Consider the following 288,358-nt stretch of genomic DNA (forward strand, 5'->3'; position numbering starts at 1 on the left):
TTTTAATCTTGTCTTTTTGCAAACATTGTAATATGCAATGCAGCAGAGAATATTTTTTTCAAAAGTAATAAATGGGTACATCCTGTCTTATGAAAAGCAGAGAGAACAGACAGCAAAAAATAAAATTCCCCTCAATGCTTCCTCAGACACATTCGTCAACAACACACTTTGTTAAGTTTTGTTTTAAGCATAGATATTTTCAAAGAATAGAACACATAGTTATATCAAATTATCCTACAGGGACCTTGAATAGTGTATTTCAATTTATTCATCCAGCATATTACTAATTGGGGTTGGGGGGGGAAAAAAAGCTCAGTATATACTTGGTGAAGATTCAGAGATTGTTATATAACTATTCCAGTATTAGCTAGGATGGAGGAAAATGATGATGGAAAACACAATCCTCAAACTTAAAAAAACAAGCATAACCAAACCTGCACATTTAAACTACATCTCAACCCCTTCACCAGTCCCAAGCAAGGAGCTGACCATTATTATCTTAAGGAGATTAGAATTTTTTCAATCTGTGCCTCTCCCACCACTTACATTGCCTTTAATACTTTGATGGACAAAAATGTCAACAGCAATATAGCAAATGCATATTATTCAATCACCTAAGTACACGGTAGTCAGACAATCCAGGACTGCTACGTTAAATACGTTACTGCTCAAATGGAAGGATATTTGTGGAAGAATCCTTGAATGTACATACAGTATATCATGCACACGCTCAATGAATTACACAAATGCGTATTCTAATTCTGGATTGCACTGGCTCTGTACACTATTTACACATTTGTATCTACAATTCCTCAAATTATAAATCTAATGAACAATTTGCAATATTTTAACTCTAATTTCTGCAAAAATATTTGTCCCGACTTACACCAGTGCAAACACTGATCATGATTGTCTGCATTATTGATTTAGCAAAGGGATACACCAGGTTGGCATAATAAATTTAAGGCTGTTCTGTTTTATACTATTACATACAGAATAAGAACATACAGTATAGTATATAACAAGCTGCACAAGGAATTAGATCAGATTTGTTTTAGGAATTGCATAATAGATGAGATTTTGTTTATGAATTGCATAACTATTCTTTGGATTTTTTAAATGGGCATCTTTGATTTTTTTTTTTTGGCTTCTGGGAGATTTTCTTTTGTTGATTAGAAAAAAAAGCATAAGAAAAAAAACCAAAACATACCAACAAGATAAAAAGACATGTTTTAAAAAAGATGTAAATACATCTGTACCAATTAGGCAGATCAGTCCTTCTTTTATAAAAGTAAATAAATAGAAAAATAAACTGAATGATTGGAGGCATGCACTTTTTTGCAATAAAACCAGACACATCCGTTGATTTTGCCAGTAAATGCAATACCTTTTGTACCAGACACCAAGTTGCACTTTTCAGAATGTCACAGGGATACAGCTTCTTTTGTTGTCTTTTGTTTTAATGTGGTTTCCATCCAAACCATTCAATCCTTCCGGAGAAAGGAAAATTAGTTGAATAAAGAAAAACAAAATCTGTCTCTTAGTACATTTGAACATGAAATTGAGCTCTGTGATGACCATCTCTCATTTCCCAGCTGCCACACTTTCACGTGTCTTTCACATCTCTCACTTCTCACTACTTCCTAGAGAAGACGAGTAGACGAACTCTTTGGTCTCAAGGCTTCACACTCAATCATATGTGCATGTTTAAGGTTTGTTGTTCCCCAAGTCATCCATCTCCAACAGAGGAGGTAACAGGGAAGATGTAGTGTGACTGAAATGCAGACAGGCTAGCCATCTGCTAAATGGAGCCCTCATTGTGCATACTGTGGTTGGATTTGTTATGTGCCACACAGTTCTGTTCATTGAGCAAGTTCGCCGTCTCATCCGGCAAGCCGTCACGTAGTTCAGTTAGAGTCAATTCTATTTTAATGTTCTCGCTGTCTGAGGATTGAGGTGTTTTGTCAATCCTAGAAGCCATCAAGGCATTCTGGTACTGCTGCCGAGTCACCTGCTCTCGAGAAACAAAAGGAAAAATATTACTATCAAAGTATGCACTGGCCATTACGACATCACTAAAACAAGAAAAAAGAAGACCAAAGTAAATCCTATTATCACATAAATGAAACTGAACATTTGGTGTCACAATAATTAGGCAGGTCATTTAACCCCAATGGTTAATTTACTGTGTGACCCAAATTTGACATATGAAATTCCATACACTTTATACTGAACTCTGTTAAGATGATAGGCACTATGTAAAATGAACTGTTAACAAAATGAAACCAGAGATCTAGTGATTCATGTGGGAACTAGAAAAAATAAAATTAGAAGATATAAGATTAGAATCCAAAATGCCATGCTGTTTGTTCAATTTTGTAGGTTCCAGCAAAATTTGTACAATGCTGAATTACTATTACTATGAATGCTTCAGTTTAAATAAATTAAAGTGTAATTACTCATCCATACATTTTCTAACCACCTCCCACCCAAACCATCCTTTTACATTATTGTAAGTAAAGGGTTTCAACCTAACTTAGCATTATCAAGCATGAAACCTGTGCCAATCCTGGATAGGATGTTTGTTCATAGCCACTTACACTCATCTAAACATGACCTCAGAAGGTTATAAGACACTATAGGACAGGTAAAGTAGTCTCAGGTAGGAGCACATACAGGAGAGGACCACCTGAGATGTTGCTCCAGATTAATTATTCCTGCAAAAGAAACCCCCATAGATGTCAGCTGGTAACTAAAACAAGGACTGCTTTATCCCCTTTTTGTCATTGAAGGAATCTTAAGAATGAATTCTCACTTTTGTTAAAACATTAAAAATAACATGATAAACCAATCTAGCATGCTTTCTCTGCACTTTACAGCCTTACTTACTTAATGTATTGTTGGACAAAGGACTGTACTGGTCACTGTTTGTTAATATACATATATTTATATACAGTACTAATACTACTAACAAGCATTTAAGAAAAAACTATGCCCTCTCTGATTAATGCAAAGTGTTGCTGTGTTTATGGGCTGACTGTTTTTAAAAAAGCCATTTTTGTATTAAGTCCTGTGATTCAGTCAGAGATTCAATAGCAACTCATGAGTCACCTGTTGATTTAATCATTCTAACTTAGTACAATACTAAGAAAAATACATTTCATGCTTTTTCATTCATTATTCATTAAGTATCGTGATTCATAAAATGAATACCCTAAGTTTGAGATGAAACTTGCATCATCACAGGATACTCAATTAGAGATTTTGATTAGAAAATGTATCACAAAAAATCACAATGATAGATAACTGACAGATTTCCAGAGTCACAAAGTGTTAACAAGAAATTGTTGAACTGAAATTACCAGATGTTCAGAGTACTTGTCAAAGTACAACAACTAATTTTCATGAAGGGAGGAGGAAAATACAAAATATTCAGTATTCTAAATTTTAGAACTAATGCTCATTATTCATCCACATATTGCTCTTCAGCAGACTGGGCTTTACAGGGTTTTTTTTTGTTTTTTTACCAGTACAGAAAACATGACAGCTGTGTCAAAACCTGTTAAATTCATCTGAACATTCGATAACACATTCTATTAATGTTCATGCTGTGATGAAACAGTAAACATTTTCACACTTATATAACAGTAAGTATATTACATTGACTTTCCTTATGTAACATAATGCAATATATAAAGCAAAATGAATGTTAACATTTACCTACAGTCATGGCTGAAATTATCGGCACCCCTGGAATTTTCCCAGAAAATGCACCATTTCTCCCAGAAAATTGTTGCAATTACAAATGTTTTGGTATACACATGTTTATTTCCTTTATGTGCATTGGAACACCACAAAAAACAGAGAAAAAAAGCCAAATCTGACATCATTTCACACAAAACTCAAAAACCGAGCTGAACAAAATTATTGGCACCCTCAACTTAATATTTGGTTGCACACCCTTTGGAAAAAATAACTGAAATCAAGCGCTTCCTATAACCATCAACAAGCTTGTTACATCTCTCAACTGGAATTTCTGACCGCTCTTCTTTTGTAAACTGCTCAAGGTCTCTCAGATTTGAAGGGTGTCTTCTCCCAACAGCAATTTTGAGATCTCTCCATAAGTGTTCAATCGGATTTAGAGCCGGACTCATTGCTGGCCACTTCAGAACTCTCCAGCACTTTGTCTTCAACCATTTCTGGGTGCTTTTAGAGGTATGTTTGGGGTCATTGTAATGCTGGAACACCCAGGACCTCTGATGCAGACCCACCTTTCTGACACTGGGCCCTACATTGCGCCCCAACATCTTTTGGTAGTCTTCAGATTTCATGATGCCTTGCGCACAGTCAAGGCATCCAGTGCCAGAGGCAGCCAAACATCTTAGAACCTCTTCCATGTTTGACTGTAGGTACTGTGTTGTTCTTTTCTTCATAGGCCTCATTCCATTTTCTGTAGACAGTAGAATAATGAGCTTTACCAAAAAGCTCTACTTTGGTCTCATCTGTTCACAAGACGTTTGCCCAGAAGGATTTTGGGTTCCTCAAGTACATGTTGGTAAACTCCAGTCTGGCTTTTTTATGTTTCTGTGTCAGCAGTGGGGTCCTCCTGGCTCTCCTTTCATAGCGTTTCATTTCATTCAGATGTTGACAGATAGTTCGAGCTGACACTGTTGCACCCTGAGTCTGCAGAACAGCTTGAATATGTTTTGAAGTTGATTGGGGCTGTTTATCCACCATTCATACTATCCTTAGTTGCAGTCTTCTATCAATTTTTCTCTTCTGTCCACGTCCATGGAGATTAGCTACAGTGCCATGTGTTGTGAACTTCTTGATTATGTTGCGCACAGTGGACAAAGGAATATGAAGATCTCTGGAGATGGACTTGTAGCCTTGAGATTGTTGATATTTTTCCACAATTTTTGTTCTCAAGTCCTCAGACAATTCTCTGCTCTTCTTTCAGTTCTCTATGCTTAGTGTGGCACACTCAGACACACAACAGAGTCAACTTTTCTCCATTTTAACTGGCTTCAGGTGCGATTGCTATATTTCCAGCACCTGTTTCTTGCCACAGGTGAGTTCAAACGAGAATCATATGCTTGAAATAAAACGATTTACCCACAATTTTGAAAAGGTGCCAATAATTTTGTCCTGCCCATTTTTGGAGTTCTGTGTGACATGATGCCAGATTTGGCTTCTTTTCTCTGTTTTTTGTGTTGTTCCAATGCACATAAAGGAAAAAAACACGTGTATACCAAAACATTTGGAATTGCAACAATTTTCTGGGAGAAATGGTGCATTTTCTGGGAAAATTCCAGGGGTGCTGATAATTTCTGCCATGACTGTATAAGGTAATATGTTTTCATAATCTACATCATTTGATTATCATTCGCTGCACATGAGCTGTCAAAAGTAAATACTTTTGTAAATACAATCATACTTTATCAAAGTTTTTAATTAACATTTAATCAAATATTAATTGTGTATTAGTGCTGATCATTGCATGATTCTTGTGCATACTTTGCCTTCAGAGATACTATTGTGGAATTGTGCTAAAAATACATCTTTCTGCAATCCTTTAAATATATTGTACCCCGACAGTTGGCAGACTACTTATTATTTTAATAGTGTATGTGCTAAACTGTTTTTATATCTTTTACCTGGAGCTGTAAAAATTGTATTTTTACTCCAAAATTCTCATTTGCATAAAAGTATGCTAAAAAATGAATGGACTTACCTCACTGTAACTGAATGCCTGCCTGCCTAAATTTGGTCAAGTACAAAACCAAATATTCCTTAGCATCTTAATGCTAGTTTTATTTTAAGATGAGCCACAACACTAAACACATGTAAAGGTCAGGTCAAATGAGCATGGATTAAATAAATAAGCATGCATGGTTGATAAATGAGCCTTGAAATCTTAAACACATACATTAATTTGTTCACTTATGTTGTTACGAATTTCCAATCTGAACTTCATTTTTTCGGGTCAAACAAACCAAACGAATCAGACAACTCAACAGTTAGCCAGAGAGCGCATCACCTTACTGTTAATAAACCTCTGAGAGGAAGTAAAATAGGACAGAGCCCAGGGTTGTGTTTAACTTATACATATATTACACAAGAAATAAAGTTAAATATTTTCTGCAAAGCAAGTTGTTACATTTACTTTTATATTGATCACCTATTGTTGTTAAGCAACAGTATATTGTGAAGGAGTATATGCTTGAAAAAAGGATACCAGACTCAAAAGCACCAAAAGAAATTCTCATGGTATGACATACAGGAATGTGAATGAATGGGTCACATTTTCAAGACCCAAAACCAAACACACACACGCATCATTAGAAATAAGTATGAGTGACCAGGTATCAGAATACAAATTGATAATTTACAGTTCATTGAAAACAGAAGTATAAAATTCCCAGAACTGCAGATCCACTTTGCTCTGCTGTTTTTTTTTTTATTATTATTAAACACATGTCCTGCTCTATGCTCACCCCTTCATTTGTTCTTATGTCCAAGACACTGTTTACAGGTTGCCAAGGTTTTCACTTCAAAAACATGACTTGGGAGTTTATTCTGGATTTCCACAACTCTTTATGTAAATAAATGGCTTTGGTCTTAAATACATTTCCACATCATTTTCGCTAGTATCCTCAAGTATGTCTTCCACTACCTAATTTAAAAAAAAATACTGCCAAGTCAACTTTATTGACACCCTTAAGAATTTTGAAGAGCTAGGTTAGATTCCAATGTAGCCTTCTCTTCTCAAGACCAAATAGTTTTAATTCTCTTAGCTTTTCAGCATAGCACATGCCTACTAGTTCTAGGTTATACCTAGATTGCATTTCCTGTAATCCAAGAGGGCTGATTGTGAACTGCAACCTGTTGATGAAGAACTCAAGAATAGACAGACACAGCAGATTCTCACATGACAATCTGAACTCAGTGAACAGAAACATCACCTGATAACAGTACAAGTAGTTTGCCAAGTCATCTTTACCTTGATTCTTATCCATGACAGAGTCTGAAATTACCAGTATTGTAAGCTGAGGCCCAAGCCTAGGTCACTTCTGCCTTATCAAGCTGACTATTTGACAGGTAAACTTCTTGAACTTCTCTATTCTCCACCTTGCTGGCAACCTCTTGTCACTTGGAGGGGACCCCTGGTGCAAATATCACGACCAGATGAAGCGTAAAGTAGACTATTAGCCCTGAAAATGAGACTATGATTCTTCTTTAAGAGGCAAGACAATTAGCTTAGTGGGCAAATAGGATCATTTTTGAGATAAACTGAGATTCCTCCAATGGAATGGCCTGCACCCCTGTTATTTCAGAGCCCAAGGGTCCTCTCTAAAAACTTTTCAAAGTTAATGCAGAATTGGAGACTTCCTCAGTCTATGTGTAATGAACGAGTATCAAAAATGAGAAATCTCCAATATGGTTAGTTATACATAAACTAAAAAAACAGACTTGTACAAATGCAAATAATTTAATTACTACCTTTAATTGTTCTAAACGTTTGGTGCAGCTTAGTCATTTTGAGACCCTCATTATGCCCTTAATTGTTAAAGCTCTGATATTAAGTTTTATACAAATTATTTCACCAATGATTGGAAAATAGATTTTTTATGTTTATGTGACATATGGCTCAGTAGTATTGGAGTTACGGTGCTAACTGAAGTAGCCTCTGAATTATAACAGTCTTCATTCAGTTCATGAAGGATAGGGAGGCTGTGGTTTGGCAAGTATTTTCTCAAGTGGTTTCAAGTGGGGAAAAAAAAATACTACTTTTACATCTTTTGAACATCTTGCTGTAGTCAAAGCAGACTGCATTCTCATAATATTTATCATCCAGTAAAATGTAATGCTTCTCTATCAATGAATTTTCAGATTTATTATCTGTAATAATTACTACTACTGACAGGTTAGTCTGTGTTTATGTAGACAATCAATGTGAGTGTGAACGCAAGAGAGTTTATTAACCTGCTACATTCTGTTCATTTCAGTCAACGTTATCCTGCCAACACAAAAGAGAAGGCATGTACATGTTAGAATTAATTCTTTCAAATGAACTTATGATTGACATGACATAGATTCTGGACTTTGGTATATTTGATAAATAATCTAGTTCCTTCATTGTAAAAAAATGGTGTGTAGAACTGAAGAGCAGTTCATTGTTAAAAGAACTTATTTTGATGGCATGGCTGTTTGTTGGTTTGCTAATGTTAGGAATAGTCTGTTTATTTTAATACAGCAGGAGAAATAAATAGTAAGCTGGAAAATATTAATGTTAAGCCAAAGGCCACAGTTGATATAGAAGCCCCATCAGAAACCTTCTGCTATTTTAGCACCATGGAAAACTTGAGCAGTCTATAAATGCAAAAAAGAGTGGTAAGACTGAGCTAAAATGGAAGAATTTTAAATTCCTATTAATTTTAAAATAAAAGGGAGAACGGTAATCAAGCAAATGAGAAAAAAACACAAGCATCAATAAGATAAAAAAGGAAAGATAAGGAGCAGATAAAGCAAAAGAGGTGCTGTGCTAAATGCAAACTGCCCTACATACTCTGATTAAAGCAACACCAAAAGTTCTTGACAAGAAAAACAGCTGTACCACATAGTAATTGAAGAGATTAGTGCAAGCAGCTGAAAGTTTCAAACAAAATTAAGATATAAAATAACTGATCTTGGTGTTTCTAGTGAGATGTCAGGAGGATCATGGCAGCTATAGAGTTTATTGAAATCAGCTTATTTAGAGAATAGCTGTGTTACATGGCTTTACCTGGGGAATTTCATCAGACAATGGGCGTCAGTTATAGTGCCGCCTGTTAATTGGATGTATTAAAAGGACAATGTAAAAAAAAACTAAGTAGTTTTTTGTACATAATACTTGTAGGCTTGTTTTAATATGGGTTAACATTGTGGGCAGGCAGTATGCTGTAGTGGTTAAGGTTTTGGACCCAGGACTTCAAACCCTCAGGTTGTAGGTTCAAATCCTGCAACTGACACTGGTGTGGCCATGAGCAATTCACTTCATCTGCCAGTGCTCCAATTGGAAAAACAAAGAAAATGTAACCAATTGTATTTCAAATTTTGTAAGCAACCTTGGATAAAGACATCAGTCAAATAATAAGTAAAAATATTATCATCAGGTCAGCGGAGCGGCTTACTCTTGACCATGCCATACACAATTGTCCATGAGGAAAACATTCCTGCATTAGATCGATTCCTGCTTTTTTTTTTTTTTTTGGCTTTTCTTTTGTTAAATTTAGTTTTTCTATTGTAGGGAGGCTTTTTATCCCTAAACACTTATATATCAAAATGCCCTTCCTTAGCAGATACCTACAGGCCTTGATATGCAATCCTGCCAAGTTTTAGCTTTTTAACTAAACAGGAAATAGTGTTTTTGTTGACCAGCAAGTGAGTGAGTGAGTGAGGCAACTATGCATTTTTTTTATATATTATTTTATTATTGCTTTTATTTGTTTTGTATGGTAGGGTAATGGCAGCGGCAGCAGTACTCATGTTGGCACTGCAAAAGACTGGGGACTGGAGCACTTGGGGCTACAAATCTGCTAAAGTTTGCAATGTAAGTGTGACAGGCCTAAGAGGATATCATCCTGCTGTAGGTGCTAAGGATGCATGAAAATGTATTCTAGTAGTTTGTTACTTTTAACAAAGTTACTTGTTTTTCTAAATGCCCCCAACGGGAGCAGACATGACTATAACACTAGAATTGTCACACTTTTATAGGTGCTATAACTATCAACAATATGGCCAGTGGTGTCTGTGTCCTTTTGTTCTCATTAATTGCCTACCAGCTTGGTCTGATAATGCATCTCTACATGCATATGTTTCAATAGAAAAAAGTTTCCTAAGTCATGCTGTTGCTCAACATAAAAATGCTTCAGTATTTAACTGTGAAAAACAAAACACATTTAAATCAGCTGGGCACATAAAATGAATAAAATGAACTATGAAACTAAGATTTTTCTGTGCGAATAGTTTAAAATTTATAGACATACTCACATATTTCATTGTTTATGTATGTAAACACAAAGAGGCAAGTTGGCTGATCATAAAACAGTCCCCATCAGCAGTCCGCACAGATTCGTGGATTCTTATGGAAGCAGCTCCTGCACACAAAACAGTGGCACTTTACGTAATTCTCCGTTGTTTCGTTGTTTGTGCATCTTCCCAACTGGCAGTGTGCCTGCACTTTCTCGATAGTCACTGCCTTGGAATCTCTTGGCGTGCTGTCTTTCACAAGGGTTGACAGTTCCCGATTCATTTTGTTTTTTCTTTTTAGCAATTAGAATGTTTGCCAGAGAGACTGAAGTGAAAATCGTTTGACAGCTACCAATTGAAAGGCCATCAATACTTCATTCATTATGCTTTATCCTAAATTATAATACACAAAACAGTACTGTACAAATGTGTGCTAAGTATGTGACATAGCAACAAGTCTGTCACTATGCAGACTCTCTTTCTGAATCTCCATATATCAAGTCACCTTTGCTGTATCTCCCCTGTTATCAAGTCACAGAAATTTCATTATTTTCTGATTGTGGTTCTGTGGCACTGCCTGAACTACTTTAACCAGAAACTCTTCATATCCATATGGCATCAATTTATATAAAGAGTCAAGTCCCAAGTTGCATGGGTCTGTTTGGTTTCAGCTATGGTACAATATCAAATTTGTGTGTCAACACTTTTACGTCACACAAGCAAAATCGCTGGGTGCGACATGTCTGTGAAAACTTTGAGCAGCCCAACTTCTGGAATCATGCTCTTTGACTTGCTGTGCCCACTCTGTGCTATATCTTGCCTTCTTTCTCCATGTGCAAAATGAATAAATATGAACTGATTGCACTTGTTTACATGCCTTGTCTAACCAAAACCTTAAGACTTCAATACCAAACACTTAGCATTATGCACTTTAATAAGTATGAAAGCAAAAATACTGAAAAGAAATTGAATGAAGCACTACAAACCAAGTATCAATTTTTTTATAGTACATGCAGAGCTGCTCTGGTTAAGAATAGTATAAAGAGGGAAAATGACTGAGAACAGTGTGACTGAGATAAAAGTAGTTATTCTGTCTCTTGTCAGTAGACATTTATTAAAATCCATAACCTGATGAAGTTATTATGCTTTTAGGAATCAATGCCATTAGAGAGCTATGATTCAAAGCAATTTTACACTAACTTTGATTGATTTTTAATCATTTTTATAACATCTAATTCTTTGCAGAATAGAGACAGTAATTTACAGCAACATTCAATAACGTCAATAACAGCAGCAGGAGGGAAGTCTTTTAGGTAAAAAAAGAATATGCAAAAGCAGTCAAATGCAAGCCAGAGGAGAGGCAGCGATTCATACCTAGGTTAGGGTTAGGGTTAGGGTTAAAAAAATGTAATCAACCTGTTTTTCTGAATAGAATTTCATAGTTAAAACAACATGACCATTTGCAGTGCATCTATTCAAGTCAAGGATGCACAACAGCATGACATTCAAAAACACATGGGAAATCATGCTTCTTCAGCTAAACTGTGGTGCTCATTTTAGACACACAAGGTTGTTTATTGTAAATGCAGTTAGTACTTGGAATCTTTTATGGCTGCAAGTATTAATAAGTTATACAGTAATCCCTCGCTATATCGCGCTTCGACTTTCGGGGCTTCACTCCATCGCGGATTTTAAATGTAAGCACATCTAAATATATATCATGGATTTTTCGCTGGTTTGCCGCTTTCTGCGGACAATGGGTCTTTTAATTTAGGTTACATGCTTCCTCAGTTTTATTGCCCAGTTGATTTCATACAAGGGACGCTATTGGCGGATGGCTTAGAATCTACCCAATCAGAGCATGTATTACATATTAAATAAAACTCCTCAATGATATAAGATATGCTTCCCGCGCGGTGCTTGATTGTTTGCTTCTCTCTAACTTTCTCACTCTCTCTGCCTGACGGAGGGGGTGTGAGCAGAGGGGCTGTTTGCACAGAAGACACGGACGCTCCTCTACAAAATGCCGCTTTATCACGGTGCTTCTGTATACTTAAAAGCACGTATTGATTTTTTGATTGTTTGCTTTTCTTAGCGAGCGCTCTCTCTGACATTCTCTGCTCCTGACGGTGCTCCTTTGAAGATAAGATATGTTTGCATTCTTTTAATTGTGAAAAAGAACTGTCATCTCTGTCTTGTAATGGAGCACAGTTTAAACGTTTGGCTAAAGGGTGTTATTTCATGTCTAGAGGGCTCTAATAATGTTAACAGGGTGGGAGAGTTTATAAGGGCTTAAAATATATAAAAATAACCATACAAACATATGGTTTCTACTTGATTTTCACCTATCGCGAGGGGGTCTGGAACGCAACCCCCGCGATCGAGGAGGGATTACTGTATATATTACCAGGAAATGGGAAATGAATGCAACATAAGGGAAATAAGAAGAACGAGGGGCAAGGGGTGGGGGTTTTGGTGGGGAAGAAGAAGTTGTCAGTTTCAAGCGAACAACTGTGTAAATCATATTTTAAAGATAAGGTCATTTTAGTATTACTGTAGGTTGCGATGTCTTCCTGGAAGATGAATGGATAGTATTAAAAAGAAATGAGCAAATGTATTTTTTGCAGATATGAATTGAAACAGCCAGTTTTACAATAGCTTACTTTATTCAGTTTAGGGTAAATTGTGTCTAGAAAACAAAGATCCCTTCTAAAAGATGGTTAATATCAATTATATTTTAAAAAATGTGTTCCTGAAATATATTGATGCAAGCACATGTTACACTATTAAAAAACTGCCTCCACTAATCAGCTTCCACTTACTGGTTAAGTAGAACAAAGTCAATATAAAGCGGTGACTGAACTGGTATCATTAGGTTTCAAAGTATATCATCTTAGGCTCTAGACCAAAATGCTTGCCATACGTATCAAACATACCAAATAAATCATGTTTGAAGAGTATTACTGTTATTGCTAATATAAAATATATTAGAGACCATTAACTAGATGTACACATATGATGTTTTGCAAATGTTACTTAGACCAATTCTCTAATTTTACATCTTACACCGTAATTCTTCTCTTTGTAATGCTTTTATTTCAAAGTACTGAAACACATCAGCTATTTTTTAAGGTGACATTGCTTTATGTTAAGAAAAAAATATTAAGAAGTTAAGAAAAAGGTTAATATGCTTGTTAGAATAAGTTTTAAATTCAAAATATAAAATATTTTAGAGCCAACTTTTGCAGCAAAAAGAGCTTTAAAGGTATATTTCACGCAAAAATTATATTTTGTTTAAATGTTACTTACCCCATTGTGCTCTGTAGTGCTGGCCAAGAAAAAAAATTAAATGTCAGATTTAATGCAGAACAAGTAACAAATGTTTGACATAATCGTTAATGGTGACCTGTTTTATCCAATGATAGACAATGTAAAAATGTCCATGGGGAAGAAAAAAAAAAAAAGAAACTTAACTCATTTAGCGTAATCAACATTGGTTATCAATTAAAATGGTCAAAAATTAAAATATTAACAGCTATGACCTAAAAACTCAAACATTGAATATTAATAGGAACATTGTAATTTCCCTAATATTGCGCGTTTGAATTGTAGGTAAACCTCTCTATCTCATTTACTTGTCAAGAGCTATGTGTATTACATCTTCTCTTGTTGATATTAAATGCTGAGTTTTCAGGAAGTACCAGTTAATATTTTAGCAAAAAAAAAAAAAAGCATATATTTTGCATGTTTTGACGATACAAATGGATAACTGACATGTGCGTCAGAAGTTACGTGAGAATTTAAAACATTTTTTCAATGGATTTTACACATTGTTTTTGGACAAAACTGATCACCATTGGCAGTCTGTTATGTCAAACATTTTCCTCTTGTATGGAAAAATTGCATTAAGAATTCTTCTCCCCCATCACTACAAAGTACATGGAATACGTAACATTTAAAGAAAGTGTTTTTGAGTGAAGTATTGCTTTAAGTCTTGTGTGTAAGTACAGTGCCTAAGAAAAGTATTCAGCTCCTTCGAAGTTTTCACATGTTACAATCACACAATATTATGTGGACAGGTCTCTATCAGCTTTGCACATCTGTACACAACACTTTTTTTCCCATTCATCATTGTAAAACTAATCGAGGTCTGTCAGGTTGCATGGGGATTGGAAATGAACAGCCATTTTCAAGTCCAGCCTCAAATTCTTAATTGGATTGAAATCTGGACTCTGACTCAACCACTCCAAAGCAGGTACATTACTGTTTTTAAGCCATTCCTGTGCAGTTTTGGGGATAGTTAATTTTAAAAGTAACAGTTACATTACTTGATATTCACAAAAAACATAACTAAATATAGGTACTTAATTATAAAATGTAGTACTGTGTTACTTTTGTGTTCTCTTTTTCTTTTGTACGAAAAACAACACATTTCACTGGCCAGCATTTGCTACTAAATCCAAAAGGCCAGAGCTGGCTCAAGCCAATATATTTGTGTATGTAAGCAAAACATTTCATGCTGAAAGAAGGAAAACTACTTTCATTTAACATTGCTGAAGGAGGAGACAGACTAGTACAAGCTTCCATTCCATATTTCAAATAAGCATCTTTAGTGCAGATAAAACCGAAAAAATGCCAAGTCTGTGGACTGGTAGAAGACCCTTTGTGGCCCAGTGTCGTGCTAGCAGTGAACACCCGTTGTGGGGGTTAGACTACCTACCCCCCTTTAAACTGCTGCACATCATGTTTTACAAGTACCAAACTGCCACTTTGATATAATACACAGCCAAAAACACATATGCAGAAAAAGTAGTATTAATTAAAATGTCCGAAATGTTAAAAAAAAAAAATAATGAATGCACCTTTTTCAAATGCCAACTTTGGCACCTGTGTGCCAAGCACCCTTCACACCTGCCACGACCTCCTCATTTTAGGACAAAATAATGTGAATACTTTCACACCTAAAAGTATTTTTGCTTCAGTAAAATATGTATTGTGTTTCATTGCTTGTTACTTTGAAAAATAATCTGATTAGGTAATGTGCGTTACTTTTAACACAACACTGATCATGAGTACCTTAGGCTTTACATTTGGGGTCGCTGTCTTGCTGGAAAACAAACCCACTCAAGCTTGCAACTACTTCAGAGTATCATAGGTATCATGGTAGCCTCCTTCCCTAGTCTTCTTGTTGCAAAATTATTCAGTTTTTGTTGTTGGCCCACTATAGGAAGATTTGCAGCTGTGCCATATTCTTTCCAGTACTTAATAATTAGCTTAACTGGACTCCAAAACATATTCAGTAATTTGGACAATTTTGCTCACTGAGATGAGAGAATGTTCTTGAAATCCCAAATTCCCAGTTTTGCAATTAATGGGTAGCACCACTATGCAAATTCCTGGAATAAGAGAAACCAGTTCTCTTGCAGTATTTTCCACATTTTCTCCCAGATGGACAATATAACCAGATGGCCAATTACTACAAATAAAAAGAAGCACCAGAGCATACTGATTCTACAAAAATACTTGTCTGTATACATGGTGTAACAAGAAAATAAACAGCAAGGAAAAGTAAAATAAAGTATAATATAACTCAAATAAAAAAGTACTGGGAAGAGTCTACCAAGTTTTAAAAAAAACCAGTTGCATACTATAGAGAACTCACAATAACAGCTGTTAAACAGGACAGTACAGTCAATAAAAAAACAATTCTAAAAAGGAAATAAGTCCCCAACAGGACACATAATGGACTTAAAATGCTATATTAATTAAAAGAAATAAGTATGTCCATGTTTACTAATTTATAGTCAATCCTGCAGCTGTTTACTATGCTTGCTACATGCTCTTCTGTTCTTAAGTTTATACTACTTATATATGCTTGCAGAACAACAGCATTCCGAGACTGCATTTAGTTACATACTTCTTCATACTATTCACAAATTTACTGCAATATACAAGTAAACAATATGTATTACAATTTGATTGCTAATTCCCTATTTCAACACTTACATAGGACTTATTTAAGACTACCTCACTGTTTCCTGTGCCATACATTCCTTTTAGATATTCAATACCATTGGCTGAGCAATTTATAACAATTAATAGCCTCACACACCAAAATGTTAAAAATAAAATAAATGCATTTGTATTTTAGAATCAGTTTCACAGTGAAATTACAAAATAACACCTGCAGTCTACGACATTGTATCATGAGGGCAAGGCAACACATTTTAGCAACAAAGACCAGAGTTACTTTACTTTCATTTTACCCCAATGAAGGTCACAGCAGCAACATACTGAGCAGGACATGCACTGTAACCATATTCCAAGCAACTTGTTTCACCTCTTCCTAGGATATTCCCAAACATTTACAAGCCAATTAAGAGCTATAATACCTCCATTGTTTCCAGGAATATGTCCAATACAAATCCCTCTCGTCACCATTTCCTTGGCTGTAGCTGGTACAACTCCTGAGAGGTGCACAAAAACTTCCTAACTACATGCCCAAACCACTTCAACTGGCTCCCATTATTTCAGAGAACCAATGGTTCCAATTTAAAGTGTTTCCATATTTGTGATCTACTCACCCTACCATGGAGAGTGAAACCAGCAACACTGCAACAGAATTTTACACAGTACCTTTGATAGCAAGTGCTACCACAAACTGAATGATATAACTTTTATTTATTGAACTTTCTGGAGGAAAATCAATTATGTGATTACTCATCCATAATATTATCTTAAAAACATGTAGTTAGCAGAATGAAATAGGAAGTAATGATCTATTTAGTACCGTTCAGCCGGTGTTTGATAACCATCATCTGTATATTTTCGCCATTGTAATACAGTGCTAAATTTGTAAGTCATCAGCTGCCGGACCTCTTAGTGACTGCCCAGAGGATGAATGGGGGCATGCTGGTGACAGGAATTTGAGCACTGCAGCATAGCATTGTTAGAGAAAAATTACATCATCGGAGTAACAAATGCACAATATCAGTACTGATAACACAGATATTCACACGCACAAATTTGTATTTCACTTGGATATCTGTGCATCTTTTCGCTCTCCTCAGTCTTGTCTCATGTGTCTTTATTCCCATTGATTTGTTCCCACATCTTTAATCTTTCAGCCTCCATATCAGCATCTGCAATACCAGAACCAGTCTTTTTTAAACTGACCTTGCTATGGAGGAAGAAAGAGTTAAATGGCTTAACACCACAATTTTTACAGTCCAAGGATTTTCCTGAATTCCTCTTCGGATTATCATGGTTTGCATGTGCTTGTGATTTGGAACTTCCTGGTATACAGTTGATCATGCTTAGAGATATTACCTAAATGATTGATATTTTGTAGACTTCTAGTGTTACATTTTCCATGCAGCTTACAATCTTGCATATATTTTCTCATACCATCTAATTACAAGGCATGACTTAACATGAATCTTTACAGATAAGGTGTTTCATTTTCATTGATTTGCTGTAATAAACGTGCTCTTTTGAAACACTGCTTATACCAGCTGCATTAATCGATGTATTCAAAAGCAGTAGCAGAATTTAAGATGAAGAAAGCCCTTAGTGAAAGCAGTTTATTAAAAGAAAAAAATTTGGACTTCTGCTTTGTTTAGAAAAATAATCCGCGGCCTTTTATAATGGGGCAAAACACAGTCAGATGCAGGACAAGCAACAGAGGTTAATGAAGAAAGTCATAAAATCATTTAAACACAAACATGGACTTTAACATTCTATTCAGGACAGTGACAGTCTTTATTTAAGATTAACTATAGGAATCATTAGCCCACTAAATTCCATTTGTCCACTTTCCATAATCTTGCACATACTTCAGCCAGTTGTATCATGTCAGGTTTAACTCTTCCATCCATAAACTTTTAACTCTTGAGCTTAGCCTTATCTTCTACACCTCTATCACAGAATATCTCTGCTTCCAGTCACTTTATACTTTACCATCATGCCCAAGACAATTTATCAACTAAACCTTCAATTTACTGAGGTAAAACCACATTTTTGACATTTAAGAGTTTGCATGTGAATGCATTTGGCTATGCATGAGGGATTTACTATAACTTGATTCATCCAACTAACCATAAAAGGCTAGAATGAGTCTGATGTGGCACTACTTTCTTAAAAGAGGCACAATGAGGAATGGCAGAACTTCATGAGATGCCTGAGTGATATTGAGTTGAGGGAGAGGGAGATACAGTAAGTGCAGGCTTTAAATATTGAACTCTTAATAATATTGTTTTGCTACATTATAAAGTCTGGCAGTCTCACCAGCTCTGTTTGGTAGGGTCAGGTCTATTCTATAAAGTGCAAATCTAGGCAAACAAATATACAATTCAGCACAATGGGATGGATAATCCTGGGCAAGCAAATATGTAGATATTTATCAAAATATGGATATTTAGAATATTAAGGTGAGACAGTTTTGGTAGTATATAATTTCACTTAGAGAGAACTGGAATTACATATACTGTACATATACTAATTCTGACTATAACTTAAACACTATGTATTTTAATTGAAAATGTAGGAGTAACTGAGATAGAAATGGTAGTGAGATTAGGGCTACTAACCTATATAGTTAAAAAAATAGTTTGTTGTTCCTTTTCTGAAACTTAAGCAGCAACAATTTCATGTGCATAAAAATAAAAACAGCAGCAAGCTACCACATCAAATTATATGTTCCATCAATAGCAGGATTTGGCTTCTGACAAGACATTGAATGGAAGGAAAACCTGCTGATGTGCTGACCCTTCATTATCTGAGTCCGAGACCCCTGTCACAACCCACACAAAATGCAGTGTAGAAATGAGATATGGATAAATTCTGGATTTCTTCCAATAACTTCACAAGGATTGAAACAGGATTTTATCCAAATTGAAAACAACAGTACCATCAATTTAGATGGGTCTTCTACAGTATATGTAACTTGTACTTGTTACCTTAAAAATACTGATGAGAAGATAATGCACCACAACAACTTTCTTATGCTTGGTGTTATCGATGCCATTACACATGCAAGAAATATGGTAGGGTTGACATACATTTCAAGGCCCGCACACAACTATGCAACAAGACAAATATGGAGATTTTACTAAGGAAATTATACGATTTTGCTCATTAGCACAATCTATTTCAGTAACTTTGAAAAGGAACTTCTGAAATTATACATTTGAAAGGTGTTAAATAATGCCTGCCCTCAAAAAAATGTACTAAATTATGAAAATGAATCATAATTGAATGAATACTCTTCTTTCTTTGTTTTGTTATCATTCTACAATGGTTATGCACTTGCAATGGTAATTGAAAAATATATACTGTATATTTGTGATGGTTTTATAGTTTCTCAAATAAGAGCATTTGCACTCAACCTACACTGCATTATTCCCTTTAATGCATTCCTCATGTGGCTTGTAGCAGCTACAGATTAATGGATTCCATTTTCCAGCTGCCATGATTGGATGTCTTCAATAGCCACAGAACTTTAAAAGGCACCCCTATTGTTTTGTGTTTGTATCTGCCTATCTGTCTTGTCTCCAAAACCACCTGTGGAATATTGTTTATATCCTGGATTGTCAAAACTGTAAGGATGTATGGACTTTCTATTGCCTGCCTGTCATGTGAGTAGTGTTGGAATGGTCATCATGCTTCATCGGAGGGAGCTCTCCCCAAATCTTATCAACCTCTCACCGTACCGGGACTACCAATAGGACAGCTTATCTCATTACTTACAGAAAGCCATTCCTGGATTGTCTTTTCCTCCTCCATTCCAGATCATCTGTTACTGCTACATTAGGACTGTGCTAAGGACTTTATCGTGAGTGTGTATTGTTAGGTGTTTATTATGGTGTATTCATTTTTACTGTCGCAGTAGGGAAAGAGGAGGGCTACCTGTTTATAAATTGTTTACATTTCCTTTTCATTTAATATAATACTAAGGATATGTAATAATTTTGATTGGATGTACTTTGTGTCTCTGTGTATGAGTGGTGTGAGTTGGGCCAAGGCAGGTTGTGTTCCTGGGATCCTCACCAAAACAATAAATCACCGCCCCTACAATAGTGTGAATCTGAGCAGCACTGTACTGGTACAGATTTTGTTGAACCAGGAAAGAACCAGGTTTCTTTATACATACCCTTCTAGTTCCACAAAAGTCATGTATGTCGAAGGCGCGGTGTGGGGAGAGGAGCTTAAACTAAATGTGCCGCTGATTGTTATGCGTCCACCCATGTCCATGTCCACCAGGCCATGTCAATAAATGGCCAGAGCCCCTCTCAAGGAAGAGTTGTGCCTGCTGGATACTCTTAAGTCTCCAGTCTGGAGCAGCCAGAGACCAGTGAAGGACGTTTTGCTGACGCTGCACCTAGAGCAGGTTGATGACATGACTTGCTGCTTCATCAATTGAAAAGAGTCTGTCCATGACCTCATCGATGCCAGAGCTGCCTGAGTATCTGACTAGGCATGTCTGTAAGGGTGCAGCGTCTTGAGATGGGAAATCAGGAGGCAGGTGCAAGAGAGCTGGCGTCCAGTCTCGCAGCCACTAAGGCAGTCGACTCCTGTAGCAGGGGTGGGGAACAACTGGGAATAGTTGTCCTTATTGGTTGCAGTGCCACAGATGGAGTTCCCTAAGCAGGCCCCTCAGTATGCACCCACGAACCCAGCCAACTTTGTAGAGGAGGTAGACCTGTTCGTGGAACTGAATCCTCTGAGTGAGGCTGAACTGTGGAGATTCCTAAACACAGCACACAAAGCGGTCCGGCAAGCTTGGTGATTTGTGGAGCAGCACAAATGTAACTGGGCAGAGTTTTGCACTGCCTTTCTGGATGCCTTCCTCTCAGATGAATACCAGGCACTGCTGCAAGGGAAGCTCTGGATCTTGGAGCAAAACCCATACCAGGATCTCAGGGACTTTGTCTTTGAATTCTGTGCATTGTGCCTTAAGTGGCGTGCTGACATACCTGAGGAAGAGATATTGTGACATGTCCTTGATACATGTGACCCTCGATTGGCAGCTACTCTGAGGGTGGTCATGAGATTGGTGGATGAGTTCATAAAGTTGGGGTCCTGAGTGGAAAAGGACTGTGCAGCCATCGAGGTTGGTGTGCCTCATAAGGGTTCCCCACCTCGGGAAATCCACTGTTCCAAACCACGTAGAAAAAGCTCCAGGGGAACCCTGTGCCGATGTCACCTTGGTACAAGCCACCTTGACCATCTTAGAGGTGCCCGTACAAGTGCAAGGTATCACAGGAAAGGTAGTCTTAGATACAGGCAGCACTTATATACCCTTATGAAATACAGCGTGTGGGAAAAGTTTAAAGTGCCTCATGAGCAACAAAGGGAAAGTGCAAAAGTGAAAAGGCAAGGTTCCTCTGAGGCTCTGCTTACATGAGATGCAGTGGGAGACAGAGGTATATGTCCTGGAAGATGACCACCCGTCAGTGCCATTAGTACTTGGAATGGAATTGCTAATGTCAGTAGGATTTACCATCTACCTGTCACGACTGGAGCACAAGTTGTCAGGGCGTGACGTTTATCGATTTGGGAGGAAGACGCACAGTAATCTGGTTTGGACTAACTTGCATTATTACCTTGCACAGGTGGTTGTCGAGCCCAGATCAGTAGAGAAGGCAATTCTTGAACAGCTGGAACTCGTTCAGCCACTGCTTAGGAGGAGGAACTCTGTGTGGACAGACAAACTGGGTAAGATTGAGGTGGGGTGTCATGACATCCATAAAGTCAACCCGGGCCCTGTATGGCACAGAGCCTATAGAATGTCACCTCTGAAAAAAAGGATGATCAAAGAGTGGGTTGACCAGATGTTGGCGGAAGGAGTTATTGAGCCTTCCACCTCTCTGTGGGCTAGTCCTGCAGTGTCTGTTGAAAAGCCTGATGAGACATACTGATTCTGTGTGGACTACTGGGGGCTAAACAAGAAGACCTTTCAGGACCCCTACCTCATACCCCTCATACATGACCCCTTGGAATCATTGCATGGGGTGGCAGCATTCAGCTCCCTGGATTTGAAGTCTGGGAGTTGGCAGGTGAGGATGGGGAAGGATAGCATTGAAAAGATCACTCGGGGGTTGGGTTGCTTCAGTCCTGGGTAATGCTCATTGGTTTGCAGAATGCAGGGACATCATTCCAAGGACTGATGAAGCAGGTCCTCCAGGGACTCATCGTGAAGATGTTTTGTATACATTGATGACATCCATTGTGTTCTCCTCATCTATCCAACAATATCTTAAAGACTTCAACATCATTTTCCAGAGACTACACAAGGCTCATCTTTCACTCAATACCAATACCTGTAGATATCTACAAGACCAGCTCACCTTCCTTGGCCATGTTGTGTCTGCAGACAGGGTCAGGATTGACCTGAAGGTAATTAAGCCCTTCACGGACAACCCGGCATCCCAGAAAGTAAAAAGTCTCCAGCACTCTCTGGAGATGGCTGGGTGGTTCCACGAATTTGTATAAGTGTTTGTTGACATCGCCGCCCCATTGTTGAACCTGCTAAGGAAGAGAACTCCCTAGGAGTGGACACCGGCATGCCAGGACTCCTTCGAGAAACTCAAGAAGGCACTAACATCATCACCAGTCCTGGCACAGCCTGACCCAACCTTAACCTTTCATGCCCACACTGATGCGATCAACCTCGGGCTTGGCACCGTTCTTTCCCAGTTAAGTCAATGAGAGGTGAGGACGGCAGCCTACGCCTCATGGTTACTGAAAGGTGTCAAGTACAATTATTCCTCCACCGAGAAGGAATACCTTGCTGTCATGTGGGCCATTGAGAAGTGGTGCCATTTGCTGGAGGGGATGACATTTGAAGTCTACATAGACCACAGGGCTATGACCTGAGCATTCAATTGCCTGAAGACCACATCTACACTAACTAGGTGGGTGTTGCATGTCCTACAGTTTGCGTTCAAGGTGTGCTATAGGAAGGACTAGCTAACGTTGTAACTGATGCGCTTCCCCAGGTGCATCAGCCGGCACCTGTTGTATGTGTGGTATTAGTTTCCAGCCCTTAACCTGATCTTCCCCTGCACATGCAGAACATTGTCCAATCACAAGCTGCTATTCCTGTATGTCAGGGACTGAGAGGGGATGCAGTTCTCCGTTGTGGAGAGAGCCTGCATCAAGACTCATCACCTCGCCAAAGCTTCCGACAAAGTCACAGATAAACTGGCACCAAAATTGTTCAGCCTGGCCTAAACCATCCAGCAAAAAGGTCCAGTGTCCTATGTGTGGGTAGTTAGGATTACCGGAACAAAGAAGGTAGACACTGTTAACATATCAAACCTCAAGCCTTGGTTTGGTCATACGCAATGGCCTAGGGGTGGGGAATGTAACAGCACTACGGATTAATGGACTCCATTACCCAGCTGCCCCAAGTGTATTGCCCTGATTGGATGTCGGCAACAGACTCAGGGGCTTCTGGGGACAATAAGGGCTGGCGGGAACATTAAAAGGAAACCGGTTAAGCGGCAAGGGACTCCCCATTGTTTTGCATTTGTATCCGCCCGTCTTGTATCCAATACCACCTGTGGAATATTGTTTCTATTCTGGATTGTCAAACCTCTAGGGATGTATGGACTGTTTTGTACCTGCCTTTTGTGTGAGTAGTTTTGGATTGGTCCTCGTGCTTCATCAGAGTGACCGCTCCCCAAATCTTATCACCCCTCAACACACCAGGACTACCGGTAGGACCGGGAGGACATTACTTACAGAAAGCTGTTCCTTGGATCGTCTTCTTTTCCTCCATTCCACTTCATTTGTTACTGCTATATTAGGACTGTGTTAAGGACTTTGTCGTGAGTGTGTATCGTTGGGTTTTTATTGTGTTGTGTTAATATTCGGTATCACCGTAGGGAAAGGGGAGGGCTACCTGCTTATTAGTTGTTTATATTTCCTTTTCAGTTAATATACATTATTGGCAAGTTATTTATTTGTTTTGATTTGTTGGATTTTCTGTCTGTGTGTGTGAGTGGAGCGAGTCGAGCCAAGGCTGGGTGCATACCTGGGATCCCCACCAAAAAAATAAACAAATCACCCTTCCTACAACAGTGTGAATCTGATCAGCACTGGACCACTACAGGCTTGAGCCTCAAAATATCTAAAAGTAGCTTCAGACAGTGAAATATATTGACCTATGGGCTAACACTCAGATATGAGAGGCATTCGTTCTAAAAAGTAAGTGTAATTTAGTTTTCTTTTGTTTTTATAGTTTCTCTTTATTTTCTACAGTACCTTTTCAGAGTGCATAGACTGCATTCATTTCCAGTCAAGCCAAAATGTTCAAGTGTAAAGATTAACTGAAATATTTTTATATTTTTCTTTGTAGCGTAAATCTGTAAAAATGAAAAAAAAATGTAATGTTTGCTGTAAAGTTATAAATGATGTGCTTTTATGTATCTAAAGTAGATAAAACACTTATCACTAAGCCTCTGTAGCTTTACAGATCAGATACTAATACAAAGGGTAGTAACCTTGTGGGCCTGCTGAAATGTTATGAGCAATTTTAAATTCCATTTAGCACATAGGTTATAATACTGTAGAAGGATATAACTGCAGGTCAGTTATGGCAGATTGATAACTTGGTATCTGTAACATACCATATTCATTTATATAGATAAAGCTTTCCTCCAAAGCAACACAACAATGACAGGTTGACCGTTTTCATATTTCTACAATGACAGGATATTAAGCGACTCATTAAGAGGCACCAATAATATTGTTCTATTAAGTGCAGAAACAGCCAAACCACTACCTATTTCTTTTATATAAATTTTCACTATAAAACGTAACATAGATGCAATAATAAATCAAAATTTTACATTAATAAATTCAATTCAACTACCCACCTATTTTACAAAGGCACAAAGGAACATAAAGCATAAAATATAATCACATACAACAATGCAATGCTTTTAATTTGCTAACCTCTGGAGCTTAACAAATTTACCATGCATTGACTGCCTGCTTCCTCACCTTGACATACTGCAGGTCCGTGACAGCTCTCACTGAATAGTCTGGTACATATGCTTGCAGGAAAGAGTTGAGCTGATTGTTGCTGCTCCCCATTGTTGGAGTTATTGCATCAATCCGGTCACTACGATTTAAAGAGTCCGAGTGATTTAAACCACAGGTTCGTGGTGGAGATTTATTCTCTGTTCAACCCCAAAACCCCAGAAAAGGAAAAAGGAAAAAAAAAAACAAAAGATAAAAATTAAGTACAATTCTCCTGCCTCAGTAATTTTCATGCAGACTGAATACATACAAAATAATAAAATCCAGAGGCACCTGATTAAAATAATATACTTCATGGTATTATTTTTTTTACAAAAAAAGTTGTATGTTCATAAATAAACACATTTTATTTTCTGTGCAATTCAGATTTAAAGGAAATAAATGGAACAACGTTAATTTCGTTTTTATCTGTTGTTACTATATTTAACAGTTTAGGAAATATACTGTTTCCCTATAAATTTTCAAACCAAGAAAGGGGACCCTGAACCTTTATACAAAATGATTTACCACTTTTAATGTTAATAGTACCTAGTTAAATGCATTTATTAATCCAATTAATAATTATTGTTACAACCATCAAAAGCAAAATAGAAGACAGTCTTCTACTTATTATCATTAAATGTTTATATAAAATATATCTAGCAATTATTATAAACTAATTTTAAATGAACGTCAAAAAAAAAAAAATAACATCCCTATTAATATTCATCAGTTTTTCTTAATTTACCTAGCTAATCTATCGTCATCTTGTTAGGGGAACAATCTGTAAGTTCCAATTTACAATTATTATGTCTTGAATTTAACAGACTGGACAATATAAAATATGGCATGTATTTGTTAACACCCTTCTAGTTGATCCACTAGTGTTCTTTCTTTCTTTCTTTCTTTCTCTTTGCTAAGTCTTAGAACCTAATTGATTTGATATGTCTTACTTTAAGTCATGTGAAGACAATTCCAGAGTTTAATAAATTCTCTGAACTGTCACAACTCTCATGGTGTTATGCTTATACTCAATAATCATGGACCCTAAAAGCAGATGACTGACAATCTAAAACTAAAGATAAATTTACTCCAACCAAAGGAAGGGAAGAGTATAAAAAGATATCTAAATGCTTCGTGCTTGCAATTAACATCATTCGAATAATCATTGTGAATAGAAGTTAAGGGCATACTACTCTATGTTAAACACAAGACAAGATCTGGAAGACTAATAGCAATCTCCAACAGATCTTCTCATAGATTGGTCAGGTAAATAAAGCAAAGCCCTCATATAAATTTAAACAGCATCACAAAAGTCAACATATAAAATATGTAATTAGGTAAGAGGCATATTGGAACTAATAGTAATGTTCGAAGGGAAAAAAAATTGAAATCTTTGGCTACAATTAAAATCGTACATTTGGAGGAAAAAAAGGAGTAGAATTTAAAGAATATCTTTCTCAAAGGTTAACTATGGGGGTGAATCTGTAATGTTTTGAGATTGTGCAGCTGCCAGTGGTACAGAAAAAACAAACGTGTAAAGAGGAGAATGGATTTTAACAAGCATCATCAACAGATCCAGAAAGCTAATGTTCCACAGACAGTGAAGAAACTGAGGCAGAAAAGAGGTTAGATGTTTAATAATACAATGATTCTAAATATAATTTAAAATCAACCAGGAACCCAAGCAATAGATGAAACAGAGTAAAGTTTTGAAAAAACCTGCACATACCACATAAATGAATGTTACTGAAACTCTGTGGTAGATGTCAAACATGCACGTAAGACCCAACAACATTTATGAAACCGTTTTTTACAACAAAGTGTTGTACAACAAAGAATAGAAACAAAATCTTACAACAAGAACAGAAATATTGTTAGCTACCTTTAAGAAACATCTGCCAAAGGGGGTGTTACTGAGTTAGATGTTAATCAAACTTTTGCACATACAACATTTTACGTTTTATTTTTTCCCCTGTTAAATTCAGCAAACAATTAGTAACTGGGAATTCAAATTTGCAGATACACATACATTTAGGTTAGCTCTCTTCATAGGTTGTGTTAACTTCCTTTCACTTAGCGATTGAACAAAATGTGTAATTTGACAGAGGAGCCCAAATATGTGCAAATGACTATATGATGCACACAATATTTAAGATGTCTCATAAATAGCTGATTCCAACTGTCTGAAATAAGTGTGAGGTTTAAATACACTTGCTTCTTTTGAAGTTCCACAGCTGGTTAACAAATGTAATGTAAAAACTACATTACAAACGATAAAGGAACATTCAAAGTACATCCAGGCAACTTTTACTGTTGGACTGAACAGGAAATACTGTAGATATAAAAAAATCAAGGCAGTGAATATTCCTATGTCACAGTAGTACTAGGGTGTTAGCCATTATGAATGTAGAGAAAAGTCAAGCAAAATGACACCTTTTATTGGCTAACTAAAAAGATTACAATATGCAAGCTTTCGCGGCAACTCAGGCCCCTTCTTCAGGCAAGATGTAATACGACCGCGTGCACCATAGCAAACTGTTTTACACGCTACATACAGCAATTCGCATCCACGACAAACATGCATCTTCTTAGATGCTCCTGCAGGAACACGGAAAGTCTACGTGAGTCACAGGTGCATCTGGACTGTGCAAAGACGACAACGACTCCAGTGACAAGTTGGAGGTTGGCACATGAGCAATGGCGGTCCGCCAGTTTTCAGTCACGAACGATTGTGTGTTGGTTTGTTCCGTGCATTGTTACAATGTTGCTTTTCTTGCTGATTTATTACATTACCGATTTTTCAAATGTTAATTTTCTCCATGTGCTTAAAAATCATTAAAAAACCGGCCTGATTATGCGGCATATGGTACCGTTGACTAGTGTTTTATATTTAGCAAAAAGTAACTTAACTATCAACCAGACTAATGATAAACAGTTATTTGCATTTTTATTGATATTGCGATAAGTCGTTTCTGCATCAAAATATATAGCAGCAATAAACCTAAACTGAAATTAAATTAGGCAAGTAACTGAACTACAAACTAAAAAGTTGAGAGCAGAGACTCTTTCAAGCTACTGACACTCACAGCAAACAATTACGTCATATGTGTAAGAGGAGCAACGGCATGTCAATGTTTGTCAACTAGTTTATTGGCAAAGGCTACAAAACCATGATACAGCCAGAGACTGAAAATTATGACTTAAAAATAGGAGATAAGGTCCCCAAATGAGCTGGCAAATCTGTCATATGGCAGTACTTTGGCTCTAAACAGGGGGACCATTTACAAACTCTGGTATTTTTTAAATTAAGTCAAACAGAGGTGGCTTCTTTGAGAGTAAACAAAACCAACCCGTTCCACCATTTGAAACACAACCAATACCTGCGTAAAGACATGGTCCTAAAAAAAGGTTTTGTGTACCTGTGATAAACTATATCAGATTCTATCCCATGCATATTTTTCACAAGTTGTCATCCCGAAGTTATATTTGCAAACTAGTGCTGAAAGACGTAGAATTTTTCTAATGCACAACTGATTTTTGGTCAAGCAGGGCAACAGAGCCCTACATAAGCTTGACAATTCACTTCATCGACCGTGATTTTGAATTAAAGACTCTGTATTTACGGATGATCTATTTTCCCAAAGAACACAGACCGGAAAAAATAGCTATGGGATTACATAAGGCTTTGGCTATCTGGTGTTTATGGGCTAGTGTGTTTTACTACTGACAATTTGAAAAATATGATCAAAGCTACTGAAGTAAACGACTGACCCAGATTTCAGTGTTTTGGACACAGACTACGCCTTGCTGTCAGTATGTGTTTATTTTATTTTAGAAATTTAACTGGCTAGTAACACAGAGTAATGCAGAGTTAAAACTGTTTTCCATTCTGTTATGCCTTACACTACATATATTAACCAGGTATGGCAAACACTTTTAGGTCAACTTAAAGTGAGTGGTATGTAGTCATCTGGTAAATGTTTTAAATGTATGGGCAAACATAGACCAGAGTTGCTAACAAACTGGATTCCTGAGCGAAGGTAAAACAAAGGCAACAGTTAGATACTCCCCTCCTTGCCTGTTTTCCTGAAGTGCACTGCTGCCAATTGGGCGATGTTGTGTGCAAGGGCACCTCAAGGCCTAGATTGTTAAGTATTACTGCAATCTGATGTTATAGTTTAATTTATTTAAAACTAGCCATCCCAGCGGGAGGAGGGCCCCACCCAGCTCTCTACTCCTGAAGTTACTCTTCCCCCTCCCCTAAGCCCACAGCATTTGTCTCGGATATATTGCTCCTGCAAGCGAAGTATGATTCTTAGTGCAATGAGAGAAGTCACAAAATCAACTGGAATTTTCGAGCAAAGTAAAGAAAAAAAAAAGATCTAAATCCGTTAAGTAGTTCTCTCGTTTGCTAAGCGGAGTTAAGGTTACGCCCCGAGGCAGATGTGCGAGCCCCCTTCCCTGCAGCCTAATGAGTCTCTCTCAGATTTGCGCTAATAAATCGGTACCGGAAATGAACTATGATACTTAGCGTGATGAGAAAGTCACAAAATCAATGGATTGTTCAAGCAAATTATAGAAAAAAACACAATCTAAATCCGTTAAGTAGTTCTCTCGTGAAAAGCGGACAGACATACAAACGGGTCTAAAAAACTGTGAAAAATTTGTGAAACCGTTTCTTAGCGAGCACCTATGGGCCATGGGTAACCTACATTCCAAATTTCAAGTCCCAAGTCCTCATGGTTCGGGAGATTTTGTGATGAGTGTGTCAGTGGTATTTGGCTTATATATATATATATATACACATATACACTAGCAAAATACCGCTTCGCAGCGGCGAAGTACTGCCTTAAAATTTTTATTAAGAAGAAAATTAAACCTTTTTAAACTGAGGGAAAATATACCAATAATTACTTGTTAAGGATCTCTTTGTATACCACATTGCGAGTTCGGCCCTCCGGTTGTAGTATGACCAAGCTGTACGCTGAACTTACTCTTGAGCATGTAACGCATACAGTTGGCCATGTGAACAGTAATCTTGTTTCAAATCTCACAGCTTGGATTGCTGCTGTCATAATCGGTTTGAGTTTCAAGGTTTGTTTCAATTACGACAGTATTTGTAAGACTTGTGTTGAAGAGACATTCGGAATCTGTCAAGCGTTGTAAGTATACAACCGGTTTCATCGATAACTTCACATCCAGCTTTTGAGAGTTTAAACATTCATAAACATCAAAGTATCCACTACTGAAATCGTCACCTGTCAATCTAAGATGTTTAAGAGGCATTGGCGGTTGTTGAATGATGTAAAATATTTGGCCATCTCGGTACACTTGAAAGCGACAACTGAACAATTCAGTGGCAGCCATCAACTCACATGCAGATGCATAGGTGAAGGGCTTAAGCATTTCACTCTTATAGTGCTCCTGTGTAGTATAATTATCTCCTGTACCGTCATCAGTCCACACCTTGAACCTGTCCCAGTCATTCAATACATAAGACACAATGTTCCTCTGAATATCAAGAGTGAGCCTGATATGGCCGTGCAATATGTAACAAAGAGAATGGAAAAGGTAGGTGCCATCTCCGGGCATGGAAACCACTCGGTAAGTAACAGTTCTTTGATCGAGGGTTATCACCTTGATAGAAATGTTAATGGGGGTACGGTTGGAATGATAAAGGAAATGGGTACCTGAACAATGTAAAGTAAGTCTAAAATACCTACACAATAAATATAATCGTAATAAATGAACAATAAAACAGCGGAGAAGCCGTGGATTAAATAGAAAGGCTGTAGTTATCAGCAGGGAGATGTGAATCCCGTGGTGAAGCAAGGAAGGGAATGTAGAGACAGGAACGACGGATGGCCTTATATAGGCAGGCAGCCAACAACGTTGGAGGCGTTGGGATGGGGGACCCAACGCCGCCTCACACGGTGATCAAGCTGCAGGCTATGGACGTATATATGTACGTAAGTAGGATTCAGTTAGCGTTGGGAACCCGCATACCAAATTTCTTGAAGATGGGCCCATAAGTAACAAAGATCGTTGAAAAGTTCAATATGGCGGCCGACAGTGGCATCATACCACCGAAATAAGTACCAAATTTCAGCCTTCTACCTACACGGGAAGTTGGAGAATTAGAGACGTTGGAAAGTTCAATATGGCGGCTGACAGTGGCGTCATACCACGAAATAAGTATCTACATTGGTTTTGGTTAGCGCAGGGAAGCCGCCTACCAAATTTCGTGAAGATGGGGCCATAAATAAGAAAGTTCAACACAGCGGACGTTGTTGACCATTATGACTTGCTTAACTTTTGTAAGTAAGCTGTAAGGAATAAGCCTGCCAAATTTCAGCCTTCTACCTACGCGGGAAGTTGGAGAATTAGTGATCAGCCAGTAATTCATTTAACATTTATGTCGGTTTCTTCCTACAAATAAACATAAGCAAATATTGAAACAGAGTTTATGTGTTGATTTACTGAAGATGTCCTGTTGTTTACTGATGTTTAACAATGTCTGATAATGAACGGTTTATTTATATTTCATTGTTCCAAGAGTAGTGATTAGCCCTTGGCTTTGGTTAGTCTTTGACTTTTGGCCATTGGAATATGACAAACCCAGCAGAAGTAGCTGTTGCAGCTCCAGGCTTTTCCTAAAGTGTTCTATAGTGTAGCCCCTTTCAAGGGAAGTAATCTGAAAATGAATCAACAAGTCCATGAATCCTTGCAGGGATGGTTCTTGAGTGAGCGACTTCTAGCCCCTGGGTAAGGTACCAGAGTTGAAGCAGCTAACCTTGGACAGTGTTGGGGTTTTCTTGCTTTGTATTTGAAGTTACCTGTGTTGAGTGAATGTTAAATTGAGAACTACTGCAACACATATGTTTGAATCAAGGCTAACTGTTCAGGCATTTTCAGTATTAACTTCTTCACCTTAAAGTACTTTTTATGTACACTTTTTCACAACAAAACAAAAATCTTTGAGCATTTTGCCACATTAACTGTAGCGTAAGTCTATACAATACCACATTACATGTGAACATGTAGAGGTCTGAAATACTCTTTTCAAATCCAGAACTTTCAATCTCAGGAGGTATTTTACTGTTTGCATTAGCATGATGTAGCCTGGTCTTTTCACTGCTTGCACCTTCAAATTTATAAGCCACTACTCAGTCCTACTCATGCCTTGCATGCCCTGTACAGTTCATCAGCCCCCTCCCCTGTCAAGCTTACAATGCTGATATGAGATCATTATAAAGTACATAAAACTAATGCAATTCATTTAATGAAATCACCTAGCTGTTATATACATGTTAAACACACAGACTCTGACATAGCTAAATTGGATCAACTGGTGAATGCAGATCTCTTCTGTCTGTAACTTGTGGTGCTCTTCACTTGCTCTACTGCGATACCTTACTTTCAAAATGACAAACTTGTACGAGGTGTGGCAGAAAAGTAATGAGACTGGCAACACTGCAAGCAATCTGGCAACGCTGCGCTGTTGTCCTTGATAGAGCACGTGTATCAGTACCCTCCCATAGCTCAGTGCGAGTTTCAACTCCTTCCGTTAACTACGTGATTTTTGTTACTGCTATTAGCGAAGTTGTGTTTTTGGTTGTGCATCACGCAAAATGGAACAGCGGAATTTGGAGCAACGTTGTGCCATTAAACGGCAAGTGTGACATTTGAAAAGTTAAAACAGGCCTATGGGGAACATTCTTCATCCCGAGCTCAAGTTTTTCGCTGGCACAAATCATTTTTGGAAGGCAGAAAACACGTTGAAGATGAACACCGTTCAGGGAGGACTTCAACTTCGAAAACCAATGAAAACATCGAGCGTGTGAACACTCTTGTGAGATCAGACCGTCGTTTAACATTAAGAATGTTGAGTGAACAATTAAATTTGAACAGATTTACCGTTCATCAAATTTTGACTGAACATTTGCACATGCGAAAGGTCTGTGCCAAAATGGTGCCGAAAAACTGCCCTCTCCATAACAGAATTTTTGACCTCAAAAGGCATTCCTGTGGTTCCCCAGCCCCTTTATTCACCTGACCTCAGTCCGTGTGACTTTTTCCATTTTCCTAAACTGAAAAATGTCCTCAAAGGACGTCATTTCGGACTTTAGAAAACATCCAAAAGAGTGTAACGGACATGCTGAAGACCATACCAGTTGAAGACTTCCAGCGCTGCTACCAACAGTGGGAACAACGTCTCCATCGGTGTGTAGCTGCCCAAGGGAACTACTTTGAAGGGGATAACATTGATGTTTGAAAAAAATAAAAACTTTGGTAAATAAAAAATCAGTCTCATTACTTTTCTGCCACACCTCGTATATTGATTACTCCCACATGTGCCTGAAATAAGACCTTGAATGTACAATACCCTTTGACAAGCTCACCATGTGTCTCAATTAAATAGGTGCCTGGAGAAATGTAAGTCTCTCCAATTCGTGCATTTGTAAAATTCATCTTATCATGCATGTCAGTCTCAACTATTTTAGCAACAATGTTTGACTATTCCTCCATCTCATTTCTGAGAATGAACATCTGTAACATGTCTGTATCACTTATTGTTTTAACTTACATCAAATAGTCTCAATATACTGCAACATTGCATCAAAATGCAACTGCTTAAAGTCTTATCACAGAACAAATGCCATGATTACACTGCACCTCAGATGGCTGTTATTAACTTACATGGTTATAAACACCAACACTCTAAAGTCCTGCTGTGCTACTGCCACCTTCCCTTCCCAAAGAGTTGATACAAAACCTTTTATTAAGTGTGACATGCATATCAGAACTCACTTTTTCCACTGAAACTCTTTAAAAACTGTTCTTTAAGGATTATCCTCCTTTTATAGGACCATTAAATTCTACTTTACCTTAGCACAATGGTCTTTATTTCTGATGTCAAAGCTAATCTAAGATCCTCCTAGTGTCAATCAAAACATAATTGTTCTTTTGACTTTATTGACATAATTTTTTGGAATGTTCTCAGATTTTCTCATTGGACACTATATTATGTGTTTTCTAAAAATCTTAAAGGTAGAATTTACCACAATGATTATTTAAAAAAGATTGACAAATTACATTACAATATGTGATATACTTTTCCATAAAGTCAAATTCCTTTACATAGATTTTTAATCAACATGTGCACAGTATAAACATATAAACACTAATAAACTGCTAATAAAGGAAAACATTACTGTTGTCTGATGTGACAAAATGTAGAGATGCTGTTACTGAGCTGACACTGCATAAAAGGGAAAAAATGGCTCTTCAAAACAATTTTTTTAATTAAAGAAAGATTAATTTTTCCACTACTTAAAGAAACCATTGAATAGATTTACCAAGGGCAGCATTATAACAGCAATTTGGATGGAATGTATATAATCCTGGTAACAAGCCGTCAGAGAGGAAAAGAAAGGCAAGCTGCCCAATTAAGAGAAAGTCCCAAGGCATGCAAACCAAAAGCGATTTGGACAATGCTATTCCTTTCAATTTGTTAGTACAGAGGAACACGTATGATTAGTGAATATGACAATCATTGCAGAAAACTGAAAATCTTAAATAATGAGTAATACATATGCTTATCTACTTGCATCATGCATTTGAGCCTAGCAATCATTTGAGCTCTGCTGTTATCACTTTCTGCCCTCACAGGGCAACAAAATTCAATGCTCAGTATATTTTAGAACATGCTTTGGAAATTGAGCATATTGAGTACCCCAAGAAAAGGAAAAATATCTCTATATTCAATTATAATTTTGAAAGGAAATGGGTCCTTTTGTCTGAATCAAGCAACAGAACAGAAAGGTGACGCCAGGTCTACTGTCTGCAAACAATCAGAATATTCTGCTATGTAACATTTACAGCAGTTACTAATGATCAAGCAGGAGTTGCACAAGGTTATTCACTTGACCTATCATAAGCATTTCAACATTAAAAAAAAACATGCAAAATATATAAAACTGAGGCATATCATTGGACATATACATTGTTTTGATATTCAGAACAGCATAAATTGCTTGGTATGACTGGAAATGAAAGACCAGTAAAGAATAAAAAGTAAAATGTAGTACCTGGTGATCCTGCTAATGATTCAGCTCTACTGACTGCAAAAGTACGAGACAGCGACAAAGGAACTAAATGGAAATGAGAGAGAAAGAGAGAGAGAGAAGGAGAGAACAGGATAAAACAAAGACCCATATATTTATTGTAATACCCACATATTTATTGTAATATTTACGTATCGCACTGTTTTAATATAGAATCCTGCATAGTAAGCACTAGTCAAAATTTAATTCCTCACCTCAGCAATCACTGAACGAGACAGAATTTACCAGCACAAGAAACTACTGATGGACATATTCTGATGTCTTGAGCCCACAAGCTGGAGATGAAATCCCATATTCCGACTGGAGGAAAAACATTTTACACATGCACTGAATACAGAAAACTTTTTGTCATGCCATACCAAATTAAATGGTGCCAAACCAATGGCGTCTCAAAAAACAAGGCCTGCTCATGCCTGTGGTGACGTCACAATCGAGGTGCTACAGCAGCAACAGACGCATATAGAGAACTTGTCATATTGTACGCGTATAAATAAATTATTCCCATGTAAAATTAATTAATGCAATGCGTGAAATAACAAAGGCAAGTCAGTTACGTTATGCATTTTATTTATTTTTATATAAAACGTCACACATAACGTTTAAATCACATATTTGCCATACTTAACAGCGACTATTATATAGATATCAGCAACTCAACATTAATGCAATTAATGCCTTAAACATGAGATTAACCTAAGAGTAACACGGAATACTGTATTGAATAAAACAATGCCATACTGAATTCATATATGAAAATGACTATGATAAAGTAAGAAAATAAAACACAGAAAATCACAGCGACGAGTGGTGGGCACCATATGAAAAATGAATATTTACATGCATCTCAGGAAATCACATAATCCTGGATTAAACAGAAGTAATGCGAAAAATAATGCAGATTTACCCGTTAATAATCACAAGAAAAGCTACATTTAACTCTGTTAATGCAGTTAAATCTAAAAAATAACAAGCAACACCAGATAAAATACAAACAGACATTATTTCGGAATGACTAATGATAAACAATGATTTTTTTTCATACCATCATAAAATAAGCAAAATTAACAAATGTGCTGATATTAATCTGTACGAAAGCAGAACGTTATATCAAAAGAACTGGCTTATTAGTTACCTCTTTTTTGTCAATGTAAACACTGTCAACACTGAACTGCGCCTGTAACCATTTTAAACCCTACATAACCAGCAACAAATATAAGTGATTTTGACTGTGCCTCAGTTAACATTAAATCATCACATTTAGAGATAACAGTAACCAAATCCGAATTAAGAACCTCAACACTGTCATCTTTTGAACTATCAGTTGTTTCAGTACATTGGGAAGTTAAGTCTAATAATGACACTTGACCTTTAGAAACAGACACAACACGTAATAAACTAATCAATTTCAATTTTTTTCAGACTCCTGAATCTCTTGTATGGAGATGTGATAGTTTGTACCAGATAATTGACAATATTTACCAAAGCGAGCTTCCAAACAGTCAGTTTGGAATTTTTCCGTCAAAACATAGTTCACGTTCAAATTTTCAAGCAAATATGGAATTAAGTCAATAAATGTTAATACTGTGTGTTTCAGTGCTACCATTGTTTCATTAGTCAGTCGTCCCTCTCGTGGTTTGCAACTCAATTCCCATTCTAGTTAAATTCACATATTTGAAACACTAAATAACACCATGCCTGCAGCTTACAGTTCATATACATTTTTACACAACTGTAACTAAACATTCCTTTCTTAAGCCTACTCTCCACATTACATGCCCTAACCTCCATTTGCAGCATTATCGATGTTACCCGGCACGCGGTGCAGTTGTTCACCATTAAAATAAACAAAACACATCAAAATATTACCTTGCACTGCACTGCAGACATCTGAACTTATAACCTTTACGACTGCAATAACTTTATATCAAAAACTAAAACGGCATTAACTTTCTTTACAACTTCAACGATGATCTTAGACGGAAAGTTCAGCTGGCACTGTTTGTAAACATAGCACCTCGATTGTGACGTCACCGGACCAATAAGTAACGCATGAGCGGGCCTTGTTTTTTGAGATGGCATTGGCCAAACTAAGCTTACTTCTAATAACGTAGAAGAAGTATTGTTTAGGTTAAATATCCTTTCCAGTGGTTAACCTCCTTGGCAACAACCCCAAGCATGACTTGAGCTTGGAATTTTATGCAATTACAGTTAAGCCTGAGTCAGACTCGTTGGTGACATTTAGCAATGCACTTTACAGCATGAAGGCCAAATAACTCTTGGGACAGTAGTATGTTACCTTCTTGTGGAGAAAATAAAATCATGATGTAAAAAATCCTATTTCAATATGTTTTGCTACTCTAAGGTAACTCAATATTCATTAGTAGGGCAGGGCTTTCAACCAACTCTCAAAGGCATGTAAATGAGAAGCTGTAAAGCCAGTTTTAGAACACACTGAAACTTAACCATTAGTTGAATCAAGCGAGAGAGATGACAATGTGAACTGGTCATTAGAAATTAACACATATTGTGAAACTGATGAATGCACATCAGTTTCACAATTACAATCCAACTACTGTGATTAGCATGGTGAATTTGGTCCAGTTTGGTTCCTGTTCATTGTGGTGCAAGTGGCCTTGTGGCAAAAAACGCAAAATGACTGTGACCAAGTAGATGGACAAAAAAGATGCTAGCCCCCTAAGCACTGTTCATAATGTAGTAACTGCCAACGTTTGTTTTGAGGGGCAATTTGGAAGTCACTAAGCCTTGCACTGTGAAAATCTACAAAAACAGTAGTAGGTTGCTTATGTGAATCAGGCACTGATATTATACCCTCTCATGCTCAAGCAACAGAAAAAAATAAAACTAAAGTGAAGAAACATGCCTGTACTACTCCAGTTGCAACAATAGGCTGTGTGTTGGTGACAATTTCTAAACATATCACATGAAGAACGTGTACTAAAACCTTAAGGCTGGGCGATATATTTTTTTTAAAAAAAGACATTTTCATATGAGATATAGGATGAGATTATATTGATTTATCAAGTCTACGTTGTGTTAAAATTGTTCTTGTACAGCCGCCAGTTCGCTTTTCTCTTCTCCCTGTTTGTCTCTTGCAAAACTTCACCCTGCCCCACCTCTTTCCCTAGAGGTGCATGGATTGGGTGTTGGGCAGGGTCGTGGGGTCTAGCAGCTGTAAGGCATCGCAGATTCACTGATCTTGACTTTGCTGATGATGCTGTGATCTTCGTGGAGTCAATGGAGGCTCTGATCAGGGCTCTTGAGAGACTGAGTGAGGAGTTATTAGCGTCTCTGCTTGCGAGAGTCCTGGATGAAAACCAAGATCCAGGCATTTAACGACCTCTTGGGCACAGCCATCAGCAGTGTGTCTATTTGCAGAGAGAGTGTCGATCTTGTCAAGAGATTTACTTACCTCAGCAGTGACATTCATGTATCTGGTGACTCTTCCTATGAAGTAAGTAGACATTTGGGAGAGCATGGGGGGTCATGAAGTCACTGGAAAGGGGTGTGTGGAAATCCCGATATCTATGCATAAAGATGAAGGTCCAAGTCTTTAGATTCCTGGTTGTTCTTGTCTTGCTATAGGATTGTGAGACTTGTACGCTACCCAGTGACCCAAGACAAAGACTGGACTCCTTTGGTACTGTGTCTCTTCGAAGAATCCTTGGGTACTGCAGGTTTGACTTTGTATCGAGCGAGCAGTTGCTCATGGAGTCCCGAATGAGGCACATTACCTGCATTGTGAGGGAGGGTCAGTTACAGCACTACAGCCATATGGTGCAGTTCCCTGAGGGTGATCCGGCTTGCAGGGTCCTCATTGTTGAAGACCCGAGTGGCTGGACCAGGCCAAAAGAAAACCCCCGTAACATCTGGCTGTGGCAGATAGAGGATCATTTCCAGAGGGTGGGACTGGACTGCGTATCTGCCTGGGGGTCTGCCAACCAGGATCCGGAGCTGTTTCATTGTGTGGTGGGTGTAGCAAATGTGTCTCACTTTCTAAGTCTTAGAGCAAGAAGTTTACTGGGCTTGGTGCCTAATGTATACAATATAATGAGTCCTAGTGTGGTTAATCAGAAATTCTGCTCTCTCTAACTCATCAGAGCATTGCATTTAATTCTAGACTTAATGTGTAGCTTGTGATTCTCATCAATCAGTGGGTTCATGTCCCTTCTAATAGGGAATCTAGACTTTAAATCAGAGTTTGCCTGGTATTTAACATTGGATTGATGAGACAAGAATGTAACAGTACAATCCCTTTTAAATCCTTTAACAGCCTCCAAAACTGCACTAGAATCATTTACTGACTGCTGGTTAAAACCAAAAAATTGGTTTAGTGTGCTTCCAATCTGCTCGCAAAAAAAACCTTTGTTATTTAAAAGAGATGTGTTGAATCACCAGCAAGTAGCACCGAAAGGGAATGATGTTAGCATACCTGCATAAAAAACATGCAATGATGTGTAAGATATAATGAAATAAAAGATGAATTCAAAACTGACAGGACTATGGAGAGGGAGACTAGTATATAATCCATGCAAAATTCTGTTTTATGATGAGAAAAAGAACTATTTTACTGATGTATTAAGCAAGTAGAAACTAGGTTATTGTCTGCACAGTTTACATAAAGAAATCGTGGAATGGGAAGTGTGCTGAAGCCGTGGTGGAGTGGATATGTCTATTGGTGGATAATCACTACATTAATATCAAATCTAACTAATGTACATTGCCTTGAAATTTAAAAAGTCCAGAAAAATACAATGAACAGTAAGGAGTATAAGCACATGCAGATATAATCTCAATTTCATGGCTCCCAATCTCAGCTAAGATATAACAGAACTTGCCAATATTATGACTTTGATGATGTTGACCTGCAAGAACCTACCAAGTAGTGAATCAGCATACTGCATGATTTGGAGGAAGCTGACAAAGAAGCTGTGATACAATAATAGTTATTTTGACAATAGTGAACACCAGCACACTCATGTGACATAGGCGAGAGATCAATACCTTGATGATCCAAGAGATAATGATACATGTGAGATGTACTGAACATGACAACCTTCATTCAGAAGGTGCTGCTGATCCATGAACATTAAAAATTTAATGATGAAAGGATGACCCCTGGGTCATGGCAAGAGATGCAAGGCTGCAGAAAAAAAACTTTTTAATTTTTGCCTGTTCTTCCTAAACACTAGAATTACCAAAGCCTACGAAAAAACCTCTCCGTTAGAATCTTTTGTGTTGTAAATCTGTCGATATGCGCAAGCAGCCTACTATTCCATCTGCCCACTGCTGCAGAAATGGCAAAAATCTCTTTCCCAGCTCAAGCCTTGTTTATCAGGGAGTCAGGTACCTAGAGCTGTACAGTGTAAATAATATATCGTTATTTAGAACACATGCATTTCATGTGTGTTCTGTGTCTACAAAAATCTATGTAAGTGTAGCATGACAGAAATGTTGAACACATACCTAACTTTTTTCATTTTTAGTAATAACGACATGAAGTGTATAATTTTGTAAATCCTCAAAAGTCTCGGCAGGAATACTCTGGGAAACTCTGAAGGCTCTCTTAAGAGGACAGATTATTTCATATCTTTCCCACAAAAATAAATGGGAAACCAAGAAGGTATCAGAGCTAATCAGTGAAATTACCAGAATAGATCAAGAAGATGCCAGTTGTCCAAATGAGGCACTTCACTGGAAAAGACAGGCTCTGCCTACAGAACTCAACCTCTTGACAACTAAAGAAACAGAACAACTTATTTTTAAATCAAGATATCATTACTATGAACACGCAGAGAAAGCTAATAATATCTTAGCGCAACAAATACACAAACAGGAAGTTCGCAATGCAATCCCAGCAATTAACACAGCAGATGGAGACAAAATAAAAATAAAATGCACACATCTAGAGACTACTATAAGTCCTTATATTCAACTCAGTTAAAAAAAAAAGACAAGACACAACCTAATGCGTTTTTGGATACATTACAGATACCTCAACTAGATACTCTCAGTGCAGAGGAACTGGATAAACCTCAGAATTACTAGATGCTATAAACTCACTTCAGAGTGGGAAAGAAGAAGGCCCTGATGACTACACTGCTGACATTTTTAAAAAATCACTCTCAATTATCATTTACAGAAGCTAGAGACTATAAAATTATACCTCAAACTTTTCACCAAACATTAATTACCGTCTTTCCTAAGCAAAATAAGGACTTTTTACAATGTGAATCATACAGAACAATCTCACTTAATTATGTTAAGATACTCTTATTCACCCACAAAGTCTAACACTCCAGAGATTATATTATTTTTGAATGCAGAAAAAGCATTTGATATGGTTAAATGGAATTCAGTTTATATTAACAACATTATTTCAGAAAACTTCAAACTAGAACATGGTACTAGATAAGGATGCTCCTTTTCACCACTGCTTTTTGCAATCACCATTGAACCACTGGCAGTTTACTTTCAAAATGCTTATGAGATAAAGGGGATTATCAGAGAATGACTTAAACAGACCCACAAAATATTGTGTCTGCCGTCCTAACACCACAAACAGAATTTCAAAAGATTTCAAGTCTCAGAATTAATTTGAATAAAAACTGGTCTTTCCAGTGAACTCTCAAGCACACAATATTAGATTAGACACCTTAATTTTTATCATCGCAGATCAGTTTAAATACCTAGGGGTAAACATCAGAAGTAAACATAAAGCTCTTTATCAACAAAATTTTGCTGTCTGCATGGAGAAACGTAAGACTTGCATAGACGGTCAACCCTTCATCTCAATTTAGGTGGAAGAATTAACGCTGTCAAGATGAATATCCTTCCTAAGATTCTTTTTCTATTTCAAAGCATTCTATTATACATCAATAAATCATTTTTTAAGAAGTCAGATTCAAACATAACCTAATTTATTTGGAGTTCAAAACATTCATGTATCCAAAGGGTGACTCTACAAAGACCTACGGTGGAAGGTGTCATGGCTCTACCTAACTTTCAATATTATTACTGGGCGGCTTATACAAGCTATGAAAACCTGGACAATGACACAAATAGATGAACATATACAGGCTTGGTTCACAATAGAAAAAAAATTCTGCAGTACTTCTTTATATTCCTTGCTATGTACCCCAATTAGTCATGATCAACAAAAATGAATAAAAATGAAGAAATGCTAGCAGAGGGAGAATAAGAAGGCAGTGCCCAACAGTTCATGAACTCACTGAACAGAGTAAAAGCTGTTGCCAACTCAGGATCCAACCCACCTGCTTTCCCAGAACCCATGATACTTCTCCTTAACTCCCTTTACCTTACCTAACAGCAAACTCTCTATTAACTGCTACAGATTTTCTGCCAAACATACAAACTCCATACAAGTTAAAACAATAATAGACTTGAAGAGAATTTGCTGCCATACACTCTACCCAATTCAGTTCCTCTGAACATAAATCTGCCAAAGAGCCAAGGATTGAGGGAAATGTAGTCTTTTGTTGATAAATCACAGAATATGGACAAAGAAGATTGATATGAAACTGCACCAGGTGATCCAAGGGGACATGTTGTGGCAATTAAGGGAGCCAAAAAAATCCATCTCCTCCTTCAAAGCAGGGGTGTCTGGTAAATACCCCCAATATCAAATATGACATATAAAGTAACATGATGCAGATAAATTCAAAGCATGTGAACATAAGTTCAGAATACCACAAACAAAAGTACAAACTGCACATGAACTGCAAACAGGGTCAAACAGGCACTTTATTTGCAATTAGCAACAATTTAATACACTAAAGGTTAATGCAAAAATTAGGAGAACAACATTGTATGCCATCAGTGCAGGACACAGTAATAAGTTAAGAATTTATCGTTCACTGCAAAAGTCTAATGGTAGATGGAGATGAGATTTTTTTTTTTTTTTTAAACATTAAGGGACCAGAAAATGAAACACAGTAATATAAACAGACAACGTTCAAAACAAAGTTTTGACACGACAAAACAAAAAATCTTAAATTAAAGTCAAAAGTAAAGGTAGGTTCTTGTACAAGGAAGGAGTTTATCCGTAATCTTGTATACCAGGAAATTAATTCCCCCAGCCTCTGTAGAATTGAAAGTTTGGTATTTTCAAAACCCAAAACAGTGAAAAAATAAACCAGAAAAACATAGCATAAAAATCAGAAAAAATTTATTTCAGCTTTAATGTGTACATAATATGGAGGGAATGGATGTAGACCAGCTTTCTTTCTAAGTGTTGGACTTAATTTGTAGTGTAAAAGGGCTGAAGTCAGGAAAAAAAACCTTCATGTTTTATGTATTGAACATGACAACCTTCATTCAGAAAAGAAAAAAAGCCAAGTTATTGCCAATATACTAACAACCCAATTGTGCTTCATTCACTCAGAATATGGAACCAATGTAGGAAGTACTTCAAGACAGAGAAGCTTTTATCTGCAGCACCTCTGCACAATAACCACCTTTTTCCACCCTCTCAAATGTACCCAGTTTTTAATGTCGGGATTAAATCACTTGGAGATCTGTATATAAACAACATCTTCACATCCTACGAAAAGCTACACACATTTCTTCCACTACCTCCAAATTAGAAACTTTGCTACACAAAACCTGCCTAATTTTCCTCACCTCCCACCTACTTCTATTCCGGAAAAAATATTTATCAGTCTTGAGGACTCAGACAGCATTTCTGTAATATGCAAAAACATTTTAAAGTCCCTCTCTTTAAAAATCCCAGAGTACATTCAGTGTTTTTGAAAAGGAGTGGATGGCAGCAATGCATAAAATTCACTCAAACACCATACGAGCAAAGCATACAATTATTCAGCTTAAAAATCATCTATCGAGCACATCTGTCTCGTTTAAAATTGTCCAAAATGTTTCCAGGGCAAGATCCAACTTGCAAACGTTGCAATAAAGTTGTGGCCTCATTGAGCCACATGTTCTGGGTGTGCACCAAACTAACATCATTTTGGATCAAAAATCTTTAAATGGCCTTCAGGAGTCTTGGTGTCACAATCCCTCCTAACCCACTAACAGCTGTGTTTGGTATACGTCCAGATGGGCTTAAGGTGGAGAAGGACAAACAAACTGTAATTGCCTTTGCTTCACTATTGGCACATCGAGTTATATTGCTCAACTGTAAGAATCTTAACTCACCTCTTTTAAGTCAGTAGGTAACTGATGTTATATATTATTTGAAATTGGGAAAAAATCTAATTCTCACTTAGGGAATCTGTGCAAAACATTTTTAAAACCTGTCAAGATGTAATCAATAATATTTTATAATAAGCATTTAAATTGAGGAAGCGGATTCTCTTCTCGTTTTTTATTCTATTTATTTACTTATGTTTCCTATTCTTCAAAAGTTTTACTCTATTAGCCTGGCGATCCTTCTCATGGGTGGGGGTTGATTTGAGTCGAACACAGTTTTGTAAAACTTGACTTGCTTGTATGGAATGTTATTTGATTTTAATAAATTCAATAAAATGTTAAAAAAATAAAATTAAAGAGTTACTGAATTTCTTTTCTGTTTAGTTGAAATAAATTTAACATACATAAAATAAAAAACATTGATAATATTACAGTGTCAATATAGTTTATATCTACATGAATTATGTGTATTTGGCACAAGGTGAAAAAATATGAACTGGCTTTACAAAAAGATGTATATGCTTCTCTAGCCTTGATTTGTCTTCTGTTTTGGACTAGTGTATTTGTATGTGCTTTACATCTTATTGCTCTGATTAAAACTGTTTGACCAGTTGGAGAAAAAAAAATCCTGTTGATAGTTTGCCCATAGATTCAACTGTCCATCACTTACTACTGAATTTGCATATAAACAATCACTGGTAACCCTTATCTCCACACCCTGGCAAATGTGCTGAGCTCACTAAAGTCAGATAGCTGTCTCAAGGATAATCATGAGTTACTTGAAGAAGTGAAAGACATGGCACATGGTGACATTTGATTCTGGTTATCTATAACTGGTATGCCTAGGAGATGCACTATGTGTCTAAAAGTATCCCATTTGTTTAAACTACTCTTAGAGGTTATTATTCTCAAATAAGAATATTTCCTATAAGTGTTAAAAAAAATAATAAATTCACAATAATAAATGCGCAGAAACATTCCATTCACTGTTCCAAAGGAACTGTGGTGTCTCCTTGGACTTCATTTATAAAGCATACTGTGTACACACAAACAGAGGCTCGAAATGTGCATACGCAGCTTCACACGCAAGGATCTCGATGTATAAAAGAAAACGTGTAAATTTTGGCCCTGTATACACAACAAGTAGGGAAATGCCACCAAACCAACTATATGACACAAACATATCATAACAATACATATCACCAAGCTGCTATCATAATATAGATGACGTGACAAACATCTACACACCTGGAAAGTGATGAATATGATGTACAGAATGTTTTTTTGTTTCCTTTTAAAAGGGCCAATGCTGTGTTTTTGCACTAAAGAACTTTTTTGATTGTCAGTTTATATTGGCTACCTGTTATCACTTCTCAGAGAACTGGCTGATATGTCAAGAATACCTCAGCCAAGCTTCACTCCATCATACTCGCTGTGCTGTAAGCCAATAAATGACTGGTAAGGTGCTACATCCTGCTTTTTTATTACATTTATTTATTCATTACTTACATAAAATATTACCTGTTTTGACCAACATAAAAAGACAATTTGCAGCAGTGTCCAGTAATCCTAATATAACTGAAACAATTCATTGGGTTCATATTATAACAAGGGAATCTTGTGAGAATAAAGTGATATTTCATTAATGCACAATTCATCTGTCCTGTGAAGATTAGACTGACAAAAGACTTTATTTTATTCACTATAACAGCAATGATGTTATTACATGTGTCAGGTAATAGCGCCTACCTGCTCAAACACTGGAGCCTTGCGCCTTTCCCTGACTTCCAGGACATAGGGGAGGCACTATAATGCTGCACATGATCTTGCCTCTCAGTTGTGGAGTGCACCCAGATGCTCTTGAAGGCAGGTGACAGTGTTTCGATGCGTTAGGTAGAAGGCTGCTCTACCAGTCAGTGAAGTTCTGCAGCATTGTGATTGCATAAGGTTGATTAGAATGCTCAATACATGTTCACTTCTTTTACACACTACTTCTCCGCTACGAAGCGTGGGTATTCTACTAGTAATAATAATAAAATAGGAATTTGACAAAGTATACTTTTATGTGAATTTATGCTAGCTAGAAATGAAAAAGCTGTTCCAGTAAGTCAGCAAAATAACTGCCGCTGTTTCCAAAAAGGTACAACAGCTTGATTCTGGTAGTTACAGTGCCTGGAATTATACAAAGGCATTTTAAACAAACAGGTCAATGACTTTCTGACAGTAGCTATGCACTACAGTGTAGGAGGCTGAGTTCTCATAACAAGGGCTACTGAGGTGTTTTGTATACATGTTGATAAAAATGGAAATATATGTGATTTGATTTTACCTGCTAGTACAACAGGAAGTGTTAACTAGGCTAACCTTACAAACAGCAGATGTGCTGGAATCTCTGACTGTTTCTAACACTGCATATTCAAACACCACTGAGAAGAGAAATCTGTCTGGATTTAGCATTTTGAAATATGGATAAAATTGGGTGAGGGGCCATTGGGTGGATGCTGTGTGCAAAACTGAGGTAATTACATCAGTAGGATCTAGTTACCATAATCTAATACATTTGACAGTGTTTTGGCAGAGCATAGGTTCTAAAAATGATACACTGGGATAAGCTTTAAAGTGTGGAGACAACTGTATATCAGTGGAGCAGGTTTTAAAGCATTTTACATGTGATGCAGGGCATCCAAACATTTAGAAGCAGTAAGAATTTAAAGAAAAACCTGCAGTTGATAAATAAGGTTCTACAAAGAAGATACAAAGAAAATAACAGTTGTTAAGGCATACAGTATAAGTGAATTAACTACAACATTGAGTGGACAGTGTATGAAAGTATAAGAGCAATGGTTAAAACAAGATTATTAGGAAGGATAACAGTGAAGCATGACGGTGGCAGCATCATACTATTGGGTGCTTCTCAGCGGCAGGGTCATTGGTCAGAATTAAAATAAGGATAAATGTAGCCAACTGTAGAGAGGTCCTTGAGGAAACCTGCTCCAGAATGCACTCAGCTTCAGAGTTGGAGAAAAATTCACCTTTCATCCTGTCAATGACTCAAAGCATATAGCCAAGACAATTCTTATGTGGCTTCAGGACAAGTCTGTCCTTGAGTGGCTCAGCCAAAGCCCAGATTTAAATTCCATAGAATATCCGTGGAGAGACCTGGGGCCTCATGTATAATGCCGTGCGTAGAACTCACACTATAACATGGCATAGGCACAAAAGCGGGAATGTGCGTACACACAGAAAAATCCAGATGCAGGAATCTGTGCGTGCGCAAACTTCCACGTTCTCCTGCTACATAAATTCCAATCAGTGTGGAAAGTAACGCACGTACCTGCTGTCCCGCCCCAACTCCTCCCAGAATTATGCTTCTTTGAATATGCAAATCAATATAAATAGCCCTTAAGCTCAGCCTTCTGTGAAAGGACAATGGGAAAAGCATGGGTGAAAACATGGGAACATGGTGGCGCTGTGATTGTTCATGTCTCACGCTAGATGCTTGCTGCGTCATGCGCAACCTTCGATTAAATAATTTATTGTAGCAGTACTGTCTCTTTCAAACGTACTAACCTCCAATTCCTCTCCTTACTTTTCTTTCTCCAAATACCCAATCACCACACAATCAGCTCTGTAATAGACGTTAAGCAATCTGTAAGCTTAGAACGACGATTCTTCAAAACTTTTAAGGAACACTGAAATATCTTCATAGTACATGTTTAATGATTCTATCCATCTATCCTCCCAGTGCCGCGCCAGCCGAGCAAGAATACAGCACGAGGCATTTTCAATCTGTGAACTAGCTAGCGCTGCGGCACAGTGTCCTCACATGTTTAATTATTACCAATACAGATTATTTAAATGAAGTTAAAGTTTTATCTGTATAATATAATCAACATATTTTGCTGCATTTCATCTTAAAAATTATATTGTCATTATATGTAAATACGTGCTTTATAAAGTGGCACAGGTTGTGCAATATTATAACTGTAGTGCAAGTTTACAGTGAAGTAATTGTACTTATAAGTACAAACAGTTCTACAAGGAGCACTTGATTGAGCGCGTTTAAAGTTCTTGGGATGAAACTGTTTCTGAACTGCGAGGTCTGTACAAGAAAGGCTCTCAAGTGTTTTGCTGTGGCTGAGGCAGCGTGTGCTTGATGCTGTATACCGATAATTCTCTTTCCGATCAGCTGCTGCTGTGATTCCACACTCAGATACAGTGATATAAATACTCCAAGTGGTGCAGTGAGTGGAATATAGAAAAAGATGATCTGCTGTGGCAACCCTTAACGGGAGCAGCTGACAGAAGAAGAAGGTGCAGTGAGAGTAACAACGCTAAAGCAGTTATGGTATTTGGAATTCTATGGCTATACCCTGGACCATTATATTGTTACAGGTTATAGATGCATTATACTAATAAACAATATGCGGTTAGTTTCAGTGTATATATAAAGCCACATCAGGAATGTGGATCTAAGAAAGAAAGGGTAACCATACAGGAATAGTAACACTGCTTTGATGCTGGGTGCCACCAGTCTGCAAAACTGAGTGCAGAATTTGCGTACACCAGGGTATGAGGTACTGTGGAAATGTGTGTGGTTTTACACCAAGTTTAGGTTTTATACATCGCGATTTGAGCGTGGAAACGTTCGTACGCAACATTTCTGTGCGTACTCACCATTTATACATGAGGCCCCAGAAGATGACAGTTTACAGACACTTCCCATAAAATGTAAGAGAGCTTGAGAGAATCTGCCAGAAGAATAGGAAAAGCTGCTCAAATCCTTGCGTGCAAAGCTCAGAGAGACAGTCAAGAAGACTCAAAGCTGTAATTGCTGCCAAAGATGCTTCTACAAAGTACTAAATTAAGGGTCTTAATATGAATATGACTGAGAGATTTCAGTTTTTGATTTTTAATAAATTTAACCTTGTAAACAAATACAGTAAAGTAGGTATTAATGACTCATGTGTTCTCTATGAATCTTTTGAGTCTTTCCATCCCTTACTGTAAAAATCACAGTAGTAACTATCAAAGAGAAATGTAATGATAAAGCAACAGACAGAACAAATTTAATTGTTTTTAATTGTATTAAACTAATCAAATACAAATTACACCACATTATTTACAGCACAAGAGGACAAGTCAAAAAACTCCTTCCTGCAAGTCCATATATTAATTATAACAGACTTTAGAAGAAATACAGTATATTTCTCAACAGATACTGACTAAATTTGTAGAGAAGTAAAAGTGATACTTGCATTAAGTAAGTTTCATAATTATGGTAAATTATTCATTTTTAAAGTAAGTCTTTATGAAAAATGAAAAATATTTACACATGTTTCTGTTATTCACTACCTGACATATGTAGTCACAGAAAATTGATATTTGTCAACTCTACTTATTTTTTGAAAATATACTGTAGATATGATTACAGGGACTCCTTAGTTTCCGGTACTTTTGACTCCGATTCTGACTCCTCGACTCAGACTCCTCTGTACTTAATATGCTAATGTATTTTCCATGTTGATTGAAGGAAGGCAACATACTGTACATGTCATTTAACCACAGAATTACTTTAATTTTTTTGAACAGTTATATCTATATATATATATCTATCTATCTATAGATATACGTATACAGATATATATAGATATATAGGATAAGTTTATTTCAAAATTTAGAAGCAATAGCGAACTGAATCAAACTCCCCAGCAGATAAATAAGGAGTTAAATAAAAATCATATATATATATATATATATATGTATTGTGGTCCCCGGCTGGGACGCCCAGGAGGACGAGAGGAGGGCTTCTGCCTCCTCCAGACCGCGAGGGGGCATCCGTCCTGGTTATGTTGGGGGCGGGTAGAGGCTTGGAAGCCCAGCCCTGTAGGGACCTGTGGCCACCGCCAGGCGGCGCCCCGATGCCGGTTTATCCCGTGTGGTCCCCGGCCAGGACGCCTTGGAGGACCAGAGGAGGGTGTGTGCCTCCTCCAGACCGAGAGGGGGCGTCCGTCCAGGAGGCCTCGGGTAGGGGGCTTGGAAGCCCAGCCCTGTAGAGACCCGTGGCCACCGCCAGGCGTCGCCCCAGTGCCTATTTATCTCGGGAGCCTGGCACTTCCGCCACACCAGGAAGTGCGGGGAAACGACAGGGGACACCCGGACGGCTTCCGGGTGCGCAGTCGGCACTTCTGCCACACAGGGGTGTGGCCAACTCTAATTGCCGGGAAGCAGCTGGAGCCCATCCGGGTTCCCATAAGAGGGACCGCCTCCCTCCAGTCATTGGTGGATGTCGGGAGGTAGCGAGACAGAGCTGGGGAGAGGACTGGAGGCGGCCAGGAAGAGAAGGCACAGAGACTGTGAGCCCTGGACTTTGGGGGAATTGGTGCAAGAGGCACTGGGGTTGATGCACTACAAACTTGTAAATATTGTAAATAAACGGTGTGTTGGGTGAACTTAAGATGTCCGTCTGTGTGTGTCCGGGCCAGCTTTCACAGTATATATATATATATATATATATATATATATATATGCCATATATATATATTCAAAAATGCACTAAAAATAAAAAAGACTCTCTTGTACTAAGATTTTGTTGGTCACATCTGACTAAAAATAAAATTGTGAGGTGCCCATGGAAGAAATGATTTAATTAAATTAAAATTCATAAATTTGTTAAGTTGAAATTTCTAACCATCTTAACTGTGCAAAGAAAATGACAAATCATACAGTGATTGACAAAGTTCCTTGGATGAGCAAAGAAACGTATCTACCTAACAAGAAAGAAGTCCAGTTGCCATGACTCAACTACCAGATAATTTCACCTGGATGACTGAGAATCTTCACACACATCATACAGTATAAAACTTGATGAAAGTGTGTAGGATAATGGTTATTTTTAGTCACATATGACCAAGTACAGGCATAAGAATTTTTTTTGGCTGGATATTTGGAAGATGACATTTAATACAAGTAAATGTAAGATATTATGTGCAGGAAGTAAAAATGTTAAATCTGAATATGTAATGGAAGATTTGAAACTTGAAAGTACACCTTATGAGAAGGGTCTATGATTCACACTGGAGTTGTCACCACCTACATGCAGACAGTGTACAGAAGTAATCAAGAAGGCTAATAGGATGTTAGGTTATATAGCAAAAGGTGCAGAATGCAAATCAAGGGAGGTTTAAAGATATATAATACACTGGCGAGGCCTTACCTGGAGTACTGTATGCAGTTTTGATCTCTGTATTTCAAAAGGACATAAGAGCACTACAAAAAGTCCAGAAAAGAGCAGCTAACCGGATTCTGGGAAATATATAGTCACATCCGAGAAGTTTACTGAAACTTGGTACACATATACTATGTGACGTCTACTAACTGCTTTCGGGATGATAATTCTTCTTTTTATTTTAGAATCAACTTTCGGCAGTGGCGGCCATGCGTACGGGCACTGTTCTCATCCTTACCACCTTCGCCGTCGCTTCCCCTACTACCTCTTCATATCTTAAATCATTCTTGAGGCTGATTGAAGTGCCAGCTTAAGTGAAAAATGAAGGAAAATGTACTAAGTAATTGCAACATCAACACTGACTTAATCAGTTTTAACGCCAAAAAGATGCAGACGAAAGAGAAGAAGCTGGCAGCTCAGCAAGCACATCAACCTTTGAGCAAATGCGAAACGTACAGAGAAAGGGTATGAAAGCTATGAATGCTCAAGTCAAGTGTATACACTGCACGCTATCATGCAGTGCACCATTACTGGTGGTAATAATAATAATAATAATAAATACATTTATATAGCACCTTTTCCATGCTCAAGGCACTTCACTGAGTCTCAGAAAGAATAGAACAGTATACTGTATGCATTAAAAGAAGGTCAAGATCATTGTCAAGCGCAACTGAAGCATAAAAGTTGCACTTTAGTGCCAATCTGCAGCTGTTCAGTTTTTTTACAATTTAATTTTAAAGAATTATGCTCAATAAAGGTTTTAATTTCACTGAGGCAAATTGTTTGCTGAGAAAGCTCTGATGAAGGTTCACTTTTAACACAGAAATAGAGAGGAGTATTATCTGCATAAAAATGGTAACCCAGTCCAAAACTATGAATAATATGGCTAAGAGGAAGCATATGGATACAGAAGAACATAGGGCCAAGGACAGAACCCTGAGGAACTCTTTGTGTGACTGGCACCGAGTTGGATATAAATGGAACACTCCTTCTCACACCCACACTGATTTACTTACACTGGGCCAGTTTATAGTTACTAAATAGCCTAACATGCATATCTTTGAGATATGGGAGGAAAGCCCATATAAGAATGGGGAGAACGGGTGTGGGAGTTAAATGTAGAACTTTGGATTCTCAGAAGATTAACCTTTATGCCACAATACCACCTAAAATTAAAATATGATTAATTAGAACAAAGGAATGCTTGTGCATCTTTTCCTCAAGCACTGATTTTTTTCTTCTTACTTTGTTGGTTAAGTAGATCCACTTTTATCAATTAAATAATGCTTGCAGTAACAGATTGCTGTTCAAATTGTGTAACACTATTGCACGTAGGCCTAAACAATGACCAATATCAAGAAAATCTGAGTTATCCAAACTAAACTGATAGTGACCATACATGCTTTTAGAAACAGGAAAACCCGATTCCAGCAAAAATGTTGAAGTATTATGCCTAGTGTACTTTTGTATACTTTACTTTAGAATAGTCTGAATATTATCATGATACAAAGAGCTTTGTTTATAAGAAGTCATAAAAGGTATTTAAAAAATCACTTTGAAAATTGATGTAGCCTGAGATGTCATGTAATGAAACATGCACATCTTAGTTCCCATGTCATTAGATTGATAATTTCACAAAAATATGCAAAAAATGACAAAAAGAAAAACTGTAAAGTCAGTTAAGAAAAAAATGTATATAGTTCCACTGATATTAACTGTTATCAAAAAGTTCTTTACAAAGTAATCAGAAGCATAAGATAAACAGTTTTTCTTTTTTTTTTAAATAGAGTTAAAGATTGAACAAAGTCAATTATAGTGTGGGGTCTTTCATAATGAGCACTACTATAATAAATCAGTTGACAACTCTGTCATCCTACACCAAAGTAATGCAACAGACAGACATTCTATAGATGTTTTTTGCTATAAAAATGAAAGTCGCTGGTGCTTTGAGTCTGCACTCTGTAAAGAGCACCACATATTATTATAATATGTTTAAATGGAATTGAATTTAACAAGTGCAACCTTTGTTATTTAAATCCAAAATTACAAGCTATTTTATCATCATTTTAATTATGGTATGATTAATGACATGTTCTGATAAGTAAGTAAGCCATTGTGGTTTGTTTTAATTAAATGTGTGGTTTATTTAATCTAATAAAACTGTCACCTACACTTTCTTCCTCACTTCTGAAACATTCTCATGATTTGCTTTTTCTCTTACTGGTTGGGCACTTTTCTCCTTGTTAGAGCTGTAATCTTCCTACAGCGAAGTGTGAGCTTCAATAGTTCTGGTGGGAGGTGGCTAATTTAAATTCAAAAACACTGCTTTTCTTCTGGGGTAAAGTAGTGGCTTTTGAAAGCTACAAGAACACTCCTGGCCTCTAGAAGGCCTCTGTGTTTTTGTACCCAAGAGACCAGATACTCTTGCAATACTGCATTCTTTCCAAACAAGAACAATTGTAAAGTGCACTAATATGTTTCACCTGCAGTCTCTGTATTCAGTCTTAAAATACTTATAATAAACAATAATACTGAAAAAGGAAAATCATATTGTGACAATGCGGGTTCTCTTCGGGCTCCCATCCATCTGCTGGGAGCTCTTAATCTCGACACCGTCGGTAATGTCACCAAGATGGGCTGACAAATGAGGATACTTCTCAAATGAAGCCAGGGGATATATCCAAAAAGTGCTTTTATTAAAACAACAAACAGTGTCCAAACAAAAAGTGCAGTGCATCACAGTTTCTATAAATAATCCATAAAACAAGTATTCAGTGGGGATAAAAACAATCGTCAATAAATAAATCCATTCAAATCCAAGGTTAAAATGCAGTCTCTCTCAAACTGATCTCAGCACACCTCCATCTCATCTTTCTTCCTGGCTCACACATTGCTCGAGTAGCTGGCGGAGACCCAACAGCCATGAGCTACTTTCAGCCGCCCTCCGTCTTGGCTTCATTACAGACATCACTGCTAGACCGTCTGAGGTCGGCTCTCCTCCCTTCATCTTTAGTGCTCATGCAGTCGCTCCTCAGATCCCTCGGGAGGACATGGCTCATCCCACTCCTTCCACACTTTCAGTGGGGCAAACTAGCCCCTACAGCGCAATAGCTTAATACTCCATCGCAGGGCTCCAGCTCATACTGTTTCCTCCTTACAGGTTGCCAGATCATACCTGCTAAGACAGCTCTTTCATGTCCTTTAACCTCCTTTTTCTTCACCTCGATCTCGCTATCCTTCTAGATTTCTCAAAACATCTCCAGTTCTCCATTATCATACTCTTCTCTACCTCAATGCATCTATCCATCTCTAGCTCTCCCTTTCCTGGTGTATATATACATACCCTATGCGCCTCCGTGGGCGCAGAGCCTTAATCGCACACCGCAGGAAGCCAAAGAGGCAATTGAGAATGATCGCTCCTACATGTGCAGGTGCAGCTCGCTCCAACTATCTCATTAACTCCCCGTGCAATTGCCCCCACGGAGAACAACACAGCTATACGGATTAAAACCTGGCCCTTTTTTTTTTTTAAGCCACGGACCCGCTATACCACACATATCACATACAATATTTTAAACTATCAGAAATAAAAAATAAAAAAAAAATTGAACATAGTGTCACTGCTTATAACATGTAGAGTCAGAGTTTATTCCCTCTTGTATTTGTTTTGCAAAGTCTACTATGACACTAATGACAGAATGACCAATGAGGCAATTCTGTGTTATGGTGAACCTCAGATAGGCCTTAATATGTTTAGAAAAGTTTCACTCTGCTCCTGCTATCACTAACTTTATACCATAGCCTTCCAGATATAGCCTGCTGACAAAGATTCATGAGAAAGATATGTAATAGAGTATGTAAAATTAGATTATGTTAACTAGCTACTGATCCTATCATCATTTAACATTAATGTTACTAATCCAAAAACCTCACATAAAAATATGTACGGTGGCACTGTGGCATGCATATTTTTATGTTTAGCTCTCTTCTATTCTTTTTTTTCCATTGAAAAAGCAGCAGATGGTTTTGACCTTTTCATAATCTACTATGACAAAACTGTTCAATATATTTTTTCGGGTATTTTAATGAATACATCACCTATGCAATGTCAACAAATGACTGCCCATATCCTCCCCACCCTGTCAATCATGTCCAGTTAAATACTAAAACAACTTAACATGCTACAAAAGTACTTTATATTATTTAACTTATTGATTAATGCATTTAATTGTAAATCTGGCAACATAAGAGACTTTGTATTGTACAGTGTATCATTGGCTGGGGTACTGTTCTATACACTTGTGTGCATTTAAAGAAAACAGTAGCCCATCATACGCAATTTATTAGATGTAATTTCCCTGACCTGTACATTGAGAAAAGAACTCCACTCCTCCCCTTTCTTGAGTCCTGTGAACTGATGTTTGGATGTGATCATGGAGATTGGGGAGACATTTTCAAAACAAAACAAATCAATTTAAATATTTTTTCTTAAAATCCCACAAGTACAGCAAAAATAAACTGCAGGAAGCATTTTCAACTGGGAAGTCACATACCATGGTGAGGAGTGGCAACACTTTCTACAACATAAAGCACTAGAAGTGGTATTCTGTAATGTTATAAACATTATTAAATATTATTCAAAATTAGTTTAAAATTGCAGAATTTCTGCATCAATATGATGGACTTGACTAAATGTCTACAGATAAGAAACAGTAATAAAAGTTACTAGTTATTTTTACTCAATCATACACGATGTTCTCAGTTACTTTCTTTTTTCTCTAATAATTTCAAACACAGCAACCTAGCACTATTAAAAAAAGATAAAAAGTGGTAATTAGTTTAATTTCTTTCTGATTACTCAGTATTTCAGATTTTTATGTGCACAGATTACATCATCGAAATATTTTAAGTACTGACTGTTGTTTGATATTGCAAATTTAGTGTTAAATGACCCAATCCCCGGTGTTCATGTCGCTGTTCTACAAAATTCCTATACTCTGCAAAAAACACTGAAGTCAATGGGGAAGGAGGAACAGAACTAGATTTGAGTGTATTCTAATGGTGCAATGGTCTTTTATGCTTGCATGCATAATTAGCCATGTGGTGCTGCATGAGGGACTACGCCAGCACACATGGATCAGTGATGTATTTTATAGATAACAGCACTACTCATACTATTGTTATGGTCAGCTAATGTGTCCCTCAAATCTGAGTTTCATATATATATTTTTTTAAATAAGTTTTCTACAGCTCTGTGATGTCACACTGGCCACAGAAAGCATCAGTGGATGCTGGGAAAAATGTTTTTCTAATCGGAATTTAAGGCAAATTTTCAGTAAAGCATTCAGCAAACAAGGTCACTCGTGTACACAGCATGTGGAAAACAATTTGGCGAATTTCATCATTTAACAATAGCGACCACTTGCAATTGGCGAAATGGTGTTGGTTATTTAAAAAATTTTAGGATTTCATTGGACAGAACACATAACATAGTACAACAATCTGTTCAGTTCAAATGTCTTGTCACTTGTATAGAGACATTCATCTAGCACAATAACAGTCAAATTTTCATCCAAATCAATAAAATCTAGCGAAGTGTTCTCCAATGTGCCATCCCTACCCAACCCAAACAATTTCAACGCTCTGGAGCTTATTTCTAGTACAAAAGTGAGCCTTTTTGCCTGTTAACATGAGAAACAGAGCGCACTAACCAAGAAGTAATGTGTATTGAACTGTTATTAAAACTTCAGAAATATGCAGGGCTCAAACTGAGCACTGATTATATTGAAGAGTCTACATACAAGTGTTGAAAGTGGACAAATTGTACCGCTACAATCTTTTACTTAGTGTGTCTATGGGTAGATACTGGACTGCATGCAGCTATTGTGTATTAACTATTGGGTGTGATGTTGCAAATTCAAGTGGGGGTGACACATTTGTGTTGTGCCTAAATCGACAAAATGACATATGCTGACCCTTCATATAAGCATATAAGGTTTGGTCAAACTTTCTGATACTGTGAACATTCTTCATTGCATTCTCCTAACTAAAATTTGTCCAGTACTAACTTCACACAATGCTGTGCAACTTGTTCCAGTCCTTAGAATTAATTATTTAGGCTGTGAAGATTATGGGAATCATTTCTAAATGTGTAAGTGTAAATACTGGAGTAGCCGTCAGTTACTTTGAGTCTAGGTGAAAACAAAAGGCTATATCTGTTATACGCTTTGAGCACATGTTTTTAATATATGCTTACAGAAACTACTAGGTTTATTATTTATGTTCAACAATTTCTAGGAAATTTCGTGGAAAATGAGCATCTTATGTATTTCCAGGGATTTTCCATGGATAGAAAATATTTTCTATGGATACCCATTATTTGGAAAAGACAGGCACTATCTAAAAGGTAGGAGGTGGTCACTTAGAAAAGAGAGAATTTAAAGTTTGCTGCAGATAGGAATGAGCCATATCTGAATAAAAATATTTTTAGCTGGCTAGAAAATTTCCAGAAACCATACCAGACATTTGAATTTGTTACATTCTCCCAACAAAGATAAGTTTTAATCTGCAACTTTTTACTAATATTTATCAAATTATGTAGCCAGGTAATCTACTCACACTAGGAAATCTACAGATATTGCACCCATACTATGGCTTCCTATAGCAGCTTGTATAGAACTTAAATTACTTGTTCTTATATTTAAACCTCTAAATGGCCTTGTTCCTTCTTAAATTTCTGAACTTTTCTGTCTTTACAAACCAGCCTGCTTACTCCAATCCCCAAGCACTGGTCCACTTTCCACTCCTGTTTCACACCTGTCTGTTTTTCGAGCCACATTCTTCAGTGTTGCAGCTTCCACACTTTGTTACAATCTTCCACAACATCTCAGCAACTGTCTAAATTTACCCTCATGAAAACACATCTTTGTGCTTAACATTATTATTCCATTATTCAAATTGAACTGATGAGTAAGAGCTATCAATCTTTTACAATAATAAAAAACTATGCTGCATATTCTTAGTTGTTTTATAATATTGTGTTATTTTAACATTTAATATTTATATTGTATTGTAATACCTCAAAGCTTTTCTCCAGGTGTGTCCAGGATATTTTTATTTTGATTCTTCATGTAAAGTGAATAGGCACTAATTAAAAAAAAATGTTTTATTATTATCATCAACATTACCTGGGAGTGCCATACAAACAGTGCAGCACTGGAACAGGAATTTATTGATGTACTGTATAATTTGTCACTATCCACATTCAGATAGTGTACAGAACCGACTAAAAAGCTAATAAGATGTTAGTTTATACAGAAGGATGTCTCTAGTACAAGTCAAGATAGAATATTTTCTTAGGCTACATAAAAAGACTAGTGGGGTTTCACATGAAATACTGTTTTGCAGAACTGGTCTTCGAATGATCAAAAATGACATAAAAGAACTAGAGTAAGTCCCTAGAAGAGCAACTAAACTCTACACAGGACTATTGAGTATGAGCTGTAGTGAAAGATTAAATAAGCCTATTTTCTTCATTTTAAGCATGCAAGCCAGAAATTTTCAAACTTATGAAGGAAATTATTACTTATTTAAGCTGTCAAAACGAGTTTATCTATAAAGAACATGTGGGCACACATGGAAGCTGGTCAATGGTAAATTCTGTACAGATGTTAGAAATTTTTTCTTCATGTTAAGAACTATAAGCATGTGGAATAAATTACCATGTAGTGTGGTGGATAGAGGTCCTTCAAAATTTGACTGGATGATAATTCTTCAAACATTATGTAAATAACAATTGATGAGCCATGCTGGGTTGAATGGCCTATTCACATCAAAATTGTTGTTATATTTAAATGTTCATATAGACATGTCACGTAATATACTTTCATGTCATGCAACCTTCATCTGCTTACCCAACATCAAAACCTTATTGGTTTGACAGAACTAAAGTTTACTGTTTCATTCAACCCTTATAAACACTCCAAATGACATCAAATAGACCTGAACAAGAATACAAATTCTGGCTCAAAAAATGGTGTGAATGCAGTGTACCTGGTAAAGCAGTTAGGGCCATCATGCCATAGTAAGAGAAGGCGCCAGCTTCAAACTTCATACCTTCTTTTCCTGCTTCTACTTCCACTTTCCCCTGTCAAATAAAGTAACTTGCAAATGATCTGTACATATGCTTTCACAAAGCAAACTATGAAAACAATATCTCTATAAGTAAAAATAATTACTGTATCACTTGAATTCATACATCTTATTTTTTGTATAAGTAATTAAGCAGGTGCAATGAATACTAATTTTTATTTTCTTTTTCAACAATAAATAACAGACTATGACAATAAAAAATAACAACTCCAATGTATCTAATGAAATGCAGCAATGAGCATTAACAATAGGAAGATATAAACCAAATGTGGGGCTTTTCCATATAGCCTGACTTCAGCAAAGAATATGTTACAAGAGATAAATCACTGCAGCTTATAAAATAACACAGGTAAAGGAAAGGTATTTTTGGACTCATGTCCACTGAAGTTAACAAGAAAAGTTGGCACTGGGAACTCTGGTGCCAGCATGCCTGACCTGTAAAATTAGGATGAAGTAATCCACAGGCTTGTTCCGATGATAGAGGTAGTGTTCTGGGCTTTTCTTATTCTTCTCATCAAACTTGAGCTCCTGTATGACATTGGGGTGCTTAAGCAGCCTTAGAAGGATTTTCTCTGACATGTGAACCGTGCTGAATGGCTCCACTTCTGTAACAGTTTGAGAACAGAATAAATGAGAAAGAGATACTACTATGTGCTTCAGGACAGATGTATTACACTTCAACCACTCACTCAAACTTTCAGGGATTTTAACCTCAATTTATATTCACTGCAAGCACTCAAAAACTTTCAAATAATATCTAAGCTTGAAATATACCAAAACCACTCTTTAAACACACAAATAACATACTGTAGCTTGAATTTAACATGTAGATATCAATAACACAAAAAAAGAGAAACCTACTTTTAAAACACACAAGACCTACATAACACAAATTTGAATTAAACAATTATTTAAATCTCTGAAAACCCACATTAAGGGATATCCTATATCTTTAACACTAGAATTACCAGAGCCTATGAAAAAACTCGCAGGTAAACCCCACTTTGTATATATAAAGTTAGGCTACCAGAAAATGTACCTTTAACCACCAGATTTGGAAAGCTGCTAGCCCAGAAGATTACCATATGCATTTGCAATATGTCCACCTCTTCATTGCTTTATTTAACTTGGTACCATTAACACTAGAATTACCAGAGCCTACGAAAAAACTCATAGATCTGGCCGACCTTAAATCTGTTCGTACCTCTCCCTCAGAGTCTTTTGTCCTATAAATGTGCTGATTAAGACAAGCAGCAAGCAGCCTGCTATTCCATCCCCCACCGCCACAGAACGTGCACAAAGTTCTCCCAGCTCATGCCTTGATTGATTATCTGGGAGTGAAGTGCTGGAGTTTTAGAGTGGAAATAATAGATCGTTATTTGGAACACATGCATTTCATTTGCGTTCCATTTCTACAATAATCTGTGTAAACACATTGTTAAAACGGAAACGTTTTTTATATTTTAGTAGTAACTGACAAAATGTTGGCATAAACTATATAATGTGTGAAGCCTGTAGTCCAAAGATCAAATAAACAATTTCACAAAAGGCTCAAGGACGACACAACAGGTTCCGTGGCATAGCGGTAAGATTTGCTGACTTGTAATCACGAGTCCCCGGTTCGATCTCGACTGCCTCCTATATTTGCAGTTTTCAGTAGTGAGCTGCTCTTATTGTTAATAAGTTATATAAGTTACCGTTTTTTTTTTCACTTTTATTCTCTCAGTCACGATCACGATACATACTACCACCCTAGGGATCCGACGCTGTTAGTTTTCATTTGAAACTGGGAGTAACTGTAGACATGAGTGGTGTTTTGAGGCAATGGAACTGGACATTCTCTGATCTGGAGGGATAAAAGCTGACACACAAATGCTGGTGAATCTGCCTTCTTTGTATTTCACCGTCACTTGATTTTTTTTTTATTCAGTTTTATTGAGTGTTCCTGCTCACGCTGAATTAATATGCGCCTTATGGTCTATGATGTCAAAAAAAAAACAAAAAAAAACAGAGACATAGGTATATATGATATTTGGAATTATTCATTTTATGACCTGTATAGTACATTTTGGAAAACATTGTGGCACGGATGCAACATTATTCATATTATTCATATTCATTTGCATAACACCGAGTGTTTTTTTCCCCCGATCTTGCCAGTCCTCACATGTTGCTGTTTCTTTTCTACTCCAGGACATGCAGAGGCAATAATAGTACAGAGAGGTCAGTTCAGCGCTATATGCAATCATCACATACAAATGTTAACAGTTCACACACGCAAGGACCACTCTTCCTACATTTGCGACATGTGTACCTGTTGCAATGCACATACTTCTCTCTATGCTTTGGTTCCTATTACACTGAAAGGACACCTGACACTTTTCCTGGGGAAAGCAGCTGTCTCGGAACAGAAGCTTGTCGATGTTGCATCCTCCTTTTCTTTTTCCAATGCCTTTTCTAGTAAGATGCGACAATGAACTTCCTCTGCAAGGTGAGCCATGAACATTCTTCTTTTCTCAGTGGCTTCCGTGCATGCCTTGCACAATACATGTGTGTTGATCACTGCCAGGTCAAGCGTGTTATAACACAAGTAACTGGCCACCTGCGTGTTCCTGTGCGCAATAATAAGCTCACGCCTTCTGGTGGATGATGTCAATGCAGCACGGAGAAAAAAAGAAAGAGACAAATACTATATATGAGACATTGGGCATAAATTTATTGTACTTGTAAAAATTAGCTTTTTTCAGTTTTATTTTCTGAATCACGATCACACTGTACCCTGCCCCTCCCGATCTGACTGTAAGTAACAGTGCCAGCATAAATTCATACTCGATCTGACGCTGTTCGTTTTCAAATAATATTGCATTAGTGCGATGATGTTTTCTGATTGGTACGATTTAGGTCATAAAATGATTTCTTCAAAATGTCATATATATTGTCTCTCTTTCAGGTGTGTAATAGAAACCACAGTATAGACAGAAGTGTGCGCATTGCAACAGGTACACACGTTGTAAATGTAGGAAGGATGGTCCTTGCATGTGTGTGAACTGTTAACATTTGATGATTGCAAATAGCTCTGAACTAACCTCTCTGTGCTATTGTTGCCTCTGCATGTCCTGAAGTACAAAAGAAACAGCAAGATGTTGGGATTGGCAAGATCGGGGAAATAAAACATGCAGTGTTATGCGAATGAATATGAATAATATGAATAATGTTGCATCTGTGCCACAATGCTGAGCGGGAAAACTCAATAAAACTGAATAAAAAAAAATCAAGTGACGGTGAGATACAAAGAAGGCAGATTCACCAGCATTTGTGTGTCAGATTTTATCCCTCCAGATCAGAGAATGTCCAGTTCCATTGCCTCAAAACACCACTCACATCTACAGTTACTCCCAGTTTCAAATAAAAACTAACAGTGTCAGATCCCTAGGCTGGTAGTATGTATCGTGATCATGACTGAGAGAATAAAAGTGAAAAAAATGTAACTTTTACAAGTCCTATAAATATACACCGTCTGTTACAGACGCAAATCAAATGTATGTGTGTACTGTATAATATTAACAATAAGAGTAGCTCACTACTGAAAACGGCAAATATAGGAGGCAGTCGGGATCGAACAAGAGACTCTTGATTACAAGTTAGCAAATCTTATCGCTATGCCACAGAAGCTGTTGTATCGTCCTTGAGCCTTTTGTGAAAGTGTTTACTTGATCTTTGAACTTCAGGCTTCACACATTATATAGTTTATGCCAACATTTTGTCAGTTACTACTAAAATATAAAAAACCGTTTCCGTTTTAACAATGTGTTTACACAGATTATTGTAGAAATGGAACACACATGAAATGCATGTGTTCCAAATAACGATCTATTATTTCCACTCTAAAACTCCAGCACTTCACTCCCAGATAATCAATCAAGGCATGAGCTGGGAGAACTTTGTGCACGTTCTGTGGCGGTGGGGGATGGAATAGCAGGCTGCTTGCTGCTTGTCTTAATCAGCACATTTACAGGACAAAAGACTCTGAGAAAGAGGTGAGAACAAATTTGAGGTCGGCCAGATCTATGAGTTTTTTCGTAGGCTCTGGTAATTCTAGTGTTAATGGTACCAAGTTAAATAAAGCAATGAAGAGGTGGACATATTGCAAATGCATATGGTAATCTTCTGGGCTAGCAGCTTTCCAAATCTGGTGGTTCAGGTGCATTTTCTGGTAGCCTAACTTTATATATACAGAGTGGGGTTTACCTGCATTTTTTTAAAGCAAAGTTTATTTGAAACGTAATATTATAAATGAGCATGTAACACTTTATTTTCTACACATAATTTGCATCTTTGGGGAGAATATTTTAGTAAACAGATGAATTATATAGATTTATATCATGTTGATGCATGGTCTTTTTTCCCCAATGTATGCAAAAATATTTAATGAAAAAACTAATACTATATTAAAAATGTATTTTCAGACTTGTTTTTAGACTTAATTTTGATGCCACATTTGCTGTCCCCTTCCTGTGGTCATTATTACTTTATGGAATATTGTCCATATTTAATCCATTGAAAAATTTCTTCCAGTGCATTTGAAAAGTTATTTTCTGCTTATTTTTGTCATCATGCTCGGTAGTAGGTGTGTGCTTGTAAGATGGTATTTACAGCAGTACAAGCAGCTGCCTTTAAAACTGACACCCAATGAAAATCGCACATGAAGAAATGGGTGACTTGATCTGATTTTTTGTTTCTGATTAGGAAAATACTGCATGGACCAAATATCTGAAACATCTTTTAGTCCACCGTGCCTATAGTTTGGTTGTCCAGAATTAAAAACTAGGACTCCCGATTTATCCACTCCTACAATAAAAGGGCCAGTGACAAAATTTTTTTAAATACAAATTACATAAAATAAACAAAATTAAATAAAATACACCCCAATGCAACCAAGGTATACCTTTGTAATCAATGACCCAAGTAAAACACATAGCTTGCTCAACATTTTTTCAGCATAACATAGAAAAACAAACTTTGTTTCTGTAACTTCCCTAGTTTCCCCTCAGTATTAGTAAATTTTAAACATTTAATTTAAATGAGAGTTTATGATTAAACATTAATTTGCTAGTATCAACATTTAGTGTAAGTATGAGATTTATAGGAGCATTCTGGACATTGGAAAAAGTATTTTGAAATCTCTGACTGGGAAAACGAACAGAATCTGCTGGACACCAGAACACAGTTTCATCAGCATATAAATGAATATTACAATCATTTCGATTTAAAGCTACAGCTGTCTACTGTATCTATCTACAGTACAGTACACCACCAAAATTTGCAGGGGTTACGTTCCTAGAGCACCCGCAAATTGTGAAAAACTGTGAATTATAGATGTGGTTAAAAAAAATCCTATTTTTATAGTTTAAACCCTAAATATACCCCCAAAACACTTTAATTTAATTTCATACATTATCTAAAAAAAGAATGTAAAGGTAAACCTGTATACTGTACAGTAGTGCACTGATATGTCACCCGCAGTGCTAGAATGTAAAATACCGATGTTACCTCTATATGTACTGTAATTAATGCTAGCGCTTTTCATTGCCATAAGCCTTTGAAGGTGCAGGGTGTTTCAGCTGCATCTTGGGGCTCTAACCCTTAAACTGCCACATACTTGGGGGTTAATGCATCCCTGGGCACCAAATACTTTTTTGCTGCACTTTTTAAGTAAAAGTTTCAATTCACAAAGAAAAAGTGAAATTTTAATGGAACATATTTTTTTCCATGCAAAGAGCATCACAATGACTGAAACACTGATCTTTGTACACACTGCTAATGAACTGTAAAAACTACTTAAAAAACTACTGGAACAATATGTAAAAGGTGCACCTGATGCCACTGATGAAATTTAGTAAATCGCAGAGCCAACTGCACTTGAACTGGCTGCACGCAAGCACAGAGAGGTAAGCGCTGATGCTTGCAGGCTAGTCTAGTGCAGCGGCTCAATCCTAGAGACAGCGAGGCTGCAGTGCAGCAGGGGCCAGCAGTGGTCATGAGCTGGGTACTCAACGAATGTACGGTACTGACTGACCAGCTCCGGTGTGCTGGTAAATAGCACTGGGAACCGACAATAGCCAGTTGCAGTGTTCAATGAATGTTTTCGCCGAATATACTCTGCTCGTATGTGCTGGCAAATGGCACTGGGAAACGACTATAGCCAGATGCAGCGGTTTAAGGATTAAGAAGAACAAAATAGAAAACATGAAAACACTCAGCCTGAGATGCGTCACAGGGCAGCAGTCAATCAGCAGCAAGGAAAAATTAATAACGCTGTAGTGGTCCTGTGCTGCTAAGATTCACACTGTCGAGAAGATGGTGATTTATTTATTTTTATAGTGGAGATTCCAGGGACGCACCCAGCCTTGACCCGACCTGCATGCACTCACAAACAAAGACAAAAACAAAGCAAACCAGTAATCAAACAGCAAATAAAGAATGTAATGAAAACAACAATACCACCCCTGTTCCCCTTACGGCGATTATACATTAAATACAACAAAGCACAAACAAAACACACACAGTAAAGTTCATGAAAAATGGCAACAGATGAAATGTAATGATGAAAATAGATAGTCCAGAGATCCGCACATTGAATGGGAATGTAAAGATAGTCCTACTGCTAGTTCCTGAAATGGTGAAGACGGGTTCAGGAGTGCTCCTTTCTTCACAGGATGGCAATTAATCCACTTAAAGTTCTCATGTACACAGGCAGACGGCAGACAATCCATATCCCCAACCACGAAACAATCCAGGACAAAACAAATAGGTACAGGTAACCCAACAGAAGGCAGGCAGAGAGACAGGAACTTGAAACACAAATTACAAAAACTTTTTTTTTCTTTTGGTCATTGGCTCCCTTTTTAAAATCCGCGCTGACATCCTTTGACCCCAACAGCCCCTGCACCCTAAGCAGAAGACCAATCAGAGCCACCGCAGGGACTGCTGGGAGTTAGGGCTCATTTATACTTCACGCGACGCGTTGTAGTGTTTATACTTGCGCGCGTACTTTACGTAAATCTGGAGGAATCCACCAGGTGGCAGTGCGAGATATTATCGCGGTGAGAACATGTTCGGCTTCTCTGTGTTGGGAATTGCCTAAAACACCTATTAAATTCCGATAACACCTTACCGCAATATCTCTGAAAAGGATGTTTATTGATTAAATCCATAAATCCAGGGATGTATGTGTCCATTCCAGGAAGCATTGGGCACGAGTGAGAAACAGTCCCTTGACGAGGCCTCAGCTCATCGCAAGGTGAATACAAGCACACACATACACTAGCGTCATTTTAGCAGCACCAAATCCCCAAATCTGCATATCTTTGGAAGGAAACCGGAGCACAGTGTGGAATACAAGCAGGAAATACCAGCAACATAACTCTCTGCGAGACAGCAGTGCTATCGCTCCACCACCGTGACACCCCCATGTGTGTAATTATTTCCCCATGTGTGGATTTATTAACAGTATTCATTATTTAAACGAAATTATATGTAACATGTAACATACACATTTTAATGCATTTCATCATGAAAGTGATATCAAGTATAAATCTAAAGATTCTAAATGTGCAGAGAGTTGGAATATCATACATTTAGTTTGTTCTGTTTGGCAATCTATTGCTGCTTTCCGCTGCTGAAGCAAAATGCCGACATACAGATGCATTAGGTGCTTTTATATTCAAGCGTCACATATTTCTGATCGTAATGACACGATACATTTTAAAAGTTTCACATACCATCTTTTGTGCCATCTATTTTTTATTGTTTTACTTTATCTGCTGTCAGGTCCAAGAAGCTCGTGGCGATTAAAAACTGGGATGACGTTTACGACCGTCTGCTTTAATGATAAAGTAAACTACGAGGTGAAAGTGGACATTTCGAGATTAAAGCCGAAATGTCCACTTTAATCTAAAATACGTTTTCACCGTGTCCTTTATTTTTTTCTCAGTGGCTCAAATATAACGCTATACATTATGTTGCTGTTGTTAAGTTGCAAAAATTAAAACATAAAAAAGACATATATAAATGACACGATACATTTTAAAAGTCTCACATACCATTTTTAGTGCCGTCTATTTTTTTTTTTTTGTTTGCAACTTCACATTGGCTACATAATGTATAAGCGCTGTATTTGAGCCATTCATCAAACAGCAAAGTGCGCATCGATCCCGAAGGATCTCCATAGAGGCTTGCTGTCACATGTAGATAGTAAACAGAGACTCTGACGTCACATTCCGACTTTTAGCACATTGCGCCCCCCGACTTTTTGCTGGTACTGCAACTCGCGCAAGCGTCGCGTTAATTTCTGAGGACCTGCTCAGAGGATGCGTGAAATGAGCGCTGGGAGCAGCGTGGCAGCCATGATGCGGACGTGGCGCGTCTGAGCGTGAAGTATAAATGAGCCCTTACAGTTTCAAATTCTAGTGGAGTACAATGCTCTCGGATTGGCAACTTTCACCATCCCAAGCCGCGTTTCTCTCTATAGTGCAGTTTTGCTGTACGAAAAAAGCCATAAAAAAATTGCGGAGGATATTTGTGGTTTCCGCTAGCAACTACTGTAGTTAGGTTCTAATGAAAAATCCGCGAACGACTGAGGCCACGAACCCTGAACCGCTTCTTCACTGGGGTCTGCTGTACATTCAACACAAAGTTGACTGACTGACTCACTAAACAACAAAAACACTGTTTCCTGTTAGAAAAGCTAAATACCCAAACATCTTAAGAATGCTTTGACTGATTTAACTGAAACTTGGTGATGTTGTAGAAAAAAGAAAATGATCTGATATCTGACCCATGCTTCTTTTTTTGGTCAATTTTTGTTAGTCATAATGTTGAAGTTAGTAGGCTATTCTTAGGCACCTTGATCCTTTTCTGTCTCAGCATAGAGAAATGGGGGTTGCAGTTCATGCAAATGAACACCACCAGCAGAACACCGCAACTGACCAGGCTGAAGTTATAATCACACAGAGAAATGGGGCTTCCACTTTATGCAAATGAACACCCCTACCAGAAGCAGAGTGGAAGGAAGAAAGTACAGCAAAGCTCAAAAAGGACAAGCCTTAGTAAGTTGTGTCATTGGGTACATATAGTACTCCCTGTTCTGTTGGCTTCTTAATTCATACAATGTGGTATAACATACATAAAATACTTTCCCTTTGTATTTTCAATAATGCATGCATAGATAGAGAGATAAGATACCTTACGATGGAGGGCTGCTTCCCAGGGATTTATGTTCCTTTAGTACGGTCAATGACAGCAAGCCTCTGGCGGTGTTACTGTTTGGATATCTGCAAGACCGACATGTAGATGTAGTGCTGCTGGAAGGAAATATGGGAGGGAGGCTTCCCTGTTATTCTAAAGCTCAATGTGACTCAGACATGCTTCTGAGCTATGCCTCTGATGTACTGGAGGTACTTCCAGGTCTGACTTTAAAAGGAATCTCCCCATCTTAGCCAGGTGAGTCTGAGTCAGGAACAGAGTAGAGCAACACTCACCTGGAGTGGTTTATTTTTTGTGTTTATTGTAAATTAATGAAGTTTTGAAGATAATCCACTAAAATAAGCCTTTTGAACGCATAGTTTGTGTATATGTATATGGCACTTTATTTATTACTAGCAGAATACCCGCGCTTCGCAGCGGAGAAGTAGTGTGTTAAAGAAGGTACGAAAAAGAAAAGGAAAAATTTTAAAAATAACGTAACATGATTGTTAATGTAATTGTTTTGTCATTGATATGAGTGTTGTTCTCATATCTATCTATATATATATATATATATATATATATATATTACAGTATCTATATATATATATATATGTTGTTCTCATATCTATCTATATATATATATCTCTATCTATCTATATATATATATATATACTCGCGCTTGGCAGCGGAGAAGTAGTGTGTTAAAGAAGGAAAGAGAAAAAAAGGAAACATTTTGAAAATAGCGTAACATGATTGTCAATGTAATTGTTTTGTCACTGTTATGAGTGTCACTGTGATATATATATATATAGCAAAATACCAGCTTCTGCGATGTCATGTGTTTAAGAAGTTATGAAAAGAAAAGGAAACATTTTAAAAATAATGTAACATGATTGTCAAAGTAATTGTTTTGTGTATTTGGCGGCAGCGTCACAAAGTTGTTTTCGTAGCTGCATCAGAAAATGTACGACGTCTGACACGCCTCCTTTTTACTGTTTTCTCAAAGCTTGGATTGCTGCTGTCATATATATATATACACACACACACACACACACACACACACATACATATATATATATACACATATATATACACATACATATCTTCATATCTACATATCTATATATACATATCTACATATACACATATATATATATACATACCTATCTACATCATATATACACACATACATACATACACACACACAAATTATATATATGTGTGTATGTATGTATGTATGTATGTATGTATGTGTGTGTGTATATATATATATCTATATATATATATATATATATATATATATATATATAATGTAGATAGGGGTGTGTGTGTGTATATATATATATATATACACATACATATATATATATACACATATATACTTGTGTGTATGTTTGTATGTGTCTATATGTGTGTGTATAGCTTTGGTCACTGAGTGCAAGGGAAAAATAATAAAATATAGTCTATAAGTTATTAAACAGTAAAACATTAACGTTTTAAGAAGTACAGGTACATTGAGCACTACTGGAGTGGTTTGGGTAAACTACATTTTAAAGACTGTGTAACACAACAGGTAAGTAACTAACAGCAGCTAAAATATATATGGATCATCTCTCGGTAGTAGATCCCTTTTGAAAGGCGCTACACGACGGCTGTGGTATAGAAATTACATTTTCTATGTGAGCGTTCAAATTTGTGCCTCTGGTAATGTGCCTTACCGGCATTTAAAGAAAATTAGTTTTGTGTCCTCTGCAGTGTTAAGAGAGAAAGGCTTTGGTTTGGGATAAAAGGTGTAAAGAAAGGAAAGTTGCCTTTTTCTTTTATATAGTATAGAGAGATGTGTTCGCTGGCGTTATGATCGCCTTTTGGGGACAGTCGCGGGGGTCTTGTGTAGACTGGTGAGACGTCCCTGCCATTAATCAGCTGTGATGGCACTGTCAGTCCTCCACTCGTGTGCGTGTCTTCATAATCCGAGGTGAGACCTCATAATCGTATATCGTGCAAAAGAAAGTGTGAATCGCCTTAATATTATTTTTCCGTGGTGTAGAAAAGGGGTCCGTGTTTGCACTTGTCTGGGCTATAGCGCAGGGGAGGATGAAAAAATTAAAAGTGCTCACTTTGACTTAAGGCAGAAGCGCAGTCAGCGTCTCAAAGGCCGGCACAGCTATGCAGCTGGCTGCTCGACTTTTGCTGGGCAGGAGACCCAGTCTTTGCAGACACGTTCATGATATCAAAAGTCTCAGCGCTCTTTGGAGGTCATTCATATATATATATATATAGCAAAATCCCAGCCTACAGCGGAGAAGTAGTGTGTTAAAGAAGTAATGAAAAGAAAAGGAAACATTTTAATAATAGCGTAACATGATTGACATTGTCATGAGTGTTGCTGTCATATATATGCCTGCCTAAATAAGTCACCCTCGCTTTGCTCTTACTTTATTTACCGTTCATTTAATCATGGCTATTGGCGGAAAAATTATAAAATGGAAGGAGGATGGCTTTACCAAAACAATTATTGATGGCGAATCGATTATTCATAAAGCTTGAATTGGTGATGTTTTTCTGTGTTAACCTCATATTTTTCAGACTTCTTCTCAAACTAAGGTGGTGCGAGGGTAAAATGAATCGGGATCGCTGATCAATGTAATCGTGTACAGTACCAGGAAATCATGCATTGACAAAAGCTCCCCTTTGCTTGTAATGCAAAGTGTGATTAAATGCATTATTTTTAAGCGTTATGGAGCACATGCATCAAGCTTCTCAGCTGTGCTTGTGCTAAGAAAAGGAAAGATTTTAAAAATAGCGTAACACGATTGTCAATGTGACCTTTTGTAAGTAGTGCCTGGAGGATTCAGTGTGGAGAAACTCTAGAGACAGCGTGTGTATTAACTTGTGGATTTTTCTGTGAGTATTTGGTGGCAGTCTGACGAAGTTGCTTCGAAAGACGGCATTAGCCGCGGAGCTCAGCTCAGACCGAAATTAGATGAATGGGAGGGGAGATGATGACGTGACTCCCCACCGCCTTAACTGTCAATCCCCCACAAACACAGTCTCTCGGAATTTGCATAAGCACACCCCTTCACCTACAATTTTAACTTAGTTACAAAGTGATCAAAACTCGTTTATATCCTGGTCCTCTCATTAAACTTGTATCCCGCATTACCTGTGGGCATGTGAAACGCCAGCGTAGCCTGTCTATGAACTTAATTTAAAGTTTAGGTTTACACCTTTCTTTCTTTCGAGGCAGCAACACTCATGAATATGGTAGTATATGTCACTCGCTTCGCTTCTTATTGTTTTTCGCTGCCTTCTCAATTATATAATGCATGTTTTCTTAAGCGCTTTTTGGAGGTCTTCCTGGTTTTCTACGCACTGCGTTGACAATCAGTTCACGTGATTACGTGGGAGGCGTGATGATGTCACACGAAACTCCGCCCCCCCACGTCATTCCAGCTCAACTCCATTACAGTTAATGGAGAAAAATACCTTCCAGTTATGACCATTAGGCGTAGAATTTCGAAATGAAACCTGCCCAACTTTTGTAAGTAAGCTGTAAGGAATGAGCCTGCCAAATTTCAGCCTTCTACCTACACGGGAAGTTGGAGAATTAGTGATGAGTCAGTGAGTGAGTGAGTGAGTCAGTGAGTGAGTGAGTGAGGGCTTTGCCTTTTATTAGTATAGATAACATCAGCTTAATCAGAATCAGAGGCACGAGCGGGCCGGACCTTAACATATATACGAATGAGACACAACACAACACAGGGACCAGGGTGCCAGCCTACTGAAGGAAACACTCTCACACACGTCAAATTCATCAAACACACATGGCATCACTGACCAATATGACCGCTTAGGTTATTCAGAGGTTTAATATGTAGCGTTCTCATCTAGCCACCTACTTTTCTCAGGCATACATGCTTAAGGGTTGCCTTCTAGGCTCTCATAATTCATGTAATTCTCCTCCACAGAGAGTGTGGGCACTGTCACTTATCTCTTCTTCCCTGTTGCCTCTTGACAAGAAAACTACTGACATTACTTCCATAACTAGACACGAAGTACTGTTCCTTCCGCCCTGGGTCATATTTAAACACCACTGAACACGGAGGTTGGTGTTCACTTGAAGAACCTGCTTCTAGCAAGAGAACTTCAAACCTCCCAATCTCCTTAAATTTGCAGAACTTTATTATTATTTGTATTTTTTGTTTCCATCATTTAATAAGGTTCCCTATTAAATTGGGGTTTAACAAGGTTGGTATCCCAACACTTCCATGTGTCTTTGCATTTTCTTTTGCAACGGTATAGTCCGCAGAATTTAAGCAGACCTGGCAGAACATACAGATCTTTGGGTGCTTATACAGTATCTAAGTGACCAGCCTCATCAACTACAGGTTTAAGTTGTGCTACAGCAGACAAACTTCATGGAAGCTGAGCCACACAGAACAGTGCAGGATGCAATATGAGAAGAGAGAGCCCACAGTCCTTTGCAGAAATTTTTATCACTTTGCCCACACAGCAACAATAAAGCCCATATGTTAACATTTGAGGATGCTGAAACCTGGCACCATAGGCCTAAAGAAGAACGAGCACATATAATTGTTCCATTTAGAATAGGAGAAACCCAAAAGGTATATGATGTAGAGGACAGAGAGAGAGATGAGAAATACCCAATTTACAAGCAAGATGTTGTTGAGAGTGGGATTATCACCAGAACAGACCTTTAAAAATCACAGGTTTTTGAGTTTTGGGGACAACTGTGTTAGGATATGGTGGTTGGAAAATGTCTGACTAACTGAATCATTTCTATTGCCGAGTCAGCCAGAATGTTGTAACTTACTTTCTTGAGCAGTGAAATGGATGAATTCAGGCTGCAATTCAATGACTTAACCACACATTTTAGCTTTAATTGCACTGTGCTACCTTTTTCACCATTTCACATTCACAAAATCTCCTTTCTCCATTTTCCATTCATTCTGATGAAACCCATCTGGCACTAAAATAACATCTGTCAGACAGTTTTCCGCAGTACCCAAATTATCACACTACCTGAATGTTCTGTCACTCGCCATGAGATATAAGAGTTCAAACAACTTGCATGGAAGCAATAGAACATTTCTCACTACATAAAGTCAGTTCAGGTCTGAATCCTTTCCATCTTACCCACATCCATCGCCAGATTAGCTTGTAACTTTTATCCTTGCTCCAGATATGAGCTCTTTCTCCATTTTCATTTTCGGACAAGCAGCTCCTGATAGGGTGTAAAATTGCTCTTTAGGCAGTGTTGATCACAGTGCTACCAGGTAAATACGGGTATGTCTAATATATCCCATTTTACATTTCTTAGAGTCTCCCACATTCTCAGCATGGTGCCTAATCAGCTGAACATAGATTTCACTATGCTTGCTGTATATACATAAACTTCCAACAATGGGTAGAGGGACAACATGCCCTTGGTGGTAAAATAAATGCAATATTCAGGAGAACTAAGGTGTCCCCTTGGTGATCAGACTGCAATGTGCAGCTATGCTCTGATTTGCAAAGGAGAAGGAAGAGAAATGTTGCTACAGCATATTGACCCACTTCAGGTACTAGAAACAACACAAGCCAGGAGTGACACCATACCTTGGTAAGTTAAAACTGTTGTATAGCTTAGTAAAGAGGTAATGCATACTATAGAATGGACACAGAGAAGGTGGACATATAACATAGATTATCATTTATTTCTTTTTACCTGATCAGCCTGTAAATGTCAACACTCTATGCAATAAGTTAAAGTAAATCATGACTCAGTGTCTATTGCTTTTGATTTTAATCTTCTTGTACCTTAGCAACAGTACAAGATTATAGATCATGTCATTACATTCAACTCTGATTCACATTACCACTTTTAAAGGATATGAATCAGGATAAAATTATAGTTATAACTAAAATTTCCATTATTCCTAATTACCCATTTGAGTTATAAATAACTAGCCAACCCGCGGCGTACCATACGCCGCATAATCAGGCCAGTTTATTAATGATTTCTAAGCACAGGGAGAAAATTAACATTTGAAAAATCGGTACTGTAATAAATCAGCAAGAAAAGCAACATTGTAACAATGCACGGAACGAACCAACACACAATCGTCCGTAACTGAAAACTGGCGGACTGCCATCATTCATGTGCCCACCTCCAACTCGTCACTTGAGTCGTTGTCGTCTTTGCAAAGTCCAAATGCACCCGTGACTCACGTATGACTTTCCGTGTTCCTGCAGGAGCATCTAAGAAGACGCAAGTTTGTCACGGATGCGAATTGCTGTATGTAGCGTGTAAAACAGTTTGCTATGGTGCACGCGGTCGTGCGTCATAACTGAAAACTCGGTTTTTAAAGACTGATTACTTCATTGTGTTTTAACCTCAGTTGTAAAGGATTGTTTTAAGAATCCATGGGATACCCCTCGCAAACCGTTTTACACGCTGCATATGGCGACTCACCTCTGGCGTGGCTCCTTTCTGCGTGCGCCATAGGTGTCTTACTTGTTGGCGGCTTAGTGAATCCACGTCCCTTCCGCCGTGCTTTCCATGGGTGTCTTGCCTTAGTGAATTATATATAGAGATACAGTTTTCTGTGTTTTCCAATGACCATCAACAAAAGCCAAAGTCACTCAGCAGGATTAAAGGCCACCACTACAACCTAGATTATTTCTATTAGAAAAATTCCTAAATGAAGACAGGTAACACAGCTAATAATGTATATAATGTAAATAGAAAATAAAACGGTGCTCCTGTTTATCAATTATCTCATAATTACTCCTAGGAATTGAACTAAAAGTCTGACTAGAATAAGAATTTGTCCTTGTGAGGAAACACCTCCCAACATAGTTGATTTAAAAGCACTTTGCTCCGTCTTTCTTTGTTTGCATGCTTTGTCCTTATAATAAAAGGGGAAAAAAAATTGGTTAGTTACCAGTTTGTTCCCCAGGTGCACACACGGAGCAGCCGTGGGTTGTCAGGCTTGGAGTAGATTGGTCGTGTTTCATCCTAGCATTGTTGTGCTGCAGCCCTGGTGTTTGGAGGTTGCAGCACTACAGAGTAACACAGGGGTGTCCACAGTTTTTCAGCTTGCAAGCTACTTTTAAAATGACCAGGTCAAAATGATCTACCTACATTAAAAATGATTTTATATATATATATATATATATATATATATATATATATATATATATATATATATATATATATATATATATATATATATATATATATTGTGGCAGTAGGGGGCGCTAATGCTCCCTGGAACCCTCAGGTATAACTCCAGACACCAGGTAAAAGTCCAAGACTCTTTATTGTTTAATAACAATATGCACAAAGCACCCTCCACACTACTCATTCAAAACAACATTATTCTTTCCAACAATAAACTCTCCTCCTCGCCCAGACACTTGCTCCTCTACCTCCCAGCTCAGCTCGTTGTCTGGACTGAGGTACTGCCCCTTTATAGCCCCTGACCCGGAGGTGTTCCTGTCCCAACAGTCCACAGTTCCTTATTCCTTCCGGGTCAGGGCAATCAGTCCTTTACTTCAACCCGGGAGCATGTCGTTCCTTACCGTCACATGACCGTGAAGTACTCCCGGGTCATGAGGCACAAAAGAGCCCATAAGCCCCCCCACAGCGACTCCTGGCGGCCCCCAAGGTATACAGAAGGGCTGTGTAAAAACACTACATAGTCTATAAGGCCCTGCTGGAACTCGGGGCACGATCCTGCTGTCGGGTGAGCTCCTCCTGACGGCCTGGTGGTTAAGGCCGGAGCACAAAGCCGGCAGTCCTCCACAATATATATATATATATATATACAATGGTGTGAAAAACTATTTGCCCCCTTCCTGATTTCTTATTCTTTTGCATGTTTGTCACACAAAATGTTTCTGATCATCAAACACATTTAACCATTAGTCAAATATAACACAAGTAAACACAAAATGCAGTTTTTAAATGATGGTTTTTATTATTTAGGGAGAAAAAAAAACCAAACCTACGGCCTTGTGTGAAAAAGTAATTGCCCCCTGAACCTAATAACTGGTTGGGCCACCCTTAGCAGAAATAACTGCAATCAAGCGCTATGCGATAACTTGCATGAGTCTTTTACAGCGCTCTGGAGGAATTTTGGCCCACTCATCTTTGCAAAATTGTTGTAATTCAGCTTTATTTGAGGGTTTTCTAGCATGAACCGCCTTTTTAAGGTCATGCCATAGCATCTCAATTGGATTCAGGTCAGGACTTTGACTGGGCCACTCCAAAGTCTTCATTTTGTTTTTCTTCAGCCATTCAGAGGTGGATTTGCCGGTGTGTTTTGGGTCATTGTCCTGTTGCAGCACCCAAGATCGCTTCAGCTTGAGTTGACGAACAGATGGCCGGACATTCTCCTTCAGGATTTTTTGGTAGACAGTAGAATTCATGGTTACATCTATCACAGCAAGCCTTTCAGGTCCTGAAGCAGCAAAACAACCCCAGACCATCACACTACCACCACCATATTTTACTGTTGGTATGATGTTCTTTTTCTGAAATGCTATGTTCCTTTTACGCCAGATGTAGTGGGACATTTGCCTTCCAAAAATTTCAACTTTTGTCTCATAAGTCCACAAGGTATTTTCCCATAAATCTTGGCAATCATTGAGATGTTTCTTAGCAAAATTGAGACAAGCCCTAATGTTCTTTTTGCTTAACAGTGGTTTGTGTCTTGGAAATCTGCCAAGCAGGCCGTTTTTGCCCAGTCTCTTTCTTATGGTGGAGTCGTGAACACTGACCTTAATTGAGGCAAGTGAGGCTTGCAGTTCTTTAGACGTTGTCCTGGGGTCTTTTGTGACCTCTCGGATGAGTCGTCTCTGCGCTCTTGGGGTAATTTTGGTTGGCCGGCCACTCCTGGGAAGGTTCACCACTGTTCCATGTTTTTGCCATTTGTGGATAATGGCTCTCACTGTGGCTCGCTGGAGTCCCAAAGCTTTAGAAATGGCTTTATAACCTTTACCAGACTGATAAATCTCAATTACTTCTGTTCTCATTTGTTCCTGAATTTCTTTGGATCTTGGCATGATGTCTAGCTTTTGAGGTGCTTTTGGTCTACTTCTCTGTGTCAGGCAGCTCCTATTGAAGTGATTTCTTGATTGAAACAGATGTGACAGTAATCAGGCCTGGGGGTGGCTACGGAAATTGAACTCAGGTGTGATACACCACAGTTAGGTTATTTTTTAACAAGGGGGCAATTACTTTTTCACACAGGGCCTGTAGGTTTGATTTTTTTTCTCCCTAAATAATAAAAACCATCATTTAAAAACTGCATTTTGTGTTTACTTGTGTTATATTTGACTAATAGTTAAATGTGTTTGATGATCAGAAACATTTAATGTGACAAACATGCAAAAGAATAAGAAATCAGGAAGGGGGCAAATAGTTTTTCACACCACTGTATATCTATACTAATAAAAGGCAAAGCCCTCACTCACTCACTCACTGACTCATCACTAATTCTCCAACTTGCCGTGTAGGTAGAAGGCTGAAATTTGGCAGGCTTATTCCTTACAGCTTACTTACAAAAGTTGGGCAGGTTTCATTTCGAAATTCTACGCATAAGGGTCATAACTGGAAGCTATTTTTCCCCATATAATGTAATGGAGTCTTGAGTTGGAGATGGCCGTGGGGCGGAGTTTCGTGTGACATCATCACGCCTCCTACGTAAGTACGTAGAGAACAAGGAAGAACTCCAAGCACAAAACGCCATTTCACAATTGAGAAGGCAGAAAAACATTATGAAGCAAATGATGCATATATGTACAGAAACAAAAACAAAGCACGGCGTGAACTGTAAGTTTATATTAAATTAAGTTCATAGACAGGCTGCCACTAGCGTTTGTAATTTAGTGCCTGCCCATATAAGGCCGTCCATCAGCGGCAATCCAATACAAACACTGCCGGTAAATGTTCACGGGTGAAGGACTGTGCTTATGCAGAGGAAGATGAGATGGTCAGGGTGGTGTTTGGCACAAACTCATTGAAACTGCGAGAGAAACTTTTAAGTGCCGGGTCTTAGCTGACATTACACGAGATGGCACCAGCACAGCTGGGAACCTTCGATGCAAGAACACCAAGCGGCTCACGTGAACTGACGCAGTGCACAGACAAAAAGCAACAGTTCCAAAGAGTGCTGAACAAAACCGAATTACACAATTGAGAAGGCAGCAAAAAATATGAAGCGTCTTATACATACAATCATATTCATAAGTGCAGCTACTGCGGAAACAAAGCACACGGTGGAAAAAGTGAATGTCCTGCTAAAGGAAGACAGTGTAAAAAAAACCCGTGCATGCAGTTTGTCACATCACAGATAAAAAGGAAGACGAGCTGTTTATTGATGCAGTAAGGAACTAATCGATGAATGAAACCTCTTATCTTTACAACGATTGACAAACACGGAATGTAACTTGAACACATCCTACAAATACGAGCCTGATTGAAAGAAATAATGATAATCAAATCCTTGATGACAGCAACATTCAATAACACTCACAAAACAATTACTGTATATTGACAATCATGTTACGTTATTTTTAAAATGTTCCCTTTTCTTTTCATAACTTCTACTTCTCCACTGCGGTACACGGGTATATATATAAATGTATATATATACCCCGATCTACAATACATACTTTAGCATAGACAAGCCACACGCTGTGGCGCAATTGTAGAGTCTTCGCCTCTAACGCCGAGGTTCGATTCCCGAGAGGGAAGGGAGGAGGCATCTCCTTGGTTTGGGACGTATGAAAAAATATTAGGTTAACGCAGAATCATGTTACGTTATTTTTAAAATTTTCCCTTTCTTAGCACAAGCACAGCTGAGAAGCTTCGATGCATGTACTCCATATAGCGTTAAAAATAACGCATTTAATCACACTTTCAATTCCAAGCAAGCGGGAACTTTTGTCAATGCATGATTTCCTGGTACATCCATTACACTGATGCACACATCACAGCTACAAAAATGTTAGAGTCGGAATAAAGCGCGTTCCTCGACTGATCATTTCGACTACCCGAGCGAAGCCTTGATAAAAGCATGGTTTTGTGCACACTGAAAAGCAAGCAAAATTAGATGCATTACAGAAAGCGGACTTTGTGGCTCTTACTGGGGATCATTGGACTTCCGTGACCGTTAGTAATTCTAAATACATCTAATTACAAAATGTTCAATGATCACACTGTTTTAGCCTAATGTACAAAATAATTTTGGCTAATGTTACTCAGAGTTTAAAGAGTAAGCTGGTCAAATTACCTTTTATGTTTCTGACTTATTTTTTAAGAAGAAAACTGCACTTTATGTTGAAATTTTGGTTATTATTATTTAAAGACAATACTATTCTGAAAATGTACTTAAAGTACTTAAACTACCACTTTATTTTTAAGTCTGCCCAATTTTAACCAGGGATGATATTTTTGTTTCTGTTTTGAATTCAAATGCAGTTTAAAAGCTTTTTTTCAGAAATTAAAACAGCTTCAGTTTACAATATTCATGTCCATGTCTATTATTTGATTCTGTAAGCCCACTAAAACCGTTTTAAATTAAAAAAAACATTTGCGATTTGGGGCAAATTTACGTGTGCGATTACATACGATTAATCAAGATTAATTCTTACACAGCCTCTAATTAATTGGATTAATTTTTTAATTGAGTCCCACCCTAATATATATATATGTAGATATATATGTAGATTTGTATATATATGTGTATATACAGTATATATGTAGATATGTATATGTTGTATATACAGTATGTATATATGTGTGTGTGTATATATACAGTATGTGTATATATGTATATGTATATATGTATGTGTGTATATGTATATATATCTAACTGTATATATATATGTGTATAGATGTGTATATATATATATATATTTATATATATATGTTTATATGTATATATGTTTATATATGTGTCTGTGTGTGTGTATATATATATATATATATATATATATATATATATATATATACCAGCAACACTCATGACAATGACAAAACAATTACATTGTTAATCATGTTACGTTATTATTAAAATGTTTCCTTTTCTTTTTACTTCTCCGCTGCCAATCGCAGGTATTTTGCTATATATATATATATATAATATAAATAGATAGATATGACAACAACACTCATATCAATGACAAAACAATTACATTAACAATTGTATTATCGTGGTATTTCCCTCTAAATGTATTATCGTGGTATTTCCCTCTACTTGCCCTTTTACCTGTTTCCTCAAGGGTAAGTGTTCTCGTCAAGTTCGTTATCGAGTTGGTCTACTGTTGCACTTTAAGATGAACACACACACACAGATAAACACACACACAGACCCTAACCACAACTGTGCTCCATGAATGACACACACACGCTGATTAACCCTTAGCACTTTAAACCACACAAGTGCTATAGGAATAACAGCCTGTCATTCAGCACTTCAAGAGACTTACTTATTTTCTGCACGAACAACAATACGATGTTTTAGTGATATCTCAGACCTAAATATTACTTTTGGTCTACAAGAATACATTTAAACATACAAAGACTCAGCACTCTTGACTATAGGCCATTCATCAGCCAAGAATACCTTCTTTATCGTATCTGTCCCTTCTGTTGAGTATAGCGCTCTTCACTCTCAGCCATATAAACCTCGCAGCACGGAAATAATGGCAAAAATCCGGCTGTCACCAGGTGCTCAAAGAAATCTAACTTATTACTTCAATCACTCTAGACATTAAGACAAAGCACTGAAAGTTAAAAGCAGCATGGTATTTATTACAAGAATAATAATAATACCACAAGAACAAAGAATACTAGAAAATAGGTAGTGATAGGAAAGTCTGAATATATATAGTCTTTAGAAAAAGCTTACGAAAAAGTTACAGATGACAAGGATGAATGTCCCAGGGAGGCGTTTGATTTAGCAGTCGGTGTTCATGATGCCTTTCTGACGACCAGGGCCGTCTTCGTCCCGTTCCTCTTCTTCTCTTCTTCTCCCTTTGCTTCTCTTTCTTCTCCCTTTGCTTCTCTCCTCTTCTTTCCAAACCAAGGCATATTTATTATGAAATGTCAAGCCTTGGTTTCACAACACATGCACCTGATTGGCTGGCTGTCCAAATGATTGATGAATTAATTCACTGTCTGTTTTCCCACACAACAAAACCTTTGATGTACTTTGAGGTAGCACTCCCAGGCTATAAACTAAACTTTGTTGTTCCAGATGTCCATCCATAAAATGATCAATAGCCTGAGGTACCACCTCAGCATCCTTTCCGGCTATAAAACCAAATTAGCACGAAGCTATGAACAAGTGTTATAAAAGTAAGGTGTAAGGGAAGAAAACCTGCTTTAATTTGTTAATTTCATCTGTTGTCTTGTCTTGAACAAAATATAATGGAAACCAAAATGTACAGATTTTATACACCATAACAACAATCATCTTACGTTATTTTTAAAATGTTTGCTTTTCTTTTTCATAACTTCTTTAACACACTACTTCTCCGCTGCAAAGCTGGTATTCTGCTAGTGTATATATATATATATATATATATATATATATATATATATATATATATACACACACATATATATATACATACATATATACACACATTGAGTATACTTTATACATAAAATATATGTTGTTGTACCTTGCATAACTGAATAACCTTTATGGCACAATAACAATTCAATACATTTATGGTCACTACAGTATTTGGATTTAATAATTGTCATGTGGGAAAAGGCTGACTCGCATAAATAAGTGGAGCCAAATAATGCCATCTATAATTAAATAATCAATTATTTATAATTTAATTAATAATTAAATAATGGAGCTTTTGAATTCAGCCGAGTGAAAAATGACAGCTGTCCGATTAACTGCGATTTTAGTTCCCTCTCCTTTCTCTTTCTCAGATCGCTTTTCAGAAGGAAGTCAGTTTTGTAGTTTTTATGAACAGTTTTGAAAATGCCTTTCCACATTTTCCTTCTTTGGAAGAGCAATGATAGATTGACAGATCAGACAAACGCACTTCGATTGTGACATTGTGAGAAAAAAATCCTCTTCCAATTCCACATCCAGCCCATACCCTCCCAAATAATTTTTTTTAATCCCTTCTTTAGTGGATATAAATTGGAAGGCTAACTAGATCACAGCCAGAGTTTTGCAGTAACTCACGCATTTGATCATGCGTGTGGGATGACCAGTGTGTTAGAAGAGAAGAGATCTCAGGCTGGCTGCCCTGTATGTCAATCAAGTGGCAAATGACTAACATTAAAAAAAAATTTTTTTTGAATGCAACACGATCTACCTGCACTACCTTTGCGATCTACCGGTCGATCACGATCGACGCATTGGGCACCCCTGGAGTAACAGATGGGTGTGTGGTAGACGCTGGTCGCAGGCATAAGAGAATGACGTCATGTGGGATGCTGCGGAGTGTTGGCAATGTAGGTGCGCATGCTGCAGTTGGCACAGATATAGATTAGGCTACGCGTATGACTAGGGAGAGCGAGGGGTATTAGACTCGGGTCAGGTGATGGCTGCCCTGGGATAAAAGCTGGCCTTTATGCCACAAACAAGGAGTTCAGTTCAGATAGAAGATCAATATGAGAGCTGCAGGTTGATGTACCAGCAGGGAATAGACTAGTATTTTGATTTGCCAGGTCAAGTCAGCTTTAACACTGAGTTTTTAGATAAGGGGGGAAAGCAGGCATGGTGGTGCAGTGGTAGTGCTGCTGCCTCGCAGTAAGGAGACCTGGGTTCGCTTCCCTGGTCCTTCCTGCATTGAGTTTGCATGTTCTCCCCATGTCTGCGTGGGTTTCCTCCGGGTGCTCCGGTTTCCTCCCACAGTCCAAAGACATGCAGGTTAGGTGCACTGGCGATCCTAAATTGTGGGCTGGCACCCTGAGCGGGGTTTGTTTCCTGCCTTGTGCCCTGTGTTGGCTGGGATTAGCTCCAGCAGGCTCCCGTGACCCTGTAGTTAGGATATAGCGAGTTGGATGATGGATGGATGGAGAAAGCAGGCTAAGTTTTTGTTTTTATTTTAAAAATTGAAGTGCTGGTTCTGTATAGCTTATTAAAAAGAGGGTTGATCCTTTTTTTAATTTGGCATTTTTTTTATTTACATGCCATGTGTTAAATGTAATTTTTGTTTTTGAACATTTTTTTTTTGTTTGTTGTTCATCTTAATTCATCATTGTAGTGTTTGTCTACCTTTTTTTTTTATAATTTCTCTATTCACTTGTTTTTCTTCAACAAGTACACCTTTTTAGTTGTTACATCAGCTGTGTCTACCTCCCTTATTGACCCACTGACTCTTGGTCCCAATATTTCAAGTTCCTTCAAAAGCCTATAATAGAGACTTATGGGCATGACAGTCCTACCCCAGAGTACAACATGAGAAGTAATTATTAAGCATCCTACACTTGCTTCCAGCGAGAAGTAGAAATTCACATTTAACAATAAATGACAACACAGCATCTCTAGCATCCTGCGATGCAAATGGCACTCATGAAAGCTTTTTGCAGTTTACTATTTGTAGTATATATATGTAGTATTTTACTAATAGTAACACAAGGCTGCACCACAAATAGTAATAATAATACTACTATTCCAAGAAGAAAAAGGAAAACATAATATGGTAGGATAGTGTGCTAAACTGCAAGTAATTGTTCCCCAAACATTCAAAATAATGCTGCAATGAGTATCAAGCTGGAAATGCTGAGACAAACAAAATTAATGAGAATAAAGCCTAAAAACAGGGATGTATATTTAACAATGAATGATCCAGTCGTGATACCTTATAATAATACCTTATAAAATAACAGTTAATGAAACTAGCCACAGCTATTCCTGCACTGTTTCTGAAGTGGCCTTCAATCCTCCAGTGTTCCCAATCATCTTCCAGAGTCTCATCCATTTCTATCTTTGTGATCCCTCCTTATCTTCTGCAAGGCTTTATTTATCTAATACCCGAGAAGTCTGCACCTGCCTTGAACCTTCCAGGGCTTGTCAAGCGTAATGTGAATGATCCGGGGGTCACTGGAAGGCACAGCTCGGTGTATCTCTGTGTCAATTTGCCACTAGCCGCTCATCCAACCATGCCTATGTTCAGGATAATATGGAGGCATACACAGTTTACATCTATTACCATATGTGTGTTGAAAATGTGATATTCACAACTGGAGCAATGATTTTTACGTGTTTGCTGTCAGTCACATCAAGAACTCCAGGAAAAACAGTGATTTACATTAATGCAATGTGCTTTAACATTATCTTACGTGGGATACCAGTTAAGAATGTATATATCAAACATCCAAAGTTTGGTGCAAAATTCAAGAAATGGTTGGTTGGGGCAAACACAAATCATTGCTATTGTAAAGCTGCATTTTCCCTGTGGCCAAAAAACATAATTCAAACAACAGTTTTACTTAGGCAAATAGTGCATGGATTCACTACGTAGATGGAGTGATCAGGTGACGTACAAGGTTGGTTACAATATTTCTCCATTTCTGTAAAATCAGTACCTTTTTACATGTTCACTGTTATCCAGTATTTCCAAAACATTCTGCATTTCAGATGATGTGATTGCTTATCTCTACCTGAATGCCATCTTCTGGTAACTTCAAGCTTGTTAGGGCAGCTCACAAGATCTTCTAAATCCTGGTGAAGTTAGGAGTAGTTTCCTAAATTAGGAAAACTGTTAAAATGCTTTTACTCCTACTCATTTTGCATCACTCTGAGATTTTTAAGCCATTCAGGGCTGTTTTCCTACTCTGAGACACTTGATAAATATGGGCACAAGACCTAAAGTAAGTGGTTGTGGGATACCTTCAATTATAAGGAAAATATTTGAGGATCCATTAATTAGTGTTGAAATGTTTCTTTCAGCAAATTTGCTGGATTTGCTCATTACCACATTCTGGAAACTTTTCACTGAAAATTCATTGAGGTTGGCTTATATGATTTTTTCCCCCCAGTGCCCCATGATGTAGTAACCATATTGGATGTGGATGTTCCTACCTGATCTGTGCTACCTAACCAATTTGTTTTGCATATGGGCATGAAATTTCACACCTGCCTACTGTCCACCTCACACAACAAGGCACTTCCCAATCTGTTTCTCAAATGCATAAATAATTTAAAGCATATACATGCATATGTGATGTCACTACCTGATGAGCATTCTGGCCTAGTTTGAACCCTGTATGCGTTTACATAAACAAAAAAAAAACACACGTTCAGTTATTGTTGCTTGAAGGGTTTGTTACGTGAACTGACCATAATAAGAATGTTATTAAAATTCTTAAATGGTCGGCACAGATTAATTGTATGTTATGTCTTTGCTGCTGGATTAAGCATGTTATGCTCTAACCTATGTAATAGATTGGGAAGCAACAGAGACTGTCTCCTGAGTACACAATGCTGATCTCTTACATCACAGGCTCTCTATGTGTTAGTTAGTTATAGTGATATAAACTCAGGAGAAGCAGAAAATGAAAAAGAACTCTGAGTTTAATTTTATCTCAGGGAGGTGCAGTGGTTAGGACTGCTACCTCCAGCTCAGGTCACACTTTTGTTCAGTATAGTTGACAGATGCTTCCCTAGCAATCAGGTACACTTAAAAGACCATTATAATCCACTCAAAACTAGTTCATTTTTTGCTCCTCTATGATTTCAATGCATTGCATTGGACATGAAATTGTGTGACAATGTATGCACATAAAGAAATAAATTGGTTTTTTTTTTGGCGTTTGCATACTTGCCATCAAATCTTAATGAGATTCATTAAGTATTACTGTGTGTGTATGTAGTTCAACACATCCAAGAATTTTACAAACCGGATTTCTAAAAAGTTGGGACACTAAACAAATTGTGAATAAAAACTGAATGCAATGATGTGGAGATGGCAAATGTCAATATTTTATTTGTAATAGAATGTAGATGACAGATCAAACGTTTAATCCGAGTAAATGTATCATTTTAAAGGAAAAATATGTTGATTCAAAATTTCACGGTGTCAACAAATCCCAAAAAAGTTGGGACAAGTAGCAATAAGAGGCTGGAAAAAGTAAATTTGAGCATAACGAAGATCTGGAAGACCAATTAACACTAATTAGGTCAATTGGCAACATGATTGGGTATAAAAAGAGCTTCTCAGAGTGGCAGTGTCTCTCAGAAGCCAAGATGGGTAGAGGATCACCAATTCCCACAATGTTGCAGAAAGATAGTGGAGCAATATCAGAAAGGTGTTACCCAGCGAAAAATTGCAAAGACTTTGCATCTATCATCATCAACTGTGCATAACATCATCCGAAGATTCAGAGAATCTGGAACAATCTCTGTGCGTAAGGGTCAAGGCCGTAAAACCATACTGGATGCCCGTGATCTCCGGGCCCTTAAACGACACTGCACCACAAACAGGAATGCTACTGTAAAGGAAATCACAGAATGGGCTCAGGAATACTTCCAGAAACCATTGTCAGTGAACACAATCCACCGTGCCATCCGCCGTTGCCAGCTGAAACTCTACAGTGCAAAGAAGAAGCCATTTCTAAGCAAGATCCACAAGCTCAGGCGTTGTCACTGGGCCAGGGATCATTTAAAATGGAGTGTGGCAAAATGGAAGACTGTTCTGTGGTCAGAGTCACGATTCAAGTTCTTTTGGAAATCTGGGACGCCATGTCATCCGGACCAAAGAGGACAAAGACAACCCAAGTTGTTATCAACGCTCAGTTCAGAAGCCTGCATCTCTGATGGTATGGGGTTGCATGAGTGCGTGTGGCATGGGCAGCTTGCATGTCTGGAAAGGCACCATCAATGCAGAAAAATATATTCAGGTTCTAGAACAACATATGCTCCCATCCAGACGTCATCTCCTTCAGGGAAGACCCTGCATTTTTCAACAAGATAATGCCAGACCACATTCTGCATCAATCACAACATCATGGCTGCGTAGGAGAAGGATCCGGGTACTGAAATGGCCAGTCTGCAGTCCAGATCTTTCACCTATAGAGAACATTTGGCGCATCATAAAGAGGAAGGTGCGACAAAGAAGGCCCAAGACGATTGAACAGTTAGAGGCCTGTATTAGACAAGAATGGGAGAGCATTCCTATTTCTAAACTTGAGAAACTGGTCTCCTCGGTCCCCAGACGTCTGTTGAGTGTTGTAAGAAGAAGGGGAGATGCCACACAGTGGTGAAAATGGCCTTGTCCCAACTTTTTTGGGATTTGTTGACACCATGAAATTCTGAATCAACATATTTTTCCCTAAAAATGATACATTTTCTCAGTTTAAACTTTTGTTCCGTGATTTATGTTCTATTCTGAATAAAATATTAGAAGTTGGCACCTCCACATCATTGCATTCAGTTTTTATTCACGATTTGTATAGTGTCCCAACTTTTTTGGAATCCGGTTTGTAATATAGCTGTACTAAAATCATATTTTCTTCCCCCCTAAAAACAGTCAACTACCAGGTTGCATCAGCCCTTCTGTTTTCATAAGTAAAGACCACCATTTATTCTCAAATGTGCTTCATCGTTGGATTATACTGTGTGTGAAAACTTTGTAAGTGAGATGCCTTACCACCATTGTGCTCTTCACACACAGCTTCGTTGCTTGTCCCTATGCAACACTTTACATGTTCTCCCTTCCCCACATCCCCCAATTCATACTGGATGTGTACTTTTGTTTTGTACAGTGTGTGAAAAACATTGCACTCATTTAAAATGAGTTTATAGTCTTTTTTACCTAACTAAAATGACTGAAGTGCCAACAGTTTTCAGATTTGTATGTCTTTTTTTCATTATGCATAGTGAAACAATGCAAGTGATTATAAGCAAGAAATTATTATATTATTTCATAGTTGTCTGTGGGTGACAGATAGCAGTTCACATCTGTGAAACAATATTCAGTTGATAAGATTGGCAGAAGAGAATTTGCCAAGTTAAAAATTAGATACAATTGCAGTCAACTACGAGCTAGAGGAGAGAGACAGGGATTCACACCTGGGTACCAATATTTCGATAGCATTGTTTGATCTAATTTCAGAATTGCAACAACATGGGCATTTGAAGGGCAGCAATGTAAGAAAAATCAAGAAAGAACAGGACAGTGACAAAATAAAGATTTAAAAACACAGTGGCTCTTCAAGGAAGTTGCAACATGGTGCACAGTTTAAGAACCAGTGCTGGAGAGAGTTAACCCCACATAGAGGGTGAAGGCTGGGCAATGCAGATTAAAAGGCAAGCATCTCAGAAGAATTAAGCCAATTGCAACACGCAATCAATCACTTATAAAGATTTTTATTACCTTGAGATATGAGACTTGTGTGTGACCACAGTTGATTCAGCAATTCTCTGACTTCTGTTTGTATGAAAGTGTGTTTTCTCTGGAACTGATTTAACTCTAGAAAGACATGGTAGCCTGATACATGACATAACCTTATCTCAGGGAGTCACAGTGGCATAGTGGTTAACACTTTTGAAGAAAACCACTCCAACACAGTTAGCATCTGCTTCCATAGTCTTCAGGGAGACTTAAAAGACCATTGCACCATTATAACCCAAGGTGGTTAGGTGCAATAAAATATACATTAAAAGCAAAGGCTATGTCACTGTTTCAAGCTACCAAACAGTTGTCTAGGTTAACAACAACTGGTATAGAATCCAAATTCAAATTTTTACACATTTACATAATTTAGCCAGATTACATACTGAACTGGTAACTGTTTAAAATAATAATCAGTTTTAGATTTCCTAAAGGCGGATTTATATTTCTTAATAGAAGATTTATACTTTTTGGTAAGATTATGAACAGCAAGCCAATAACTTGACATTATCTTGGGAAGCAAGCTTTGCTTCTTAACTAGAACAGTGTAGAATGTTCATATCTATAACAAAGACTATATCTTTTGTATGTTAAACTTTTTAAAAAGGGCATGTTTATCAACCACTGAATTAAAAAAATTAATATAATAATGTACTGCTAACTCAGCATCCGGAATATAAAATAATTGATTTTAATAAAGACAATGTAACATATGGAAACCTAACTGTGCCAAAATTAAAAGCAGCCAATGAGTAAAATATAACTCTGGCATGATTTTTTTTGTCAAAATTAAAAATGAAGTCAAGCAATTTGAAATGCAGTACAACAGAATATTATATTTTAATCCATATTCATTTCATCACGTACTAAAAACCTATGGAGGTTTTTGGCATTACTGCATATAAATTACACACCCATAAATAAATGCCTATTAATTCTGCTTATACTGTATAATAAAGTAGATACAAATGGGTGAAGATCAGCAAGTACAACATTTTATATTTTTTTAAAGAAAAGCATTTACAGAATATGATTAAAAACCTTTGTTTACACCAATATCACCTAAATAACACACAAAATGTTTGGTACTTTAGTGATTTGTCTTAAAAATGGATTTTATAGTACAAAACCAAGACATTTTATGATGCATAAACCTGGAATGAATTTTCTTTTGTACCCCAATCTGTGAGTTATCATTGTATGAAGTTTAGATGGTATATCTCATAGCTTGTGTAAAGTTATACTCTGGCAGAAGGTGTCCCCCTGTTTGGAAATATAGTGTTTCCAAACGGGGACAGTAGCAGTTTTATTTTTAAGAAAAAATATACAGTATATACACACACACTATATATCACTCTGAAGGAAAATGTGAACAATTTTTAACTATTTATGTATAATAGTGTATTATTTAAACACTCACTTTCAAAATTAATTTGCATGACAGTTCTTGAAGCTGAATTTAAAACTGGATAAAAAATATCGCATGGTGCAGTCGATCCCTCTGGAGGCAGTTGGTTTGGGGTAAGTGGAAGGGCTTGGATCACACTGTGAACAAGTCACTAGCTGAAGTACTATTTTTTTTACTATCACATGCTTGCAATATCACAATGTGAGCAGCCTAATGCAGTGACATCCAATCAAAAAGGTTGTCTTCACTTGAAATATTGGCAAAAGTACAACATAACAGTACTCACATACACACTAAGAAACACTGCCTATACTCTAAATTGAAGTTTACTCAGCCAAGTAAACTAAAATAAGGAAAACGTGCATAGCAGGCAGTATTTGATTATAGTAATTAAACCCAAGTAAACAGTATGCAATTCTAATTAAGACTGTTCTGATGCATTCACTGCTGCAGACTTGTTCTTCAATAGACAACAAGACTTAACAAGGTAAGAGGTATAATTCTGCTTCCCTTAAAAAAAAAAAAATTACTCTTAATTTTGGTAGCCTAAAAGCCAATTGACCCTTAAGCACTGTAAAATCTAAGTGCTTGTTTGGCATTTTTTCCAACTTTGTAAATGCATTTTGCAAGTGTTTTTGGATATTTTGTAGTGTTTTCAAAGATATATTTTGTAGGGAAAATGTGATTGATATCTTCTTGAGCTGTAGATGGGTAGGGCCACAAGCTCTGTGAATTGTCTGCAAGGCACAAGAACTCCGGGGAAGAATCAATCACTTATAAGGGGTTTTTATTATAGTGAGACATGAGTTTTGGACATGACCAGAGTTTTTTAGTGGGGCTTTTTATTAAAGTACCTCCATTATTGAGGTGAACAATTTTGAGCCTTTTCTGTACCACAATATAAAATATATACATACTAACAGTAACAACAGCTTTAAAATACTGGTATAACTATCAAGTAGTTACCCAACTATCTAAGTAAACTGTGTGGCAGAGATAGGGATGACTAACCCAACCCCCTGTGGTAACCTTCCTACCAGGCATTACAACTTTAGAGAAAAAGAATAGTGTAAGGGAAACTTTCATGTAATATAAAAAGAGAAGCATTTACCAGTTTAAACTGCTTTAGTGTGGGGTGAACTTTTGCAAGGATTTTAACTTTCGCTTCGGCAAGTTCACTTCAGGCTAGCTGGAGGACGCAGCGCATACCATGTTGTAAAGGCGATTGTCTCTTTAGCCACCTGCCGTTAGCAAAGAGAAAGGTGTGGAGCATTTAGTTTATTTAGTGCATACATGCACTAACTAAACTAGTTAGTGCATGCATGCATTAGTTTGAGAAGGGGATCACAGAACAAATTCCTGAGAAAATTTACAAGGAAAAAAACTTACATTTGCGAGTGGGTCAGGATGCACTCAACATGTGAGGCCGCTAGCCTATGTAATACCTGCCTTGCAGAGGTTGAGTTTATCACCTGTGTCAGTCGCGATTGGTGTAAGGGAACAACGTATCGCAGGATAGGTTGAATTTTTCGAAACAAGATAAAAAAGATGCATCCTGTCTCTAGGGGTCGTCTTTAAACTCAGTGGTGTGGATAGCGATTAATTTTAGTATACCAAACAGCGGCTAATGCCTTACTTGCATATAAACTGCACAGAAAAATAAAGGAACACTTTGAAAACACACCACATCTCAATGGGAAAAATGCTGGATATCTATACTGCTATGGACTGGGTAATGTGTTAGGGACAACAGGATGCCACATCATTTGATGGAAATGAAAATTATCAAACTACAGAGGGCTGAATTCAAAGACACCCTGAAAATCAAAGTGAAAAAATGATGCGGCAGACTAGTCTATTTTGCCAAATTTTCATTGCAGCAACTCAAAATCGTACTCAGTAGTTTGTATGGCCCCCACGTGCTTGTATGCATGCCTGACAACGTTGGGGCATGGTCTTAATAAGACAAACGATGGTATCCTGGGGGATCTCTTCCCAGATCTGGAACAGGGCATCACTGTGCTCCCAGACAGTCTGAGGTGCAACCAAAACATAATGTTCCAGAGGTGTTTTATTTGATTTAGGTCAAGTGAGCATGAGGGCCAGTCAATGATATCAATTCCTTCATCCTCCAAAAATGCCTGCAAAATTTCTCCACGTGAGGCCGGGCATTGTCATGCACCAGGAGGAACCTAGGACCCACTGCAACAGCATAGGGTCTGACAAAGAGTGCAAAGAATTCATTCCAATACCTAATAGTCAAGGTACCATTATCTAGCCTGTAGAGGTCTGTATGTCCCTCTATGGATATGCCTCCGAACACAATCACTGACCCACCACCAAATTGGTCTTGCTGAACGATGTTACAGGCAGCATAATGTTCTCCACAGCTTCTCCAGACCCTTTCACGTCTGTCACATGTGCTCAGGGTGAACTTCATCTGTGAAAATCCCAGGGTGCCAGTGGTGGACCTGACAATTCTGGCATTCTATGGAAAATGGCAGTCAAGCTCCATGGTGCTGGGCAGTGAGCACAGGGCCCACTAGAGGACATCAAGTGCTCAGGCCACCCTCATGAAGTTTGTTTCTGATTGTTTTATCAGAGACATTAACACCAGTGGCCTGCTGGAGGTCATTTTGTAGGGCTCTGGCAGTGCTCATCCTGTTTCTCCTTGCCCAAAGAGGCAGATACCGGTCCTGCTGATGGGTTATACGGTCCTGTCCAGCTCTCCTAGAGTAACAGCCTGTCTCCTGGAATCTCCTCCATGCACTTGTGACTGTGCCGGGAGACACAGCAAACCTTCTGGCAGTGACACGTATTGATGTGCCATCCTGGAGAAGTTGGACTACCTGTGCAACCTCTGTAGGGTCCAGGTATCGCCTCATGCTACCAGTGAAAAAATAGATGAAGAGGGAAAAATGTCAGTGGCCTTCACATGTTAAACCATTCCTGTTTTGGGGGTCATCTCATTGTTGCCCCTCTAGTGCATCTGTTGTTAATTTCATTAACACCACAGCAGCTGAAACTGATTAACAACCCACTCTGCTACTTAACTGACCAGATCAATAGCTCAGAAGTTTCTTTGACTTGATGCTATACTCTGATTAAAATGTGTTCCTTTAATTTTTCTGAGCAGTATATTTTCATTTGTCTAGACATAAAGATATCTACTAGTTATGGTATTGTTTTGGTGCAGGGTGGGGGGGTCTATATAGATAATGGGTTTGTGGTGCACTTTGTTTTTCTTCTATATACACTGTTTTTGTTTTTTCTTGTAAATACATTTTGGATACTTTAAACTTTGATTTGTGTAATTTCTTCCTGATTGCTTTCTTTCTTTAGGAAAACTATAGTCGTCTATATATATATTTTCATCTTTATTGCTCATTTTGGGACTGGTAAATTCACTAAGCGCATCATTCACTATTTTTGATTGAGAATTTTTTTGTGCACCTCTAAATAAAGCCTACTTTTGCTTTTGGAAAATGCCACCTTTTTGTGTCTTTTTCTCCATGTCTGACTTTTCTCAAGTCTGATCCTGGTCAGACCTGTGCTACAAGATGCCCACTGTGTAGTCTTGTGCCAACTTTGCCACTACACAAGGTGTCACACACACAAATGGGCAGAGTTTATAATCTTGGTGGGATTTCAGCATAACTTATAAATAATGGTATCATCATAAGCTGTCTGATTTATTTTAGCATGTGCACATTTTAAATTTATTCTGACACTTTCTCTCCAGTAACTGAATACTACTGCTTAAAACCCACACTAAAAATAAAAATTCAAACATTATTATGTATGTACTGCTGAATCTGTGAATTCCATGATAATTCAGGATCTATTTAATCAAACTATTTAAAGCTGTTATTGTAACAACATATGTTTTTCAGTCTGGCTTGTCAGTGATCCACAATGTCATGCTTGTAACATTTGCTATTGTAAAATTTTATATTTGCATTACTAGCTCGTTAAAATATTACTAAAGGGTAATATTTAATGGATGAGTCAAATTACATTTAAAAAAAATGAGAAACTCATTGTGCTTTAATTTTCCAAATCTGTCCTTTCTTTTTTCATATTGATCTTAACATTAAAGCTTCTTGTGTGAAATCAAACTAGTCAATTTTACATTAAGCTATTATTTTAAGGTTTCTTGCATGAGTGATCAGATTTCGTTATTGATGTTATGTTTGTGTACAAATCCAGAATTAGAAAGTGACTTGGGCTGTCATTACCTGTATTCAAAAAATGTAAAACTGCGAGGCATTACATTCTTCAATGTACCATATATGAAGTGTGCTTTCACTTAAGGGTTAAGCTAATGAATGGTAGATTGCCTTCAAAAGCCAAACAAATTACACAAATTCAAATATGTTGTTTTACTTGTGTTTCGGCGATTACACATCTCTGTTAATACAGTACATGTTATATTAATAAAGTGATCTGCCTTGTCCTTCGAAGCATTGAAACACTAAATAATATTTTTTTGGTATTAGCAAATGCAGCAAATCATCTCATAGATGGTACAGACAGACAAGTCATATATCCACTTGCTTGAATCGTGCGTTGATATTTTCATGCTACAACTGTTGATTACACCGGCAGTCCTGCCACATCTCACAGTGCTATATGCGAAACTATGGATGCGTGTGAAGTCCTCCTACATCCATGACACTGAACTGCAAGTTCTGGTTACAAAATGGATGGCTGTTTGGACTGATGGACATTTGCAAAAGTGCTTGTTACAATAAGAGAAAGAATGCAAAGCCTCTGTCAATTTATTGGGGCTGTATAGGACACTATTTAAAAGCGATCAATCTTTTTATCTTTTTATGTCCTTTTACAAATGTGTGACAATACAAGTTAAACAATTATTATTTCGCTCTCGAAGAATGCACAAATCTGTTTATGGACTAATTTCATAAGGGGGTAAAGGGCCAATAACACAACCCTGAGCATGGGTGTTTTTCATTATTATTATAACAAGTGTGATTCCTGAAATTGAGCACTAAAATTATCTTGCAAAAACAAAGCACCAACAGACTTCTCTGCTATTTTTCTTTTCAAAATGTGTTGATGCGGCATTGCAGCATCACCATTGCAAGCAATTTTTCTGTGCAGTTTTTTACCCACATTTTTCTCATGTATTATTGCCATCCAAAGAAACCAGTCTAGTTGCAGATCCGCAGGAGTGTAATACTGACTTTCTTGGTACTACCGATACTATAAAAAAAGTTTTTGGCACCGAATTAGTACAGAACTATCAGTTGTTGTGACATTCCTCTTACCCGTAGTGTTAACGTGTGACAGTCAAGCAGCACTGATATTTACATTTGCACAAAAGTGTAACTATTAATAGCCTATTTAGTTTAAATGTAAGTAGTTTCAGCAAAACTTACCTGTTGTTTGACATGGTGCGTTTTGGGGCTTGAGGAAACAGGTGGCTGTGCATGCCTGAGGCACGCCTGGAAGAGAGTGTGCTGGCATGAATGGAGAAAGGCAAAAGGGTCCAAGTAAATGATTACCATGATTTTGCTTACAAGAGGGTTGGATGCACAGCCCTAGACAGAGAGCATAAGTTTGCTCACAGGTAGGCTTGCGTGTGAGAAATAGTGCACTATGTGCACAGTCCTGGAGGGAACATGTGGCTTAGCCAACGTCACCATGCGTTCCTCATTTTTGGGTAATGGAACATAAGTTGTTAAGAATTAGTCATGCCAATCCGGCAACAAGGCAAAGAGAAACGAAGAAACTGGCTTTTGTCTTTTGTTGACTGATGGGTGGAATATAACCTCCTGCGCTAGGAAACAACAGAAGATGTGTGTTAAGAACTGACCGGGTGAGCTGATTTCTCGATTTTGTTTTTGTATATTTTTTGTCCTACTTTTCCCTTTACGTGTATCCTTTGAACTGTGCTTGTCATTACACTGGATTTTGTACTTATATTTCTGAAACACTGTCTTTCACTTTTTATTTTGATATCTGTGTCTTATTCCTTTTCACCACTGATGTTGATCATCAACTACAAAATGCCCAGGGTTCAAGGTTGTGTCTTGGAGTGGGCAGACATGGAGCATCACATAACGGCCCTTGCCCCACCTCGTTATGATGACAGGCTATTTAATTTAATTTAGTTTTGGCCAGGGATTTGGCCACCATTAAGGCAAATTAGGCATTCACCTAGGGCACAGATCATAAGGAGGGCAAAAACCTAGCCACATGGGTTAGCTTTTGAACAGTATGAATATAACATGGGAAAACCATATCAGAATTGAATGCACAACATAAGTATACATTGCATTTCAGTGAGAGTGATAATCATATCTGTTAAACCCTAAGTAGCCCAGTACTACACTACACACTGACACAAACAATACCTCGTTTTCAAGTGAGAGGAGTGTACAACACACATAGTAATCACATTGTTACAGTATGTACAGTTTACTTCTAATCTGGTATGAAATCATAGGTGGGTTGCGTCATAAAGCAACAGCAAAAAAAAAAAAATTGAAAAAATAATAGTAATTATTCTGTAAAAAGAATTGCCCAAATGTTATACACCAATCAAAATTTCTCAATGAGCAGATCTCAACTGATGCGATGAACCTTCGCTCAGACCAAGCAAATGCCAGCCATAGGCCAAAAACTAGTGAAATCGTCACACCACTTCTCTGTATTTTCACATGCTCTCACATATAACTTCACAAAACAACAGCAAAAATACACAAATGAGACATCAGTACTTATAGCAGATTCATCTGATAAAAACAAGCCCAAACACTTCTCTGTACGACATCCTGATCTTTACAAATCCTCACCAAACTAAAACCATGGCGGCCACAGCTGGAACGAACCATCTGAAATTTCTATGGCTCTCATTCAATGAGTCGTACCACTGCAAACTTCACCCCTTTGGACAGCTGAAACTGTGATGGCTTCCAACGACATTTCACATGGCCATGTGTGAACAAAGGGAACCACCCAGCTCTGCATAATAGAGGTCCTTTCTAATCGTGGGTGTCTGAATTTCGTGTGTTCTTGCATATAACTTCAATAAACAACAGTAAAAATATATATATATCAACATTTCCAACAGATTCTCCTGAACAAAACAAGCCCAATTACGTATTTCTGTGGTAGACCAATCATGAGTTATCATCCATAAAAGACCAGCTGGGCATGCTACGCTGCCACTAGCGATCTGGTGTTTCTGGGTGGGTGGCTCTGTCTCAATGGGTCATGCTGTTGCAATCTTCACACCATTGTATAGCTGTGGCTGAATTGTTTGCAATGATAGGTAAACATGCCCATGTTTGAAAAAAGGAGAGAGCCAAAGTTGAGCAAAATAAATGAAAATGTGAATTTTTTTTGTGGGAGTGTATACATATATAATAAATGTGTGTGTATATGTAAGAAATTATTATATTTTATATTTTTATATTATTTTATGTAACTTTTATATTATTTATATTAATATTTTGGGCATCCCTGCCGGGAAAGGTTCTGGAGGTAGGACAGACACCCACTGTGCCAGATGCTATACCTATTTATTTCTTTGTGTTACCAACATGAAACTTTAGACAGGTGCAGTTGATATGTCTGGGAACTCCTTAGGGGTGAAAAATCTGATGTGGTACTGCTTGTACATGATACTGTATCATAAAAAAAAATTTGAAAAAAATCACTGCATATGTTTTTTTGAGAAATTATTTCTCAGGTTTGAGTGAAAAGTCAAGGAAAATGACATCTTTTATTGGCTGATTAAAAAGAATACAATATGCAAGCTTTCGAGGCAACTCAGGCCCCTTCTTAAGCAGTATAATCACATTCAAACTTTAATGATGCAACCTCATTCAGTCCTCTCACACTGAGCCTTTTACAGCATTGGCTTTTACTTAACTCATGTAGTTTCACTCCAAATGTCTATTCTGAAGTCTCAGAAAGCATTGCTTATAAGTAGTTTGACGGCATTATTATCATTTATGTTTGAACCCTGTTATAATGCATACTTTATATTAGGTGGTTCTACATGATGCAAATGGTTAAAGAAACAGATAAGTGATTCCTCTTTATTTGATACATTTTGGTTTACTTTAATTCATCTATAGTAATTGTGTTTTTTTTGTAATATTACTTGGAGCTCATTTGATTTTATGTACGTTTTCGCAATACAGTGAAACCTCGGGTCACGAACGTCTCAGAACACGTACAAATCGGGTTACAACCAAAAAGTTCACCAAACTTTTGCATTTGTTCACAACCAAACACTGTGACGAACAAGCCAGTTTCCCTTCCGGTTCGCACACACCGATGATTTACGCACGTGTTCAGTCTCTCCCTGTGCATTCGCTGTGAACTCTTTGTGCTCTGTTTCGTTTCCCTTCCGGTTAGACGCGCCGATCATTTATGCACGTGTTCAGTCTCTCCTGTACAGAACATTGTTCTCGGTAAGGCGTGCATCGCACAGAGGGACTCTGTGGTATAGCGGTCCACAGCTCACGTCAAGAGGCCAGTTTTAAATAAATAATTGCCGACTACAGCTGCCACGTCACTCTTCATAAATAGAAGCGAGGCGGCTAAAGGGAGGAAAAAGAAAAGAAAGACGGGTGTTGTGGAGTGAGGAAATAAGCAGGAAGCAGTCTGGAAAGAGCGGTGCGGCGAGCACTCGCAGGCAGGCAGCTGGACAGTGAGCCCAAGCAGGGGTGGGGCAGAAGGAAGCGGGCGCTCCAGCGGGCGATTAAGAGCTGGAGTGAGAACAGCTGAACGCGTAAGGCTGAGAAGGCAGCGGGGTCACCAGTTAAAGAATGCACGGACTTGTTTTTAAAAAGACCGCTTCCAGCATTGTTTTAACCTTGTTGTATTTAATGAAGACTTTTTTCTATTGAATTGTAACCTCCACTTCACTTCTGTTTTTATGGGATTATTTATTTATTGAAGGATTCTGAAAGCACTGCATTTTATTTAATTTGGACTTTGTTTTTGATTGTTGTTTTGTTGATTTTAATAAAAGCACTTTTTCAAAGTCAAAGTGAACTTTATTGTCATTTCAACCATATACAAGTATACAGATAGACGAAATTGCGAAGCTCAGGGTCCACAGTGTAACAACATGATGTGCAAATAGTAAATTAAAAATAGAATAAAACTTTAAAAATTAAAACGCAAACAAGACAAGACAAAGATAGGACAAACAAGTAGCAGCAATATTGATGTGTAAGATATGTAATATAATAAATAAATAAATAATAAATAATAGATATAGATAATACAGAAATTATCAGTGTACGATAATAGTTGTTTAAGACGTGTGTAAACAATGACAGGTCAGAATGTTTCATAGCAGAAGGATATCAAGAATCAAGTATCAAGAATACTTAAAGGTCAGTATGAGATTTTCAGTTCTTTTCTACATGCACACTCATCTTTGCAGGATAGTGGTTTTCATGTATAAAAGTTCTGTTTTTAGTGGTGGTTGAGGCCGTGTGGAAGGTCCCAGGGGGCAGCCTGGTGTTAAGGAGTCTAACAGCTTGGGGGTAAAAACTCTCCTGCAGCCTCGCAGATTTGGCTTTGATGCTGCAGTATCTTCTCTTGGATGGCAGAAGTGTGAAAAGTCCATGTGAGGGGTGTAAGGGGTCCTTCACAATGCTGCAGGCTTTGCGGACACAGCATTTGTAAAATATGTCCTGTAGTGAAGGGAGAGGCACCCCAATAATGTTCTCTGCTGTCTTCACTATCCTTTGCAGGCGATTGCTGTCGGATATGTTTTAGTTGCCATACCAGACAGTGATGCAGCTGGTCAGGACACTCTCTATGGTGCCTCTGTAGAACATGGTGAGGATGGAAGGGGGAAGACGTGCTTGCTTTAGCCGCCTCAGGAAGTGTACTCTCTGCTGGGCTTCTTTGAGCACAAGACCAGGTATGTTGTCAGGTCCTGCAGCCTTCCGTGGATTGACTCTGGATAGAGTCCTCCTCACATCTGTTATGGAGAATGCTTGGTCAGTGGAGGGAGGTGTTGCATTTCTCGCAGGCTCTTTGTTCTGTGCCTCAAACCGTGCAAAGAAGTTGTTCAGCTCATCTGGAAGGGAGGCATCACCATCACTGCTGTGTGGATTGGGCTTGTAGTTTGTAATTGCCTGAACACCCTGCCACATACGACGTGTGTCTCTGGTGCTGCTGAATTGTTTGTTGATCTTCTGCGTGTATGCCCACTTAGCTCTCCTTATAGCACGAGACAGGTTGGCTCTGGTCACCCTGAGGGCGGCCCTGTCTCCAGATCTGAAGGCTGCATTTCTGATCTTGAGCAGCTTGTGCACTCCTCTTGTCATCCAGGGCTTTTGGTTGGCTCTTGTGGTAACATCCTTGGTAACAGTAACATCCTCTATGCATTTGGAGATATAGCCAGTCACAGAGTCTGTGTACTCCTCCAGATTGATGGAGTCACCATCCATAGCAGCCTCTCTGAAAATGTCCCAGTCTATCAATTCGAAGCAGTCTTGGAGAGCTGAAACCGCACCAACCTGCCACACTCTGATGCTCTTGCGGGCTGGTTTAGTGCGCTTCAGCAGGGACTTGTATGCAGGAACCATAAAAACGCTGATATGATCTGAACAGCCCAGGTGAGGGTGGGATAGTGCCTTGTAGGCGTCAGGAGCGCTCGTGTAAACATTGTCCAGACAGCTTCCCCCTCTAATTGCAAAGTTCCCATTCTGGGAGAATTTTGGGAGAAATTACTTCAAGTTGGCATGATTGAAGTCTCCAGCAATAATGAAAAATGCCTCGGGGTGCGTTGTTTGCAGTTTGCTGATGATCTCGTAGAGTTCCGCTAGCGCCTGGTTAGCATTTGCGCTAGGCGGGAGGTAGACGGCCACCACCATCACGCAACTGTATTCCCTCGGCAGGTAGAAAGGCCGATACCTTACTGATAAAACCTCTATCAGCGGGGAACAGTGTCGCGCAACTGAGGCAGCGTTTGTACACCACTCTCTGTTCACATAAACACACAGTCTGCCCCCGCGGGTCTTACCGGACAAAGAGGCGTCTCTGTCCACTCAGAAGATGGTCAGTCCGTCTAGCTGGATGGCTGAGTCTGCAATGTTTTCCTGGAGCCATGTCTCAGTGAAAATAAATATGCAGCAGTCCCTCATTTCCCACTGCTTAGCCCGCTGCAGCTTTATATAATACAGCTTGTTGTCCAGCGATCAGACGTTCGCAAGCAGAATAGACGGTATAGCAGGTCTGGTGGGGTTAGTTTTTAGATTTGTGAGAACACCGCCGCGATTACCTCGTTTCTGTTTCCGATCTCTGCACTTGCGTTTTCGCCAGCTCAGCTTCTCAGGCTGCCGAAGCAAGCAAAGGCTGCGGAGCATCTCAGTCACCTCACTGGATATTTCGGCACAGTTTCTTTGGAGATCTAGCAGGATTTGCCACTCGTAAATGTATGTCTGCGTACTACTATCACTTAAATCTACTTTTCTACTTGTACTAGTTAAAAAAGACGTACAAAGATTAACACTAAACACTGCGGACTCGGGAGCTCTGTAAGCCGCAGCCTGCACGGGCGCCGCCATGATCACGTTTTGCACCATCCCCTTGCTCCATTGTAGAGTAGTGTCTCACTGTCGTGCTCATCTGTAACATTACCGACGGTGACGGGTTTAAGGGCTCCCGGAAGCGAGATGAGAGCATGCAGCAAACAAGCATTGTCACAGACTTTACCTCAAAACTGTAATCTCCTCTCCACCCAGTTCCAACTCACTTCCTTCATGCCAGAACTGAACTCATGCAAAGTTAGTTTTTGCATTACAGATTTTTCAAATGTTCATTTTTCGGTTTGTAGCGTGAATTGTTGCAATGTTACTTTTCTTGGTTGTTTATTAAATTATGGATTTTTCAAATGTTCATTTTTTTTCCCTGTGCTTAAAACTCATTAAAAAAGTGTTTACAGCAAGCGGTTAGTAAGGCATAGCGTGAATTCTTGCAATGTTACTTTTCTCTGTTCAAGGTTTTCTCAGTGTTATTCAATGTTTTTACATTTAGTTTACTATTATGCTGTGCATTGTATGGTATAATTAACTATTTTTGTGCTTAAAATTCTTAAAAAAAACATATTTACATACAGTTTGTACGGTCTGGAATGGATTAATTGTATTTACATAAAATCCTATGGGGGAAATTACTTTGGGTAATTGTATTGGTGATTTTAATAAAGGACAAGACATTCAAGTAAAGTTTGTTCATTTTGCTTCAGCGCTTGACAATTTGTCAATTATCATTTGTTAACTATCTGTCAAGCTTTGCAAGCTATGTTACAGCAGGGGCAGAAAATACCTGGACCTCAAAGATAGCTTCATCACTCACTCTGTTACCTTCACAGTTGGATCCAGCAATTCTCATGCAGAAGAAGTTGCCAGTGTCCTGCTGTTCTGTCTGATTTTCTTCCAACACATGCAGCAGTCTTGTGAGTTGCTTCTTTGGTTAGAAATTTTCCTGGCTTAGTCAGAGAGTTTGCAAGTTTTTCAACCTCAAAGACAAGATGATCCATGACTTTGCGACTGAAAATACCTCTATTCTTTATACTTGATAAAGGCTGCCATTGAAGGCAAATGATTTTCCATTAAATTGTGCTACTGAGTATGTTTTTATATGTAGGACACTTGAATTCTACGTACGAGCCCGTCCACTTTTCTGCACATGGACAAGTGTATGGGAGACTTCTAAAGATAGAAATCATACATTCAACACACTAGTCAACCTCAAGGCCAGAAGTTAAGAAATGTAGTCACTTTTTCAGATGGTGCCATTATTCTTAGATCTTCCAGCCCACCAAACTACATGTGCAAACTATCAAATCAGGCCACCACAGTCATCTATAATGGCAACTGTATTATATACAGTATAATATAATTCACATGTGTCTACTATAGGTTCTCATGAGCCTATTTTTTTTTGTGGAGATCTGCAAATCTACTGCTATCCTCATGCTGCAAGTCACCTTTTTTAACTTGTTAAGAAATGAAATGCTATACTGTGGGGATGAATTTTGATTACTAGCAATCAATTGAAAGTCATTTTTAAAATTCTGGACAGTAAATCAAATAATTGGCAAATTAGTGAAAGTGATGAAAGAGTGAAAGCTGTATGAAGAGGACTTCAGGGGACAAAGGAATGGGGCTGGAAAGGAATGGGAAAATGGAATGAACTGCATAGTGTCAGGGGGCAGCAGCATGAGGATAGCTACTGAATATATGGAGAACTATACCCATGATGTAGTATCTATAGGGAATAGGATAAAATATATTGACAAAAATAAAATGTGTGTGTACAGGTGAATGGGATTTTTGGAACAATTTTTAATATTTTGAAAAGTGATATTCCAGTGCATTGTAGGGCTTGTTTTGTCAGCCAATTGGATGAACATCAAGACCAGTTCTGGTTAAAGCCTGCATACCCTCTTTGGTCCCTTTCATTTCTGCCATAATTCACTCTTCTCTCACTACTGGTATTGTTCCTTCATCTTTTAAAACTGCTGCAATAACCCCAATACTGAAAAAACCTGGTGCTGATTCTACTAACTTCGATAATTTTCGCCCTATTTCTAATTTGCCCTTTATCTCCAAAATTCTTGAAAAAATAGTAGCTATCCAACTTCACTCCCACTATCTTATAAAAATCTATATGAAAAGTTCCAGTCTGGTTTTCGCCCCCTTCACAGTACAGAAACGGCACTTGTTAAAATTACCAATGACCTTCTTATGGCTGCTGACTGTTTAATTACTATTCTCATCCTTCTTGATCTGAGTGCGGCCTTTGATACTATTTGTCATACCACTCTTCTTAATAGATTATCTTTGATTGGAATTACCCACACTCCACTTGATTGGTTCATATCTTACTTCTCAGGCCACATTCAGCTCACTCAGCTTAAAACTTTCACATCCCAACCCACCGTTGTTACTTCAGGTGTGTCCCAGGGCTCTGTCCTGGGGCCTCTTCTTTTTATTATTTACCTTCTTCCCCTTGGCAATATCTTTCGTAAACATAACATTAATTTTCACTGTTATGCTGATGACACCCAGCTCTACCTTGCTAGTAAACCCATCTCTTCCTTTCCACCATTTTCAATTATTGACTGTATTGCTGAAATTAAATCCTGGCTTTCTTCAAATTTTCTTACATTAAATAGTGACAAAACTGAGTTTCTCCTCATTGGCTCAAAATCATCATTATCCAAAGCTGATAATCTTTCTCTTGTGATTGATAACTTCGTTGTTTCCCCCATCACCTCAGGTTAAGAGTCTGGGTGTCATCCTTGACAGTACTCTATCTTTCCAATCTCACATTAATAACATCACCCAGTCTGCTTATTTCTACCTATGTAATATTAATCGTGTCCGCCTCTCCCTCACTCCTCATACCACTGCCATTCTTGTTCACAGTCTTGTTACTTCTCGTCTGGACTACTGCAATTCACTCCTCTTTGGTCTCTCTAATAAATCTCTTCATAAGCTTCATCTAGTCCAGAATTCTGCAGCTCACATCATTACTTAAACCTCATCTATTTACTATATTACTCCAGTCTTGCAGCAGCTTCATTGGCTCCCGATTAAGTTTCGAATTGATTTTAAAAATATTTAAAGCCATTCATAACCTCGCCCCTCCATATCTGTCTGACCTTCTTCATGTTGCCATTCCCTCCCGCAACCTTAGATCTTCTTCCTCCATCCATCTGACCATCCCTTTCGCCTGTCTAACCTCCATGGGGAGCAGAGCCTTCAGCTGTTCTGGTTACAAGCTCTGGAATTCATTACCTACTGAGCTCAGAAATAATAATTAAAAGGCATCTGTTTAAAATGGCTTTTTCTTTATGATTACAGTGGCGTTGTTTGTTTTTAATTTTTATATCTTCTGTTTTTTTTCCTGATGTTTTAAGTTGTTTATAATGTGTCTTTTTATTTATTTATTTATTGTTTGTTCGGTGTCCTTGAGTTCTCAGAAAGGCACCTTGTATAAATAAAATGTATTATTATTATTATAAGACAGTAAGGAGTTTGAAGTGAGTTCTGTGGAGGACAGAACAGAGGTTTAGGGAGGGAGAGACACAGGAAGAGAAAAAAAGGCTACAAGCTCTGAAAATATAAAAATTGGTAACAATATAAGATAAAAGTGAACATGCAGCCTTGTCCAGAGAGATAGGGAGAGGTAGACAGAGATAAAGGTTTCAAACTGCTCTAGACAATGGGGAAGGGAAAACAATGTAGCCTTTAATATTTGTGGCAGTTATGAAACAAAGGAGTGTGTAGGTGCAATCTCAGCAACAGGCCTTTTCAATTTCTCAAGTCATCTTCATGTCTTGAAGGAAGTACCAGATGTCAGGGCCAATAATAAGAGAAAACGACCTTAATCGATTACAAGGTAAATTGAAAGAAAATTAACTAAATGAAGGATTAAGGTTAAAGGAAGAAATATCAGAATTACAGATATATAAAAGAGCTAAGTTGAAAGGTTCTTTCAGAAAGAGAATTACTTGCCCCGGTCAACCACATGGAATGTGAGCTTTCTAAATGAGAATAGGTATTGAAGATCAGACATCTTTTGGTGACATTCACAAGCTAAGCCACTAATGAAAGCATTATAAATCATTTCACTTAGACATGATTTAATGGGCATTTAACAGAAGGAAAGACCTTTAGTTGATCCAACTTCCTCAAGCTTTGAAACCAAGTAAGCAAATGCATTTAGGGTTCTAGAAGAATTGAATTTTCACTGCAATGCTCAAAAAACCAAAGAAGTCATATATAGACCTATAAAGCATAGCACACTTATCATCTGAGAGGCAGGAGAAAAGGAGACTGGTATTTTTAGCAACAGGAGCTATAGAGTGAGAAAGAAAAATGTAATCTATATAGAACTGGGACTTAAATGAGGAGAAAACAAGGAATATTCTGTGACAGACAGATTTATGAAATAATATGAGTCAATGAGGTTAAGTTTGTCAAGGAAATTATACAGGGAGTGGGTACCCTGCAGCCTAGTAGAGATAAGGATGAGGACACAATATGTCACAAGATTGGCAACATGCATTTAAACCATAAACAAAATAACTGTTCAGACACCATCGTAAAATGGCATCAACTATCCAAATAACACAAAATGCAAATAGCAGTATAACAATGTAATTTCAATTCTCAAAATCTTTCTTCTGGCTTTTCCTTCTTAGGATGCTTAGATTTCTGTCATTATAGGATTTTTTCTTCCTGAAATTATTTCCCCTAATTAAGTGATGCTTTGCTTGGCTGTGCATTAAACGTATTGTGCAGTTTCTCAATTATTACCTGTTTCATTTTTACATTTTCTTTTGATACAGGATCAAACTGATGGGTGTTAATTGCTTTTGTTCTTTTTTTTTTTTTACTTTTGATTCCCTTGTGCATGGAACTTGTTATGCTGGAAGACATGGGTGGCCCTTCCTACCTTCATGTGACTGATTGCTTCCAGATGCCAGGTTGAGCATAGCTTTGCCTTTTCCTTCTGCCCTGGACTTATTTCTGGACAATCTTTTGTATGCTTAATTATTTCATCAGTCACAGCTTAAGCTTCTGTACACTTCCCTTTTATAATTACCTTATGCTGCTCCTTGTGGTTTATATGCTGCATAGCGAAATAATTGTGCCATGTTGGCATTCGTTTTTTTTTCTGTACTTTCAATAGCTGCTCTTCGTATCTTTTTTTGTTTGTTTGTTTTGGGGTCAGGTTCTATTAAGGTTAGTGTTCATGTTAGATGGAGGTGGGGGATTACGCCCTACAAATTTTCTGATGTTTAAACACTGAGCAGGCTAGCAGGATGGGAGGTGGCTATGTGGCTTCACCCCCTTTTCTTTCTCTCTTTCATTTTATAGTTTTTTGGCCCAATTTTTATATATCTAAACCTTAGCTTTTGGTGATTTATCAATTGCCACTAGTAATGTTCGGTGTCTGGGTTCAAATGTAAAAATAGTTGGGGTTTTTGAATTTATAAGACATAAAAATATGGATGTCCCTCTCCCACATGAGACCAAACTCTTGAAATGTGACTTTCTAGGATGATGTTGTGTGGTGGATTCTATACCTGACTAGCAGAATACCCACGCTTCGCAGCGGAGAAGTAGTGTGTTAAAGAAGTTATGAAAAAGAAAAGGAAAAATTTTAAAAATAACGTAACATGATTGTTAATGTAATTGTTTTGTCATTGATATGAGTGTTGTTGTCATATCTATATATATATATATATATATATATATATATATATATATATATATATATAAAATACCAGCTTGGCAGCAGAGAAGTAAAAGAAAAGGAAACATTTTAATAATAACGTAACATGATTGACAATGTAATTGTTTTGTCATTGTCAAGTTATATATATATATATACACATGTGTACATATACACACACACACATATACTATGGGGTGCCAAACAGGCAAATACATTGATTTTCTGAATATACAAAGTCGGCGTCTGAATATATAAAGTCAAAACTTGAATATATAAAGTCAGCGCTGGAATATATAAAGTCAAAACTTGAATATATAAAGTCATCGCTGGAATATATAAAGTCAGCGCTGGAATATATAAAGTCAAAACCTGAATATATAAAGTCAGCGTCGGAATTTATAAAGTTATTCCTGATTATATAAAGTCAACATTGGAGTATATAAACTCATTCCTGAATATATAAAGTGAAAGTCAAAATATATTGATTGAAACGACTCTGAACTGAATTAAGTTAACAAAAACGTATTCAGAAAAATAAATTAAAAAAACACTGTTAGTTAATGTTTTGAAAATGATGCATGTACCCTGCCCAGGACTGGTTCCTGCCTTGCGCCCACTGTTGGCTGGAATTGGCTCCAGCAGACCCCAGTGACCCTGTGGTCGGATTCAACGGGTTTGGAAATGGATGGATATTCCAGCACTGACTTTGTATATTCCGAAGCTGACTTTATATATGCAAGATTTCACTTTATATATTCCAGCGCTGACTTTATATATTCCGAAATATTCCAACGCCGACTTTATATACTCAGATTTTGACTTTATATATTTGGGAATGACTTTATATATTCAAGTTTTGACTTTATATATTCAGAAACAAGTTTTGACTTTATATATACCGACGCTGACTTTATATATTCAAGTTTTGACTTTATTTATTCCGACAGTGACTTTATATAATCAAGTTTTGATTTTATATATTCGGGAATGACTTTATATATACAAGTTTTGACTTTATATAGTTAAATTTAGTCATCATTGCATAACTTTTTCTTTACCATAGAAATTTAAAGACAAAATTCAACTTCCATTCCTACCAAAGATATTTCTGGCGACTAAATAGAACCTGCTTATATCCAAATTCGAGCTATTGAGCTGTCGCCTGCCTGCCTGAACAAGTCACCCTCACTTCGCTCTTACTATTTTACCGTTCATTTAATCATGGCTAGTGGCGGAAAAATTATAAAATTGAAAGAGGATTACACTGAGGATGGCTTTACCAAAACAATTATTGATGGCGAATCGATTATTCATGAAGCTTCAATTGATGATCTGTTTTTCTGTGTTAAACTCATATTTTTTTATACTTCTTCTCAAACCAAGGGGGTGCGAGGGTAAAATGAAACGGGAAGCACTGATCAATGTAATCGGTGTACCAGGAAATCATGCATTGACAGAAGTTCCCCTTTTCTTGTAATGCAAAGTGTGATTAAATGCATTATTTTTTAACGCGTTATGGAGCACATGCATCGAAGCTTCTCAGCTGTGCTTGTGCTAAGAAAAGGAAACATTTTAAAAATAACGTAACACGATTGTCAATGTAACCTTTTGTAAGTAGTGCCTGCAGGATTCAGTGTGGAGAAACTCTAGAGACAGCGTGTGTATTAACTTGTGGATTTTTCTGTGAGTATTTGGTGGCAGCGTCACAAAGTCGCTTCTGTAAGACTGCGTTAGCTGCGGAGCTCAGCACAGAGCGAAATGAGGTGAATGGGAGGGGAGATGATGACGTGACTCCCCCACCTGCCTTAACTGTCTCGGAATTTGCATAAGCACAGCCCTTCACCTGGAATTTTAACTTAGTTACAAAGTGATCAAAACTCTCGTTTATATCCTGCGTCCTCTCATTAAACTTGTATCCTGCATTACCTGTGGGCATAACAAACGCCAGCGGCAGCCAGTCTATGAACTTAATTTAAACTTTAGGTTTACACCGTGCTTTGTTTCCGAAGTAGCAGCACTCATGAATATGGTTGTATACAGTACAGGCCAAAAGTTTGGACACACCTCCTCATTCAATGTGTTTTCTTTATTTTCATGACCATTTACAGCACTCCATCAATCTCCTTCTTGGTCAAATAGCCCTTACACAGCCTGAAGGTGTGTTTGGGGTCATTGTCCCGTTGAAAAATAGATCACCAACTAACATGACTTCTGCACAACACAACTGCTGGTCCCAACCCCATTGATAAAGCAAGAAATTCCACTAAATAACCCTGATAAGGCACACCTGTGAAGTGAAAACCATTTTAGGTGACTACCTGTTGAAGCTCATCGAGAGAATGCCAAGAGTGTGCAAAGCAGTAATCAGAGCAAAGGGTGGCTATTTTGAAGAAACTAGAATATAAAACATGTTTTCAGTTATTTCACCTTTTTTTGTTAAGTACATAACTCCACATGTGTTCATTCATGGCTTCAGTGAGAATCTACCAATGTAAATGGTCATGAAAATAAAGAAAACACATTGAATGAGGAGGTGTGTCCAAACTTTTGGCCTGTACTGTATGTCACTCGCTCGCTTCTTATTGTTTCGCCGCCTTCTCAATTATATAATGCATGTTTTCTTCTGCGCTTTTTTGAGCTCTTCCTGGTTTTCTACATACTGCGTTGACAGTCAGTTCACATGATTACGTGGGAGGCGTGATGATGTCACACGAAACTCCGCCCCCCACGGGTTTCGAGCTCAACTCCATTACAGTATATGGAGAAAAATAGCTTCCAGTTATGACCATTACGCGTAGAATTTCGAAATGAAACCTGCCCAACTTTTGTAAGGAAGCTGTAAGGAATGAGCCTGCCAAACTTCAGCCTTCCACCCACATGGGAAGTTGGAGAATTAGTGATGAGTGAGTGAGTGAGGGCTTTGCCTTTTATTAGTATAGATGCCTCAGAAAACAAAATTTGGTAATACTTGTGTGCTGCAGCCTTCAGGTTAAAATCCTACAGTGATTTTTGGAGATTTTGCTATGCTCTAATTGAACTTGGGGGTAAGACAATTCCATTTTATGTTTTATATAGTCCTATCTCTTATTTTGGGTGTTGATGCTAATATGTACTTGAACCCTTTTGTGTTTTTACACTTAAACCAACAGTATACTAATATATTAATAAAGACAGACACAAATGCAGCAATTATCAAACTTCCATCATTTTATGTGTGTAATAAGTTCCAGCAGTAACGTCCGCCTTAATACCAAGGTGCAGGCACATCACACATAAAATGCAAATATATTTAACATTAAATAGACCTTATATTTAGTCTTAAATTCTTATATATACTGTACATAACATTTCCTCCCTCCCAGCTTGGATGTGTAACAGTATTTTTTTAATTATAATATCTACAAAACACTTGGCATGGATACAAAACATGAACATAAAGACAGCTAAAGCATACTATATAAAAGTGCACCATTTATATAAGGTGAAATCCAGTTTACCAAAGCTAACAGACTCTTAAGTACTTTGTACATTAATATCGACTACAAGTTCAACCTTTCAGGAGGTTTACAAATCCTCTCAGGATAGCGTCTTTCTTGTGTAGGTGACATTTGAGATGAGGTTGAGTCAGCAGATTCTTGAGGCTGAGATTCACCCGCAGCAAGGGATGAATCAGGTGTCAAGAAGGTAAACTCATTTGAGTCCTGAAGAATGATCAGCTCCTCAGCCTTGTCTTATGATGTGTCTTCCTGAGCTTGTGCATCTAGAAGCTGGTCGATATGTCTGTGCCAGACTGTATCATGCCCCACCTGCACTGTGTATGTCAGTGGACCAGTCTTTGACATAATCTTACCAGGTTGCCATTTCTGATTTGAGTGTCGGTAGTCTCTAGCAAGCACTTTATGTCCAACCTCAAATATTCTAAGCTTGTGTTGTTTTTGGTCTTGGAAGCACTGCTTCTTTTGCACATGTTTACGTAAATCAGGTTTCAGCAGATCTAAGCGTGATCTCAAGCTTCTTCCCAGGAAAAGCATGGCTGGAGTCTGACCTGTGGTTGAGTGAGCTGTGTTTCGATAGGCTAGAAGGAAGCTTGCAATTTTCATATGTAGCGACTCTTTTTCCTTTTCCATGACTTTCATAGACAGTTTGAAGGACTGAATAAAATGTTCAGCTAGACCATTTGTTGCAGGATGGTAAGGAACAGAGGTGATGTGCTTAATGCCATTCTTTTTTACAAATGCCTGGAACTCATAACTAGTTGTTATGGAAGTCCTGTACGTGCAAATAAGGTGTGCAGTATATCTACTGTTTTAGATGATGTTGCCTTTATCACTGCAAAAATTTCAGGCCATTTTGAATGTGCATCAACCACAACCAGAAAAATTCGATCATGGAAAGGTCCTGCATAGTCAATGTGAATTCGTTGCCAGACAGAGCTTGGCCATTCCCAGGTATGAAGGGGAGCGCTTTGGGGCTGTCACTGAGTCTATTGGCATCCTGTGCATGACTTGGCCAGATTCTCTATTTGAAAGTCAATTCCAAATCACCATATGTAGCTTCGGGCTAAGCTTTAACACCTAAATGACCCTCATGAAGTGCCTCAAGTATTTTTGTACGAAGTTTGGGTGGTACAATCACTCTTGTGCCCCACATAATGCATTCTTGACACACTGATAACTGTTCACGTAGATTTGAGTACTCAGGGAGATCAGCATCACTTCTAGAAGGCCAACCTTTTATTATCAAGTCAAATAAATTGGCCATGGTGGGATCTCGACTTGTCTCTTTCTGAATTTGAACACTTGTAATAGGTAAGGGCTCTAGTTGTGTTAGATGGAAAATTTCAGCTGGATCAGAAAGGTTTTGAGTTCCCTTAAATTCACAAGGTAGACAGGAAAGTCCATTTGCATTTGCTTGTTGTTTTGTGCCTCTGAATTCAATTTGGTAGTCATGGCTGCCTAAAAACAAAGACCATCGTTGTAAGCGTGCGGCAGCCATGGTCGGAACACACTTATGAGGACTGAAAATAGCAACTAAGGGCTGATGATCAGTAACAAATATGAAACGTTTACCATATAGGTATTGATTAAACTTCTTCACCGCCCACACTAGGCTTAGACCTTCCCTGTCTATCTGTGCATAATTCTTTTCAGCAGGACTTAGAGACCTTGATGCAAAAGCGATTGGTCGATCTGTGCCATCAAGCATCTTGTGAGAAAGAACAGCACCAATGCCGTACGGTGATGCATCACAAGCCAGGCGCAATGGCAACTTTGGATTAAAATGTGTCAGCACTTCATCAGATGTAATCCATTGTTTGGCAGTATTAAACGCTTGTTCACAATCTTGTGACCATTCCCATTTACTTCCTTGCTGTAGAAAACAGTTTAGTGGATGCAACACTGTTGAAAGATTTGGCAAAAATCGATGGTAGTAATTTACAAGGCCCAGGAAAGAATGTAACTGGGTCACATTTTCAGGCTAAGGTGCCTTCAGGACAGCATCACTCTTGTCTGGGGATTTATGGAGGCCGTTCTTATGAATAATATGTACACAGTATTCTAAGGAGTCTCTAAAGAATTGGCATTTATTTTTATTTGCTCTCAGTCCAAATTCTGACAGCCTAGTAAGGACTACTTCAAAGTTTGTCAGATGTGCACTATTATCCGTACCAGTCACAATTATGTCATCTAAGTAACACCGAGTACCAGGGATGCCCTGTAGCACCTGATCCATTGCTCTCTGCCACATGGCAGGAGCAGACGAGACTCCAAAAACCAGTCTGTTATAACGGAAGAGTCTCTTGTGAGTATTAATAGTGAGGTACTTTTTAGATGACTCCTCTAATTCCATCTGTAAATATGCTTGGGACAAATCTATCTTCGAAAAGTACTCGCCACCAGCAAGTGAGGCAAAGATATCCTCTATGCGTAGTAAAGGATATTGGTCGACATGTAGTACAGGATTTATTGTGACTTTAAACTCACCACAGATGCATACAGCACCATTTTTCTTGATCACGGGCACAATGGGCGTTGCCCACTCAGACCAATTGACTTTGGTGAGGACACCCTGTCCTTCTAAACGCTTGAGCTCTGCGCTCAATCATAAGGCGAACAGCATATGATACAGGGCGAGCCTTATGGAACTTTGGCTGCGCATCCTCTTACACTGCAATGTGTGCCTTGATATGTTTGAGAGTCCCAATTCCATCTTGGAACACCTGTGCATAGTAAACCAATAATGAATTCAGCTTTTCTTGCTTATGACATGTGCTCAGTCCTGAGGTGACCTGCATTTCCTTTATGGACTGCCAGTTAAGCTGGATACTTTTTAGCCATTCACGTCCAAATAAGGGAACACCTCCTTGTGGCAACAAATACAAATCCAGCAGATGTTTCTGGCTTTCATACACAACTGTCACCTTAAGTTTACCAATGGAAGCAATCTTTTCACCTGTGTATGTTTTTAGTATTACTGAAGTGCCTTTCAGTTTCACATTTGGAAATTTTTCTTTATAATCTTTTTCTGAAATAACTGACAGGGCTGATCCGGTGCCTAATTCCATTTTTAATGTCACTCCTTCCACTTTGGGTGCCACCCATATTATTCTGCAGTCAGTGTGTTTAATAGAATGGAGCTCTAAACAAGACAAATGTTCAGTTTCAGAGTCAGTGGAGTTGGTTTCATCAATTTCATGCAGCGTTTTGCTTTTATTACCCATTTTATGTGGCTTCCCTTTATTTTTGTTCATTCTGCACATTTTCTGGATGTGCCCTTTTTTATTACATTGTCTGCACTCTTTATCTTTAAACCAACATTCAGTCGGAACGTACGATTTTTTTCCACATCTAAAACAGGATGACATTTTCTCAGCGTGCTTTGCTACAACCTTATTGAGGCTGCACTGCGGAGTCACTTTTCTCTGAAATTCTAAGGTGTCTTTTGCCGCCGTTTCCATTGAAATCGCTATTTCCTGTGCGTGCTGTAATGTTAAATCTCTTTCTGTGAAGAGCCGTAGTCCGCAGTTGACTCGTGTTTCTGCTGGTCCTGTTTATGAAAGTGAAACCACTCGGCAATAATTATCGGCTTAGGGTTCAAATGTTCTTGCAATACATCCACAATATCTTTAAATGATTTTTCTGCTGGTTTCAACGGTGCCACTAGACTGCGCAACAGATTATAAGTTTCCGGATCCATTACACATAAAAGCACGGCCACCTTCCTGTCATTCCCGATATCGTTTGCGAGGCAATACTGCTCAAGTCTCTCAATGTAAGTAGCCCATTCCTCCTTGGTGCTGTCAAAAGCAGCCATTTGTCCTACACATCCATACATCTTGTTTTAAATTCTTAAGATTTTCTTTACTCACTTCTCTGTTTTATCCGTGTTTCTTCTCGCAGGCCAAGGGAGCGCTCTTCAGTACGCCACGCAGCTCGTAGAAAACATGGAAATTCACTCAATGTAAAGCGGAGAAGCTCAGTTTGTTTTGAACATTCAGCATGCGGCAGGTTTATTTTTTCTTGTCGCCAATTCTATTGTGTTTTTACACTTAAACCAACTGTATACTAATATATTAATAAAGACAGACACAAATGCAACAATTATCAAACTTCCATCATGTGTGTAACAAGTTCCAGCACTAACGTGCGCCTTAATACCAAGGTGCAGGCTCATCACACATTCAATGCAAATATATTTAACATTAAATAGACCTTATATTTAGTCTTAAATTCTTATATATACATAACAAACCCCATTTCTGAAAGATCTCCTGTTCCCTTTATCGACATATGCTTTGTTCAATCATCACTCTTTGTCTGGGAGGCTGTTTAAGGTGCTATTAGCAACTTTACTATTGGGTACCTGGCTAGTTTAACCCAGAGACTGCATCAATGTATTCATGACTTAGAGGTACCTTTATCTACTCTTCAAGAATATGCCTCCTGAGTGATGGACAATGAACATGAAACATTTACCTCAAATACTAGATTCCCTACTGTTGCAACAAGCTAAACTAAGAATGTTAAGGCTATATATTATAATGTGTGAGGTACAATTCAAAAAAGAAATGCACAGGATTTTCTACAAATCTCACAAACTTATTTTGACTGAATTTATGTAAAATCTAGGAGAAAATCGACACTGTGAACAAAGTCATTATGCGCACTTCTTACTAGGTCTCTTTTGGCAATGCCACTCAGTCATATTATTTAGGGGGCAAATATTTGCTCATTTGTTGAATTTCCTTTAATGTCATAATTTAGATAATGCTATTTGTAATAACAGTATGCATTAAAAAATCTATGTTTTGCTTGCATACTGACTTATCTTAGTCAACTGGGAGAATCTTATTCTGCTTTCTATAACTGAAAAAATATGATGTCTTATATTATCTAAATATATCAAAGTTTCTGAAAAAGAACAGTTTAGAGCTTTGTTTTATGAGGTTGGTTAAGAATTCATTAATACTGATGTAGAAGATGAATGCCAAGTCTCTACTTAACCTCTTTGATGTCTCAGTACATCAAAAGTACCTTTTATTTAACAGCCTGTTCTCATTGCCATCCAAGTTGGGTAAAAGAATAGACATGAGCTTAACTTAATCTAAATTTAAACATTTTTTTCAAGTTGACTGTATTTATGTACACAGTGGTTTTCTTATGGTAATGCAATTAATAAGCTCAGCAAAATTAAAAAAAGCTTCCCAAGCTGCCCAGTCAGTGTAGCTATCCACTACATAAGTTACCAGAAACAGTAGCTCCTAGTGTATATTCATTAAAAACAAACAAAATAGGATTTTTTGTTTAATAATTCTTTAGTTCAGGAATTATGCTCTTCTTCAAACTATTGTGGTCTACGGCCAGCTTGTCATCCCAGCCAATACCTCCAGGCCACCAGATGGAGCTCTCCCTGCAGCATGGAGGTGCCCCAGATACCAGCAGGGAATCATGGACAATGGTGTTTTCCTCTACAGCCCTGCTGGATACCACAGGGGCCAACACAGGACGCTGCAGGGAAGCCCAGAGAGTCATATGTGCCCTATAACCCGGAAGTACGTCATAGGCAAAGCGACAACGGAAGTGAAGTACTTCCGGGATGAAGAAGAGGATTTTTATCTAACTCGGAAGTGATAAGGAGTCACATGGACTGAAGGATGAGAAACACTTCTGGGTCAGGAACTATAAAAGAGACTGTCAGGAACTATAAAAGAGACTGAGAAACACCAGAGTGCTGAGATGAGCTGGGTGGAAGGGTGGCAACGCATCTGGGAGTGGAGGATTGGTTTATTGAGAATTATTGTATTGTTATACGAGTATTGTGGAGAGGAGGGTGCTTTGTGCACGTATTTGCTTTAATAAAGTCAACTATTGGACTTTTACCTGGTGTCTGACGTATTGTCCGAGGGTTCAAGGGAGCGATAGCGCCCCTATCTGTCACAATATTTAAAGCTTCACGATATGCTTTATAAGACCATGCACATAAATTAAAAGAAAAACTAGTAAACAAAGGCATCAATATGGTCACTGCAAGCTGCTGCAAGAAACTGCAGGACAACAGCCATTTTGCCACTGAAATCCCCCCACCTGGAGAAAACTATTCCCCTATCACTACCTGGAAAAGAAAAATCCATCTGGGGAAAAAAAAACTTACCAGTTGCTAGGAAACGGTGTGTTGCCAACATAAGCTGAGGAGATATTTTGACTTTCATTTCACTGTCAGTTGGCTTGAATGCAGAAAAGTCTTGCTTTCGTTCCCGATGCGTGACTTTCTTTTTGGTCCTGTTGTCGGCTGTAGATACATAGGGTGAAAAAAATAATAAAGGCAGTCACTCTTATATATTTGCTATTAAACATTAAGCAGTAAAGTTTTTTTCACGTTTGACTGTAGAGTAGTGCTTACTGTCTCTAAAACACCGTGTTGTGGTACAGTCAGAGTTGTTATTCTGGCTAAGTTTGTTTCTTTTTAGTTTATTCACTTTGTAATTTAAAGATAGATAGATAGATAGATAGATAGATAGATAGATAGATAGATAGATAGATAGATAGATAGATAGATAGATAGATACATTATTAATCCCAAGGGGAAATTCACATACTCCAGCAGCAGCATACTGATAAAAAACAATATTAAATTAGAGAATGATAAAAATGCAGATATATAATGGTAAAAATACAAATATGTTTTATATTATGCTGTTAATTCTGTTATTGTTTTCCATTATATTTATGTAATATGATTTTTATTTACTTTTTTATATTTTTGAATCTATGCATGTTTTAGTTTTCCTTTCTCCCTTGTCTGTTGTGGTTTGGAACCCCAGGAGGCAGGGCCTCCAAGTTAAGCAGCTGGAGTTCTACTCCAACAAGTATTTAAACTGAAGTTGCTTTTATCACAGCAGCTTCAACACTGTTGGATGACGGATTGTGTTCTGTGGATTAGTGTGTTATTTTGAAATATTGGATTGGATTCACTGGCTTCTTAACAACTGCATTTGAATTAAGGTACTGTCCTGTTTACTATATTTGGGTTTGTTTGCTTTAAGTTTTTGGCAAAACTATTTCTTGCTCTTTTTGTTTTTTTTTACATTCTTCAATGAATACTTAAATATTTTGAATACCCTGATTTGTTGGCCGTAGAGTTTTTTGTCAGTTTCTTCTTCCCTTTATAAACATTGCAGACATTTAATATTACGTTTGTATTTTTTTCAGCATGAGCTTGTTTTGCGCATGTGGACTGTCCAAGGCTCAGGGCCACCTGATAAAGCTTACTTTTAGGCAAGCTAGTAAAGGTTGTGGCCTGGTATTCTGGGACTCCTTTTAAGCCCTCACCTCTTTCACTATTTTATGTGCTTTTAAAATACAATACACAACTTCAGTGACCTAAGCTAAATTTCTAACACTGTTGCATTTGCTATGGAGTTTATACTTGTTTCTAGAAACCTATACTAGTTTCTTGATAAGATTCAGTCAGGTTTCAGAACAAATCAGAGCACAGAAACTGCACTCGTTAAAATAGTAAATGATTTGCGGGTGAATGCAGACAGAGGCCATTTATCTGTTCTCATCCTCTTAGACCTGAGTGCCGCATTTGATACCATTGATCACAATATTCTTAGCCTTAGTCAATGGGTGGGCCTCTCTGGCAGTTTCTTAAATTGGTTTGAATCCTACCTGGCAGGTAGAAAATTCTTTGATAGCTGTGGTAGTTATAACTCAAAGACACATGATATTCTATATGGTGTTCCACAAGGCTCTATCTTGGGTCTTTTGAATTTACATGCTTCCATTAGGTTAGATTATCTTGGGGCACAACGTGAGCTACCACAGCTATGCTGATGACACACAGCTGTATTTGTCAATAGCCCCTGATGACCCCGACTCTGTTGTTTCACTAACACAATGTCTTACTTGTGTTTCTAAATGGATGAGTAGTAATTTTCTCAAGTTAAATAAAGAGAAAACAGAAATTTTAGTGATTGGCAATAATGGATCTAATGAGGTTATCAGAAATAAACTTGATGCATTAGGATTAAAAGTCAAGACAGAGGTAAAGAACTTAGGGGTAACTGTTAACTGTGACTTGAATTTTAAATCGCATATTAATCAGATCACTAGGACAGCATTTTTTCACTTAAGAAATATAGCAAAAGTTAGACCTCTTATATCATTGAAAGAGGCTGAGAAATTAGTTCACGCTTTTGTTTTCAGTCGACTAGATTACTGTAACGCACTCCTCTCAGGACTACCCAAAAAAGACATAAATCACTTGCAACGAGTGCAGAATGCAGCTGCTAGAATCCTAACTAGAAAAAGAAAATCCAAGCACATTTCTCCAGTTTTGATGTTACTACACTGGTTACCTGTGTCATTCTGAAGTGACTTTAAAATACTGCTTATGGTTTACAAAGCCTTAAATAATCTCACCCCATCTTATATATCGGAATGTCTGACACCATATATTCCAAATCGTAACCTTAGATCTTCAAATGAGTGTCTGCTTAGAATTCCAAGAGCTAAACACAAAAGAAGTGGTGAGGCGGCCTTCGGCTGTTATGCACCTGAAATCTGGAATAGCCTGACAATAGGAATTTGCCAGGCTAATACAGTGGAGCACTTTAAAAAAACTGCTAAAAACACATTACTTTAACATGGCTTTCTCACAACTTAATTTTAGTTTAATCCTGATGCTCTGTATATTCAATTAATTATTATTACTATTCATGGTGGCTCCAAAATCCATACTAACCCCTACTCTCTCTTCTGCTCTTTTCCCGGTTTTCTGTGGTGGCGACCTGCGCAACCACCATCTAATCAAAGCACCATGATGTTCCTACATTGATGGATTAAAGGCCAGAAGTCCACATGACCATCATAAATACAATGAAGACTGATCATTTATGTTAGGTAGAATGCCCAGAGGGGGTTCCCATGGTCTGGAACCCCTGCAGATTTTATTTTTTTCTCTAGCCATTTGGAGTTTTTTTGTTTTTTCTGTCCTCCCTGGCCATAGGACCTTACTTTTATTCTTTGATAATGAGTTTTGTCTTATTTTAATTCTTATTTATTTTGTCTTTTTTCTCTTTCTTCATCATGTAAAGCACTTTGAGCTACATTATTTGTATGAAAATGTGCTATATAAATAAATGTTGTTGTTGTATAGAATCTAACAATGCCCATATGAAGTTTTTCTTGGTGTTCTGGTTTCCTTAATAAATGACAATATTAGCCTAGTGTGACTGCATGTCTGTCCTGTGATGGCCCCCCATCTCATCCAGTGTTGTTTCTTATATTACATGTGACGTTGACCAGATTGACTATGGCATCATATGTCCCTGCATTTATTTAAAAAATGCTAAAATGAATAAAAGACGGTAATTTTCCAAATCATTAACATCAAATCTATTTTTATGCTGGAGCTTTGTAAAGCAGATCAAAATATGGACACAATATTATCATTTACATATTGAAAGAAACAGATTAAACATGCTTATTTTTAAAACAATCATTTCAAAATCGTTTAATAACCTGCAAAGAGGTATAAAATAACATTTAGAAATATCAACAGTTAATACTAATTTCAAAAATTCAAAAAGTACACAATCCATCTATTTATTATATTACCATCTATTCATTAATGAGTCAATAAAAACTAGTCTCACCAGAAAATAGCAGACATAAGACACCAGGCATTAATCAACCTTAGTTTACATTGTCGATATAAAATGTAAATAGTAAAGGCAAAAAATAAGTATACATTTAGGCAGTGTAATGTATATATACATATACATACATACATACATACATGGGTACGGAAAGTATTCAGTCCCCCTTCAATTTTTCTCTCTGTTATATTGCAGCCATTTGCTAAAATCATTTAAATTATTTTTTCCCTCATTAATGTACACACAGCACCCCATATTGACAGACAAAAAAAAGAATTTTTGAAATTGTTGCAGATTTATTAAAAAAGAAAAACTGAAATATCACATGGTCCTAAGTATTCAGACCCTTTGCTGTGACACTCATATTTAACTCAGCTGCTTTCCATTTCTTCTGATCATCCTTGAGATCACCTTCATTTGAGTCCAGCTGTGTTTGATTATTCTGATTGGACTTGATTAGGAAAGCCACACACCTGTCTATATAAGACCTTACAGCTCACAATTCATGTCAGAGCAAATGAGAATCATGAGGTCAAAGGAACTGCCTGAAGAGCTCAGGAACAGAATTGTGGCAAGGCACAGATCTGGCCAAGGTTACAAAAAAATTTCTGCTGCACTTAAGGTTCCCAAAAGCACAGTGGCCTCCATAATCCTTAAATGGAAGACATTTGGGATGACCAGAACCCTTCCTAGAACTAGCCGTCCGGCCAAGCTGAGCTACTGGAGGAGAAGAGCCTTGGTGAGAGAGGTAAAGAAGAACCCAAAGATCACTTTGGCTGAGCTCCAGAGATGCAGTCAGGAGATGGAAGAAAGTTGTAGAAAGTCAACCATCACTGCAGCCCTCCACCAGTCAGGGCTTTATGGCAGAGTGGCCTGTTGTAAGCCTCTCCTCAGTGCAAGACACATGACAGCCCGCATGGAGTTTGCTAAAAGACACCTGAAGGACTCTGAGATGGTGAGAAATAAGATTCTCTTGTCTGATGAGACCAAGATAGAACTTTTTGGCCTTCATTCTAAGCGGTATGTGTGGAGACACCCAGGCACTGCTCATCACTTGTTCAATACAGTCCCCACAGTGAAGCATGGCGGTAGCAGCATCATGCGGTGGGGGTGTTTTTCAGCTGCAGGGACAGGGCGACTGGTTGCAATCGAGGGAAAGATGAATGCGGCCAAGTACAGGGATATCCTGGACAAAAACCTTCTCCAGAGTGCTAAGGGCCTCAGACTGGGCCGAAGGTTTACCTTCCAACAAAACAATGACCCTAAGCACACAGCTAAAATAACGAAGGAGTAGCTTCACAACAACTCAGTGACTGTTCTTGAATGGCCCAGCCAGAGCCCTGACTTAAACCCAATTGAGCATCTCTGGAGAGACCTAAAAATGGCTGTCCACCAACGTTTACCATCCAACCTGACAGAACTGGAGAGGATCTGCAAGGAGGAATGGCAGAGGATCCCCAAATCCAGGTGTGAAAAACTTGTTGCATCTTTCCCAAGAAGACTCATGGCTGTATTAGCTCAAAAGGGTGCTTCTACTAAATACTGAGCAAAGGGTCTCAATACTTAGGACCATGTGATATTTCAGTTTTCTTTTTAATAAATCTGCAACAATTTCAAAAATTCTTTTTTTTGTCTGTCAATATGGGGTGCTGTGTGTACATTAATGAGGGAAAAATTAATTTAAATGATTTTAGCAAATGGCTGCAATTTAACAAAGAGTGAAAAATTGAAGGGGGTCTGAATACTTTCCGTACCCACTGTATATACCTCTCTTATTATAATAAAAAAAAAGCCTAGAACAAGACAAGACTTTTTAGCCGGGGACAAGATGCGACTTTTTCAGAAAGATACTTTCATGTCCGGCAAGACAAGACTTTGTGTCAAGAGATTTAACCATGCCCTGGGCCAGAAATAAAAGACAAAGAGTAGATGACAAAGTAGAACGTCATAAAGAATTTTGAATTCTTTGTTGGCACAATACGCATGCAGAGCAGGATAGAGATAATGAAAGTACTAAAATTTGAAAGTCTCAAAAAAATTATAGTAAAGATCGCATTAGCGCAAACAAATGGAAATTATTACTCAGTGAAATAACAGAACAGCGAAAAGAGATCGAACATATTGTTCAGATTTAAACTTTAAGTCGAAGACTTGTAGATCGTCTAATTCGTGTTGCCATCAGGGAAAAGTATTGTTTCTTCCCAATGAAGAGGCACATCTACGAGAAATAAAACATTTGTTGTCTGGTGAATGTGAAATCCACAGACGCGAGCCTCAGAGATGCGAAGTGGCTGGCATGTAGCGCAGGCCGGGGTGGTTGGCCAGCAAGCGAGCAAGGGAAAAAGCCCCTTAGTCTATATAGAAGGAAGTATGAATTTCAAAAACAATAGACCTTCTGCTAATCTTGCTTATCCAGATTGTCTCTATTTTTTGTCATTATCTGTCGTTTCTCTTAGTTTATGATCTTGGGAGCTATGATATCATTTTAATGTCTAATCTACTCTTTGACACTGATTATTATTAATGTATACTGTTTACCTACTTATAACAAGGAAAAATAGTCTCAGGTAATGTAAAGCATAGAGCAAGAAGTAAACCAGGTAAACTGATTTGTGTATTATATAACATTGTTTATCATGGGTCTGGAGAATGGCAATGTTTTGGCATGTTGGTTATACATGTAAGTAAAAATGTCTTACTAAAACATACAAGTGACGACATAAATATATATCATGCAAAATACAAGTGTCCAACATAAATAATAAACTATGAGGGACCAAACAAGCCATAAACATTTCTTTGCAAGTAACATTATTTGTTTAAATGTTAATTCCACTGTCTTATTTGTATTTGGTATCAGTTTGCATACATTTAATATTGGTTAGTGTACATACAATGCAGATTTCCTGCATATTAACAATATTGGTTTGTGTGTGTGAATATTATACTTTTGCGTACTAACTGCACTGGTTTTATTAAGGTTACTTTGGGGCAGCTGGAATATATAATTGTATGTTTTGTTATGTCTGCTTTTATTTAAATACCATAAAAATTTCTTTTAGCATTGCAATGTCATTGTTTGGCATAGACGCTGCCACATATCTAGAAACAGGTAACACATCATACCACTCCTCCTATACAGAAGGTGGCACCTAGTTTATTGTTTAGGAGATTTGGATCACAATTGTTTCTTTCTTTAATGGTACAAAAGGCACTTCCAAGAAGAATTGTGTGTCAAGACTTTTCTGGTCTGCATTCTTGACTTAGTTTATGCCAGGGTTATTGGGATTGTTTATCAATTTATTCTATGCTCTTCATATGTTTTGATCCTCTTCCTGTCCCTTAAGACTGTGTCCATCTCTCAGAATTGTTTCCTAATGGGAACCTCCACTTTTACTTGCTCATTGTTTTAGTTAGTTGTTTGTATTTTCTCTTCTCTTTATTTTCCACATAGACTGTAACAGGGCTGTCCCATAGGAAAGGCAGCTTGTTATCATTTATCACAAACAGATATTTCTTTCTTTATGGCAGAGCCTTAAGCTCATTTCAGGTGATGGCTTATTAGAGTTGAGAAAAAAGAACCTGTTCTGCCCTTTCTGAAACAGTAACTCGGTATTAGGAGACCAGTCCAGCTGGCCATTGATGTGGACCTCCAAGTACTTGTAGCAATGCATCACCTCTATATCCACTCCCTGAACATTTGACAGGGCAAAGAGACTGGTTGGTGCAGTGAAAGTCAATAAGCATTCCGTTGGTTTTGCTGATGTTATGTTGCAGACAATTCTTTTTGCACCAAGAAACAAAGCTCTCCACATTACTCCTATATCCTGTCTCATCTCCCTCATGATACACCTCATAAGTGCATAATCATCTTACAATTTCTGTGAGTGGCATGACCTGTTATATTTTTAGTTAAAGGAGATAGGACTATCCCTTGTGGTATTCCAGTGTTGCTCACATCCGTATCAGTATCACAGTCCTCAAGTCTCACAAACTGCAGTCTGCTAGAGGGATAGTTTATTATCCAGGACACTTTTGGCTCATCCACCTGAATATCTCTGAGCTTACACCTTAATAGGGATGACTGAATTGTACCTAACAACTGGAGAAATCGAAAAACATAATCTTCACAGTGCTGCCAGCTTTTTTTCTAGTGAGATTAAGCCTTGCAGAGCAGATAGAAAATTGCATCCCCCACCCCAATCTTTGGAGGAATCATATAGTCTGGTACGAGCCTCCCAAAGGTCTTCATGATATGAGATGTTAATGCCACTAGTCTGCAGATATTAGGTGAAGAGGTACTTGTCTTATTTGAACAGGAATAATGCAGGATATTTTCCACATTAGTGACATTTTGTGGAGCCTTAGGGACAGGCTAAATAGGTGACAGATGGTCAGCACTTGCTTTAAGAACAAAGAACTGACTACACTTGGTCCCACGACTTTTCCTGCTTATAACTTCCTGCATTGTCTCATCACTGGCCATTTCATTTGATGTAGTAAGGATATTGTGGGGGGACTGGTCATTGGAAGAAGGTGGCAGAGGGAGGGAAAATCTATTAAAAAAATTGGTTCAAGGCATTAGCTTTGTCCACATTTTCTATTAGCACATAAGCCCAAGATTTCTTGAGTCTAGTAATTATGTCCAGTCCATTCCAGACATATTTCATGTTATTCTAGGTGAGTTTGATTTTTATTTTAGCTTTCTATGCTTCGTTTCCCTCATGCCAGCACTCAGTAGGCATCCTTCACAGCCTCTTCATCACCAGATTTAACTGCTCTCTTTATCTCATTCAAGAGACATTTTAGCTCTTTAGTAATCAAAGGATTGTTGTTTGGAAAACAACACAATGTCTTTGAGGGTACCACATTGTTGACACAGAAGTTAATATAGTCTGTGATGCGTGACTGTGTCCATCAATATCATTCCCATGTGACTCACATCATTTCCCAGTCTGTCATTTGGAGGAAGTCATTTAGAACCATTGCAGCCTCCAGGATCCACTTCATCGCTATCCTGGCGACCAGAAGTTGCTGTCTAATCACAGGCTTGTAGCTGGAAATAAGATTAATCAGGTTGTGGTCAGATCTTCCTAAAGGTGACAATAGGTTAAAACTTAAAGGCATCTTTAACATTTCAATAGAGCAGGTCCGGCTTGTTAAGTGGAATGTAACACAAAATGATGAAAGTTTGCTATTCTTCTTTCCAAAATCACACAGTTGAGGTCACCACATATTATAACTGCAGGGTAAGAATTAGTCAACATTAGAGTGTTGGTGATGGAGTGAAACATTTCATTTGCTGAGTCCCCAAATGGAGAGCGAAGAATATAATCATTCATAGGGTATTGCCACAAGAGGGCCACCCAAACACCGACACAAACAGATGCTGATATAAGTTGTGCCACATAGCACACGTTTATTATAGTGGGGAAGTGCTTTTCCCTAGCTCCTCACCGTAGCACAGTCCTGGCACCAATACAAGTAAGACACAGTACTTTCTTTTCTTCACTTTCTCTTCCTCGTTCTGCCTCCACTCCTATTCTGGCAAGCTTCATCCTCTTCCACCTGACTCTGGCTCTCTGAGTGAAGCAAGGCGGCTCCTTTTAAGCTGGTCCTGAGAGTGTCCCAGTGGCTCGTTAATCAGACTTGGAATCACTCCCAGGTGTGGTGAAAAGCCCAATGCAGGGCTCTGCAGTGCCCCCTGGTGGCCCCCACGGAACTGTCCTGAAATTCCAACTCCCCTGAAGTCCTGCAGGAATCCATGGGGCCTCGCAACCTGGGCATAGGTGGGGGGGCTGCTCTCTCTAGCACTCTGGGGAAGGCAGCGTCCTGTGCATGTCTGTTTCCCTCAATTCTTCCAGTATATTGGCCTCCCGGCCATGCAAGGGCCACAGTTGTATATCACAAGGGATAATGTAGGTCATGTCCCTGGGCAAATAATTTGGATGAATTCTGACAGCTAGAATTTCAATGCCTGAATTACAAACTATGAATAGTTTTAACTGTAATATGCTCCTTTTTACAGCATTCCTCATTCACTTAGATGAACAGTCCCCCTCCTGTCTTTCATCTACACTGCTCTGGGTTTGGTGTTTGCTCGAATAAGATTAAATTTATCCAGCATTAAAACATTGCCAAGTATATCAGGTTTAAGCGAGCTCTCCAGAAAACACAAAGTGCCACTGTACCTGTACGTGCCATGACCTGCGGTGAGAGCAGACAATTCATATTTTTTTTTTGAGACTAATCGAACATTGCCCATTACAATGGATGGCAGGCCAGTTCTGAATACTTTTCACCTTGCTTTTATTATTACACCAGTTCACCTGTCTTCAGACACACAGCTTTTGCAGTACAGGGAAACATTGCCTAGTGACTCCTGTGCAAGTAGCTTATTAACAGAGTGTTTAAACCACCCCACATTAATTTTCTCTTTGTTTCTTAAGATTCCAGGTGTTGCAGACATTAGCCTTCTGGTCCTCTTCACAACCTCTACCAAGTTTGCAGCCCATCTGAAATGCAGTCAAGATGAGCTGGTGTCTGGGTTTGCATTTGCATTGACTACAGATCATCTGTAAATTTAAAATCCACTTAAATCAATTTATCCTATTTCTAAAGTCTGCTATCAATGACACTGAGGTTAAGTCATGATGGACAATGGGCCATTACACAAAAACAAATTCTTCTCATTCATTCTAATTCACTTGTGTGTTTCCATTATTGCTTTTCAGCTTCAGCTCATTGACAGATGACCTATCAATGTCCTGAAGAATTTTCTGAAACACAGCTAAACTCACGGTTCATTTAGTGATGACAAGTTGTCTTGATCATTGTATAATAAAGCATCCCAAAGTTCTTCATTACCACTTTTACACCCCAAACTGAAGTATGAGGTTTTGCTGCCAAATGACAAATACTATACTATTAATACTATTAAAACTGCTACCCATAGGAAACAATGCCAGAATATCAGGAGCCTTGGAATTCAAAAACTACACATTTTCATACTGTTCAACAGATACTAATGATATTGCAGAATGCTCAGGAGGGGATGAGAGGCCATCTAGCCTAAGTCATTAGAACTGTAGCCTTACAGAGTAAGATGCGAGTCTCAGGATTAGAATGCACATCTAGAGACAACTCACTAAATGTTTCTAACAGAAAGTGTCCAAATAAGCCACAGAAAAGACTATATCCAAAATGTTTCTTTTTAAAAACTTGCCCCTAATTATCCTATAGTGTGTGTAGTTTAAATGTTTGAAGCACAACTGAAAACACAAGGAAAGCAACAACTTTCCAGTTAGCAAAATTTATTGAATTTCTTAAGGCTACATTAACTAACATTTTAAAATGGCTGCCTTATGAATAATATGCATTTCAGTTCTGTTGATTCAGTATTTGTTCTGATATAAATACTGCAGCTATACCCTGGCATGGCATGTTTGGAACTTACAATTAGACAATAATGTTAACTTATTTTAGTAATTTATTTACACATGCAGTCACAAGTTGAATGCTGTGCAGCCTTGTCCATGGTATTGGGTTCTGCACCAGCTCTGCCTTGAAACTGACATTTATTTTTTCCATTTCCTCTAATTTCACCTCCTGGCAAACTTTTTCCTAACTTTCCTTTTTCATCTCTCCTTGTTAATTTTCCCAGGCTCCTTTAAAATGTTGTGGGTGTAGGTGACTTAATTATAACCCCCAGGATGGAAGTCAGCTGAACTGATCACATCTGCATGTGAAAAGCATGATCAACCAATCTCCTCATTAACACCCCACGGCTGCTCAGCTTTGTTCACACAGGCAACTACAACCCGAGCCTGACCACACCGTTTTTATTACATAAACTCTGCACTGCTATGGACACATAAAATGCAATACCACAACAGTGACTGCAGAGATGTTTATATCCTGTTGCTCCTTGTTATCAACAACAGAACAACCTTGCTAAACCGTTGTTTTCACTTTATTTATACTGGATGTGATGGCACCCAATTTAACTTGACTATACATTCCATCCATCCATCCATTTTCTAACGTGCTGAATCCGAACACAGGGTCACGGCTGTCTGCTGGAGCCAATCCCAGCCAACACAGGGTGCAAGGCAGGAACCAATCCCAGGCAGGGCATCAACCCACCGCAGCAATACATTCCAAAGTTCTTTTTAATTTGTGAAAGTAGTTGCCCTTTCTATCAACCTGACATTTACTTCCACTCTATCATCACAACTGTGAACAACAGAGAACACATACTGCCAGCAGTAATGTATCGTTTCAGTGATGTCTTCACTTGCCACATCTGGGCTAACAAAACAATGTTTCCCTTACAATTAGTTATTCTTATTTTTAACCCATCTCTTCATGCAAAAAACACACAAACAGCAAGACTGTAAATTGTAACCATAGGTTTGCTATTGGTTCAACGATGATGACAAGAGCCTCATTTGAACTTCATATCCATGAGGTGTTAAATTGGCTTAGAAATTTCACACTCTGTGGAAAACCTTAATTGCTCCCACCCACATTTAAGCAAAATTAATTCACGGTTGACTCTAAACTTATAATATATTTGTATGGCCCTACAAGACTGTGACTTAGTCTATTAGAACCAAACACACTCTTTCTGCTCACAGTTTTATTTCTCCAGAAAGGCAGAGGTCTGCATGGCATCGCTTTTTTACCCCACTTCTCCTTTCAGAAAAAAGCTTCCATTCCATTTACTCAAACCCTTAAATCCAATCTAGTGTACAAAATTATATCTCATTCTGTGAACTATTACAGCAGGCTGAGCAAAACCCACAGGTGTTCTACTTCTAAATTTAAATCAAGAGCAACATAACTTGAGCAAAATGTTTTGTCAGAAACAGTTTTTCTATGGTCAAATACTCTGATAAATAAAATATATACAGTGGAACCTCGGTTTGCGAGTATAATTCGTTCCGGAAAGGTGCTCGCAATCCATTACTGGTTGTGTTGTTTTTTTTTATGAGTACTAAGGAGTGCTGGCTACACAGAGACATCTTAAACTTCTGAAATTTTTGTTACTCTGAAACATGGCTAACTATTGAAACACCGCATACTACAATACAGCCAGATAGTTTAACCGACTTTCATGGGGATCATACTGACCTGAATTTCATGTGTTTTATAGTGAACAAATTGTGTTGCACAAATCGTGCTGTTAAAATTGTCCCTAAAAACTGTTCACTTGATCTGGAATATTTATTAAGCGCAATCTACTTTATCCTTTGAGAAATTTCTTCAACATTTGTCTGCCTGCTACTTCGCCATAAACCAAAATAATCTGTACACTATTTTTACAAAATTATTATTTATTGTCTCTGGGAACTTCAACAAAGCAAATATAAATACCATCAGCATGTCATCTGTCCAACAAGAAATCCTAATACTCTAGAATGCTGTTACATCTCAAAGAAGATGATTGCTATCTACTTTTGTGCCTGACCTTTAACCGTCTGATAACCTATCAGTATGCCTGCTGTCACCTTATAAACTTAGACTGAAAAGTGAAGAATCTGCAAGAAAATTAGTTCAGTGCTGGAATAAAAAAGTGCAGGAAAAAGTCCAGAACTCCTTTGATTATGCAGTCAAGGACATGTTTTGAGACCCCCTCATCAAATTTGGATGTGTACAGTATATAGCAATCAAAGCGGCTAAATGTCAGTATGGGAGTATAGTAAATTTAATACTTCATGCAATCTCTGACATGGATTACAGTAATTTAAATAAAACCTAATTTCATGTAATTCATTGTCTCTCTTCCTGATGACCTAAATCCCTTTAATGCCCACTTTGGTCGCTAGAACAGGCAGGCTGCTTTTTGATTGCCTGCAGTACCATCATTCATTCATCTCTGTTTCCATACATGACATAAGGAGAGAACAAACTCCCTTTTAACGAAATCCTTGTGTTAACAATTATTTTATTTGGTCCTGGCCATTCCTATTGAACTAATTAACTAATTTGACTCAGCAGCAGCTTTATAACTTTATAACAGCTATATAAACATTCTAAGCAGTCAGTCCGTTTATAGTGCCAACTTTAATAGCGAGGATAATGTAAATAGTAAGGTGGAAAGATTTAATACTAAAGTGAGAGCTGCTGTTGACATAGTTGCACCTGAAAAGACAGTTAAAAAATCTTCTAGCATTGTTATACCATGGAAGACCCAAAGATTGTCTGATTTAAAGAGAACATGCCGTAGAGCTGAGCGTAAATGGAGGAAAACTAAACTAACTATCCACTATGAAATATTAAAAGTTAAGATAACAGAATACAATAACACAGTCCGTCTTAAGAGGCGCTGCTATTTCTCTAAGATTATAAATAACAATGCTAGAAATCCCAGAGTCTTATTCTCTACGATAGATCGTCTGCTAAACCCAGGTAACTCAAAGGAATGCCTCCTTAGTACTTCCAGTAAAACCTGTGAGGCTATTGCTGTATTTTTCAATCAAAAAATTAATGATATTAGAAATAATATAGTATATCTCCCCAACACTAAGGATCCTCCAAAACCCCAGCATTTACCTGATTTACAAAAAATAATATCTCAATTAAAACCCTCCACCTGCGTCCTTGGCCCGATACCAACAAATTATTTCAAAGAAGTATCAGGCGTGCTAATTGATAATGTTCTTGACATAGTAAATTCATCATTAGATATGAGGGTCTTCCCAGACTGTTTGAAGACTGCTGTAGTTAAACCCCTTCTTAAGAAACATAATCTTGACCCCTCGGCTCTTGAAAATTTTAGACCCATCTCTAACCTGCCTTTCTTAAGTAAAGTTCCGAAGAAGGCAGTCATTATGCAGTTAAATGACCACCTCAATAAACATGCTATTCTTGATAAGTTTCAGTCAGGTTTCAGAACAAATCACAGCACAGAAACTGCACTCCTTAAAGTAGTAAATGATTTGCGGGTGAATGCAGACAGAGGCCATTTATCTGTTCTCATCCTCTTAGATCTGAGTGCTGAATTTGACACCATTGACCACAATATTCTTAGAAATCGCCTTAGTCAATGGGTGGGCCTCTCTGGCAGTGTCTTAAATTGGTTTGAATCCTACCTGGCAGGTAGAAAATTCTTTGTTAGTTGTGGTATTTACAACTCAAAGACACAGGATATCCGATATGGTGTTCCACAAGGCTCTATCCTGGGTCCGCTGCTCTTCTCAATCTACATGCTTCCGTTAGGTCAGATTATCTCAGGGCACAACGTGAGCTACCACAGCTATGCTGATGACACACAGCTGTACTTATCAATAGCACCTGATGACCCTGATTCTATTGATTCACTAACAAAATGTCTGACTTGTATCTCAGAATGGATGAATAGTAACTTTCTCAAGTTAAATAAAGAGAAAACTGAAATCTTAGTGATTAGCAATAATGGATACAATGAGGCTATTAGAAATAAACTGGATACATTAGAATTAAAAGTCAAGACGGAGGTAAAAAACTTAGGGGTAACTGTTGACTGCAATCTGAATTTTAAATTACATATTAATCAGATCATTAGGACAGCATTTTTTCACTTAAGAAACATAGCTAAAGTTAGACCTCTTATATCACTGAAAGATGCTGAGAAATTAGTTCACGCGTTTGTTTTCAGTCGACTAGATTACTGTAACGCACTCCTCTCTGGACTACCCAAAAAAGACATAAATTGTTTGCAACTAGTGCAGAATGCAGCTGCTAGAATTCTAACTAGGAAAAGAAAATCCGAGCACATCTCTCCAGTTTTGATGTCACTACACTGGTTGCCTGTGTCTTTCAGGATTGACTTTAAAATTCTGCTTATGGTTTATAAAGCCTTAAATAATCTCCCCCCATCTTATATATCGGAATGCCTGACACGTTATATTCCAAATCGTAACCTCAGATCCTCAAATGAGTGTCTCCTTAGAATTCCAAGAGCAAAACTTAAAAGAAGTGGTGAGGCGGCCTTCTGCTGTTATGCACCTAAAATCTGGAATAGCCTGCCAATAGGAATTTGCCAGGCTGATACAGTAGAGCACTTTAAAACACTGCTGAAAACACATTACTTTAACATGGCCTTTTTATAACTTCAATTTAACTTAATCCTGATACTCTGTATGTTCAATTCATAATAACTATTAATGGTGGCTCTAAAATCCGTACTGACCCCCACTCTCTCTTCTGTTTCTTTTTCCAGTTTCTCTGTGGTGGTGGCCTGTGCCACCATCACCTACTCAAAGCATCATGATGTTCCAACAATTATGGATGGATCAAAAGCCAGAAGTCTACGTGACCATCATCATCAAGTCCTTCCATGAGAACCCTAAATCCAAAGAGGACTCTTTCATTTATGTTAGGTAGAATGCCGAGATGGGACTGGGCAGTCTAATGGTCTGGAATCCTTGCAGATTTTATTTTTTTTCTCCAGCCGTCTGGAGTTTTTTTTTGTTTGTTTTTTCTGTCTACCCTGGCCATTGGACCTTACTCTGATTCTATGTTAATTAATGTTGACTTATTTTATTTTCTTACTGTGTCTTTTATTTTTCTATTCTTCATTATGTAAAGCACTTTGAGATACTTTTTGTATGAAAATGTGCTTCAATGTCTTTAAGAAGTGTATGAAGACTCTCTTGTTTCGTGAATTTCTTTCTAATTAAATGTCTGTCTGTTGTAGTGTAGTGTAGTGTTGAACTTGTGTTCCCTACAAGGTTTTTTTGGGAGTTTTTCCTTGTCTTCTCAGAGAATCAAGGCTGGGGGGCTGTCAAGAGGCAGGGCCTGTTAAAGCCCATTGCGGCACTTACTGTGTTATTCTGGGCTATACAAAAATAAACTGTATTGTATTGTATTCTATTCTATTCTATGTTTTTTCTTTGTGCTCTGTTCACTTGTGGTTATCAATTTTTACAAACAGACATTTGAACACAGAACAGCATAGTAGTATATAGTAGACAGTAAAACTGTTGTTGCCTGCTTCTTGATGGAAATATAGTGCCTTTACCGCAGTGAAACTTAAGTATGAGGCAGCAAGACACAATGTTCAGGAGACACTTTATAGGATGTCATCAGTTCAACTCTAAATCTAGGTACTACTCCAGAGTAAAATAGTGAAAAACACAGAATACTAAAAATATTCCCTTTAAAACTTCCAGTGAAAACAGGAACACAGAGATGCCAATACAAACTGGTACAATGATGTTTAGCCTTAAGAAATAAAGTGTGGATCCAAAATAGATTGTTAGATTACTTTAGATGATCTGACAATTTCAATAAATTGTCCTAAATGAGACAGAGACAAATGGGGTACTCAGTTTAACCACAGCTTTACTTCGGATCCAATTTCCTAACATCCTGACAGCTACCTTCTATTTGCATTAGAATGCTTGATATTGTTGTCAGACTGATCTTTTCTCAAGAATATGAAATTAGTGTTCTTTTATGATTTGAAAAATTGTTATTTGCAATTACATTGGTATCACAAGAATGGTATCACTGGCTATATTGGAAGCTAGTTCAATTCACAGTACAATTTGAGTTGACAGGTAATCTGACTTGCACATCTTTAAGATGTGAAGAGGAAAACACGAATTTGGAGGAATTTGGAGATTTAATGTAACTGTGCCCAAGCTAAATATCACTTCATTATTATACTTTCATTTTGCTGATACCTTTATCCAAGTCAGCTTACAAGGCCAAGATATTACTACAGTTTACATATATTATTTTACTTAGAAAGTTTAATTGAATTTCTCAAGGTTACATGTTGGCATGAATTGAACCAGCAGCCTAGAGATTTAGAGTCTAATGACTTAGTCACTTCATAAGTTTCACCCACATAAAAAAACAGAAAAATATAAATACTTAGGCAAGTGAGACAATCATTTTTATTCAGTTATAATTACGTACAAAATACACCTGGAAATATAAAGATTAAGGCTGACACATTATCTTGTCAATTTAATATTAATCATGAAGTTTTCACAGAAAATATGTAGGCCTATCCAACACAAAAGCTTGTGAAATCTTTTCTAAGCCTATGTTTATTACTGAACAGTAATACATTTTTGCCTTTATTTATCTGACTAGATGTTCATATCCAGATGTGGTTTCCCCTAGTTTAGTCTTCACACCAGAAAAAACAGCAGCTAACAAAGGTTATATTCCAAAAGGGAAATAACTATCTTACTATAAGACATTCATGTATTCTACACACATAAAAGTTAATCAAATTTCTTACGTTCTTTGATTTGTAAGGATGTGAAATGTTATGTGAAAATGTGTAGTACTTGCAGGGGTGCGGAAATCCAGCGCCCGACTCGTCCGACACGGGTAAATTGACCGTCGGACAAGTGTGTTTTTCTGGTTTCAGTTGTCCGGACAAGTGCAATTTTCTGGAGAAAAAAGAATTATATGTGCTGTGCAGGGCACATTTTTACCACTACTTTCAAATTTTAAACATTTGGGTACGTACTTCGTGCGGAAACAGTCTACTTAGGTATGTTCTTCATGTCTCAAATTGGTATTCAATATTGTTTACAAAATGACGGCTGATTTTTCAAAGGGGAATCACTCTAGTGGTCTTACATAATTACAAACCGGATTCCAAAAAAGTTGGGACACTATACAAATCGTGAATAAAAACTGAATGCAATGATGTGAAGGTGCCAACTTCTAATATTTTATTCAGAATAGAACATAAATCACGGAACAAAAGTTTAAACTGTATCATTTTAAGGGAAAAATATGTTGATTCAGAATTTCATGGTGTCAACAAATCCCAAAAAAGTTGGGACAAGGCCATTTTCACCACTGTGTGGCATCTACCCTTCTTCTTACAACACTCAACAGACGTCTGGGGACCGAGGAGACCAGTTTCTCAAGTTTAGAAATAGGAATGCTCTCCCATTCTTGTCTAATACAGGCCTCTAACTGTTCAATCGTCTTGGGCCTTCTTTGTCGCACCTTCCTCTTTATGATGCGCCAAATGTTCTCTATAGGTGAAAGATCTGGACTGCAGACTGGCCATTTCAGTACCCGGATCCTTCTACTACGCAGCCATGATGTTGTGATTGATGCAGAATGTGGTCTGGCATTATCTTGTTGAAAAATGCAGGGTCTTCCCTGAAAGAGATGACGTCTGGATGGGAGCATATGTTGTTCTAGAACCTGAATATATTTTTCTGCATTGATTGTGCCTTTCCAGACATGCAAGCTGCCCATGCCACACGCACTCATGCAACCCCAAACCATCAGAGATGCAGGCTTCTGAACTGAGTGTTGATAACAACTTGGGTTGTCCTTGTCCTCTTTGGTCCGGATGACATGGCGTCCCAGATTTCCAAAAAGAACTTCAAATCGTGACTCGTCTGACCACAGAACAGTCTTCCATTTTGCCACTCCATTTTAAATGATCCCTGGCCCAGTGAAAACGCCTGAGCTTGTGGATCTTGCTTAGAAATGGCTTCTTCTTTGCACTGTAGAGTTTCAGTTGGCAAGCGGATGGCACGTGGATTGTGTTCACTGACAATGGTTTCTGGAGCCCATTCTGTGATTTCCTTTACAGTTGCATTCCTGTTTGTGGTGCAGTGTCGTTTAAGGGCCCGGAGATCCCGGGCATCCAGTATGGTTTTACGGCCTTGACCCTTACGCACAGAGATTGTTCCAGATTCTCTGAATCTTCGGATGATGTTATGTACAGTTGATGATGATAGATGCAAAGTCTTTGCAATTTTTGGCTGGGTAACACCTTTCTGATATTGCTCCACTATCTTTCTGCGCAACATTGTGGGAATTGGTGATCCTCTACCCATCTTGGCTTCTGAGAGACACTGCCACTCTGAGAAGCTCTTTTTTATACCCAATCATGTTGCCAATTGACCTAATTAGTGTTTATTGGTCTTCCAGCTCTTCGTTAAGCTCAAATTAACTTTTTCCAGCTTCTTATTGCTACTTGTCCCAACTTTTTTGGGATTTGTTGACACTGTGAAATTTTGAATCAACATATTTTTCCTTTAAAATGATACATTTACTCGGATTAAACGTTTGATCTGTCATCTACGTTCTATTACAAATAAAATATTGACATTTGCCATCTCCACATCATTGCATTCAGTTTTTATTCACAATTTGTTTAGTGTCCCAACTTTTTTGGAATCCGGTTTGTATTTTACCCTACTATTTACATGCTTGGAGATGCGGTCATTTTTTTCATGCCGACATTACGATGTAATTTGATGATTTTTCATTATAATCGATAACTTTTATATATTATTGATAAAATTCATTTTTTCTACATAAAAATTCGGTCATTTCACATACAATGCAATTGTTTGCTCCACATAAAGCTTGTTAGGCAGTTAATCTTTCCTGAAATTTGCGATTTCGCGTAGGTTGTGATATATTGAGGAGTTAAGAAATTTATTGCGTGACATCAATTCTGATGAGCTGTCTATAGATAGTTTTTGATTAGAGAATTTTTCATTCAAAACAAGTTGGTTTCGCGCTGTTGGTTTATTAAAAACAAAGAAGAAAAGATTCTAACGGTTTACAAATGTTATGAAATATCAATAAAAATCTTCACTTAGACGCGATTATTTTTTTCCCGACAACATCGGTAATATTTACTTCTTTGGAAATGTACCATCTTGCGGAATATCGAATACATCATTAGGAATTACCTGCGTAACCCATAATGCACTGCGGTAAGCACGTTGTTCTCGCTATATGCGTGTTGCTGAAACTGAAACTGAAGTAGCATCGTGGATGAGAAATGGATCATTGCTTGATTAAAACTGGCACAACAGGCCCTGAAAAACCTACGGGAGCGTATTAAGGCCACAGTGAAAAAAATACGGATCCAGTGAAGACAAAAAAAATTGTAAATATCGAGATTAAAGTCGACATTTCCACTTTATTCTCGTAGTTTATTTTATCAGTAGAATGTCGCAAACTAAATTTCATCTTAAAATGAATGGTTCATTTACTAGATTTTCTCAAACCCCATCATAAATTAATGTAGCACATTAAATGCTTTATATTAAGTTTTCCCCGACCCAGCTGTTAATCTCTGCGCGCTTCTTAAACTGACTTTCTCTTGCAGTGAGAGGCGCCAGCAGCAATCGCCGCACATTGACTTCATGATATTCCTGTTCAATGAACATTCAGAATACTAAGATAAATACTTGATATCTTTTTGACGATGAAATGCATTAAAGCATGTATTAGACATGGGTGGCGGGGGCATGGTGGCATGGCTGTAGTGCTGCTCCCTTGCATTAAGGGGTCCTCAGGTCTACGTTCAGTGTAGAGAAGTTTATGGCAGGTGTGACGAGGTTCCAAAAAAACTGGATATTTGAATGGGTATCGCACAGGTTTAACTGAAATATTGTGTAAATGTTGGGTTCTTGATCTGGATGGAGGTCGGAGACACGAATGCAGAATTCAATGGATGTTTTTCTGAGCAGGCTTTCTTTATTGCATGTTTGCTGGTCTATCTTACGTACTAAACCCTCAGTTCCTATCCTTTGTCTTTCTCCATATAACCAATCACCACACGATAAAAATGTGAAATTAAAAATAGTTATAAACCTAGACCTCAGAGTTTTCAGAACTTTAAAAAAACGTTATACATGTTTAATTATGCCATCCATTCAGAGGTCTAAACTTATAACTAGTTTTAATTTCACAAATACGTTTATCGTGTGGTGATTGGTTATGTGCAAAAAGAAAAAGGATAGGAACTGGTGGTTTAGTACGTCAGATAGAGACATAGAAACTGAGTCTAAAAGTAAGAAAAAAGTTGGTTCAATTGAAAAAGCATTTTCTAAAGCTGAACGCTCGGAGGTTGAGCGTTATGCTAGGCTGTTCAATACTGCTTCTTTGGAAGAGTTTGACCCACGACCAGCTGTGGAATTCTGGCTGTCACCTGGCAACAGGCACATCACTCATAAAAAAACTGAAAAGTCATCAGCATCCACTTCTGCAGGACCATCAGTCCAGGAACCATGCAGTTCAGCTCAAGCAGAAATGAACAGCATTCAGCCCATGCTGTCTGAGATAGTAAAGATTCTTGGGGGAGAACATGTTGCAAGACAAAAGCTGAAGAACATGGCAGAAAATGAATCAGGACAGTGTTCTGTTATGTAACTGTAATATATGAAAAAAGAACTAGTGTAGCTATAATGAAGGCATTGTTTATTAGCTAGTTAAAATAAGGGAATCTTTTATATAATGTTCTAGAGCAAGGTGGCAAAATACTGCTCCCTGAAAGAACTTTTTTTAGTTTTAAAATGGAAGGCAGTTTTGGTATCAATAAAAGAGATCAGAAAAAATAAACTATTTTTCACTTTTGTTATTTGTTTATGGGCAAGTGAATTTAACTGGCGGACAAGTGGATTTTCTAAGTTTACTTGTCCGTAGACAAGTAGAAATAAATTTGATTTCCACACCCCTGACTCCATGAATATACAAGTTTGACAAAACATGACTTCCCTGTTTTCTTCTTTTTTAGGTTTTGACAGGTGTATTTCTGTATGCCACACTGTCTATAAGGCAGTGGGACTCTTCCACAATCCAAAATCATAGAGCACAAGCCCTCAAAGTTGTCTCACCACCCACCTCCTAAAACTCTCCCGTTTTCTCTTTCTCTCTCTAAATCACTGGCCACAATATTCTTCTGGCAAGTAGATCCCTTGTCATTGTCTTGTTTCTCTACCTCTAGCTCACTAAAGATGTGCTGTTTACATGGCTTTATATGCCGCTTTTGATGTCTGGAATCCAGTAGTCTAATTTGAAGAGCCCTCTATGGAGGCCTCAGTTCTCCAGGAATTCCTGAGGCCTAATATGCATTAAAAGGCCAGGCCCCCTTTCCTCTGTTGCTCATTCTTTATCAGAGGACACAGGATTGCCCTGGTAGTCCTACCACTGCATGATTCAGTGAAATACCTCCAGCTTCTGTTGTGTTTCCCACTCCCACATTAATAATTTAGTGTCCTGCAAATGAGAAGCTGCGACTGGAGCTGCAATGGGAGCTGCGACAGGTGCTGGGTAAATTTGAAGAGCACATTCAGGAAACCTCGTTTAAACTGAGCACACTTGCTGATCAACTGCAGGATGTCAAGGAGACATTCATGACTCGGATTGAAACAGCTGAAAATCTAGCTGCCAATGCTGAAGAAAAAGCAACAACTGTCAGCTCCGAATGCAAAAAACTCAGAGACAGACTTGCTGCTTTGGAAGACGAGAGCAGAAGGAGTAATATCAGAATTGAAGGTCTGCCTGAGAAAGTCCAAACCCAGTGATATTCGCAGCCGAACTATCTAAAATAATTGGAGAGGACATTAAAGCAGATTCTGAGATAGCAGCGGCTTATCGCGTATGTGGATCAAATACCGTTAGACCTAGATCTTTAATTATTCGCTTTGAGAGATTATTATTTAAGTTAGAGGTGATAGCACACCTCAGACACAAGCAAGTGATTATATATGAAAATAACCACATTCGTATCTTCCCTGATTTCTCTCCAGCAACAGCTACTAAACGCAGCCTTCTACAACATTAAACAGCGGTTACGGCAAGCCAATATCAAATACAGCAACTTGTATCCAAACTGAAAGTGGAATTGCACGGTCAATTCTATGTCTTCGCTAGCAAGGAAGAAGCAGAAAAGGAATTAAGAAAGCTGATCCCGGCACTATTCTGAAACATAATAGTGAATCATAGCCGTTCTTGGTATGGCAAGGATAAATAATCTACTGTCTAATTTATTTAATAAGATACGGGTTTTTATCATTATATGTCCTTATTATTACTCATTATTACTTGGACGCTATCTGTTTATGTTTTAATTACAGTTATAGATGTTTGTGCTTAATTCCTTTTTTTTTTTATCTAATTATTTTTTCTCTACCCTAAACGAGACTGTTCAACATCATACCCTTGGTTTATTGTTATTGCTATTATTGTATTAAGACTTATTATGCTTATTCTGGGCCACTTTCTAACACCATTCCCCGGGTTTATTATCCGGGTGTATTATCTTAATACATTAAGATTGCTGAAGATTATATATATTTAAAGTTCATAGCTTGTTAATGATAAAATTTTAGGCATATAGTATTTAGACTATATTGGTAATAGATATCTATTATATATGGTATAGATATTTTTTAATCTTATAACGCCGCTGTGTGGGGCTTGTTTTGCTTTGGACGTGCTCTGTCTCTGGGTATGTCAGAGGACCGGGACTGTGTGAAGTGGGGTCTAGCCTCACGTGGGGAGGCAAAATGGGAGGGGGGGGTTAAGGGGGGGAAGAGAAAAGAGCAGGCTATAGCTATACCTAATCTATCCTTTAATCTTTATAATTATAACTACCAATGTAATAATAGGCTGCATGGCAATAACTCATGGGGAAATAGGAAATTAAGGCTAAAGCTGTCTCACTTCCAGTTAAGACTATAAAATGACATCAAAAATTCAGAATCAATGTCTCCATGATGGGACAGTTAACTTCGTGAGCTGGAATGTTAAAGGCCTGAATCACGAATTAAAGAGAAAGAAAGTACTCTCTCACCTAACAGGTCTAAACGCTAAAATAGTATTTTTACAGGAGACCCATTTACTAAGCAAGGATCAGTTCCGCTGCAAAAGACTGGACTGGCCAAATGTTCCATTCTAGCTTTACAAAGAAAACTAGAGGTGTGGGAATTCTCATACATAGAACAGTCTCATTTGTAGCATCAGATGTAGTATTGGATCCTGAAGGGAGATATGTGATGGTCATGGGAGACTTATCTAACTGTAAAATGATTTTGATAAATGTTTATGCACCTAATGTTGATGATAAGGAATTTATACAAAATTTATTTGCATCCATTCCCAATCTGAACACTCATAAAATTATAATGGCTGGGGACTTTAATTGTGTTTTAAATCCACTCTTAGATAGGACTTCTACCACAGGGGAACACATCTAACACTGCAAAGATAATTACAAAGTTTATAACTGATCACAACTTATTAGACCCCTGGAGGTTTTTAAACCCAAATTCAAGAACATATTCTTTCTACTCACCAGTACATCATTGCTACTCAAGAATTGATTATTTCTTTATAGATAATAATTTGTTGCCTAGATTAAATCTTGCAAATATGATGCTATTGTTATTTCTGACCATGCACCTCTGATCTTGGAGCTAAAGTTACTAAGCCCCACACACTCACCTCGCAGATGGCGTCTCAACCCGCTTCTATTAGCAGACGAGAATTGTACAGAATTCATATCCAAACAAATCAGTTTCTTCTCAGAGACAAATACATCCTCAGAGATTTCTGCAGGAATACTCTGGGAAACTCTTAAGGCCTTCTTAAGAGGACAGATTATCTCATATCTTTCCCACAGAAATAAATTAGAAACCAAGAAAGTAGCAGAGATAAAAAGCGAAATTACTAGAATAGATGAAGAACATGCCAGACTACCAAGCGAGGCTCTACATAGGAAAAGGCAGGCTCTGCATTCAGAACTAAACCTCTTGACAACTAAAGAAACTGAACAACTAATTTATAAATCCAGACATCATTACTATGAACATGGAGAGAAAGCTAATAAGCTTTTAGCTCAACAAATTCACAAGCAAGAAGTGCATAGCAATCCCAGTAATCACCAACACGAACGGAGATAAAATCATCGACACAAAAATATAATGCACACTTTCAGAGACTACTATAAATCCTATATACTACTGAGTTTAAAGAAGACAATACACAATCTAATGCATTTCTGGATACATTACAGATACCACAAATAGACACTTTTAGTGTGGAGGATCTTGATAAACCTCTGGCTTATCAGAATTACTAGATGCTATAAAGTCACTCAAGGTGGAAAGCAGCAGGCCCTGATGGCTACCCTGCAGAATTTTATAAGAAATTCTCCGCTCAGCTAGCTCCCCTCCTATTAGCAACATTTACAGAAGCCACAGACAATCAAACTCTTCCTCAAACTTTTAGCCAAGCATTAATCACCGTTTTTCCAAAACAAAATAAAGACTTATTACAATGTGCATCATACAGACCAATTTCACTTTGAATAATGACGTTAAAATACTCTCAAAATCATAGCTAGAAGGATGGAGAAAGTGCTCCCTCGTAATATCACAAGATCAAACTGGATTTATTGGGGGCGACACTTATCTTCAAATCTTCGACGCCTGTTTAATGTAATATACTCACCAACTAAATCAAACACCCCAGAAATATTATTATCATTGGATGCAGAAAAAGCATTTGACATGATTGAATGGAAATACCTTTTTACTACATTGGAGAAGTTTGGGTTTGGCCCGAACATTTGTGCATGGATCAAATTACTGTATACCAATCCAGAAGCTTCAGTTTGTATCAACAACATTTGTTCAGACTACTTTAAACTAGAATGTGGTACTAGACAAGGATGCCCTTGTCACGCTACTGTTTGCAATTGCCATTGAACCACTGGCAATACATTGTCGAAATACTGATCAGATAAAGGGGATTATCAGAGAAGGACTGGAACAGAAAATTCTCTATATGCAGATGATATGGTACTGTATATATCAGACACAAAATTCTGTGCCTGCAGTCTTAACAGCACTCACAGAATTTCAAAAGATCTCTGGTCTCAGAATTAATCTGAATAAAAGTGTACTCTTTCCAGTGAATTCTCAAGCATATAATATTAGATTAGACACCCTACCTTTTATCATTGCAGAACAGTTTAAATACCTAGGGGTAAACATCACAAGTAAACATAAAGCTCTTTATCAACAAAATTTCGCCGTCTGCATGGAAAAAATTAAACAAGACTTGCATAGATGGTCAACCCTTCATCTCACACTAGCTGGAAGAATTAACACTGTTAAGATGAATATTCTTCCTAAGCTCCTTTTTATTTCAAAACATCCAATATACATTAATAAATCATTTTTAAGCAATTAGATTCAACAATAACCTCATTTATTTGGAACTCAAAACATTCACGCATCCAAAGAGCGACCCTACAAAGACAAAAGGCAGAAGGTGGCATGGCTCTACCTAACTTCCAGTTTTATTACTGGGCAGCAAATATACAAGCTATAAAACCTGGACACAAATAGAAGAACATACACAGGCTTGGTCCGCAATAGAAGTAAAATCCTGCAGTACTTCTTTATATTCCTGCTCTGTGCCCAATAAATACAAGTTATCGGCAATATACTAATAACCCAATTGTGCTCACTCACTTAGAATATGGAACCAATGTAGAAAGCATTTTAAGATGGAGAAGCTTTTATCTGTGGCACCTCTGCAAGAGAACCACCTCTTTCAACCTTCACAAACATATGCAGTTTTAAATATCTGGAAAAATTTGGAATTAACTTGCTTAGAGATCTTTATATAGACAACGTCTTTGCATCCTATGAACAATTACATTCCAAATTTAACATTCCAGCTACACATTTCTTTCACTATCTTCAAATCAGGAACTTTGTTAAACAGAACCTTCCAGATTTTCCTCATCTTGCACCCTCATCCATGCTGGAAAAATATTGCTCAATTTCAAGGACTAGACACCATCTCTGCAATATATAAAATCATTTTACAATCCCTCCCCTTTCAAAGATCCAAGAGGACACTGGGAAAAGATCTCTCAATTAATATATCAGAAAAGGAGTGGAAAGTAGCAATGCAGAGAATTCACTCGAGCTCCATATGCGCAAAGCATACAATTATACAACTCAAAATTATATATCGAGCACATCTGTCTCGTCTAAAACTCTCCAAAATGTTTCCAGGGCATGATCCAACCTGCGAACGCTGCAATCAAGTCCCAGCCTCACTGGGTCACATGTTCTGGGCCTGCACCAAATTAACATTATTCTGGACAAAATTTTAATTACCTTTCAGACAGCCTTGGTCTCACAATCCCTCCTAACCCATTAACAGCTGTGCTTGGGGTTCTTCCAGAGGGGCTTAAAGTGGAGAAAGACAAACAAATTGTGATTGCATTCACTACACTTTTGGCACGCAGACTTATTCTGATAAACTGGAAGAATCCAAACTCTCCTCTTTTAAGTCAGTGGGAAACTGATGTGTTATACTATTTGAAATTGGAAAAAATCAAATACTCAGTTAGAGGATCTGTACAGATTTTTTTCAAAACATGGCAGGATCTAATCAGTAATATTTTAAAATAAGCTCTTAAAGCACAGAGGAAGCAATTATTTCTGTATTTCTTTTTCTTCTCCATTCATCTCTATTGGCTTAGCAAACTTATCAATTTAGGTATGTTTACAAGCCTTAAATTTTACTCCATTGGCCTTGCTCTCTCTATCAGGGGTGGGGGTTGACTTGTTCTCAATTCTAATTTTTGTAAAAATTGATTTGCATGGAATGATTGTAATAAAATTAATAAAATTTTTTAAAAAAATTTAGTGTCCTCTGAGTTATAATTTAGGAGGAATCTAACAGAGGCAATTCTTGCTGTGTTGTCAGCCTCTCTTTCTGTTTGCGAAAATCCTTTCATAGGTGCCTTAAACACCCATAGAAGGATGGGGAATACAGTTTCTTCTAAACGATGCTGATCCACATAATTATTATTGTAGATACTATTCTGGCTCTTACAGATTTATGTTTCTTTGCTCCTTTTCCCCTGTCAGAACCTGAATACAGTCGAACTGTAGAATATTAAACAGAATTATTGAGGAAAGATTTCAAGGTCTAGTGTTACTGATCATTCTGTGTCCAAAGGTTTTCTTATTCTAAGCCAGCCTTTTTCACCAATAACACTAATGCTATTTTCTATTCTTAGTGTGAATTTAAAGATTCAGGTTCTAAAGAGCATTTGGGTTAGAGCAGTATTTCTTAATCACTGGGGTATTACTGGTGGACCGTGAGTTGCTACTGTATAAAATGGTAAAAGGTTATGGTGGGTCACACTTGACTTACCAAAAGAGACACCCTTTGCCCATATGTGTTAGTCACAATGATACTTAAATGGAAAAAAATGGGTCACCAAAAAGGTTGAGAAATATTGTGCTCCAGTATGCAAAACCCTAAAAAAAGTGTGACTTTCATAAATGTTCTGTGGACCAAGTAGGCTTTCTCTGTATTGTTGATTAGAAACGTAGAACTTTCTACAAAGAACTTTAGGTTGGGAGCTCCCACAGTGAAGTTTTCTCTTGATATAGTATATTGGTTCCAATCATGACAGTAAGAAAGTTTGGACCAGTTACTTTCCCATTTCCCATTTCCTGTTGAAACTCACATTTTTCATCTACTTCTACCCTTTAATGACTGAAGCTTCACTTATGTAAACCTGACAACCTCTCCTTTAACATATGGTTTACTTCAGGCTTCAGACATGCATAAACTCATTTTAGCTCTTTACCACTTTGCTACATTTATGAAAGCAACTTAGGTCTGTGCAGATTTGGGCTAGTACCTTGAGTGTTTTTTTTTTCCTTTAGCCTGATCTTTTGGAGATTTGCTCTTGTTATGTGAATTGGATACATGCTTGTTTTTGGTATACTCATTTGACTAGTCAACATCAACAAATCATATTAATTTTAACTGCTCTATCACAGTTCCTCTTCCATTACAGACCAGTTCTAAGCTCATCTACTACTGGTCTGATCTGCTCTCCTCTGTATCCTTGGTTTCAGTGCTGTGGAGGACTGATATTGGGAAGCAGCACTGAGTAAACGACCACCTCTAAGGAAGTCCAAGTAAAGTAAGTCTTTAGTAAAAGATTGTTGAAGACCTTGTCCAGAGCAAAAAAATAATCTATTTTTAAATATATTTTCAAGTTGATAGTAGAAGACTAAAAATTCCAAATCTTCAAACGTGTGTCAAGAATCCCCCGCCAATATAAATACTCATAAATCTAACACTGGAGACCCTAGATAAACAAAACATTATGTATGCTATTTGAGTTTTTGCTAGTTTAGAAGAAAACGTCTTTGTGCTTCATACTGAGCTTTGATGTTTTTTCAGCCTGTTCCATACTATGATTCTCTCTCTTTTCATCTCTTGGTCTGTCTGTGCCACCTTGCCTCATGGTGTACTAAAGATAGTGAGTGAAACAGACTGACCATGGTTCACTTGCCAACAAGCTGATTGGCTATTTGACTGTTGTAGTGTTTCATATTAAATGAGTGAAACAAAGAGGCAAAAACATTTTTATCATCACAAGGCATGTGTCACACATGAGCACATGGGAGGCAGTCGATGAGCTTGACTAAATGTGGTACGCCGGATCAGGGGTTGAGTAAGTGCATTAATGTCCTTTCTCCCTCCTCTGCAGATTGTCTGAAGGAAAGCCAGCCTAAAACTAGCACTCATACAGACTCAACTTCCAGTGCCAGTCCCCACACTACTCTTGACCTCACACCTTCTCCTCCTCTGCACCTATAAAACTAGTCTACTCCACTTTTTTAGTTAGTCCTGTTTTGGACTCGGTGCTTTGAGACTACTCTATTGGTTACTTCTATCAATTCACAGATAATATTGAGAATATATGGGGTGGAACCCAAAATCATTCATGTTCTCTTTTTGTTCTTTTCACACATGGAAGCCTGATAATTCTGTTCATGGTTTTGCACTAAAAGTCTGTGTCTAATCTGCAAAATGTCTATTTGAAAAAGGGAAAAAAGAAATATACAACAAATCTATATACACAATTTATAATTTGGACATTCCCCCTAAAAGAGTCTTATGTAAAAGAAGATTAGAGCACCAACCATCATATTGTTTTGTTTGAGCCACAACCTGGTTAAACACAAAAAGTCATTCAGCAGTGGATAAGTCATAAAAGAAACATTTACTGACTCTGATGAAAAGCTGTTTGAAGACTTCAAGAACAAATCTGAAACCACAGCCATATCTTCAAGGAATACTGGAAGAAACCATTGTAAAGCTACGGCAAAAGATATTGAGGAACTAAAAAGGACAAAGCTGCACATCAGTGTATTTATTGAAATCACATGAATTAATCAATATGTTTTATATAGCAATGTATTTTTATTAGAACAGTGTCTGAAGATATGAGCTCCGAAGAAGAACTACTCACAGTTCTGTCTCAGAAAAGGCAGAAACAGGGAAAAAAATTTTTGAAGCTTTTATGGAATCCATGAACAAGACTGAATACCAATTTTTAAACTTTTTTCAATTATAACTGAAGAGGCTGTACTAATGGATTCATTGCCTTAAACAAAGTGAAACATTTTCATATTATTACTACATAATTCATCAGCAAGCATTGTGCACAAAGATTTTAAATATGAAAAAATGTAATAAATGTTGAGATAAAGGTCATGTACTCAATTTGGGGAAAAACACATTCAGAGGAAACTGTTTTGCTTGCACCTGGATGGGGTAAAGGGAGACTTGTTGCTGCTTGGGGATGTGCAGTGTCTCAGCTGAGGTATATTTTCGTCAAAACTCAGAGAGCTGATATCTGAAATCAGAGACTTTCTTACTTTATTATATTTTCTAAACATTATTCATAAAGCCAATTTGTGGATGACCAGTAGTATTTGGATTAAGTATTATTCACAGACCTACGTGAATTGCTGAATGAGCTGAAAATCGAGGTGCAGGGACACATAATATTATGTGATTATCAGTGATATTACCTATTGTCACACACATGCACATGAGAGGCAGCTAAAGGGCTTGAGTAAGGGCAATTCCAAATCAGCCTGGGATGTGGCAGAGTGCACCGACTCTTTTTCTCCCTTTCCTGCAGACCATTCATGGGAGATTCCACCTAGCTCTCGACGTCACTTCCGGGTCTGAGCCTATGGAAGAAGACCTTGCCGGCTCCAGCCCCTATAATGTCACGTCCAGGCTCGAGCCAATGGTTGAAGACCCTTATGAGCCTGACCCCTCTGACCTCACTTCCTGTCTTCCCCTTTAAAAGCCTCCACCTTTTCCCTATTCCCTCAGTTCTGTTTTGGACTTGGTTTTGTGCACATCAGTGCTGTTATACATTTTGTAACTTTGCAGCAAAGATACCAATATACGGGTGGCTGCCCCAAACATTTTTGTGACTCTTATGTCTGGTTTTTGCGACACTATAAAATAAGATTACAAATGCTCTGAAATAACTTTTAAAGCCAAGACCTGTGCCTTTTATTCATATGCCTTCTAAGCCTGAGCACCAGGGCAAAGACGGAGCACATCTTCTTAGTGTGTATTACATTGATCAAGTTTGGAACATCTTAGTTGAGTTCAACAGGTTTACAATGGAACCTTGGGTCATATCTCTGAACACATACAAATCAGGTTACGACCAAAAAGTTTGCCAAACTTTTGCATCTGTTCATGACCAGACACTCGAGTGATGAACAAGCCAGTTTCCCTTCCTGTTCGTACGCACCGGTGATTTACGCACGTGTTCAGTCTCTCCCTATACAGTACATTGTTCTCGGTCAGACGTGCATCGCGCAGAGAGCGACTTTTACCTCAAAACTGTAATCTCCTCTCCACCCAGTTCCTCCTCACTTCCTTCATGCCAGAACTTGGCTCCTGCAATGTTACTTTTCTTGGTTGTTTATGGTTAGTTTTTGTATAAATTATGGATTTTTCAAATGTTAATTTTTTTCCCCTGTTTTTAAAACTCATTAAAAAAAAGTGTTTACAGCGAGCAGTTCGTAAGGCAATTGTATTTACATACAATCCTATGGGGGAAATTACTTCGGTTCTCGACCAAATTGGGTTGTGACCAGAGTTTTGAAACGAATTACGATCGTGACCCGAGGTTCCACTGTACTGATTTTATTTCACAGCCTGTACAATGTTACTGTGAATGCTGTGCAGAGTGAAGGCAGAACCTCTGTGTTTTTCCCAGTTGATTCTGGGTTCATCAGGGATATGCTTTTGCTCCTACTCTGTTCAGTGTTTGCATGGACTGGGTGTTGGGCAAGGTCGCGGGATCTAGTAGCTGTGGGACATCTATTGTTGCAGAATGATTCACTGATCATGACTTTACTGATGATGCTTTGATCTTTACAGAGTCAATGGAAGCTCTTATTGGGGCTCTCAAGAGACTGAGTGAGAAATCTCAGTGTCTGGGCTTGCGAGTGTTCTGAATAAAAGCCAAGATCCAGGCCTTTAATGATCTCTTGGCCACAGCCATCAGCAGTGTGTCTGTCTGCAGAGAGAGTGTTGACCTTGTTGAGAGGTTTATTTACCTTAGCAGCAACATTCATGTCTCTGGTGACTCTTCCTGTGAAGTCAGATTGGGAGAGCATCGGAGGGTCATGAGGTCGCTGGAAAGGGGTGTGTGATGCTCCCAATATCTTTGCAAAAGGATAAAGGCCTTAGTCTTTAGAGTCCTAGTGCTTCCAGTTTTGCTATATGTTTGCGAGACATGGACGCTATCCAGTGACGTGAGATGAAGACCGGAATCCTTTGGTACTGTGTCTTTTCAGAGAATCCTTGGATACTGCTGGTTTAACTTTTATGTCAAACGAGCGGTTGCTCATGGAGTCCCGAATGAGGCACATTACCTGTATCGTGAGGGATCAATTATAGCACTATAGCGATATGGCATGATACCCGAAGGTGATCCGGCTCACAGGATCCTCAGCATTGAGGACCCGAGTAATTGAACCAGGCCAAGGGGACACCCATGTAACACCTGGCTGAGGCAGAAAGATGGTCATTTCTTGGAAGTAGGACTAGACTGCATGTCTGCCTGGGGGGGTTGCCAATCAGGATCCCAAGCTGTTTCATCGTGTGGTGGGTATGGCAACGTGCTATACTAGTGCATTCTACCCAACCTGACCTAACCTGATATCACTGTTGTCTCATACTGATGCTCCCTCTTTCACCTCAACACAACAGCAGTGGAGAATGAAATTCACCCTCTGCAAGATGGCACTTAAATGAAAGCTAGGGTAGAGATCAACTTAACTTAATCAACACCTTGTTTTTGCTGGAGACCTGCTTCCTGCAACTGCAGCTGCAACTGCCCTCCTAATCTTTTGGCTGCTCCTGTTAGGGGTTGCCAAAGTGGATAATCTTTTTCCATATTCTCCTGAACTTTGCATCTTGCTCTGTTATACCCACCACCTGCAAGTCTTTCAGCTGCAACTGCCTTGACTATGAGAAACAAATGCCTATTTATCCAATGCTAACATTAAGGAAGAAAATATTTTTTTCCTAAAATAAACAACACTGCTAGTTCACTAAAGCACAAGTGTTTTAGTGTTGGATACTGCTACTGTACCAAGGTGCCCACAGTTTGGATTTGCAGTATTAGAGCTCCAAATTAAAACTTTGCTTGTGCTTGACCAGTTAATAAAAAGGAACCCTTACATTCAAAAAGGTTGGGCAGCGCTTATATAAGAATCTTAAGTATAAAGAAAGTAATAAAATGATAATATACATCCAATTGTTCAAAGCTAAACTGCAGTATTTTTCAGCTGTGTCTAAATAGTAAAAAAAAGTGTTTAGAATAAAACTTTTGTGAAATTACCAATAATCGTATGAAACTAAATGTTATTGCAAAGGTAATCATTCAGTACTATGATTAGAAAATCATTTAGAAAAGGAAGTTAAAAGATAGGAGTGAGTGGTTATTTACAGCAGTCAATTAGGGTTTGTTGCCATTGCCCTTAAATGAGAGAAACCAGAAGATGGACGTGTTTCTGCTGAGGGATCAATTGTTAGTGGTGGGTTTTTGTTCCATCACTGTGCATTATTTAACTCTTAAGTACTCTTTTCTAAATCAATCAAGTACTATCTCACTATCAAAACGTGTAAGATGTTTAAGCATAAGTTTGATATACTGTACACTACATGGGTCATTTTAGTTTATTTGTGTTTTGTGATTTAAAGTACAGCAAAATTGTTTCACTGTTATCTAATTGGAATGTTTGAAATGTTTTTTGTAATGAAACATCATGCATTTTTGTTGATTTTTTACTGCAAATTCCATTAACAAGTTACATTACAAACATCTGGCTAATCTGTACTTAAGTATTTTTCCATTGTGGTGAACAATTTCTTTCTTAGTGTCTAATATTTGTTGTAATGTACTAGTAAAACACACATTGCCAAATGAATTTCCCATTTTGAGATGCTAAATTTACCTTGAAAATAAAAACTGATTCTGTAAATGATACAAATTTGGCGTATGAACAAAAGCGGAAATGTTAGTACGCACAAAAAAATCCAGATCCATAAATCTGTGCGAACGGTAACTTCTATTTTCTTCCGCTACATAAATCCCAGTCAGTGTGAAAAGTAATACACGTACATGCACCTGCTGCCACTCCCTAACTCCGCCCAGAATTACGCCTCTTTGAATATGCAAATCAATATAAACAGCCCTTGAGCTACAGAGAAAAGAAAAAAAAATAGGGACACAGTGGAGAGGAAAGCTCCAAATGTCAACTTTAATCTCGAAATTTCCACTTTAATCATGTAGTTTATTTTGTTTTTAAAGTAGAACATCACAAACTTCATCTTAAAATTGTTTAATTTACTAATTTCTTAAATCCCATAGTAACTAAAGTAGCACATTAAATGCTTTGTTTTGTATGTGTTCTTCTATGTACTTTATGTGTGTGAATCACAACATGCTACTTAAACGGGCTTTCTCTTCCTCCAACAGGACACAGAATCCATTACATTCGTGATATTATAGTTCTCTGAATAATTTCAATACTGAAATGTATACTTGATATCATTTCAGTATTCATGTCATATCAATTAAAGCATTATTAAATATGGGAGCACAGTGGCACAGTGATAGTGACGAACTGGCGCCCCATCCAGAGGTTGTTCCCGCCTCAAGCAAGATGCTTGCTGCACCGTGCGCAACCTTCGACAAAATAATTTATTACAGCAGTACTGTCTCTTTCAAATGTACTAACCTCCAATTAATGTCCTTACTTTCTTTCTCCAAGTACCCAATCTCCACACAATCAGCTCAGTAATAGACATTAAGCCATATGTAAGCTTAGAACTCAGATTCTTCAAAACTTTTAAGGAACATTGAAATATCTTCGTAGTATATGTTAAATTATTCTATCCATCTATTCTTCCAGTGTAGCGCCAGCCCCAGCCCCAGCAAGAATACAGTGCAAGGCAGGAACAACGGGGCGCCAGCTCCTTGCTAGCGCTGCAACACTGTGTCCTCACATGTTTTAATTATTAAAAATATAGATTACTAGCAAAATACCCACGATTCGCAGCGGAGAAGTAGTGTGTTAAAGAAGTTATGAAAAAGAAAAGGAAACATTTTAAAAATAACGTAACATGATTGTCAATGTAATTGTTTTGTCACTGTTATGAGTGTTGCTGGCATATATATATATATATATATATATATATATATATATATACACACATACACACACATATAAACATCTACATATATACACACATATATATAGAGGATTAAGCCCGCTTTTACTGGCCTGGGATCAATGAGGAGGTCCGGCGGTTCTGTCAATCCTGTCCGGAGTGCCAGACCCGCCAGATTCCTAGGAGGGACCGTGCTCCTCTAGTCCCTATTCCCCTCGTGGACATCCCTTTGAAAGGATAGGGGTCGATTTGGTGGGACCCTGGAGCCCTCAACCCGTGGCCACAAGTATATCCTAGTCATGGTGGACTATGCCACCCGGTACCCAGAGGCGGTTCCCCGCGCCCGCTAATACTAAAAGCATCGCACGGAACTGGTTAACTTGTTTCCGCGTGGCATACCCAAGGAGGTCCTCACGACCAGGGTACGCCTTCACTTCGGATCACGTTCAAGGAGGTGGCCAAATTACTGCAGATAAAGCACCTGAAAGCGCCAGTATATATATCCACATATATACACATGTATATACATATCTACATATATATATATATACACATACATACATACATACATATATATCTACATACAAATATACACATACATACATACATACATATATATATATATATATTTGCTATATACTGTATATAGCAAAATCCCCGCGCTTCGCAGTGACGAAGAACTGCTTTTAAATTTTTATTAAGAAGAAAAGAAAACCTTTTTAAACTGAGGGAAAATATACCAATAACTATCTGTTAAGGATCTCTTTGTATACCATGTTGTCAGTTCAGCAGTCCAGTTGTAATATGACCAAGCTGTGCACTGAGATTACTTTTGAGAATGCAACGTATAGTTTTGTCCAGGAGAAAAACAATGTTGCCTCAAATCAATGGCAACCTTTTGTAGGGTGTGTCCCTGAGACTTATTAAATGTCATCGCGAAGCAGAGCCTTACTGGAAATTTGAGGCATTTCAATTGAAATGGGAGATCAGAGGGTATAACGGTGATGCCAGGAATACATTCAGAGTGTGGCGCTCTGCTGTTTTTTTGTGTAGCTGCCTTCACACAGCTTCTCCACTGCTTTATAAACGAACGCCATATAAGGCCATCGGTTCTCCTTGCTTCGCGGTTCTGTACTGTTTTAGTGTTCGTTTATTACGATTCTTATAGTTATTGTGTAGCTATTCGAGACTTACTTTACTGTTCAGGTACCCATGTCCTTTATTTAATCCGCGGCTTGTACGTTATTTTTTGTTAGTTTATTACGATTATAGATATTTATTGATTCCCTTCTTTAGCTGACTGCCTGCTCATATAACACGCTCCGCTGTTTTTTTGTGAAACAGCCTTTACACAGCTTCTCTGCTGTTTTATAAACGAACGACATATAAAGCCATCACCTTGTCAATTGTGTAATGCGTTTTTTGAACAGGTTTGATGCATGGAAGTGATCACTCGTACTGCGTTCAGTCAGTTCACGTGAGCTGCTCTCTTGTGTGATGTTGCGATGTCCACGGCTTTATTTAATGTTAGCTAAGACCCGGCACTTAAAAGTTTCTCACTACAGCAATTTTAACTCCGTTACAAAGTGATCCAAAGTCTCGTTTATACCTTGTGTCTTCTCATTAAACTTGTATCTCGCAAATAAAGTATTCGTCGTTTTTCTTCAACGCTCTTTGGGAGCTCTTCCTTCTTTTCTACATACTGTGGTCACAGTCAGTTCGCGTGATTACGTGGGAGGCGTGATGATGTCACACGCAGCTCCGCCCCCCACGGCCATCAAGCTAACATCCATTACAGTATATGGAGAAAAATAGGTTCCAGTTATGACCATTATGCGTAGAATTTCGAAATGAAACTTGCCCAACTTTTGTAAGTAAGCTGTAAGGAATGAGCCTGCCAAATTTCAGCCTTCTACCTACACAGGAAGTTGGAGAATTAGTGATGAGTGAGTGAGTGAGTGAGGGCTTTGCCTTTTATTAGTATAGATTTAAATGATGTTAACATTTTATCTGTATAATGTAATAAACATATTTTGCTGCATTTAATCTTAAAAATGATATCGTCATCATACGTAAATACACGCTTTATAAAGTGGCTCAGGTTGTGCAATATTGTAACTGTATCGCAAGTTTACAGTGAGGTAATTGTACTTATAAGTACAAAGCGTTCTACAAGGAGCACTTGCTGGACTGATTGAGTGCGTTTATAGTTCTTGGGATGAATATATTTCTGAACCGCAAGGTCTGTGCGGGAAAGGCTCTGAAGCATTTGTCGTATGAGAACAGTTGAAATAGACTGTAGACATGGCGGCGTGTGCTTGTTGCTGTTCACCGATAATTCTCTTTCTGATCAGCTGCTATAGAGCTGTGATTCCACACTCAGATACAGTGATATAAATACTCCGAGTGGTGCAGTGAGAGTAAAATGGAAAAAGATTATCAGCTGTGGCAACCCCTAACAGGAGCAGCTGAAAGAAGAAGAAGAAGATGCAGTGAGAGTAACAACGCTAAAGCAGCTATGGCATTTGGAGTAGTTTGGCCATTCCATGGACCATTATATTGTTACAAGTTAATTACAATCAGATGCCTTAAAGTAATAAACAATATGCAGTTAATTTCAGTGTATTTGATACAGGGATGTGGATCTAAAAAAGAAAGGGAAACCACACTGGAACAAAAGCACTGCTTTCAAGCTGGGTGCCGCCAGTTTGCGAAACCGAGTGGAGAACTTGCGTATGCCAGGGTTTGAGCTAGCGTGAAAATGTGTGTGGCTTTATGCCAAGTTCAGGTTTTGTACATCACAATTTGAGGGTGGAAATGGGAGTACGCAACATTTTTGTGCATACGCACAGTTTATACATGAGGCCCCTGGTGTTAAAGAAGTGTTGACAGACTCTGTTTAGCTCCACAAAGTATAGTACAAGCAATACTTGTGTCCTTCAGTGTTTTGGAATTAATACCAATACAAAGACCCTCCTCAGTAGTAGCTATACTACGGGTTATTGTCTTTTTTATTATATCTTAGAATTTTTTATTTACTTAACATTATCAAAATAAATGGCAGTACAAATGTTTTGAAAGTAGCAACATTCTACAAATAATATGTGGGATGTAAAAGAGTGATACCAAACATAATGTGTCAAAAAGGTCGACCTTTGAACAGTCTACAACCCTTTTATTTGACGTTATGTGATACACTTATAAAAACAGTAGACAACACTAGATAGAAAAAACAATGCCTGCTTGGTACCTACTATACAGGTCTGTTTCATCCAGAATCTCAGATTTGATGATTTCTTCAATAACATCCTCTAAAGTAACAATGCCCAGCACTTCATAGAAAGGATCACCTTCTCCCTCATTATTGACCCTCTGGACTATAGCCAAGTGGGATTTACCTGGAAACAAAGAAAATAATGTAAGCAAGAGATACTTTCTTTGGCATGCTTACCCTCCTTTTCAGCATATGACAAAAACAGACAAAAGAGATTTTTTCCATTAACATGCAGTTCAGCCTAAGCATCAGCTATCGCTTTATATACAAACTGTCTGTCTAGCAATTAATACTTTCCACTTTATAGAAAGCCTCCTACAAAAATGCTGCAGCTACAGTATGGACTAAAATGTGCGTTCTATGCAACTCTGTCTAAATCTTGTATTACACTGAACATTAAATTGTCAAGCAATTAGCAATCAAAAGAAAATAAAAAATAACTCATAATCGCATAGCAGACAAAAAGTCATAATCAAACCCTAAAACCAGAAATGAAATTTTTTGAGAAGCTAGTTTTCTCTAAGTGATGGGTTTTTCCACACATTTAAATAAATTAAATAAGATGGTTGCCGAACCCCATGACATTATGTATATGCAAACACATAGTATGACATGCTCCCAGGGATGTTTAGCATCATCCTAAATAAAATTGAAAATAATGGAGCTGATGACATCACAATCAGGCAACATCAGTATAGTAAAAAATGCTGCAGCTACACTATGGACTGAAATGTGTGTTCTATGCAAATCTGTCTAAATCTTGTATTACACCAACAAAACACTAATTCTGTATAGTCAATAATGATAATCACTCACTATTAATGATTAATATCAGCTTTCTTTATTTTTATGGCTGTTTCCTTCAGTAAATTTATTAAATCTCTGTCCTACTGGACGCAGACTGTTCCATATGCAGCAAATGCATATTCTGTCCAAGTTATGCAAAATAAAATCAAGTAGGACAACAGTCCAAAAATAACTTAAACAAGTATCAAATCCCTTAGATTTTCCATTAGGTTTCCCAGGATCCACTGTATGCAGTTTAAAGCCTTTCTTATGAATGCCTCCTGTCAAAATGTTAAACAAATTCTTTTCCTATTCTCAGCTTGTGATCATTTAAAAGGAATTTTTCCAGAGGAGAGGCTAATATTAGACTCAAAATGAAGTTTCCATTCTGCTTTAGTGATATTCTCACCAAAGTAACTGCTGTGCGATATGACATTTTGGGGCCACTCATTTATATGTACATAGGCATAGTTTAGTCACCAAATGCTATGAACTGTATGGATTTTATCTGCTAAGATCCAAGTTATGTATTGACTGTAAACAACTAAGCAACAAATGTCCTCAACTACTGCATATGATTTAGTCTGTTTCTGAAATGGACTTGTACATAATATAGTAATGAAAAATAAATATATATATGCATTCCTTTTACTTCCATGATAAGTGAATTTAGGCAATTTGGTCAAAACTTAACTATTGAGTTAAATTCAGCTTATGATTCTACAATGTTCAAAACCCCAAGAAAACTGACTTGTCTTAAATAAGTTGCATCATGTTCGTCTTGCTATAGGATCCAGGCCTAAAGTATTTTTCCAGTGTTGCCCTTTACTTATTTCAATATCCTTCAAAAAAACATTTGACCTATGTCTAACAATAACTGGTGTAAAAGTTGTTTGATTAAGCCAGTTTACTTAATTTAGTCATGGGACCAGGCCTATTGATTTGCAAAATTTCTGCACAAGTAATTTTTGAGATACATAATTTATTTAAATATACATGTGCACACACACACACACACACAAACACTCATGCACTTACAGGAAGTTAAGATATCTGACAGTGTGTTTGTTCCAGCACATGCTGAATGATAAAGAATAAGAAATAAACACACAAACCACAATAAAACTAAAGATCAATGTAGACGGAGCACTAAGTCACTATGTCTGTTTATGCAGCTTGTTTACTGCATTTGACCCAATGTGTTCAGTTTTTAAATTAAAAATTATTAAAGTTGTTCACTTGATTCAGTCTCCTGTTCATTTTACTCTAAATTTATTTATGTACATAAGAAAAATTATATAAGTGAGTGTACTTGATTGTATATTATTGTACAGTACAATCGGTTGTATTATATTGTAAAATCTTGAATTGAGCACTTTCCTGTAGTATCACTGAAGTAAAATATACTTACAACTACTGTATGGACCAAACCATACATATTTTCTTTTTTATACATAGAACTAACAAATTTCACAAGGTAATCCTTTTTAAAAATGGATACCTTTGCGGTTTTCATGTACAATATATTCAGAACATGCTTTAAATAAAAGTAAAATATAAGTAGATATTCTCCAGACAGAACATAAATATTCCTGTAAACCGCCAAACCAAATTTGTGTTGCTGGAAAAATTCAGTACAATGCTTTGGCCATTTCACACAAATGAATGCACTAGTGGTAATTTATGGTGATACTTTGTTCAATATAAATGATTACAGAAAGCATAGCATGCATATTTTCTTTCTGATAATAATAATGATAAGACATACATTTGTCTTTCTTTTGAAAAGGTAGTTTTCGTATGTGTTTTAATGTTTGACCCTTTGGACAGTGGTTCATTTTCTTACCACAGCATGATATGTGTACAGTAGCTAGTTCCTTGTGCACGTGAAGGATGAAAAAACAAAACAAAAAGAAAAATCCATCCATTATCCAACCGCCATATCCTAACTACAGGGTCACATCGGTCTGCTGGAGCCAATCCCAGCCAACAATGGGTGCAAGGCAGAAAACAAACCCCGGGCAGAGCTCCAGCCCACCGCAGGGTGTGCGCACACACACACACCCACACGCCAAGCACACACTAGGGACAATTTAGAACCGCCAATGCACCTAAACTGCATGCCTATAGACTGTGGGAGGAAAAGGGAGCACCCGGACGAAACCCACACAGACATGGGGAGAACATGCACACTCCACCCAGGATGCAAACTCGGTTCTCCTAACTGCAAGGCAGCTGCGCTACACACTGTGCTACCGTGCCGCCCAAAAAGAAAAATGAAAACCCAAAATAATAAGCAATGGAAAATACAAGGTAAGGGCGGCACGGTGGCGCAGTGGTAGCGCTGCTGCCTCTGGATTAGGAGACCGGGTTCGCTTCCCGGGTCCTCCCTGCGTGGAGTTTGCATGTTCTCCCCGTGTCTGTGTGGGTTTCCTCCCACAATCCAAAGACATGCCGGTTAGGTGGGTTGGCGATTCTAAATTGGCCCTAGTGTGTGCTTGGTGTGTGGGTGTGTTTGTGTGTGTCCTGCGGTGGGTTGGCACCCTGCCCAGGATTGGTTCCTGCCTTGTGCCCTGTGTTGGCTGGGATTGGCTCCAGCAGATCCCCGTGACCCTGTATTCGGATTCAGCGGGTTAGAAAATGGATGGATGGATGAAATACAAGGTGGAAACAATCCATAATGCCACTTATTGCTGTTTTACCAAGATGTGTGAAAGACAATCATATTTTAGTGTTAATCTCTGTATTATAGTAGGTAAGTGTGCCTTTCTTCTTGGAAGGGAGTCCATATTATGTACAACAGAGACAGTAAAGCCAAACAGCAGAAATTAGTAGTAATTGCGAGATGTATGTTAAAGACAGGCCAGTCTCTGTATGTATTTGTGTCCAATTAAGTCCAGTGTGTCAGAATGAATTGTAATAAGCTTTCTTGCAATATATGGAGCAGCTGACAACTTTTTTTTGCCTGCACTAGACAAAACATGCTACATTACACTTGGTCAAAATTTACAGATTTTGAAGTGAAGGAAATAGGGCTGTAGTACATGAAGTGACATGTCTACCCAAACAGAATAAAGCAGCCCTATAACCCAGACGCAATTCAAAAACACTTTCAGTTTATGTTTTCTGATTTTTTTTAATGAGGCAGAATGAATATAATGTTATACAACTCCATTATTCTACACAGAGCACAGTTTTCTGTTTAACGGTATAGTAGCAACAGTAAATTATTTTTACATGGACTGTGACATTATAGAATTCTGGAAAATAAAGTTAATGACAAACTATGCTACGAAGATATTGTCATACTTTGTAAATACTTGTGTGTATTATCTGAAGTTTCCTTTATTGACAGAATATCTACTACCATCATGTCCTCTGGATGCTAATTCCTGGAAGCAAAGCAGTGATCAATGATATTGCCTCTATTAGTCACCTGAGAACACTTTATTCTTTCTCACTATTTCACAGTGCCCTGCCCCTTTAAGGAGTGCACTATTGTTAATAATACTCTTCAAGCACATGCATTTAAATCAGGGGTTCTTAACCTTTTTAAAAGTGCAACCCTTTTATTAGTTTTAAAAGTGATCCCCAAAAATGTTGAATTAAGCAAAGTAAAAAAACAACAGTTTTTATTACTGTTGGATTCAAAATAATTTTGGATGCTTAGCCATATTCCTTACAGTGAGACATTGTGACAGCTTTTCCACCCCAATAAATAACAACGAACTAAGATGTGGCCTCAAAGGTAAGTTATATACTGTAGTTAGTTCATTTACAAAGTCTGCAAAATCAGCCAGACACTTTCTGTACAGTTCCAGTACTATATCATAGCATTAGCAGTAAGTGAGCCAGCCAATCTTAGTCAGCTATGAATGTAAGGCCTTGTCGTTTCTCCTTGACTTCTATACCACACTTTTTTCATTGGTCTACGTCCCTGTTTAATTTTCTGCCTAAACTTTCTTCAAAGCTGAAAAAAATAGTATTTCTTAAAATTTCTATGCACAGGGTTTGCATTTGCTCTTTCATACTATGCTACCATACTATTTCTTGTGACTGTCCTAATTACACTATACATAATAGATTTTACAAATTACAATATATATTCTATACATTTATAAATTACAAACAGCAACAATATGGTAACCTTACATGAACAATTTTAATTGTCTTCTTTACATAAATCCAATCAACATCTAGGGATTGAAACAATACAAGTTTGTGTTTTTCATGAGTTTGTTTTAGCATCTTAAATTTTGGCAAATGGTTTCTATGGTAATGGACCCCCAAATGTATGTATTTACATTTTACATGATTGTGTGTTTTAGTTTCCATATTATATAAGCAAATCTCACGTGGGCAACATATTCTTTTTTGCTGAGGATTAGCATTGGAATGATAGATATTTGTTAAATGTAGCACTCGCTTAAATACTATTACTTGCCTTTTTCTGTAATGGGAAGTGGGTGCAGGTGTGTGTATAAGCTAAGAACTGGGGCCTCATGTATAACGGCGTGCGTAGAACTCGCACTATAACATGGCGTAAGCACAAAAGCCGAAATGTGCTTACGCAGAAAAATCCAGATGCAGGAATCTGTGCGTACTCCAACTTCCACGTTCTTCCGCTACATAAATCCCGATCAGCGTGAAAATTAACGCTCGTGCACGCGCATTATTTAATGCCCCTACTCCTCCCAGAATTACGCCTTTTTGAATATGCAAATCAATATAAATCGCCCTTAAGCTCAGCCTTCTGTGAAAAGACAATGGGAAAAGCACGGGGGAAAATATAAGAATTTCAGCGAATACCAAGTGGAGGCAAATGAAAAACATACTATTTGTTCAAATAAACCGTGGTACAATCAACAAAAGGAAGTTGATCGAGTGACATAGCGTGTTGGAGAAACTTGAAAGCTCACGTTCACAAAATCGCACAGTGCCGGAAATAAAAAAGAAGTCACATATCAAAGTCGCCGTGAGAAGCCGAGTTGTAAGCCCACTGTCTGAGTGTCATATGAAAGCTTATTAGGGTACAGAGAAAAAAGGCACACGGTGGGGAAAAAGCACGAAATGTCAACTTCAATCTCGACATTTCCACTTTAATCACGTAGTTTATTTTGTCATTAAAGCAGAACATCATAAACTTAATCTTAAAATTGTTTAATTAACCAGTTTCTCAAATCACATCGTAATTAAAGTATAGCACGTTAAATGCTTTGTTTTGTATTTGATCTTCTATGTGCTCTATGTGTGTGAATCACTACTTGCTTCTTAAACCGGCTCTCTTCCTCCAACTGGACACAGAGTCCATTACATTCGTGATATTACAGCTCTCTGAATAACTAAAATACTGAGATGTATATGTGATGTCATTTTCATGATGATAGGAGTTAAAGCACGTTATTAAACATGTGTTTCACTTCGATTAAATAATTTATTGCAGCAGTACTCAGGGGCGGCTCTTGGCTTGTGGTGACATTGGGCAGAGAAAGAATCGGTGGCTCCTTCGTCCGTCAGTGTCAGTAAGGCAGTGTATGCACGGTGGATGGCCACGTCCATTGCAGACACTGCATAGCCGCCTCGTGCTCATGACACAAGCATTTAACGTTTGCCGAAATATGTTGCTGCGTTTTTAGCTGTGTTGTTATTTTCTCTTTCTGTTTTATATTCAATATATATTGGCGTGGCTGTCACTGCAGTCCTTGCTTTTCTTTCCCCAAGTAACCGATCGCCACACAATCAGCTCTGTAATAGAAGTTGAGCCACCTGTAAGCTTAGCGCCGATTCTTCAAAACGTTTAAAGAACATTGAAATATCTTCGTAGTACATGTTTAATTATTCTATCCTTACCGACACTCCCAGTGAAGAATATAGATTATTTAAACGAAGTTAAAGTTTTATCTGTATAATTTAACAAACATATTTTGCTGCATTTCACCTTAAAAATGATATCGTCATCATATGTAAATACATTATAATTATAACTATAGTGCAAGTTTACAGTGGGGTGATTGTACTTATAAGTATAAACAGTTCTACAAGGAGCAATTGATTGAGTGCATTTAAAGTTCTTGGGATTAAACTGTTTCTGAACCGCGAGATCTGTACAGGAAAGGCTTTAAAACATTTTGCAGTGGCTGAGACAGCGTGTCCTTGAAGCTGTATACCGATAATTCTCTTTCCGATCAGTTGCTGCTGTGATTCACACTCAGATACAGTGATATAAATACTCCGAGTCGTGCAGTGAGAGTAATATGGAAAAAGATGATCCGCTGTGGCAACTCCTAACGGGAGCAGCTGAAAGAAGAAGAAGAAAAATAAGAAGAGGAAGGTGCAGTGAGAGTAACAACGCTAAATTAGTTATGGTATTTGGAATACTATGGCTGTTCCCTGGACCATTATATTGTTACGAGTTAATTACAATCAGATGCGTTACACTAATAAACAATATGCTGTTAGATTCGGTGTATTTATAAAGCCGCGTCATGAAAATAATGAGTAACCACACAGGAACAGTAGCACTGCTTTGACGCTGGGTGCCGCCAGTCTGCAAAACCGAGCGGACAACTTGCGTACGACAAGGCATGAGGTACCGTGGAAAAGTTCTTACGCAACATTTCTGTGCGTACGCACCGTTTATACATGAGGCCCCTGGTGTATTCTAAGTTGCATAAATAGATCTTTTCTGGTTTAATAAAGTTCTCTTCAGTCCACTTTTCAAATTCCTCTTAACTTTATTCCCCTTTTCATATAGTAAAATAAAGCAATAGGACAAAAAAGCAGAATCAGTCATATGTTACAAGCAGATTTATAGCCCCCTTTGCTTCTGCTGTGCAAGAATAGAAAAAGAGGAGGCATCCTAACGGTAAACAATAAAATGCATGCAACCCTTCAAAATTTAAGCATCAGCCACATGCATATGCTTAAAACATAGGATAAATTGCTGAGACTTCATGTCATGCTAACAGACACTCCAAAGGCACAGTGTGGTCCACCTGAACACACAGTGCTCAGCAGAACAGGCCAAAAATACCATGAAAATGATATCTGCAAAATGTTGGCTCGGAACATTAAATTGTCAAGCAAACAGCAATCAAAAGTAAATAAAAAATAACTCATAATCAACACAGTAGACAAAAAGTCATAATCAAACCCTAAAACCAGAAATGAAATTTCTTGAGAAGCTAGTTTTCTCTAAGTGATGGGTTTTTCCATACATTTAAATAAATTAAATAAGATGGTTGCCGAACCCCATGACATTATGTATAAGCAAGCACATAGTATGACATGCTCCCAGGGATGTTTAGCATCATACCAAATAAAATTAAAAATAATGGAGCTGATGACATCATAATCAGGCAACATCAGTATAGTAAAAAATATATATATAAAATGTAAAAACTAATTTAAGAAGACCAAATTAGTATAACTTCTGATTAAAGTGTAAATCTTTCATTCATATATGCCATAAAGTTTATCTTAATAAAATGGTACTGCTTAAAATGAGAAAAAGGGTACTGCCAATTTCTTTTTCAGATTTTTACAGAGCTGCTCTATATGTTCATCATTTCAAGATAAAATTTACAAGTTGATGTTTCATCCCTTCCTTCATATGCCTTCATAAGCTCTTGTTACTGCTTTGTATTGGAAGCATGGGGCAGATTTGTCCAAGAATAATAGTTAATAGAGCTGCTAAAACTGTGTAAATCATTATTAAAATGAACAGGGAAATAAAATCTGGTGAAAACCAGGGAGAAACATACAAATACACACACACACATATTTCATCAATATAGAGGCAATAGAGATACAGTCTGGAATTTTAAGCATTATAATGGATGAAAAAATGAAAGCAGTTGATGCCAGTCTATTTACAGGATTATTTTTAGATGAATTCCCAGACATAAGCATTAGCAATTGTGAGATAGTGAAGGCCATACTGCGAGGAATTCTAAAGTAAAAGATGAGAGAGTATTCATCTGCTGTTGTTTATTGAATGTAGAAATACAAATATAAATCTTCCAACAGCAAATATCAGACACATAAAAAGTGACTTCTTGACATGCTTGACTTGAAATGTCTTTACATGCTTGATTTGAAATTACTTTTTTATTTATGCAAATGCTGTTGGAAATAAGATGTTATAGATAAATATAGCCTAAATAATGCCTCAGTCTTTTACCAAATCCATAATGACTGGAAAAAACTCAAATGACCTCACAAGTGTCTATATAAGGACTAAGAGTTGATCCAATGTTTCACGGAAGGAAAAAAATTCACATTTTTCTTTTTGAATCTGAGGTTCAGTTATCCGAAACCGTCTGCAGTAACCTGGACTAGGTCTTCAGGCAATGTCCTCACATTCCATGCAACACTGAAGAGGCACATTAGACAAAAAGCTCCAACAATTTAGATGTACTCAATTATTGCAAAAGTCATCATTACCAATTATTGCATTAAAATCAAATAACTGTGTGCCAATTACATACAATATTCTGTACACATATTTGAAACAAATTAAGCCAAAAACTGTTTTTATAAATTACTTCATTGTAGTTTTAAACTTCAATAAATCAACATGAAGTTTTCAAATTCATATTGGTCACCTTAGCAATTAAAACAAATCACTTAAGCTTAGATAAGACCATGCATGCGAATAAAACTAAATATATGCACACATGCTACAGCAATTAACTGAATGTACATACTGTAATTTAAAAATGACTAAACAGGAGAATCCCGTTTACGTTTATGGTGAGAAGCATCCAACCACCTCTTTCAAAATTCTCCCAAGCACGTTGCAGTTCACTGATTACAAAGAAAAATACTTAAATAAGTGTCACTGTTTTTGTAATACACTAAATACAGATAAAAGAATTAACATATTATGATATACGTTATATGTTTTTACCCTTTTTAAACAAATGTTACTACTGAAAATCACCTACCAAATTCTTGATCCAACATCCAAAAAATTTAAATTTTAGTAAAATGCTAAACATGGGAATATGAAATTGGGGTTTTGTAATATTAAGTGTTGCAGGTCATGTGTATGCAGTATCAAAGCACAGAACAAATCTCAAAATACGTTAATTTAAACTTAACCCTCAGTAATAAAATCCCTGCACTTTCTAAAGCTTGCTTACAGCAGACAAGAAATATTGCAAAATTAAAGTGTATTGTTAGGTTGCTACAAAATCAAGTTTATTAATTTGTTTAAGGTAAAATTGACTATTGTAATACTTTATGGCCACGCTACTAAAATCCTTACTTACTACTCTAGAGTTAATTCAAACCACAGCAGCAAGGTTCATAATCAGAACTAAGAATTACAATCATACTATAGAACTACAGTTCAGAAATTGCCATTCCAGCTCAAAGTTAAGTTTAGAGCTAATGTTAAAATTTTTCTCCTCTCATACAAAAATGATAAATAGTTTAGCCTCCATTCATAATTTATGGAGTATATTAATTACTAATTTCAACAGCATAAACTTGAAGCTCAGGATAAAGATCTATTTAACATACCAAGGCTAAATGTAACTAAGTGTAGGAAGTAGGGCTGTAGTACATGAGTCAAATTTAGAGACCTTTTTCTCCTGCATTGAACTTGGGGGTATTCATATTCTCTCTTATCTTGGACTTGGTCTTTGGTTTAAACAAGTTTGGTCCTTAGTGCCAAATTGAGACTATCTTCTGTCTTTTAAATTACAGTCATTAGTATTTAAGGTTTGTTAGATGTTATGTCTGCAAACAAGGCTTGTTTGTGTCTACTCATACAGGTCAGGGCTTACTGTGCTTAATTTCTTGTGCACTTTCCATCCTGGAGTACACTTTAAAGACAGGCATCTGTGCACCAGGCAGGTGAGTTCATAGTCAATCAAATAATGCTGAAGAGAGCTCACCTGCCCTTAGCTCTCAATTTGTCTTTCCAACCACTTTTCCTGCAATGTGCCATGGCAGCAGTAGACCATGCAGGTCAACACAGAGTTCCATGTCCCCAGCTACAGATTTCAGCTTTCTTGGGTAATTCCAAATGTTCCCAAGCCACCATGTCTGGGGCAGCTGTAAGGGGAGCAACCAAAGGGACATCTTTATGACATGCACAAACCACTACAAATGGCTCCTTTCGATTCAGAGGAGCAGCGACTCTACTATGAGGCTACCCCGAATTACTGAGCTTCTCTCCCCATCACTAATTGCCATCCAGACACCCTGCAAAGAAATCTTGTTTCTGCTGCTTGTATTTTCAGTCATTATCTACTCATGACTGTAACTGAGGACAGGGATGAAAATCAACCGGTAAGCTGAGAGTTTATTCTTTACACTCAGCCTCCATTTCATCACCATGGACCTGTACAGCACCTAAAGTGGTGCTGCTGCTCTTATCCGCTTGTTATTCTCACACTCCCTTGTATTGTCACTCGTGAACAAGATCCTGCGATACTTGAACTCCTTCTTTAAGGCCATTTGTTCCCCACTCAGCTGGAGAGAGCAATCCTCTATTTTCCAAGACAGAATCATGACCTGAGACTTGAAGGTACTGATCCTCATCCCAGCCACTTCACAATCAGCAGCGAATCACTTGTGTGCATGCATAATGTCACATTCAAACGAGGGAAAGAGGGAAACATAATCTACTTAAAGTAACAATGCTACCCCTAGCCTACCCAACTGGACACTCTCAAATCCTGAGCTGCATTTTGATATCCTGTTCATGAAATACACTCACAGTGAAAGAATTAAACTTAAAAGAAAGTATTGAGAGACAGTTTTCACTGCACTCATATAGAGAACAAATAACATACATGAGTTATGTTACTCCATATTGCTGTAGCACTCCCACAACTCATGCAGAGGTACACTGTCATAGGCTTTTTCCAAATTTGCAAAACACATGTAGACTGGGTTATTATATTCCCATGCACCCTCTAGCAACTACACTGGCCTAGACAGACTCCACATTGTTCTTCCTGTAATGTTGGCTCAACTATTAGACAGCTTCTTCCTTCCAGCATCCTTGCATATGCCTTACCTGGGAGGCTGTACAGCGTGATCCACCTGTAGTTGGAACACACCCTTTGGTCATCTTTCTTAAATGTGGGAACCACCACACCAGCCTGCCATTCCTAGGGTCCTTTACCTGCTTTCCATGCAACATTAAATTGACACATTAACCACACTATCTTAACAGTTGAATGGCCTTGAAGCTGATCTGTCAAACAGTCTTTCTCCATGGACTCCAAAGCTATATAAATTATTGTAAACCTCTATAGTATACAGAGATTTCATGCACTAATGTATTTTATGCAGGTCATTATTCTGTTTCCCAACAAACCACAAGAAAGAGTGTTATGACTCTTGTCTTTAAAATGATGTAAAAACAAAATACCACTGACAACTGTGCTACAGTATCTGCCGTCAGAGGATAGAATATGATAATTAAAAACTTTGATTATTAAAAAGGCAGCCCTAATTATGGTTGTTATAAAATAGTAATTCACATTGAGTAGATAACAAACAATATTTTCATCCTGGCAAAGATGTAACTGTTTATATCTGACGCAATAAAGATTTTTTTTATTCTGTCCATGAAAGCAAAGATGTACAGCTTTCTAGAGATGTCTTTATAAATAAAATGCCAATTTTCTTTTTGGGATTGCAAAGCCACATGATAAATTTTGATTTGAGATGTAAACACTGGTGCTGTAGCTGTACGTGGATTCTTTTCCATAAAGCAGGAGAGCAGTAACAGAAGTATTTCTCTTTTATATTTTCTTCTTCTTAACCAACAAAAAAAAACATCTCTTTTTTTTTGTCTCATGCCTTCTCAAAGCAGGGTTCCCACCTCCTAGCATGCGTCTTCTAAAACAGCACCATCTACTGGAGCCCCCAATACAGTATGTAAATCATAGCACAACATTTCCCCCTTTCAACAAAGATTGTTTTTTAAATTTAAAAACTTAAATATTACTTTTTAAATCTGAGTATGCAATTTAGTAAGTACTGAGCAAGACCGGCAAGTATTCATAAATTCTTCCTTCAATGCTGGGCTTACAGTAGAATGTAAAAGTTTGGGCAACCTTGTTAATGGTCATTATTTTCCTGTATAAATCATTGGTTGTTACGATAAAAAAACGTCAGTTAAATATATCATATAGGAGACACACACAGTGATATTTGAGAAGTGAAATGAAGTTTATTGGATTTACAGAAAGTGTGCAATAATCGTTCAAACAAAATCAGGCAGGTGCATAAATTTGGGCACCGTTGTCATTTTATTGATTCCAAAACTTTTAGAACTAATTATTGGAACTCAAATTGGCTTGGTAAGCTCAGTGACCCCTGACCTACATACACAGGTGAATCCTATAATGAGAAAGAGTATTTAAGGGGGTCAATTGTAAGTTTCCTCCTCCTTTAATTTTCTCTGAAGAGTTGCAACATGGGGGTCACAAAACAACTCTCAAATGACCTGAAGACAAAGATTGTTCACCATCATGGTTTAGGGGAAGGATACAGAAAGCTGTCCCAGAGATTTAAGCTGTCTGTTTCACAGTTAGGAACATATTGAGGAAATGGAAGACCACAGGCTCAGTTCAAGTTAAGGCTGGAAGTGGCAGATCAAGAAAGATTTGGGATAGACAGAAGCGGCGAATGGTGAGAACAGTCAGAGTCAACCCACAGACCAGCACCAAAGACCTACAACATCATCTTGCAGCAGATGGACTCACTGTGCATCGTCAACAATTCGGCGCACTTTACACAAGGAGATGCTGTATGCGAGAGTGATGCAGAGGAAGCCTTTTCTCCGCCCACAGCACAAACAGAGCCGCTTGAGGTATGCTCAAGCACATTTGGACAAGCCAGCTTCATTTTGGAATAAGGTGCTGTGGACTGATGAAACTAAAATTGAGTTATTTGGGCATAACAAGGGGCGTTATGCATGGAGGAAAAAGAACACAGCATTCCAAGAAAAACACCTGCTACCTACAGTAAAATATGGTGGTGGTTCCATCATGCTGTGGGGCTGTGTGGCCAGTGCAGGGACTGGGAATCTTGTCAAAGTTGAGGGACGCATGGATTCCACTCAGTATCAGCAGATTCTGGAGACCAATGTCCAGGAATCAGTGACAAAGCTGAAGCTGTGCCGGGGCTGGATCTTTCAACAAGACAACGACCCGAAACACTGCTCAAAATCCACTAAGGCATTCATGCAGAGGAACAAGTACAACGTTCTGGAATGGCCATCTCAGTCCCCAGACCTGAATATAATTGAAAATCTGTGGTGTGAGTTAAAGAGAGCTGTCCATGCTCGGAAGCCATCAAACCTGAATGAACTAGAGATGTTTTGTAAAGAGGAATGGTCCAAAATACCTTCAACCACAATCCAGACTCTCATTGGAACCTACAGGAAGCGTTTAGAGGCTGTAATTTCTGCAAAAGGCGGATCTACTAAATATTGATTTCATTTCTTTTTTGTGGTGCCCAAATTTATGCACCTGCCTGATTTTGTTTGAACGATTATTGCACACTTTCTGTAAATCCAATAAACTTCATTTCACTTCTCAAATATCACTGTGTGTGTCTCCTATAGGATATATTTAACTGACATTTTTTATCGTAACAACCAACGATTTATACAGGAAAATAATGACTATTAACAAGGTTGCCAAAACTTTTGCATCCCACTGTAGCTCAGCTAACGCAATAGCTACAGATTCGATTGACTCCTCTTGAGCATACTCAACATCAGGTAGAAGCAGTCTAGAAAGGCAGTCAGCAACATGATTTAAAGTCCCTGTCCTGTACTAAATATCATAATCAAATCTGAGTAAGCAGGCAGACCACCTTGCATTTTGCAATCCTGCATGGTTGTTTCCTTTTGTTTTCAGAAGTGTTGTTAAGGCCTTATGATCTATTTTCAAAATGAATTTTCTTCCCTACAGCCATGTACAGCATTTCTCAGCAGCCCAAACACATACCAATGCCTCTTTTTCTACAATTTAGTATTTTCGTTCTACATCAGAAAGACTAAGTGAGGCAAAGGCAATAGTCTGTTCTGTGCCATCTTCCACAACTTGCATAACAACTGCCCCCAGGCCATAGTCAGATGCATCCATTGAGAGTGCTATTGATAACCTGGGGTCTTCAGCTTCATGGGTCCATGTAAATGTATAGTTCTTTGGAAGGAGTGTTCGTAAGGGTTCAAATCACTGTTGCTGGAGCATTAAGAACAGCAGGAACATGAGTATCATCTGGCAGAAAGCCATCTGAAGCAATTGCATAGCCTAAAAAAATGTAATTTAGTCTAAAGGGTAGGCCCAAGGACAGAACCTTGAGGCACCCCACAAAACAGTGAAGCACTGACTGACGTGAACTCGCCCACATGAACTGAAAAACTCCTATTAGTTGAAATGATCTTATGGTCAACAGTATCAAAAGCTGAACTAAGATCAAGCAATACTAGTAAGTCATTCATTTGAGACTTTTAGTAGGGCTAACTCTGTAGGATGATTCTTTTGAAACTCTGATTGAAAAGGGTCCAAGATCTCAAGAAGCATGGCCAGTTGTTACTCAACAACCTTTTCTAAAACTTTTGAAAGGAACATAAGTTTTGAAGTGGGCCTATAGTTTTTCACAATGGAGGGATCTACAAACCGGATTCCAAAAAAGTTGGGACACTAAACAAATTGTGAATAAAAACTGAATGCAATGATGTGGAGATGGCAAATGTCAATATTTTATTTGTAATAGAACGTAGATGACAGATCAAACGTTTAATCCGAGTAAATGTATCATTTTAAAGGAAAAATATGTTGATTCAAAATTTCACGGTGTCAACAAATCCCAAAAAAGTTGGGACAAGTGGCAATAAGAGGCTGGAAAAAGTAAATTTGAGCATAACGAAGAGCTGGAAGACCAATAAACACTAATTAGGTCAACTGGCAACATGACTGGGTATAAAAAGAGCTTCTCAGAGTGGCAGTGTCTCTCAGAAGCCAAGATGGGTAGAAGATCACCAATTCTCACAATGTTGCGCAGAAAGATAGTGGAGCAATATCAGAAAGGTGTTACCCAGCGAAAAATTGCAAAGACTTTGCATCTATCATCATCAACTGTGCATAACATCATCCGAAGATTCAGAGAATCTGGAACAATCTCTGTGCGTAAGGGTCAAGGCCGTAAAACCATACTGGATGCCCGTGATCTCCGGGCCCTTAAACGACACTGCACCACAAACAGGAATGCTACTGTAAAGGAAATCACAGAATGGGCTCCAGAAACCATTGCCAGTGAACACAATCCACCGTGCCATCCGCCGTTGCCAGCTGAAACTCTACAGTGCAAAGAAGAAGCCATTTCTAAGCAAGATCCACAAGCTCAGGCGTTGTCACTGGGCCAGGGATCATTTAAAATGGAGTGTGGCAAAATGGAAGACTGTTCTGTGGTCAGACGAGTCACGATTCAAGTTCTTTTGGAAATCTGGGACGCCATGTCATCTGGACCAAAGAGGACAAGGACAACCCAAGTTGTTGTCAACGCTCAGTTCAAAAGCCTGCATCTCTGATGGTATGGGGTTGCATGAGTGCGTGCGGCATGGGCAGCTTGCATGTCTGGAAAGGCGCCATCAATGCAGAAAAATATATTCAGGTTCTAGAACAACATATGCTCCCATCCAGACGTCATCTCTTTCAGGGAAGACCCTGCATTTTTCAACAAGATAATGCCAGACCACATTCTGCATCAATCACAACATCATGGCTGCGTAGGAGAAGGATCCGGGTACTGAAATGGCCAGTCTGCAGTCCAGATCTTTCACCTATAGAGAATATTTGGCGCATCATAAAGAGGAAGGTACGACAAAGAAGGCCCAAGACGATTGAACAGTTAGAGGCCTGTATTAGACAAGAATGGGAGAGCATTCCTATTTCTAAACTTGAGAAACTGGTCTCCTTGGTCCCCAGATGTCTGTTGAGTGTTGTAAGAAGAAGGGGAGATGCCACACAGTGGTGAAAATGGCCTTGTCCCAACTTTTTTGGGATTTGTTGACACCATGAAATTCTGAATCAACATATTTTTCCCTTAAAATGATACATTTTCTCAGTTTAAACTTTTGTTCCGTGATTTATGTTCTATTCTGAATAAAATATTAGAAGTTGGCACCCCACATCATTGCATTCAGTTTTTATTCACGATTTGTATAGTGTCCCAACTTTTTTGGAATCCGGTTTGTAGATTAGGTTTCTTCAGCAGGGGTTGAACAACAGCTTGTTTAAAATAACTGGGGACACAAGCACAGTGTAGACAGCAGTTAATAACAGATATATGAAATATATAAATATAAATATATTTTCTTAATTAAAAGGTATTACTGACATCTGTGACGATGCGGGTTCGGCTCCACGCTCCCATCACTGTTCGGGAGCCCTTCAACCCAACACCGTTGATAATGTTACCGAGATGAGCTAGACAGCGAAGGCAACAACATAGCAAAGGGATGGTTCAGAAAGTGCAGAAGTGCTTTTATTTAGAAGATCAAAACAAAAACAAAGTGTCCAATAAAGTGCAGTGCTTCAAAAAGAGTTCAATAAATGATCCAAAAAAAGACATGTGGAGGTTTAAAAAACACTACAAAAAACAATCCTTTTAAACGAGGTTAAAAACGTTTCATACAGGAAGCAGTTTTTTAAAACAATAACAAGCTCGGTGCTTCTTCTATGCTGTCATCTCACCTGCTTCTCCTGACTAGGCTTTGCAGCAGGTGAGACGCTCTCTCTGCAGCTGCCCTTTTCCATACACTAACACAGGTCTGGAGACCTCCCTATCCTGGCTTTGGTCTGGCACTCATCCCAGACCTGAGACTTGGACTCCTTAGTTTCCAGGACGCTCATACCAAGGACTACAACACCAAGTCTCGCGACTCCCGCTGCCTTTCCGGCCTTCCGCGGCCAGTCGCCTTTCCCTGGTCACTCCCGCTACCTGATCGCTCAGCGGGAGTGACTTCAACTCCAATGCCTGGGTGTCGGCCTAACACCCAGCTTTCTCGAAGCTGCCCGCGAGCGCTCGTTCGCTCGCTCACCCATACGCTCTTTGTGTGTCTCTTTCTCGCACTGACTTGCTTCCTCGCTCCCTATAACCTCCGTCCTCTTTTTCTCTTTTCTCTGATCTTTTTTTTCTCTCTGATCTTTTTCATCCTCTCCCAACTGACTCGCGCTTCTTTTATACAGCGAGGGGCCATAGCAGCTGCAGCAATGGGAACACTGTGCACTAGGTGAGAAACGCCCACACCGCAGATCGCCCCGTGGTTTGCTACGACTATTACACCCCCTCACGAAGCCGCGAGCGCTGTCATTATTTATTCAAATGGCCTTTGCTCAGCGAGCTGTGGACCCATAACACGACAACACCTTTCTAGTATTCAGTGCTAAAACAGGTAATAATACTCAGTCAATATACTGATCAATCAGGAACACATAGGCAGAACAAGAAAAATCCATAGAGGATGCTTTAAGGAAAGTCAACTCAGCACAATCACTCCGCCTATATGCTGAAACAACTGTACTAAACTTTAACCTGATTAAAACTAAATATATACCTATAACTTTTGCTAGATTTTTAGTCACCTGAGGGTATGTGCGTACTTGACCCCTCATTCAATAGCTATCATTAGATGTCAGAATCCTGCACAAGTAGAACAACACTTTTGTTGACATTTTTTTATGCTTGAATGTTGTTTTCTTTTAGCAGCAATTTGTGAGCATTACCATTGATTTCAATGGAGTGAATGTTTGGTTCTCTAAAATCTTCTTTAGTAATATGTAACACGTTTATGTTTATTTCTAAAAATGAATTAACAAATCTTTGTTCACACTGTTACAAACATGGGCATGAGAGGCAGCTAAAGGGCTCACAAAGGCATAATTCCACTCCAGACCGTGGGATGGCAGATTGCACTGATCCTTCGTCTTTTTCAGCAGACCAACCATGGGAAATTTCGCCTGGACTCAATGACACCATTTCCGGTCCCTGGAAGGATTATGTCACTTCCGGTTCCGCCCCCAAAATGATGTCACTTCCCCTACCTGGTTTTAAAACTGTCATGTTTGCCTGTCTGTACTGTTCTGTGTTAGATTTAAGTCTGTTAAGACATCCCATTTTTGAACTGCAAACTTCCGTTTTGGCAGCCTATCTCAAGTGTACAGGCGGCTGCTCCCAAACCTTCCTCTGTGGGGATTGTCTCCAGGAAGAACCAGGAGCAGGACCTAAAAACTGAACTCCAACCCTTCTGGGTCCAGGTGGGAAAGTGCCGTACTCAGGTAGCCACAGTGTGAAGGGGGCTAACAGAATAAAGCCATGCTGGAAGGGGGGGGAGCGAAGGAGGCTTGTTACGATCTCTCGAAGGGACTGCCCCTCCAAACCCCACAAAGGCAAAGTGGGGGATCCTCAGGCCAGCAGGCAAGGAAACTACTGAGGTGGGAGTTTGACCCAGAGCAGCCAACCCGCTCTCAGGCATTCTGCTTATGGAGAAAAATCAGGTGCTGGCTACGGCCAGATAGAAATAACACCCAACAAGTAGTAGAATAAATTACCTGTTTCTTTTTAATAAATTCACTAGCCGAATATCTCACCCAGCCCGACCTGGGGATGATCCTTTAAAAACATAATTGACCTTATACAGGCCATTGGGGAAAATCAGGCAGTTTCACACTCTGGGAGAGCTGAGCAGTCTCGGCATAGAACTCAACCAGTGTGTGTCCCTAACACTGAGCCCCGTCATCACCACTTGGAGCGCGCACTGAAGCCACCAATTCCGTGGCCGCATGTTTTGCTTTGCAGAAAGGGGGACCACGCAGGTTGGGGGTTGGTGGTGAAGTGCTCTGTTCCCTATCAAACCCTTATACAGGAGTGGCAATAATAAATGGGTATAAGGTATCAACCCTGATGGATTCTGGCAGTAACATATCCACTTGCTGTTTCGTGTTGCCGCGACAATGGCTAAAAGTTAAGACCAATCTGACCTGTATTCATTGGGGATACTCGTTCATACAGATCTTACTCCTATTTCACTGGATATGAAGGATCGCTGAAAAAGTTAATAGTAGCGGTCCTTCCAAATCCACCATTTCCAGTAATACTTGGGCGAGATTGGTCTGATAGTAAAAGTGGCCTATTACAAACCACTCGTAAACAAAATTTGGGCGTAGTTATGGACGAATAAAGTACTGTATGTCGTCCACGCCATGTATAGAGACGGGTGGGACTGGCGATGCAGCTCCTCGGAGTGATGTGGTAATTCTCGGGCTGTGGCAAAATGGGACATCATCACCAGGCACTGTAGCAGAACAGGATGAAACCACGCCCTTGAGGACACTGCGGATCCACTTTCACAGCTGCTTTTTCAGTTTAGGCAGATGCTGGCTTTGTTTAAAATGGAACAATGGAGTGATGATTCCTTAAACTTTGCTAAAAATGCAGTAGTTCTGGTCAATGACCATTGCACTCAACATCCTATACTTTGTACTAAATAAAGACCTTCTTTATCAGGTAACAGAATATAAGGGGTAGGTGAGGTTGCTGCCGTTGGTCCTATGAAACTAACGGCGGCAGGTTTGTGAACTATCACACACCCACCTCCTAAGTGCCAATCTAGGCACTGATAAAACCCTTGAGCACATCAAGTTCTGGTTCTGTTTCTGTTGGCCGGGAATAAACAAGGAGGTTTGCCGCTTTTGTACATCCTGCCCGGAGTGTCAACTGCACCAGATTCCCAGGAGGGATCATGCTCCTATAGTTCCCATTCCTCTAACTGACGTCCCATTTGAGCCCATCGGAGTCGACTTAGTAGAACCCCTAGAACCCTCGGCTAGAGGACACAAGTACATACTTGTCTTGTTAGATTATGCTACCCAACATCCTAAAGCTGTTCCCTTGCACTCAGCTATCTCCAGTGTCATCACATGGGAATCAGTAGGGGTCTCTGTGGGAGTAGGCATCCCTAAGGAAATCCTAACGAACCAAGGGACGCCCTTTACCTTGGCGAATTTCAGGGAAACTTCCAAGTTACCTAAGATAAAGCGTTTAAAAACCTCGGCATATCATCCTCAAACTAATGGTCTAGTAGAGCGGCTTAATCAGAACCTCAAGCAGATGCTCCACAAGGTGGTCAACGAGGGTGGGAGGAACTAGGACCAGCTCCTCCCCCAGGTTCTTTTTATCTATAGGGAAGTCCCACAGGCCTCCATGGGGTTATTGAATTATTATATGGGCGACAAGTCCGGGGTACTTTGGATATTATAATAGAAGGCTGGGAGGAAGAGGCCCACCTTTAGGGTTCCTTTAACAGACTCCGTGAAGGCTCAGACTGTGTTTAGCACCCCTAGTGGTCACTGGCAGTATCCTTCCATTTGGGTTACATGGGGCACTTGCAACCTTCCAGTTTCTGGTGGACAAAATGCTCCATCATCATAACTCTTAAAGTGCTGCCTACCTAGATAATGTTGTTATTTATTCCAGCACATGGAAGGAGCACCTACAGCAGGTGAAAGCGGTATTGTGGACGCTAAGGGAAGCCAGTCTTCGTATTAATCCAAAGAAATATTTCTTTGGGACGAAAGAAGCCAAATATTTAGGCGACCTGGTGGGCTGGGGTACTGTGAGGAAACAGTGTACCAAAGTAGACGCCATTTTTAATTGGCCCCGTCTGAAGACCAACAAGCAGGTCCAGTCCTTTCTTGGCTTAGCAGGATACTACCAGTGGTTTGTGCCCTAGTTTTCTGAGAGAGCAGCACCCTTAAATAATCTCACAAAATAAAGGGCCCCAAAAAATGTGGTATGGAATGATGACACGGAAGCTGTTTGTGACTTAAAACAGGTACTTACATCCGCACCTATTTTGAAGGCTCCTAACTTTTCTTTGCCTTTTATACTCCTGACGAACGCTTCAGACACAGACCTGGGAACCGTGCTGAACCAGAGCTTTGATGGTGTCAAACACCCCGTTATGTTCCTGAGCCGGAAACTGCTGGAGTGGGAAACCAGGTATGCAGGGGTGGAGTGGGAAGCCTTGGCGATCAAATGGACAATTACACTGCTGTGGTACTACCTCCTGGGTCATGAGTTCACCTTGGTTACAGACTATGCACCTTTACAGTGAATGGCCTTATACAAGGAGTCAAACCCACAGGTCACAAGGTGGTTTTTAGACCTGCAGCCTTATAAGCTTTCACTCATTCACTGACAAGGCTCTCGTCATACCTTCATCGATGCTCTTTCACAGCTTCACAACCTCTTGGTTAGGAACGCCTAAACTGATGATTATGAGTTGACGGTGTGGCTGTGTCCCACATGTGCGCATGGGAGGCAGCTGAAGGGCTCACAAAGGGATAATTCTATGCTAGACTAGGGGGTGGCAGAGTGCACTGATCCTTCCTCTTTTTTTATCGGCAGACCAACCACAGGAAATTTTTCCTAGACTTGATGATACCACTTCCGGCCCCCGACAACGTCACTTCCAGTTTCGGCCAAGATGATTTCACTTCCAATTCCTCCCCTGATGACATCACTTCCCCTACCCGGCTTTAAAACTGCCATGTTTGCCTGTCTGTATTGTTTTGTGTTGGACTGAAGTCTGTTAAGACCATTTTTGAACCACAAACCTTTTTGGCAGACTATCTCAAGCATACGGGTGGCTACCCCCAATTCTTTCTCTTTGTCGTGTGGAATCTTTTCACAACACATAACTGATTGAATGCAGATCCTTAATGAAATCTAACATAAAGTGTGTTTTAAACCTAAATCTTCCCACTTGGTAAATTCCACAGATGCACATCAGCAATGTGGGGCTGCTTAATATTTTCAGTCAGTCTGCCTTTTAAAGTATCAATCTGATTTTCTTACTTTGTATACTTTAGAACTTCATAATAACACCTTAATTTTTCATATTTCACCCTTAATTGAATATATTTAGTCATACCAGGCACCATCACAAGGCATTGTACAAACCAAATTATTCAGTGCAACACGATTTTGTTACATACATTCTTAACTGAAATATCCCTTTCCTATTACCTCCTGAGATCATCTAGGAGTAAATTCTTTAAAATGTGTTGTTATAATCTAGAAATACCACCCACATCTTCATCAACACTAGCCAGTTCACTTTAGGAAATTATATTGATAGAAGATGTTGGGCAAGTATTTTATTTTTTCTCCAGCCATCTGGAGTTTTTTTGTTTTTTCTGTCCCCCCTGGCCATTGAACCTTACTCTTATTCGATGTTAATTAATGTTGATTTATTTTGTTTTATAATTGTGTCTTTCATTTTTCTATTCTTTAATATGTAAAGCACTTTGAGCTACTGTTTGTATGAAAATGTGCTATATAAAGAAATGTTGTTGTTGTTGTTGAAGTAACTTTTGACAAAATGTTTTGCTTAAAAGTTGAAATAAAATGTTTTGCTAGAGCAGGGGACAGCAACCTACAACTCAAATCCATTCTGTGACACGGGCATGATTGGCCTGCTGGCTTCTCAAAGAAATATCTAATATTCCAGAACAGACAAAGTGTTCTTATCAAGATGGTGTAACATTTGGCTGGTGTAAATGTAATAGGTTGCCATGTGGTGTAATTCAAAAACAATTAAATGAACTAAAAATTAATTAACAATTAAATAAACTTTTTCCCATTCGATAAGTTATAGTCTGCAGTGTTGTAATTATGTATGGTTTAACTGTTTGCTTGCATTTGTCTTACTTGTAAGTTTTTAAAGATATGCGTTTGTGCATTGCAGATTTTATCAGCAACTGATCTGACCAGTGGTAACCTTGAAGGAGCAGCTCTGAGTCTTTACACAAATCAGAATAAAGAGCACTGCTTTCAAATGTGTAACAAAAAAGGTAGTTAGAGAATTTATTTGGTAACTGATTGACCAAGACAGAATATCCCTGTACTTCAACCCATGTGTTTGGTGAGACAAGGAGTAAAATGCACCTTCTGGCAGCAACATCTTGACCATGTCTTTTTTCAGATGCTTCAGCACCAAGTCAGAAGAGGAACATAGTTAAAAGTCCTGGATTCAGAGGAAGAGATTACAAAGTGTAGACATCAGAGAGAGGTCATTTAGCAGATGATGAAGGATGAGAGAAGGGGTCAGGAAGATGAATAAGCAAAGAAATAATAGATGAGATCCTACTTGCTCTCAATAATGATCACTATAATAAATAAAAGAAAAATTAAAAAATGGAAGAGAAAGATGACACTAGAAGGACTAGAATGACAGAACTAAATAATCATTAAACTAGTAACTAAGTGAACTGGTCCCAGTGGGCTACCAAAGATGATGAGCAGAAAGCTAGCCACCATCATTAAGGGTATGATTAGTAAAACAAAGGGATGCAAGTGTACTGTTAATACACCTTCATCCAATCTGCTATAAATTAGTCCTGCCCATGCTTGGCACAGAGAATTTACTAATATGCACAACTGAACTAAAGAATCATCCATACATTATTTAACCAAGCAGACTAATACATAATAAAAAAAAATCACATTAAATTTTTAATTTTGTTCTCAGTTTACCAGAGGACTTGTTTTTCCTCTCCTTCACCAAAAGTGACAAGCAAATTGTCTTACAGAAGTAAGTATTCTACCAGCATCAGAAAATAAAATTTTTATAAACACAAAATGACATGATTTTCAATCATGTTTAAAATGCTACAAATCACAAGTTTCTGTTACTATGATCTCTTGTTGGGATGCTGTAATAATTTATTATCAATAAATAAACACATTTGAATTTGTCATGTCAGTTTTTAAAGGAAACAAGAATTTCCTGTAAAAGCACTTTTCTAAGGTTGAAAAATGGATAGATAGGTGGATGAAAGATTTCTTGTTATGATACTGTCCACATCGATGCATAACAAAACCATCTTGCAGTTACAGAATTTGAGTCATACCATTGTCTGATCAGTGCCTGTGTGGAGTATGCATGCTTTATACATATTTCTCTGCGTTTGTTCTCTGGGTATTCCTTTCACATCTCCACGACATGCATGTTAAAGTATTCCTGTCATCAATTTTTTATTCCACTTATTTATTGTCACAAGCAGCCAGTGCCTATCCCAGCAGCATCACAAGCAGCCAGTGCCTAACCCAGCAGCACTGGGGAGTGGGACAAAAGTCTAATTGGCATCTTTAACATGTTCCTCTGTAAGGGAGTGTCCCCAGCAATAGGCTGAATGCATATATTTTTTTCATCCAAGACTGTGCTTACTCTTTTGTTTCTATTTTAAATGAAGCATGTTCACGAAATGAAACTGACTTCAAGAAAACAATGTAACTGCTAAATAACTGAAATTATTGTGAAATAATGCAAATAATACATGCTACACATTAGTCTTGGATCGGTAGTAACATTCTGACTTTAGTATTGATACCAACTTTCAGACCTCAAGGAAGCAAATAACAGATAACTCTCCTGACTTACTCCAGTCTTCCTGTTGTGCAGCATTACAGCCCTCTTGTAGCCACCCCAATCACTTCAAAGCAATAAAGGTTTGGGGGTTGTCCCTGTGAGGTACCGATTGCGTTGAAGCAATATCACATGTGAGGTCCCAATCATGTCAAAGCAATAAGTACCAATCAGGTCGAAGCAATATCCCTCATGAAGTCCTGATCACATCGAACCAATAAGTTCCAATCGTGCTGAAGAAATATCCTCCATGAAATCCAGATCATATTTAAACAATTTGGGGTTTGTGATCCCACAGGAAATTCTGATTGTGTTAAAGCTTGTACTTTCATTTTGTGAAGACTTCCAAACTGATGCTTTTCCATAACTGCAATATCTAGTGTCAAGGGAAAGGGGGGTTGTCAGGGGATTAAGAGGAAAGTTGATGTTTACTTCCATTACCAAAACTCCAGAAATGCTAGCATTGCACTATTTAAAATTTGGGCTTTTTGGTATTTTTCCAGTAACATTATACTATACCACGCAACCCTACTACACATTCTCTTTTTTTATTGCATAATTAAGAACATGATTCTGCACTGAGAGCCATTAAAGCAACGTGTAAGCTGTGCCTTAAAGTTTTACAGTCTAATTATATAACCACTAAATTATAATCAAGTGTATTTATGTTGGGGTCAATGTTTAAAGAAATAGGGTTGATACAGCACTTGTTATAGATTAGGAGCTGTTGACTTCATTTCAGCTCCCATTGTATAGTAGTGAAGTGGTTAGCACTTTTGCCTCCTGGATCTAGTGTGCTGGATTCCAATTCTATATCTTGTAATTTGTGTAGAATTTACATGTTTGTACACACCTTCAGGGATAGACAGCAAAGACTTCTAATTGGATAAAATGGTTTTAAAAGTTTTACAGTGAAACTTACTAATTACATTTACTCACTCAAAAACATTTTCCTCAGTGTTTTATTACTATACTAGACATTAAGCCCGTTACAATAACAGGCGCTAGAACAGTAGTGCATAAACATTTGTAGGAACTGTCTATATTAAATGGCAAGGGACCTTGTATGTGGCTGAAATATGCGTCACTGTATTGTGTGCTCTTAATTTTCCCTCTCAGTAATACTGGTTTGTATTTCCGTAAAATGCCTGTAATATTGTCTGACAGTAATACAGTAATATATTCGTTCCAAAACTCTGGCTGTAAACCGATTTGGTCGTGAACCAAAGTAATTTCCCCCATAGGATTGTATGTAAATACAATTAATCCGTTCCAGACCGTATGAACTGTATGTAAATATATTTTTTTAAGTTTTTAAGCACAAATATAGTTAACTATACCATAGAAAGCACAGCATAATAGTAAACTAAATGTAAAAACATTGAATAACACTAAGAAAACCTTGAACAACAGAGAAAACTAACACGGCAAGAATTTGCGCTATACCCTTATGACCCGCTCGCTAAAAACTCTTTTTTAATGAGTTTTAAGCCCAGGGAAAAAATTAACATTTGAAAAATCTGTAATTTAATAAACAACCAAGAAAAGTAACATTGCAACAATGCACACGCGCCTGTGTGTGTGTTTCTTAAGCGCTCTGTGTCTGTGTGTCTGTCTCTCGCCTGTGTGTGTGTCTGTCTGTCTGTCTGTTGCGCGTGCCCGTGTGTGTGTGTGACTCGCACGCGCCTGTGTGTGTGCGTGACTCGTGTGCGCCTGTGTGTGTGTCTGTCTCTCTATCTGCACAGGGAATGCACAGGAAGAGACTGAACACGTGCTGTGTGGCCCCGCGCATGCGAACTTCTCCAGAAGACACACATGGACACCGCGCGCCTGTGTGTGTGTGTGTGTGACGCACGCGCCTGTGTGTGTGTGTGTGACTCACACGCGCCTGTGTGTGTGCGTGACTCGTGCGCGCCTGTGTGTGTGTCTGTCTCTCTATCTGCACAGGGAATGCACAGGAAGAGACTGAACACGTGCTGTGTGGCCCCGCGCATGCACAATTCTCCAGAAGACACGCACACACGGACACTGGACGCACACAAGGGTTTTATTAAAGAGGATGATTCACAGCAAGATCAACTCAGCATTAAATAAAATTCAATAATTTTTTTTTTGCACGTCAAACTGTTTCATCATGGCCTTCTTCCTTTTCTCAGTATAAATTATAGCAGATTGTGTTCGCTTCACTGCTGGTTTGAGACCTGGGGCCTCATGTATTGAATGGTATGTATGCCCATTTCCACGCTCACTTCAAGATGTATAAAAACTAAATTTGGTATAAAGCCACACACATTTTCATGGCAGCCTTACACCATGTGTATGCACTATTCCGTTCCGTTTTGCAAACTGGTGGCACCCAACATCAAAGCAGTGCTACTGTTTCTGTGGTCCTTCTTTTATAGATTCACATTCATGATACAGGCTTTATCAAATACACTGAAATTAACTGCACATCATTTACAAATTTAAGGCACTTGATTGTAATCATTCTGTAACAATATAATGATGCACAGAATGGCCAAACTATTCCAAATACCATTACTGCTTTAGCGTTGTCTTACTGCACACCGGGAGTATTTTAACCTGTATTTGTGTGTGGTAACATAGCTGCTCAGGTTGTGTTGGGAGCAGAGAGGATTACAGCTTACAGCAGAGGATACAGCTTCCATCCCTGGGGGACATTTATAGCACACGCTGCCTCAGGAAAGCCACCAGCATCTGCTTGAATTCCACTCACCCATTTCACAGTCTATTTGAATTACTCCCATCCAGCAAACACTTCAGAACCTTTCCTGCACGGACCTCAAGACTCAGAAACAGTTTTATACCAAGAACTATAAGCGCACTTAATCAGTCCATTTAGTGCTCCCAGTAGAACAGTTTGTAGTTATAATTACATTTACCTCATTGTAAACTTGCACTACAACTGTAATATTGCACAACCTGAGGCACTTTACAAGCTATTTGCACTATCTGCACTATATTATACTTATGCATTCATGTTTTATTTTTTTCATTTTGTTTTTATCATATTACCACTACTATTTTCTACGAAAATAAATTCATGGAGGAGTTGCATATTGAATCTCATTGCACCATATAATGTATGATTTATGAACACCATATTGTAAATAGCACTCTTTTTCACTGCCATTACAGGAATTTATAGTACATATTCATTAAAAAGAGGCAAAGTCACTTGTGTATTTTTATTCGTCTGCTGATGCGATCTACAGTTCTGCTGTGAACTCTATTATAGGATATGTGTGCACAGTAAGTATATTTCGGGGTTGTTTCTGTATCTTTTGGTACTGTAATGCACATACATGCAATTTGTCAAATCTGGTAATGCAAAATTTACATCTTTGAAATAGCTTATGTAAGAAACAAATTCTGACTTTTCCATGATGCTGTTTCATTGCGACCTGGGTTCGCTTCCCGGGTCCTCTCTGCGTGGAGTTTGCATGTTCTCCCCGTGTTTGCGTGGGTTTCCTCCAGGTGCTCTGGTTTCCTCCCACAGTCCAAAGACATGCAGGTTAGGTGCATTGGAGATCCTAAATTGTCTCTAGTGTGTGCATGGTGTGTAGGTGTGTGTGTGTGTCCTGTGGTGGGCTAGCACCCTGCCTGGGGTTTGTTCCTGCCTTGCGCCCTGTGTTGGCTGGGATTGGCTCCATAATACCCCTATAACCCTGTGTTAGGATATAGTGGGTTGGATAATGGATGGATAGATGGATGTTTCATTGCTATGTTGCAGTCAAACTAAAGGCATCGAGTTGCAAAATGTTCTCTCAAGCTCCTAACACCACATTCCACATAAACTGATGAGTGTCATTGGTGTCATTTTGACAGGTTTGAACAACCAGTGATCTAAAAGAAAATGGTCTGAAATGATGGCATGTAAAAGTTGCAGCCTTTGACCCAAGTCAAAATAAATTATATGCAATCCATGTCTCTAGATCCCTTTTGTAAATTGTAGGACACACTCTATGAGAAATACAATAAGTAAGTCTTTTAGATATTCAGGAGATCCACTGTAAGATAATTCAATGTGCAGAGAGACCAGATTTAATTCAATTGCTGGAGACATAACTTCCTGTGATTCAGTGCAACAAAAGGATATTTGTGGATAATAGCTTTTTATCATTATCGGAGCCATGAAAAAGTATTCAGCATATGCTAGTTGATCAGCAGTTGAAAATAACTGGTAAAGTGGAAAAAAAGTCCTCTATAAGGACCTGTCCTTCAAATAGGAACATTTACTTTTATATATCGTCTGTTATAACCACCTGTGCTCCACCAATTTTTGTTCAGCTCTCCTGCGTTGCTAGCTGGCCACATATCAATTATATCTGTTGAATATAAATTGCTATGATTTGTTTTTGGTTAATTGAATTGAAACCATTTTGCTTGACTGTGTGATTAAAATAGTTTGTGTGTAAATGTTGCTTGACAAATAAGGTTTGTCTTTTAGTGAGAACTATTAACTGAAGACCCTGCCTAGCATTGCTGTCTCAGAGTCATTCCACATTCTTTCCCACAAAAAATAAAAATACATTTAAAAAAAATTAAGCTTTAGTTCTTTGATACCAAAAATATCACAAACAAAAATATAAGTCTGCTAATAATAGCTGCTCAAACGCTATTATTAAATAACAAGTGAAAAAGTATCTGAGAGCTTCTGCATCCACAGACAAGCGTAACACAAAAGTCAAGGATGCAATAGTCTGGGAATAGAGGCTAAGATTTTCTTTGTTAACATTTCAAAAATGCAATAAAGTTGGCAACATCCTGAAATAATAATACTTCGTGGACTTCTGTCTCGCAGCATCATGGGTGCATTATCCAGAGCTCACAGCCTTACAACACCTTCTGCTTTGACCAAGGAATCAAAACTTTCTCCACTAACTTCACAAGGATGATAGAGAACATCAGAGTATATTTTGATGGAAACGTCAAAACCTTCCCAATTCGTAAGCAGAGGAGATATAGAGTGCTGCATAAGAAAAGATTTAAAAAACTACATAACAAAAGAAACACTGAACTACAGGAGTCAAAAAGGTCTATGGATATCTTAAAGGACCCAGATTACTAATTTACTGGGAAAAATCAAAATAAGATCCAGAGGTCTGCTCCAGATCAGTGACGAACGTATTGTGAGCTGTAATCTAACCTAACTAAACAGAGTATTACTATATTCCTTATAAGTCTTTGTAATTATTAATACTGTTATAAAGATTCTCACTTTCTCTGCCCATCAATGCTGAATCAATATGTTTAAGACATAAGTACCTGGTCTAAATTAGTGCAGAAATAAAGATGATCCAAAAGAGTTCACAAATTTCTTTCTTATCACACAAATTGTGCAAGAAATTTTAACAATGGGGCTGGCTATGCAGTCTGAAAAAACATATCAGTATGGTATAGTTCACATGAATGCAAGATACACAACTGTTATAAGAAAGGAAATCAGCATTATTTTCATATTTTCAGAAACTCCACTGTACAAAATGTATGAGGGACGTTCAAAAAGTTTACGCACTTTTATATTTCCATTGCAAACTGTGAAAGCGGGAGAAGTAGTAATTGGGCATTAAAAGTTGGTATGATGCTGAGAAAATTGCATCGCAAACGAAGGTGACTATGTAGAAAAGTGATGTCAACTGTTTTAAAATTCTTAATAAATAGAGTTTAAAAAAGAGCAGAAAATCTTTGAATGTCCCCTGTAAGTATAGTGCCATACTCTTTGGATATATTATAGATATTATTATATCTATTAAACAGGATCATGACACAGCAGGCCTAAGGTCATTAATGAGAAGTCTAAATACATTCATCAAATTAGATAAGGCAAATGTCAAGTTGATGTCTACAGGTCAAGTGGTACCTGCCTTATTGAAACAGGAATAATGCATAAAGCCTCAATGTGTTGAAAATTGAATTTTTCCCCTTCCAGCAGTATTGTCTTAGGATTTTTAAAAAACTTATATTATATTAAAAATTGAAACAATCAGAACAAATCATATTTAAGATTCTGATGTGTTCAATTCTGACATGTTTCCTAACATGATTTTGGTGGCTATTGTGGGAGATCATAACACAATTAGTTATTTGGTGCTCTTATTTTTTCCATATGTTTATTTAATTATTCATTCAAAGAATCTGCAAGGATAGCTGTGCAACTGAAAGTTTACTGTATTCCAATATTAAAGAATGTCAATAGTTCAGTATCTAATTCAAGGCTATACCACTATTTTAAAGTTACAGTTACTCTTAGCTTTATATAAAGTACTTTATAATACGTTAAAGAAAGAAGCTAAAATATTGCTGTCTTGAATAATTATATATAATTATATTTTATTTTATAAAAAAACAACTGTTAAGATGCCTTTATTCAAATTTTTATTTCTTTATATTGTAAGGGATTTCTCTTTATGTAGTGGTGTCAAATGGATATTGAGAATCATGAAATTTCACAAGTATTAGTATCGACTATAAAAATTATGTTATTGTGACATTCTAAATATTTTCTTGCTGTGATCGTAGCCTGCTTTCAAGACCTTGATTTTCCTGTGTCAGGCCTTAGAATATGCTGGGTAAGATTCACTAAGAGTGTCATGCTTCTATAGATAATGGTGCATTAATAATAGCCACTACTTCATTGCAGACCACAAAGGTCACCTGAGCATTTGCAAATGATGAAATTATAAACACATACTTTAGGTACATTTATATTTTATGATAACAATGATGATTCTCATGATCAATTTTTCTCTTAAGACATTTTGACTAGATAATTCATTTTGATAGTTAACTTGCATGTGAATTTTGAATGTTACTTTCTGGCTAATAAGTATAATTTGTGATTAGGTTCAACCACTTCGGATTTTCATGAGAAAAAAAAGTTGAATGGCTAATAATAACACCAGAATTGGATAAGAGCGCCCAGGAGTGGATGAGAGATTGTGTCTGTTAAATGTGTTAGACATGTGTGTACACGTTTTGTATGTGGGGGATGCCCAGCCCAGCCCGAATAGTATTTGCTCTGTGACAATTTGAACCCAGGTCAAATCTATTTGATGACAACTGGTATACACAATTTACCACTGAATCATTCCTAGACTTCTACTGATGGCTAAATGGTGGGGAAGTTGATTTTTAAACCAAGCAAACCTATTTCCATATAATTTTGCCCAGCATAAAATGACATTACCTATTTAAACAGCATATACTGCCTGGCATACACATACAGTGCATCCGGAAAGTATTCACAGCGCATCACTTTTTCCACATTTTGTTATGTTACAGCCTTTTTTCCTCAGAATTCTACACTCAACACCACATAATGACAATGTGAAAAAAGTTTACTTGAGATTTTTGAAAATTTATTAAAAATAAAAAAGTTAAGAAAGCACATGTACATAAGTATTCACATCCCTTGCCATGAAGCTCAAAATTGAGCTCAGGTGCATCCCGTTTCCCCTGATCATCCTTGAGATGTTTCTGCAGCTTAATTGGAGTCCACCTGTGGTAAATTCAGTTGACTGGACATGATTTGGGAAGGCACACACCTGTCTATATAAGGTCCAACAGTTGACAGTTCATGTCAGAGCACAAACCAAGCATTAAGTCAAAGGAATTGTCTGTAGACCTCTGAGACAGGATTGTCCCGAGGCACAAATCTGGGGAAGGTTACAGAAAAATTTCTGCTGCTTTGAAGCTCCCAATGAGCACAGTGGCCTCCATCATCCGAAAGTGGAAGAAGTTCGAAACCACCAGGACTCTTCCTAGAGCTGGCCGGCCATCTAAACTGAGCAATCGGGGGAGAAGGGCCTTAGTCAGGGAGGTAACCAAGAACCCGATGGTCACTCTGTCAGAGCTCCAGAGGCCCTCTGTGGAGAGAGGAGAACCTTCCAGAAGGACAACCATCTCTGCAGCAATCCACCAATCAGGCCTGTATGGTAAGTGGCCAGACGGAAGCCACTCCTTAGTAAAATGCACATGGCAGCCCACCTGGAGTTTGCCAAAAGGCACCTGAAGGACTCTCAGACCATAAGAAACAAAATTCTCTGGTCTGATGAGACAAAGATTGAACTCTTTGGTGTGAATGCCAGGCGTCACGTTTGGAGGAAACCAGGCACCGCTCATCACCAGGCCAATACCATCCCTACAGTGAAGCATGGTGGTGGCAGCATCATGCTGTGGGGATGTTTTTAAGGGGCAGGAACTGGGAGACTAGTCAGGATAAAGGGAAAGATGACTGCAGCAATGTACAGAGACATCCTGAATGAAAACCTGCTCCAGAGTGCACTTGTCCTCAGATTGGGGCGACGGTTCATCTTTCAGCAGGTCAACAACCCTAAGCACACAGCCAAGATATCAAAGGAGTGGCTTTAGGACAACTCTGTGAATGTCCTAGAATGGCCCAGCCAGAGCCCAGACTTGAATCCTGATTGAACATCTCTGGAGAGATCTTAAAATGGCTGTGCACCGATGCTTCCCTTCCAACCTGATGGAGTTTGAGAGGCGCTGCAAAGAGGAATGGGCGAAACTGGCCAAAGATACAGTAGGTGTGCCAAGCCTGTGGCATCATATTCACAAAGACTTGAGGCTGTAATTGCTGCCAAAGGTGCATCGACAAAGTATTGAGCAAAGGCTGTGAATACTTATGTACATGTGATTTCTCAGTTTTTTATTTTTAATGAATTTGCAAAAGCCTCAAGTAAACTTTTTTCACATTGTCATTATGGGGTGTTGTGTGTAGAATTCTGAGGAAAAAAACGAATTTAATCCATTTTGGAATAAGGCTGTAACATAACAAAATGTGGAGAAAGTGATACGCTGTGAATACTTTCCGGATGCATTGTAAAACAAATGAAATTGCAAATGGCCACTAAAAGTCCTTCTGAGTTACCAGATGACAGTATTCTAAACCTAATGAAGTATTCACATAAAATAATACAAGTCAGAAGGAAAAAAATGTAACAATCTGCCCAGCACCTAGGGAATCCATTCCCGGGCTCCCGATTACCGGATTCCTGGACATTTTTCATTCCCGGGATTGCTGTAATTCCCGGGAAACCAGGAACGGCCAAGCTCGAATATATAGCATGTAAAAGTGTAAAAATCGATCAAGAAATTAACAGAGTTATAGTTGAAAATAATTAAGTGGCACAGTTTTTTGGCCCACGGTGTAGTGTGTTGCAGAATAATTCAGTCAACCAGCAGCCGTCGTCAGTTTCCCGGCTCCGACTAAGACTGATTATAGTGGACTGGGAGGAGTCTGCACTCTACAGCTCATGAGCCTGGCAGGCAGTACTAACCATCACTACTGCCGATGTGTCCCGCCCCCTTTTCTCTATGGCACTGGTCTCACTTACCTGTACCACTCTGTCCTGCCAGTAGGTGGATGGCGTTCCGCACCCACAAAGCCACTCAACCAAGGCTCCGTACAGGCTGCTGAGCTTCTTCTCGAGCCCCTTCTTCGTCTCCTGCAGAGCCTGAAAGACTTTAAACAAGGACTGCAGGGGCAGGAGGACGGATTCCACCTACCGTGCAACCCAAGAGAAATTAAAAGTTTCGGTTGGCGGTGGACTTGGGCTCTCCTTGTCCTCGCCAGTTGATTGCGAGCCATTGAGGCTCTGTCTATCCCCCACAGGCCCCTGCGGGTAATCCGGAGGTGTGAGAAGAAGGTCCGTCGTCTTCGCCTGCCAACCTTCCTCGGCGGGCAACTGACACATGCCCTCCCCCCCGTTACCTGCGTCATGGAGCTGCTCCTGCTCCTCTTGCAGGGACACCATGCTGGGAAGCTCGTCCGGGCTCTCCTCTCCCAGCTGATGGATCAGGCCGAAGGGAAGACACAGCTCCGTCTCTCTCTTTCCCGAGCAGGTTCCGCTGTCACACCATGGACACACGTCCCCCTGTCCTCATTGGGTGCTGCGCCCCTCGGCGTCTAGGAGGTAGGATGACCCGCATGCGGTAAAAAATACTCGTGGCCCTTCAGCCTTGGGCCCGTCACCTACCTCCAGCTGTAACCCATGCGCCGGACAAGCGTGGCGGCATCTGCCAGTTGGCCTCTGTTTCTGTCCGGCTTTTTTCCTCCCCATTCACAGCGGTGCCTGCAGAGGCTCCTTGGTGGCCTTAGTTGCACTCTCTCACCCTGTGCTACGCATGGCGGTTTGCGGCCCCTGCCGTGTGTATGTGCTTCTCACCTTCCTCGCGCTGTGCCATTCGTGCCAGCTTGCAGCCCCTGCCGTGTGTGCGCACTTCATTGCGCTGTGCTGTGCTCTCCACACTGTGCCGTGCGTGCTTGCCTGTGACTGCGATGGGAGCGCGCTCTCGGCGCAGCTGAGTCGAGCACGTTCCTTGCGCTGTTGCGCTTCACTATGCCGGGTCTCTCCACAAATTTTACTGCAGGTTCTGGCCCAAATGGATAAACCGGGATCCTACCGACTACGCCACTGTGATAAAGGCGCTATATAGCGCCCGACCCGGCACAGACTGACGCAGAGGCACGTGTAAAAATCACACAGGGTTTTATTTTCTCTTCAGCCGTGGGGCACGTCTTTCCCGTGTCCCACTGTCCCAACACAGTCTCAAAAGCACTTTAACACACCAACAACAACTCTCCACCTTGTACCACCACTCCTCCCAGGCAACCTCGTCCTCTTCCTCCCGATTCTGGCCCTTTCGTGGTGGAGGCTGGTCCATTTTATAGCCCACCCGGAAGTGTTCCAGGTGCTTGACCACCTGGTCCCAATTGCACCTCCGGGTGGGCTGATGACTCGTCCAGCCGTGTTCTTGAGCCTCGGCAGCACCCCCTAGCGGCTACCCCAGCTCCCAACCAGGCTGTGGAGGACTCCATGTCCCATGGAGCCACGCGGGAGACTGGGAAATCAACATCGGCCAGAAAGGATGCCACCACGCATCCCGGGGGAGGTATTGAGCTGTTTATGGTGGCTCCCCCGGAACATATGCAGCAGGGGCATCCCGGCAGGGCAAGAGACTCGGCTGTCCATCACAATATATATATATATATATATATATATAGCATTTTTAATGTAGGTAGATCATTTCGACCTAGTCATTTTAAAAGTAGCTCGTAAGCCGAAAAAGTGTGGGCACCCCTGAACTAGATACATGTACTTATATGACAGCATGAACTGCTTGTAGATAAGGTTAGTCTGTTATTGGTGTCAACATATTGCAGTAATTTTATTAAAAATAAGTGTCGGTCCTTCTAAAACCGTTCACATGTGAGATGCCCATGCACTGTGTCATCCCCGGGAGCCCGGTTTCCCGGCAATGACATGCGGGATTCCCAAATTCCCGGGAATGGATTCCCTACCAGCACCCTCAATGTTTAAATGCATTCGTCTATGACTTTTGAGCAGAAATGTGTTTTTTTAAGAAGCTATCATAAAACAAAAAAAAAAAATTAATTATTCTTTAATAGAGCATTTTTTAAAACTACGACTGCAATGGATCCCTAAGTTTCTTATGATAAATATTATCTTTATTAAGAAAGGATTGTAAACCATTAACCAATATCAAGTATCAAATACAACAGACAGCCGGCAATAGCCTAACGTCAGTGAATTATTCATTTTAAAGAAGCTGATATTTAAAGATAGTGGGAGAAATTAAAAAGCCAGGCAACATGGAAGGAATTGTTAAGGATAATATTGAGCAGCACATGGCAAGTACTGGAGTTTTTCTGAAAAGTCGGCATGGGCCTAGAAGAGGGAGATCATGTTTTACTAACATGCTGGAATTCTATGAGGAAGCAACAAAAGAATATGATCAAAGTGGAGCATATGATATTATCTATCTGGACTTTCAGAAAGCATTAGAAGTGGGGGTTCAAAGTGATGTTTGTAGATGGCTGCAGAATTGGCTCAGACACAGGAAGCAGAGGGTGATAGTACGAGGAACCTTATCAGAATTGGCTGATGTTAAGAGTGGTGTTCCGCGGGGGTCATTGCTAGGGCTGCAGCTATTTTTAAAATATATAAATGATTTAGACAGGAATACAAGTAACACAATGGTTAAGTTTGCAAATGATACCAAGATAGGTGGATTGGCAGATAAATTGGAATTCGTTAAATCATTATAGAAGGACTCGGACAACATACTGGGTTGGGCACATATGTGGCAGATAAAATTTAATGTCAGTAATTATAAAGTATTACACATAGGAAGTAAAATTGTTAGGTTTGAATACACAATGGGAGGTCTAAAAATCGAGAGTACATCTTATGAGTAGAATTTAGGAGTCACAGTGGACTCTAAGCTATCGACTTTCCGAAGTGTTCAGAAGCCATTAAGAAAGAAAGTAGAATGTTAGGTTACATAGCACAATGTGAGAAGTACAAGTCCAAGGATGTTATGCTCAAGCTTTATAATGCACTGATGATGCCTCATCTGGAGTATTGTGTGCTGTTTTGGTCTCCAGGCTACAAAAAAGGATACAGAAACACTAGAAAAGGTTCAGAGAAGAGCACTAGGCTCATTCCAAGGCTACAGGGGATGAATTATAAAGAAGATTAAAAGAGCTGAGCCATTTCAGTTTAAGCAAAAGAAGATTCATATGTGACATGACTGAAGTGCTTAAAATTATGAAGGGAATTAGTAGATCAAGACTGGTATTTTAAAATGAGTTCATCAAGAACACAGGGGCACAGTTGGAAACTTGTTAAGGGTAAATTTTGTGCAAAAGAGAACCATAGACACTTGGAGTAAGCTATCAAGTACGTGTGGTAGACAGTAGGACTTTAGGGACTTTCAATATTCAACTTGATGTTTTTCAAGAAGTTCAGTAGATAGGACTGGTAAGCTTTGTTGGGCTGAATGGCTGGTTTTCATCCAGATTGTTCTAATGTTCTAATATTCTAAAAAAACAGTACAACACCTTCACATAAGTTATAATACATATAAGACCATGCCAGACATTCATATAATTTTCTTTAAATGATTTTCTATTTGAAAGCATCTTCCATTATTTTTTGTATGCATAACCTGAACTTCATGCTGCAATATACATCATAACACAAGAGAAAACATGCATGATGTTTAATTTTTGTATTTGGTAATCTTCTTGATGACACTTTTTTCCATATCTTGCCATATTACCAGTAATAATTATAAATGATAATGCTAGTAACCTGTGAGTTTTATTGTCTACAATTGATCGTTTGCTAAACCTAGGTCACTCAATGGAATGCCTCCAAAAAACTTCCAGTGAAACTTGTGAGGTTTATGCTATATTTTTTAATCATAAAATTAATGATATTAGAAATAATATAGTACATCCACCCAATACTGATCTTATTAAACCCCGGTATTCCATTTTAAGCTAATCAAATTCTTTCATCAGGATAGATTTACCTGATTTATATAGAATAATTTCTCAACTGAGACCCTCTACCTGTGTCCTTGACCCAGTACCAACAAGTTTTTTTCAAACAATTATCCGGGTGTGCTAATTGATAGTGTTCTTGACAAAGTAAATTCATCTTTAGATATGGGGGTCTTCCCAGACTGTTTTAAGACTGCTGTTGTTAAACCCCTGCTCAAGAAATCTTGACTCCTCTGTTTTTGAAAATTTTAGACCTATTTCTAACTTACCTTTCTTAAGTAAAATCTTAGAAAAGGCAGTCATTACTCAGTTAAATGACCACCTCAATAAACATGCTATTCTTGACAAGTTTTAGTCGGGTTTTAGAACAAATCACAGTATAGAAACTGTACCGGTTAAAGTGGTAAATACCTTGTGGTTAAATGCAGACAGAGGCCATTTATCTGTTCTTATCCTCCTAGATCTGAGTGCCCCATTTGATACCATTGATCACAATATTCTTAAAAATTGCCTTAGTCAGTGGGTGGGCCTCTCTGGTAATGTTTTAAATTGGTTAAAGTATTACATAACAGGTAGAAATTTCTTTGTTAGAAGACACAAGATATTCTATATGGTGTTGCACAAGGATCTATCCTGGGTCCACTGCTCTTTTCGATCTACATGTTTCCGTTAGGTCAGATTATCTCAAGGCATAATGTGAGCTACCATAGCTATGCTGATGACACACAACTGTATTTATCAATAGTGCCTAATGATCCCGACACTCTTGGTTCACTGACCCAATGTCTTACTTGTGTTTCTGAGTGTATGAGAAGTAATTTTCTCAAACTAAATGAGGAGAAAACAGAAACCTTGGTGATGGGCAAAAGTGGATATAATAAGGATAGTAGAAATAAACTTGATCCATTTGGCTTAAAAGTCAAGACACAGATATAGAATTTAGGAGTAATTATTGACTCTGACCTAAATTTTAAATCACATAATAATCAGATCACTAGGACAGCATTTTTTCACTTAACAAATTTAGCAAAAATTACATCCCTTATAACTTTGCAAGCTGCTGAAAAATTAGTTCACACTTTTGTTTTTAGTCAACTAGATTACTATAATGCACGCCTCTCAGGACTACACAAAAATGATATCAATCGATTGCAACTAGTGCAGAATGCAGCTGGCAGAATCATTAACTAGGAAAAGAAAATCCGAGCACATCTCTCCAGTTTTGATTTCACTACACTGGTTACCTGTGCCATTCAGAATTGACTTTAAAATACTACGTATGGTTTACAAAGCCTTAAATAATCTTGTTCCAACCTATATGTCGGAATGCCTCTCAACTTGCACTTCAAATCATAACCTTAGATCTTCAAATGAGTGTCTGCTTATAATTCCAAGAGCTAAACTTAAAACAAGTGCTGAGGTAGACTTCTGCTGTTATGCACGTAAAATCTGGAATAGCTTACTAATAGAAATTTGCCAGCATTTTAAAAAAAATGCTAAAAACCCATTATTTTAGTATGACTTTCTTATAGCTTTATTTTAGTATAACCCTGATATTCTGTATAGGCAGTTAATTGTCATTTTTATCATAGCTCTGCAATCCGTACTAACCCCTACTTTCTCTGCTGTTCTTTATCTGGGTTTCTGTGTTGTGATCTGCACCACCTCCACCTGATCAAGGCACTGTGCAGTCCTTACATTGATGGATTGAAGGCTGGATGTCCACATGACCATCATCATCTAATTCTTCCGCGCCTTTCGAGTCCTGAAAACCATGAGGTCTGATTTAGGTCATTAATGTTAGGTAGAATGCCCAGTAGGGGCTGGGAAGTCTCGTGGCCTCAAATTCCTGCAATTTTTTTTTTTTTTTTCTCCAGCCCTCTGGAGTTTTTTTTTTTGTTTGTTTGTTTTTTCTGTCCTCCCTGGCCATCTGATCTTACCTTACTCTTTGTTACTTAGTATTTCCTAATCTTATTTTTATATTTTTCTTTCTTCATCTTGTAGAGCACATTGAGCTACATCATTTGTATGAAAACGTGCTATATAAATAAATGTTGTTGTTTATTTCCATTCAAAGTTTAAAAAATAAATAACTAAAAAAGTTAAATTATGACAATAGATTATGAAGTGCAGCCACCATTGGAAGGCACAAAATGATTCTGTAATTAAATATCAATTTAATAAATAAAATAATTCCTTGTATAATGTCAATTATACTAAAGAAATTATTCCTATATCCTTCTGCATCTTGTAGCTTTTATTTGTTACAATTCCCATCAAATTATTATTTTTGTATTTCTTAGGCTTCAGGGTTTTAAAGAATATTTCAAACAGAATATAATAATAAGAAACTTCATTGCCCCTTACAGTAAGGCTCGTTTCAAAACCATTATTCAAAGTCTAAAATTGACTTAAACTAATTTAACCATATTTAAAAACAGAGAACTTTCAGCTACATTATCTCTTGTGAATAGAATCTGGGGCAAGGGTTAAAAATTCCTACATTCCTGAGCTATATGACCTTCTTAAAAATTGAATAAAGCACCTTAAATATCTAACACAATGCTTTATATGAATGACAGACTCAAGGCCACAGACATTTTTCATCTTTAGGGCAGATAAAGATGGAATAAGCACCTCTTGTAACATGTGCTTATTTGTTTAGAAGAGGCACTAACTAAGCTTGCAAAGAATACATACTATTATTTCAAAATCTGCATAACTCCATTTCCTCCTCTAGATGGAGTGATACACCTTTCACCCATTGACTAATTTCAAGTTTGAAGCAAACAATTTGAATATCATTTGATACCATACAGATGGTATTTTTCAGATTTTAACTGCAAAGTAATTTTTAAAATGGCTTATCTGCATTGTTTATAGATTTTTAATTGAACTTGTTGCCAATATGAAAATTTAGCAAAAATGGTTTTGTTCCTCTTTTATAAACAATTTAGGGCGAACCCTTATGTATTTTCCAGTACTAAACAGTAAGATAAAGTTCTTAAGCACTCTACTCTGTTTTCTGGCTGAGCAGAAATGTGGTGAACTCCCACAATGCACTTGCAGTGGATATATACCCATATACAGGGTGGTCTAGATCTAATTATGGAGATCCAGATCATTCGGATGACTTTGATTTATGCTTTACGCGAAGATGATTCTTCATATCGTCAGTTCGCACACTTCTCAATGGTCCGGGATTTGTAAGATGATTTTCTATGTAATAAACTTAATAAATTATAGCGTAATAAAAATTGCATAATTAGATCTGGACCACCCTATAGATACATACATAAAAATATCACAATCATCATCTCAAACAAAGATTATATGACAATTTAGTAAAAAAGCTAAAAACGAGAATCACAATTTACCAAATGCTTTTTTTAACATAATACTGTCTGATATACTTCAAATGCAAATATACTAATGATATTGATAACTGACTATTTTCTGTTATTTTGAAATATATTTTATATTACTTTGAATTGTTAACCACAGTATAGTAATATTTTTAATCTCATCTGAATGACAAAAATTCAAATACTGATTCTGAAGAAAGAAAAGACTACAATAGGAGGCAGTGATATTAGTGTTGATTTCTGTAGTCCTTTCAAAGAATATGTTTAACTCTTTACTTGATAAGATAATACAATTAAAAATGGAAAACATATTTTTTTTTAAAAAGTATTCATTCTTTTTTTAACTGAAATATAAACATTGCTCAAATAAAATATTATGCCTTATCAGGCTATATAAATTGTTAATGTCATCTACCAGTGTAGGGAAAGAGTAGAAGACTTTTTTTCAAATTAACTTGTGAGGATGAATTGTGTCTCTCCACAAGGTCTAATAGACTGGCACAGATCCTGAAAATAAAGCCGAAAAATGAATACAAAATAGCATTCTAGGCCAGAGATCTGATTATAGAAAGCAGTTAATTATACACATGCAGAAAAATACAAAAATACAGTCAAGATCTGACCCATCTTTGTCAGATGAGAAAAATATCTCTTGGGGAAGCTACTCTGAGGCTAACTGGTACAGAATGAGTTAATGTCACACACAAAATCCTGGGAAGTGTCTCACTAATTTGGGACTGGGCGCTTACTTGCGAAAAACAAAAAAGAGTGAAACAACATCAGTAACATGGTTTCTGTCCTGGCCAGAATGGACAAAAAGCTCCAGGAAGTCAAGGATTTTTTCTTCCGGTGGAGGTGACATAAGCCCTGCCCCTCCCGGTCTGCCCAGTACTTAAAGATCTGCATGACTGGAAGTCTTTGTTCACTGATGGGACTGTTTCCGAAGTGCATAGAGCTCTGAACCAAAAATGTTTGTGTTCTGGAACTGCCAGTTATATGATAGTTATTTGGCGACCTCTTGTGGTTGAGTTAATACAGCTGCTGCAGCTGCATGTGACAGGAAGTAGAGAGAGTAGGAAGTGAGTGCAACAGCAGACAGCATGGTGTGTTTGTTCCCTCAAACAATCCTTCATGCTTCATGGTTAAAACTTGTGAAGGTATTTCCTGTAAGTATTTATATTTTCTTGTTTTGTCTTTTTTGAGTAACTTTTAGTTAGGGAAATGTTAAAGCCAATGTTATATTTGTAATATGTAAGTTTATTGAGCTCTTAGTCAGAGGCACAGGCTGTACTTAAAACACTACTGTACTTACCTGATATTTATAAAAGTACTTATTAATGTTTGTTGTATTTGTATTTACAGTTTTAGATCATATCATGTGATTAAACATTCTCAACATCACACTGTGGTTCAGAGAGATATTGCATGGAGGTGTTTAGCTTGCTGGAAAATTGAACAGGAGATTCCGTGAGGCCAATAAATTGATTAAGAGACCTGCAAGCAAGGTTGCTTAGTGACTTGACTGTATTGCCTTGGACAGTACTTTAAGGGCAAAACAACAGCTGTAGTAATTTGCATGAGGATTGCTAAAGGAATTCCAGTTGATACAGTCTCGGCTCAGTGTAAACATGGAATTTCAAGAGCTGGAATTTAGATATGCTGCTTGTCGTTCTTCTTGTCTAATTCTTCTACTGTTTCAAGCGTCCATGTAGCAGCAGCCAAGGCATGTGCTAAAGTTGAAGCTGCCCAAGCTAGAGCTATCTTATTGAAAAAGGAGACTGAAATAAGAGTAGACAAGGCCCATCTAGAAGCCACATTAGATGCTCTGAAGAAGAGAGGAGACCAAAGATGTGCTGGCTGAAGTAACTGCGACTAGTAGTTTTTGACTGTAGTGTCCAGTTTGAAGGGTTTTCCCTTAACAATGTGCTGTTTTCTGGGCCGGACCTGTACAGTAGCCTGTTGGACGTCCATGTAAGATTTAGGAAGAACCCTTTCGCAATTACTGCTGACATTCAGCAATGTTTCACTGTTTTCTAGTATGAGAATATTGCAGGGATGTTCTGAGCTTCCTATAGTATCTAGACAATGATCTGAGTAAAAAGGTTGTTGATCACAGAATAACTGCATGATTTTGGAAAAAGTCCCTCACCTGCTGGGCCCAATTATGATCTAAGTAAAGTAGCACAAGGAGGAAAAAATGAGTATTGCAGTGAAGTGTACTACTTTATTCAAAGAGACTTTTATTTGGATGATGCTTTAAAGCCCATCCACACTGCTTCAAATCTTAGGCTGCACAGCGTCCTCTAACAAAGTTGAAGTGATGGATGTATTCCTAGTGGGAAATTGAGGCAAAGACATACAAAATCTTGACTTGTTTGTGGATAACCTTCCTGATCAACGAAATCTTGGGGTGAGATGGAATATCATGTCAGATATTTTTACATTCTGTGTACCTAAAGAGTGTACAGAGGAGTGCTCTTCAATGGTCAACAGTTTTTTGGCCCCGCTGGGATTACTTGCAGCAGTGACTATCTGGGGATGCTCATTACTTAGACAACTCTCAAAGTATGCTAGTGTTTGAGACTCCAACCTTCCAGAAAACATGCATGAACAGTGAGTGGAATGGCAGAATTCCTTGCAACGCCTCAGAGACTTTCAAATTCCTCATCCACATTCAGCTATTCCTCCTTCCAAATCTCTGAATACAGAGCTATGCATTTTTTTGAGATACATCTGTTAAAGCCATTTCTGCTGTAGTTTATCTCAGAGTCTTTGGACATGATGAAAAAATAGATGTGGTTTTTATTCTTGTCAAAACAAAACATGCCCCACAATGGTGCCCAGGCTAGAGCTACAGTATGTACAGTGGTGGTAGCTGCAGAAATCTCAGAAGTCATCAGTGAGGAGAAATAGATCCCCAGGTGGACTCAAATGCTTTATATACAGAGAGCAAGGTGGTTTTGGGTTATATTTGTAGCCAGACCAGATGCTTCTAAGTGTATGTAAATTGGGTGTAACAAATCTGGCAGTCAACTAAACCTGAATAGTGGCATTGTGAGCTAACAGATCAAAATTCTATTGACCATGGTTCACAACCTGTTTCTGCTTCCAAACTCTACAGCACAAACATGGATTACAGGACCTCCCTTCATTTGCCGTTCAATAAAACAGACACCAGAAGAACAAAACAAATGTGGCCTTGTCAATCAAGGCAGTGATCTAGAGAATGACCTGAAGTGAAGCCTTTGTCCACTCACATCTCCGAGAACCACTTAAACTCAAGACAGTGGGAACATTTCTCTAGATGGACATCTCTAATTAAGCCTGTGGCTTGTCTCTGTCACTCTGCTTTACCAGTCCAAAAAAATAGAGGGCTGTGTTGGATGGCATATTTGTAAGAAAGGCAACTCAAATGGCTCACTAGAAAAGACTGAGAAGTGTGCAACATGAAGTACTTTCAGAACAAGTCAGATGCATCAGGGTAAAATGTGATATTCTCACTTAGAGCCATCTCATCAAGCTGAACCCCTATCATCGACAGCAGCAAAGTACTCGGAGTTGGTGGGCACATCAGTCAATAACTACCTCAAGCAATATTAAATCCTATACTGAAATGGTTTGCCATAATAAAAGACTAATCCAAAATAGCTGTTTTTGGTGGGGTTTTTTAGTTCATTTTTTATTGTTCTATTGTTGGGGGTTAGGATTGTGTACTCTTTAAAGAGTTTTATGTGACTACTGAATACAGTTTTCCAAAACTCCTGATTGAGTGACCAATAAATATGAAAAAGATATGATAATCTAAAAATGATCATGGCCACATACTCTGGACCAATATAATATTATACGAATGGGTTTAATGCCATAAACTTTAAATAAACACAAACAAACAAACAAAATACAAAAAAAAGAAACAGGAGAACACTTATACTATATCTGCTGCTTATGTGTGTTACTGGGAGTGATAAATAGGAAGCGAGGAAAGATACTGATTAAAATGTTGTGACTAAATTCAGGAAAACTGTTGACAACACATTGCTCAGTAAAAATAAAGATGTAAAACAGTTTAAGGGCTGTAGGCCGTTTAAAAGTTAAAAAAGTACAAAAGCTGCTCAGCAAGAACTATAACACATATTTGTGCATAACTTTTTCAACTTGCTATATATTTTTACATTCTTTAATTATTTTGTATATTATTTAATTATAATGCATTAGACCATCTAAATGTTCTATTAAGGAATAATGAACACCAAGCTGACCTTGACCTCTGTATTTATTTATTTATTTTTTATTTATGTCATATTGTATTTGTGGTGAAGTTTGAAGGAGACCTCTGCACATTTCCAGAAACAGCTACATTATTTTGAGTTAGAATTTCCTGTTCAAGACAACAAAATGGTAAAGAGTATACCAGTACAGCAGTCGAATTCAATGTATTTAATAAGATCAGATGGAATAATGGTCTCAAATTCATGTTGACTGACAAGCTGTGAGCTTCACTTATGCAATTAGCCCTTTGATAATGACTTTAACTGCACTGACTGAGCATCACAGTCTTATTGTCTTCCTTTTGAGGATGCAAGCTATGATCATAATCCCAATGAAGCTGGATAATTATTATCTATTATGCCGGTTTCTAAATCCAGAGATAATCAGCTAAACTGCAGCATGAACACTACAAACCTGCACGGTTAGTTCCAGCCTACCTTTCTTCATTGCCTGCTGGCAAGAAGGAATGTGGCTAACCAATAGATGGTGTTCACCGGACTGGGATATTTGCATATTTTTAAAGAACCTACAGCAACAGTTAATACCAAAAGTAAGAAAAATCATTGCAAAAACCGAAGGCATTAAACTGAACACAGTGTCAAAAGGAGAATAATTAAGAGTTGACAACCAAAAGAGGTGCTACCACCAAAACCTAGATGCAAGATGAGTCAAAAACCACATGATGTTCACTATTATGAGGTCACACCCTGAAATTGCTCAAGGTTGGAATCCTTTATCTTGAATGCTACGGTAAATGTAGTATGGGATTATAAAGTGAGTCACCGGTAATAATACATCTTGGCTCTTCTGGGAACCCAATACCTAGCAATGGTGTACCACATCCTAACAACACATACACAAAATGCTGAAGCTCACAAAATGGCAAAGTTTAAGAACACCAATAATAAAATTATATTAGCTTGTAGTTAAAAAAATGACCTGAGGTTTAAAACCACCAAGAAATCAGGAGAAATAAAAAATATAAATAAAAAAACCAAATGTATACATTAACTTTTATAATGTATGTAGCTATGCAGCCAAATATTTCACAGACTACATGAGCAAAGAGAGGCTGAGTGACAAACATACAATTAAGTGCTAAGTACACCCATTTATTTATTTTTTTTTAACTAACGCGGTCTGTATCCCAGATGCACATTTGACTCCTGAACATCTTTATCTTTAAGGTTTATTACTGGTCTATTGCTAATATTAATGTATTTCTTATTTAAACACTAGTGTTAAGTAATGGTAGGCTTGTTAGGGCCCCTCAGGGGTTGAATTTGATTTTTGTGGGTTCTTAAATTAAAACCTTTGCTGCTTCAAAGTGAACATATTGGTAAGTTTACGGCCTTTTCTTTCACCTTTGCATCCATTGTAAATTGCAAGAATATATAATTATAGGTGTTTTAAAATTTATATAAAAAAAGCTTCACTTTAGAACTCAATTTCATGTGGCAAATTAACATATCTCATGATTGTGAAGAAATAACTTAAATAAATAAATATACCAAACATCCTTTAATTAGCTGTGTACAGTACGCTGTAGTATGGTGCCCAACATATGTGCTGAATATATATTTTTTCCACCATGTTTAAGGGCTTCTAAACAAGTAAGCAAAACTAAGCTCAGCAATTACTGATAAATTAAGAGGCAACCAGTGAATTTCTAGTTTGATTCTACCCCTTGCGGTGCACCACAGGAGGAGATGGATAAGGCCGTACCAATAAACAAGACTGAACACAAATCTCCATGCTTGGCTGTGGTCCTGCTACATTGAATCTCCACTTCCATCTTTAAATGCTCATACTGTCTCAGAGTGAGCAGCTCCCTATAGCTTCCACACCATTTCCCACACATCTAAAATGAGTAATGGTTGAATATACTAATCTAGTCAAAAATGAAAAAGAAAAGATAGTATCTTGAGCATTCTAAGATATGCTGGTAAAGCAAAATCAAGGGGTTTGAATATTTTGGAACAAAGAGCACCCTTAACTATGCACATATACAGTACATATATACCATAAACCTCACTGATCCAGTATTCTGATTTCAAATCCAGTGACTGCCTTGAATTGTAAATGCTTTTTAGTGTCTGTACTGGCTACGGTGCCCTCCATAATGTTTGGGACAAAAACACATTTATCCTTGACTTACACCTCTGCTCCACAGTTTATAATTACAAATCAAACAATTCATAAGTGATTAAAATATACATTGCAGGCTTTAATATTTGCATATACTGTCATCACACCATGTAGAAATTCACATGTGAATCCTCAGACAAAGATCGAAATGTTTTACTTTTATATGCTTTACGTATCTTGTACTTTTTAAAATACTTTATCACTGACTTGTCTCATCTTTATTGCCATACCGTTCCTTCAAATATGCCACTTGACCAATTATTTCTATATAGACTGGTGTTTTTATCTGGAAAATAGGACACTGAATTTAATGGCACTCATGAATCATATCCCAATTATAGTAATACAGTATATTTCACAGGTATAAAGGGGTTTCAGTGCTTACATTAGGAGCAGATTGTTATTGAGTTTACTATATCTGGATGGGCCTTGCAGTAAGGAAACTAGATCTCATGTCATGGGTCCTCCCTGCATTGAGCCTGCATGTCCACCTTGTGTCTGTGTGGGTTTCCTCCAGGTGCTCCAAGTTTTCTCCCACAGTAAAATGATACTCCGGTTAGGTGAATTGCCATAGTGGTTGGGGTGTTGTGTGTGTTCACCACGCGATGGACTGGCGCCCTGTCCAGAGTTTGTTCCTGCACACTATCCTAGCTGGGATAGGCTCCGGTAACCCCCGTGAATCCGTTCAGGACTAAGTGAAGCTTTCGAGGCAACTTAGGTCACTTCTTCAGGCAAGACGGAACACAGAGACTGAAATTCCCTATGTTTATATAGACAATAGGACAGGTACAGCTAACAAACTGCTTTCTTTGTTGTGAATGCCAGGTTGTCTGAAGGGTTTTCCTATACTCCTGTTAATTTTTTTTCCTCATGTCTTTCATTTTATTTGTTGTGCTCTTTTATGACTCTGTAAAGTGTGTTGTGGTGCGCACTTTATGTAGTGGTATATAATGTAAAATAAATATCAATTGAGTGAAGGAAACATTGTAAGCCATTAAACTTTTTCTTTATATCATTTTCTTGACAGACAGATCTTAGTCTTTACATACACCAGAATGACTATAAAGCAAAAAAAAAATAAAATGATGAAAAGTTCTGACTTGGTTGTCATGTGTAGCATTGTTCATAATGGAAATCAGTTTTGTTTTAGTTCTCTCCTTCGCTGCTACCTTCACTGAGTCCAGAGTGCATCTGAGCATGCCCTTTTAATTAGCTTACTGATTCAGTGGGACCCTCTTGAAATGATACTACCAGCACATCACAACAAAGAAAATTGCACTGGTCATCACAGAGTTATAGAAGATGTGAAGGATGTTACTTCCCATAGTAAAGGAAAGCAGTCTTCTAAGGAAAAAGAGCCTGCTCTATCCTTTCTTATATAGTTGTTCTGTGTTCCAAGAACAGTCCAACCTGTTATTAATCTGGGCCACCAAGTATTATAGGAGTTCAATTATCCACTTCTACATCCACTCCATGAACAATGACTTGACATAGAGGCACTTTGGTGCAGTTAAAGTAAATAACCAGTTCTTTGCATCAGCAAAAGTAAACAATTCTCTTTTCACCAAGAAACCAACTTCACCACCTGGCACCTAAATTCTGTCTCATCCCCTTTATCAATACACCCCATCAGTGCATATTCATCTGAGAATTTCTGCGACTTGACCTGGAGCCTCATGCATGATGATGTTTGTAGAATTCACACTAAAATATGGTGTACGGACAAAACTGGAAATGTGCGTACACACAAAAAAATGCAGATGCTTAAAACTGTGTGTACTCCAATTTCCACACATTTCCCCTTTATAAATCCCAATGAACATGATATTTAACACACATACAGGAGCCTACAACCCCACCATTACTCCTCCCATAATTTTGCATATTTTAAAATGCAATTCAATATAAATGACCCTTTCCGTTCATTGTTTTGTTAAAAGATAATGGCAAAAGCATGTGGAAAAAAGACAAATTTCTGCGAATGTGAAGTGGACGCAAGGAAAAACATACTATTTGTTGGCTTAATAAGTGGTATAAGCAACAACGTGAAAAGCGAGTCACAGCCCACCTTCTCTTTATTATGTTTCAGACAGTATTACAAAAGCTGACCCCCATGCCGAGGATGCGACTCCAGGCAGTAATGGTACTGCTGTGCCCAGCACATCTTCGGGCATTGGTTAAACACACACCCTTGCCTCAGAAACTGCTGGGTGGCCATATAGCTATGTGCTGATGCACACTGTTCTGGAGTCACAAAATGCAAAGCGGATGCTATAAGAGATGAGGCCAATGAACTAAGGAATATAAGGGCTGTAATATGTGAATATTACATAATACCCACGTCGCCGAGGTCCTCCACGAAACTATCAGCAGAATAACCACAGTAGATCTCCATCATCCACCCTCAGTGCCGAAACGGACAATGACGGACTCAGGACTGAGCCATAGCAACGGGTGCTAGAACGTCAGGAGAGTCGAAGCGTGTCCGTCGTCGGCCAGGACATTTGTTGGATTTTTATTGTGGAGATTAGGGTTGTGGGGACACTAATCCTCGGGGGGAATGGGGGGGGCTATGTAATGACCCGGCAGTCAGCGCTGGCGGCATGGTGCATTGTGGGTATTTCTGTAACGTTACTGTTTGTACTGGGCAAGCAAGGCAATTGATTTCCTGTTGTACTATAAATGTTATATGCGTTTGTGTTGCAGTTGCTTGGGTGGGCTTGGGTCGTTTCCAGCCCAGGAGTGGTTAGTGTAACAGTTACCATCATGGAGAAGGATGTCTTTCTGAATGACCTTGGCAATGGCCTTACAATATGTTGAGCTTTGTTTCTGACTATCTGCTCTAATAAAGAGATACAAAAGGACAGAGCTGTGTGTTGCTAGATTCCATCTATGCAATTATGTACGGAGACACTCGGGGTCGTGCGGTGTATGGGACACGAGTGTTCGCTTGCTTAATGAGCTAGGTACAGCTGCGTGCATGGCGCTGGCATTCCGCTGGCCGACCAGCTTGGGGGAAGTGTGCAGTAGAGTTCGGCTCCGAGAACTTCAATACTCAACCACCGGTTGTTACATTGGTATTATGTATTATTGGTATTATGTAATATTGTGAATTTCCCCTTGGGATTAATAAAGTATCTATCTATCTATCTATCTATCTAATATGTGATACTGACTTCAAACTAAATGAACTGGTTAAAAAATAAATGTTGCATCTGATTACTTGTTTTTTTCATTCTGCTAATTACATTCAAATGAAGTTGTAACGTTGTCTGATTTGGCTGTTCATATGGTGGGTGAGGGGCAGGTTCACCACACCACATCTCATCAGGTACGAGCAAGTAACAATTGTGTGCCACATTATGCAACACGCTACGTGCTTGCACAATGCAACACACCTTCTGTGCACTATAGAGTGGCGCATTAGTAGAGTGGAAATGCTTTCTATTTACATAAGCAAATTAATTCTCTGAAGGCGTCTTTATAGCACAGCAGCAGCAGCACCAAGCACCATGCCTCTTTGAGGTGACTTGCTATCCTTAACACTAGAATTACCAGAGCCTATGAAAAAACTTGTAGATCCATCCCACCTTAAATCACTTCGCACCTCTCCATCAGCATCTTTTGTCCTTTAAATGTGTTGATAAGCAGTAAGCAATCTGCTATCACATCCCCCACCGGCGCACAGTTTTCTCAGCTCAAGTCTGTTTACCTGCATGTCATTTGCTTGGAATTGTATAGAGTGAGAAGTCAAGCAAAATCACACCTTTTATAAATACTATATCGTTATTTGGAACACATGCATTTCATGTGTGTTCCGTGTCTACAATGATCTATGTAAACACTTTGTTAAAACAGAAACATTTTTCATGTTTTAGTAATAACTGACAAAATGTAGGCATGAAGTGTATAATGTGCGAAGCCTGAAGTCCAAATATCAAATAAACACTTCACAAAAGGTACAAATATAACAGAACAAGTGCACTTTTATTCAAGAATTTAACCAAAGAAAAAGAACCAGAATTAGGCTACGACTGACACGGTGGCGCAACGGTAACAACTGTTGACTGGTAATCAAAACTTCATGGGTTTGACCCCGGACAAGTACGTTTTGAGAAGTGAGCTGCTCGTATTCTTACTATTTTAGAATAAAAACATACATTTGATTCCAGTCTGTAACAGCCAGTGTAATTTATGATACTTATAAAGGTTAGCTTTGTTTTTTTTTAATTCAGTTTTATTCTCTCAGTCGCATTCACGATCCCCCACATTTGACACTGCTGTTTTCAAATAAAGACACACTATAACATAGGTGAACTCTAACGCAGGTTCTTTTTCTTTGGTTAAATTCTTGAATAAAAGCACACTTGTTCTGTTATATCTGTACATTTTGTGAAAGTGTTTATTTGAAATTTGGACATCAGGCTTCACACCTTATACACATGTCGTAAATGTAAGAAGGACAGTCCTTGGGGTTGTGTGTATGGGAACTGTTAACATTTGAATCTGATGATTTAATAGAGCGCCGAATTGACCAGTCTGTACTATTCTGTCCTCTGTATCTCCTGGAGTCGAAAAGAGATACCAACATGCAGCAACATGTGGACACTGGCCAAGATCGGAAAAAAAAAACAAAAAACAAACGCAGTCACGTCATGACTACAACAGCATGAAGGTATGCAAATGAATGTAATGTTGCATTAGTGCAACAACATTTTCCAAAATGTACAATACAGGTCATAAAATGAATTATTCCAAATGTCATATATATATCTAAGTCTCTCTTTTTTTGTCAGAGCAGCTTTGACATCATAGATCACAAGGCGCATACTAATTCAGCGTGTGCAGGAACACTAGAATAAAACTGAATAAAAACAATTCACATCTACAGTCATTCTCAGTCACACACAACACTCCCACCCACGTCCACAGTTTTCCCAGTCTTGTTCACGCACAAGATCTGACACGGTTTTCAAATAAAGAGGGGGTATAACAAAACAAGTTTGTACCTACCACGTCTTTATCTGAAAAAGGTGTCACATTTGTGGAAGCTTGAACGTGAGTGAGAGAATAAAACTGAAAAAAAAAGTACTATAAATTTAGAGATGCAAATCAAATGTGTGTTTTTATTGTATGATATAAACAATAAGAGTAGTGCACTACTCAAAATGGTAAATTTGGGAAGCAGCTAATATCAAAACTGCAACCTCTTGATTGAAAGGCAGCAGTTCTTGGCATTGCACCACGTAAGCTGTCATATCAACCGCCAACCATAACCTGCTTTCTTTTTTCTCCGGTTAAATTTTTGAATAAAAGTGCACTTGTTTTGTTATATTTGTACCTTTTGTGAAAGTGTTTCTTTGATATTTGGACTTCAGGCTTCACACATTATAAACTTCATGTCTACATTTTGTCAATTCTTACTAAAACATGAAAAATGTTTCTTTTTTAACAATGTGTTTATATAGATATGCAAAGCTTTTGAGCACACAGCTCCAAGAGGATAGTCTCCCTTCTGTCTTTTTTTTCACACTGCACTGTGTCACTGCCTGCTCAAATATGATGAAATCCATCCAGCATTAAAACAGCATCATGTATATCAAGTTTATGCCAGGTCTCCGTTGAGCACAAAAAGACACTGTACTTGAATGCTCCATGGCTTGCTATAAGCGCAGATGGTTCATCCATCTTATTTGACAGCAAATGAACATTTCCCATTACAATAGGTAGCAGATCAGTTCTAAAACATTCTCGCTTTGCTTTTACTCTCATGCTGGCATGTTGCCATGTCTGTCTATGGATAAACGTGTAACTGAACTGCTTAGGAGCTTCCGATCGCAATGCATAGTATATAGTACACCCTTCTTTCATTTTCTCAGTATCTCTTACTGTTTCAGGTGTTGCAGAGATAAGGCAGCCTTCAGGTGCTCTTCATGATTCCATCTATGTTTGCAGCAAGTTTAAAATTTAGTCATGACAAGCTGGCAACCTGGTTTGCATGCATTACAGTTTGTCAGTAAATTTAAAATCAATTTATCCAATTTCTAGTGACTACTATCAGTGACAAGCTAACGGCCAGGTCAATTCTAACTTCAAATAAGATAAGTAACTAGTAAGTAAGTTTAGAAAAAGAGAAAAACAGTGAGAAACAGCTTCTGTAAAAAAGCTGCTGCTTGCACAGCACCCAGAAGTGGAAGACTAACAATTAAAGATGTGCTATGTTGATTAACTGACTATATCTGTTATGATATATAAATACATTTAGAACTATAATATGAATTGCACTAAAATGATTTAGAAATATTAAAAAATTTATAGCGTCACAATGCATATTTTCATTAAGCAATGTTTTTTCATACTGTTTCCTTTACAAGTAAGGACCAACAAAAATAAATTGACAAACTATCCATTAATTTATCACATGTCTGAAAAGAAACCAATTATGAAATAAGCTATTAGTCTTCTAATAACTTCTTTTCTTTTAGTAATATTCATAGTAGATATCATAATATTAAATGAGCACTTTCACTAAAGCTATTTAAATCTTTTATACAAAACTTCACAAACTGCACTTTTTCAAGCAAACTGACTTGCACCCTTTCTAGGGCTGGTCTGTGGCTTGTTTACAGAATCTGCTGGGATAGGTTTCAACAGTGATTCTGAAGCAAGATGGATTAGGAAATGAAGAAATGGATGGGATTTTAATAGTGAACAGCCATCCATCCATCGCTATATCCTACAGGGTCACGGGGGTCTGCTGGAGCCAATCCCAGCCAACACAGGGTGCAGGAAACAAACCCCGGGCAGGGCACACACATAAACACACACACACACCAAGCACACACTAGGGACAATCTAGAATCGCCAATGCACCTAACCTGCATGTCTTTGGACTGTGGGAGGAAACCCACGCAGACACGGGAAGAACATGTAAACTCCACGCAGGGAGGACCTGGGAAGCGATCCCAGGTCTCCTTACTGTGAGGCAGCAGTGCTGCCACTGTGCCACCGTGCCACACAGTGAACAGCAATTCAAATATATCATTCATAGTAAGCATCAACATAAAGCACATTTTGTAATATATAATTTCTCATAGTAATCTTCAGAAAACCTTATTTTTTTAATATGGCCTTTGTCTACTGATAAAAGCAATTAGACTCTTACAAATGGCCTTTCATAGTAAGCATTATCTTTTCATATACTGACATTTACAATGAATCTAAAATACGTTAAATGTAAGCAACACAAAATATCCTTATCTGTATCTTGAGACCTTCTTCTCATGTACAGTAATTGAGGTACTGACTCAAAGAGAGATCACTTTTGGAGAAGCTAAATACAGAGAAAATATACTCCATAAGATTTCAGTTTATAGTAACTGAAGGTCCAGGGGAGAATTTACTGATTGGGGAAAGACTACAGATAACAATTTGCAGTGGCTTAATTAGACAAAACAATAAGAGAAGCCATAAACATAGCCAACCCTGTTTTCAGCCACAGTATGCTAACAATATGTCATCAGAATCCTATCACTTGCTTTTTGTCTAAACAGGAAGGAAGATTTTAACCCAAACATTTAAAGAGGTTGAACAGCAAAAATTACAACTTGGAACTGCAATCCTGTAGGAGACAACTAGTTTAAAAAAAAGTATACTTGCAGAAAAACATTACAATAATGTTGGCTTCAAATAAAACCTTGTTACAAATTATGTGCATTGTTTAAATCCTAAATGCTTCAAATTGATTTTTTATGTTACCACCGCTTGAAATGAAAAAGCAGATATTTAATCTAACATTTTTCAAAGTTTTTGCTAACCTTAGACACACATTTTTAACCCAAAATAAGCTTTCAGCTTCAAATAAAAAATTCAATCAAAAATCACATTTTATCCCAGTACTGTATTTGAAAAAAGGTATTTGTATGTCTAAAGTATTTTAAGTATTGGCATTTTAATTTTCAGATCAATTCAAGCATTTATGCAATATTATGTTTTGCAAAAAATGGTTTTTAATAAAAATTACATAGCAAAGGTGCCTTTATGGATAGCTCTTATTTGAAATGTGCAGAAATCATACATAATGTATAATGAAAAAATACAAATGTTTAACAGAATAACTTTTAAGTACAGTCCAGACACTGGTGAATGAAAGTAAAGCATATCCTAAGAGCTATAAATTGCAATGTGACAATATTAACATATTTAACTATCTGGCTAAGGATAGCTTTCTTTTAAGAAGTAACTGTATGTTGCCTGCTGCCGTTAGGAGTTGTGCTCACTTATCTTAGTGTGGTATCGAAGCTTGTTAATCTTTCACTGATTTAAGGGATCTTCACTCTTGGTAAAAGGCATCTCTGCAAAGTACATGAGAACTTAATGTCTTGCACACTGTACAAGGATGACATCATCTTACACCACTATTCTTCACTACTGAGCTAAGTCAGGTTAGAAGTATATTCAGTTTCCCGAACCTAAAAAAATAAAAATATAAAAACATAGTGGCATTTTATGAATGGTTTCTCCAAATTCACAGCAGGTAATTTGAAGCTGCATGCAGCTTTAAACTGCACTTTACAGGGCACAGAAATGCCATTTAAGTTCAAGTTGAAACCGAATGTCATGTGTATATAGTGCAAGGAAATTCTTACTTGTATGTATTCTCAGACCAGTTACAGTAGTACAATATCAACAACAAAGATTCAAGCTAACACAGTTAGTACAATAGTAAATAAAGGGCAATTTATCTGGAGTTTTGCTCTGAAGGAACCCACATCTAGAACAGGGATTATCATGTAAATGTTAAAAGATTCACTTGTATAAAGGACCCAAGATTGTCTCTACAAATTCTTGTGAAATAAAAGCATACCTTTTAAAGTAAGTATGTCATATACTACAGGGAGGAGGATATGTAATCTATATATATAATTCACTAAGGCAAGAAACCCATGGAAAGCACGCCGGAAGGGGCGTGGATTCACTAAGCCGCCGACAAGTAAGAAACCTATGGCACACACAGGAAGGAGCCACGCCGGAGGTGAATCGCCATATGCAGTGTGAAAAACGGTTTGCGAGGGGTATGCCATGGGATCCTTAAAACAATCCTTTACAACTGAGGTTAAAACACAATGAAGTAAGCAGTCTTTAAAAACCGAGTTTTCGGTTACGACGCACCAGCGTGCACCATAGCAAACTGTTTTACACGCTACATACAGCAATTCGCATCCACGACAAACATGCGTCTTCTTAGATGCTCCTGCAGGAACACGGAAAGTCTACATGAATCACAGGTGCATCTGGACTGTGCAAAGATGACAACGACTCAAGTGACGAGTTGGAGGTGGGCACATGAGGCGGCCCGCCAGTTTTCAGTCACGGACGATTGTGTGTTGGTTCGTTCCATGCATTGTTACAATGTTGCTTTTCTTGCTGATTTATTACATTACCGACTTTTCAAATGTTAATTTTCTCCCTGTGCTTAAAAATCATTAAAAAACCTACCTGATTATGCTGCGTAAGGTACACCACGGGTTGGCTAGTATTAGTTACTATATCAGTGTACTCTATTCTGTATTGTGTTCTGCTAGATACCTTTAAACATGTTGCTTCTGGTAATTTTATTCTGTTATTTTTACAATTACTTACACTATTATATTTCATGCAGTACACATTTCTAAGTTGCTACTTAGTTAAGTGCACTCATGTACAGTTTTTAGGATTTTCTCTTGTTTGTGTCAAAAAAAAACACCTGACCGGATTCTTAAAATCCTTAAAACTGTCCATGATTAATTTTGCTTATTTCCAAAACCATTTAAAAACAAACGTAGGCCTAGATATTTTCATTTACTCCATGTAATACCAGTCGATATACTGAACTTGCATGCAGAATAAAGTTGTACTATGTGTATGGTGTACCAGAAGTTGTTAGAAAACACAGAAGAGTTTCTTTAAAAAAATATAGCTTATAACCACAAGGAGCAATAATAATGTAACTACAGCTGAGGGCATTTGGGAATTTCTCATGGTTAGGTATCATAATAGTCAATGGAAAACTTAGAGGATGAAATGTTTTTATGACCATGGGAAATAACAATTTTTCACTTGTTTCATTATTTGTCAAATGTTTCATTAAAATCTATTATTTTAGCACCAATGCGGACTAAAAAAGGCATTAAAAAAAAAAAAACATCTGCAGAATAGAGTTATAATTTTATTTTTCCCCATTACAGAACAGAAATTGAAACACTACATATTTCCCCTTGGGATAAATAAAGTATCTATCTATTCTTTTAAAGGTTTACTAAACAACAGGCATCTGTTGTGTGTCAATTATCCCCTCACCTGATCCTCTTTTTGAAAACCAAAATATGGTCATCCCTAAATAACCCTAAATTATGTAAGTTTTTATTTAATTTCTGTGTTGCAGGGATTGGGTGGCTGCTGTTGTCGAGAATGGTTCCCATTTAAGCATTATGTTTTGATTCTGCTCATGAAGGAAGGAATTTTGGCCAATCAAGACAAGAGCAAGAAAAGTGTCCACAGGAGTTTGCAAACGCCGCTGCTGAAAGTGATACCACACTTCAACTGAGGTTTCTTGGTTCTCTGCTTGCCCCATAATGACACCTGCTTGTCAGTTCTAAAATTAAGAATAAATCAGCCTCTCAGATGGACCTGGAAATGCAATTATATTTTTAATTGTTCCAGAATGCTTGATTTTAACATTAACTAGATGTTTAATGTTAAGCACTTTGTTCACTGTGACAATGTATCGAAGCAAGTTGCTTTAGTTTGGGAAATATACAAAATGATTCACATTTATTTAATAAAAACACAACACTGATGCAACTATGTCCTACTTTTAGGTAATGTGCTCTTGGCCACAAAATGTGCTTATGCTTAAAGGGCAAAGTTGAACTCTGTTCTTCCAGTCCAGACCCCAGATACACAAAATGGGATAATCACTTCCTAGTAGTTTCATACTTAAGATAACTACTGTGAACTTCCCTTCTTTGGCCTACTAAAGATACAATACAATAGAGTTTTTAGTCACATTCGGTTGAGAGGCATGCATAAAATTGTCTTCCTTTTCTAAACAGCTCATACAATGTTTTGTTAAACCCGTTGAATTAAAGATGAAAGTCTATACTTCAATCACATCTTGATTGCTTTGTTTCAAATCCATTGTGGTGGTGTACAGAGCCAAAATTATGGAAATTGTGTCACTGTCCAGATCCTATGGACCTAACTGTATGTCAAGCTAGGCCAGTCAATGGGAATCTTATCACAAAACTTATGTTTTGACTGTGCTGGACTTTTTTGTAATTTAAAAATCAAATACAGGTTTACAGTTACATACCATAACTTAAATCTTCAGTGAATCTCAAAGTTCTTATCATTACCTTAGTCTCTTAAGTACTGCATTTAGGTACATGCATTACTGAGTTGATTTCTACACCACATGTTTTAAAATATGTGAGAAACTCTATTTACTGACTTGTATGACAGCTGACATGTCAGACATAACAAGCACACTGCACAGACATACTATTGTGACTGCCAGGAATTTAGCTAATTTCAGCAAAAAATCCTGACATATGTTCACCAAAATACAAATGAATTTAAGGCAAACAGGAAGAAAAGTCTTACAAAAGGAGATTATTAACAAACTGTAGCAAAAAGACATTAATATCAATATAGACTTGAGGGAAAACAGCTCTTAAGGAAAGCTACTAATTAAGCACATTACAACTTAAATTACTTCTAAATTCAAATATTTTGTTCTTGATGACTAGATGTAAATCTAAATGAGAACAACTTTCAAAATATATTGTACTAAAGAAAGATATAAAGCATCTGTTTAGAGAGGAAGAAGGTGAAAGAGTGGTTCATGCTGTTGCCTCACAGGTCAAGTAATGCTCAGTAACTCAATCATTGCCTGTGTGTCACAGCTATGTTCCTCCTGTATATAAATGGGCGTTCTCTCACTCCCCAAAAAATGTCATATTCTTAAGCGGTAAGTTTGCATTTTGAGTCACTAATAGCCTCACAGAAATACTGTACGTTTGGGCTGTGCAAAGTCAGCGAGAAATAGAATGCAGTGAGAGCACTGTATGTGACACAGTCATTTAACACAAAGGCCTTAAATCCTTCTACTATTTGGGAAATAGCTGTTTGACTTTTCAATAGTGAGAGAACTAAACAGTCACCTTCCCCTGAGAGACTGGTAAACAGTAAATGCTTCCATACCTTTAGACAGTGGTTAACTAAAATAACACTATGGGACTTCTTTAACTTTTTAGATACTTTAAAGACAACTATAATTAGTATGAAGTAAAGAAGAGTTTAAAAAAATCTCCTCTGGAAAAATATGCAGGTGATACCGTTGCTACCAAAGTGCCCAGAGCTGAATATGCAACATATATTGGTTTTAATTCATCATATTATTTATATTTATCTTTGAGTTTGAACATGGCAATTAGGAGGCAATAGGAAAGCTGTCAAACTGCTTAAACATAGTGCAATCACATATCTCATCATACTTGTAAGAGTATAAAGATTTTGACTTGCTTTAATTTACTATTGTTATTTCTAAAATCACTTGTACACTAATGTTTATAATCTTAATTACTGCAACATAGCAGATTTTTCTACTGCAAGCATTCAACACTTATTAGGGAGTCTCATCTGAAGCTCACTTGTGAATGAAAACTGCTCCTCAAATTACAAAAATTAAGATAGCATGAGACATTAAAAAAGACAAGAAAATATTGGAAGCATATCAGTACTAAATTACATAAGTTGAAATAGCTGCCAAGTAATTTCTAAGTAACAATGATTTATATAAAATCAAAATAACATTTGCTGCAATGAAGATTTCCGATCTATAAAACTATTCTTTAAATACATTATATACAGTGCATCCGGAAAGTATTCACAGCACATCACTTTTTCCACATTTTGTTATGTTACAGCCTTATTCCAAAATGCATTCAATTCATTTTTTTCCTCAGAATTCTACACACAACACCCCATAATGACAACGTGAAAAAAGTTTACTTGAGGTTTTTGCAAATTTATTAAAAATAAAAAAACTAAGAAATCACATGTACTATATTGCACAAATATGAAATATTATATATTTCAAAAATCCTGCTTTTGATATTGGAATTACAAATGTATTCATCTTAAACATCAAGCCATCAAATGGTGTTTTAAACTTGAATCTAGCTAATGTTAATTAAAAAAAAAAAACAATAAAAATTGTGAATATGTGATTTTGATAAAACATCAAAAACAACACTGAAAATGTCTTCAAAGATTAACTGATATACTGGTGTATAAAGCATATGGAAATACTGAAGTTAGCCACATTGTAAGATTTAAGTACAGCCTCTGAAGACCACTGCTGTAAATAGATAATAAAATTAAATGCACAGATATTTCAAATTCAGATTTGAACATAAGAGATCAACATTAAGAAGAGTCTACACTGGTAAAAATAACATCATGAAGGTGTATACAAGTGTAAACAATAAGAGTTGATACAAACCACAAAGTAACATAAGAAAAATAAAACAGATACTTCTAACTGAAATTTTAAAAATGCAGCTCAAATTTCAAAGATTAAAGCTTACTAAAAGAGCTTGGTGGACTGAATTGTTTCCTGTCATTTGTCAAACTTCTTTTTTTATGAAAGTGTTTTGTAACTTTGCTATAAATTAAAGATGAAAAACTGAAAAAACTGAAATGAAATCAATCAAGTAAATCACAGAAATATATAAGATTAATTAAACACTACAAATTCAATCTTTTCCTAATACAGAGAGGTAATTTGTAATGAAAAGTTTGTTATATTTTTCTTCATACTAATTAAAACAATAGGAGTTAAAAAGAAACATTTTCGGGAACACAAGAGATATATTTTAGAACAAAATCAATTAATTATTGCCAGATTCTAAGAATATGTGCTGTCAGTTCCATGCAAAGAAATTTAATTTTTTAGTTTTAGGTAATGTTAGATATCGTTCTCCATTGAGTTACAAAGGGCATATTAAGATTCTTCCTGGGGCAAGTTATATTCTTATGTTCTTACTGTCTGTCATGTCACCCCAATCTAATATACAAATGTTTGGAGATCACTACAATTAAAAGGTGTTACTTAAGGGGTTAAGCCCATTAAAAATCAGTCCAGTTATGAGGTAGCCAAAAATGTGTAATTGAGAATGGCACCTTACGCAAGTAAAACCATGCATATTCACATTAGTTCTATGCCAGTTCATTTTACTAACAGATCCTTAACAGAGCCAGAGTGATTTCTAGTCACTGAGACCAATGACTCAGTACTGCCATGGCCCAACCCTCAGTAAGTGAAGCTTACTTATAATACAGAAAATCTCATCAAATGAAAACTGTTGGCATTAATCAGGAACAACTGCTCTGATTGTTTGTAGCGATTAAGTACAGTGGGCTTTGGGGCTGCCAGGTGGATTTATTCAAAGCATGCAGCTACTTGGAAATTAATCCTGCTTCTCAAAATACTATAGAATGTAGCCACACACTATACATATGGAATACTTTAACCATCTCCACACACTGCCCTGGGCCTCACTTATTAAGAGTTCAAAGGGAGTTTTTGTCTGGTTTAATACTACAATGGTATGACTGGCTAATGACTTACTTAATAGACTGTACAAAAAGTAGGTATAATAAAATTTTTAATTATGTATTTTCAACACATTTGAGTATGACACATATGTTATGTAGTAATTTGGTGAATACAGGCATATGAATTTAATATAAAATCTTATCATTAATCACTCATTGATTTTTCAGAGAAGCTGTATACTATTTGGAATAGCAAGTGTGCATTTTAAATGTTAATATCTACATATATTTTTTATTTGTTGGTCTATCTCCGATTTCTATACAGAAACACAATGCAGAAGAATGGGGTGGATGTCTATCAGTGATTAGAATAGGCCATCAAGAAATCTTGCAATCAAATTAGAAATATTTATTAGTTTGTAGCTACATGAATGGCATGAATACTGGCAAGATATATGGTAAAGCAAATACAATTATAATTTAACTTAGAATTGGGGATGGGAGGTGAGGTGTCATAAGAAAGGGTGTGTAACTTACAAAGAACTCCAATGTAAAGGTAAAGACAAAACAGGCTATTCACTAAAACAACAAATTACAACTCTAAACCAGACTGCAAGAACAAAACAGCAGGTGTTTAAACTTCCAAATAATATCTAACCTCCAATACTATTAGTCTCACTTGACATGCAAACTTTATGAACATTCTCAAAACACACAGTACAGGCCAAAAGTTTGGACACACCTCCTCATTCAATGTGTTTTCTTTATTTTCAGGACCATTTGCAGCACTCCATCACTCTCCTTCTTGGTCAAATAGCCCTTACACAGCCTGGAGGTGTGTTTGGGGTCATTGTCCTGTTGAAAAATAAATGATTGTCCAACTAACCTGACTTCTGCACAACACAACTGCTGGTCCCAACCCCATTGATAAAGCAAGAAATTCCACTAAATAACCCTGATAAGGCACACCTGTGAAGTGAAAACCATTTCAGGTGACTACCTGTTGAAGCTCATTGAGAGAATGCCAAGAGTGTGCAAAGCAGTAATCAGAGCAAAGGGTGGCTATTTTGAAGAAACTAGAATATAAAACATGTTTTCAGTTATTTCACCTTTTTTGTTAAGTACATAACTCCACATGTGTTCATTCATAGTTTTGATGCCTTCAGTGAGTGTAAATGGTCCTGAAAATAAAGAAAACAGTTTGAATGAGGAGGTGTGTCCACACTTTTGGCCTGTACTGTATCTTGTGCATAGGTACTCACTGGAGACTTATTAACATTTCATGCCAACTTGTGGGGATGAAGTCTTGCCATTTACAAGGGTAGATTTTTTTCCTTATGTGTAAGCATCTATTTTGTTATAAGATGAAGCATGACAGACAGAGAAAGCACACATGGATTGTTTTAGCAGATGTTAATGTGAGAGAAGAGAAAATTCTGTAGTTTAACTTCAACTTGGTTTGATTTGTAATATTGTTATATAGTGTCCTTCTTACTGGACATATGTAGAAGATTACAAATCAGAATCAGATCTATTGGCCAAGTATACATACAAGGAATCTGACTTCGGTTTTGGTGACTCTACAATTATAAGTTACATAATCAACATACGCACAACAGTTAATCACACACCTCAGATTAAAAAAAAACATAAAACAGAGTATGTAAATATATACTAAAAAAACTTCTTATATCTGTTTGTTTTGATGTATATTAATCTATAACACCTGGCCGATGGAAGAAGTTCAAAATGGTTGTGGCCTGGATGTGAGGGATCAGTAATGATTTTCCTAGCCCATTTCATGACTCTGTAATAATACAGGTCCAAGACTGGCACCAATGATATTTTCGGCAGACCTCACTATTCGATGTAGCCTGTTTTTGTCATATTTAGTCACTGATCCGAACCAAACTGTTATGGATGAGCTGAAAAGAGACTCAATGACTGCTGTGTAAACTGAATCAGCAGCTCCTGTGGAAGGTTGATTTTCCTCACCTGTTACAGGAAGTACATTCGCTGTTGTGCCCTTTTTATGATGGCTCCTACATTGGTCTCCCATTTCAAGTCCCAGGAGATTATAGATCCTAGAAATTTTAAGGTTTCCACAATATTCCCAGCAGTATTAAGTATGGAGAGAGTGTAATGTAATATTGTGGGACCTCTCTCTAGCTCCAGATTGTTATGACTTCACCAAAGGGCCAGCTGCTCAACCTCCCATCTGTATACAGACTTGTCACCATTCCTGATGAGCCCAAAGATGGTTGTGTCATCCCGATATTTTAAAAGTTTGACAGAAGGTCCTTAGAGGCACAGTCATTAGTGCAGAGGGAGAAAAATCAGTGGGGAGAACACACTTCCACAGGGGATGCCTGTGCTGATCGTACGATAGCTAGATATGTTTGCCTCAAGTTTCACCTGCTGTTTCCTATTGGTCAGGAAATTTGTAATCCATTGACAGGTGGAGGCAGGGATGGAATGCTTGTTGAGTTTCAAGTGGATGAATTCCGGAGTTGAATGCAGAAACAACAAACAGAGTCCTTGCATATGTCCCCGAGTTGTCAAGATGTTGAAGGATGTAGTGCAGATCTATGTTAAATGTTGGTCATCTACTGACTAGTTCTCTTGGTAAGCAAACTGAAGGGGGTCCAACAAGGGAACTGTGATGTCCTTCAAGTGAGCTAATACCAGTCTCTCAAAGGTCTTTATGACCACAGACATCAGAGCAACAGGCCTGTAGTCATTCCGTTCTGTTATACTGGATTTTTTGCAGACTGGTATGATTGTAGCTTGTTTGAAGCATAAGGGAACTTCACACAATACTAATGATTTGTTGAAAATACGAGTAAAGACAGAGGCCAGTTATTCAGCACAGATTTTTAAGCAGGAGGGCGAGACCCCATCTATTGCTTTCTTAGTGTGTTGTCCTGGAAAGAGCTGACACACATCCTCTTCAGAGACATTAAATGCAGGTTGAGTGGGAGAATGTGTGTGTGTGTATCTGTGTGTATGTTTGGGAGGTGGTGGGGTGGTGGAAAAGTCGTATGTGTCTCTACACTAAGAGGGCTACAGATAATGTACATTGTATTCTATGTTTTTTTGCACTTTACCATTCAATTTGTCAGCCAGCTGGTGATTTACTGCAATATGCAGGGTCATTGGCTAAAATCTGAATTTCAGCTTTCATAGTAACTCTTTTTAGCCAGTCTGATTTCTTTGGTCGGGATTTTCCTTGCCTGTCTGAAGAGTGTTTGATCCCCACTTCTATAGGCAACTTCCTTAGCTTGACGAAGCTGCTTGAGTTTTGTAGTGAAATAAATATACATTTAAATAATATACTGTAAATATAATAAATATACCAAAAACAGAACACTATATGAAAAATACATAGAGCAAATTCATAAATACATTAATAGGTTTTTATATTTTTGAAGTCTTTTAAGTTCTTAAACCTCCTAAATATGGTAATACGATGGATTGAGATCATCTTTTCTTGCCATCTCAGCATGATAAAAAGTCACCTTTCATAGCAGCGTTCAATTTTAATGATATATCGCACAGTTGTAAGAAAATGGATTAAATTTAGTCTTTCCATTTTTCTCTTTAATTTAGTTGTACTCCATTTTCTTAGCTACCTCTCAGGATTCTAATTGTTCAAATTAACTGAAGATTATGATACAAATTCCATTACCTTCTTCACAAAAGCAGAATATTTTGAAACACTTTTTATGTGAATTATTAACAATGTTTTACTAATAATGCTAAAAATGAAAAAAAAACTATAATAGTTGTTAAGAATAAAACCTGTGCACAGTATTATTTAAGTGCCAATTTTGCCTACACTGACTAAAATTCACAAATAAATTTTATTGCAACATATTACAAAAAAAAAAGTGTGACCTCATTAGAATAGCTAAAGTAACTAGTTAGTAGCAAAAAACAATACAAAATAAGCACTGTTTTGATTTCATTTCTTTTTGCAATTAGAAAGCTGTCAAAACCTAAGCATTAAATTATATATATATATATATATATATATATATATATATATATATATATATATATATATATATATATATATATTGATCAAATGAAAAGAAAAAAATAGTTCATACAAGTCAATGTTACTTTAAGAGTTTGAGGCCAAAAACTAATTTGCCAAACTCCAAGGCACAACAAACCAACTACAGCCAAATGTCAATTCTTAGTATAATTCTGAGTTACAATTACCACATTTAGTGTATTTTACAGAAGGTATTAATTTGAAAATACAAAAACTCTAATCTATTGATGCTACAGTACTCATAGGGAATCACTTTTTCCACATTTTGTTATGTTACAGCCTTATTCCAAAATGGAATAAATTAGTTTTTTTTCCTCAGAATTCTACACCCAACACCCCATAATGACAACGTGAAAAAAGTTTACTTGAGATTTTTGCAAATTTATTAAAAATAAAAAAATGGAAAAACCACATGTACGTAAGTATTCACAGCCTTTGCCATGAAGCTCAGAATTGAGCTCAGGTGCATCCTGCTTCCCCTGATCATCCTTGAGATGTTTCTGCAGCTTCATTGGAGTCCACCTGTGGTAAATTCAGTTGTTTGGACATGGTTTGGAAAGGCACACACCTGTCTATATAAGGTCCCACAGTTGACAGTTCATGTCAGAGCACAAACCAAGCATGAAGTCAAAGGAATTGTCTGTAGACCTCCGAGACAGGATTATCTTGAGGCACAAATCTGGGGAAGGTTACAAAAACATTTCTGCTGCTTTGAAGGTCCCAGTGAGCACGGTGGCCTCCATCATCCGTAAGTGGAAGAAGTTTGAAACCACCAGGACTCTTCCTAGAGCTGGCTGGTCATCTAAACTGACAGATCGAGGGAGAAGGGATGGTCACTCTGTCAGAGCTCCAGAGGTCCTCTGTGGAGAGAGGAGAACCTTCCAGAAGGACAACCATCTCTGCAGCAATCCACCAATCAGGCCTGTATGGTAGAGTGGCCAGACGGAAGCCACTCCTTAGTAAAAGGCACATGGCAGCCCACCTGGAGTTTGCCAAAAGGCACCTGAAGGACTCTCAGACCATAAGAAACAAAATTCTCTGGTCTGATGAGACAAAGATTGAACTCTTTGGTGTGAATGCCAGGCGTCACATTTGGAGGAAACCAGGCACCGCTCATCACCAGGCCAATACCATCCCTACAGTGAAGCATGGTGGTGGCAGCATCATGCTGTGGGGACGTTTTTCAGCGGCAGGAACTGGGAGACTAGTCAGGATAAAGGGAAAGATGACTGCAGCAATGTACAGAGCCATCCTGGATGAAAACCTGCTCTAGAGCGCTCTTGACCTCAGACTGGGGTGACGGTTCATCTTTCAGCAGGACAACAACCCTAAGCACACAGCCAAGATATCAAAGGAGTGGCTTCAGGACAACTCTGTGAATGTCCTTGAGTGGCCCAGCCAGAGCCCAGACTTGAATCCGATTGAACATCTCTGGAGAGATCTTAAAATGGCTGTGCACCGACGCTTCCCATCCAGCCTGATGGAGCTTGATAGGTGTTGCAAAGAGGAATGGGCGAAACTGGCCAAGGATAGGTGTGCCAAGCTTGTGGCATCATATTCAGAAAGACCTGAGGCTGTAATTGCTGCCAAAGGTGCATCGACAAAGTATTGAGCAAAGGCTGTGAATACTTATGTACATGTGATTTCTCCGTTTTTTTATTTTTAATAAATTTGCAAAAACCTCAAGTAAACATTTTTCACGTTGTCATTATGGGGTGTTGTGTGTAGAATTCTGAGGAAAAAATGAATTTAATCCATTTTGGAATAAGGCTGTAACATAACAAAATGTGGAAAAAGTGATGCGCTGTGAATACTTTCCGGATGCACTGTAGATTTCCATATTATAACCAGTGATCCATAATAACCCCTAATGCCATGATTTGACTCATTTCCATTTTTTTAAATGGGTCCTGGGGTAATTCATACTTTGTTTATGGTTTTTTGAGACCCAGGAATCTGATGATCACATTTACTATTGGTTTCCAGGCATCTTTACTTGTGTCAAGTTATGTTTGCTTTCTCCTGCTGTCCCATCTTATTCTTTCTATGACCACCACCTTTTCAGGACTTTAGCGCTTACAGTTGTTATGTAGTTGTTAAGATTTACATAAAGGGTATGGATGACATAACATAACAGGTTCATAAAGGTCAGTCCCTTGGACTTCTTGGTTTGTCTAAATTTGTGGACATTTGAAACAATTTCAAGTATGCCGTAGTGTTACATTTGCTTGGCTTTGATCTCAACACTGTGTCTTGGTTTTCGTTGTAGTCTTTGCCCCTTTGGTTTCATTTAATTTGTTTTCTTGATTTCCTGCTTTTGACTTTTCATTCATTCTTGACCTTGATAATTTCCATGAATAATTAACTGCAACTGCTCTTTGCAGTCAGTACACCTAAGCCATGAAGATATTATAACAGCATGCAGTCAGATAAGAGTTGATGGAGCAGAAGCAGCCCACCTCACTGGGCACATTGAAATGAAGGATTGCAGTGGCCACAATTGAGCTCTTGAAGCTGACATCAAAGTTAATCCAAAAGAGAAAAAATGATGGACAGGAGGAGTTTAAAAAAGTATTGAGTGAGAGAAAGAAAGGTGATGACAACAAGCAAAAAGGGGCAGAGAAGGGGGAACGCCATTAAAGTAAAAGTTGCTACTGTAGAAAAGTAGTGAAATTTAAATATTCACTGTGGCAAGAGATATTTATTTAAACTTAATGCTATTTTATAATTCAATTGATGTCCACAAGGAAAATAGTTATACAATTTTATTGTTTGGTAGTGTGTTCTTTTTTTCCCTTTACTTGAGAACTAAACTTTACAGCAGAATATATCTCACTAGCCGAAGCCCGCCGTAGCATACAGCAGAGTAAGAATAGGAACGGAAAATGGTGAGAAAGGAATTCAGTATAACAAAGGCTTAGGAAACCACCGTCGCAGAAATAACGAAAATAGCAAGGAGCGAAACCAATGCCAATGGTCGAGAGAGTACCTTCCTGCAGCAGGCTACGGAAGACATAGACATATATAGAGAGACGCCGCATTCATTGTGTTGCCCAGTCGACACGATAAGTCAGCACGTCCGTCCTATGTCGAGTGGTAAAAGTGCCATTTAAACTAATACAGGTAGACGTGAAAACTGGGTTTTCTAATGAAAAAACAATAAAGTTTTAAACAGTATCGTTCACATACAACAGATTTTGGCGAATCAATTACATGCAATTATTTATATCCATTTATACACTAAATGCGTGCGTATCCCATGGTCTATGAGTTGGCAGGCGTGGCTCTGTCTTGTGTGCGCTCTCTGTCTTGCTTGCCCTTAGTTAGATTTGGCGGGCAGGGCTCTGTGAGTTGGCGATTGTGGCTCTCTGTCTTGTGTGTGGTGTAAAGTCAACGAGGCTCAGAGGTGCATGTGGACTTTTGCACAGACGAAAGCGACTGAGGCTGTGTTTGGTGAGTTGTTGCGTGCCTCGAGAGCGATGCTGGACTCAGGAGGATGGTTACAGTTGGCGTACATGGCTCTGTCATGCGTATCCCATGACGTGGTAGGAAGGTTAGAGTTGGTTGGCGGGGCTCTGTCGAGCGTATCCCATGGTCTTAGAGTTGGCGGGCGGGGCTCTGTCTTGCGTGCCCTCAGTGTCTTGCTTGCACTCAGTGTCTTGCATGCCCTTAGTGAATTATATATATAGATTCAAACAAATAAGATTAATATAGCAAATACAACAGTAATTTTCATAAACAACTCAGCATTTAGCCCCCAACCAAAAAGAAAAAAGACGGAAGAATACAAAAAGAGAGATCCATATACAATAGTTCTTTATCTATTTTATAATAAAACAACAAGATCTGCATGTGTTCAGTCCCTACGAGCAACCTGTTTGATCAGTTTGGCTTTGAAGATGCAATAAAAAAAAAGAAGTGCGAGACACATGAAGAAGACTAATGACACAGGAGTCATGCTGAGAGTCATCTTCAAAGACAGGAAGTATAACAGCAGACTGTATTTATTATTATGGCGACCCCGACACTCTTGATTCACTGACACAATGTCTCACTTGTGTTTCCGAATGGATGAGTAGTAATTTTCTCAAACTAAATAAAGAGAAAACAGAAATTTTAGTAATTGTCAATAATGGATATAATGAGGTTATTAGAAATAAACTTGATGCATTAGGATTAAAAGTCAAGATGGAGGTAAAGAATTTAGGGGTAACTGTCGACTCTGACCTGAATTTTAAATCACATATTAATCAGATTACTAGAACAGCATTTTTTCACTTAAGAAACATAGCAAAAGTTAGACTCTCTTATAACATTGCAAGATGCTGAAAAATTAGTTCACGCTTTTGTTTTCAGTTGGCTAAATTACTGTAACGCACTCCTCTCAGGACTACCAAAGAAAGACATCAATTGATTGCAACGAGTGCAGAATGCAGCTGCTAGAATCTTAACTTGGAAAAGAAAATCTGAGCACATCACCCCAGTTTTGATGTCACTACACTGAATACCTGTGTCATTTAGAATTGGCTTTAAAATACTGCTTATGGTTTACAAAGCTTTAAATAATCTCGCTCCATCTTACATTTCGGAATGTCTTACACCTTACACTCCAAATTGTAACCTTAGATCTTCAAATGAGTGTCTACTTAGAATTCCAAGAGCTAAACTTAAATGAAGTGGTGAGGCGGCCTTCTGCTGTAATGCACCTAAAATCTGGAATAGCCTGCCAATAGGAATTCACTGGGCTAACACAGTGGATCACTTTAAAAAACTGTTGAAACCACATTACTTTAACATGGCTATCTCATAGCTTCATCTTAGGTTTAATCCTGATGCTCTGTATATTCAATTAACTATCATTATTATTCATGGTGGCTCCCTAATACATACTAACCCCTACTTTCTCTTCTGTTCTTTATCCGGTTTTCTGTGGTGGCGATCTGCGCCACTACCACCTGATCAAAGTACCGTGATGTCCCTACATTGATGGATTAAAGGTCAGAAGTCCACATGATCGTCAAATTCTTCAATGAGAACCCTGAATACCATGAGGACTGACTGAGGTCATTTATGTTAGGTAGAATGCCCAGAGGGGGCTGAGCGGTCTCATGGCCTGGAACCCCTGCAGATTTTATTTTTTTCTCCAGCTGTCTGGAGTTTTTTTTTGTTTGTTTGTTTTTTCTGTCCTCCCTTGCCATCAGACCTTACTTTTATTCTATGTTAGTTAGTGATCCTTAATTTTAATTCTTATTTATTTTGTCTTTTTTTCCTCTTTCTTCATCATGTAAACCACTTTGAGGTACATTGTTTGTATGAAAATGTGCTATAGAAATAAATGTTGTTGTTGGAGAAAATGGCAGAATTTGCAAATCAGGGTTCATGGCAACTTTCTTGAAAGAGGGAGTGCTGGCAAGACCAACAAGGATACAGAGGAAAGGCGTTAAATTTATTTATTCCATTACTCATTTTCAACTAGTAACGTGGCTAGTATGGGATAAAACAGTAAGTACTGTAAAAAGTTAAGCAGAGGTCCAGTGTACTTATTTTTGCAATTATATCAATGAGTTTATGATACATTGTGAAGGTTCCTCTTGAAGAGAATTAGATTTTTTTTTTTATTCTGAGATAATATAGTACATCAATTTCCCACTAAGTTGTAGAAGGGGAAAGGAATTCTTCCACCTGAGCAAAATAACGCAATCTGCAATTAGGATATTACAGCTAATTTCTTATAGTATTTTCCACAGGTTGAATACTAAATAGAAGATTTGAGAAGGCTGAAAAAGGTGATTAAGGTGTATACTTACGACTAATAGATACGGCGGGGGAAATAAGTATTTGATCCCCTGATGAATTTGTAAATTTGCTCACTTACAAAGAAATGAACAGTGTCTAATTTTTATGGTAGTTTCATTTTAATGAGAGCAAGATAGAGAATATCAACCAAAAATTCAGAAAAAACACATTACATAAAAGTTATAAACTAATTTGAATGAAATTGAGAGAAATAAGTATTTGATCCCTACAACCTTGGCTGTGTGCCCATGTGGCACACAGATTACAATTAATCAATCAATCAATTACAGAATCTCCTGATCTCAACTAGGTATGTGTATAAAGCACACCTGTCCACAGAATCAATTTCTTCCATTCCAACCTTTCCACCACCACGGGCAAGACCAAAGAGTTGTCAAAGGATGTCAGGGTCAAGACTGTAGAACTGCACAAGGCTGGAATGGGCTACAAGACCATCAGCAACAACCTTCGTGAGTAGGCGACAACTGTTGATGCAATTATTCGGAAATGGAAGAAATATATAATGACCATCATTTGCCCTCGATCTAGAGCTCCATGCAAGATCTTGCCTCAAGGAGTGAGGACGATCATGAGAAAGGTGAGGGATCAGCCCAAAACTACATGGAAGCAGCTTGTTAATTATCTGAAGTCAGTTGGGACCTCAGTCACCAAGAACACCACTGGTAACACACTACGCTATAATGAAATGAAATCTTGCAGCGCCCGCAAGATCCTCCTGCTCAAGAAGATGTGCCTTCTAAGTGAGCAAACTTACAAATTCAGCACGGGATCAAATACTTATTTTTTCCACTGTAGGAGCTTCACTGCCTTAAATTATGTCCTACACTGGTTCTGTATCTTTAGTAAGTGGTTGACAATTGGGTTGTTGGTAAACTAACAATAACTAGTGTTGACTTGAGCACAGTGCAGAATATAAAAAGATTTAGATGCCAAATGATGTGCACCAGGCACATTTAGATAGCCATAATGAGAATTCATGAAAGGATGAAGCAGTTTTAAAAAAAAGCCGAGTTTAAGTGTAATACATGTTAATTTATTAGTAACATTATACATTATTTTGGAAACATTCTGGCCCTATCTCTTGCATTTTAAGGGGCATAATTGTTAGATTTCGGGAGATTTGCCCCCGATTATTTCTGATACTGGTTCCAAGGCAGCTTTCCTGTTGTGACTTTGCCCATGTCATGGCACTTCAGAAGTCAATTAGTTAAAAAATAAAAATACATGAAAATGTATTTCACAGGTAAACATACACTGTAAACATGCAAATTCAACATTATCTAACTTGCTGGTGAAACATAAAAAAACAGGAAACAGAATCCAAAATTAAAACTGGAGCAGTGTACTTTTTTTATAATATTCTGCAACAATATCTTGCTGTACTCTCACTCAGTCTGACCAAGTGCGGTGCAAGTAGAAGCACACATGCTCTTTTAATAATGTAACTACTGTATGTCTTATTCTCAGCAACATGAGAATTAGTAGGACATGCTCTTGCCATACAATCTCTCTGTCTAACGCTCCGTAATGATTTTCTCACACGTGGAACCCACCTAACTAACTGTGATTTTTGTAAAACATCACTGTGTACTGGTTCTAAAGTGCTATGTTATTCAGTTTGCCTATTAAAGACAAATATGATGAGTAATTTTTCAGGTAAAGTACATAGAAGTTTTGTTATACTCCCTAAATCATGGTGCAGGGGAGTGGTGATGTGTTACATGTTGATTAGCACATGTAAGTAGATTTCACTATACTCTATACATAGGCCAGACATACCTTAGAAACAGGGGTTGAATGATACCCCAAAACTAGAATTAAATGATAGTTTTCAAGCACCTAAAATCAGTAATTTATTAGTGCTAGAGTTTTCAACTTAAAATATTAAAAATGCAACAATAAATATGATAAAAGACTTAAAAAACATGTGTTATTACATATTAGTTCTTTCTAATTAAAAACAATCAACTTTCCTTAGAAAGAATAGTCACTTCACTCCTAGATGCATATATATATTGTTTCATCTTTTCCACACTCTGCCCTTTTATTATTTTTGATATATGTAGATGTAAAAAGGAACAATTACACCACTGAATAAACTCAACAAAACAACCCACTCAAAAAAGGTCCATGACCGTTCTCCTTATTCTGTAACAGACTCACAATGACAAATTTCAAGATATGTCTGCTCTTATGTGAACTCCTGCAGTCACATATATACAACACAAACATAAGAGAAGACAGACAGCAGATAAGATAAGTTCAGTAAGATAAAAAAGTCCAGAATGCAACCAAGCATATTGTGGTGGAAACATAATTTATCGACCAGTTCCCCAATTAAAATGTGAGGTTGGATTATATTAAAATCAAACGAGGAATCAATAAACAGCAACACTGTGTGGGCTTTTGACACTTCCAAGTGTTCATACAGCAGATTCAGTAGTATAGCAGTTGCATCCTCCACCTCGCCCTACTGCAAATTGGTAAGGGCCCAGATAAGCCTGGGCTTTGTTTAGATTCATAATAATGAATTTAATTTAGATTAATAAACTTCTCAAAGGATAGCATGATATGTGAAGTTATTTAATGCTTTTGGAAGGTTTTGGCTATTGAAATAACTTTCATTTTTTTTCAGAGTCTTACTGTAAATCAGAGATGTGAATTTTTATACTCCGTAAAGTTGCTCTACACTGTACTGAAGCAGCCTCATTATAAGCTTTTTTGACATTAACTTATTGAAGAGTTTTTTGATGTAATTTTCATCAAAGCAGTGCCGACTACTGGCTCCAGCCCCGAGTATGGTCTTTGGCCAAACAAAATCCTGTATCTTAAAACTTAAATAGAATGAATTTAGTTTTTAAGCCAACTAACAGCTTATTTGCATAAAGGCAAACATCCTTGCTGTGTGAATTACTGGTAATGGCACAGTTTCTATCTAAATGAATAAGTGAACAATTATTACATTTATTAACTCAGAAATAAATTCATTAATTGTCAAATTGATACTGGGATTGTATTCAGTTAGCCAAGTTTCTCTAAATACTGTAACACACAAATCTCTATAATCAAACTAAAAGTGCACACATGATTGAAGTTCACCCAGTTTGTTCCATAATGACTGTACAATTTTCATTATAAAACTTGGTATAGGAGGTTCCCCCTTTCAGTTTTTTAAAATTTCTTTTAAAAGCCTCCTTTTTTCTTTTTTGGGCTCTCAAGGGTCTTTATGAAGATCAAGCCCTTTAAGTCCTACAGATGGCTAAAGGGCAACAGGAAGGCCATCTGCCACTACACGAAGTTCAAACCTTCTTTCTTCAAAAAAACTTTTTACCTAACAGCTTTTCATATTTCAGACCTAGAATTACTTTTTGTTCTTATTTTTTATCTTTTGGTCTTTTTCTTGATTATCTGTGATTATTTTCACACTGGCAGCACAGCAGAAAAAAAACTTACCAACCTAACATGGATTCAGCAGTAATGTATTTAGCAGTATTGCTTTTGTATGATGTTATCTGGCCAGGTGATGACACCAAACAGGACTCTCATTCTCTTTAGCCAGCCTATATTACGATAAGCCTCTGAATCCAAATAGTGCTTTATTATGTCAGTTGTTGAAGATTTCATATACAATTATTCAGAAATCAGAGGTGGATGGCCAAAGGTGTCTGTCTAGAAACATGCAACTATGATGAAATGCAAACACACTTGACATTTTGAGGAGGTCTCGACAACATAAACTAGTTAAAGCTGTTTTCACTGGATGTGGTGAGTGTGTTAGCGCAAAAAATATGCAGAAACTAAACAGTACATGTATAGCCTTTTGGTTGGACACTTCCCTGTTATCACCTGGCATATTTAATGATGTGATTACTGTTACAATGAACAGTTACAAGTCATATAAAACACTGTCAATTACCTTGCCAGCAAGCTTTCATCATCAATGGTAACTTCACATCTGCCACAGCTACTTTACTTCAAAATAAATGAATCACAGGTTGATCCTGACACTGAGACACAATGTTTATCAGCCACATCTTGACATCAAATTAGACTATTAATGGAATGTCACTGCTCACGGATAACAAAAGCAGACTTATTCTCCCTAGGTGTCCTTATTGCGATTTGAGTACAGTAAAGTGCTAGGATTATGTTAGGCGATCCAGATACTGCTGCAAATTGCTTTTTTATTTCGGCAAAACATGTTCTATGTAATGCACCCACAGCATATGAAAACAGGATGTAGTGCCCCACTTGTTGGTTAATTTGAGTGGGCCTGATGAAGTGAAGCTTGGCTGAAATATTCCGAACCAGTTCCTTGATAACTGACAACAGGTAGCAGATATAAAAACCAAAAGGCTTCTTCAGTGAAAATATGCAGCATTGGCCCTCTCAAAAGGGAACTAAACTACAGTCTGTACATCATATTCATCACTTTTGAGGTGTAATGTGTTTGACACGTCAACACACATTATAATAATGACTTACTATGCATGTAAGTCATTATTTACCTAGTTTGGTTGCATTCCCCTACTTTCTGAAGGTGTTGTCATTTCACAGTTTCTCCGTAATGTTGATGTAAATATATGCAGGTTCTCCCATGAAGTTTTTCATTGGGTGTATCTAGCTGATAAAGGACCATTACTGAAAATGTATTCACTATGTCTGCTTTATACATTGCTGTTGTTTTATTACAGTCGCTAGGCTGTGAGAGACATGCAAAAAAGTAAATATTCCACTACACTAATAACATATGACAAATAAACAAAAACTGCACTGAGCGACCACTGCAGTAAGGAATTATTTGACTGATATTGAAATGTGTTCATGGTAATCAAAGAACTGAGTTTGTGTCCTTGGTCTATGCTCTCCAAACTAAAGTCTTCCAAGTGTGCTTACGGAATTTTTTCCATTAGTGCCTTTATTACTGAATGCATTACAGTAAATCACTTTTACACGCCAAGAGGCTATAATTGTTCAAGCTTGAATTTTTGCAATACAGAAGAGATCCAGAAAAATCAGAAGGTGCAGTATACATTATCAATTTATGCACAGAATTGGCACCTTCGCACATGCCCTTTTGTTTTATTACATCTTTAAAATTGGTATACAGTGATATCTGAGTAAAGAAACAATAAAGACAAAGAGTGTCATGGAATAAAATAAAAGTTCAAAAGGCTTTTATGTAGAAGCCTTTAACCACACCACTGGAAAATGAATTTACATCATTATATTATGTTATAAACGTGAGATATTATACATAAAAGATTATGCTTTTTTCCAGTGATGTGTTCAGGTCTTCCACTTTCGGCCTGTGTGCATGGTAATGTAACAAGCAATGATGAAGGTTATAGTGTACAAACAATGCACAATAAGGTAACTTTTAAAGTGGGACATTGATCTACTGTGGCTTTGACTGTATTGATAGAAAATGAAGTGACAACAGAGTTTATAAGGAGACTTTTTCTTTTGGCTGCTCCCATTTAGAGGTCACCACAGTAGATCATCCGTTTCCATTTATCCATATCTTTCACATTATTTTCTGCCATACTGATTGACTTCACAACATCCCCCACCATATCCGTAAACCTCCTCTTTGGCCTTCCTCTTTTTATCTTGCCTGGTGATTCCATCCTCAACATTCTTTTCCCGATGTACCCCTCATCTCTTCTCTGCACTTGCCCAAAACATATTAGTCTATCCTCTCTCACTTTGTCACCAAACTGTCATACCTGTGCTGTCCCTCTAGTATACCCCTTACTAATCATGTCTATTCCTGTTACTCTGAGCAAAAGTCGTAGCATCTTCAACTCTGCCACTTCCAGCTCTGTCTCCTGTCTTTTCGTCAGTACCAGTGGGTTAATGACTATAGAATGATGGCCAAAAATGATACATTTGTTAATTTCAAGATAAACCTACAACACAATAACGTGTGCAGAAAGTGTAAGGGTCTGAAAGTTGCTGAATCCACGGTGTATAAAGAGTTAAATGTTTCACTTCCTATCAGAGTGTCCTCTGTCCTGAAACTTCGCTGAACTTTCCAGTAAACATTCAGAAATATATTCAGAAGTGACTAGTATAAAGTTATCAGGTGCCTGGATGAGTGTATGAAATTCATTACAAACTTGGAATTATTTTAAATTTGGGATACATTCCCTTTGAGTTTTCTATATTAGTCACCCTCATTACTACTAGCTATATGCAGTGAATTTTCATTTGAACTTATTAGAAGGCATTCTGTGCCTTTTTTGTAGCTTCTTATCGTTGTTCATTATTTGTATTTTTATCACAGTGACATTATTTCATTGTCACTATGAAACTGTTATTAGTTGTTCATTTTCTGTCCAGTTTGTGTCTGTTTTCGTATGCCTGTGTTTTTATGGTTGCTGTTCTCGTTGCTGATCATGCAATATCATTCTGTCAATATAAGATGGCCAGCCCTGTAGAATACATCAAAACAAAACAACTACCAATGGGAGGTAAGGTTAAACACTGCTGAGCTATTAAGAGAGCAGTTGTTTTTCTTGACAGCTTTGTAAATATTTTTGTACATATATATCTCCAAATGATAGTATTGAGCAATTATTATTTTTTTGTATATATACACTTGATTTTTCTTGTACATATTTTTCCTCTATTTTTCCCCTTTTGAGGACCTGCCTGAGCCAGGGATAAAGAAAGAAGACTCCCTTTATTTTTGATGTGTGTGTACAGTTTTTGTATACAGAACTGTAGGAGTGCATTGTACTTACTGTATATATGCACATTTTTTTCTTTTTGTTTTGCTTTTTGATGAAGTGTCAGTGTGGAAGAAACATGAAACAAAGCACTGCTGTGTTTTTGTTGTACAGCACTCTTGTAAACAAACTTGTACCTTTCACTCATTTAATTTTGGTCTATATCTGTTCTCTCCTCTGATCCCATTTGGCTCAGGTTGTCCAACAGGTTTACCTTTATTTGCTTAGCAGATTCTTTTATCCAAAGTATCTTACAAAAGGGCAGTTAAAGAATAAGACAAATCTAGTGATGCTCCATCAGTCAGCTGCCAATTTAAACCAGACTATTTTCACTGTAAATTTGATAGATAGATAGATAGATAGATAGATACTTTATTAATCCAAAGGGGAAATACACATACTCCAGCAGCAGTATACTAATAAAAAACAATAAAAAACAATATTAAATTACAGAGTGATAAAAGTTGAGTAAAAATTGCTCAATTAGGATCTGTAAATTTAGCAAGCGTTTTTTTTTTTTAATACACGCTTTTTTATGTTTTACAGTAATTTAGTTATAGTACTCCTTTACACAATGTACTACAGGTACCTGAATAACTACATGTGTAGTTTGCTGCTGGAACTATTTTTTTTTAAGCAGAGTGGTAAAGCACACCATGGTAGATGTGGAAGACTGGAATAATTGCTTGTACATTACAGATAGTGGAGTAATATACTGAGAAAAAAAAATGTCCTGTGATTGGTGAAGAACTGCAAACAATAAAAGAGTATATGCTTTAATAAGTCCAAAGCTTGTCATTTTGTCCTTTAATTAGAATGGACTGAGTGTGAAAATGCTCGTTTTTAGTACAGAGACTCACATTTTGAATTTGAAAAAGAACAGATAATGAAGAATTTTCCCTTGCTGCTTTGTAAACAATAGGATTGGTAGCTTAAGAGCCAAAGGTGTCTTTTTTATTTTTTAAAAAATTAACTTGTTAAGCATATATATTCATTAGAATTCTGACTTATACTTATGACAAACATTTCATTTTCTTTTATGCAATATGTATTATGAATAAATATTTTGTGTACATATAATAAATATTTTATTACTTAAAAAAGTATATATAGTAGGCACTTAGGTGCTATATTTCAAATGTTTGTGTACGTTGTAATAAACGCAAAAAGCAATAATGGAATTAAAATAAATAATGGTATTTTTACATAATGAAGGGTGTCTTCTTTCAAATAATTAATAAGTTTCCATTTTGTCTACTCTTTTTCATTAGAAAAATATGCTACTTGCACATATGTAGGCTGTGTGGCAAGTAGCTTGTCACAGCTGAGTGAATCTGCTTTTATCAAAGATCCCACATGCACTGAGCCAAATGCATTTAAAGGTTTAAATAGTGAAGAAAAATGCATGAAATAAATAAAAATTAAACTTAAAAAATAAATAAGTAAATCTTAGCGCACTGTTACTCAATGCAGATTGTTTGGTTTACATGCAATAAGACTTCAACTTTATGCTAGGGAAATTTACTCTTCTTCAAGAAGAAAAAACATATGATTAAGGAAGTGCTAGAAAAGTTACAGAATGCTAGTAATTAGATTCTGATCACAGTTCTGAAATAGATTCTGATCACAGTTTTGACTTTGAAACACTGCAGCATGCAGTTTTACAATTCAAGCGTCAAGGGTTCAAATACTATACCCATACGCTGTGTTCTGCACATTCTCCATGTTAGTTTCAACTTAGAGTACCGGCAATGCTTCTTAGCGTACAAGTGAGTACCGTTATGCTGTACCTGCAGGTTTCAAAGTTTCATGTGAGGAACCTCATCTTTAATCAAATGTCACTATATCACTCAGCTTTTGTCACATGAAAGAAAAAAAGGCTGTTTCAGCTACTGACTTGTCCGTAGTATAACTTCCTGCTCTGTGTCCAGGGCTCTGAAAATAAAGGTTTGGATGAGTGCAGAACTATATATTTGCAAATAGTTTTCTTGTTGCTTCAGAGTGATACATAGCCCATGTGTCTTGTGGCAGACGACCGGGGACCTTGCCCCACCAGGACGCTTGCAACAAGGAAAGACTTGGTGAGGTGCAAAACATTCCCCTGGACGTAAGAGGGCAGCACCCTTGGATTCCATCAGGGGGCACCTGGATGGTTCCCGAGCCATGAACTGCAGCACTTCCGCCACACCAGAAAGTGCTGCCGGAACAGGAACCAGATATGCCCAGAATGCTTCGGGGTGCAAGGGCAGCACTTCCGCCACACCAGGAAGTGCTTCCGGAAGATCATCACAGAGCACCTGGAGCGCATCCGGGTGTGCCATAAAAGGGCCCGCCTCACTCCATTTGGGAGCTGGAGTCGGGTGGAAGAGGACGGAGCTTATGAAGAGTACAGTGAAGTGGAGTGGAGTGGAGTGGAGGCGGCAGAAGAAAGAAAAGGTCTGTGAGCATTGTGGCTAATTGTGCACTGTGATATTGTGTTGAGGAATAAAATATGTGTAATTTGGACATCTGGCTGTCTCAGTGTCTATCTGTGTCCGGGGAATCTTTCACAGTGTATATAGAGTATATTTATTTATTTATTTCAAATAAGAAATATAACTAAAACAGCAACACTTGTTTGACTGCGTACTGTAAAATCTTTTTTTTTTGTTTACACCAATATCAATTAAACAAAACACAAAAAGAGTTGTGCTTTAGAGATTTCTCTCCAAAAAAATGGATTTTACAGTACATAGTGTATTGGTAATTCTAAATTGTCCCTAGTGTGTGCTTGGTGTGTGTATGTGTGTGTGTGCGCGCACGCACCCTGCCTGGGGTTTGTTTTCTGCCTTGCGCCCTGTGTTGGCTGGGATTGGCTCCAGCAGACCCCCCGTGACCCTGTAATTAGGATATAGCGGGTTAGGTAATGGATGGATGGATAGATAACCAAGACACATTAAGATATACGACGTTGGTATCAAGTTTCTTTTGTGACCCAATTTGTCATTTATCATTGTACCACGTTTTAATGTCATAACTCATAGCATTTCAAAGGTATACGGTTTGGCACAAGTTGTCCCCCTTTATGGAAACATTGCATACTTTTTTGGAAATATTTAGTCTGTTGCACCTAAACAACCTCTCAGAACAAGTATTACAGTTATATATTTTACGGAAAAAACAACACACACACACACTACATATCACTCTGAAACAAGTAAACAATGTTACGTACTTATAATTATTTACTCATACAAACTTTTTCTTTAAAAATTTTTTTCACGTTAGTCCTTGAAACAATTTCTGTTTACCCCTAGATGCAGAGAATCCTTACATTTTGTAGAATAAATTGGAGTTTTTGTGCTGCAGTTCACACATCTTCTCATGCCTCCTGTTGCAGTTGACCCACAGAAGTCTGGTAAGTTTTAAGTTATTTATTTTTTGTTATTGTTGCTATTTTCTTGTATTTCACAAATGGAATACACTAAACACATACATACATTTCCATACCATCTTCTTCTAGTGAAGGGTTACAGGGTTAGAGACAATGGCTTTTCTAGTAGCCCTGGTACAGGGCCCCCAGAGCTAGTCACACATGCTACATATACAAGGGGGTACCCAAAAATAACCGGAATCTGTACCTGCTGCATAATATAGACTTGGTTGCGAATTTCGCCGCTAGGTGTAGCATACTTAACAGTATCCTGTGGCAGCCTGCCAAGTGGCATTGCTCTGTATTGTTCGTACAGCATTCTGTCGGTTTTTCTTGGTTCTTAGTAAACATGTTCTGTGATATTTGTGATGGATGATCAGAAAGAACAGCGAGTGTGCATTAAATTTAGTTTTCTCTTAGGGAAAACAGCTGCTGAAACTGTAGTGATGCTTGAAACTGCATTTAAAGAGGAAACTTTAAGTAAAAAACAGTTCTACAAGTGGTTTACGCATTTCAAACGATGGGAAATGTTACTTGACTTTGCTCCGTGCGATGTTTTCTTCTTCCTGCATATGAAAAAAGAACTCAAAGGAAAGTGTTTTTGTACTGTGAAGGAAGTCAAAGAAAAATCGCTGCAGCCATTGGACAATGCTGCTCTTCAGCAATTCCAAAAATGTTTCCACCAGTGGAGAAAACATTGGAAGAAGTGCATTCATTCCCAATGAGAGGAGACTAAAGTTTCAGTAAGTAAAAATTATTTTAAAAACATTTTTTTTTTCAATTCCAGTTATTTTTGTACATCTAAGCCAGTGTTTCTCAGACACTTTTGGGTCACAGGTGGCCATCATTGAGTCACAAGCAGATGACACTTGTTCATGGTATAAACTGTCCCAGATCAATTCTAACTGTGCTCACTTCATCTAAGCGCTCACCTCAACCTCTAACAAAGGCAGATATTCAATTTTATTTGCCGTTTTTAATCACGCTTGTTTCTGCCTTCCTTGAGGGGTGAAATGAACGCAATTAGAAACAGGATAAAAATATTGCAGGGCACTGTTTAAACTTTTGGAGGTGGCAGGATGGGGGGATTATACTGTAACTAAAATTACTTACTGAAACTAAGTTTTTTTTAACCTCATTTCCTTGTGGCATAATACAGTAACAATCAATCATTTTGTGGGGCTGCGATCTCCACGTGAAACTTCGAGTGGCAGTGTGATATGACGTGGCATAGTTCAGTGACATTAGATCAAATAACGTTCAACCACATGAACGGGGGGACCATGCCTTGTGTGATTCAGTGACATTCAAACGGTTCGGGGGCGCGGGTTATCGCGAGTAAGAAGGCAAAAAAGATTTAACTGGAAAAGCACTGCTCAGAAAACTAACATAGGAAGAAAGTACAGCAGACAGCACCTGGTTATAGTAATTGAACCCATAGAACTTGAACTCTAAACTTGCAGGCTGCAACACTTCAAAGTTATAGTAAGTAGTACCTACTGTACAAATCAAGCATAGCATGAAGTCCTTCAGCAAATGCGTCATTCTCAATAAAGCCAAAACTGTAACTCAAGTTCTTCATATTCCATATCATTAGCATTCTGTAACGTTTTTCTGTAACGTTTCTAAGACTTTCTCAACCATGTTTTCTTTCTTTTTGAAAAAGAAGGCATTTCTCTAGTGCAAACTTCAGGTCTTATTGCACATCAACCAAACAATCCACATTCATTCTAACAACAGCTTGTGCATAACAATAGTAAAAATTAGCTGTTGTCTATGAAATATACTTCCTGTTTTTATACAGAGTTGTGACATGCAGTACAAGTGACTGATAACAGTCAACTATACATCGTTGAAAGGTCCCACGGTAATGAGTTTTTCACTGTATGTCGCATAACGTTGGTGGGATCTTTGATAAATGTAGATTCATTTACCTGTGACGCTCTAGTCACCTCGGCATATACACGTGCAAATCACATATTTTACTAATGAAAGAAAGAAGACAACATGGAAAGTTAAGATTTATTTGAATGAAGACACCTTTGAGTATGTATAAATAGCATTATTGCTTTTGAGTTTAATGAAACATACACAAATAACTATGAAATATGGCGGTGTCCCACCAGAAAAGTGCCTCGTGCATAAGTAGCAACACCAGATAAAACCTATTTACTTAATGTAGAGTACATCAGTCATTAGTCTGCACACATGTGAACCCAACTTTCATTACAGTAAATGCCATGTGGCTTGTATTAAGGAGCGTTAAATTTACAAATATTTTCTGCTACAATGCTAATCCGTAATGAAAAAGAATATATAATTCCCAAAATGCTAAATTTGCTAATTTAATACTAAAACACACAAAGTAAATACACAAAAGCTGGGCAACCATTCACAAAATTCCAGACATGACATTAAAAGCGATTAAAACCTGTGAAATACAACAACTTTCTTTTTTTTTTTTAAACACTAAGCCTCCTGAACCTGCAGTGGGTTGTCCTTACTAAAGTCTTTCACATCAATATTGTTCTAAAGTGCCATTTGAAGAGAATGCTGTCACAGATTCCTACTTCAACCCCCATGCATAATTTAGCAATGGGCAGAAATGAGTCCTTCAGCAAAAGTTCCTGACATTAGACTTTGCTGAGGGAATCTACATACTTTTAAATTGGGGGACTGTTCCTGCATGGCACTAAAACAAATTTAAAACTATGTGTAAACTGCCATATACATGGACTGTGTGCCTTGTCTTTTACTTTTGGCAGCAATCAAAAAAAGAGAACAGTTAAAACATCACAAACAAACATTAAGTGTATAGTGTTGTGTTTATCATTGACAAATGTTATAAATGGATTGATTTTGGTATAAGTTAAAATATTTCTAAAGTTAACAAAAATCTGAAATATAATAAAATACAGAAACAAAATAAAAAAAAACAAAAAGCTGAAATACCCTTCTGGTCACTTGGCATCAGTACCTGATTAAAAAAACAAAACAACACAACAAAAAAACTTTGGCACATTGATGCCAGTGCAGAATCAAGTTATTACCTCTGAACTGTAATGAGAGAACCCCACAGAGTTTGCTTCATATTGAGTTTGGGGAAATCACAGAAATGTTCAGGAACTTTGCTGAACACAGTGAAATGCATTAAAAATCAATAAAGAAGGAGGAACTGATGGTGCAATGATCTTTTAAATGTCCCTGAGGACCAGAAAGTCTGCCAACTATGCTACGTGGGGCAGTCAGATTAAGTATTATATACAGTACTTCGTGGCTGTATTCATAATATTCTGATTATGGTCAGCTAATGTACCCCTCCAATGAAAATACTGCAAGTTTTTTTAAACCCAAGTGGGGGTGCAAATCCAGCTAGAGTAGCAAAAGAGTAGAGTGGTGACATCACGTATGCATGATGCAGATAGGACAGAGATGGAATGCACTTATGTGAAAGTTCTGAGCATTGCTGCTACACTTCTGTGATGTCATACTGGGCTCATAAAGCATCATGGGGTGCTGGGCAAAAAAAAATTAATCTAAGCCAGCCACATAGTGAATTTCCAGGAAAATATTTGGGGAGCAAGGTTAATTGCAAACAGTATATTTGCTGCAAAAAAACGCTTTGGCGAATTTCTCAGATCAACACTACTCCTGTCTATTCACGCATATTCTTTAAAAAGGATAAATCTTTACCTTCCCATTGCATTGTTTAAAAACTACTATTTCACTTCAGTTTTGAAACACAATTTGATTATTTATAATGCTTACTTTATAATTGTGCTAATCAAAAAATTCTGGTGGTGCATCTAGTGCCATTAGTATACCCCATACACCCTGTTGTGCCTATTGTAAATGCCAGTTTAGTTAAAAATTAAACAATGATACATTAACCACAACTGCAATGAAAACATCTGTCATATGCACAGTTTCCATTATCCTTATTTGAATTATTTAAAATCTCAGTTTTTAATAGCATCTTCAGTGTTATTAATAAAACATTAATTTTACTTTTCTCACGCAATGCACACTTTCACAATAGAATATACTATAGCTAGAGCTCCTAGTCTAATAATAAAATGTAAGGCCCCTTGTACATACTTTGTGTGCATGGTCATCTTTTTGATTGCAATGCAAATTTTTAATTGTTGAATGCTTTTAAAAACAATGGCATTGACTGTCATGAGTTCAACACTGTAAGATAATATTTGCTGAGTTCAATAGGCATCTTAATAATAAACATATAAAATTAGTGGAGACTTCATGAATTTGATTATCCAGTGCTGACCAACTTGGCCAAACAAGCCCTGTCCACCACAAGGATATGTGTGCCTGCAAGAAGGATTTTTTTTCTCACAGCTGGTGATATTATTACTGTACAGAGAAGTACACTGACACTAGAACATATGGATCACTGTTTTTTAGTTACAAAAAAATCTAAACTAAATAACGCTTCAAATATGAAGAATATGACATTCACTTGCTCCGCACTGTATCTATATACTGTATATAAAGTGCAAAGTTGACTCACTGACTCATACATCAACAAAAATATTACTTCCCATTTACTTCAAAAGCTGAAATTTGGCAAAATTATTTATCTTGGTCAGTAGATATATGCTAAAAAATGACATTTCAATATATCAATATTTAAGGGTAAAAATAAAAATTCATACTGTAAATATGCCAACATCTAAAAAATGGTTTGACTGACTTGATTGAAATTTGGTAACATTATAGAAAAGAGAACATTAGCTGATATGTGCTTTTTATTTCTTGAAATTTGTCAATAATAGTGTACTGAGCAGGCTATACTAAATATTTTAAAAAATTTTAGTTTCCAACTTTTTCTGACTAAACCAGTTGTTTCTAACCACTAGCCATGTTTTGATTTATATATTGCTTTATATATATATATATATATATATATATATATATATATATATATATATATATATATATAAATAAATCCTCCCAAACTTTGTAACAGTACAAGATCACAGATTAAAGCACTGCAAAAATTTGAATTACTGAAATCTGATTGGGCCTACCGTTACAACAGGATGTTCTACAAGGCAAATTATGTTTGTACACAAAATTCCTATTATTTCTAATTTCCTAATTCAAAACAATACAGTTTCCTGTAAAACTGTGTTTTGCAATGACCATAAACAGAACCCAAGGTCAGTCAATAGGAAAAGTAAAAATGAATCTATGGCAGGAATGTTTTACTCATGGGCTATTGATTGTAACATTTTTAAGAGGAGGGAGATCAAGTGAACTAACAATATTAGCCCTGTTTAAAAAATAGAACTACACATATCATATACAGAAAAAACTTAGTTACATGGCACTTCTGATACATGAGATTAACTATCAGCACTATAACTAAGGACACTTGTCTTAGGAAATTGTCTGGGCAAAGCCAGGAATCACAGCCAGTAAAGCCATAAATGTCTAAGTTCAAAACCTTACAATTATACATTTATGGAAATGTATTGTCTCTTGATACAGTTAGGTCCATAAATATTTGGGCAGAGACATCTTTTGTTCTAATTTTGGTTCTGTACATTACCATAATGATTTTTAAATTAAACAACTCAGATGCAGTTGAAATGCAGACTTTCAGCTTTAATTCAGTGAGTTGAACAAAAAGATTGAATAAAAAAGTGAGGGAACTAAAGTATTTTTTTTTAACACAATCCCTTTATTTCAGGGGCTCAAAAGTAATTGGACAAATTAAACAACTGGAAATAAAATGTTCATTTCTAATACTTGGTTGAAAACCCTTTGCTGGCAATGACAGCCTGAAGTCTTGAACTCGTGGACATCACCAGATGCTGGGTTTCCTCCTTTTTAATGCTCTGCCAGGCCTTCACTGCAGCGGCTTTCAGTTGCTGTTTGTTTGTGGGCCTTTCTTCTGAAGTTTAGTCTTCAACAAGTGAAATGCATGCTCAATTGGGTTAAGATCATGTGACTGACTTGGCCATTCAAGAATTTTCCACTTCTTTGCTTTAATAAACTCCTGGGTTGCTTTGGCTGTATGTTTTGGGTCATTGTCCACCTGTATCATGAAATGCCACCCGATCAATTTGACTGCATTTAGCTGGATTTGAGCAGACAGTATGTCTCAACACCTCAGAATTCATTCGGCTGCTTCTGTCCTGTGTCACACCATCAATAAACACCAGTGTCCCAGTGCCACTGGCAGCAATGCACGCCCAAGCCATCACACTGCCTGACTCTACCATGTTATACAGATGATGTGGTATGCTTTAGATAATGAGCTGTTCCACGCCTTCTCCATACTTTTTTCTTGCCATCATTCTGGTAGAGGTTGATCTTGGTTTCATCTGTCCAAAGAATGTTTTTCTAGAACTGTGCTGGCTTTTTTAGATGTTCTTTAGCAAAGTCCAATCCAGCCTTTCTATTCTTGAGGCTTATGAGTGGCTTGCACCTTGCAGTGCACCCTCTATATTTACTTTCATGCAGTCTTCCCTTTATGGTAGACTTGGATATCGATACGCCTACCCCCTGGAGAGTTTTGTTCACTTGGTTGGCTGTTGTGAAGGGGTTTCTCTTCACAGTGGAAATCATTCTGCGATCATCCACCACTGTTGTCTTCCATGGACGTCTAGGTCTTTTTGCGTTGCTGAGTTCACCAGTGCTTGCTTTCTTTCTCAGGATGTACCAAACTAGATTTTGCCACTCGTAATATTGTAGCAATTTCTCGTATGGGTTTTTTCTGTTTTCGCAGCTTAAGAATGGCTTCTTTCACCTGTATGGAGAGCTCCTTTGACCACATGTTGTCTGTTCACAGCAAAATCTTCCACATGCATGCACCACACCTCAAATCAACTCCAGGCCTTTTATCTACTTAATTGATAATGACATAACAACGGACTTGAACACACCTGCCCATGAAATAGCCTTTGAGTCAATTGTCCAATTACTTTTGAACCCCTGAAATGAAAGGATTGTGTTAAAAAAATTGCCTCACATTTTTATGCAATCATTTTGTTCACCCGACTGAATTAAAGCTGAAAGTCTGCACTTCAACTGCATCTGAGTTGTTTCATTTAAAATTCATTGTGGTAAAGTACAGAACCAAAATTAGAAAAAAGTTGTCTCTGTCCAAATATTTATGGACCTAACTGTACCATGTCACACGTTCTGTATTATGAAGATGCTACCAATGCCCAACCCTAATATTCACCAGTCTACTAACATGCATCTAAGCAGAAAAAACAGTCTGATTGCAAACACCACCATCAAAGCTGATATTGGTGAAAGCAGAAAGATACCACTAATATCTCTTATATACTGTATGATAAATGTGCCTATTTTTGCACTCTACATATTTTGTCCTGAATCTGAGAAAGTTCTGTCATTTCTTATGTTAAACTGCCCGTACTACACATTACAGAATATCAGTTACACTAAAATGTGTTTTTTTCTCTGCTTTGTTTGTTTAGTATTCACTATTTTTTCCACCCCTGTGTTATAAATACTAATGACTAATGCAGTAAGTTCTCACTGTGTGTCATCAGAGGTGAATGATCAAGGAGGGGTTACACAACCCATGTCACTTGAGTCCGCTAGAGGCACCTATGTTATAATACTTTATTCGATTACACAAAGTAAATTTAATTTGTAAGATTAATATGCAATTTGACAAAGAAGTTATACTGAAATCCTGTTTACTCTGCAAAGCTTACTGCAACTGGGGGAGAAGCCTTGGATGGTGACTCTTTTTCTTTAATTCCTAAACAGTTTTCATTTGGAACTGACTAAACATTTAAACATTTTTTAATTCGTTATTAACACAGCTTTTAGTTGAATTAGATAATATTTGACATAAACTGATAAAGAAGTGTATTTTATCATTAACTGAAAATCACATTATCGGGGAAGAAACTCTATTAAAAGTACCAGTATAGCCTGCAGATATTATTTTTTAAAATAGAAACTGAAGGAAGTTGACTAGGTTTTTTTAATCACAGTCTTTGTTTTGCACATACTGTGGTAAAGAAATGTGATGATTATATTTGAGTTGTGGTTATTCAAAGGATGCAAATATGTTAATCTACTACACTTAGAATGTCCAAATATTGAGAATATTCCATGTATACTGATCAAAACATTAAGGGAACACTTAATCAATCTATCTATCTAATCATGACAGTCTAACACCAAGTCAATTAAGCTTCAGGGATATCAGTCTGTCCAGTTAGGAAGCATAAGCAATTGTGAATCATCTTCACATGTTTTTTTGCAAATGAATGTGACAACTGGTACACTGAAGAGACAACAGCAAGAAAACCCTCAAAAAGGGAATGGTTTTGCGTGGCCACAGACAATTGCTCTTTCCTCATCCTTCTTGACTGATTCTTCTCTAGTTTTGCATTTTGCTAGTCTCCTTGTTACTACAGGTAGCACAGCCGATTCAGGTTGCACAGGTAGTCCAGCTCCTCTGGGACGGAACATCCAAAAATGCTATCGCAAGAAAGAGCACAGAGGAGATACCAGGAGACAGGTCACTAATCGAGGACAGGTGGACAGAGCTGTAGAAAGGAATCAACCCAGCAGCAGGACCGGCATCTACTCCTTTGTGTGAAGAGCAATAGAAGGAGCACTGCCAGAGCACTATAAAATGACCTTCAGTTAACTACTGATGTGTATATTTCTGATCAAACTCTCAGAAAAGGACCCCATGGACAGACTGTTATCCCTGAAGCTTAACACTAGAATCCCTGAAGCCTACGAAAAATGTGTAAATTCCTCCACACCTCTCCAATAGCGTCTTTTGTTTTGAAAATGTGCCAATCAGCACAAGCAGCAAGTAGCCTGCTATACACTGCCGCAGTTCTAGTTGGACAAAAAGTTCTCCCAGCTCAAGTCTGTTTATCTGGGTGTGAGGTGCCTGGAGTTGTAAATGGTAAATAATATATTGTTATTTGGAACATGTGCATTTAATGTGTGTACTGTGCCTACAACAATCTGGGTAAATGTAGGATGACAGTGGATCGAAGGCAAGAAATGTTGAACACATAGCTAAAACAGAAACTTTTTCATGTTAAAGTACTAATGACAAAGTTTTGACATGAAGTGTATAATGTGTGAAGACTGAAGTACAAATATCAAATAAGCACTTTCACAAAAGGTACAAGTATAAAAAAAAAAGTGCGCTTTTACTCAGGAATATAACCGATCAATGTTATAGGGTACAATGCTGATACAACCACTTGTGTGGTACGTTGGTAAGAACTGCTCACTCATAATCAAGAAGTTGTGGGTTTGATTCCAGGCCCTTCCTGGATTTACCGTTTTCAGTAGTGAGCTGCTCCTACTGTTACTTTCATAGAATAAAAACGCTGTAGGAAAATAAGTAAATAAATATAGGTAAACAACATTCGATGTGGTATTTATATAAGTAACATATAAATGTTTTTCATATAAAGACCATCAAGAAACATAATCGCAGGCCCTGCTGTTTCGACATGTGTCAGATTCACTGGCAGGATGATGGCCAACCTGTTGCCGTATCCAAACGGTGCCATCTTTCGCCTTTATGACCTGGTGCAGCTTCGCTGTTCTTATGTGTTTGTGGACGTTTCTTGCAGGAAGGGTTTCTGTTCTCTTTCTCTGATTTAGAACCCTCATCCTCATCTGAGTTCACCTCTGGTATAGCATGTCCTTATTTGAAAACAGAAGTGTAAGATCGGTGGGAGCGTGAACACGACTGACAGGATAAAACTAAACTAAAAAAAAAAGAGGTAAGCTTTACAAGTAAAATAAATTTACACCGGCTGTTAAAGACTCAAATCAAATGTACGTTTTTATTTTTTAATAGTAAGTGAGAACAGCTCACTACTCAAAATGGCAAATCCAGGAAGGGCCTGGAATCAAACCCACAACCTCTTGATTATGAGTGAGCAGTTTTAACTGCTGTACCACCCAAGCGGCATCTTACCCTAACCCGATTTCTTTCTCTTTGGTTACATTCTTGAATAAAAGCACGCTTGTTTTGTTATACTGTACTTGTACCTTTTGTGAAATGTTTATTTGATATTTGGACTTCAGTCTTCACACATTATAAACTGTCATTAGTACTAAAACATAAAAACAGTTTCTGTTTTAGCTATGTGTTCAGCATTTCTTGCCTTGCATTTCCTGTCATCCTACATTTACCCAGATAGTTGTAGACATGGAACACACATGAAATGCATGTGTTCCAAATAACAATATAGTTTTTACCCTCTACAACTCCAGGCACCTCACACCCAGATAAACAGACTTGAGCTGGGAGAACTTTTTTTCCCCAAATACAGCTGCAGCGGTCGGGAGGATGATGCAGACTGTTTGCTGCTTGTGCTGACTGACACATTTGCAAAAGATGCTAATGGAGAGGTGCAAAGGAATTTAAGGTGGACTGGGATTACAACTTTTTTCGTAGGCTTCAGGGTTCTACTGTTAATTGACTTTGTGTTACACTATGATGATTAAGTGTTCCCTAAGTTTTTGAGTAGTGTATTTACACATGTTATGCGCCTTAAAGGTGATGGAAATATAGAATTGCCATGTAAGGGAGAAATTGACAATTAGCCTCCTGCACTAGCACCTTATTGGTAAGTGTGGTAAGTGGTTAAGTGTGTGAGTATTGAACCATTATATTTCCACTTACATGGTGGCAATTAATGGCAACTGGTGCACAGAGCAATGCATACACTGGGGAATTAGAGTAAGATTTTCTTTCTATAGTTAACCTAGCAGGGAAAAGTCAATTTCTTTCTAGTTCGTTCTAAACTCTTAAAATGTTTTTATTTGCAACAAAGTAGTAAGATTAAAAATTAGGTGGTAACATGCCCCACTGTGAAGAATTAATTTCATTAACTGTGGCATTTCTTTGTTCCCACTAAAGAAAGTTATACTGAAAAATTATGAAAAAGACAGAAACTTTGGATACGGTAAATATTAATTTCAATAATGTTAATTCACCATTCTAATGTAAAATGAGGCATAACCATTTGATAGGGTCTTTCTTACCAGTTTCCATTAAATTTCTAAAATTTAATTTGCATAGTCTTTTAAACTAGAATTTTTAAATTTGCAATGCAAATGTGATTCATAATTAGTTTATGTTTTTGTTCTAGTTCTTCCCTTAAAATACACAACAATTTCTGGTTGTTCATGCAAGTATATAGCTAAAGGTTGTTGTTGATGATAACATTTTCAAGAGAGATCTACACACTCAATGCTATGTGGTTTCATGTTCTAAAGTAAATGAATCAAAGTTTTTAGAATTGAGTTTAATACAAGTAAATACATTTGGTCGAAACCCAGATTTACATGATGCAGTGATTAAGTAACACCATTCAAGTCTATCAAAGGCTTTGTCTCCATCAAAAGTGAACAACACCTCAACAGACAATGTTGCTGTTTGAGTATATTTTCAGCATTCAATGAAAATTTGAATGTTGGTATGATAGTTGCAATTGAAACAACATGGGTGAAAGTATATGTCAAACAAGACAGAGATAGAGGTACATAAACAGACTGTATGTTGGCAGCATGAGATGTAAAAAGAGCCATATACAATAGTGGTTAACCACTGTATGCAAAGGAGGAAAATATAATGTCAATAATGATAGCGACATATCAAAACTAATTCTGAGAAATTCAAACAAAATTTGAGTCTTAATGAAAAACCGTTTCTGTGGTGTGGGACTGAAAAAATCTGTATTAATCAACAATACTGTATACTCGATTTACTATAGAAAATCAAATCATAGGCCTACTTAAAACCAAACTGGATACTTGCACAGCATATAGACTGAAGAATGGGCTGTATTTAACTTAATCTGGACTGTACTAAGATTCTGTGCATAACTATATGTGTGTGACAGCTCAGTGCAAAAGTAGAATACAGTGTTTACGTGTGTGGTTTACTAGGAAAAGCCTTACTTTTACAGCTCTAGATTGCTTCTATTTGCCAACTTCTTTATCTTTCCTAAAAATATTCACATACTGTATTTATTGTTCACTTTTAAAAATGAAAAAAGAAATAACATTAGTCACAAGTATCAGCACATTAACAAAACAACTTTTTTGAAAATTAAAAAAGTCATCCCACAAAGAAATTAAACTACTTGGCATATGAACAGAAGATATGAAAAGGGAGTCAAAGAAGGAGAGCAATAGTCTTAATAGAATTTCATATCCATCACCTTCCCTCCCACACATTCACAGCCTTGACCTGCCAAGTAAAAGCATATTCAAATAATCTACTGACTGGAATTATTTGAGATAATAGAGGCTTCAGAGAAACAACACTTCCAATAAAGTGAGATTATAAGGGAGGGGGTGTTGGAGCAGTGCATGAGGATGCCATTGCATTACATTTTTGGTTGTGCTGCCAGCAAAAGAAAAGAACAAAATGGAAGGTCACAATATTTACACTGGCTCTGCTTGCATACTTTTTTCCCCCCAAAGTGCAGAATCTTAGGAATTAAAAAAAAGCTTTCTTTCAACAACATAAGTCAGGATATCTGCTTTAAAAATGTTGACTTTGCAAAATACAATAAATATTCTCAGACCTACAAATTTAGAATTTCCATTGTTTTTAATTCTATATCACTTTTGTGTAACTCATCAGTGTTCCTGGGTTTTATTTTATATAACTCCTTTCCTACAGAAAAAGATAAGAAGTGACTTTGAAATGAAAAAAACAATAATTGACTATAGGACTGTTCACTTCTTCCTATAATCTATATCACTCTCTAATGCAATTTTAAATACAGTGTTACGTTTATTTTGTCACACTGGATGCCTTTCTCTTTATCAGCTGTTATCAAACTTTGTTCTGGGCAAATTCAGTCTCTGTACTGTTGAGTATGGCTGTAGTTTTACAAGTCAGTCGCAGAGTAAAGAGCTACAATGAAAACCAAAGTTGGCCAGCCAAATCTCTGCTGCCTTTCTGTAACACAATGAAAAATTCAGTTTACTTTACAAAGGTCTCAGTGTAAAAGTACAATACAAACAGTACTTCATTTGTTAAATGGTATTCAGTGTGGAAAGGGAATATGTATAAAACATAATGTATTTGCCCAGTACCTATCACTGGCTTAGTGTATGATATTATTAATTTATGAACACCTGCTATTTCTATGTTTGTGTAAGACTTAGTGTTTTTATGCAGTGCCAAATGTTTTATTTGCCCTATGATCTTCAATCATGGAGAATAAACTGCATCCACTTAACAGTGTCATCTCCAGGCAGAGGAGTAGCTTCAGTGACAGACTTTTGTCACTGTCCTGCTCCACTGACAGACTGAGGAGATCGTTCCTCCCCCATACTATGCGACTCTTCAATTCCACCCGGGGGAGTAAATGCTAACATTACTCAAAGTTATTGTCTGCTTTTTTAATTTATTTTATTTTAATTCCTTTAATTTTTTATTACTATTTAATTTAATATTGTTTCTTTGTATCAGTATACTGCTGCTGGATTATGTGAATTTCCCCTTGGGATTAATAAAGTATCTATCTATCTATCTATCTATCTATCTATCTATCTATCTATCTATCTATCTATCTATGATCTTTCATTAATTGTCAATGTAAGGAATACACTGATGGACATGCACTCCCTGACATCTACAAGAATGTGAATGTTTTCTTTTCACATAATTTATATTTATTTTTATATATTATTAAAAGTTTATTTTTGTTTTTGTTGCATTTACACTGGATTTATAAGTTGAAGCACATTTTATAAATATAAACAATGGGTACCACAGGTGCTAAGTTTCTAAGTTAAACAACTGTTTAAAAAATTAAAAAATAAATTGTCAGAGAAACAGAAATTACTTCTGCCCCCAACCTCCTCCTCATCCTATGTGATAGCAATTCTAGTTATGCTTGAGATTGCTACTATACATTGGTATAGTGAAATACATACTGTTAAAGACTAAATATTAGAGACTGAACTACCTGCGTAAGAAAGACTTTCTGATAACAAGGCAAAGATTACTTGCAAATTAGATATGCGATTTTTCTTTTTTACATTTAGTTTGTCATTCTCAGTTCTGTCTTTCTATAGCACGGATTGTTATTTCTTAAATTTTATATGCAATGCTGTCTGCAATTTCCAGCTGTGTCTTTTGTCCCTAAACACTATCACTATAATATTTATTCCAAAACCAATCTATAAAGAGCTGAATAAGAACCACGCAGATATGCAACTTTAGGCAGCACAGAATTAACAGGACAGAGGTGAAAACCGAATATTTCTGTACATAATTTCCAACTTAATCATTAGACATGGCTATGTATCTGCATAGCTCTCTGGTGGCTGAAATGGAAAAAATTATTAAATGGAAAATAGTTTCATATGAAAATAACTGACAACCCATAATGTTTTTTTCTTTCAATTAAGATAATTATCTCAATCAAGAAGTATTTTCCTGGAAGTTATGTTGACTGGTAGATGGCATTTTTTTGGAAATGAAAAATACTCCAAACAATGCATTATTGTCTGTTATTAATAATTTATTTTTAATTTACTTTTACACCTCACATTTTCCATATACAACAAATGTATGCATTTGTTTGATTAATGTATTCCTAAGAAGCATAAAAGAGCTGAATATTTCTGCTTTTAAAATTGACTTTGCAAATGCTGCAAGTTGCTTTAATGAACACATAAGTCGAATTATTGATAAATGCTGCTTCTTTCAACTAGTAATATTCAATGAACTGATCACAGTAAATTAACTGAACATTTAGAAGAATGACTTTCTAATAAAAAGTTAACAAAACAAAAGAATATAATATGCAAAGTGAGTTGAATGCTTTCAAGTTAAAAAGACTAATAGGAATAGTCAAAGAAGCAAACAATTAATTGCCCAAACAGCCAGTACATTTGAAATGTACTGTAGAATTAAACCAATGTTAATATTTTAAGTCTTTAATTTCAAATTCTAAAAAAACATAGTCATTAAAGTATAAAAAAATACTGAAGATAGATTTAATTGACTTCCATGTATTTATATAAAACCATTCTAAATACTCTAAATCCATTAAGCCATAAGCTGCACTCATTTAGTCAGACAATGTTGGTGAATAATATCACAAAACCCTAATATGTAATTTTATTGGAAAAAACACCTGCAGTTAATTAGGATATTCAAAGATTACAATATATAAATAAAGGTATCCATTCTTTGTTCAATGTAAGTTTGACCTGGAACCAGAGAATACACTGGAAGCAATAAATATAGGACAAGGATACATGAGAAATTGCTTTGTCACATACATACACAGACACACATACTCAATAATACTGTGCCTACTTCGAACTTGTCTTTAAACTGTTAGAGGAAAGCATAGTCCTGGGAGGAAACCAATAGACATATGAAAAAAAAAAAACTTCAACCACAATTTGCTCCAGCTAAGAACTTAACTAGGGTCCAAGTGATATGAGGCAGAAATGTGATTCTCTGCCCTTCTGTACCAAACCATGTATTTCCAGCATTTCTCTGTTGTATTACCAAAGACTTCTCTTGCTTACAAGTTTAATAAAATATGCTTGGATTCCTTTCACAATTGTTCCTTGATCAAGGGTGTCTACCAAAGGGTTCTTGTATAATGGAAGAAAGTTGACTAATCATATGGAAAAGTATGAGGAATTGGCACACAAAAAAGAACAGAACCGGCAGCTAAAAGATAGCAATGATTGTTTATTTATTGTAAAACCAAAAGGTATCCTCAGGACAATCAGACAACAGTCTTAGACTGAGGTTATTTGGGAATTCATTTCTTAACAGTGTGAAAACTTGTCTGTGGAAGTAAAATCTTAGGTAGATGAAAGTGTAGTGATAAACACATGCAGATTTGCCTGAAGAAGGGGCCTGAGTTGCCTCGAAAGTTTGCACATTGTAATCTTTTTAGTTAGCCAATAAAATGGGTCATTTTGCTTGACTTTTCACAGATAGTAATCATGAGAAGCATCTTATTTTCTTTTATGTCTTATATGTATTATGGATAATTATTTTTGTACATATTTTATTAAAGTATTAATTTAAGGAAGTTTTATTTATTTTAGTATATTATGGTCACTGAACAATAAGCCTACAGAATCTCATTTTGTTAATGAAAAGTGAACAGTTAACACCTGTGGTCTATAGTTTAAAAAACACACAATATATTATAGGACATAACACTTTTATTTGTCTGGTTATGCAGGAGATTAGTGTAAAAAGGTTTTTAAAGGGATAAAGTAAAAAATCTGAATCAGTATCGGAATTGGCTGAACAAGTAGCATGAAATCAGCAATTGGTGTTGGCTTTAAAAAACCTGATTGGAGCATCACTAGAATAAGTGCTGAATAAAATCCTCATTTTATTGTTTTAGAGGCATTTTCTGAGACAGCAACAGTGGAGAAATTCAAACAGGAGTTCAGCTGTTGGAGAGCAACCTGATCTTAATAATAAAGAGTAACCTACATGCACAAACAAAAGACAGAACTATCAATCCTGAGTCTTCTCCCTGTTTGCTATCTCTGTACTTGCTACGATATTTTACAGTTACGTAAACAGAATAAAACACAAAAACCAAGCAATGAAATAATAGAAACTGCAATGTCTTTAATGCTGAATAATTTGGCTGGATAATGTGAAGCTCATACTGTGACATGTTGGTATGTTTTATGTTAGCAAACAGTAGGTATGCTTAAGTTTAAAAATCATATAAGTACATAACGAACAATCCTAACCTTTATAAGCGAATTAAGTGTCACCTTCACCTGATACAATGTACCAGAGTAGGTATGATAACCGCTCTTTAGGACCTCCTGATCTACATAATCACCATTAAAACTCTCTACTTGTATGTTTCTCAAATAGGAAGAGTCCTTACCTAAATTTTTTTACACGGTTTTCACAAAGAGAATTCAGAAATAACTGCCTTATATTATTTCACATGATCAAACCAGGCTTCTTAAAAACAGACAGACAGTTACCCTCAAATCTAAAACACATATTTAATACAATAAAGGCATCATCTCTCTTAGTATTTTGTGCCTCTCTGGGTGGTAAAAAGGCATTTGACAGTGCTTAAAGTGGTGATTGGTTTGCCACTAATTTAAATATATTTGCATTAGGACCTAAAATATCCACATGGACTTGTATATTATGATTTAATCCTAAAGTCTCAATATGTACACATGCTATACATTTTGAACTCTTTACCAAGACAAAGCTATCTCCCATTCCTAATTCTGTATTTGTGCTATCAAAAATAGATTCAGTGAATAACAAAAGAAGCTCTATAATGTCTGGTTTTATTCTGCCATAGACTTATTACTTCCAAATGTCTTAAATTTAATTAAAGAATTCCACATTTTTTTTGCCTTTAAGATTAAATGAGTATTTCCCTTATATACAAAGGAGTTATAATCACATAATAATTTAAAAATGTATTCAGATTCAAATTTAACAGATTGCTGAAGCATACTGAACAAGATCTTCATTGTCTGTTACACATTCACCAGTCATTTTTGGGAGATTTTTGGGAGAATCAATATAATTAAAAGAAACATCCTATGAAAATTCTTACAGTTTTTCTTATTTATATAAGCAATTCCTTCTTTTGGAAACTAGTTGATGTTACAATATCATTTTTAGAGACCTACGGCAGAGTGAGGTCCAGCTTAATGAAAATTTGAGGTTTTATTAATCACAAAAAGTAACTGCACTTTTAGGCTCTGGAGGGAAGTGCACTGCATTAATCCTGCACAGCTTGCAATTGAAAAGCATGGAAAGAAGGTTTAACATTTTGTCCTTGGTGTTTGATCAATGCTGTGTGAAAATATTGTCAAACCCTTTTGGTTCACGACTAATTACAAATGTGGCATCTGTGCAGATGTTTCTGAAGTGGATTGGATTGAGCCAATCATTAAGGTTATTTCTAAAGTTTTACAGCTCAGCTGCTTTCCTGACAGTAACCTTCTGTTTATCTAGGCTTGGGACCACCACCAAGGTGGGCTGGTTTTTCCCCCTGAAGGCTAGATAAATAGGAAGATAAACAGGAATTAAATAGAATATGTGAGGTTTAATGATGAATAAACTTAAACATCTAGGATCAGTGGTAGCCCGAGATAGAAAACTAGATGCAGAGATAACACATAGAGTGCATTGTGGATTGAATGATTGGAAGAAGGTATCAGTATTGTGTGATCGAAGAATTAAAGCTAAGGTTGAAGATAATGTTAATGGTAAGTCCAGCAGTGATGTGCTATATGGAGCTGCTACATGGGCAGTAAAGGGAGCACATGAGAACAAGTTGGATGTGTCAGAAATAAGATTTTTGAGAGTGAAATGTGGAGTTACAAAAAAGGACATAATAAGAATTGAGACATTCACAGGTACAATAAGTGTGGGACAGATATCTAAGAACATACAGGAAAGTAGGTTGAAGTGGTATGGACATGTGATGAGAAGAGACTTTAAATGATGGAAATGCAGGTATAGGGAAAGAGAAAGAGAAGTAGGCCAAAGGGGAGGTGAATGGGTAAAGTAAAAGAAGATCTAAATTAACAGGGCTTGACTGGCAAGGTGGTGCAGGACCAAGCTGTTTGGAGAAGATTGATCAAGCAAATTGACCCAACACAGAAGTGAGAAAAGATGAAGAGGAAGAAGAAGTTCTATGCAGATGGTTCATGTGAACAGAACTATTGCTATCACTTTTGTCTTTACAAGCTTATCATAGATTTTCTCTCCTCCCTAAAATACACAGCATTTTGTCTATGGCATAAAACCTATATAGACTTGTATATCAGAAATGTATTTTGATCTTATGAACATCATTGTTTCAGATACTGTATAACCTCTCACAAAATGTTTCTTACATTAGACACAAGTTTTATATCAATCTGCTAATCTATAGTTAACCACTATCAAGATATTCTACTATCAAGAATTTGTTAAAAAGTAATACTATATGAAAAAGTTTGCACTGTAAAAAATGCAAATAAAAAAAATGTGGTAATTCGACTTTGACTTTTACTTGATTGCAGACAATATGTTTAGTCTGTTCCACTTCATTTAATTTGTTAATATACATCCATTCCTGCATTTCAGGTCTACAACACATTCCAAAATAATCTGGAACGATAAAGCATTCACATTCGTTCTCACATAACTTAAAAAGACGTTTTGGCACTGAGGATACCAAGTGATGAAGCTTTCAGGTGTTATTTTGCCACATTCTTCTTGTAAACATGCCTTAAGGTGTGCAACAGTACAGGGTCGTTGTTGTCATGTGTTTCGTTTCATAATTCTCCACACATTCTCTGTTGGGGACATGTCAGGAGTGCAGGCAGGCCAGTCCAGTATCCATACCCTCTTCTTCCGCAGCCATGCCTTCATAATGTGTGCAAAATGGGGTGTTGCATTGTCTTATTGAAAAATGCGTGAACATCCCTGAAAAAGATGTCTTGAAGGTAGCATATCTTGCTCTAAAATCTCAGGGTATTTTTTTACATTAATGCTGCCCACACAGAAGTATAAATTACATTTGCCAAAGCACTGACTCAACCCCACAACCACGCCAGACCCTTGCTTTTGGTCTTGTTGCTGATAACAGTCTGGACAGTCCTTTTAATCTTTGGTCTGGAACATATCCTTCCATTTCATCCAAAAAACACCCTGAATACTGATTCCTCTGACCACAATACATGTTTCCACAGTGTGATGGCCCATCCCAGAAGCCTCCGAGCTGAGAGAAGTCAATGCCACTTCTGGACATGGTTAACAGGAGGCTTCTTTTTTGCACAGTAAAATTTCAAGTGATGCTTGTGAATGTAACTCCATATTGTTGTGATTGACAAAGGTTTGCCAAAGTAATCCCTTGCCCATATGGTTATATCAGCTATTGATGAGTGATAGTTCTTCATTCAGTGCCGTCTGAGGGATTGGAGATCACGGGTGTTCATCTTAGGATTGCACCCTTGCCCATTAAACACTGAAATTCCTCCAGATTCCTTGTGACTTTTAATGATATTGTGTGCTGTAGAGGGAGAAATATGCAAATTCCTTCCAATCTTTCTTTGAGGAATATTGTTTTTAAACATTTCAATAATTTTCTCATGCATTTGTTGACAAACTGGTGGTTTGACACTGCTTTTGTACCAAATCATGATATTGATATCACCTGTTTGAAATCATTATTTAATTATTTTTCTGTATTATCTGCCCAAATTTGCCCCCATCCCAAAGTGTTACAGGCCTGAAATGCAGGAATGGGTGTATATTAACAAATGAAATTAAACTGACCAGACAAAACATGAAATATCTTAGGCTGATACTGTCTGCAATGAAATAAAATGTAAGAATAACTGTGTTATTTTTTGTTTATTTGCATTTCATATACTGTCCCAACTTTTTCTGATTGGGGTTGTACAATTAATTTAATTTTTATCAGGAAATGTAATTAGCCTTTCTGGGTTACTATGCCTTATATACAATAGTTTTGACACATATTTTTTATTTAAATGGACACATGAGGGCAGCATTTAGACTTTAAGTCAGACTGCTCTGCAACCACAGGAAAAATATAGATCTTTACCACAACTTAATGGTCATAAATGTAATTTGGTGTGGAAGCACTTTAAGTAGAATAGTGAGTGACGTAATTCTCTGTAAAATGTGCACTACTGTGCTGAAATACAAACATAGCATGTTTACAGTGCATAAACATTTGTGAGGTTGGACTATAAGCAACCAAGCATATACAGTGGTAGCACTAGAAAAAAAAAAAATCGGATGACTGGCAGTCACAAGAAAAGCACATAGAGGCCAATCATATAACAAGACATGTTACCAACCAGTTTGTTTACCAGTGTGGTTAATGGCAAACACATAATCTTAAGACAGGATACAACATCCCACAAGTCATATAAAAAAACATCCTACCAAGAAAACACAACAGCTGCAAACCCCCCTAGCAAAAGCCAATAGGTTCACACTCAGTTTACTTTTGGACTGCACTAACAACCAAGGGTTACATCACAATAGTGGACCAATACATAGATAAAGACTAGCAATTGAGATCAGTGGTACTATAGACACAAAGTTTACCTGGCCAGAAATATGGCTAACAGCCCTTGCTGAGAAGGTAATTGCTGCAATGTAGTCATGAGACTCACAGACAAAGTAGTTGGATGTGTTCATAACACAAGAAATACTGCGCCTGCTAATTTAATCAAACAAACCTGCCAAACTATAGCTTGTTAGCATATTATATTGAATCACTGTGTCTTGCACTCAGTTATGGATTTAATGTGTACCTTTCTATATGATAGTGAGAGGCTACCTGAGCATACCCAGAATATTGTTTCTGTCAGAGTGTTTTATATTAATTGCCATCCTTACATAAAAGACTGCACACAACGGAGCTCATTGCTATGCTTATTCTCAAACAGAAATGTATAAATTGCTTTTCAGTGATGAATAAAGGTAGTCTGGGAAATATTTTCCTAAACATTAAAAACATGCATAATGCACAAATTAAATTTCCTAGGAAGTTTAGTCTTGTATTATTTTTTGCTCCAATTAAGCATTGGATCAGTCATGTTTTTACTGTATATATTTTAATACAAAAAAGTACTATTTCATGTGGGATTTTTGAAAAAAATCACAGCATGAACTGATGCAGCTGAATTTCAAAAAATCACAAGCGAAGGGAAAACTGGTAACATCGCTGGTCAAGTATTGAGGTGGTTTAAGAACTCAAAATCCCTGCCATAGGTTCTACCTATGTCTTTGTATTGTATCAGCACGTACTCCGAACCTTTATCTTATAACATACTCCACAGTGACACTATAGGACTCAACACCACTTCTACCAGTAAAGCACGTCAGATTTAATAACTGCATGGGCTGAAAGTATTTACCTGTGAGGGTGTCAAATTATACATCTACAAACTGCAGAGGGTCAATTATTACACAGTTCCCTCATCCCTCAGGACTTTTCAACAAAAATCTCGCTTTGTGCCTCAGAAGTAGCCTCACCAGAATAAGCTACAATCTTGACCCATCTTTTTTCCACTCTGTTGTGGCTAGACAAACACAAAACATCAAAATACCACTTGAGCTGCCTGTAATGTTTGACAAGTCTCTCTTCTGTTTTTGCAGTTTGGAAATGCCTACATGACTGTGTGCAGTATTGGTTTCCATAGTACAAAAAAGACACAGCAGTACTAGATAACATCCAAGGAGAGTAACTAGGCTGATTCTGGGACTAAGGCGTAAGAGCTATGAGGACAAATTGAAGGAGCTAATCATTTTCAGTTAAAAAAAATAAACTGAGATTAAGAGGGGAGATAACTGAATAGTTTAAAATTTTGAAAAGGAATTAGTACAGTAGATCCCAGTTGTGGCTTTAAAATTAACTACAACAAATTATGGGCACATGGTAGGAAACTTGTTAAGACACCTTGCACAAATGAACAAATGTTGGGAAGTTCTTCTTCAGGCAAAGAACCATAGACACAAGGAATAAATTACCAAGTAAGTGGGGTGAAGAGCAGGATTTTAGGGACTTTGAAACCTGAACTTAATATTATTTTCTAATCTAGGTGAATAGGAAGGATGAGCTTGTTAGGCTGAATGGCGTGTTCTTGTCACAGTTGTTCTAATGTTCTTTTCTATCACTAGAATGAAACTAACTACTTCTATAGTGCAAATATGCACTAAAAAATCACATTGCCTTCTTATTTTGTAGAAACTGCAGCATCTTTTCTCTTAATAAGTGGATCATATTTAGCTCGAATGAAAAACAGTTTCATAGCAAATTTACCTCTTTGATCCCTAAGACATGACACTTTCCAGATCAAAAGCGAGTTGATAATAAAATCTGCTGTCGACTCCCCTTCAGTTAGAAAATAATAAAAAGGGAACTGCAATAAAGGTGACATAAATGATTTTAAATTCTAAAGGCCTACATGAAATTACTTGAAGATAAAATCATAATAAGTATAATCTTAAGACAGAGTGCAATTAATTGGCTATTCAAACTAACTTAGTAACCACAATTGTGAATTACTGGTACAACTGATATTTTTTTGAGGATACTTTGAAAAGTAATCAAATATTCAATAGTCCCATAACTACACTGATCACTGATACCTTACCTCATATAACACATTTAGGGAGCACAAAAGGATTAATGGATGGATGGATGAATGAATGAACTGACAGACGGACAGACAAACAGACTGAGTGACTGTTTTTTTTTTTGTCCAGTGGAGGAAATTTGTCTTTTTACAGAAGCTCAATAAAAAGTAATAAAGCATTTCACTAGGCTAAAGATAAAAAGAGCAATTACAACCATTACAAAGCATTATAAAGGTATATTGCTGTTGGAATAAAGGAGTCCCAGTAGCGTTTCATTACACAATCCTACTGCATAATCCATCTGCTGAAGGGACTCAGTGCTGGTGCATCACAGAGAGGATGTGCAGACTTGTTCATAATGGCTGTCATGTCTATCTTCCTTATCTCCTTTTCTACCATCTCCAGCAGGTCATTATTGTGTCCCATAACTGAATATGATCTCTTAATTAGCTTGTTGATTTGGTGGGCTTCTCTTGAAGTGATGTTACCAGCTCAACAAAACACAGCACTGAAAATCACACTGGCCTTCACAGATGTATAAAATATGTAAAGAATGACACTGTTCACATTGAAGGAAAGTAGCCTCCCAAAAAATGTAAGACCTGCCCTTTCTTTTATAGTTCTTATGTGTTATGAGACCAGTCCAGCCTGTCATTGATGCAGACTCGCAAGTATCTGTGCACCATCTCCACATCCACTTCCTGGATAGTTACTGGTCATAGAGGGCTAGTTTGTGTGCTAAAAGTCAACAACCAGTTCTTTCATTTTACTGATATCAAGTTGCAAATAATTCTCTTTGCACCAACAAAGTTCTCCCCCTGAATTACTCACTCTGCCTCATCCCCCTTGTCAACACATCCCATTAGTGTAAAATGATCAGGGAATTTCTGAAAGTGATACAACCTGGTGTTATATTTATATTCTGAGATGTACAGGGTTAAGAGAAAAGGAGACAGGAGAGTTTCTTTTGGTACAGCAGTGTTGATCACATCCACATCAGAGATACAGTCCTTGAGCCTCGCAAACTGTGGTCTGCCAGTCAGAATGTCCATTATCCAGGACAACACAGGCTCATCCACTTGCATATCTTTGAGCATACCATTTAAACAGCAAGGCTGGATGGTATTGAAGGCCCTGGAAAAATCAAAAATCATTATCCTTACAGTTCTTCCAGCTTTCTCCACATGGGAATAAGCCTTATGGAGCAGACAGATAATTACATCTTCACCTCCAATCTTTGTCTGATTGGCAACTGTAGTGAATCCAAGTGCTCTGACACAAGAAGACTCAGTTAGTCAAGGACCATGCCTCACATAGGTCTTCACAATGTAGAACATGAGGGCCTCTAATCTGAAGTCATTTAGTGAAAAGGGCCTGCCTTCTTTTAAACTGGAATAACACAGGATGTTTTCCACAGTCGTGGCACTTTATGGGGCTTATTGACAGACTAAACAGGTAGCAGACGATAACACAAAGAATTTGAGTACTGACTCCATCCAGTCTCTTGTCACAATTTTAACTAGATAAAGCCATTATAACAATACATACTGTGGACTACCAGGGCACGTACAGCTGCCCTAACCCAACATAGACAGGCAGACATGAGTTTGCCACACAACACACCTTTTATTTACAAGCGTAATTTCCTTGATGATTAAACCTTTGTTTCATTTATTCTCTTACATTACACACACTGTCTAAAACCGTAATATGACATGGCAACAGAAATCACAAATTCAACAAAAATATGCAGTATTCATGCAATATATGGAGTGTAAAGTTGCCCTAGACAGTAAAATTTAAAAGGCACCACAAGATAGGTTCAAAAACCAACTCCACAGGTCTAGGTCAAACTATCTACCTAATACAGCCTAACATTTGTATTTCAGCCAGTCCAAATCTTCCTACTACAACGTTATATAGCCAATCAATAGTCTGATTAAGGGGGACTATATTTTGAAAGTAATTTTTTGATCGATTTTCTTTTTGTTGGAAATTCCAAAGAGTCACTTTCCAGCTGACAATCCAAATATATAACTACAGTGATACCTTGAGATATGAGTTTAATTCGTTCCGTGACCGAGATCATAAGTCAAAATGCTTGTATCTCAAATCAATTTTCCCCAATGAAATTAATTGAAATGAGATTAATTTGTGCCAGCCCCCAAAAAACCAACCCAATTTTTTGTTAAATGTTTTCAACATTAGAAAAATGTATTTATAATGAACAAATATTGTACACAAACAAAATAAAACCTAATACATAAAAGAGACTCTAAAGAAATAAACAGATGTTGGAGAAGCCGATTAGGGTATTGCAATGTTTTTTTGTTTCACTTCACTTTTGCTTAACTTAATTTTCTTCTTCACTAGTTTTTTTCTTTTTTGCCACGCTTTTGTCACTTTCATTCACAAGGCGTTTCAATGGAAACCTGTCCAAGGAGCTTTGTTCAGTCCTCCCCTTTAGAATGTTTCTGAAATGAGTTAGGCAAGTGTCATTAAATAGCGTCGCTGCAAGATCATTTGCAAGTTTGTCAGGGTTTCTTTAAGTGTTAGGCAAGTGTCATTAAATAGCGCCACTGCGTGACCAGTTGTAACTTTTTCAGGGTGTTTCTTTTCTTTAAAGTTCGAAACTTTTTCCCACATTGCAAACATTTCCTTTATCTCACTTTAAGAGATAACCTCCTCCGCGATACTGATCTCCTGAAGAACCTTTGTATGTTTCCACGTCTGTAGTTCCACCAACTCCTCCATCATCAGTTCCTCGGAATGTGCTTTTTGACGGCTCGTATTTCGAATTTTGGCTCATAACTCAAGGCAAAAAAATCGACCTAGTGACGAATCGTATCTCAAAAAACTTGTACTTCTGTAAATGATTTCTGTAAGTGGCTTCTAGAGAGTGTGCCCTACTGGTTAAGACAATGAACTGTATGTCACAAGGATTCTACTTTAAAGCTTACATGAGTAATTTAATTTACCAAATATGGAAATGCCTATACTCTGAACTGGAGATTTATAACTCATCTCGTATAAAACAGATACACAGATACTCGTTACATGTTCATGGAGTATCTTTTAAACACAACAGTACCAGAATAAATGAAAAATAAAACAAAAATGTAAAAAAAACAAGACAGGCAATGCAGCTTGCTGACAGCTAAGATTTGTGTTTAATCACCAGTCTTGACTTTCCATGTAAGCCTTTGTGAGTCACTTCCACTGTATGTGCTGCCAATGTCAAAAAGTACAAATCCACAAACATTTCTGTTAAATACCCTTGACTTGGTGATGCCAATGGCTGCTCAAAAGAAATTATAGGCAGTTTGTTTGGGCTAGTTAGTAGTAGTAAGATAGGTAACTGTCAATGATGTTTCAGAAAGAGAAATTATCTTCAGTTTAAGACTAGAAGGGGGAAGAACTAAAACAAGTTAGAACTTGTTTGCATCTGCTATTTTAAATATAGCTGTTAGATTCTCAACCACTTATAGTTTCAAAGTAGTGGTAATTTTGAAGAACTATTCACACAATATCTAACCCACTTCTTAGTTTTGGTGATTTCTGCTCGTTCATAATGACTACCTGTTAAATGATTTTAGATGACAGCACTGCATCCCTTACGCTGAAGACAGAAATAAATTATACAGGTCAGAACCTGAACTGTGTTTTTCACCCACATTGTAAAAATAAGGCGTAAGAGGTCTAGGATGGGTTTAAATTGCAAGGCGATCAGCACTGGCTCTCCAATTTATCTAACCAAGTGCACAAACTAAATTTATTTACTGACATTTTCTGTAAGAGTAAGTACTGTTTAAATCAATACTAAAAAACAAAATACACATACAGTCATAAAAATGTTATAAGAGCTAGTGAACACCAAGATTATTCAGGACTGTTTTATTAAAACACTTGGAAAAACTATTTTAAACATTTTAAACGTTTCAAATCTGAATTGTCAAAAGTTTGTGACACATGTTACAGGGAGATGTATGTACTTATTGGCATTCAGAATAAATTATCTTTTTGGTAACACAGACAAAAACATTAAATTAATGATGCTTTTATTTTCCGAATTTCTCCATTCTTTTTTTTTTTTATTTGTCTCCACTTTAAAACTAACATTGAGAAATAACAACTATACAACTGAAAGTTGATCATCATTTCAGAATTCTTGGTAAAAACAGTCTTTGTTGTGTTGTTTTCAAGATGATTTAGATATGTAATAAGATATAATAAATTTGCTATTGCTCATGGTGCATTTATCCAAATGATTGCTAAAAATGACAGGCCTTACCTGTAGTAATATGTACTTATAAATCCGAGTATGAATCCCGTTTACTCCGATACCATTCAAATATGTGCTACATGTGCTTTCTATCTTTTCATAACGGTGGCACAGTGGTAGCACTGCTGCCTCGCAGTTAGGGGACCCGGGTTCGCTTTCCGGGTCTTCCCTGCGTGGAGTTAGCATGTTCTCCCCATGTCTGCGTGGGTTTCCTCCGGGTGCTCCGGTTTCCCACAGTCCAAAGACATTCCTACCTTGCACCCTGTGTTGGTTGGGATTGGCTTCAGCGGCCCCCCGTGACCCTGTGTTAGGATATAGCGGGTTGGATAATGGATGGATGGATGGATCTTTTCATAACATTTTTGTTGTTCTGATCGACATTCCATTGGTTTTAAAAATCAACAAAAACTAACAATTTAGTGATGTTTAAACATTTTTATCAGTGAACATGTTACAGCAACATCACTAACTCTTTAAATCTGAAATTCTACTCAGCAACTAGTACACTGTACATCATATCATCGGAGAGCTCTGACTTGTACTTCATAACTGTAATCTTGAGATGAAACTGTGGTAAATGTATGCGCTTTGAAACAACAACTCGCATTTTACTTGATAGATAGCTCACTTTGCCATCTTTATGTGCTAGCTACAGATATAAATGACAGTTATTTGGTTTTGCACTTGCTTCAGATTTCTCTTGGCATAACTATAGCTGGCATTCCTCTGGGAAGTTTGCCTATTCTCCCAATGTCTTTGCGGATTGTCCTTTGGGCACCTAGTTATATTTTTTCTTCCATATCTCAAAAATATGCAGATATTTCACAAGCATGTATGCAATTTTTCTTTCTTTTGAAAGAACAGCATTATTTTACTGTGTAACCTATGGGAATATTCTGCACAATTCTTGCAGTTTTAAACTGAAGCTGGAGCCTTTCCTTGCCTCTTTATTTTATCAGTCTTCTGTTTCCTTGATCTGGTTATTCTTCTACAGGATTTCAACATTTATATTGAATCACATACTTCTTTGAGGTTCATTATTATCCTTTCTTCCTTCTCTATTAACTTTTCTGCTTATCTTGCTCAATCAAATGGTGATCAACTTATTCTTGTATCCACTTGCAATCTAGTCCTTTCCTCCTACTGTTCTTCCTCCTCCTATCATTCCTCTAAATGTCTCTGAGGATTTTTTCATTTTCTTTTCTATTACTCTCTCTTCTCTTTTCCTCTGTGTTCCTTAGCCAAACCTTGAAATAATATTTCCTTTATGTTATACAGTACTGTCTTTACCATATCAAATTTATTTCCCCACTCCCACTTTTCTTGATAAGACATGTCCTACGTCTCTTGTCCAGCTTGCACCTCTCCTCCTTAGCTCTGGTTAATCCCCACTGTTTTATGTGCCTGCAGGTGGAAGTATCTGGCAAAGCTGAAATTCCTCCTTCCTACTTTCTCCCAAGCAATAGTATCAACAAAGAAACCATTTTAAGCATCATCAAATCCGCAGTTCAGAATTCTCATTGCCTCATTTGTATTTTGAGGCCTCTCTTGACCTCTCCTTTATCTTATTGTTTCTTACTCCATGTGAATCGGGCCTGCTTGTTCTTCACTTTTAAAGTTACAGGTATAAAACAACTATAAGGCAGCAGATAAAGGTAGCTCAGGGTGAACCTGCTCTCATCTGTGAAAAGCAAAGGGCACCAGTGTTGGACCTGCCAATTCTGGTGTTCTATGGCAATGCCAATCGAGCTCCACAGTGCCGGGCAGTGAGCACAGGGCCCACTAGAGGACGTCAGGCCCTCAGGCCACCCTCATGAAGGCTGTTTCTGATTGTTTTGTCAGAGACATTCACACCAGTGGTCTGCTGGAAGTCATTTTGTAGGGCTCTGGCTGTGCTCATCTTGTTCCTCCTTGCCCAAAGAAGCAGATACCGGTCCTGTTGATGGGTTAAGGACCTTCTACGGCCCTGTCCAGCTCGCGCAACATGCTTCTCGCACGGGGCTTAGAACATTTAAAAGACCTAGCCCTGGCCAACCTAACAGATCACTCTCCTGTCCAATCTCCCTCAGATTGCATCTGCTCCAGTCTCTGCTTCTGAGTCATTGAACCTGATTGATGAGGACTTTGTGTTCTTTTGACCTGGAGAGGAGAGATGGACTGCCACGTTCGGCAGCTGCAACCTGTGTGCTTTTCTGCTGTTGACAAACCCCTTCTGAATAAGGTCTTGTGTTTGTACCTGCCAATTCAACAATAAACCTGTTCCATTTTCCAGTCACCTGTGTAAATTTGTGATCCAAACTGGATATACTGTATATGAAAGATAAGGTCTGTAATAAGGTTTGCATATTTGTAGCTAGACATCAACAAAAGGAGAAAATGAGTCACATATCTTAAAAATGTTTTTTATTTATCAAGTTTTCGACAGGTGTCATCACCAGAAGAAAATGATTAGACATACAGGAATCAAAGGCAATATATAGCAGGTGAAGGGTGGGGTGTAGGGGAGGTTAAAGGGGGCCGGGTTAATAAGGGTTAATAAGGTGGGATTCGCAAGGTGTTGGTCATAAAGTTTTTTTTTTTTATTATTTGGATGTTCTTTTTTTGGGAAAATAGACAGAATATAGACAGAAAGAAGACATACCAATGGGATCTCCGTTATCAGGACTCACAGAAGAACTGGTTATGCAGCAATTTGAAAGCCCACCTCTAATTCAGTTCAAACTTAAAGACTGAATACGCTACATTGATGATACATTCATCATATTAAAAAAGTAACCAGCTGATAGTAGACTAGTCTCACTAGTCTGGACACCCAGGTTGGCAGATACAATGAATATTAAGCAAGAAAGGATTTTGGAGTTTGGAAAAGTGATGGGAACAGCTGTGTGCAATACCATGTTTATGAAAGAAGAAAACAAGTTGGTGGCATATGAATCTGGGGATGTAAGCAGCTTTGAGAGATCATCTAGGCTTGGTGTAAAATGTGAAAATGGTCTCTGGAGCAGGCTATGTATCACGACATTGCTTGGATTTAAGATCTGTTTAAATCAAATGTATCAAGAAATGTAAGGTAAAGTATTGATATTGTGATTGACAGCAACAGTATTAAGTATACTCAGAAGAAGTACATAGACAACTTGCTGAATTTAAAGAACAAAAGGGATAATAATGCTTGTTTTGAGAAAATAGGATTGAGCAGTATGTTTTCAAAATAAGAGGTTGCAAAATGCTGATAAAGATGAAGAGAGTTAAAGCAAAGAGATCAAATGGAGTGGTGTTGGAAATGTTGAAGGCAGTGAAAGGGCCTGGAGTTAAGTGGTGGACAGACCTGTGTAACAAGACTGTACGCAAAGGAGTTATCCTGAAGACTGGAACTCTACTCATTCTAGTATATTAAGAAAAATGTGATCCGTTAGAGTGTGGGTCAAACTTTTAGAGCAGGTAAGGAAGGTGGTTGAGTCAGTTAAAAAAAGTTAGTGAAAGGCAGTTTAGTTTCATGCCTGGGAAGAGAACAACAGATATGATTTTTATTGTTAGGTAAATGCAGGAAAAGTATCAAGTAAAATGAAAGATGCTGCAATATGCATGTGTACATCTGGAGAAAGCGAGTGACAAAAGATGGATATTGAGAAAGGTGTGGATTACTGGTTTGACTTATAGATGAAGTTAATGTGTGAGGAAGCAGGAATTGTGGTCAAGACAGCAGATGGAGACAGTGAAAGTTTTGAGGTGAAGGTGGAGCTGCAACATGGATCTGTTCTGAATCTGTCATTTTCAGCGATGGAAGTGGTAGCTCTTGAACTCCAATGATATTGTAATTATGGCAAAAAGTAAAGAAAAACTGAAGGAGATGCCTTAAGGCAGGCATGCCAAACACGTGGCCCCCGGGCCGCATGCGGCCCGCAACAGAAATCTGTGCGGCCCGCATGACAGATCCTAGTTAGCACTAAACTTGTACAAAATGATTACTATTGTTTGAGATTGAATCATTTTGCGTCTTCGGCGTTACTTATTAACTTTTCTTACTTCTGCCTTCTGACAAAAGCACGTTTTCCCATGGCATTACAGTACCGGAAACGTCATCTGCTAGTATAGTTGCAGCCGCGAAGTCGCAACTGAAGTGCTAGGCTGCGGTCCGCGGCCCACTACCGAGCTGCAAGAGAACTGCCAGCAATGGAGACTCACTCAGTGAAGGGCTACAGCAAAAAGGCTGCCCCCATCACTGAGGACACTTTTCAGAATGCTAGGCAGGCGGGGCTTTGCAGCGGTGCAGAAAAGAGGAGAGAGACCACGGTGAGAGAGTATTACAACAAAGTATTTTTACGTTTCTGACAGTTTCCCCATATGACATGAGTCCACAGAAATCTCGTTACTACGAAGTACATCCAGCAGCAGATACTTTCATTACAATGAAGTGACCTTGAAATGCTTGAATTAATCATCCACAGAGCAGTTAGTTCTGCGGTCACAGCTCAGTTGTGGACATTTGCACAACGATCCCCAAACAGAAACACTTTAAAAAAAATGTTCTTTCTTCAAACTTTCCTCGTACTGTTTTTTTGCTGTTTTTGTTTTGTGTGGTTTTAAGTGATACATTTTCCTTATTGCTTGTCAACATTTGAAAAAAATCCATTAGAATTTTACTCATTATCACCCTTCTATAGAAATGGCATACTTGTCATATGCAAAAAAGAAGAAAAATCTCGGGTTGCAAACGTATGTGAACTACTGCATTTGAAGACGCCGAAAAAGCCATTTTTATGTGGTTGCAGTGATGCTTGTTCAAGAAACATTCATATTAATACGGCACTCATTCAAGAATATATGAGGTTTTTAAACTCTCTTGGGACCCGGACAAACAATCTCACACGTGGTAATAGCGCTTCAGGACGCACTTCAGCGTGTCGTTCCCGTTGGGTGGGGGGGGATCCCAGATCCCAAAAGAGTTCAAAAACCTCACAATATGAAGAAGAAAAGGATAATTGGCTTCTGACTGATAACGGTGCTGAACACAACATGCTTCCGCACTTAAATAATGTTCACGTTGAATTCCTCCCACCCAATTGCACGGCAGTGATACAGCCATTGGATTTGGAAATCATTCGCACCCTGAAAATGTATCATCGCAAGGAAATGCTGAGAAAAATTCTTGTCAGCAAAACTTGTAGACAGGAAAAGATTAAAATAACGCGAAAGAAGCTATTGATGCTTCTTCCATTTCCAACATCCTATCTTTGTGATGCACGTTTTCTGCAGTGACAGCAACCAAAACAAGATTACGGAGTATACTGAACATCCCATCCTCCCCAGATGGGATCGTCTGTCTGGTTGCAGGAAAACAACCTCAGGGCTCTCACTGATTCTGCTTTATGGTAAGCTGTATAATTTCTCTTACTAAATTATTACTTAATAATAATAGAAATGTAATGTAAATTGTGTATAAAACTGCCCTACGAACCTGCCCATAATCACCCCATAAACTCCAACCTCCAACAACCCACCGGTCCCTGAAAAAATTGGCTTCTAGTAAAGCGGTCCTTTGTGTCAAACAGGTTGCGGACCACTGGGCTACACTACTGGCTGGGCTGCTGAGACTGGCCACTGGGCAGAACTGACCGTCACGAGTAGTAATAGCTCGCATATTTTTACTTTTTTTGCTCTAGTTTTATGTAATTTTGTGCTAGTATTGTAATGAACAGTTAGTGCAGACTATAGCTGAAGATCTCAATTGGACGCAAGAGGTTGGTGAGTTGTTAATTAACAGATTTTTGTGATTTTGAGTTTGTATAATTAGTGTAGGTCAGGGGGCTTTTTGCATATTGGCTTATTTTACAATATAAACTTTGAAGTAAACTTAGTAAAATTAGATTTTTGGAGGATTTGTTTTCCAACTTGTATTACTGAGCAATGAATTCAGTGAGCGTTTTCGCGATTTTAGTTCACATGAACAGGACTTTGTGCTGTTTACGTCACAATACTTTGTTGAGAATGCGCCTGAGAATATCTAAATGGAATTGATTGAACTGCAGTCAGATTCTATTCTGATGGCAAAATACAACGAAGTTGGCGTGCCAGGCTTGTATGCTTACCTGCCACCCTTGTATGTGCAGTTCCATAAGTTGGCATCGAGAGTACTGTCTATGTTCGGAAAACGCTTACCTATGTGAGAAATTGTTTTCATTAATGAAAGCTACCAAAACCCCACATCGCTCAAGACTTACTGTCAAGCACCTTTCATCCCTCATAAAAGTTGCAGCTGCACAAGATTTCAAGCCTGATATTGACAAACTGGTTACTAACAAGAGATGCCAAGTGTCGGGAAAAAAGAAATAAATCTCACATTGTAAGACTCCTATATAAGCAATGAATATAATATAATAAAATAAGGGCCTAGCTAAGAGGCTAAGACTCTAATTGTACGCTGTTGTACGGAGATTGTATGGAAATAATTGCTTTTCTTTAAACTTTAAACTTTAAGTGTTACATTTTTTAAAGTTTTCAGTATTGGAAAGAAAGCTACAGTAACTTTGTATAATTGTATAATAGTATTTGTTACAGTGTGGCCTGCTGACGCACGTATGGCAGTCGAAGCGGCCCACCAATGGTAGTGAGTTTGACATGCCTGCCTTAAGGGAAATACAGGAAAAGACTGAAATGATAGGAGGTGAATGGGCAGGAGGCATGTAAGATGAGGATGAATAACTTTGCAAGACCAGCAGAGGTGTTGGGAGAAACTCAACAGAATGCACAGGTTCTCATCTATGTTTAAAAAAAGGTGTAGGGGTAGAAAAGGTAGCTTGTAGACAGCAAATGAAACCATTGAATGCTAAAGGAATCTCTTGCCATTTAATTGAAAAACTTAGGAAACCTGTGCGAGGAGTATATATGCTTCATTGGAGCAAGACATGGCCAATTAATAGGGGACATGAAGCAAATAAAAAAAATGATGAGAATAACCAAATTGATGTGTGGAGTGTCAAAGTGTGAAGGGAAGAAAGACTAAATTATAATTTAAAAAAAAGTTTGTTTTGCTTCTCATTTGATAATGTGGATAAACTGCACTAAATAAAATTATCAAAATGGTGCCAAACAGAGTAAAAAATATCTTCTTATATAATACGCTACCATGGCTGTTCGTTTGTCTGTCCAGGATTTTAAATTACCTGTAGCTCGTAAACCGTTTGACCTGTTGACCTGAAATTTTGGTACACATACAGTTAGGTCCATAAATATTTGGACAGAGACAACTTTTTTCTAATTTTGGTTCTGTACATTACCACAATGAATTTTAAATGAAACAACTCAGACGCAGTTGAACTGCAGACTTTTCAGCTTTAATTCAGTGGGTTGAACAAAAAGATTGCATAAAAATGTGAGGCAACTAAAGCATTTTTTAACACAATCCCTTTATTTCAGGGGCTCAAAAGTAATTGGCACGTACTAGCTTTTTTAGGGTCTAGACTGACGCTTTGGACACCAGCCTGGGTGCCAAGTTCAGCCAAGTTGCTGATGAAGCCAAACACTCTATGATGTAACTCAGCTGGAAATTGTTGGACCATGAGACCAGGTACGCAGTAGTTGTGTGGATGGCCCTGGCCATCAAATGGGCAGTAACTCAACTACAGAATTAGCTGCTGGGACTTGAGTTTATCTACAAACCTAGACAGACCTATACATTTATCGTTCAACACTGATAAGGCAATGCCACACTAATGTCGATGGGCTATCCCAGACACAATTCCTACCACCTAGGTCCGCCTGCCTTTCAGGGGCCAAGCTAAGGAGTGGTTCGGGGAGGTTCGAATTATGCAGGTGTGCAAGAATTACACTACAAAATTCCTTTCCCACTTCTTACTTTGAAGATCTCTGTAGCAACATGCTGAACTGTGCTGGCCAACACTCTCTATCCCAACAACATTCTCAACACTTTTTTGGGGATTACTTTTTAATCCATGAACAAACACATCGATGAATTTACATCCTATTTCATCACTACAGTCTGGTACAAAGTTTGTAGAACTCCTGCTGCTGCACTGATTCATTGGTCAATTTCATAAACACCTCTTCCTTCACTTGTGGACAAATCATTACCTGAACACTTCCACAAGGGGCAACTGCTAATGTCATACTTGCAGGAAAAATAGTTTCAGTGCATACATCCGATCACAGTCTGATGAAGCCAAGAGTACAACATTATCTGCAAATGGCAGAAATTAAACCTTGAGTTCCCAAATCTTGGCTGTGCCTTGATAAAAATCATTAAAATGAATTTCCATTTATATTTCATACACTCTCTACAGCCTTGCAGATTCATAGTTTTTTAATCACTAGTGACCTCAGCCACAGAGATGGATCCACCACAAACAAATGTTAATGACATAGCCTCCCAAGATGGTGTATCTGACCAAATTTAGGAATTATTCTAAGTGCTCCTTCTGCCTCCTGGTGATATTTACAAAAAGAACCATTGCTTCGAAACAAGAAGAATACATGAGCATGGTGAGTCTCTTATGGGGACTGATAACATTAGTATACATGGAAAGTATTTGGGTGAAACATTTCCTCTTCTGCCCTCATCCTCAAAGAGCCTGTCTGTGAAGATGACCAGTAATGTCACTCCCACTTCACCTTCAGCTCATCTCCTTTTGGTGCCAGTGAACAAAACTCAAGGCTAGCAGAAAATCAGAGTAACATTGAAGACTAGCATGAAGTCAGACCCACTACTGGACTTACCACAAGTCAGATTTTTTCCATAATGCAACAATATTTGTTATTTTTCGATTAATGTTTGGCAAATTATATGGGAGTTCTCCCATTCTGTAATCACTCTTTTCTCTTTCTTACAATGGCATCATCAGCACAGTTTAACAGAAGTTCAACCTAACAGGTGATCATCAAGAATTTCCTCAAAATTCTTCAACACAAAGGCAAGCAAATGTGCCAACTCCTAGTCTCTGTTACTAGGGCCATCCTGCAGAACTGCTAGAAATCCATCAAAGAACTTACTGAGTTATTTAACTACCATTGAAAAATGCTGAACACTGACAGATAAAAAGGTTTAAACATTTAGCCTAATGAGACTGAAAACTGGAAATTTTAATAAATGGTTATCATATAAACCTAACCTACTCCTACACCCCCACAACTCCCCCAATCTCAAATCGCTTTACAGAGAAAAGAAACATTTTACATAACCACCTTAAAAATTGAGTATATCAAAAAAGAGACAGCCGACCCACGTAAAATAGGTCCTCCTCATTTTGAATGCTCTAATGATGCACATGATCAGAACTTATAAATATAGTACAGCAAGAGTTGTAGCACTGGCGGTTGCACCTTCTATAATACAGTCACGGAAGAAGCAGTGATGTTACAGTCAAGCAGTGGGCAAAGTAGAGAAAAAAAATACTGTAGTGAAACTGAAATACTGGAGTGTGTAGTATGGGTACACTAGGTACACACGGTATACCTCCCTTACTGCTTCAACAGAATTGGGACTTCACAGGGGTCCCTAAATTCCTGCCTGCCCCCATCACTTCAACAATTGCACAATTCTTCATGATACCACAATGCATAGTATGATCTCACAGTAATATGGTTCATGTGACATTCCAGCACTCAGGAGAATATGCCAAAAATAACATTAAAATTAAATCTGCCAATTCTGTATTGCTGTAATTTAACACTAAGTTCAGATTTTCATGTCAGTGTTTACACGTTGCTGATATTTTACACAATATGTCTACTAAATTTCTTGGACTTTAACACTTCTGATTGCAGAAGGAGATGTACAGCATGCTGAATGACAAAGACCATGTTTGTCCAAACTGCCATGACAAAAGGCCAGCTACACATATAAATGGAAAGAAACCTCCGAATAGCCTCACTCCTACAAGCACAGAGACTCAGGCTAAACCATCGGCAACTGTCCTTCCCTCAACAAATTCAGTGACTGTACCAGAGTCAATTTAAAATAGTATCATTGGTAGACCTGCATCCATTTCTAACCTCTGGTGTGAGACAGCAGAAATAAATTAACACAATGCTAAGGTTTTTTTTGATTTTAGTAGAAACACTACCATTATCTGACCTCATCTTCAGTATGAACAGGAGGCAAGTAGTAATCCTTTCCAAGCCTCCATATGAGGTGACTTTGGGATTGATCAGCTTAGATCATCATTAGCAAAAATTAACACATTTTTGTACAGAGTTTTCTACTATTTTGCTCTGTTCTATCGTTGTTTTATTAATAGAACTTTACGCATTCAATTGCACTCTTTAATACTAATTTAATACTGTTTTTATGCTAGAGCCATTAGGTATCAATTGCAGCAGGCAAAAGCTGTCATTCTTTTCTTATTCGAGACAATGAAAAATAACCGCTGAATTCTGATTTGCTTTTGTTATCATAACAAACCTCCCTTTTATGGCACCTAAAGAGCTTTTCAATGTCAGAAATGCTTATTTTAGTTATCTCAGACTACCCATAGTTTCACACAATGTTGGCTGATGACTTGACACAAAATGCCGAAAACAATAAGGCACTACAAAAGACACAACAAAAAAGAAATATTCAGGTCACCTGTATTAAATTTTTGCTTCAACTGTTAAGGAAAAAAAGGAGACAGAATCTTTTTAGCTTAGTCCTTTACTGTATGTTATTCCTTTGTCAACCTTGAAGTGCTGGAACAGCATCTGCACTGCACAATATCAAGTTGCAACCAGCACACCTAAACCTATCATCCAAAGGTTGCTTTTTTTTTTAACAGTTAGCTTTCATTTGGCCATGAAACTATTCCCTATGCTCCTTGTGCGTTATGCTTGAAAATTTTGTTCTCTGTTGTTTGTTAACTTAGTAGTATACTAATAAACTTTCAGACTTATTTTACAGATATTTGTAGGCTGCTTTGAATAAGAATGCTAGCTAAATACAGTAAATAAAGATTTTGTGGAAATACTTAATGATAGTTAATACGAAAAATTTAGCAAATTTATATAAAAGAGTGATGGGTAGGAGACATTACTTCTTATGGCATCTAGAAGAAGTAAATAAAAGTGAAGCTAAGGAAAAGAAAAACTGATAAACAACTGTGTTCAATGTGTTGTGCAGTCACAATTGATTTTGTCTAGGTTTCTAATGTGCATTATTTCAGGTAGAAAGAGGAAGTGTGCCTAGCCCTGCTTTCTTTTTGATTACACCATTTTGTATTCACGGTGTATCAAGTTTTTTGTTTGATAGCTGCAGATTTCATGTGCAGTACATGTGTCATAAGCACTTAACACTTCACATAAGCACCAAAAACAAATAAGCAACAATATTAGTAATAGAATATAAAAATCAGCACATATGGTGGAAAACCTCAGTACATACAGCACGTGGAATATTTAACCAATATTAGAATATACTGTAATCAATTTTTTACTTGTTTTTAATGTGAATATTTAAACCTTTATTTCTCGCTAATCTGACAGCCCTGATTGGTACCCAATCTTTCTGTACTACGGCAGACTGAATTGACTTGTACTCTGAGTGTGAAATGCTGTGTGGGTAAATGGGCTTACAATGCATGGTGTTCTAGTGTGCCACTTCTTCAAATGTTCCTGACCCAGTCCCAGATCTTGATAGAACAGTAGTCCACTCTTCCCAACAGGCAGATGTGTAATTAGCCAATTCATACAAACTCTAACAGATTTCGTATTTTCATTATAAAAAGCTGTCCATCCGGCTTAAAAGGATGACAATTCATTAAAGTATATCACACACGCTAATGTTGCAATACACAAACAGCCTGCAAGAGACTATGTTCTGCAGGGTCCCTATTTTGTAATTTGTGATGACTTGTTATATCAAGTAGTTGATCACCTGATCAAAAAACACCAGATGCTATTAGTTGTCCAGGTGTATCATTGAGAAATATGCAAGTTTACCCACACTCACATACTGAGGATGCAGCTAACGACTGAAAGAATGCTAAAACGGATTAAACCTAATTTTCTATTATCCTGGAATTGAGGTAGAAGTGTTGCAGCTCCATATTTTGTGTTCAGAATGCCTGCTTTATTATATACACAAATTTCAGAGGGTCACTTAAGTGCCCTACCTTTAATTGATGTTCCTTTGAAAAGAAGAGGGTTGGATAAAGTGGATCTGTAAGGAATGTTCTGAAAATGCCTTAAATATTGAGGATCAGCACAATATATACTATATATACTATATTCTACAAGTAGATGACACACCGTGCACTTCTCGACCCGGAAATACAACCAGATGAGGCTTCATCGCAAGAGGACGTTTCTCCCGATCCCCTCGCCAGCATGGAGTATCAATTCCGCTTCACGCCAGCTTCATTGAAGACAGAACAGTGGAATGATGATTCCTTGAAGTTTGCCCGTAATGCGATAGTATCCTCCAACGACATATTGTTAGCTGATTCCACGCCACCGGGACCCCACTGTACTTGATAACGAATTGCTGTATAGAGTTGCGGAACACGAAGGTGAGGTGCGGAAGTTGTTGCTAGTCCCGCAGACCTACCGGCAGCAAGTGTGTGAACTAGCACATGCCCACCTCTTAGGCGCCCACCTCGAGGCCAAAAAAACACTGGAGAGGCTGAAACTCCGGTTCTATTGGCCCGGGATCAACGAGGAGGTCTGGCGCTTCTGTCAGTCCTGCCCAGTCTGCCAGTTGCGCCAGATTCCCAGAAGGGGCCGCGCTCCTCTCGTCCCAATCCCCCTCATTGACATGCCATTTGAAAGGATTGGGATCGATCTAGTTGGACCCCTTCGACACGAGGCAACAAGTACATATTAGTAATGGTCGATTACGCAACTCGATACCCGGAAGCAGTTCCCCTGTGAGCTGCCAATTTGAAGAACATCGCACGGGAAATAGTAGCCCTCTTTGCCCAGGTGGGCATACCCAAAGAAGTCCTCACAGACCAACGTACTCCCTTTACTTCGGATACGTTCGGGGAGGTAGCCAAGTTGCTCCGCATTATGCATCTCAGGACGTCTGTATACCACCTCCAGACTGATGGGCTGGTGGAACAGACCCTGAAACAGATGCTCCGCAAGGTAATCAGCGCGGACGGTCGGAACTGGGACCAACTTTTACCCCTGGTACTTTTCGCTTATCGGGAGGTGCCCCAAGCCTCCACCGGGTTTTCCCCTTTTTAACTCCTATATGGACGCCAACCCCGGGGTATTCTGGATGTATTGAAAGAGGGCTGGGAAGGAGAGGCACTTCCCTCCACCAATATCCTAGAACATATTGCGCAATTACGCGATAGGCTAGAGAAAATCAGACCCCTTCCTAAAGGAACAAATGTCTAAGGCTCAAGCAGTGCAAGCCCGCAATTACAACAGAAACTTGTCTCTACGCAAGTTTCAGCCGGGGGACCAAGTAATGGTGCTCGTGCCCACTTGCCACTCCAAACTGTTGGCCCATTGGCAGGGTCCGTACGAGGTAAAAGAAAGAAAAGGGCTCGTAGACTATTTGGTGCTTCAGCCAAACCGTCGTCCAAGCGAGAGGGTCTACCACGTAGACCTGTTGAAACCCTGGTGGGACAGGGAGGAACCGCCCCTCTCCGGGCCGGTCCTCTCCCTTTTCTCGGGAAAATATGACCTTAACCTCGGCCCCAATTTGAGTTCCCACGAGCGACAGGAGCTCACTGGTGCGATCCGGTCAGTCCCGGAAGTGGTCAATAAAGCACCAGGGCGGACCGCTCTGATTCAGCACGACATTATGACAGACCCGGGGGTGGCAGTCAAGGAACGGCCCTATCGCCTCCCGTAGGTAAAACGTGCGGAGGTGGAGCTAGAGGTACAGCAGATGTTAGATCTGGACGTTATCGAGGAAAGTCATAGCCACGGTCCAGTCCGATTGTCCTCGTATCTAAGCCGGACGGCTCCTGGAGATTCTGTAACGATTTCAGTAGCCTCAATCAGGTCTCCAAGTTTGACGCCTACCCCATGCCCCGAATAGATGAGTTACTCGAAAGGTTGGGGACGGCCCGTTATCTGACTACCCTTGACATGACCAAAGGGTACTGGCAAATTCCCTTAACGGCATCCGCAAAAGAGAAAACAGCTTTCAGCACCCTTAGTGGACACTGGCAATACAAGCTCCTCCCATTTGGATTGCACGGGGCACCAGCGACCTTCCAGTGTTACGGCCCCACCAGTCCTTTTGTGCCGCCTACCTGGATGACGTGGTCATTTTTTCCGGCACCTGGGAGGAGCATGTCTTGCAAGTTTACGCCGTCCTCCTGACGCTAGCGAAAGTCGGCCTCCGCATCAATCCCCAGAAGTGTTATTTTGGCTTGAACGAGGCCAAGTATTTAGGGGACCTGGTGGGGGGGAGGGGTATTGGAGAAACCACAGTGTACCAAAGTCAAAGACATCCTAGAATGGCCACGTCTGGTGGTCAAGAAGCTGGTGCAAGCTTTCCTGGGAATAGCGGGGTACTATAGCCAGTTTGTACCTCGGTTTTCTGAGAGGGCAGCACCCTTGACAGAACTGACAAAGAAGCGGGCCCCTTTTCAGGTGGTGTGGAATAACGAGGCGGAACGAGCATTCAGTGACTTAAAAATAGCCCTTAGCTCGGCACCTGTTTTGAGAACACCTGACTTTTCTCATCCTTTTCTCCTCCAGACCGATGCTTCGGACACAGGTCTCGGCGCCGTGTTGAGCCAGAGCATCGATGGTGTTGAACACCCCGTCATATACCTAAGCCGGAAACTGCTGAACCTGGAGACCAGATATGCGGCGGTCAAGTGGGAAGCCTTGGCCATTAAGTGGGCGGTAACGTATCTGCGGTATTACCTCTTGGGTCGGGAGTTCACCCTGGTGACGGACCATGCCACTCTCCAGTGGATGGCTCTGCATTGGGAGTCGAATTCCCGGGTCACGAAGTGGGTTTTAGACTTGCAGCCCTACAAGTTTACTGTCACTTATCTCTGGGGTGGCCTGCAGGCCAATGCTGATGCTCTCTCCCAGGTCAAAAATCTCTCGGTTCGATCCGCCTGATCCAATGGGTCTGCGCAGAGGGGGGGTCATGTCACACACGAGCGCATCGGGAGCAGCTGAAGGACCCGACGCACACCGCGATAAGCCCAGTCAGGGGACGAAGGCAGCGTACTAACCTCTCTCTCTCTCGTTCCACAGAAAAGACGAAACGCCGCCACCATAAACCAACCCAGACTAAACAAAGGACTGCACTTCTGGATTCCTTTCCTTCCTCTGGTCCCCCAATGATAACGTCCAACTCCCATACACCACCACGCCTTCCCAGCATCCATCATGTGTGATTTCCAGTCCGCCCCTTTATATTGTCCGTCCAAACCCTCCATTTTGTCTTTTGTTTTCATGCTTTTTTTGTCTGGAAAAAAGACCCATTTTGTTACAGTATACGGGGCTCAAAACCCCAAACCTTTATGCTGTGTTTGTGCTTCTTTCACTTTATATTTTATATATATATATATATATATATAAGCAAAATACCCGCGCTTCACAGCGGAGAAGTAGTGTGTTAAAGAAGTAAAGAAAAAGAAAAGGAAACATTTTGAAAATAACATAACATGATTGTCAATGTAATTGTTTTGTCACTGTTATGAGTGTTGCTGTCATATATATATATATATATATATATATATATATATATATATATATATATATATATATATATATATATATATATATATAGCAAAATACCCACTTGCAGCGAAGTCGTATGTTAAAGAAGTTATGAAAAGAAAAGGAAACATTTTAAAAATAACGTAACATGATTGTCAAAGTAATTGTTTTGTGTATTTGGCCGCATGCGTCCACGAAGTTATTTTCGTCTAGCTGCATCAGAAAATGTACCACGCCGTCTGACACGCCTCCTTTTTAGTGTTTTCTCACAGCTTGGATTGCTGCTGTTATAATCGGTTTGAGTCTACACATATATATATATATATATATATATATATATATACACACATATATATATACATATATATATATATACACACACACATACATACATACATACACACACATTCTATATGTCTGTGTGTGTGTGTGTATGTATGTATGTATGTATGTATGTATGTGTGTGTATATATAATGTAGATAGGTGTGTGTGTGTGTGTCCAAATTTCTGACTCTGGTAATGTGCCTTCCCGGCATTACCAGCAATTAAAGAAAATTAGTTTTGTGTCCTCTGCAGTGTTAAGAGACAGTTGCCTTTTTCTTTTATATAGTGTATAGAGATGTGTTCGCTGACGATATGAGCGCCTTTTGGGGACAGTCGTGGTGGGTCTTGTGTAGACTGGTGAGACATCCCTGCCATTAACCGGCTGGGATGGCACTGTCGGTCCTCCACTCCTGTGCGTGTCTTCATAATCCGAGCTGACGACCTCATAATCGTATACGTGCAAAAGAAGCGCCTTAACATTAGTTTGCTGCAGTATAGAAAAGGGATCCCGTGTTTGCAGTTGTCTGGGCTATAGCTCAGGGGGAGGAGGAAAAAAATTAAAAGTGCTCACTTTGACTTAAGGCAGAAGTGCAGTCAGCGTCTCAAAGGCCGGCACAGTTATGCGCGTGCGCCGGCTGCTTGACTTTTGCGGGGCAGGAGATGCCACTTTTTTCAGACACGTTCACGTGATCAAAAGTCTCCGTGCTCTTTGGAGGTCATTTATTCATATATATATATATATATATATATATATATTTTTTTTTTTGTCGCAGGTGGCTGGGTGTGGTCAGCAATCAGCCACCTACTTAAGGAGCCGCCGCCCTGCAATCAAGGCTGGAGTCGGGTGAGGAGAAGGACAAGGTCGTGGCAGAGGAGGCGAGGCGAAGAGAGGCCCGAGTATTTGTGTGTGTGTAAAGACAGTGGCTAGTGAGAGCCTGGACTTTAGGGAACTGAGGGTTTGGTGGCGGTGCACTTGACTTTGTAATATAGTTGTAAATAAACGTGGGTGATGAGTGAACGGTGTCCGCCTGTGTGTGTCCAGGCTATATTTCACTATATATATATATATATATATATATATATATATATATATATATATATATATTAATGATCACCCATTGGCCTCGCTCACTGAGTGCAAGGGGAAAAAATAAAATGTAGTCTATAAGCTATTAAACAGTAAAACATTAACGTTTTAAGAAGTAAAGATACACTGAGCACCAGTGGAGTGGTTTCGGATAAGCCACATTTTTAAGCCGGTATAACATAACAGGTAAGTAGTACTAACAGCAGCTAAAATGTATATGGATCATCTCTTGGTAGTTGATCCCTTTTGAATGGCGCTACACGACAGCTGTGGTATAGAAATTATATTTTCTATGTGACTTCCAAATTTCTGCCTGTGATAATGTGCCTTACCGGCATTACCAGCAATTAAAAGAAAATCATTTTTGTGTCCTCTGCAGTGTTAAGAGAGAAAGGCTTTGGTTGGGGATAAAAGGAAAAAAGGTGTAAAGAAAGGAAACTTGCCTTTTCCTTTAATACAGTGTAGAGAGAGGTCTTCGCTGACGATATGAGCGTCGCGGTGGGTCTCGTGTAGACTGGAGAGACGTCCCTTCCATTAACTGTCCGGGATGGCACTGTCGGTCCTCCACTCCTGTGCGTGTCTTCATAATCTGACCTGACGACCTCATAATCGTATACGTGTAAAGAAAGTGCGAAGCGCCTTAATATTAGTTTGCCGCGGTCTAGAAATGGGATCCCGTGTTTACAGTTGTCTGGGCTATAGCTCATGGGAAGGGGGAAAAAAATTAAAAGTGTTTACTTTCACTTAAGGCAGAAACGCAGTCAGTGTCTCAAAGGCTGGCATAGCTACGCACGCGCGCGTGCGTGCCGGCTGCCCGACTTTTGTAGTATTTTTGCAGTGCAGGAAACGCCACTTTTTGCAGACACGTTCACGTGAGCAAAACTCTCCTTGCTCTTTAGAGGTCTTGCTTCTCTGCGTACTGCGTTCATAGTCAGTTCACGTGAGCCTCTCGGAGTACATGCATCGAAGCTTCTGAGCTGTACCTGTGCTATCTTGTGCGATCTCGCGATGTCCACGCCGTTATTTAATGTTAGCTTAAAAGTTTCTCGCTACAGCAATTTTAACTTTGTTACAAAGTGATCCAAAGTCTCGTTTATACCTCGTGTCTTCTCATTAAACTTGTATTTCGCGAATAAAGTATTCGGTGTTTTTCTTCAGCGCTCTTTGGGAGCTCTTCCTTCTTTTCTATGTACTGTGGTCACAGTCAGTTCACGTGATTACGTGGGAGGCATGATGATGTCACACGCAGCTCTGCCCCCCATGGCCATCGGGCTAACGTCCATTACAGTATATGGAGAAAAATAGGTTCCAGTTATGACCGTTACGCGTAGAATTTCAAAATGAAACCTCACAACTTTTGTAAGTAAGCTGTAAGGAATAAGCCTGCCAAATTTCAGCCTTCTACCTACACGGGAAGTTGGAGAATTAGTGATGAGAGAGTGAGTGAGTGAGTGAGTGAGTCAGTGAGGGCTTTGCCTTTTATTAGTATATATATATATATATATATATATATATATATATATATATATATATAAATATATATACACACACACACACATTATGCCAAAACTTGATATATTGTCTTACAATAACATGAAATCCACATTTTAAATAAATATCTCTGTCTCAAAGAAACAGCCCAAATAATGTTTTTTTTTTTTTTCAAAACATTTTCTATACCTCCTCCACTTATTGAGTAATGAATAATTCAACAAAACAATGGAGGCTGCCCATCTTATTGTTTCAGTATAAGAGCAGAGGCCACATGAAATGGACAGATGAAGGCTAACCCTGTACAGACATCGTACTTTTGATGTGATGTGAATTGCTGGCTAATGTGGTTATTTGACCACTAACAAAGTACAAGTATTTTTAGGACACAAGTTAAGTTGGTGAAATCGTGTTTTGCAATATGGTAAGCAACAGCAGCTTTATCTCGGTCACCCTGCTTCTTACAATAGGACAGCAAACATTTTATAGAGCTTTGTTTGCCAGGGACCTGTTGTGCTGGGGAGGTGGGAGGTGACATTGCGGACACTGAACATGCCTTAATGGCCTCTTCATTTGCAGTAATGAACGGACATCCTGAGTAAAACCAAATCATCTTCAAACAGCAGAGCTAACCCTACCTGTTCTAAACTTTTCCTTACCTGATTCTTGCTCCATTTTTTAACACTCATCACTACCAGGGAACATGGGTGGTGTTGACACAAACACACATTATAATAATAATAATAATACATTTCATTTATATAGTGCCTTTCCCATATTGATTTTTATTAAATATTGGATTGAATTAAAATTTCAATATATTTCCTAGTTGCAACTGGAACACATTGCTCAACTGCACAAACATTTTGAAAAGCTGTGCACCCACCCTTATGCGTAAAAATGCAAATTCACCTTTGATTTATTTTTTATTAAAAAAAAAAAAGTAAAACATTTACCAGCAAACAATGTAACAGATATGATGTTATTAGATAGGTAAATACATAATAACTATGCAAGAAGAAAACAGAACAGTAAGAAATCCGAAAACAACTCCCCACCGCCCAAAGAACTGTGAGGGCAACCAGATTACAATCTAGAGGATAGTATAAGAACATCTAATTCCTGATATGATATGTAGTTCAGAACTAGTTAATACTTGTTTTGAAGATCCACTGATTCTGATATCTCATAGTTTATACTTGCACAAAGTTCTGAAACCAAGAACACTGAATAATTAATACCAGCACTTATAAATGGAGTTTCTATCCATGATCTCAAATGACCATTTTAACAATTTCACAAATTGCCTTAAGCACTGAATAAATCTTATATGTGTAGTCTAAATATTCTAACCCTTCAAAGGATAATTTAAAAAACTATATCATAGCAAGGTTAGGCATGCTAAATGCTTAAGGCAAAGCTAAGGTGAAGGCAATTTCCGACACATAAACATGGTATCTCTAATACTAAGACCAATTCCATGTTTTCATGAGGGAAGAATTTGAGTGTAACACCAATTAAGACTAGTCTCTCACTTCAGCCTTCAGCATAAAACAACCTACCCATGCTGATGACCAGTGACATCACTCTCGCCCCACCTTCAGACTTTCCCTTCTAGTGTCAGCAAATCCAAAGCTGTCTGCTGTCACCACAATCGTTTACACATTTTTTCAACAATGCAATGTTCCTTATTCTTTACTGATTCTTTGGTAAATCTAACAGCATTTCCCAGCATTTATGGAGTCCTTTACAAACTTTTAAGCACATTGTAATACAGATAAATATGTAAAACATGTTTAGATTTGTAAAAATCAAAGTAATCAAAAGCATCTTTTTTGTCACAAGTTAACAAAAGTGTCATTGAAAAAGTTTGTAAACATTTTGGTTATAAGAACTGAGTATACTTCTTTAGCATAACATGAAAGTCACACTGCTTTTTTACAACATCATCAGTGGCCATTTCTTTCACAGCGTTAATGATAACGTTAACAACCATCATCAAACAGTTTCGCTGAACTTGAAAGTTCTCATTTATAGAGGGCAAAGGCAGCTTTAGGACAATGGGATATTTCCAGAAGACTGATAAGAAACTGGACTTTACTGAGAGACTACACTGGAGAAGCTGATTTTTCACAGATCTAAATCTTTCAGCTGAGAAATGTCTCTTAATACCTGAACTGTATTTAAAGAACCTTTAAGAAATAAATATGTAAAATATTAACAACTGTAATTAGAAAAGTAAATTAAACTAAGAGATATCATGATGAAAAATGATCAAAAATCATTAAAAAATTATGCAATACAGGTTTATAGAGACCTCCATAAATTCCTGCTTATTTTTTATGTATAGGCAGAAAAGGGCAAAAACCTAGCTAATCCAACTGGATGTACTGTATGTAGAGAATGGCTTGATGGAGCAGAATTCAGACAGGAACAACAGCCATGTATGTTTGGGGGTCGGGGGGAAGTGGAGGTGTCCGAACACCAGCCCTTTTTGTTCTTAATGACTCATGCTTTTTCAAATCATGTTTGTCTGAAAATTACTTTA

At 37.8% G+C, this 288,358-nt stretch overlaps 1 protein-coding gene across 1 annotated transcript; it reads right to left on the bottom strand.

The window, feature by feature from the left end:
• Positions 1–1,271: 1,271 nt before the first annotated feature.
• On the bottom strand, positions 1,272–168,144 carry LOC120515864 (metal transporter CNNM2-like). Its single transcript, XM_039737249.1, has 8 exons — positions 167,997–168,144; positions 156,785–156,928; positions 117,683–117,820; positions 60,169–60,338; positions 59,635–59,728; positions 35,133–35,195; positions 25,021–25,199; positions 1,272–2,011 (listed from the first exon to the last, which is right to left on the bottom strand). Exons 1-8 carry the CDS (start codon positions 168,142–168,144, stop codon positions 1,802–1,804), a joined length of 1,146 nt encoding a protein of 381 aa, XP_039593183.1. The 3' UTR covers positions 1,272–1,801.
• Positions 168,145–288,358: the final 120,214 nt, after the last annotated feature.

Source organism: Polypterus senegalus, chromosome 1, assembly GCF_016835505.1.
Source record: "Polypterus senegalus isolate Bchr_013 chromosome 1, ASM1683550v1, whole genome shotgun sequence".
Taxonomy (NCBI): Eukaryota; Metazoa; Chordata; class Cladistia; order Polypteriformes; family Polypteridae; genus Polypterus; species Polypterus senegalus.

Coding starts and splice junctions, on each gene's coding strand:
- LOC120515864 (XM_039737249.1), bottom strand. CDS start 168,144: ATGAGGATCAGTACCTTCAAGTCTCAGGTCATGATTCTGTCTTGGAAA. Junction 35,196..59,634: donor GGCCCTAACTGCTTTACCAG/GTACACTGCATT, acceptor ATTTCCATTTAG/TTCCTTTGTCGCTGTCTCGT. Junction 2,012..25,020: donor CGGACCTGCAGTATGTCAAG/GTGAGGAAGCAG, acceptor TCTCGAGAGCAG/GTGACTCGGCAGCAGTACCA.